This window comes from Mchenga conophoros, linkage group LG3, assembly GCF_057382185.1.
Source record: "Mchenga conophoros isolate Kocher_MC1m ecotype Shallow Benthic linkage group LG3, M_conophoros_male_GT1.1, whole genome shotgun sequence".
In the NCBI taxonomy this organism is placed as follows: domain Eukaryota; kingdom Metazoa; phylum Chordata; class Actinopteri; order Cichliformes; family Cichlidae; genus Mchenga; species Mchenga conophoros.
In genome coordinates, this window is record NC_140528.1 from 17030425 (window position 1) to 17318782 (window position 288358).

At 41.7% G+C, this 288358-nt stretch overlaps 10 protein-coding genes across 30 annotated transcripts; 6 read left to right on the forward strand and 4 right to left on the reverse strand.

Moving 5' to 3' along the window:
* Positions 1-7784: 7784 nt before the first annotated feature.
* nat16 (N-acetyltransferase 16) lies at positions 7785-49216 on the forward strand. Of its 2 annotated transcripts, XM_085254818.1 has the most exons (6): positions 7785-7983; positions 34757-34932; positions 39871-40096; positions 40480-40704; positions 40814-41157; positions 41679-49216. In XM_085254818.1, exons 3-6 carry the CDS (start codon positions 39881-39883, stop codon positions 41905-41907), a joined length of 1014 nt encoding a protein of 337 aa, XP_085110944.1. In that variant the 5' UTR covers positions 7785-7983; positions 34757-34932; positions 39871-39880; the 3' UTR covers positions 41908-49216. The 2 variants fall into 2 exon arrangements, with proteins under 2 accessions (XP_085110944.1, XP_085110937.1); XM_085254811.1 differs by lacking the exon at positions 34757-34932 and having other exon boundaries at positions 7788-7983.
* An 8907-nt stretch (positions 49217-58123) lies between these two features.
* On the forward strand, positions 58124-86956 carry acox3 (acyl-CoA oxidase 3, pristanoyl). 5 transcript variants are annotated; one of them, XM_085254871.1, is made up of 20 exons: positions 58124-58326; positions 58453-58589; positions 62581-62723; positions 64548-64645; positions 64754-64889; positions 65343-65417; positions 65529-65618; positions 67500-67643; positions 70115-70203; positions 73458-73554; positions 76014-76196; positions 78708-78827; positions 78907-79027; positions 81511-81633; positions 81743-81856; positions 82532-82647; positions 85085-85259; positions 85339-85406; positions 86054-86140; positions 86334-86956. In XM_085254871.1, exons 3-20 carry the CDS (start codon positions 62601-62603, stop codon positions 86451-86453), a joined length of 2079 nt encoding a protein of 692 aa, XP_085110997.1. In that variant the 5' UTR covers positions 58124-58326; positions 58453-58589; positions 62581-62600; the 3' UTR covers positions 86454-86956. The 5 variants fall into 5 exon arrangements, with proteins under 5 accessions (XP_085110997.1, XP_085110988.1, XP_085110971.1 ...); XM_085254862.1 differs by lacking the exon at positions 58453-58589; XM_085254845.1 differs by lacking the exons at positions 58124-58326; positions 58453-58589 and adding an exon at positions 59457-59565.
* Positions 86957-97619: 10663 nt separating this feature from the next.
* Positions 97620-122141, reverse strand: sh3tc1 (SH3 domain and tetratricopeptide repeats 1). The gene is made up of 19 exons (XM_085254830.1): positions 122013-122141; positions 120495-120569; positions 116236-116366; positions 113742-113847; positions 112574-112714; positions 111454-111652; positions 111267-111343; positions 110504-110699; positions 110270-110400; positions 109094-109132; positions 107680-109011; positions 106310-106450; positions 106014-106235; positions 105750-105930; positions 104057-104207; positions 103497-103619; positions 103150-103300; positions 101874-102070; positions 97620-101760 (listed from the first exon to the last, which is right to left on the reverse strand). The coding sequence occupies exons 1-19, from the start codon at positions 122125-122127 to the stop codon at positions 101509-101511; spliced, it is 3960 nt and encodes a 1319-aa protein (XP_085110956.1). The 5' UTR covers positions 122128-122141; the 3' UTR covers positions 97620-101508.
* An 11183-nt stretch (positions 122142-133324) lies between these two features.
* On the forward strand, positions 133325-143308 carry rab1ba (zRAB1B, member RAS oncogene family a). Its single transcript, XM_085255031.1, has 6 exons — positions 133325-133757; positions 138188-138260; positions 138373-138468; positions 139925-140020; positions 140236-140367; positions 141041-143308. Exons 1-6 carry the CDS (start codon positions 133744-133746, stop codon positions 141233-141235), a joined length of 606 nt encoding a protein of 201 aa, XP_085111157.1. The 5' UTR covers positions 133325-133743; the 3' UTR covers positions 141236-143308.
* Positions 143309-150242: 6934 nt separating this feature from the next.
* On the reverse strand, positions 150243-192239 carry peli3 (pellino E3 ubiquitin protein ligase family member 3). Of its 16 annotated transcripts, none has more exons than XM_085255003.1 (9): positions 188489-188697; positions 185715-185950; positions 177884-177960; positions 174839-175036; positions 166865-166994; positions 161295-161396; positions 159583-159798; positions 152820-153008; positions 150243-151006 (listed from the first exon to the last, which is right to left on the reverse strand). In XM_085255003.1, exons 4-9 carry the CDS (start codon positions 175009-175011, stop codon positions 150407-150409), a joined length of 1410 nt encoding a protein of 469 aa, XP_085111129.1. In that variant the 5' UTR covers positions 175012-175036; positions 177884-177960; positions 185715-185950; positions 188489-188697; the 3' UTR covers positions 150243-150406. The 16 variants fall into 16 exon arrangements, with proteins under 16 accessions (XP_085111129.1, XP_085111097.1, XP_085111111.1 ...); XM_085254971.1 differs by having other exon boundaries at positions 174839-175039; XM_085254985.1 differs by lacking the exons at positions 177884-177960; positions 185715-185950; positions 188489-188697 and adding exons at positions 188707-188805; positions 192120-192239.
* On the forward strand, positions 192059-209853 carry rce1a (Ras converting CAAX endopeptidase 1a). The gene is made up of 8 exons (XM_085255023.1): positions 192059-192576; positions 197198-197300; positions 197401-197484; positions 198805-198883; positions 198982-199149; positions 200528-200599; positions 200686-200748; positions 203360-209853. The coding sequence occupies exons 1-8, from the start codon at positions 192407-192409 to the stop codon at positions 203581-203583; spliced, it is 963 nt and encodes a 320-aa protein (XP_085111149.1). The 5' UTR covers positions 192059-192406; the 3' UTR covers positions 203584-209853.
* Positions 209854-215886: 6033 nt separating this feature from the next.
* Positions 215887-219472, forward strand: cd248a (CD248 molecule, endosialin a). The gene has a single exon (XM_085255041.1). The coding sequence runs from the start codon at positions 216085-216087 to the stop codon at positions 218248-218250; it is 2166 nt and encodes a 721-aa protein (XP_085111167.1). The 5' UTR covers positions 215887-216084; the 3' UTR covers positions 218251-219472.
* A 10027-nt stretch (positions 219473-229499) lies between these two features.
* znf16l (zinc finger protein 16 like) lies at positions 229500-244483 on the reverse strand. The gene is made up of 3 exons (XM_085255052.1): positions 243617-244483; positions 241269-241481; positions 229500-232811 (listed from the first exon to the last, which is right to left on the reverse strand). The coding sequence occupies exons 1-3, from the start codon at positions 244362-244364 to the stop codon at positions 232105-232107; spliced, it is 1668 nt and encodes a 555-aa protein (XP_085111178.1). The 5' UTR covers positions 244365-244483; the 3' UTR covers positions 229500-232104.
* Positions 244484-253476: 8993 nt separating this feature from the next.
* On the forward strand, positions 253477-262808 carry LOC146577494 (actin-associated protein FAM107A). Its single transcript, XM_085267665.1, has 3 exons — positions 253477-253682; positions 262085-262226; positions 262689-262808. The coding sequence occupies exons 1-3, from the start codon at positions 253624-253626 to the stop codon at positions 262806-262808; spliced, it is 321 nt and encodes a 106-aa protein (XP_085123791.1). The 5' UTR covers positions 253477-253623.
* A 3555-nt stretch (positions 262809-266363) lies between these two features.
* On the reverse strand, positions 266364-278054 carry snapc2 (small nuclear RNA activating complex, polypeptide 2). Its single transcript, XM_085255059.1, has 7 exons — positions 277811-278054; positions 276604-276777; positions 274752-274872; positions 269852-269940; positions 269314-269758; positions 268065-268153; positions 266364-267808 (listed from the first exon to the last, which is right to left on the reverse strand). The coding sequence occupies exons 1-7, from the start codon at positions 278018-278020 to the stop codon at positions 267491-267493; spliced, it is 1446 nt and encodes a 481-aa protein (XP_085111185.1). The 5' UTR covers positions 278021-278054; the 3' UTR covers positions 266364-267490.
* Positions 278055-288358: the final 10304 nt, after the last annotated feature.

The window sequence follows — 288358 nt, forward strand, 5'->3', positions numbered from 1 at the left end:
AGGCCATTTACCATAAGCTTGTCCTACAGCAGCAACGTTATAAACTAGGAGGAGTAAGAAAACAGAATTCAGTTAACTGCAGTCTGCAATACAAATACCAAGGAATAAAATATCCATTGAGATTATAAAATGTCTTTTACATGGATGTTCTGATGAGAAGCAGCACAGAATCAAACCAAACAAACTGGGTGTGGTTAGTTAAGCTCTGACTGGCTGCACTTTCATGAACTTAGATTTAAATAATAACTGGACTTTGATTTTCTAACACCTGCAATGCTCATTTTAAGATTTGGAAGTCAGTTAGAAGGCTACAAAATCCATCTGCTTCCAGTCTTCCTCACAAGTTGAAATATGGTAACACTTTTATTGTTGATATAAAGGATATGTCAACTCTACTTAATGTCTAAGGAGCTTGGTAAGAAAAGTTTCTGGACTACTTTAAGTTTCCTTAAAGAAGCTGTTTCAGCTCTAGGATCAACTGTTGGAGAGTCCCAGATTAAAGCCCTGTGGGAGTGTCCCCTCAAGAGGGTCATGGACCCCCTGTTGATCCTCTACCTAATCACATGAGCCTAGGTGTGAAAACAGGTGTGGGTCCCAATCAGCAAAGCATTTGGGTGAGCTCACTGTGAGACCTAGCCCCACCCCCACCCACCCACCCACTTGGTCATTTGTTGCTGAGAACAAATGACCAAGCATGTGAGTGGGCGCTAAGGCGTCTGGGAAGTGTCTCACAACATGGATTATAGACAGTTGGTGTCGTAGGCTCTGTTCAAAGATGGTCGCTCACAGTGGACATAGATGCTTCTTTCACTCCTCTGTCCTCTCTGTCCAAAATGTGAACATTGGCATCCTCAAAGAGTGACCTTTGACCTTTAGATGCAGATGAACAGCTGAGTCTTGTCCCGTGGAGGTGGCTCTGCCATGTTGTGCGTTTATGAAGTGGCTGTTTGGTCTGAGCATTCCTCTACACTGTGCAGCAAACACCACATTGTTAAGTTTGTGTTCAGGAGTTTTGTCTTTGTGATGAACCAGTTTGTGTGTGAGTGTGTTGCTGGGATGTTTCTCTGATAAACCTGCTACATGGTGATAACAGTGTTGTTCTGTTTGTCCTTCTGATTCTCTGTAACACTTGAAAATAAACATTTTTGCTTGGCTGTTTATTGACCTAACAAGGTGTTTGGATCAATGTTATATTATCAGTATTATACAAAAGCTTGGTTTTAGTACAGATCAGATTAGTTGGATTAAAAGCTACTTAACTAACCACACCCAGTTTGTTTGGTTTGATTCTGTGCTGCTTCTCATCAGAACATCCATGTAAAAGACATTTTATAATCTCAATGGATATTTTATTCCTGGTTAAATAAAGATTAAAATAATTGAAATAACAAAAATAAAAATCTACTCAAAGTGATCTAATGTCATGGTCTGAGTGAGCAGACGGGCATTTCCATCAGTGCCGGAGCACCCTTGGCTCCGCCCGTGGGCAGGACTTCCTCAGCTTCACGCATCTGGAGCTAACTGGGACCATCAGGCCAAAGGGGATTTAAGCTCTGCGCTGCCATCTCCTCTCTGCCAGTTCGTCAGCTACCTGATGGTGGTAACCGGCTCTCACGGTCATGCTGCTATTCTCAAGTAGATTGACTCACGCTGTTTCTTGTGCTTCAGGACCTTTTCTCCAGTGTCGACTGCTGCTCACCACTTGGATCTCGGCTCCTGTCCACCTCACTGGGAAATATTTCCAAACCTGACCTGCCTGTCCTCCTGCTCACTCACCACTTTGGATCCAACAAACCCCAGGTCAGCCGTTTCACCTTTTTCAAATTCCGAGGAAGTGCCTCACCTCCCCCTCATTACCACACCTCCACCTCCTGCAAGTAAGCTGGAAAAACTGTTATACTTACCCTCTCTGGTTATCCACTTTAACCCAGCTCTAACCCTGCTCTCCCCATGTGATTTAACCAGTCAAGGACAAACGTACAGAAAATGCTGCATCAAGCCTTGTAATCATAGCTTTCCTAGTTTTGTTAAGCCTGGATTGACAGCTTGGTGTGATGGTTAGTGCTGTTGCCTCACAGCAAGAAGGGTCTGGGTTCAAATCCACAACCTGGCTGGTTTGCAGTGTGTAATTGTGTGGATGCCCTCAAAGGCATCCACACTATTGAGTTCCTGTTTCTCTTTATTATTCTTCATCTGCAAGTTGCTTCCGTACGTTTTTCGGCGCTTAACTACTCCCTCAGTTTTTGTGCTATTTTCACCATTCAAATCTTAAGAAATTCTGCTCTTTCCTGCTATGACTTTGGTGCTCATAACTTCTATGCTTTTTGAGATATTGAATTTTTTATGCAATATTTTTTGCCCATTTCTTCCACATTATCATTCTGGTCACTGGTTTTCCTTGCCCAGTTGAGCTGTGTTTTAGCTCAGTGAGATGAGCAGCCGTTCTCAGACTGGGAGGCCTGGGTTGAAATCCCGCTTATGGCAACATTTCTTTCAGTTAACAGTTAAACTTTTTTAACTCTTTTCAGCAAAATTTTCAGTTTTTTCTGCTGTTTTCAGAAAAAAAAAAAAACTCTTTTCAGCAGAAATTCTGCTTATTCACCTCATTTCTGCAAAAATTTTCAGCCTTTTCACCTCTTATCAGCACACTTCTCAGCTGTTTTTAGAAAAACTCTTTTCTGCAGAATTTTCAGCCTGATTCACCTCATTTCTGTAGAATATTGAGCCATTTCACCTCTCATCAGCACACTTCTCAGCAGCTGTTGTGGATAGGCGTAGCTTTGGGTCACGTGTTGTCGGTAATAGTGATTGTTATATCACCTGTTCACGGCCCGAGGGGAATTTTTGTGAATGAGTGGGTGATGGGGGAAGTCGACTTTTGCTGACCGCTCAAGCTTAGGTTGTGTTTGATCACTGTTTTTCTACGGATTTTAAGGATTTGATAACAAATAAAGGAGTTTTAACCTGGAACTTTGACTTACGTTTTAAACAGCGGGCGCGTCAACATTATTCCCCTATTCAGCTGCTCGGCAACTCAAAGGCTTGACAGTCGCCAATAGCAGCTTCTGCTCATTTGAGCAGAATTGTCAGTCTCTCCACTTCTTTGTAAGAATGAGTTTGGCTCAGTGGAGGGCCAGGTTTGAATCTTGTACAGGGCAACATTTTTTTCACCTGTTTTCAGCAGAAATGTAAGTTTCTTCACCGCCATACAACTTTTTGCAAGTTTTCAACTTTTTCAGCTTTTTCAGCAGACAGCTTCAGCTTTAAAGCGTCTGAAGGAAACGGTTTCCAGGGCCTACTCCGTGGATCGGCTTCCTCCTATCAGCAGAGAATGTCCCTTAGTCTGTAACACAGTCAAATATATTCTCAAGTAATATTCAAGCATGCCATTCAGCGTGTTAGTACGAGCTCAGGAGCAGCTTGGGAGAACAAGAAAACAGAGACTGCTTCAGGTTGTCTTCCCAAATTGACTCAACTTTATTCACAAGTAAAATTCATGAGACAGCAGATTATCAGTTTAAACCAGTACAGACCAAGATAAGGGAGCGTCTTCCTGCCCTTGGGTGAAGAAGCATCCTTTGTGTAGTTTATCAGTTCAGCTACAATTGTGATTATCTCAGCGACATATTTTCAAGGCACAAAACGAAGAGTTCTTACATTAGTGAAATCTGAAACAAACCATTTGGCCTTCAACAGGCGTCTAAAAGATTAAGAAACTAATGTAGCTGAGGGAGTGATCTCTGTGGTATTTCAACCTTGTACCAGCCTGTGATTCTCACACATCAATTCTTGGGTCAAAGAGAAAAATAACTGAAACAAAGGGGCCTTATTGAATGACAGAGTTTTCCTGTATAATGTCACTATAAAACAATATCCAGTAAATGCTACCATGGTACTAAAATACCTAACAGCGTCCACACTGCATTTTCGCAGGAAATGCAATTTTTTTTCTAGTTAGAGTTAAGTTGGTCATTCTAAATTACCCATGAATATAAGTGCAAATGGTTGTTTGTCTCTATGAAATCATCAACCCCCATATTGGTTCATTAAGGAAGACCAGCAGTAATTGCCTTGATTAACAAAGTAGTTGTTCGAACAACAAGATTTCATTGTGTTTTCCTAAAGTTGTTAACTTGTGTAGAATGAATTAAAACAAATTTCACTCTGCATATTTAAATAAATCACTTCAAGTCAATGTATGTATACTACGTTGAGCCAACGTGATCTGATTACATCAAACCACCAAATGTGTTGGTTTTACATGGTCAGAAATCAGTTACTGTACTTGGTTAAAACACGTGGAAAAAGGTGCCATGATTAAATTGTGTTTATCCAACAACGGATGTAAATCGAAATGTGGTTTTCATTAAACTTTACCATCATTACAATCATTAGTTCTCAAATCAAATTAGTAGTTTGAACTCAGCTAATCTCATGTTAAGTGGTCATAACTGGCTATTTAAGATTCAGTAAGGAAGGAGCCGTTTATTTAACATTTTGCCAAGAAACAAGTTTGAAGTGGTTTGAGTTCAAACATGGGCTCATTTATGTGTCTGCTTCTTCTGGCTGTCTCCCCAAAAGCTGTCAGAAAGAAGCTTTATGCCAAGAGTAAAGGTAAGTGAAGGAAACGGTTTCCAGGGCCTAATCCATGGATCGACTTCCTTCGAGGCGTGGACGTCTATCAGCAGAGAATATACCTTCACCTATCAGCAGAGAATGTCCCTTAGTCTGTAACACAGTCAAATATATTCTCAAGTAATATTCAAGCATGCCATTCAGCGTGTTAGTACGAGCTCGGGAGCAGCTTGGGAGAACAAGAAAACAGAGACTGCTTCAGGTTGTCTTCCCAAAGTGACTCAACTTTATTCTCAAGTACAACAGTTTATATAGAGGGTAAAATTCATGAGACAGCAGATGTATCAGTTTAAACCAGTACAGACCAAGATAAGGCAGCGTCTTCCTGCCCTTGGGTGAAGAAGCATCCTTTGTGTAGTTTATTAGTTCAGCTACAATTGTGATTATCTCAGCGACATATTTTCAAGGCACAAAACAAAGAGTTCTTTCATTAGTGAAATCTGAAACAAACCATTTGGCCTTCAACAGGCGTCTAAAAGATTAAGAAACTAATGTAGCTGAGGGAGTGATCTCTGTGGTATTTCAACCTTGTACCAGCCTGTGATTCTCACACATCAATTCTTGGGTCAAAGAGAAAAATAACTAAAACAAAGGGGCCTTATTGAATGACAGAGTTTTCCTGTATAATGTCACTATAAAACAATATCCAGTAAATGCTACCATGGTACTAAAATACCTAACAGTAAGTGTGGTGTCTTTTTGGGAAAACGTATTACAACACACAAAGTGAGTTAAATAGTGGCTGTGCTTGTGATGCTAACACACTCTTATAACTGTTGGAAGACGTTAACTTAGAGATCAAAACTGTGTTTTTAAGGTCACACATGAGGGATTTGTTGCTTTTACAGCAGTAACTCGGTAAACTTTATAAAAGATGAGGTCGGTGGTCTTTAGCTGAGACTTCAGCCTCCTCTGATAGGACTGAGGCACAGAAGCTGCTGCTTTTTGTTTTCTTTTTCTCATTCAGAGTTTTAAAGAGAATACTGAGAAGTAAAAGCTGCACAACTGATCTACAGAAACACTTGAATCTCCAATCAGTCATATTATGGTACACAGCACAGATGCTGCTTCTAGGGTTAGGGCGAGGCAACGGGAATCACATTTTTATGAGTCGTTTGTATTTAGGTTGTTTCTGATAGTATCACTTCTATATATTGCATGTGTAAAAGAAAGCAACACCTTATCTTATAGTGAAGAACCATCATTAAACACTGGAATTCAAAGTTAAATCGAATAAATATTCTATAAATATTATTTTAAGAATTACTGTCATGTAGATGAAAAAAAGAGACAGCTCCATTCATTCATATCAGCACAGAGAGAGAGAGGTGCACTGTGCTGCATTAAAATTCAAACTGAGGGCAGATTTTTCAGCTCTGACACGGTTTGCTCTTCAGTTGAGTTGAGTTTTCTATTTTTAAAAGAAAACGTTATTTGCTGCACAAAGTGACTTCGTCCTTATTCATCCATCCACAGCTCTGACGTATAGAATATATTTATACTGCCAAAATAAAAGCTAGAAAAATACATCCAGTAATTACAAACAATATGATTCTTAACAAGTTTTTTAACATGTTTTTTCCTTTACGTTACCTTTTTTTTTCTTTTTTTTGTTATTTCCTCAGAAATAAACCTGAACCTGTATCTGTGAGTGTTGTGACTGTCCTGCTAATCGGACCTTTTGTGTGTAGATCTTTCCTAAATCCTGGTTACGGACTACGAGAGGAGCTGGAGTTGTACAGAAAGTATGGAGCACCTCTTACCGACCCCTGTTCCCCCATGGACCTTGGAGACCCGGACCCCTTTCCCCTGCACATTGCATATATCCACTTGGTGTTTGTTGTTCACTGTAAATAAACGCACTGTCTTTCGCCTAAGCAAAGTCCCTTTAACAAACCTTATGAACAGTGTTCTTCATTTTCTTTCAATTTCACAATTATGCACCACTTTGTGTTGCATTGTGTTTGTATCACATAAAATCCTGTTGAAATACATATAATTTATGGTCTGATAGTTATGCTAATGTTGCTGTCACTATTATTACAGAGATTCAAAGAGTGAAGAACTCACATATGGCACGCACAGTCCTCAGCTGGTACAGGACTGCACTCAAAGGACTTATGATGCTTGAAGACAGAATAATAATAATACACAGAATAAAAATAAATATCAAACATAAAGAAAGAAAATCTTGGCTGCTTGTAAGTTATTTCATTCATACTGTTTGTGCATTCTTCTTCATAGCATGCAGGTAAACGCACACAGGACTGATTATTCAGTGACTTTGTCCTCAAACTGTGGAACCCGGTTTTATTCTAATCCAGTATTAATGTTCTCAAGGATATAATTTCTGGTTTTGTTGTTTTTCAATAACACATTTCGATGATACACTGAATGTTCTGTTAGAAATAAAAAGATTCTTTTAGTTTTGATATAGTGTTTTTAACACAGTCATTACTCAAAATTACAAAAAAAAATACTAATTAGTAAATAATTTTTTTTATAATTAAGTGTTAAATAACCACAATGATTTTTTTATATATAATGAATGAAACTCCAGAAAATAAAAACTCAAAATAAATCAGCAAGTTATAAAAACTGAAACGGAAAATCGAACTGATTTGTTAACATGTGTGTGACTTTAATGATCCTTTGATGTCGCCTGTTTTCATGAATTGAATGAATGGCGGTGTTTTATTCCACGCTACAGGAGGCGAACATGACTGGATGTCCTGTCCGAGAAACTAAACAGTTCTTATGGCCGCCAACCGGATCCTTCCGGGTCACTGTCCTTAGTGAGGACCCTTCAGACCGGGAAAGGTCTGAAACACTAACAGACTCAAACATTTAAGGGGATCTGTAGTGATACACTGTTACAAAAGTCCTCTAATTGTCGCACACTGGGGAATGCGAACATTTCTGCAGCGTGAGAAGAGAAATCACAGCTCGCACCTGATTATCTGCAGCGCATCTTGACCTGAGTTCATTTTTGAGCCAGCAAAGGACAAACATGTCCGCTACACTGATGCAAAATGGCTCACTGCTGCTCCTGCTTGGAATTCTCTGCACGTCCCTGATGGTGTCAAACTCACGCAAACGGACACACAGAAATAGCGGAGGGGGAGGGGGATGCTGAGCCGCTCCAGTGAACCCAGTATGGATGCTGACGTAGGAAACTGGGATGGGCGGAGCTTGGGGTTCGTATTGAATCTCCGGGGACACCGGCTGGTCTGTGTCGTTCATTCATCGGTGGAATTATTCTGCTCCGAAATTAGCCGTTCCACCATCAGCCATCCTGACTCCTCCGAACACCGACTCTAAGGACGCTACTCCTGGCCATCCTCTGTGGTAAGACCCGAACAGCGTAGGGCTGGAGGCTCGGCAGCAGATGCTGGCTCAGCGCTGTCCTATATGTTGTCTAAAGGAAAATTACCAGCTTATACTACCATCCTATACGGGCTGCGGGGCGCGCGGTGCTCAGCAGGCCGGCTCGCTTCGTGATGACGTTTTGATGGATGCGAGTTATTTTAATGGGCAGTATTGCAGTATTCTATTTTTGGTAGTATTGTTGCAAAACAGACAACTGCATCGTGTTCTGCGTTATTATTCTTATTCTTATTGTTGTCCCTCCACGCATATGTCCTCCCGTTAATCGGTAATACCACTGTTATTACTCTGATTACGTTTTTCTCTTTTGGAATTTCGTAATAATTTGTCCGCATGATTTAAGGCCAGGGTTTACTTATTAATCCACAGCGTCACATAAGCAGAAAAATGTATTATGCTGTAACGCGCTGAACATTTCAAAATAAAAGCCCGTATAGTTAATTTTAGAAAATTCATCTGATTTTGAGAAATTGCCACATTTCAAACATAAAACGATCTTTAGGACTTCGTTAGTGTCAACCTGCTATCTCTACTCACATCTTTTAGACGACCTATTCAATTTTTTCACAGCGAGGAACAGAGAAGTTCTGACAGTAACACAATCTGCGTCCTTAAAAAGGACAGTGAGTGACTTCATGTAGACCTTTTTGGGCGTTTCTTGCTAATATTCTTGAACATTTTTTGTTTTATTACCTACCAGCTCATTAAGGTCTAGTCTAATTCTTCTGTGGTTTAATAGATGATTGATTCAAACTGAATCAATTCAACATTCATAAAAGGTGAAAGCCTTTCTACTCTTCATCACTCTGGAAAGGATGAAGAGTGGAAGGTGGTTGATCCAGATCGTGATGCCCAGGAGAGTGGGCATTGGACCTTTTGACCACATTGTTAAGCATAGTCTTAGAGAGGGTCAGGACGCCTGAGGAATGGAGAATATCTTTCCTGGTACCAATTTTCAAAAACAAGGATGTTGTACCGTGGGATAAAGCTTATGACTCATCGCATCGAGGAAAAAGTTGTTGAGGCTATGCTAAGAAGAGAGGTGATGAGCAGTAATTAGCAGTGCGGCTTTATGCCCAGACAGAGCCCCACAAATGTGATAATTGCTTTGAGTGTTGAAGTGTAGAGATGGTCCGAAGGAGTTGCACGGTGTCTTTGTAGCTGTGAGAAATCACTCCAAGACAGGCATGTGGGAACGAGAAGTGTCAGAGACATATGTCTGGCTGGTGCAGGACACGTATATGAGGACAAGGAGAAAGCGATGAGGTGTATGTAGAAGGGACAGTTGGGTTCAAGGCGGAGGTGGGATTACATCAAGGATCTGCTCTGAGCCCCTTCTGGTTCACAGTGGTGATACAGAAGAGGCCAGGCTGGACTCTTTGTGGACTAGGATGGTTTTTAGAGATGGTGGGACTAACATAAACCAGAGGCTGAACTGGAGCTGTCAGGGGTATGACCAATGGGAATGACCAGAATGGACAGGATTAGAAATGAGCATATCAGAGGGACAGCTCAGGTCAAGCATTTTGGAGAGGCAAGGCTGAGGTGGACATGTAAGGATGCTGAAGATGGAGGCAGAAGAAAGAGAAGTTTATGATTCATAGATGCAGTGAAAGAGAATATGCAGAGGGCTGGTGTGACAGAAGAGGGTGGTAGGAATAGGATGAGATGGAGATGCAGATGATCTGCTCTGGGAACTCCTAAAGAGAGAAGCCAGAAGGAGGGGAAGTTTGAATAATTATAACAGAAGGACCTTAGTAAACAGCAGGATGAGGGCTCAGTCTGCATTTTCAACCCAGCTCATCTACCGTCACACATCTCAGAGAGGGATCCACGCTTAGTTTTTGGGATTGGGTTTTTCTCTTACCCAAATTAAGGCTTCCACTGAAAAGGTGTGGCCTTTCGTTACTGAGTAATATATAGCAGCACAGTTACTTCATGACTCAGTTACGTAGTATTGATTTGTCACCAGGTTTTGGTCATCTTTCAAAAGGTTTGTTTTCTTGCTTTTTCTATTCTTTCAGGAGTAAAGGAAGAGTGTTGATGTGATAACAGTGAACCAAACTGCCGAAGTGTACATTTAACAAACATTCTTTTTTCCTCATTAAATATTTAAAAGCATTTTGCATACTGAGTCAAATAACCCTTAAAAAATAAATGAAATAAAACTGACCGAGTGTGCACAGCTCCACTGTTCCTCAAAATCAGCATTATGGCAGGTTGAAATTCATCATTAAATGTCATAGCATTTTTTTCTGTTCCTTTTTAATCTAGCACATTGTTAAGAATGATATGTTTACCATTCATTGAGTGTCTTGGTAGTCAAACAATTTTCTAATGCTTAACTATAAATGAGTTGAAATTCTTGAGTAAACATGAAAAACATTCAGAGACTAGTACAAACAGCCATCACTTCACCCAGCATTCTCAGCCTGTTATAGGCCAATCTCCAACCTTCCTTTTATCAAACAAATCTCCAAAGAATTGTTAAACAGCTAACAGATCGTCTGCAGAGGAAGAGTTTCATCAGGATTCAGCTTTAGTGAAGGTTACTAATGATCTCGGCCTCTGACAGTGGACTCAGCTCTGCGCTTGTCCTGCTAGACTTCAGTGCATCGTTCGATACTGTCGACCAAAGTATGTTAGTATATAAAGTAGTGCATGCCATAGGAAGTAAAGGTGCAGTGGTTTGAATCATATGCAATAGACTCCTTTTAATTTTTCCAAGTAAAGTCACACACCAAGTTAAATTCCACAGGATCCCGTGATGGGACCAGTTCTGATTACATTATGCGTAAGAACTCGATGACCTCTAATTTCCTGCTTCTACATTTAGATAAACTGAGGTCATTGTGTCTGACCAGATACTTATTGTGCCTGGAATTAACTTCACTGCCAATAACACTGAGGAATCCTGGAGTCGTGTTCGGATCACCCTAGTGGAGCTAGGTTGCTCTAAGACTTACTTGTGGCCCCTTACTTGTGAGTTTTCAGCTTTCATGACACTGTTCTGTGAAATAAGCTTGGAGTTAAGAGATAAACACGTTCTCGAGTTTCACAATTAGGCTTAAAACGTTCCTTTTCGAGTTGGGGCTGGATCAGATGATCGAGAATCCTCCCGTTGTTACGCTGCAATGGGCCTAGGCTGCTGGCTTCCCAGGTGTTTGTTGCCCATACATTTTTGACTCTCTGTGAGCTTATGAACCACTCTGCATTTAATCATTAGTGTTTAATCATCTTTGGCTCTCTTCTTCAGTTTGTCCACCAAAGATTTCTTCCAGTTAAAAAGGGAGTTTTTCCTTCCCACTGTTGCCAAGTCCTGTATTGTTGGTTTTCTCTGCATTATTGTAGGGTCGTCACATTACAATAGAAAGTGTCTTGAGGTATATAAGCTATATAAAGATAATTGAATTAAATTGAACTGAATACATTCCAGGGCTCCAAAATACAAGCTAGCTGAAAGGTTTATGTAATTATTCTGGACAGTAAAAATCACACGATGGTCATTAAAACGGGTTCAGACTTGATGATGATTCATCTCCCATATCATGACCGCATAAGATGGCTGAACAAGTATTGGTATCATCATCAGTATATTGATCCTGAATTTACATGGTATTAAATTAATACTAAAACGTCCATGATCACTAATGCTAATGCTCCCCACTTCAATCACAGATGATAATAATAAAACGGTAATAACTATTCAAAAACATAAAAAAAGGGTAAAATCCGAAACAGCTGCACATGAGATTAATGCTGCAGAAAATCGTTTACTAGCACGATTTGTGAAATAAATATTTCAGTTAAATTAATTATTTTAACGCTGCCTGCGCTATCAGTGTTATTCCTAATGAGGGAGGCTCTACTTTAACTTTAAAATGCATGCTTTTAAAAATTAACGGTGTGTGTTCTGTGCTCCAGAGGCTGCACAAGCGCCAAAGAGACTGAAGGTTAGAAACATCTATAAAAACACTTTTACATTGTCTGCATCACCAAATACAAACACACCCTGTGACGAATCAGCAGAGTGTGCATGTCATGCAGTGGTTTTAGTAAAATATGGCTCAACACTCGTACATATAAAACACCCATCAGCGATGACATGTTCCACTTAACACATGCAGAATAAAAGGATCAGTGACAACACGGCGCCTCCAGCTGATTTGAATAGAGAGAGAGCTTCTGATATGAGCTGATCTCTTTTGACAGTTTGGTATTTGGAGTTGAAAGAGAGGAGGCATTATTGTATTAATCATGCAAGTGAGAGAAAACACAACACGGACATCCTTCTCTGTCCACTTTTGTCAACAATCTTTTTAACACTGTTTCTCTGACAAAGGCAGTGGACGTCAACACGGGACGGTTATGTGGACAGAGATCCGCTCATAGTCTGCTACCCTGGGTTCAGATGGTTGAGCGTGAGCCTAACAGGTGATTAAGTCAGCGTGCACAGCTCGTTACAGTGATAGGCTTTATAGTTCATGCTTGTGCTGCTTCCTCACCAACTCATCACCAATGATTCCAATCTAGTGTCTGATTGTGTGCTTGTTGTATGTTTCATAACGAATCATGTGACTATGTACATGGCTCTTGCGTAATTGGGCTAAGTGGATTTGTGCTTGTTTTAAAGGACTTTGAGACCTCTATAATATTAGCCGACAGAGACCTCATGCATAACAGTGTTTACACATTATTGATGTTCGAAGTCTTTATGTCTATACTGAGCTGAGCAGCTCACAAAGATGCAACTAAAAAGTGCAGGTGGAGGCTGCACTATACAGTGCTGTGAAAAAGCATTTCCCCCCTTACTTGCATTTTTCAGATCATCAAATAATTTGTAATTTTAAACAAAGATAACCAGAGCAAATACAAAATGCAGTTTATTAATGGAAAAAGCTAAAAACTGAACTGTGAGAAGTCATAAAGTAAACCTATAAACTGGTTGCATTGCTCTTGGCTGTCAAGCAGTTGCTATAACTGGCAATTGATATTTCACGTGTCTGAATGAATTTTGTCCCACTATAGTTATCACAGTTATTTTAATCCAGCTGCAGTGGATTCTACATCCTGTGTAAGGTGATGTCAAAACATCTCAATCAGATGTTTCTGGGTTTCGGATTTGACTAGGACTCTCCCCAACCTTTGTCCCTTTGGTTTTTTTTCGTTTTCAGTGGTTTTGAGTAGACTTACTGTTGGGTTTTGGATCATTGTCCTGCTGCAGGTGTTTAAGCAGAAAGACAGCCCAGGAAAACAAATAAACAAACAAAAACCCATCACAGAACATCCAGCCTGTTCTCACTCCCGAGGTGTTACATCCCGATGATTTGTCACGTCCCGAGGCATTCCTGAGAAACGCGAAAGGTGACCTTCCACGTTCTTATGCTACACGCCGGGTTATGGATGAAATCCAGTTGACTGATGCTCCCGTGGTAAAACACGTTCCAGCCATGAATTCCAGCCCAAACTCTAACCTTAACCAGCACATTAATGATGTTAGACAGTGTTTTCCCAAGACATTTAAGTAAAATGAACGTACATATTTAGATTCATTCCAAACAGTTCTCATGTTTCCTCGTTTTTCCGATCTCGTGATTGAGGGACGTGTTGGGTACCCAGAAGCGTAAGATGTTGACGGTTTGTCACCCAGCGTATGTAAATGTTACACTTTGGGAGACAGAACGTGTTGGAACATCACACGACGCCTGACTGTTGTATTTTGGCTGCTGTGTACTATTGGCTCTCTTCATTAGTTCCCTTTGTGTTGCTTGGTGTCCTAGTCTTTTCTGCGTTTGTCCATTGTTTTTCCATGTTCCCCTGTGTAGCAATGTTGGCTCATCAATAGAGGGCGCTAGGACGCCACTCCCATAAAAATATCGTGAGAAACAACTATAAAAATAAGTTTTCAATGGATGAGTTTGCTCGTACGTCATGTTGCCTGCCCTATTGGCCAAACATGATTACATTCTGATGATTTTGTAACAGCCAAATGGGAGTCTGTGGACAGACTGCAGTTTTTTCCAGTCACAGGGGTCTGAGCCTGAGTGTCTGTTGGAGCTTTGAATTTGCCCCTCGGGCTGCAATTTTGTGCATCCCTGACCAGTTGGCATGGACTGCCTATCTTGTTTAAGAATTTGATTGGACAATTCAATGTTATTCACACATCATCACAGCAGGGGCACTCACTCGTTCGCTACTGCTTGCCTGAGGATGGCGACTTCAAGCGCTCCAGCAAGTGAAGTTGGTTAGCTGGATGTGGTGTGAGCAATGCCTTCTTTTGCATTATGTGTCTGCTGTTGATTTGTCCTGGTGCCAAATTGTTTTGGACCACTACAGGTGTACGGGGCTTAAAGCACTTAACAGAAAACTGCAAAAGACACAAAAGTAGCCACTTGGACAATTGCATAAGGCTACACCTCTTTGGCGGGTTTAGAACAGTCGAACAGCTGCATGAAAGCTGTTGAACTGGCAGAAGAAAGTACGATGAAGAGGTGACAAGAAATCAGCATATTTCTGTCTAGAGTCATAAGCTATGCAGAGCCTATGAGTTGTGTTAAGGTTCAAAATATTGGGGATGGAGACAAGAGAAAAACCACAATAACAACACTGGTCCGGTCGGGTTGAGTCAAACGATGATTTAATGATCACACACGTGGGAGATGGACACTGATGCAGACAGCCTCAAATCTCAAAGTGGTGGAGCATTGCTCAAACTCTTATAGCCTCTGGTTCTCCCATCTTATCATAAAAGCCTAAACATTCACATGCTTTCTCTCACACGGCGCCTAAGCTACGACCTTGGCTCCCTGTTTATCTGCTCGTGCTGAGATGGGGCAGAAAACTCCAGCATGTTCTGTTCTCTTCTAATCAGACAAATAAGGCGATGACTTTCTGCGAACAGTATTCCTTATAACTCAACAGTATAATGCATCATAAACAATATCATTCATTCACAATAAATCAGCAGTCTAATGCAATGCAAATCAGTTTAAATACTGCAATAATTATCACCTTCTTCTAATTCAGGAGAATAATGCCAACTTAAACTACATAATAATTCACAATCTTTATTTCGGGGTCTAACATGGCATAAAATAATATCATAATTTTACAGTTGGCTTAGATATTAGTGTAGATATTTGTGTTTGCAAAACTGTGTTGATTTTAGATTTGTGTGTTTTCTCCTGACCTTTTGGCTGTTTTACACCTTTTGTTTCACCCGTCGGCGGGAATTGATTCGAGTTTAGTGATTCTGATTCCTTGTCGATTCTCTTGTCACCACCGTCGCTAATCAGCAATAAAGACATTACATTCATGCAAATTAAATGCATGCTGTGGGTCAAATTTTTGTGCATGATTGTTGAGGTGTTTCCCCTCTATGTTGTGATCACTGTTGGAGTCATTACTCACAATTATTACACGTATTGCACAGAACACGCTCCTTAAATGTAATGCAGTACTTTACTGAATTACTTAGAGACGCTGTCTCATAATCACCATTTAACAATATAAACCTGAGGCTACAACTCCACACAACAACACAAATCCTTAATGAGGACTCTAAGATATTTCTCTTAGTAGAATACAAAGCTGACCGCACAAAGCAAAGATAAAAGCTGTCGCCGCGGTGATTCTGCTTTAGAAAGGTGAACAGGTAGAAATGGAGGCTGCAGCCTGACTGGGTAAGGACCTGGCTGCTGGGGTCAGCTTTCACTCAGCTTTCACTCTGGGTTCTTGGCTAGCTTAGCGTTAGCATGCTGTCTTGGCAGATGCTTGCAAAGAACCAAAGTTGTGTCAGGAACATAATGCAGCTGTTTCTGCCCTGGATGCAGTTTTCCACCTTACCATGTATCTCGTTTTTTTTATGGAATAAAAATAAATGCCCTGCGACAGCCTGGGGACCTGTCCAGGGTGCACCCTGCCTTCACCCTGAGACAGCTGGGATGGGCTCCAGCACCCCCTGCGACCCTGTAAAGGATAAGCGGAAGTGAATGGATGGATGGATAAAAATAAATGTCCATATCCATGCTCTAGACTGCGTCGCTATATCCTCCTCTGACACGATAAGCGGGATTGATAGGCAGGCAGACTCATAATTCCAAGGAATTGGACTATCAGGAACCAGCTTTCTACAAGAACCAGTTCTTGATTCTCATCCCTAAGTTAGGTATGTTTCCTGTTCAGTTGTTTCTTCCTGTTTTATTGTTGTAATGTTGTTTTCTGCGTCTTGTGTTGTTACTTCCCCCCACTTCATTATGTCTATAGTTTCCAGCTGTGCTCCCACCTGCTTCCTCTTCCCGCATTATCTTATGTGTACTTATACCTATCTTTTCCCCGTTTTCTCATCTTGTTTCTGTGGTTCTTTTTTCCCTTTTCTCCTCAGCCTCCTCTGTGTATACCTGTGCATACTATTTCTTAGCTCCGTGTTCCCTACTGTACCTGTCAGGGCCATCGCACACGCAGTCACGCGCAGCGTTGTCCTTGGAAATTAATGACTGCACATGTGCTGCAGTGCAGCTTGGTCAAACAGAGAGGAAAGATGAGAGGGGGTGAAAGAGGAGAGAAGTAAAAAAAGAGAGGGGGGTAGGATTGCAAGAAGGAAGAGGAGTGGAGGTTCTTTTTTAAAGAAGCTAAACAGATGGTTCAGGGAAAGCTGAGGTTTGACAGAGTATGAACTTCAGATAAGCATTAAGACTTACACAGAAAGAAAAGAGGTTTTCATTGCTTGCAGATAGCCCTCAGTCGAGATGTACTACTGTGAAACAGTGCTTATTAAAACCGTGTGTAACTGAGCAAACTGCTTAACTCACGCCTTTACTCTTATCTGAAAATGGACAGAGCAGACCAGAAATACAAAACACAAAGCTGTCATTCCTGCAGTTTTCTCACCTTCTAGTGTTTCATCGTATTTATAACACCCACTGAAAGCTGCGGCAGTAATGACACAGATAATCCAAGCCCATCCCCCACACCAATCGCTGCCTCCCCTTGACCCTCATTCATTTTATAGACAGGCAGTTCTTCATTATTAGTCAAAAGGATTCGTTTTGTTCACGAGGTTTTCTGATTGCTTTGAAGGTTTTGCTAATGTGAGGTTATGGAGAGGTTATGATCACCCTCAAGACAAAGAATAGTGACAGAGGGATTTGCTTAGTGCTGTGTGTACATCAGACATATAATCCACTAAGGAAAGAGTAACACATTTGTTAGCAATATGGGTGGTGGTTTCCTCCATGCCAAAATATCCATGCATACTTCAGAAAACAGAAAACAATTCAAATGTAGCTAATTACTGTGACTCTGTGTAATAGCTTATCATAGGTACTTAATGGTGATGCCGGTCTTGTGCCAAAAAACGTTCTCAGTTTATAAAATTGTTCTTGAGTGGATTCTGTCGCTGGCTGATTCTGCAGGCATGTAATAAACTGAAGGGGTTAGTTAGGGGTGAGGTGAGAAGAAGAACGCACAGGAATATAGGACAAAAGATACACCGTGGAAGAGAGCCAGAGTTGAACAGTGAAGGTTTTAAGCCTAATCTTAAAAGCAGAGAGTCTGTCTCCCAAATCGAAACTGGAAACTGGTTCTACAGAAGAGAGCTGGTCTTCCTCTTCTTCTACTTTTAAATGTCCTGGGAACCACAAGTGAGCCTGCAGTCTGAGAGCCACGTGCTCTATTGGGGTGCAGGTAGCAGAGAAGAGAGGTCAATATGGGGAAATATCCTCTCCTTCTGTTACATTTGAGTCATTTGAGTCATGAGTCATAAAATGTTTCTTCCACTGAAAATGTCCAGACGAACATTTCTTCTTACCTGGATGACTAAACATTCATCCAGATGTATATAATGTAAATAGAATGAGTCTCAGCACTGGAACGCCATAATTAACCTCAGGGTGTGACGGCAACACTCAGCTGTTCATCTGCATCTAGAGGTCAAAGGTCACTCTTTCAAGGATGCCAATGTTCACATTTTGGACAGAGAAGACAGATGGTTTGAAAGAGGAGTGGAAGAAGCCATTTAGTGAGCGACCATCTTTGAACAGAGGGCGGGGCTTACGACACCAACTGTCTGCCATCTATAATCCAGATGCCTTAACGCCCGCTCTCATCCTGGGCCATTTGACCTCAGTAAATCACATGATAGGGTGAGTTCAAGTTTCACAGTGGGCTCACCCGAAACCTTGGCTGATCGAGACGTCTTCAAGGAAACTTAAAGAAGTCCAGACGCTTTTCTTTCAGAGCTTGATTGTTGTCATTGGTACTGAGGTGCAGAGACAGAACACTTCTGGGTGCCAACGAGGGCAGCAGGGGGCACCTTCTGGCGATTTGGCATTAGGCTGGTGTTGTTGAAGGTGACCCACAGAAAGATGACATAGACAGACTTTATTTAATCCCACACTGGGGAAATTTTACCCTTTACAGCAGCACAAGGGACAGGAGGAAATGGGGAATTAGAGATATGTTAGAAAAACAATAAACATAATAATAGTAGTATCCTGTGTTTGTATTATACAGCTTGATTGCTGTGGGATGAAGGATCTACGGTAGCGCTCAGTCCTACAATGGGGCTGTAACGATTTACTGCTGTAGGAGCGTCTCAGGGCCTCCACGGTCTCATGCAGAGGTTGAATGTTGTTGTCCATGACGGACATTAGCTTGGCTAACATCCCCCTCTCACCCACCTTCTCTATGGAGTCTAGGGGACTGTCCAGGACATAGCTGCTCCTCTTCATCAGTCTATTAAGCTGTTTCCTGTCCCTCTTCGTGCTACCACCTCCCTAACAGACAACCACATAAAAGATAGTAGAAGTAATCAAAGTGGCATTAAAGGTCCTTAGTGGTGTTCTTCACACCCCGAATGTCCTCAGCCTGCCCAGCAGATAGAGCCACGTTTGGCCCAGAGCATGAACATTGTGTAGCCAGTCCAGTTTATTGTTATGGTGAACAGCTGGGAATTTGTACATGTCGACTACCTCGATGTCCAAACCATGGATGGTCATCAGTGCGATGGGGGCTGGTTTTCAGTTAACCACCATCTCCTTTGTCTTATTGGTGTTTATGTGCAGGTGGCTGAGTTCATACCAGATGACGAGGTCGGTGATGACCTTCCTATACTCCAGGTTGTGCTGTATACCAGTTGGCAGACAGCATGGACTGTCAAATGTCCATGCAGTCATTTGACAGTCAACCCCTGCTGATTCCAGCTTCTCCCTCAGCAGTGCTGGTTGGATTGTATTGAAGGCACTGAAGAACTCCAAAATCATGGCCCTCACAGTGCTTCTAATAATCCAACGGTAAAAGTGGTCTGTGCAGGAGGAAGATGACTGCATCATCTACATGAAACAAACTGCAGGTGGTCCAGCAGCATGCGCACCAGAGGTTGGATGTGATCTTGAACAATCTTCTCCTGGGTCTTCTTCAGGTGGGAAGTTACGACCACAGGTCTGAAGTGGTTAGTCACCCTGGGGCATACAGTCTATGGCACTGGGACCACACAGGAAGTCTTCCACAGGACTGGGACTTTCTCCAGAATAAGGCTCAGCACCGTCAGGCCTGTTGCCTTTCTGGTTCTGAACTTCTTAAGTTTCTTCCTCACCTTGTCAGCACTCAAGGAGGGGGTGGGGTGCTATTGGCGAGGGAGTAAAGTGGTGAGTGATTAGGCGTAGAAGTGACATATGGAGTGGAGTGTTCAGGGAGGGGGTGGGGTGGTGTGATTGGTCACAGGGAGAGGGGGAAAGTGTGTAGCAGCCTTGGGTGGTGTTAAGAGGGGGCAGAGCGGAGTCTCTGAGTCAAATGTATGAATGAATATCTCACAACTGACGGATTGTTAGGGCCCGGTCTGTGTTTGTTTAGTTGTTTGTCCTACCACACTCCAGTGAAAAAGGAAAGTTTAAAGTCCTGCAGGTATCTGTCCCACCATCAGAATCAGGGTCGTGTTTATTGGCCAAGTATATGTGCAGACACATACAAGGAATTTGGTTCCGGTAGATGGAGGCTCTCAAGCACAGCAATCACACACACACACACACACACACACACACACACACACACACACACACACACACACACACACGTCTATATATACATTACACATGCATAGACATACATACACAAAGCTGTGTAAACCAACTATAAATAACTAATCTAAACTTCTACATAGAGCTGGGCGATAGACCTCGCCGCTCTTGTCCTCTTAAAAAAAAAAAAAGAACAGCCAATCCAAATTAAGTACTGCAGAGCTGAACCAGCGGCACGTCACGTGACTTGTTACGTACAGCACAAGTGCCAAGCCGCACCTGTATGTGTTTGGGAAGCAGCCAGTCACCGTGCCGCCCGGGTAATGGAGGAAATGAGTGTGCCGACTAGAGAAAAATCAACCGAGCGTGACCGAAGAGAAAACAGATGATGGTTCCAATGCCGGAGAGATTGTCGAACAGAAGAGCCATAGAAGCTCCGTAGTGTGAAGGTATTTCGGCTATTTCAAGTCTGACAAAAAGCAGAGTAGCGTGCACTGTAAATTGTGCCGAAAGCAAGTCTGGAAATACAATAAAGCGGTGCATGCTCAATCTCTGACTGGATGCGCTGATTCGTCATTCAGCTTTTGTCAGACTACAGTAACTGTTAAAACTGTTTGAAAAGCTCAGCTATACAACAAGGAGAGATTGAGAATTTCCTTTTAGTTCTCAGTTTATTTGATATTGACAAAAGTTAGTCAGTTTTGTCTGTTCTTCTGTAAAACAAACTAAGATTTATTTTTAGAATTAATATTTTGTTTCTAAGTGGAATTGACAATTTAGTCTGTTTCGTTTATTCTATTTTGAAACTTAAACGCTTTAGCGGCTGCCTTTTGTGTAGTTTGCAATATTTACCTTTATTTATCTGAAAAAGTCTCATGTTCCTTAAGTACATCTACCCTGTTGAACTTATTATGGGAAATAAATATTTAAATAAAAACAAGCTGCTGATTATTTCACATTTTACTTGTGAGCAACGGCACATTTAAATCTTACAAATATAGTTATTTGGCTTATATCGTGATAGATATAGTTATCGCCTGAAATGAAAAAAACATATCGTGATATGAAAAAATCTCATATCGCCCAGCTCTACTGTCATCTCTACAGTCTTAAGAGTGTTCAGCTCCAGATTGTGCTGACTGCACCAGAGTACCAGCCGCTCAACTTCCTGCCGGTATGCAGACTCATCACCATCCTGAATGAGGCCAATGACAGTGGTGTCATCTGCAAACTTTAGGAGTTTAACAGCCGAGTTCTTGGAGGTGCAGTCGTTAGTGTAGAGGGAGAACAGTAGTGGTGAGAGGACACATCCTTGAGGGGCACCAATACTGAGGGACCGGGTTTCAGAGGTGATCTCCCCCAGCCTCACTTGCTGCTTTCTCTCTGTCATGGAAACAAAGCTCTGCCTTCAATAAAGCAGTCTTACCCACTCTTGAAGTGGCTTGCCATGCAGTTAGCTGGACGTATGGAATCACTACTCTTCAGTGGAGGCCTGCTTCAGACTGCTTCATCCGTTGAGTCATTGTTTTACCAGATGGAAAAAAACCTGACCTATAAACAGGTCACAGGATCCATCTAGTCACATATACAGTTGTGATACAGTCTCACGTACTCAGAACATTCAGAGTGAACAATCAGTATCCGTGTAACCTTTATCTTAATTCAACTAGCTCTGCTGTACAACAAAATAAATCACTGCAGCATCATATCCTTCTATGTGAGCTGTAATTCTATCAACTTGAAGGCCTGACGATGTTCACAACTCCTAGATTTAACACTTAGCTGCATTTGGCAACTCACTGTAGCTCACTGGACTTGCACATTATGAAGATCTCAAAGAAAATAATGACTAACATGACTAAATTATTTTTCTGTTTTTCTAGCTGGGCTACAACCTCCACCATTGAACTCATGCATGCCATGTTGCATGGCAATGGTTGAGTAATTACTATCTGATGGGACTAAACATGCCAATCAAATGAATGATAACCTTCATCCAAAATATATGTAAAAACTGTGGTTAAACCCTGAAACAGAGACTATAACATTGCGGACCCCCATAACGCGCCAGCTGCAGGCCCAAGGCTGGAGCCGAACAATCACTCTCTGATAACGACTGTGTTACGGCTATTCTTCCCATCCCATGCAAGGACACCTGGGTTGGCTGGAGGACTGTTTACTTAGCCTGATAGGGCGAAGGACACTGTCTCAGCTGAACTATGGACACGCACACACACACACTTACACTGATAGGCACTCACTCATCCCCCTCCCCTTCCAACGCCTTCGATGCTTGTTTCCTGCGAGGGAACGCAGCGGCTGTGTGCCGCGCTGGAATGGTAGCGCTGTGCAGGGCGGCTGCTGTGTTCGCTTCGGATTACTCCTCACCCCCCACCCACCCCTGTGGCTTGTCATGTCTTCACAATGTTGTGCTGTGGACATTTATGTGCTTTTTGTGCAAAGGAGTTTTTTTGTTTCCTGTTCTCATGCTGTCCTACCATGGAAGCACAGCATGAGTAGGGGTCTCTTTTTTCCTCTTGCACTTTCCCCACTGTAGTGTACATTTCAATGTTTTTTTTCTCTGATTCTACCAATCTCCGACCTGTATCCCCATGTAATGTTTGTGCTATATGTGTAAGGTCGGGGGGGGGGGCAACCATTTCACTGCAGGGCAACCTGCATGTGACAAATAAAGCTTTGATTGATTGATTGATATACCACAGCTATTAGTGAGTGCCCAGGTTTCTCATACTGAACGCGTTTCGGCTGTTCTCAATCCCTAGTTGAACTCAAACTCCAGGCCTCAAGGGCCGGCTGCAGGTTTTAGATCTCATCCTGGGTCAACACACCTGAATCACACGATTAGTTCGATATCAGGCCTCTGGAGAACTTCAAGAAATCTTGAGGAGGTCATTTAACCATTTAAATCAGCTGTGTTGGATCAAGGACACATCTGAAACTTTAAAATACAACTCTTTCAGTCTGCAGCTCTGCTGGTGGATTTTGGTCTGCAATGACGATTTCTGTGTCACGACGATGGCTGTCAGATACTGGAAGAGTTACTAAATCTGGACTGTCAACAGGGAAGTTACATGACTGGTCAGTCTGTGAGATTTGGTCTGGATATTATTGATCAGAGTCTGAGACACGTTGCTGGCTTAAGTCCTTGTGTCTGCCTCACAGGCTTGTCACTACTCTCTGTGGATAGATAGCCTCAGGGGAGTAGTCCTGATGCAGTCTCAGGAGTGGAGTGGAGGTAACAACCAAAGATAAGTTTGCAAACCCAGTTATTTCAGTCTTGGTGGAATTGTATGTGCTGGGTTTTTGATTGTACGTTGCTATGGCAATTGCATACTTAGTAAAGTGATCAGCAATTAAAAGGATGTCTTTAGTTCCACTTTCGTCTGGTTTGAGAGAGATGAAATCCATACAGAGAGTTCAAGTGGCCTTGTAGTACTGATGTTGCCTAACAGTGTGGCTTTGTCAGGGAACGCCTTTCTGCGCACACATCTACCACAGGTCTTTATTTCCCTCTCTGCATCATAGGCCATTCTGGCAACTAAAATGCCTGCTGGCAAGCTAATGTCCAGCGGATCCCAAAAAGCCCTTTGGGTGGGTGATATTGGTCTTGGCTGTCTCTTGATCTAAACCTTTTGGTAGATTGAGGATAACCATGAATCAGATCATTGAGGGACTTCACAATGCTGGAATAGTCTTTTAGAGACCTTCAATAATATCCAGCAAATCCAAGAAAAGATCACAATTCTCTGAGATCTCGAAGGACTTTCCAAGAACAAAGGGCAGAGATTTTCTCTGGATGTGTCAGCTCCATTTTGGGACACTACGTGCCCCTGGTACCGCACTGAGGTCTGGAGAAACACACACTTTTCAGGTGATAACTTTAATCGGAACTCTCTGAAATGAGTGAGGATCTCCAACAATCTTGCTTCATGATCTTCCAGGGTTTTAGAGAACACAATCAATTTGAGAAAAAAACTAGCACCCCTTTCAAATGCATATCCTTCATGCACTTCTCCATTAGTCTTCAGAATGTGTTTGGCGCATTTTATGAATGTGCGTGAATGTAGTTAGAAAGCACTACATACAGAGAAAGTGCTTGTGGGAATGGGTGTGATTGGGAAAATGAGTCATGTTGTATACAACGCTTTGAGTAGAAAAGCGCTGTATAAGAATCAGACAATTTACAATAAGTAGCCAGGGAGAGGGAGGTCTGGGCTCCTCTGCTTAGCCTGCTACCCGTGTGACCCAGTGCTGGATAAGAGGAAGAAAATGGGTGGAAGGGTGGATCATTTAGCCCAGAAAAAAGTTTGTTGCCCTATAAAAAAAGCCTCCGTAAAACCCATCACAGCACAGAAACAGCTTTAGTGAAGGTTCCAAATGATGTTGACCTCTGACAGTGGACTCATCTCTGTGCTTGTCCTGCTAGACCTCAGTGCAGCGCTCAGTACTATTGACTACGGATGTTCCCGGCAACTAACTTCTTAGCCGACTTATTGAGAAAAACAATTAGACTAACTGACTAATCTGAAGCTAAGAAACACTCAGATATTCTGTTACATTTAAGAACAATTAAATGGAAAATGTCTAAAATTAATAACAAAGGCATTTTATCCCATTCATCACATTCTTCAAAAATGAATCTTTCCAATTAATCGCGTGGCACCTCGCATCGTGCTAAATATAATTTGAAAGCATGTTACTGCAAAAGATGTTCACGTGTTAGTAAAATATGACAATATGCTCAAAAATTGTAAATAAACAGTGTAGTACACTCTGCTGTGCATTATGAAGGATGCCGCTGTTTGAAAATCCATAACCACTTCAATAAAAGTTACAATTTAAAATAGCAAAACAAAAAGTCATGCAGCCAAGTCAGGTCACGGGTGCAGCAGCAGAGAAGCTCAGACCTGCCTCTCACCACCTACTCCTGAGATGTAATCTCTCCAACATGTCCCGGGGTTACTGTGCTTTCTGATACCAGCATTACATTTTGGGGGAATTTGAACCACAGTAGCACATCTGTTGAAATGGGCGACGCAGGCCAGCCTTTGTTCCCCACGTGAATAATTAAGCCGTATGCACCCACGACACTTTTAATAGTTCATCACTGCCCTTCTTTGGACTACTTTGGATTGCAAACCAGGAACATCCCACAGGAGCTGCAGTTTTGGAGAGTTTTGCATTCACAATGGGACATGTAAGGGGAGGGGGTGTGGCTATATGCTGCTGACACAGTGTTCACCATAGCATGTCTTATGTTTTATTATGCAGGTTTAATTGTGTGAAGATTATTCGGTGTTCTTGCCATGATGATCCTCTAATTTTTGGCACGTGGCGATCACATTAACCGGTCTCTGACACAGTTTATTACAAGAAAGCTAATCAGAGATTCCTTCTTATCAGGAGGCTTTGGAACCACAACGTGCTGGAAAGAGTTTAAGTGAGCTAGGTCAGAAGCATCCTTATGTTCAGTATTTCAGTCTGGTAACCCAACTGTGGCAAGTAAGAACTAAACAGGATTATCAGAGCTGCTGGAAAAATTACTGGCGGACAACAAACTTCGCTTGATAAGCTGCATCATAAGGCTGTTCTCAGGGAAGCTCGGTCTATTGTTGCTGACTGTGAACACCCTCTTTATTCTGACTTTGAATTAGCACCCACAGGATGACCTTATAGGGGTCAGTTGTGCAAAGAGCAATCGGTATACTGAATAATGAGATGCTGCGATGTGTTTTTATTGTTGTTGTATGTGTTGTATGTGTGCTTGTGTGGAAGTGTGAATGCAGGTTGATGTGAAGTTATTTGCTTGATTTGTTTATGGCTTCATGAACTGAAGACAATTTTCCACTGATGTGGATAATAAAGTTAATCTATTCAACTCTATTTTTTCTGTTTGATGAGAGATAAAAACAAAAAAAGTAAAACCCTACATATTCTGGTCTAATTAAATTACTTAACACTAGAACACCAATTGTCAATTTATCAGCACTTGAACAAATCATTTAATAAAAGTGAAGTTATGAAGCACAGAAACAAGAAGTAGAAAAATATTCTTTACTGTTGTGTTTTGTAACTCAGAAAAATAAGTGATGTTTCATCTAAACGAATCAGGTTGTAGAGCCCAAGAAAACCTTTTCTGAATTATCGATGCCGTCTTAAATATCCCATTATTCATAACCAGTGCTTTGTTGTACAGGTAGTGGGCTTAAACCATTAATCGCACATGCTAGATGGATTCAGTGAAAGCTTAGAGGAATGGTGTTTTCTCTGATGCTGGTTAAAGGCTTCTGCAGTCCTTGCCCAGGTAAGGGAACATTCAGTAAAGTGCATGTTTTACTTTTATATGTGGTAACTACTTGATCACAAAAGTCAAAATTTGTAGCATAATATGTGTTTCTATATTTCCAGAAAAAAACAGGGGCAACTGCTTTTCCATTCAAGCATGGATCCAGATGACAGAGACAGCACGGCTGCATTGTTAATGAGCCCCTAAAACCTTGCACATAATAAAAGCTGCTGTTCTATTTTCTGTTACCAAAATCAATTAAAAAAAAACCCTTTTAAACACAAAATGTTTTGGAGTCTTTTATACTTTTCTCACATTTATTTAAGCAATTCAAAAAGCATACATAACATTCATTCACCATTTCATTCATGGCCAGGAGCCCTCAGAGTCATTTACTCTGATTTTAAAAGAATAAATATGAGTCAACTATTGTAATTTGCCCTCTTTCTGCTAACAGGCTCCAAGCTATCCCATATGGAAAAGAAATAGTAAAAACTTATGTGATTTACTCATGAAAGCGGGCACTTTCTCATTACTTTCATATATTGTTTTAGGAAGTATCCAAAACATACAAGTTTCATTATATAATTTTTCAAGGGATCTTATATCTGTTTTCACTCTTGTATGCTTTTCATACAAGTTTCACACAAGACAGATACAAACTTTATAAGATTTATATATATCTTTTCCATATGGGATGGCCCTGTGATAGTGTAAGGAACTACTGCCACTGGAACTCCAAGATGTAGTCCACCAGCATTTTAAACAATGTGTTGCAGACCAAATCGAATCTGTTAGAAAAATTACATTTATTTGAACATTTTTGAGGTTTCTTTTCAATTCTGTTTTATTTATAAAAAAATAAATAAAATCACAATAAAAGTCGCCTCAAGGTATATTATATATTGTAAGGTAGACCCTACAATAATATGGACAAATATTAGGAATCATATGACCCATATGAGCAAACACTTGGCAACAGTGGGAAGGAAAAACTCTCTTTCAACAGGAAGAAACCTCCGGCAGAGCCAGGCTCAGGGAGGGGCGGGGCCATCTGCCTGAACCAGTTGGGTGAGGAAGAAAGAGCAAAAGATGTGTCTATTTGTTCTTACCACTGACCATCAGTGATATATTTCCACATAAACATTAAAACGTTACCCAGCTGGAGGTGAAGCCCTAACTTTTGTCACATCAGCAAACAAATTAAGTTTGCTAAACGAAGTGTATTAGAGCCTAATCACTTTTAATAATGACCACTAGCCACAACATTAAAACCACCTGCTTAAAATTGCACAGACCTGCTTGTGTTGTCAAAGCAGTCAGAGCATGGGTGCAACAGATGTTGGGGGTGTTTGTTGTGTCTGGAACGTCTTCTGCTGTAGCCTGCAGATCCTTGATTAGATCAGGATCTGGGGAGTCTTTGTTGCATTTTCTTCCAGCGGAGGTGCATCATGAATAAGCTGAATGAGACAGCTGCCATCAGGGGGCACTGTTGCTATGTGGAGGTGTGTTTGATCTGCAATAGTCTTAAGGTGCATTGTACATGTCAAAGTCACATCCACAACACTGCCAGAAACCAAGGTTTTTTAGCAGAACATAACAACATTACGGTGAGATGTTCAATTATTTTTTACTTTACCTCTCAGTGGTTTTAATATTGTGGCTAGTTTGTGTAACCCCAAACCACTGCATGGAAAGAGTGCTTCAGCGATGCGTGTGACATGGAACACACACAGACATATCTGAGCAGACTGAAGGACGAAGAATGCTCAAAGTTTTTGCATGTGTTCATATCAAACTGTTTTCCTGATCCTTTTGCATGAGGTTGCTGAATATTTAAATACGCTTTGCAAATTTGGGGCTTGTTTACTCCCCAGTCAAGCCTACAGAGCCTGCATGATTCTAAACTCTCCAAAGTTTTTTGGAACAAATAGCTTAAATTCATCAGATGCAATCTTTTTCAAAAGAATAATTTATTGGGTAAGTGTAAGAACTGCAATTTGGTTTTGATATTATGTTCATATAGGTAGTTATTTGAGGAAATTTCCAAATTAAAAAGACATTTTTTTAGGATTGGAGTAAACTTTTTTCTTGTTACAGTTGTTCAACCTCTGTGTGGTTAACATGAACAAAGTCACAGGCAGTGTGAGTACTTGTTTAATCAAGAGAACTATATTAAAAAAAAGACACTAAGCACATTCTGGTTAATTACAATTTGTCCATATATTGGTATGTCACCAGAATCAGAATCAGAATCAGAATGGGGTTTATTGCCAAATGTTGAGCAGGTTTACAACATTAGGAAACTGATATGTTTCAGTGTACTTAATTTCTGCATTATATACAGTTGTGAATTTTACATACAATTATGATGGGCATGAATTTCATAGTAGTTGTGCTTTTAATGATTTCTTTGAACTTTTATATTTCCTTGCTGGAATGATTATAGCATACACCTTTAAAAGCTAAATTAAAAATTATTTTAAAAAAATAATTGGGGCAAAAGTTAGAATTTATTTAGTACATATATATATATTACTCAACACTCTGAAGAAATGGTGCTAAAGGTTTTACGATGTCTTTCTGTCAATCCATTCTCTTTCGCTTATCCTTGTCAGGGTGGCGGGGGGGGGGGGGGGGGGGGGGGGGGCTCGAGCCTATCCCAGCTACTATAGAGCGAGAGACAAAACCCTGTCCAGGTGCACCTTGGACAGGGTTTTTTAGAATTGCCAGTTAACCCAACTCCACTAACTGCATGTCTTTGGACTGTGGGAGGAAGCTGAACCCACACAAACATGGGGAGAACATGCAAACAACATGGAGAACACGCAAACTCCACACAGAAAGGCCCTGTCCAGGGCAACAGTGCTGTGAAGCAACAGTGCTAACCACCGTGCCACCGTGCTGCAACTTTATTTGGACTAGACAAGGCCAGTTAACTTCTCATTAGTGATCATGATTAACCACTACTGGTAGATTAACTACTGCTTCTCTTTGCCAACATAAAGAAGGATTTTTTGACAGTACTTACTGGTTGACCAATGCTCAGATCAAAGGGAAACTCCAAATAATTCAGTAAAGATGCAAGAAGCACGATTGTAGATGTACACAAGCTTTGAAGACCTCTTGGAGCCATTTCTAAACAACTGGATATTCCAAGACCATAATTCCAAAATTAAAATAAAAAACTGTAGTAGTTATTCAGGTGTGTCACCACTTTGCTGGGTCTGGATGAAGACCCAGACTGCCACCATAAGATGTGAAGAAATGTTTGGATGGTTCGGAACAATCCAGGAAAAAAACAGGGCTCAACACTGCTATTAACTGGAAGCTGCTGGACAACCAGTGTCATTGTGTAGGGAAGCAGTTTTTAGATTCCCAGAGACTGAGAGGGTACCAACCAAGGAAGAAGATCCTGCTCCAAAAGACATCGACACATTCTTGATTGATTAAAATTTGAAGCTGCCAGTTTTTACCAGCTGTGTCAACCAGTCTCCTCTGGCAATGCCTTGGAACCACCTGCACCACCACACCTTGCCACAAACCCCATCGCCAGTGTGGGCATGATGAGCGAGCATCCGAGGAGTTAATAGCAAAGGAAGTCAACTACCCACTGGATTGTCTGTGACTGTACTGTGTTTCCCATTATGACAGTTTCTGGGTGAAACCCCCCTCACCTGCTGGGAGAAAATGTCCCATAGCCCAGGTGCTCGAGGGATTGATCTGCAGCACGAAAGGGAGGGAGCATCAGCATTAATCAACAGCTAGCTGGTGGGAACTCGGACACAGCTGGGAGTTCCAACAGGACAATGAATGGATAAAACAGACTAACATTGGGCTTATGGAATACCTGGAAAGCCCTGAGCTCAGCGTTGGTGAAAATTTGTGGACCATTCTTAAAAACCAAACCAGTGCTAGGAAACCAACCAACAAACTTCATGAGCTAGTCCACTGAAATAAACTGAAACTTCCAATTCTCCCATGAAGAGTCATCAAATATCCATCCAGAATTAAGCCAGAAGCTTCTTGATGACTACCAAAAACATCTGGTTGAACTAAGGGACATTTAACCAAATATTAGGTGTTTATATGAAACTGTATGTAAACTAACTCATTAAAGATGCACGCTGTACCATTCCATCCAAACAAAAAGAACAGTTCAAATAAATAATTAACAGATCTAATGCTACGATATTCATGCCAATGATAACTGCATGAAAACTTCTGACCGTATCTCTGGTCAGCACCTTGAGTGCTCTGTCTCTGCACACACACAGTGGTCCTCAGTGTCACTACAAAAAGAGGAGCATTAATTAATTGAATCCCCTCTACCTGGTCCTCAGCCTCCTTGGCACTGCAGCCCAGTGCACCACTGCAGCAGACCCAGAGAACACCCCCCCCTCACTGCCCGACTCATGTCAGAGCTGCATCGAGCCAAACCCGGGGGTGTCTGGCTTTACAACTAGATACCACCGGGCATTGAGACCCTCTAGCTCCATGAGGCACTGGAAAGTGGCCGGGGCTCTGAACAAGCCGAACAAAGTGTGACAAATTGGAACAAACCGTATGGAGTGGAGAAGACAGTGTTTTCCTTCGACTCTGGTTGGTTAAATCAAGTGTTGTGAAAAATCAAGCATTACCTAATCGGTCCAGGAGCTCATCGACCCAGGGCATGGGGTAGGCATCAAACCGTGACACTTTTTTCACCCTGTGGTAGTGACACAGAACTGTATAGACCCCTCTTTCTTCATACCAGAACTATGGGGCTACACTAAGTGCTGTGTGACTCTTCTCTCACTCCCATTTTCAGCATTTCAGCCAATTCTTTCTGAATTGGCTGAAATGTTGCTTATGTTCAGGCAACCTGAAGGGCTGTGAACTCCCGGTGACGCCAAGCTGCGTTTCAAAATGGTGCTCTATGAGCATCGTAAAGGCGGAGATCACATCTGCAAAACTCTGTTGCAATACAGCAACATCCGAACATCTGAATCACGATCTTATTCAAGTCTTATTCAGCCGCTTCATCAGCCCATCAGTCTGATGATGGTAGACGCTGATTTAACACCCAATCATTCGTCCAGCTCTTTTAGTGTGCAAGACATGAACGACGTGAGCTGGTCTGTCAGTATCTCTTTTGGGATACCTGAAACAGCGCCTGCACCACTCTCTTTGCAGAAAAGGTGCACAGCGGCACTGCTTCTGGGTATTGGATTGCATAATCCACCAGAACTAGTACAAAGCGACAGCCATATACACTCTGGTGAAATGGCCCAATGAGGTCCATTCCAATGCGCTCAAATGGGACCTCCATTTTATTTTATATGCTGGAATATGAAGAATGGGATTATAGGATTACTTTCTTGGAAAAGTAATGAGTAACTAATTACTATTTTCAAGTAACTTGACCAACACTGGTCACATGACTGCTCCAGTGGGAAATCTCCCGTGGGGGTGAATCATTGACCCACAGCCCCAAAAGGTTCCCAAATTCAGGGATGCGATATAACTGCATTCTGCCCTTAAATTTAATCAGCAGCGGCACCATGAGATATTTGTGGACGTCCCCATGCACACATCTAACCTCCACCCACTCAGCCTCTAACAATACTCCCGGGCGAACCAGGGTTTGGTTGACCAGAGTCTGCGTGCAGCCTGTGTCTACCAAAGCCTGGTCTATACCCACTTGACACCTTAGCAGAATGCGATAGTCCGTCTGGGACCGGGGGAGGGTGCCCGAGCCCCGGCGATGGGGAACACCTATCCCACTTCCATCAGCGGACCGTCAGGCCTCAGGTGTCCTGGCAGCCCACACTTCTAGCACTCCTCCCCCGGCATCTGTGATGCGCTCTGTTGCTCAGGAACAGTGCCGGCTGTTTCTGGACCCTGGGAAGGCAGATAGGACAGAAGTGGGTTAGTTGTCCGCCGTGGCCAGGTGATCCTCTGTGCAACAGCAGCAACAGAGCCAGAGATCACACACCCCCATTTGCCATATGTAGATACAAACGGAAGACATCAAATATATGAAGCAAGATATATGGGATTATGTAGTAAAGACAAAAGTGATAAATATGTTTTATATTTTAGGTTCCACCCTTTGCTTTGTTGGCAGCGCTGCAAACCCTCGGCCTTCTCTCAGTGAGCTTCATGATGGGGTCACCTGACGTGTTTCCCCTCACAGGTGAGCCTGTCAGGGCTCATTTGTGGAATTTCTTGCCTTCTTAATGAGGTTGGGACCATCAGGTGTGTTGTGCAGCAGTCAGGTTGGTGCACAGCTGACAGCCATATTTGACGACTGTTAGAATTCATATTATGGCAAGAACCAATCAGCTGAGAGAAACAACAGCCCATCATTACTTTAAGAACTGAAGGTCAGTCAGGCTGTAAAACTGCTAAAACTTTGAATGTGTCCCCAAGTGCTGTCACAAAAACCATCAAGACCACGATGAAACTGTCTGACATGAGGACGCCCCAGGAAAGGAAGAGCAGGAGTCCCCTCTGCTGCTGAGAATACATTCATCCGAGTCACCAGCCTCAGAAATCACAAGTTAACAGCAGCTCAGATCAGAGCCCAGATAGATGCACACAGAGCTCCAGTAGCAGACACATCTCTACATGTTCAGAGGAGACTGTGTGGATCAGGCCTTTATGGTCAAACAGCTGCTGAGAAACACAAGGAGTGGACATTAGACCAGAGGACATCTGTGCTTTGGTCTGATGGGTCCAAATCTGAGATCTTTGGTTCCACCTGCCGAGTCTTTGTGTGAGAGAGAAAAGGTGAACGATGGTCTCTACATGCATGGTTCCCAATGTGAAGCATGGAGGACGAGATGTGATGGTGTGTGTGTGTGTGTGTGTGGGGGGGGGGGGGGGGGGTTTGCTGCTGACACAGTTGGAGATTTATTCAAAATTGAAGGCGCACTGAACCATCATGGCTTCCACAGCATCCTGCAGCCACATGCATCCCATCCAGTTTGTATTTAGTTGGACCATCATTTATTTTCCAACAGCACAATGACCCCAAACACACCTCCAGGCTGTGTCAGGGCTGTTTGACCAAAAAGGAGAGAGATGGAGTGCTGACCAGATGGCCTGGCCTCCACAGTCACCTGACCTAAACCCAGTGGAGATGGTTTGGGATGAGATGGAGCTCAGAGTGAAGGCAAAGGACCAACAAGTGCTCAGCATCTCTGGGAACTCCTTCAAGACTGTTGGAAACCGTTTCAGGAGACGACCTCATGAAGCTCATGGAGAGAACGCCAAGAGTGAGCAAAGCAGGACGCAAAGCAAAGGGTGGATATTACCAAGATATAATCTAAGATATAAAACACGAGTTATTTCACAGTTTTTTGTTTACTACATAATTCCACATGTGTTCATTCATAGTTTTGATGCCTTCAGTGAGAATTCTAAAAAAACACACACACACATACAAACACATATGTGTGTGTGCAAGGTATGCTCTTAAATATAGCAGAGGGGATTTTCTGTCTACTTCTACCTCACCAGCTTATCACCTACTTAGTGGGTTCATCAGACTTCTCTTCATTACCAGGAATTCTACTAAATATCCAGACACTTTCAAACAGCTCACTGTAAGAAAAAGCAAAAGTTTTCATGCCATCAATACACAATCATAATTAATAGTTAGTGGAAATGCTGAGGCTTTTACAAAGACTCTTTCATCTCCAAAAAAAAAAAAAAAAAAATCTAACAGTTTCCATAACCCCATGTATGGATCCATCTTTATTGCACTGCAATTCATTTATCCTAAAAAACTGTACAGCTGCCCCCAGAAGGCTCTTAGATGCATTTTGGAATTCAGTTTTGGCCACTTTAGTATTTAAAAAGCTTTTCGATCATTTCATCTTTATTTACTTTATTAAACTTCATTTAATATAATTTGTGAAGGTGAAGTTTCAGGTCATCACTTCTCATAGTTTTACGATAGAAATCACTATTGATCTTTGAGACTGCTCAGTCACTGGCTGTGCTGTTGGAATGTTTTTCTTTATATAGTCACCCCACAACCACAAAAATGAGAGCACTAGTCATTTGTCTGTTGAGGGACAGGAACATCAGTGTCAATATAGAACTGCCTTTGTTAATAACTTTTATTAAAATACATTAATCTCTGTAATCTTTACAAATTACAACTAGACCAGATTACGAGGCTCTCCACAGTTACACAACAACATCAGTTTAGCTGTGGCTATGATAGAAATGTGCAGTTACTTTATACATTTACTTGAATTGTTATTAATCCTACACAGAACCAGCCAGCGTAGGTGACATAGTTTGAGTGCAGGACACAGTTGTCTTAATGTCATCACAACAAGCACAGAATGATTATTGACAGATTTACAAACTAATGATTTTCTGGTGCCTTTGTGTCAATGGTGTGTTTCATGTATAGGCGGGGCTGCGTGGGAGAAACGGATCCTGCTATCATGCAACAGAGTGATATGCTAATGTCTTTGCATCAACATGGAGGCTACTGGCATGAAGCACTGGAGCCACAGATGCACCCAGGAGACATGAATCATTTTGGTGTCCATGTTGTCATCACTTGACCAACCAACTGAATCCATGGTGTGTTCCTTTGAGTTTTGTACTATTTGGGGTTTTTTTCAGTGTGATGGCCCAAACAATTCTGTGTTTAACTGGTGCAAAACACAAAAAAGAAAGCTGGAAACATTCCAAATATATTTTCTTGCTTCTTAGCAGAGAAAAAAGATGGTATGTTCATTATGAATGTATGTGACATGTGACTTCACCAGAGTGTACTGACCATGTGAGCTAACGTTTTTCATAGGTTGTTAAAGAATGTCAGTGTACTTTCTCAGTTGAGTGCAATGAGGAGGCTGCATGTTTACAACATATAACAACAACAACGTGTGCTGAGCACATGGCTCGTTCTCTGCTTGTAAAGAGCTGAATATGTTCACACATAGAAAATGTATAAAAATGTGTGCTGTCAGCGTTAATCTCGTTAAAATGACTTTAACACCATAACCGCAGTTTGAAACTGTTCTTCGTTTGTGAAATGCACAACGAGCTAACCGCGCTAACGCGTTGATGCCATGGTAACTCGCTAATGGAGATTTGTGGTTATGGCGTTAACGGCATTTTAATAAGCTTAGCGCTGACAGCACTAATAAAACTGAATGATAGCTATTGCTGTCCTTGCCTTTATGGAGGGCGATGTGCTTCGGTGGCATTTCAGCTTCCAGCATTTTCCAGTTTTTGCCACCTGTGCATGTGACAGCCTATACATGCTTTAAAATCGTGTATTGAGTGAATAACACATAGAGACTCCCAACAGTGGGTAAACCTCAGTACAGCTGCAGCTGTACACACTTCACTGTTAAGCATTACTGATGCATAAAAGCAAAAAGTTTGTTCACACTGTGGTTCACACCAAAGATGACCAGTGTAAGAAATTTAATACCAGGAACAGTCTTTTCAACTTATTGTCACCTTGGTTAAAATGCTGTGTATGTTTATTATAACCACTACTACTGCTCTGTGAGTGAAAGGCACACTGCCTACATTTCCAACAGCAGCCTTTTTTTTCTGAACTGAAATTACTGAATAATGCGTGTTCTTCATGACTCACCAATAAAGTCACATCATGGTCTGGTCCTTGTTTTTGTGAATCTTTTGGTTACATTTTTTCCCGCTGTGTTTTCATGCCACCAGTTCTAAAGCTCCTTTGGGCAGCTCGGACAAAAACTAGACGTAGGTCCGCACTGATAGTTGCACGTTAGATGGTCAGTCAGTGTTGCCCAATTCCATTTTGTCTGGAGAACACTGCCAGCCATTGAGAGAGAACCATTAGGAACACGAGAGAAGTGTTTGAGAGACAGAAAGGCAAAAATAAAATAGCATTCCTCTCACTGGTAGGACCAGGATACTCAGCCAAGCATGGCACCTCATCTCACAGCTTCAAAGGCATGGTGGAAAAATACCAGCGTCCCCAATGTGTACATTTCAATCTGTTGTGACCAGACAGTGTTTTCACTGCAAATGCCCTTGCAGCTCACATGGCCGATTAATAGATTGTAGGAACAAGTTTAGCATTTCTGTGTTAGCCTGCACTTCCCCAATGAACTGTCCACACTCCAGTGCTTCAGCACATCACAAACCCAGACAAACAGACTTATAATAACCCAGCTCAGCCACAATAACGAAAACAATAAATATATCATGCTTTACTAGTCTCAGTCTCTCTAGTCTGCCTTCCATTAAAGACATAATTATTTTGCATCAACCTTAATTAAAAATATCACCAACGACATGAATGTGTTTGGATTCATGGAAGAAACCAGAGAACACAAAGTTCTGAGGGGTTCAAATCTAGAACATTAATCCACAAACAAACATCCAGTTGTTACACAGAAATACGACCTAATGACGGTGCAACGTTTTACTACAGGCACTGTTTATTGTTAGCGTACAAATTAAGCATTCCTCTACTTTCCAGGATTCTCTCAGAGTTACGTCTTTATACATTTCATCCATATATTTTACTTTTCTTTAAATTTTCATCAAAGGTTATCTGATTCTCTTGGGCCATTTTTGTACATTTTTGACATTTTATAATTACAAGTGTTCAGTGTGAGCAATTCTAGTAGTACAGAATTATGTACTGCAGGTGTGTGGAGGCTGAAGACAAATGTATTGCTTAACATAGCAGCTTTGTGTTTGACAGATGCTGAAATATGTGGACAGGTTGTTGCTTCTCCTTAGTGCCCCTATGGCATTCTTATGTATTCACATTGAAAAATAAATATTTGTTTTTGTAATGGTAGATATTGAATCAAATGTCATTTCTTTTTCTTTGTGTGTGATTTTGTCACTTTGAGCTTGAGGTTAATCTTACTGTGGAAAAGTTGTAGTCTACAATGGGTTGTTATGCAAAGTTTGCAACTGTTCTTCATTTGTAAACTGTACATTTCAGAATTTGTGATACTGCAAGACAAGTACAACAGAGTTTTAGGGCCACATTAAGAAAAAACATGTTATTGATCATTTTGAGAATAAAGTCGAAATTTATTCAATTTATTCAATATTTTGAAAAAAAAGTTGAAATACAATTTTGAGAAAAAAGTTGAAACATGCAGATTACAGTTGTTGTTTCAACACAGACCAGCACAGTCGTTATGCAAAATGACTTGTTTACATGAGTCAGTGAAGCAAATCAGCCACTCGACCAGGTTTGTGTGGTTTCTCTGACCACATGTAGCTTCTCCACCATCTTTATACTTTTCAGCACCCTGTGTTTATGTGCTAAAAGAGAAACGACGTCCTTCCTTGTTACTAAAACCGATTCTGAAGAACAATTTCACAAACTCAGAGGGTACAGCAGCTGTCGAAACAACTGTATAATCTCCACATTTTGACTTTATTCTCAGAATGATCAATAATATTTTTTTCTTAATGTGACCCCAATACTCTGTCATACAAAAGTCTAATGTTTAAAAATAGACATAAATTAAAACATACCAAAGTAAAGCGATCTATCTCCTTTCATCTCAGACAGCGCTGGCAGTAATATTAACCTGTCAGTTAACATTACTGCCATGTTGTGGCCACAGTTGGTTGTTGCCACTGAAAACTGTGCTTCTTTCAATCTCATAGAAAACTGCAGCTCTCTGTGTTTTGACGGTTTTGTCCATCTCCTGTTAACAATGACTGGAGCTGTGCAAGCTGAGAGGCCAGCAGCTTTTTTCCTGGTGGCTTGCACATGATGGCATGCCTGGCAAGCTGCCGCTGAATCTGCTTTCACTGCTCTGAGATCAGTTAGGATCTATGCTTCAGATGGGAACACAGAGAGCATTAGCCAGTAAATGATCTTCACTAATTTAGATTCATAACAGACGAGTTTGCTTGGCCAACATGTGTGATGCAGATAAGATGAAGCTTGAAAAGGTTGTAGTAATGTGGTCCACACAGGACAGCCACTACAGACTTATGATGTTTAGAATATGATGCGACATTAAACAGTATTAAAAACGAGCCATCTTCTCTGCTTGCCCTTCTGTGATTCAGCCACAACTGTGGTTGAATTGGACTTGAGTTTTCAGAACCACAGGATTTCACCACTTCTGTGTCTGTAGTTGGGGTCATAACTCTGTGGCAACGATCTTTTCATTTTCTTCACTGTAGTTGCTCGTGGTTTGATGTGCAGTCTATGCCTCTGGCTGTACTCTGCTGCGAGTATGTTATTGTACTGTGAATCATCTTTTCCAGCTGAAAGTAAACTCTAAAACCCCGTTAACACTTCTTTCATGGCAACTGCTGGCAGATTGTTGACCAAGTTGCTCCAATCATGTTCTTTCAGAGGTTGCACAATCTGTGTCTTCTGAACATACGGCAAAATCCCTCTTTTTCCCTTTGTGGTTCAGTGTTTGAGGCCTTGTGGTTTGCTGTTGCCACAGTCTTGTATTTGCCACCCACTGCTACACAAATTGACATGCAATGGTATGTCTACCGAGGTGGTTGATGTCAGGTTGATGTAAGGTAAACGTCCCAATTCATGATCACCTCTCAAAGTGATGTGCAGCTATTGTTCTTCACATTCCTTGATGTTTCATTGGTAGTAAAAGAGAGATATTTCAGTCTTTGAAGTGGGGCTGTAATTTGAAGAGAAAGGCTTTATTGTCTTTAAGCTGAATTTTTTCTACTATGCATAGTAGGACATGTTCATCTTGGATTTTGTGCTGCAATGGCCAAAACCTTTCTTCCCCAAATCTGCACTTTTTGGGTTTCTTTATAATAATTTGATGCTATGCAGGCTCTTCCTTGAACTTTTCTTCGACTGGAGTTCTTTCTCCCGATCAACACCAAAATCTTGCTCAGCTTATTTCTGGGGTTCTCTCTCTAATATAAAGCACCTATAGTGGCTGTTTTTGTGAACTATTGCAATATAAGTAAAATTGGATTGAATTGAAAAATGTGTTACTTAACATCAGAGACGTGATCCGTAAAGCATTTGAGCACTGATTGTATTTGAATGGAACCAACGATAGACCCGGTCCAAACCGGGGGCTTTCCCACAGTGTTGTGAGAAAGAAAACATGTGCTGTTAAATAATTTGGTTAATGAACAAGGACTCTTCTGGACTCTGTCCGAGATAGAACCTCTTATTTTACATGCACGGCCTCTCCACTAATGCGAAAATCTGCAATCCAATTTGCAGAAGCAATCAGCTCCTAATTCTTCTTCTCATGTATGTTTGATTTCCTATTGGTTAGTGCCTTTGAATAATGAATGTGTGTCTCTTGGTGTGGTTAATACTAAAGTGTTTAATGTTTTGTCCCCTTTGCTAAGGATGGAATCGGTGAACTTGGTTCACCAGCCATACACCTTGAGGTCTGTTATATTCTGCTTTCAGAAAATGGTAAAATGATTTACTTATCTGTGGCTAATTTTTTTTGATTACGCGAGAATGACATCCCGCTCTGAAGCACAAAATATGATTTAATATAGTCCACAATAATATCTCTTCCATTTTTATCTTATCAGTTGTTCCAAGATGAAGATTGATACCAGCCTGAATATGCCCCAGCTCCCAGAGGCCCTGTCCCAGGCAGGCCTTCAGTTTACTGTGGCAACTGAGGAGGACTTTGATGAAATCATGGCTATGAGCCAGGACATCTATGGAGGCCTTGACTATCTACCTACTAGATACACTAGCTGGCTGCAGGATACCAACCGTACAGTTATACTGGCACGCAAACATGGAAAAGTGGTAAGTTCACTCAGTAGTAAAAGTTCAGTTCACTGGATAAATGGCTGTAAAGCATCACCCTGATAAATGACCCAGCCAGCCTGAAACCTCAGCAGGTTGCATTCTACATATACATCTACTATACATATAAAACATAAAAAAAAACATATATCTGAATGCTGTTTGTTGATTGGAGCACATAATTAAGTAAATTATCTCTCCTATTAATGGACCGCCAAACTTGCTACTATGAGCTTGAGTAAAACACCCGGCAACTAGATATGACTTCCTCACAAACTAGCAGAGTTGGCCCCTTAGATAAATAAGTAATTAAAGGTATCCATGTCAGCGTGATGGCTTGTAATTTCTTGTCTGTTATCTTCCTTTGTTTGATTGCTTGGTAGATTGCTCTGGAGTCTGTCTGTGTCATCGATGAGGGGGAGACCATGCTGGTGGAAGGTCTCCGTGTTGCCCCCCAGGAAAGGGGCAAGGGCGTGGCAGGTGTTCTGCTACGCTTTTGTGCTGAGCTGGTTAAATCTAGGTATCCAGAGGTCAAAGTATGCCGCTTGACCCGTGATGATAAGCTTGGACCAAAGGACTTTGAAAAGTACCGCATCATAACTAAGCAGGTAGAGTAAATAAATGCTTTGATCTGTCCTGATGTTAAATGGCTTCTTAGTCATCATGAGCCTTTTTGGGCTGTTTGCATGCTTTCAATGCTGCCTTTTCTCTCTCCAGGGAATCCTGCTGATGCGCTTCAGAGCTGAAGACCTCAAGCTGCATCTCTCTGAATTTGGTCTAGAAGGAGACAATGAATCCACTTTGTCCACCTTTTGCTCCAGTCCTCCTCCAGTGCATCTGGACCATACAGCAATCCAGCAGCTGTACTTAAACAGTGACCTGATGCACGGGGTCCTCCCTAACGCAACCATCATTCAAGACTGGCAGCCATTCAAGCTTTTGCCCAGTAACATGGCAATCCTACTAAAGAAGGAGATTGACTGGATGGTGGATGATGTGTCCAATCCTACTGTGGCCAGCCTCTGTACCTTCCCATTCAGGGTCCCCATTGGAGATGACTGGTAAATGTTCCTTCTTCATTTATTGATAGGACTAAATGGATGTTGCTGAAGCAAGTGTACTGACAGTAACACGAACCATTGTCTATAATAGCAACTTTTAATAGTATCACTAGGGAGCACAACAATTTCACTTTTTTCTACACGGTACAGATAGTTTCTATAGAGACCGTTCTTATTCCCAACGCGTAACATACTGACGATTTGTCACGTCCTGAGGCGTCCCATAGCACCTATGATATGCACCGTGTATTGCAGCCCTAACCTTAACCACAGTCTCAATTGTATTAGATAGTGTTTCCAAAGCGATTAATGATGAGAAAGCAAAATAAATTTACATGTTTCATTCCAAATGGTTCTCATGTGTCCGACTGCGTAACATACCGACGATTTGGCACATGGCGTCGAACGTTACGTTTTGGGATGAGAACGTGTTGTTTCTATAATGTGGTCATTGCATTTACAATCATACTGCTAAGAATGGGAAACTGTTTTCACACAGTCATGATGTTTTCTTTAACCAGGTATTACCTGAACATCGACATGTTTGGTAAAGACCTCGCCCTGGCTCGACAGCAGTTCTTGTACCACCTGCAGCGCCATACTGCCACCTTGAAGGGTCATGTGATGTGCCAGATGTTCCTAGACCCACCGCTTTGGAAGGCCATGGCTGAATTCTGCCACGACACCCTGAGTGTGGAGCTGGTGAAAGAGTATACTGAGCAATGCGTGGTGGAGTGTGATCTCATCTAGTTGCAGAAGGTGGATGCAAATAAGGAGAAGTTGTCGAGGCATGACAGGAAGGAAGACAAGGGTTTAAACAACAAGAAAGTAACACAAATACAAATAAACACAACACTCTGTACTGAGGAGCAAAATCAAGTAAACAAAATGTAGTTTTAGATACAAAACAAAACCTTGAAGAACTAACAATACACAGACACATGATGGGAACTTAAAATCATCTACATCATGTAATCAACTACAATAGGTCTATGATTAATGCCGAATTTATAAAGTTTATAGTAATTAACTGGTACACTGGACGCGTTGATTTTGCTACTGAGGTGTATTTAACATGTCGTTTCCTCAAAAAAACAAGAGAAGGAACAAAATAACACAAATACCTCTTTCCATGGATCTAAAATGGACTTGTGGAAAAGCACTAAAACACCCTGTTGTTTTTTTAAATGATTTTCAAAGAATGATCAAATCTGATAGAGTCCAACAGAGTCACATAGGATGCGAATACACGTGAGGATTATTGTCCTGACGAGAGGTCGTGAATTCAATCAGAAGTTAGAAAAGTTCTTTAATTTCACTGAATAAAAAGCAAACTGTTTTTGTCATTGCTATAAGTCTTGCGCGGACCCTATTGCAGTTGAGCTACAAAGATGTAAAAAAATTAAAAAGTGATGAACGTGAGGATACTTTTCCCACACACTGTCGTAAAGTAAAATTGTGCAAACAAAGTGCAACAGCTCATTTTCAATTCTGTTCTCTGTGTAAATATGGAAATTCTAAATATGTGTAATGCTGAATTGGGTTGTCAAATCTGCACATTTCTAAAGGCACTTTATTAAAACTACCCTTGAAGGTTGTGTCTACATTATATCGAGAATCAATCGTTTGGGATCAAAAACAGCGCCCTCCAGAATGTTCGGGGCAAAGACAGCACATTTTTGCAGCTTTGCCTCTAAACAGCACCACTGTGGAAATCACAAATCAATATGTTACTGAAGTGCAAGCTTTCAGGTTTAATTTAAGGGGTTTTACAAAAATTATGCATGAGCTGTATAGTATAAAATGGCGTAGTCCCCCTACCTTTCAGATGTTCAAAAATAAATGGAACAATTGACTGACAGATGCTTTTGTGGCAGGTGAGGCCTGCTTCACTGTTATTTAGTGAAAAAGAAAGCAGACATAATATTTGAAGGTTAATCATAATTCAAAGTGTTTCACTGTAAATTTACTGTAATTTTAAAACAAAATCTTGCAGGTGAAGAACGTCGACATTACCAAAGGTTGATTCTGTTCATCTGGACGTTTTCAGTGGGAGAAAAGTTTCGTCACTCATCCAGGTGACTCCTTCAGTCTCAGCTGACTGCAGGTTTCCCCAACCTTATAAATAGCAGGAAATTGGCTGGAAAGGTCCAGCCAATCCAGGAGAGAAGGACAACGGCTGACTAAGAGAAAACCTGTAGTGATCCCATATGTGTCAGGAGTATCGGAGCAGTTGATTTTTTCTAAACACCAGGTCTCTGTGGCTTTTAAACCCCAAAACACGCTGCGCCAAAAGCTGGTCCACCCCAAGGATCGGGTCCCCCGACACAAACAGAGTAACATAGTGTACGCTGTTAAGTGCCAGGAGGATTGTCAGGATTTATTCATCGGGGAAACCAAACAACCTCTGGCTACAACACAGCAGAGCCACCTCGTCAGGCCAGGACTCTGCAGTCTATTTACTCCTACAGGCCAGTGACACTCTTTCAATGATGAGGATGTAAAAACCTGGACAGGGAGGAACGCTGGTTTGAGGGCGGAGTCACGGAGGCCATTTACGTGAAAAGAGAAAGACCATCTCTGAATCGAGGAGGGGGCCTAAGGGTACATCTGTCACCATCTTACAATGCTGTGATTGCAGCCATTCCCCAACTCTCTGTGAATGGTGCTCATGGTTATTGATCAGTGGGTTTTGATCAGTGGTTGTTGATCAATGGTCATGAGAATCTGCATGATTAAGATTAAGGAACTGACCTCACAGCCCATCGTTCCTTCAGTGGGCTGGTTTCAGTCATTATGCAAATATCCTGTTTATAAGATTGAAAGCTGCAGTCAGCTGAGACTGAAGGAGTCACCTGGTGATGACGAAACGTTTCTCCCACAAAACGCAAAAATCCACAGTGCTCATCCTTTAAACACACTCTTCACCAACCTTACAAGGCGAGTTGTGTTCATACAACCTGTAACGTTACTTTGAGTTAGGAGATAAAGATATGAGGTCCATCTCAGTCCATACGTCCATGTGCAAGCACACTTCTCCCACACTACAGAGAGCAGTGGCGCACACTTGTGACATCATTAACATTAACTTAAGTTGTCTTAAAGAGACACCACACAATTGTGACTATTACACACAGCATCTGCCTAACATGGTGGAGCCAGCATCGTGCCAGTGAAACTGGGTCACTGACAACGTGACTGCTGATAGAAGCAGCAGAATTCATTGTGAAGTGTGCAGCGCTTTATTCTCTGCTCAGACCTAACCAAACGATGCTCAGACAGAAAATGATCAGACAGCACTAACAGTGCAAACAGATTAGGACCCAAATCATACTGAAAAAGCAACCCAACAGTTTCTCAAGGTAAAAGAAACGGGACGTTCTTCCATGCCCAAGTCTCACATGTCTCAACCCAGCAAGCACCAAATCACAACAGCCACCTCAAGGAGCTTTAGGTGTTAAGGTAAAGACCCTGAAACATAGAGAGCAAGCCCCAACAGTCAGCCAAGCAACCAGCAGGGGGTAGGAGAGAGAGCCAGAGCTCAGGACACACTGTGGAAGAGGGCCACAGTTTCATAATAACTGAGGATTAAATCCAAAGTGGTATGTCAGCACATAGAGGGAAATCTATTTTTGTCTTGAGTAAAGATCGAGCTGAGCAACTCAAAGGAAACAACATTTGCTGATGTCCATTGTTTCTAGACTTCAAGCAGACATTGGTTGAAAAATGCAGTCCTTCGTTTTTTAAAGTGTCTTAAAATTGATGTTAAGACATAAATTTATGTTATCCCAGAAATTTTGAACCTCTGAAAATGGGGCTTTGCAAAACAAGTCATTGAATTTTTCTGTTAAACCCTTTAAATTAGAGCTGACTGTCAGCTCATCAATCACAGTTTTTTTTAATTTACAATCCACTGTGGAGTTGTCCAAAGGCAAAACTTTGTCCCAAACATTATGAAGGGCGCTTTAGTAATTTACTAATTTTGGGTAACATCATCTTTAACCAGCATTACCTTGGGAATGTCAACAGCAGGAATGGACAGGTCAAATATGGACAGGTTTATGCTTTTTCTTTTAAACACATGTTACTGAGTTCATATGTAACTGCTGCAATACCATTATTAACTTCTTAAAAGGTAAGACAAATTTAGGCTTGAGTACTTTCTTACAACAATGCCAAACAAAAATGCTAATGTTTCAAAAATACTTCGCTGATGACTGTGCAGCTTACTGGCTTTGTATAAAACAGAGACGAACGTTATGAAAGTAAAAGTTTGCGTTAACAAATGATTTAGTATATTGTTACATTTTTAATGTCAAGTAGCCTTCAAGGATCTTTTTCAAAGATAATATTAGTTTGTGTACAGCTAGACCTCGCCCAATAAAATCACAACACTTTAAACACAAACTCGACTGCTTTTTAATGCAAAATGTTTCGATCCACAATGAGAAACAGCTTTAGTGTTACTTTTATAGGCTATTTAAGTGTGCTCTGCTGGATGTGTTTGCATGATTGTCCTGAAAAGTGTTCTAAGGAAAAATCTTTGGCTTTTGAAATCAGCGCCATCATCATATAAAGTTTTTTTGGTCTATTTTGTCTAAAATGTTACTTTACCACCAAATTCCAGCACAAATGTGTTCAATTTGGTAGAGTCTCACCTGTCTGTACTGCATTAGTGCTTTATCTACAGCATATTTCATTTTTACGAGGAAGCTTTATGGCCTAACTGTTCTTTATAATTCTTCACCGAACAGAATTGAAATTACATCTGCATCTCCACGTATTATATCTCTATTTCTCTATTTAAATGACCAAATACAGAGAGAGAGTGAGACCAGGTAAATAGTGTGTATCTTTTTAGAAATACACTTTCATTTGTAAAAACTAGTTTCCTTGCCTTGGCAAGCTTTAATCTTGACTCTGACTACCTTCTTCTTCTGGTATGCAAATATACGTGAAAGGATGACTGTGTCTGTTTTATAAGAAAGATAAATCTTTAGTTTTACACAGAATTCATCCTGCTTTTTGAGTCGTCACATCCTCAGCACATTTCTAACAAGACAGGCAGTCAGCTTTTCACTCGATAGGTTGTAACCAAAGAAAGTATATCCTCAGCTAAGCCAGTGTGCCAGAAGAGAGTAACGTTGACAGTATCCCTCTGTCTCACACTGCTGTAAGCAATGCTTTCAGCCTGGCCAACCCTATAAACGTCTGCCTCTTCTGCTGCTTCTCAGTCTTACTCATAAACAAGACTCTTTGTTGTTTACTGGTGAACAAAATACTTTGTTACAATGTGACTGCTGACTGCCGGTTAATCCCGTATTCCATGTTTCCTCCACTTTTAAATCAAAATAACTGAAATTTGTTTCCCAGCTGTGACTCAACCAACCACTAGTTTTCATAATGTACCATAACTTTCTACTGCTGTTGTGTAATGAGAAGTCAGTTTGTTAGGTTGATTTTTGTAATCACAAGAAGTCATTGCAGGGAACAACTGAAAAAAACAACAATAAGTTCATTTTATAGTCTTAAATACACACTGAGACATTCAAATCTTTGAAGCATATATTAAATAAGTTGCTACGTATTTTAATCACAATCAAATAAACATTTTGATAAGCTTAAATGTATCTTTTAATAGCAACTAGGGCTAGCTTAGGCAAAGAAATGGATCAAGCTTAGTTACTTTTTGTCATAAAAAAATATATATGAACAAGGTGTTTGGCTCTGAAAAAAATCGTGTATTTATTGGAAAGCGACTGCAGAGAATGTGACCACATTCATTAGCAAACTGTGCAGCTCTGCAACATGTTCCTCTCTACGTTGGTTAACAAGTTTATTAGGCCTCCTGTCAGAATAAGAACAAAACACAAATATTTATAAATCTGTCGAAACCTGTTTACAAATAAATTCATATTGTTATTTATAATAATAAACTAAATTAACATTTTTACACCCAAAATTAATCCAGCACATTGGACTTTCCTAAAAAGTCTAAAATGAATGAATCATAATATTCAACCAGTAAAACTTCTGTTCAGAAATGCAAGAAAAAAAATGTAATTTGGCAACTAAATAAAAAAGTGCATAACAATTATTACCATCATTATTATTATTTTGTTTTTTGTGTTAACCAGTAAATTTGAAAACCCATGGGTAACAACATTAATTATATTTTAACACTTAACATATAATTCTGATTACACAGCTTGTGCATACTGGTGGACTGACCAGCACAGAAACACAGAAAACAAATAATTACCAAGACTTTGGTATAAACGTGACATTTGGTGGTCTAACAAATTTGTTATACACTCAAACTCACAATTTGTTTAAATGCAAACGTTTGGGGTGTGCGTAGTGTTAGGCAAAGTTTGCAGATCTCCACCTAAAACTTATTTCCTTATTAACAAACTAAATCGACATAATCACAACAATTTGGTTGCTGTTGAGAAAACAGCCATGATTCTTCGGTATGCTAGCTTCTGTAAAAGACAGTGGTTGCACAGTCAATACACACGATTTTGTATTTAGTTATTTGCAGGATCCTGTGCTTGGAGGTTAGAAAACTACAGAAACATACACACAACCTAAGGGATTTTCATTGTCCATGTTCCAGTGGTTCATTGCTACTTTTGGACAATTAGATATTTAAAAAGCCGTTTGTCAGTTTAAGAATTACGACACTTTACAGCTGACACTGGCACAAATCACCAGCAAGCACAAATCAAATGACATATTTAATTGTTCGGACAATAGGAACAAAATATTTTAATATCAATTCAGTCAGCTTAAGATTGGCTTCAGCACCTGTGCTGCTTTCAAGCCTGAGGATATGAATTGGGGACAGTATATTAAACGACTAAGTCATAGATCAGACAGGCTTCCATCGTTTTCATGCCTTTTCTTTGCTTAGACTCATTTACGCAGTAAATACCACACAAAAAGAATATGTTCAGGCGATTTCGTGCTCATGACTGAGCCGTGTGTGCAACAGGAAAGCTGGAAAAAGTGCCAAATTTCATGCTGAACTGGTTATCTGAATGAATTTATGAAAGAGCGGCAATTTTTGTTGTTGTTGTTGTTGTTTTCAATGCAAGACTTGTTTGAAAATTCATTTAAACTTTGCCTGGTTTGTTAAATAACCTATAATAACCTATTTAATTTGAGGTCAGTTATATCACTTTGTCTTAAAGATGTGAGGATTGTTTACTTAGTATACAAGTAAATAAACAAAGACAAAGGCATTATAGGGCAAAGTATTATATTAATGTATGTTTTATGAATTGCTGTATATGCCATTAAGTTAGTGGGTAAGCAACATGCACTTTAATTGTCTTTGGCAATAATAGCTAAGCTCCCATCATATGTAAAGCAGTCTCAACCTCACGTTCTTGTCACACATCTCAATGTGCAAAAACAATGATGCAGCGTCATAATGTAAAACGTCAAAACTCTGTCAGTCTGTTCCTTCGAACGTGAACCACGTCACAGGAGACATGTAGAGCAGTTACACATGAAAATGAAATCATATATTTTATTCTCTAAACAGACTAACAGATTAACAGAACAAACATTGTTTAACGTGTGCTGAAACTATGATGCAGGTTTGGGTTTATTATAAAACCAGGAGATAACAAAATATACTCGTACATTTAGTGTTGTAGCTACTTTATGTGTGTGTGATTCCATTTTGTGAAACCCAATAAGTTTTCATTTCAGAGGAAAATATTATTCTTTTTACTCCCGTACATTAACAGCTGTGTTGTCATTAGAAACCTTGAAAACTAATAATGTTACATGCAAAATAGAAATAAGATACATTTTTAAGAAGTTAGATTAGCAATTGTGATGCAAAAATGTGTAGTATTCAAAAAACCTTTTCTTTTCATGTGTTCAGTGATGCAAATCTTGACTATATGTACTTTTCAGCCTTCCCTGTGCTTCATTTATATTGCTTGCTTAAACATGTCTTGAATGATAAGGCCTGGGACCTCTAGAATGACATGAACAAACCTTTCTCATTTGTTGTATTTTAAGTAAAGGCAAGTAACGAGTCTGTGTTTTCTTCGACATTATTTTTCTCTTTCTGTTTAAGATGTTTTTAAATACTCTGAGGATTAGCGAATAGCTGATATCTGTTAAGACATAGTTCCACATTTGAAGGAGTCGTGTTATTTCCTGTCTTTAGAGAGTGAGGTGACAGGAGTTTAAATTAAAACACAATTTAGCTGGCTTTATTTTAAGGCTACAAACATCAAGCACATCTATAAACGGAAAAGCTTTCTGAAGGTCATTTGCTGCTTTTTGTTTGTGTTTTCTAATTTTCAGTCTTATAAGCAGCTTGTTACAAAAACACATATTTTCCCTTCTTTAGTCAAATCTACAAAAAATACCAAAGATAAAAAGGTTTGATGGATGTAACATTGTATTTTTATACCTGCAAAGGGATTTCTACAGCGCTGGACAAAAACTTCTTAGAACCTAACTGGTGATGTGTTTATTAAAGTATGCTGGCATGTATACCAACACACAGAGGGTGGATCTGAGTAGATACACTAACCCAGAGCTATCTACAACAATGCTATTTATACAGGACACAAAAAGCAAGAGTGGAGCAACTTAGAAGAGTGGAAGGGACGCTAATTATATGCAAAGAACAAAAGGTAAGTGAAAAAGTGACCGGGCAATGACCATGAGGTATGCTGAGTGAGGTGGGATAGAAGTCCTCTCATTACATCTGAGAGAGAGACAACAGGACTTAATATCCAGGTAATAGAGCGCTATAACATCTATCTGCATGTGATCATGACAACAGTTAATCCTGCTCAAATCTAATCAAAGTATTATTAAGAAATAAAGAATAAATATGATGAGTAAGAAAATTGGCACTGTTATGGCAACGATGTGTCCCTGTCTCTGTGTGTGTTTGGGAGCATGGTAGATATGGTGTGTGTGTGTGTGTGTGTGTGTGTGTGTGTGTGTGTGTGTGTGTGTGTGTGTGTGTGTGTGTGTGTGTGTGTGTTAGAGAGAGATTGTAAAAGACAGTAAGATGTAAGAATCCCTGACTTTTAACATGATTTTTAAAAATAAGTTGAGGATACTGTGACTGACAGAGTAAGGTGAGGAAAAGCATTCCTGTGTAACTGAGCTAAAAAGAAATCATGTTAAAATGATTAAAGATGATTTTAATGAAGTAACCTCTGCTGTAGTTAAAGTGGTGAAAAGTCAGAGAGAGAGGATAATGTGTCTGGACACTGGGTGATTGTCATCTCAGGAGATGTGACTTTCAGAGAGAAAGAGGGGAGGAGGAAGACGAGGGTGCATGTGGGCGAGTATAAAAGAATATGCCTAGGAACATTTGGGGTTTCCTTACATGAGGAAGAGGACATAAGCGCTGCCCTGGGACTCCACAGCTGGAAATTACAGCAAGAATTGCTAGAGGAGCAGCCATCGCCCGAACACTGTGGACTCACACAGTAGTTTTATATCTGTCTCTGCTCATTGTTGCCATGTTGGCGTATAACCTCAAAGGAGTTTTCCACTGGATTACAGCTTCCAAGGATTTGCCTCCTTTCCTATTTCAGTGTATCTACAAGGAACAGAGATAACTGTGTCGTGGACAAAGCCCTTCTCTCCCCAACCTCCCTCCTCTCAGCATCAGATCAGACCTGGAGGGGCGTGACTGGGACCTGATCTGAACTGGAGCAGTGCTCTGTGTGCAGGGCGTGGTCTGCAGGGGAGGCAGACTCACCTGCACGGCATACAATACAATACAACTTTATTTATATAGCACATTTAAACAAAGTGCTTTACACTAGAAACAGCATCTGCACTCACACCTCGCCGGCCTAAAGTCTGTGCTGACTGACTGTTGTGGTTGTTGTTGGTATGTGTCCGGCAGTGAGCTGCAGAGATGTAGCTGTGTTGTGTGTAACAGCAACCGTGGTTTATAAAAGTATGCTGAAAAGCATGAGCGAGTGGTCGTGTCTGCCGTGCGTCTTTCACACTCTGTTATTGGACTTCTGTGGAAACTACAGTTTTTCCATAATGAACACCATGTTTGAACATAAGGGTGGCATCATATCATCAGATCTGCTGTCATATGTCGTGGACAATTGGGTGAAGAGAGGGGCGGAGCTGTCAACTGATCACCACCTGGTGGTGAGTTGGATCGGGTGGCAGGGAAGACGCTGGACAGACGTGGCACGTCCAAAGCTATAGCAGGCCTCTGCTGGGGACGCCTGGCAGAGGCCTGAAGAGCTTTGGTGGTATTTTTATGGAGGCTGGGGACACTGAACGGACCATATTCAGCACCTCCATTGCTGAGACTGCTACAGTCAGCTCCTGTCACAGTGGTAACCCCTGAACCAGACGGTGGACACCAGAGAAGGGGGCCATCAAGCTGAGGAGAGCGTTGAATCAGGCTTGGTTAGCCTACAGGACTTTGGCGGTAGCTGATGGGTACTGGCAGCTTAGCAGAATGCGGCTCAGGCAGTGGCTGAAGCAAAAACTCGGGTGTGGGAGGAGTTTGGTGAGGCCAAGGGAAAAGTTTAGATGCCTTAAAGCCATCCTGACAAAACGTCAGGCAACTCAGGGATAGAAAGTGGTGCTCTGCATGCTGAAGTGGCAGTTCAGCCCTTTGATTCATGTTACAGCAGCTCATGAGTGAATGAACATGGTGCAAGTATTTTAAAAGTACACTTTTCCTAACACTTAAATTTACTTGAGTAGGGTTAGAGGCTGCCACGTCAGCATGCTGTCAAGTTCTATACTCTAGTTAATGACTTACGGCAATAATTTTATTCAGGTGTGTTGCAACAGGGACACATGGAAAGGTTGCAGGACAGCAGCCCTCGAGGACTGGAGTTAGTGACCCCTGCTACAAAGGGACCCTTTGTAGGGTCTCAGCCTTTGTCAGTGTTAAAAGGATCATACCTATACTGCAGCAAGCCACTAGGGGGCAACTGTGATATTTTATCCATATTTGTGAGGCTGTCAAGTGAGGAAACTGATGCCACTGGAAGACTGACATCCAGGCCGCTGGTGACGCGAAGGCTGCTCTAAGTGCCTTTTGGATGGCTTGTCCCCAAAAGTATGACAAATATGTATGAAGCTTATGTGTAAATTCAATTAGAAAGATCTATGGCCTACATCTGTCTGCTCTCAGGTGCTGCTGGATGAATCTAAGGTTTATCACATTGACTTTCTCACAGTGTCAAGCTGTTTGTGTGTCCAGGCTAATCACCTTCTCCAGGCCAATCAGCATCCATGCTGTGTTCTCGAGATCTTACTGTGCATCTGTCTTTTGCACACACATTTTGTCCAATCCACCTCATCTCCACCTCTCATCACTCAAGCTCCATTCAAGCCACCTTCATCTCCACCACCAGCATGTAGGCTCGGGGGGATCCTGCTCTAATCCTTTTCACAGCTGGAGCTCCGTTCTGCTGAGACGGGCCATCGGAGTCTGTTATCTTTATGGTTATATATCTATATTCTGTTCATCAACAAATGATGGTGATTCTGTTGCTGCTGCTGTTGTAAATTTGGTAGAATAAAAATGAAATTAATTTGGTGAGTCAACAGCAAAGGATGAGGGGCAGTTTTACCAAGGTTCATCCTCCAGCACAAACTCCGAGTTATTTGACAAATGATGAATTTGTCCTTGTGAACTTTAGGTTACATGAGCAGTAAACCCACAGAATAATCAGAGACCTTTTTTTTTCTCGGTGATAAACTATAGAAATATATTCGTTTGAGCAATACAGTCTTTCAGAGAATGTTCTATAGTTCTTTCAAAGCATACTTGCTGTAGTCCTTTGCTGAGACTTGTTCAACTAAACTTAATCTTTCATGGTGCCTCAGTTCTCCAGAGCTGATGTTGCCAGCTTTTGTCTTCTCTCCGCATCAGTTTCTATCTTTCCTGTCTTTCTGTGATCGTTTGAGGTTGTCTGTGCTCCTGAGTGACACTCATTCCAGGTAGACATTATTTGGCACCTTAGCTTTTTGCCTTAAAGGAACTTTCTTTGTTGCTTCCTGTGTTCAGACCGTCCCTGGGTTTCCTCCTTTTACCTCTGGGGTCCCATTTCCCCTGCGATTTTGTAGATGTCCTGTTGAAGCACTGGGAGTAATGCACTGAACTTTGATTGTCTCAAGGTCTGCTCTTGAGTCCACTCCATCATTTATAACTGCCATAATTATTACATCATTATTGCATGTGTGTTTTGTTTAAATACAATTTTAAGTAAGCCTATTTTTATGAATAATAATTTATTTGTGTTAACACTACATGAGAAAACGCAAATATGTTTACATTTTGTGTTGCCTGGGGGCCTGTTTTAGTGTCGCACTGCATTCCTGCCAGGAGTCAATATTAAATGTGGGAGGAGTTTACAGTCCACAAAAAAATGAATTATGCTTAACCCTTGTATGGTGTTCGGGTCTGTGAGACCCGTGTTCAGTTTTTTTCAAAAGAAAAATTAAACAATTAATTATTTTTTCACGTGTAAATGTGTTGTGTCTTTCCACTCACTCCACTTGATTATAACTGATTTATTTATAACATTTTATATAAAAGAAAAACGAGAAGCACATTAATTCATAAATGTGATCTAACAAAGGTAAAGGGAAAAAATTAACCATGTTTGCTGTTCATATGGCTTGTAATTGGGATGAAGTAAACATCTGTTGAGTAATTTAACATAAAATTGTTTGATAGTGTTAATTTGGAAAGCCAAAACTCTTGCGGGTCCACCAGACCCATGAACACTGGCTGAGTAACAAAAATACGAACACCACACAAGGGTTAAGGGGACATGGACCGCAGATCTAAGTCAAGAAGAGCTTTGCTCTGCAAACTGACTCATTCCCTCTTTGTTGTGTGCAGCAAGGTATGTTTGTTTATTTGTTTATTCTGCGTGGCACACGTTTATAGTTCAATTTGTGCCGTCTGTATGATGTGATGCATGCTTGTTTGTACAATATGATGCATTTTGCACAGTTTGATGGTGAATCTGATGACAGTGATGTTAAAGTGCCAGGTAGCAATTAAATTAATCAGTAACTTGAAAATCCTAGTGTCATGTATTTCTTGGAGGGAGTGATAATTGAACTTGGACCTGCTGAAGTTTCTGTAACCTGCCCGCACTCGATTGTCAAGATGACAATCACAGATAAGACACTCTTTAGCATTAAAGACACACAAGTCTAACAGTGTGTTATGAAGAAATCTATAAGACAGACACTGACATTCGTCCTCTGAAGAATAAGACTCTGAATTCCCTAATAACAATGTATGAAGATGCTCTCCTGGAGTACTCAATGCAACACGCCGCATTCACCCATACTATTATCTATACTTTCAGTGCTTTTCAAATCAAATCAAATCAAATCACTTTTATTGTCACATCACATGTGCAGGCACACTGGCACAGCACATGCGAGTGAAATTCTTGTGTGCGAGCCCCACAAGCAACAGAGATGTGCAAACACAACAACACAAACGAGCAAAATACAAGAATGGCCAACCTGAAACTAATAAATATATGTACAATATATAATAGTGTATGCATTTCTGGATGTGTATACTAAATATTTTCCTACGTGTGTGTGTGTGTGTGTGTGTGTGTGTGTGTGTGTGTGTGTGTGTGTGTGTGTGTATACACATTTTTACAAATTAAATAGTAAAAAAAATAAAATAAAATAATAATAATAATAAAATATATAAAATATACAGAGTTGAATATGTGCAAAACAGTGGCATTTATATACAGTATGGAGTGCATAATGTTGAAGTTCCAGTAGTGAAGCTGAGGTGTCTATGACGTGTTCAGCAGTCTGATGGCCTGATGGAAAAAGCTGTCTCTCAGTCTGCTGGTACGGGACCGGATGCTGCAGAACCTCCTTCCTGATGGAAGTAGTCTGAACAGTTTATGGCTGGGGTGACTGGAGTCCTTGATGATCCTCCCCGCTTTCCTCAGGCACCGCTTCCTGTAGATGTCTTGGAGGGAGGGAAGCTCACCTCCAATTATCCGTTCAGAGCACCGCACTACTCGCTGGAGAGCTTTGCAGTTGTAGGCGGTGCTGTTGCCATACCAGGTGGTGATGCATCCAGTGAGGATGCTCTCAATGGCACAGTGATAGAAGGTCCTGAGGATGCGGGGGCTCATGCCGAATCTTTTCAGTCTCCTGAGAAAGAAGAGGCGCTGCTGCGCCTTCTTCACTGTTTTGTTTGTGTGTACTGACCACGTAAGATCCTCAGCCAGATGTACTCCAAGGAACCGGAAGCTGCTCACTCTCTCCACAGCAGCGCCGTTGATGGTGATGGGGGTGTGTACTTCTCTGCACCTCCGGAAGTCCACTATCAACTCCTTTGTCTTTGCGACGTTGAGGGTGAGATGGTTGTCTTGACACCAGTGGGTCAGGGCGCTGACCTCCTCCCTGTAAGCCGTCTCATCACCGTTGGTGATAAGACCCACCACTGTAGTGTCGTCCGCAAACTTCACAATGATGTTGGAGCTGTTAGTGGCTGTGCAGTCGTAGGTGTAGAGTGAGTATAGGAGAGGGCTCAGTACACACCCCTGTGGAGCACCAGTGTTCAGTGTGATGGGGGATGAGGTGATGCTGCCCAGTCTGACCACCTGGCGTCTGTCAGACAGGAAGCTAAGGATCCAGCTGCAGAGGGAGCTGCTCAGTCCTAGATCCTGCAGTTTCCTGTCCAGCTTCGAGGGAACGATGGTATTGAATGCTGAGCTGTAATCTACAAACAGCATTCTCACATACGTGTCTCTCTTCTCCAGGTGTGACAGGGCAGTGTGTAGTGTCAGGGCTATGGCATCATCAGTGGACCTGTTGTGGCGGTATGCAAACTGTAGAGGGTCCAGTGAGTCGGGTAGTGCAGAGCAGATGAAGTCCCTGACCAGCTTCTCGAAGCATTTGCTTACGATGGGGGTCAGGGCTACAGGTCGCCAGTCGTTCAATGAGGAGATGGTGGAGGATTTGGGTACAGGGACGATGGTGGCCATTTTGAAGCAGGCTGGGACTACAGACAGAGAGAGGGAAAGGTTGAAGATGTGCGTGAACACTCCAGCCAGCTGAGCCACGCATGACTTGAGGACGCGGCCGGGAATCCCGTCCGGACCAGTAGCTTTGCGTGCGTTCACCTTCCTGAAGCACTTCCGCACATCCTCCTCAGACACAGTGTGCGCTCTGACGTCATCCGCGGTGCGGATGGTGTTCGCTGTGTCGAATCTAGCGTAGAATACGTTTAGATCCTCACACAGAGAGGCCGTGGTCTGCGGTGTGCTGGTTTTCCCTCTAAAGTCTGCGATCGTGTTTAGTCCCTGCCACATACTCCGAGGGTTGTCAAACTGTTGTTCCACCCTGTCCCTGTACTCACGTTTGGCTGCTTTGATCGTCTTCCGGAGTTGGTAATGTGCGTGTTTGTAGTCCGATGTGTTCGCGGAGGCAAAGGCGGTGTTCCGTGCCGCCAGTGCCGCGCGAACATCTCCGTTTTTTTTTAACTGACATTCATATTCTGACAACCTACAATTACTACATAATTCCATTTGTTCATTCATAGTTTTGATGCCTTCAGTGAGAATCTACAGTGTAAACATTCATGAAAATACAGAAAAACCATTAAATGAGAAGCTGTGTCCAAACGTCTGACCGGTGTTCCAGATCAACTGGCGTTTAGATCAACTGGCGTTGGTCGAACAGATGTGTGGCAGTCTTGCGTTTCAGGAGCTCCTACCGACAAACCAGCAAAAAAACGCCAAATGTGTCATCTGTGACACTTGTGAGGTTGTCTCAAACACACTCCGTCAGTCTTGATGCTGTTGAACAACAAAATGTTTAAAAATGTGGCGAGTTTACCTGGTGATATCCTCATGCGCGACGCGATCGCGAAAACAGCAAACAAGTAACACCACGCCGTTGTTGTTCACAGGACACAAAGAGTAAACGATCGGGAGACTCTTGTCGTCGTTATCGTTCCACTCGCACGGTTTATTTCACCGAATTCAGCGTTTTTGCTTCACAACTACAGCGAGCAGTTTGCTCTGTGCACCAACATGGAGTCGAGTCAACCAGCGCCACCTCTGGCCAAGTGCCACAGCCTACAGCCAGATCAACTGGTGACACACATCTGCAGCACGTTTGAATTCGTGTCATGCACATTTGTACCTTTCAATTGTGTGTTTGTGCGTCATGCAAATAAACCTTTGAAATGAATGAAATGATATCATGTATTTATTATCAGCCTACATTTGTACAAAATGCCAAATGACATACACATAAGAATCACCATCCTGATATCAATACTTTTGCCCATACGAAAAATGTCGTGAACACACTAATATTTCACCAGTGTTGTAACATCACATGTCGTTAGCATAGTCTGTCTGGGGACTGGTCCAGCTGCTATGTGGTAGTCAGTAGATGGGCTCCACATTGGGGATTATATGCAAGTTTTGGGGACTGTTTATTGCTGATCACTGTGTGACTGCTGTACATTCAGCGTAGCTGCCATCCCCTTACGGATCGTTATGGGATTGACCACACTTATGCAGACTGTATATCACATCCAACTCTGAAATGTGCGTTTGCAGAGGGGAGACACAGGCAGACTATGCTGGCGACATGTGAGTTACAACACTGGTGAAATATTGGTGTGTCATATATTTGTTCACGACATTTTTCTTATGGGCATAAGTGTTGATATCAGGATGGTGATTCTTATGACTATGTGTATGTCATTTGGCATTTTGTACAAATGTAGGCTGATAATAAATACATGATATCATTTCATTCATTTCAAAGGTTTATTTGCATGACGCACAAACACACAATTGAAAGGTACAAATGTGCATGACACGAATTCAAACGTGCTGCAGATGTGTGTCACCAGTTGATCTGGCAGTAGGCTGTGGCACTTGGCCAGAGGTGGCGCTGGTTGACTCGACTCCATGTTGGTGCACAGAGCAAACTGCTCGCTTTAGTTGTGGAGCAAAAACGCTGAATTCGGTGAAATAAACCGTGCGAGTGGAACGATAACGACGACAAGAGTCTCCCGATCGTTTACTCTTTGTGTCCTGTGAACAACATCGGCGTGGTGTTACTTGTTTGCTGTTTTCGCGATCGCGTCGCGCATGAGGATATCACCAGGTAAACTCGCCACATTTTTAAACATTTTGTTGTTCAACAGCATCAAGACTGACGGAGTGTGTTTGAGACAACCTCACAAGTGTCACAGATGACACATTTGGCGTTTTTTTGCTGGTTTGTCGGTAGGAGCTCCTGAAACGCAAGACTGCCACACATCTGTTCGACCAACGCCAGTTGATCTAAACGCCAGTTGATCTGGAACACCGGCAGTGTGTGTCAAACACTACGTAACAATATGGCAAAAACCACAAGGATTTTGCAAGGCACGTCCTGAACAATAAAACATTGCACACACCTTACTGCACACTGTAAATTATTGTGTTGGAATCTGGGACAACACTTAAAAGAGTTCTCTACAAAAAAGATACACAATGCAAAAAAGAGCAATAAGAATTATGCATAATGTTTGGTTTCGTGAACGCACAAATAATCATTTTTTAAACTCACAAGTTATTAAATCCATGGAATTGATTTGAATTTAAAACCGCACAGGTGACGTTCAAAGCAAGTAATAATATCCTTCAAAGTAACTTTCGAATGTATTTCAGAATAGTCTTCAGACAGAACGACTTTTCAAAATAAGATTACCCATCAGACCAAAAGGTTACTCAGGAATGTGCAATAGTAATTTTCTTCTTTTTGTTTTAAAGCACTGACCTATTGTACCTCTCTCCTTATTCATGACGTTAACCTGTGGTGTCATTGGAATGTTGTGGTTATGCTGCAAAGCATATATGTGTTGGTAAGGAGGGTGGGGGTGGAGACGGGGAGGAAAGGGACTCGTAGGGTTTGGGTTTGGGGTAATGTTCTCGATATGTTGTATGTTTGTGGTGTGCTGTATAAGACAGTTTCCCTTTGTTCTAAAACAAATAAATATTGCATTACAAGTTTACTCAAACCTATCAAACAGCATCATAAAATAGATTAGACTAATAATCAACTCATAAAGTGATATTTTAACGTTGGAGTTTTGCATATGTTACATCAGTGTAACATCAGCGTTAGTAATAAGCGATGTGATCACGTGATTCCGCATGGATTTCCTAAAATGTAACAAATGATGTTACTTTTCACTGCGCTAGAGGATACTTTTATTCTGAAGGATGCAGAGAGGAAGTGTTGTCGTCGCTGTTAGGAAGCGTCATTTTTCCTGCTTACCTTCTTACGCGTAGCTCACAGCTCAGTTGGGAAACTGACAGAGAAGCCAGCAACACGCCGGCGTGACAACCGCAGCGTTCGGTAAGATATGAGACGTGACGTGACGTGACGTATGCACCTAAAGGCTTATTCAAGTGAAGACTTTACTTTTATAATGTTGGGGAGACCTGCAGTCAGCTGAGACCGAAGGAGTTACCTGGATGCGTGACGAAACGTTTCTCTCGATGAAAACGTCCAGATGACCAGAATCAACCTTGAGGATTTCCTTTCGTCACTTCTCTAGTTTTGCACACCTGCCAGTCCACAGCAGGTGACGCTGAGCACAACGCCGTGGAACTCCTTCACGTGCATTAGCGGGTCCAGACGCCGTTAGCTTTGAACTTTGGTCCGCGTTTGGCAGCTGATAAGTTACAAAAAGGTATAAAGGTCACGCTGGTCTTTGATCGTCGGTGATGTTCTTGAGCCGTAAAAAAGTCCGTCTGTGCGTCCGATATCAACACGAAAGAGCTTATTTGAAGTGCAGTAGTCATTGTTGATGTGCTAGCTGTAAAACCTTTGCTAAAGACTTTGGTCAAATCTACAATCAGCAGAGGTGGGACCAAGTCATTGTTTTGCAAGTCTCAAGTAAGTCTCAAGTCTTTATCCTCAAGTCTCAAGTCAAGTCTCAAGTAATGTCAGGCAAGTCAGAGTCGAGTCTCAAGTCACTGGTGTAAAAGTCCGAGTCAAGTCACAAGTCTGAAACTTTGAATTTCAAGTCCTTTCGAGTCTTTAAAAAAAAAAAACAACGAAAAAATAATGTTGCAGTTATGCTAAATGTAAATATTAGACCATGTAATTTTAAAATCTGTGTTTTTCTCAACACATGACAAAATAGTGAACTTAGAAAATATACACAAATTGTGAAATTGCACCTCTTTAAAATGCAGCTCAATTAAACCTAGCTCCAAGAATAATTTTCACCGACAGTTCTGAGATAAGCTGCATGTTATTCTTGGATGCGGTTGTAGGACCGGCTTTAAAATCGCATGACAAAAATATCATACACATTAAAAAAAACTGTATCACCAACGTAGCCTGGACAACATTTGCTAGTTAGATGAAGTCAGCTATCTCATTGTAGCATATTTATATGCATATTTATAATCATACGCTTCTTGGAGTGAGTGCATACACTCATGAAGTTTAGTAACTTCCGGTCACTGCAACAAGCCCAGGTACAGTTTACCGACAGATGGGTGCAGGACCTTGAAATGCACCGTGTAGAACGAAAGACCATCGTACGTATCATAAGTTTACCAGTCTCACAAATCGTCGTCATAAATACACATTCGTTAACCGTTTATTAATAGGACCTTTGAGCTCAACGGTAATTAATTAGTAGTGGAAATAATTTCTGGTAGCATCACAGAAATGTAGCAGTGACAATAATACTGTATGCTGTAATCGTACTGGGCAATTAGTGATACAAAAAACCTGTTTTATCCTGTGAATAAAAGTATGTGTTTTTGTCAATGTACCATAATAACAGAAGCGAAACGCAATATTGTGTCAGGACAATTTACTATTTATGCACAATAAATAAAGGAGCATAGCGCCACAATTTCTGTTCAGCGCCAGACTTGCTTGTAACCTATATCACTAATTATGTTAAGAAAAATGACGCATTAACTACAACAGCAGACTGACCTTTGTGTAAATGCTTGGAGCAGACTAACCTGTGAGCTGGAGTGTTCTAGGACGTTATATTTGGTCTTTGAATGGCTGCAATCCAGTCGCCTCTTTGTCACTTCGGAAACATGGCTCGAACAATTTCTCTTCAACGACATAATCCGATAACAACCGATCTCTTTACCCGTCGGCTTCCCGTGGCTGTCATGCGACCGGCTATTGCAGTTAATAATACAACAGCTTCTTGACATTTTTGTGTTTCTTTTTATCGCTGTGTGACTGATTTTAATTGAAAGCCTGCGTGCGCTAGTACCGCTTGCCACGAGTTCCCAGAATCCTTTGCGGTTCTACCCGTGAATGACGTCACATTTTCAATCTCTATATAATATGCATGTTAAATTTTATATTTGGGGTAAAATATCAAGTCTTTTCAAGTAAACCGGTTCAAGTCCAATTCAAGTCCCAAGTCATTGGTGTAAAAGTCCAAGTCAAGTCACAAGTCTTAGAACATTTTTTCAAGTCAAGTCTAAAGTCATAAAATTAATGACTCGAGTCTGACTCGAGTCCAAGTCATGTGACTCGAGTCCACACCTCTGACAATCAGACTGTGTGCAAATACACACTCAGTGAATGCCACAGTAGGCCTCCCGTGGGTGACTGACCTGTACCTGCATAGCGTCACTAAACCAACGAAGAAAAAACTTGTCATTAAAATTATACTTTACATCAAGCGCGTGTGCAGTTTAAGATAAGATAAGATAGAACTTTATTAATCCCTCGGGTGGGTCCCTCTGGGAAATTCGATTTCCAAAAAGCACAGCACCGACAGAAGTTACAGTTACAGAATATTTTATTTATATATATATACACACACACACACACACACACACACACACACACACACATATAAATACAGAGACAAATATAAATAAAATATACGAAGGGAATAAATAGGAATAAAAAATAAAAATACAAGTGAATTGCACATTTCAAGTATTGAGGTCTATTGCACTGTTGACTATTTACAAAAAAGTATTGCACAAGGTATTGTGCAATACTGTGCAATATTGGTATTTAGTTATCAGGTATTAATGCACAATTTTGAACCCAGCATTACATTTATGTTATTGAATCTTCAAGGCCACTAAAATGTGTACATTAATGCATTTAATCTGACTTGTACACTTTCTTAAAAGAAATATCTGATACTGCGCTTCAGTCAGCTTTCATCACAGCACAGGACCTGTCTTAGTAAGGCCTCTGACTCTGGACTCATCTCTGTGCTTGTGCTTGACCTCACTGCAGCATTCAGTACTGTTGAGCATAATATTTCAGTGCACACATTAAAGTGTGCTTTCACAGGGTCCAGTGCTAGGACTAGTTCTGTTCATTTACTGTCCCATTTTCTTCTGTCTTGTATCTCTTCAGAGTGCACAGTGCCTTAAAACATGATGAACCGTGACGTGGCTGACCTCCCCAGCGGCCCACTCGATGTCTACAGGAACAAAGCCTCCTTCAGCTGGAAGGACATGGTCCGCTTTATAGATGGAGAAGATGTATATCTATTCAAGGTAACAGCACAGGCTGTACTCATGGCATTGTGTATTAAACAGCGTTTGCGTGAGATCAGGAAAATCATATGGTAAGCCTAAACTGTTGTAACTTGCCACTGAGAAGCCAAGAGATTTTCACTTGGAGCATAGACAGGAGGATGTATTTACATCCTCACCTTTAACTATTGCGTTTTCACTTCTCTTAGAATAAATCATCACACTTCTCCATGATTCTGCTTCTGAGCGCGCGCACACACACACACACACACACACAGAGGTCCGGTGCAGCATCATATCTTGTGGACAGAGATATGATGTTGTTCCTGAGACATGCTGGGGCTACTCTCCTAGCTTGAGGGCCATTGCACCGACTGGTTCGATTACCACTGGGACCACCATTACCTTCACCCTCCACATCTTCTCGAGCTCTTCTCTGAGCCCTTGGTACTCCTCCAGCTTTTCGTGTTTCTTCTTCCTGCTGTTGCTTTTGATTCTTACTGCTGAGATATCTTTGAAGCATTGAAAGGTTACTCACGGTTTATCATTATTCAGAGTGTGGCCTTCTGTGAAGGAAGATTTGAAGTTGAACATCACACACACACACACCCACACACACACACACACACACACACTCACTATTATGCAATATAAAAAGTGACATACACTTCTAATTTCAACAGCAAGGCACACTTACAGAAAACAGTAAAGTGTGAAATTACTGCCTACGTTAGTAAACAGTGGTGCCAACTGGTGGATGAATATAAAAATGAAATATTTAAAGTGAGTAGTCCATCCATCTATCCAATTTCCTCTGCTTATCCTGGGCTGAGTCCGCATCGCTCCAGCTGCAGCACCACTGCGTCTGTTGATCCCCTGCTCCCATCACTCGTGAACAAGACCCTGAGATACTTAAACTCTTCTACTTGGGGCAGCAACTCGTCCCTGACCCGGAGTGGGCATCTGGGAAAAGCCACACAAGATCTGAGACCACCCAAGTGGAACATTTTGCTTCTTCCATTCAAATTATGAACCGGTCCCCCTATAGTTGGAGCACACCCTTCGGTCTCCCTCCCTGCCAATGGGAACTGTCTCCTCAGGTACCGCCCCCGTATCTCCACACAATATTGGAGAGGTGTGTTAACCAAGACAGCTCTCCAACATCCAGAACCTTCAAGAACCTCAGTGAACCTCATCCACCCGAGGAGCTCTGCCACTAAGCATTTGTTTAACTGCCTCAGTGACCTCACCCGTCCTGGAGGATGAGTCGCCCCCTCGTCCCCAGACTCTGCTTCCTCTATGGAGCATGTGTCCGTGGGATTAAGGAGGTTCTTTGAAGTATTCCTTAGTGTTCCTAAAGTAAGTAGTCCAAAATAAAATCTTAACATAAAGGATAAGTTGATGTTAAGATGAATGTGGGATTCTTGTACGTTCTTGTTACCATTTCCAGGCTGAAGAACAACCTTTGAATTTGCTACATCTGTGCCGCTCGTAATGCCTTCCTCTTTGGCTAACACTTTAGCTTCTTGCAGCTCTTCTTCAAACGCTGGCAGTTTTAAGAGCTCGCAGGGCTCAACTTTCATCTGCAGAATTATGCGACAAATACTTTTAATTTATGAAAGCTCAAGCAGCTATCAGCTTAGATTTAACTTTGTGATATTGACATTTTTCATCCTAAACAACTGTATTATACAATGAATGTCATGCAAACAAGATCACATGGAGACATTTCACCTCTTTTAATGTTCATATTCTTTTCCATTAAGCCATGGCTATCAACTATGAAGCATTTTGTCAGGTGGATTTCACTTTGTCTTACTCTGTCTGGTCCTTTCCACATTACAGCAACATGTGTTCAGGACACTGGAGAACGACCCTCTGTTTGCCCGTCAGCCTGGTGAAGATGTCCCCATAGAGAAAAAGAGAGAGCTGAACTTTCTGAGGTATCTACTTGGTAAACTACAGCTGAAGTTATGTAGCACCTGTCGTGTCCTCTGTTCTGTAAGTCGGTACTTTCTAAAGACAATAAAACTCCATATGAAAATTCACAGAATGAAGCAGCTGCTTCGGTACAACTTTGTCACCAAGGAAGAGGCGATGGCCAATCCCTGGAAAGCGATGTACCTCGACGACTGTCTGGGCATGTATGACTGGGCCTTGGTTGCTAAGCTCTTCCTCAGCCTGGGGGTAATTGTGTTTGAGTAAAATGTCCTCACACAATCTTAGTTATTTCATATAACATACACTCTGTGTATGTTATATGAAATAACTAAGATTGTGTTTCTGAGCAATGTTAAGAAGGTTTATGACTTGCAAAGCCACAGCTGTTTTCACTCTAAAACAAGCGACAAGCAACACTGTAATTTTAAACCATAGAACGTGTGATTGGTTTGTTTGTTTGGATTTCCACAAACATTGGGAAGTTTCTAGTTTTTGGATTGAGCCACTATTATTATTCTCCAGGATGCATTTAGCAAAACATCACTAAAAGGGTATTCTGCATAAAGATCGGTTGTGTTGTAAACAGTTTTTAAAATTGGGGGAAAAGCTTTCATTTGTTTAATATCTTCACATAGCTGTTATTATTTGTTTTTCTTTTATCGTGTCATTCAGTTAGATTCAAAACCTTTTATGTTTCAGATGTTTGGAGCAACTGTTGCCAACTCAGGGTCAAGCAGACATAAGAAATTTGTTGAAAACACTGAAGACCTGAGGGTAAGACAGCGAATCCTGAGTAAGAGGAGGAAGGAGTCGACTGCTTACTATCTGCTGTTGTGTTCATAAAACTTTGTATAGATTTAGATCGAGTTACATATGTGCTTATAGATCTTTGGATGCTTTGCATTGACTGAGTTGAGCCATGGCAGTAACACCAGAGCCATGAGGACCACGGCCAAGTATGACCCCTCTACTCAGGTCAGTACACTCTGAAAACACACACACACACACACACACACACCACCTTGCAGGCAGTCTTTATCTGGATGGGTTTTGGATGTCATTCCTGGGAACTGCTGGAGCCAACTTCCCATTTTTGGGATTACTGCACCAAATGCTCAGAGTACCACAGGAACCACTTCCTGGGGATTTTTTGATATCAGCCACTTTTTCTGTCTGCTGGTTGTACATGCCATGCAGGGGCATCTTCTTCCATGATGGTTCCACTTCTTGCTCTTCATCTTTCTTGGGTTTCTGCTGCCTGAGGAATTCACTAAACGCATAATCGGATGTGGCCATCTTCCTAATGTACTCATGGATCTTTGTAGTTTCATCTTGAAAAGTGTTTTTTACACACAGTAGTCCATGACAACCTTACTTCGCCTTAGCGTGTAGTCTCAGGGTGCTTTGGAGTGAAACCCTTCATGCATGCTAAGGTCGGGCTTGTCCTCCTTTGACTAGCTGATTATTCCCTGTTTTTGTTACCATCCAACTACACTTCTCATGTTCGAATGACATTCCAGTGTCATTGCTGTAGATCCTAGTGGTATAGATCAGTTAATCAATGTCTCGTGAACTCTTGGAGTACAGTCATCCATGTAGAGGAGGTATCCACAGCCAGATTTGATGACTTCACCGAGGGGGTTCAGGCTTATGAAGAACAGTGGGGAGAGAGCATCTCCTTGGTAGATCGTGCACTTGATGCCACTTGCGCTATTAGCTTGAAGTTTGCCTCTAGTGTTGTTCTTCACATCCCCACTGTAGGTTCTGAGGGTCCCCTTGATCCTGTACAGTTCTAAGAATTCCAGGATCCATGTGTGGAGCATTGAGTCATTGAGGCTTTCTTGTAGTCAATACAGGCGGTGCACAGGTCGGTCAGTCTGGTCTTACAGTCTCGGGCTACTGCTCTGTCTACCAGTAGCTGCTGTTTCGCCTTTCGTTAGCCCTTCTGAGCATGTCTTTTCCATAGCAGCTGGTTCATTTGTGCTGCCAGGTGCTCATGGCGTGCAGTTTGCTGCTTCAGCCAGTGGGTTTGGATCATCAGGGCCTGGTGTTATCCAGCTGTTCATGCTGAAGACTCTTTCTTGGATGTTTGCCACTGTGATGGTTACTGGATCCTGTTCAGGAGGTTGCTGTGGTCTACTCTTATGGTCACTAAGCGTTGTTGTTAAGTATCATCCTTCTCCCATATGGTCTTCCAGTATTGCTCGGTCTCCAGGATTGGTAGGTATTTTCTCATACTGCTTCTTCTACTGCTGATCTGATCGAGCAGTCTTGGTTTGGTGGTCGCCTGGAAAATGGCATTTGTCTGACTGCACTGTGGTTATGGTGTGGGGCTCTGCCCTGTAGATCCAGTCCAGTTCAATTTTATTTATATAGTGGCAAATCACAACGACAGTCGCCTGAAGGCATTTAATGCTGTAAGATAAAGACCTTACAATAATACAGAAACCCCCAAAATCAGACACCCCTGATGAGCAAGCACTCTGGCAACAGTGCGAAGGAAAAACTCCCTTTTACAGCTACACCCTCCAGAAATGCTTCATCTTGGCTCTTATCTAGAAGTTGTTAAGCTTTCTCTTCCACTTCCAACCAACCACATTACATTTTAAGACTTTTATATAAGTTTGTTAAAGTTGTGAGCTTAATTTTAACTGTCGACTTTTGGCCGTTTCATGCGATCATGTCATAAGATAATGAAATCAAATAAAATTTTAATTTAAAATTATAAGGGCACCCCTTAGGTCATACGGTGTAAGTCTCTAATAGCTGACTTTTCATTTGACTAATTGAGGGTCACATGGAGGAATTTTAATTTTAATTTCTCCTCACTTGAACTGATTTCTGTTTCTCTTCTAGGAGTTTGTGATCAACTCTCCGGACTTTGAGGCTGCAAAGTTCTGGGTGGGGAACCTGGGAAAGACTGCTACCCATGCTGTGGTGTATGCTCAGCTCTACACACCTGATCAGGTGTGCCACGGACTGCACTCTTTTGTTGTCCCGGTGAGTTCTGGTGAATTTGAATATCTTTAAAGAAATGGCTGCTTGCATCACAAGGTACAAGGCAACTATCAGAAAGTCCAAGAGCTTTTGTGTTGTCAGGTAGCTATTCAAATAAGACCATCAACTCCAACAGTGTTTAGAGCCATAGGAGACCTCACAGCTAAGTTTCTATTAACTGATAGGGATGTGAAGCTCACTACTGCTGTTTTGACACTGTGTCGAGCTTCTGAGGTGCTGATGTTTCAGTGTGGTTCAAATCATCCAGGTCACGTGACTCAGAGCGAACTAGATTTATGTGCGCTTCAGCAGAGGATGATTTAGCTGATGGACGTGCATGAAATGGACTGTAACATTTGATCAGAATTAGACCCTGTAAACAAATGTTTGTTTTTCTGAAGAAGGAAACAAATTACATTTTTTCATTTAAATATAATTTTAAATTAATTAAAAATAAAAGTTAACACATGCCAGCTACTTGCTTTACTTGACAGTGTGTAGCGGAAACCTGATGACATGAGCTCCTAGAAAGTTCTGAGGGCTGTGAGCAAGCTAACAAAAAACCTGTGTTTATACTTAATATTATCATTTATGTTTTATTTTAGTGAGTTATTGTGAGCAACACAAATGTTAACAGAGGGAGGATTTTGCTGAAGCACTCTGTTCATTACTGGTGATGGGAATTGATAAGAATGTAGTGATTCTGATTCCATTATCAATATCAGTTATCAGTTTGATACCTTATCTGTTCTCTTATCGATTCTCACTGGGTTCTTGTTCACTTTGTTTTGAGAGTCACCGCCGTTGCTAAGCAGCAGGAAAGAAATGACAGTCATGCAGATTAATTCCATGCTGTGGGTCAGATGTGTGTCCACGGTTGTTGAGGTGTTTACCTTCTTTGTTGTGATTAGAGTTGTTAATTAAAAACGCCATTATTACACGTTTCACAGAACACTTTACTTAAAAGTAATGCAGTATGATACTTAATTACTCCTGGGAAAAGGTTATTTATTATACTACTTGTTACATAAGTTGCTCTATAAAAAAGCTAACAATAAAAAATAACAACGAGGCTACAACTCCACACGCCAGCACAAATCTTCCATCTCTAAGGTCTTTGTCTTAGTAGAATTCAAAGCTGACTGCAAAAAGAAAAGATGGCTGCTGGGCTCGGCATTCATTCAGCTTTCACTCTGTGTTCTTAGCTAGCTTTGCGTTAGCATGCTCTATTAGCAGATGCTTGCCAAAGTAGTGTGAGGAGTTTCCCACTTTACCGTTTATCTCATCCTTTTGTGCAATAAATGTAAACGTCCATGTCCACGCTCTAGACTGTGTCGCTGTTTTCCTCCTCTGACCCGCGGACTGAAATCAGCTGATTGTAGTGCGAGTGCTAGAACTGGATCGATAGGCAGACTAACAAGTCCAAGGAATTGGACTACTGGGAACTGGTTTTCTCAATTCCCATCCCTGTTCATTATGGTTGCAGCAGGCTCAATATTTTCTTGCCTTGTTTGTGCGGGGATTTCCCCAAAGTGTGTGGTGGTCTCCATTATTGACAGTCTGGTGGATTAAGTAGCTTTGTTAGGAATTGTGCTGGACTTGTCTGTGTTACGGTTTCACAGGGTTGCAATAGCCAAATTGGCCAGCAGGTGTCACTGTGGAGATGGGATTCAGATTGTTTTGAAACCTCCGTACACGCCTCGCTCTGCCCATCACTAGTACCTGATCATTGTTCAAGCTCAGATGGCGTCCCTCAAGTAGCTTTTTTTTCAGCTGCACCACAGCAGATATCTGCCTCCGTCTCACCCCGTCCCAAGCATCCTCTCGTTACAGCAGCCCTCTACATGTCTTCTCTTACTGGAGGACATGTAAATCTTTTCCGTGGTTCCTCTTTTCCTGTTGCTTGCATGTCTGTCTAATTTTGTCTCCAGAATGCTTGACCTGTGCTGTCTCTCTAATTTATGTCATTCCTAATTTGGTCCATTCTCTTCACTCTCAATAAAGAAGCCTTAGTATCTTCCACTCTGCCACCTCCAGCTTGTCATCCTGTCAGCAGGTCTCACTTCCACCAGATAAACCTTTCCTTTTCACTCTTAATGCTATTCTTCTGTCACAAATCCTCATGTCAACCTACCCTGCCTGGACTCTGCTATCGCTCACTTGTGCGCTGTGCATAACCTGCAACGTGGGCTGCACGGCCCTTACAGAAAGGAAGATGCATACAAAAGACTATTTAATTTAAATAAAAGCAAAATGGTGTGTTATTTTCATTATTTCTTAAAAATGATAACTGTCTGAAAAGACTTGAGAACACCACGATTTCTAAAAGCGTTAGAAATCATGTATGATCAGCAGAGTTGGTCAAATAAAGTCATACTGCAGGTATCTTATACTGTGTGTTATTTTCAGCTGTTTGTGTAGATTTGTGTATTATTTGACACACAGCCAGTTAAGCTGTAATCACTCTGCTCCAGCTGAGAGATCCCAAGACCCTGCTGGCTTTGCCTGGTGTGCTGGTCGGAGACATGGGGAAGAAGCTGGGTCAGAATGGACTGGATAATGGGTAGGTGACTGCAAATGCTGCATTTGTAAAATAAGATGGAAAACACAAGCAAATAAAGACATGATGCCCTTGATGTTGTGGAAATATGTTCTCACTGGCTATTGCAGTCAACAGGTAGAGTTGTTGGTGTGCTGGAATGGTACACAGTGTTTCAGAGTACTGAAAGAACATTACAGTTATCTTCATGAATCTTTTTAACCACACATTTGACATTTAGACTGTATGACGGTGTCTCAGGTAGTTCCGGAAATAAAGGAAATCGACTCTTTACAAAGTGGAGAATTTGTAAATAGCGTAAAAAATGCTCCAGAGGAACATTAAACTGCTTCAGGAGCTGCGTGAATGAGGCAACAATCCCATCTACAAAAAGGTCTTTGATATTTCTAAGGCCATTACTTTCCCATATTTTAAAGGCAGAGTCCATCATGGAGGGAACATATGATTTGAGCTGATCGGTGCTTTAATTGACATTAAGTGTAACCCAAACCTTTTCCTACATTGCACCCAGATTCTGAGCGTCATACAGCAAAGGGTTACGTTTATAGTCGTACAGTTCTAATGGGAGCGCTGCACTCAACAAAGCTCATAGGCACGTTTGACTCAATGACTCAATTTGGAGCCAAGATGGAGTCTCTGTAGCGAAACTACTCATCCAGTGCAGCATATTTCGAATATTTGCTGCCCAATAATAAGACTGAAAGTTTGGCCTAGTCCTCTGCATGAAATCTTTACGAATTCGTGGGCTTTTGCCATTCCAAATAAATGCAGAGATATGCTTAGTCAGTGTTATAAAATACTTATTGGGTAAGTAGCAAGCAAATAAAGGAACTTGGGTCGTATGTTCATTTTGGTAGAACTGAAGCAGCCAGTTAATGACAGTGGTAAACTGGTCCATCTCTGAAGATCTGTCTCAGTATTCTCAAGCAGCGGGACAAAGTTTCTTTCATAAAGACCTTTGTATGAGTGGGTAACCTTAACTCCCGATAGGTCACATACTCTGATTTAACTTTAAATTGAAAATTTGAAAATGAAACCTTCCTGGCTACAGAGTGGACACAGAAGTTCACGTTTATGCAGGTTCAACTTGTAACCTGAAAGTTTGCCAAAACATTCAAAAATAGTGAGAGCACAGGGAAGAGAGCATAAAGGCTCTGACATACACAGCAGGAGGTCGGCAGCATATAAGGATATTTTGTGCTCCTGGTCAGCTCTCATGATGCCCTTAATGCAACTGTCAGCTCGCAGCTTAATCACCAATGGATCAATTGATAACGCAAAAAGAAGAAGGGACATTTCATTGTTTTTCTTTACGCTACCTGTTCTGACCTGTCTCACCGATGTGATGTTTGTGTAATGTATGTATGGCTGGAAGAGGTCTAATTTCACTGCAGGCAACTGCAAGTGAAAAATAAATCATCAACATCATCCGCATCCTCCTCGATTTCTCAGTTTTATCTGAATGTAGAAGCAGAGGTCATCCAGGTCTTTTTTGGTTTTAGATGTCCTTGATCCAACACAGCTGATTTAAATGGCTGAATGACCTCCTCAACTGAACCCTTGGTTTAGTGAAAGTAATTGTTGAAGTTAATTCGATGATCAATTGGACAAAAAGAGTCTAAATATCAGTGGTATTGAAAGTAGCTGTGCATAACTAAACATTTGGAGCACTGAGCAGGAAAGTGCAGAAGGGACAGGTGGAGGTGCTGCTAGTGAGTAGGCTACGAGCTAAGCTGGTGAATCCCTACAGACAACGTGAATGAATACTGTGAAAAAGCAGGTGATCGAACAAGATAAAACACATGAAGATTAGACTTATAAAATAAGATGTTATGAGTTATTAATTAAACTGGCTACATAGTGGTATTTTTGTGAACCTTATCTATGTGTTGTAAAAGGAACAGTAAGTGATACTGCAGAGAGCCAATATCAAGTGAGAACGCCTCCCAGGAAGGGACAGATCAGAGATCTCTGAGGGCAAAAGTCCAATCATGTTTCTGTGTTTGCCCAGACCTTGTAATAACCAACAAAGCCTATCCACAGATATAACTAAGCATCAGCACATAGGGGATAATAAACCATCGATGTGCTTCTGACCAAAGTAATTTAATGCTTCCAGTAAAGAGTAAGACTTTAAAATTACAAAATGCTGTGTCCTTCTGCAACGCACTAATTACTTTAAGTCATCAGGAACTGACAGACATTGGCCTCAGTCTGAACCCAGACTTTACTTCGGATTGGATCCACAGTATCCCACCCGGGATTAGAAGACCATCAGACGCTCCATGTTGTCCTTTAAAAAAGTATTGAGAATAATCTCATATCGGTAATGATAACGACAGAAGATTCAGTAACATTACAAAAACATCACAAAGTAAGAGAAGAGGGAACAACTGACCACATGTCCATTTTGGATTTTATCTCTGAAGAGATGCATTGTGGGACTGCTGGTCAGTTTAAAGGGACACAGTACTTTTTATTGAGCAGGTGATGAGAAACATTTAGCGTGGACACAGTAATTTTCAATAAATTCAAATATTTTCTTTGGTTAAATACCATATATAATAATATTAGGCATAAATATAGAGATTTTACATAGCATGGCAGAATTATATCTGTTTTATATGATAAGGATTTTTATGACATTAACGAAAAACATAAAAAAATTGATCCAGACACATACTGGTGATGAGAATTTTGAAAAAACCCATTTATTCCTCGAGGTCTCTTTGGTTTTGGAGAATATGACCTAGACTTACTAACCACAGCTTTGTGGGAATCACCCAATTCAGTGCCCTGCGCTATATTGTAAATAATAGAATATAATCCGGTGCCACCTGAGGGCCTAAAGATGATGGTCATCCAATATTGGATTGTTAATATAGTGTTAACAAAAGAAAACTGCTCCAGAATCTTTTGTTAACACTTTGTACTGTAGATGATGATATTCACAATTTTATTTTAGCAGTGTTCAGAAATGGTTCCACCTCTGCCCATCTTTACTTTCTGAGAAAATGTACCACCTCATTTTACAGTCTTTTGTTGCCTCCATCCCAACTTTTGTTCTTTTAAATGTGTTGGTGCCATAAGACTAAAAATTAGAAAAAAAAAAGATGATGATGATGATGACAACAACAAATATCTGCCTGACCTGCCTGCACACCAGAAACAAAGAAACATTAGGATCCACTGAATGGCTCGCTCTTTGATGTGTAACAATTCTTTTCTGTAACATTTACGTCTTTCTCTCACAACAGGTTTGTGATGTTCCACAATGTGAGAATCCCACGCGAGAACCTGCTGAATAAAACCGGAGATCTGACTCCTGATGGTCGCTACGTGACACCATTTAAGGTCCGTGCAGATTTCCAGTGGCAGCCAAAGAAGGCACTTCAAACTCAACAGCCTGATTTCCTGTGCCTTAGCTTTTTTTAGATATAACCTTTAACCATATTCTAGAGAACAATGGGTTTATTTCAGAGATGCTCTTTCTTTAAAGAACTAATTATTTATAAGTTATTGAAATTATTAGCGGTTAAAAACACTTATCAACAGCAAATGTAGAGATACAGTCACTTAGCTGGCTGCAAGCGGCATTTCTGACAACCGGCGGTTGAAAGCTGCTGGGAGTCCGTCTCCCCCCCCCCCCCCCCCCCACATGTAATGTTGTTCCTTCAGTGTGTTGGTTTCAGACATTATGCAAATGTCCTGTTTATAAGATTGAATCCTGCAGTCAGCTGAGACTGAAGGAGTCACCTGGATGAGTGACGAAACGTTTCTCCCACAAAACGCTACGTCCAGATGAACAGAATCAACTTTTGGAGAATGTTGGGGGCTCTTTATGTTCCTCCCTCGCCTAACCCCACAGCCCCCCACCTGATTCATCTCGCTCCCCGCTTTGTGCCTATTGTGTGAAAGGCAAGCCTGTGACCACTAGAAGTATGAGGAGGTGGATGAAGGAGGGCTTAGCAGAACTACAGGGCTGTTTTGAGGTGATAGGCTGGGCGACACTCTGTGAAAATCATGGTGAGGACATCAATGAGCTTACTGAGTGTATCAACACAACCTTTTGCACCTAGTCCATTGTCCCAGCTTGGACGGTCCATTGTTACCCAAATAACAAGAGGAGGTGAGAATGGTTCAGGTGTTCTTAAGGGCAAGATAAGAGAGGCTAAGAACAATTACAGAAGAAAGGTGGAGTGGAAAGTCCAGCAGCATGAGAGAGGTGTGGAGTGGCATGTCTGCTGGACCAGACAAGGTAAGTCCCGATGTCCACAAGCCCTGTGCCCCCCCAGCTTTGTGGAGTCTTTCATAAACTGAATCTGAGTCTGAATCTGAGGGTCCCAGTGCTGTGGAAAACATCATGCTTCAATCCTGTACTGAAGACCCCCAGGATTACAGACCTACTAACTTCTTACGTCATGAAGCCCCTGGAACCATCTCCAACCTATTGTCAGGCCACTTATCAGAGGCTCTGGCGGGTGCAGCAAATTTTGAAAGCAGAACTGAGACGGAGAGCCGTAAGCTGCTCCAACTGTGTGTGCCGCCATCGTGGTATATAGTAGAGATGGACCGATCCGATATTACGTACTCAGTGCAGACTGAGTCTAAATCCCTGAAATGTCTCTGTCAACGCATTTCAAGCAGTTTGTCCAAAGTTTGTTCGTTCTGCGCTCCAGATGGGCCGAACGTGTTAACATGTTTAATCGTGATGACTGCGTTTAAGCCGCGTTAACGCTGACAGCGAGGTTTTTTTGTTTTTGGAAACTAGTTCGTCCATGTTTGGACTTCGTCCGTGTTGTAAATGTGCAAATCCGTCTGCGCATAATTACATTGCCCCGCCCATCAAAAAGAATATATCGCCCATGGGCGATTGTTGGATTGACTGTTGGTTGGAAAATTTTTACATATCGCCCGACCCTGGTCTGAATAAACTGTGCAGTCCAGCCACAAATCGAACACTTGTGTCCGACTCGTCTCTGCTGTGCACCCTCATCCAACACCACGCAGTGCAGGGTGCAGGGTATAAGAAGGCTCCTGCAGTGGTTGGGTTACGTTAGCATGGCTAATGCCAGGTGCACAGTATCATCACCAAATACATGCAGATACATGTGGACGGGGCTTTCATCAGTGCTGGTGATTTTAACAAAGCATGGTTAAAGATGGACACACAGTACGTAGAATGTGCCAACAGAGGAAAAACACATTAGACCAAGTGCCCAGTGCAGTGAACCCAGTGAAGGCTGCCGCCTCTGATGGTATGTGTACTCAAGGCATGTGCTGACCAGCTTATGGGCGCCTTCACAAAGATCTTTAACAGATCCCTAACAAAGCCAACATCCTACCCTGCCTGATTTCTGCAATCAGGCTGTAATAATTCTGCCATCAGCAGACTGTGACACGGTGCTTAAAGGTCGATTCAGTTCAAAACCTCAGGCCGTCTCCTACAGCAGTGTTTCACTGACCTTAATAATCACCTGAAATGTTTAGAACAGAGCAGCACATATTACTGGCATAAATATTCACGCACGTGTGTATATTTCTGTCAGTACTCTGTGCCTGCCCAGCATTTGAATGGCATGTAGTTGCTGGAACTGTGGGATCGAGAAATGAATGAATTCACATTTAAGTTTTGATTTTGTGTAAGAACATTAGCAGTGCAGTTAAATAATCATTTTATGTTTTCATATTCAGAAACGCAATTCAGCAATCCTGTGAAGGACCACACGGACATTTTATTAATGACTAATAATAATAATATCTTTGCTGTGTTTTTAATCAGTCCTCATCAGTGTCTCTTTTGTCTCTTCCAGGACCCTAAAAAGCGTTTTGGGGCATCTCTTGGTGCCTTATCAGGGGGCAGAGTGTATATCACCAGGATGGCTCTTATCAACCTGAAGTTAGCTTTGACAGTGGCTATCCGCTTCTCAGCTGCCAGGAGACAGTTTGGACCCACAGACACAGAGGAAATCCCTGTTTTAGAGTACCAGTTACAGGTAATAATATCAGGTACAGGTAACGTTTAGTGGGTAAAATAAGTTTCACCCAGTTTTCTAACTAAATATATTTGTAAAGGTGTTTTTGACATTTTCACTAGGTGTTGGGAACAACATATTCAATTTACTCAAAAAAATCAAACCATAAATGTCTATGAATTAAGCTACATGTGAAACAGGGGAAAGGTGTTGAACACATGAAGGAAGTGAGGTGCCAAATGCATGGAAAGTTAGGACACTGAAGCCTGACAGCTGCCACCTGTCAGTAATTAGAAGACAGCACTGCTACGATATCAACATTAATACCAGCTGATTCATTCATAAGCAGGTGTCACACAGGAAACCTCTCGATGTTTAACCCCAGGGAGCTTTCTCAACACCTTTGCAACCTTATTGTTGGGAAACGTACTGATGTCAACGAGAATTTCCAAACTGCTGAAGGCTCGAGTGAGCACATAAACCGTCCACGACCAGGTGCAAGATTTCAGACAGAGGGGTGAAATGAAATATGAGTTGTCCAAGAGTCAGTGACTACTTGTGGAGAGCTGCAGAAAGACCTGGAATCAGCAGATAGACAGCATGTTAGTAAGCGAGCTGCCTGCTCATGTTTGCCCCTCTGATGCTGGACAGGAGGCCCCGTGTGTTACTGAGGCAGGTTATTGGCCAGCAGATGGATGGGTCCGGTCCCTTCTCAGGATCAGGACTGACCTGGACTGTTAGGGTTTCCAAGTGTGCCTCGTATATTAGCAGCTGATTCATTGGTGCTGCCTGCACTAAGCTAGCCGCACAAAATGTGAAAGATAACACCAGAGTGTACTAATACTATGTAATCTATAATCCCCAGTTTAGTTTAATAATAATAATAATAATATAATAATGATAATGATATGATGATGATGATAATACATTTTATTTGAAAGCACCTTTCAGAACACTCAAGGTCACAGTAGAATAAAAAGCAACATAAAAGCATAAGACATAAACTAATAAAAGAGCAGAGTGGAGAGGTTATGTAGGATAAGTTATTTTGAACAAGTGGGTTTTGAGTTGGGACTTACAGAGAGAGAAGGAAGAGATGTTTCTTAAATCAGGAGGTCGTGGAGCAGAGCAGCTGAAAGCCCTGCTCCTCATGGTGGCAAGACGGGGGGAGGGGACGGAGAGTGAAAGGGAAGAAGTAGATCTGAGACAACGAGATGGGGCGGTGATCTTAACCAGATCAGAGATATGGAGGAGAGAGATGATGAATAGCCTTAAATGTGTGCAAGAGTATTTTGAAATTGATGCCATATTTGACCGGGAGCCAGTGAAGCTGCTGCAGGACAGGAGTGATGTGGTGGATAGATGGGGTCCTGGTGATGATACAGGCAGCAGAGTTCTGGACGCGTTGGAGCTTGTGGATGGATTTTTGAGTAAGACCAAAAAGAAGTGAATTACAATAATCAGTCCAGGAAGTAACAAGGCTGTGGACAAGAATGGCAGCGATGTGGGCGGAGAAAAGGACGGAGACGATTAATGTTGCGCAATTGAAAGTAATCAGACCGAGTAACATTATTAATGTGTGAATTGAAAGATAGAGCACTGTCGAGGATGACACACAAACGTTTCACAGAGGAAGAAACGAAGATCAGCGAGTTATTGATAGTAACAGAGAAACTGTTGGTTCATGTTGATTTAGTGCCGACCAAGAGGAGCTCGGATTGAAATGTTAAAGTTGCACATGCACACAACTGCTCCAACGTAGCAGTGGTGTGAAAACCTTTAACAGGACCTTAGGTTGATTTTTGCATCCCTGGTTTTATCAGAATGAGGAAGCTGTGCACATTTATGCATGTGAGCACTGTGATTGAAGGACTGCTGACAGTTACTGTTAGAGCCCATCAGACCAGCTTGCCTTTCTGAAGCGACTAAAACGTGGTCGGTTTTACAAAATAATCATTGCTTAGGAGCCATCCATAGATTAACATTAACCACTGTCAGAGCTGTTTCATTCATTCTTATTTTCAGTGTTAGGTCTGAGCTGTGGTGAGTTTCTGTTTAGATTTAAAGTTACTGTTTGTAGCAGTTACATCACTATTGTGTGCGCTTAGGCTTTTATTATTGGAATTAAAGTATAATTGAATCATTAAAATATCTTATGCATTATGGAAATGGATGCCAAGTAACAATAAAACAAACGACTGAAGTTGGATGAATTATAAAATCTGGACTGGAAGCTTTGAATCTTTCCTCGGGGACACACCGTCACACTGCTGTTAATGAAGATGTAAAAGCAGTTCAACTACTGAATATCCAGAAATGATAAATCCTCACATAAGGATTCAGATACAGTAACGATTTATGTAATGATCTGTACGCTGACGTAGTGCAGAGTAAATAAGGTTTGTTTTCTTAGTTTCCTGAGTCCATCAGTGTATTGTGGGAATCATGTTTTTTAATATTGAACAGCAACAGTAAGTAAGTGAGTGTGGCTGTTGTTATTAAATTCCATCTACTTATTGTGTGTTTTCCCAGCAATGGCGTCTGATTCCGTACTTGGCGGCAGCCTATGCTCTTGAAAACTTCACCAAATCCATCTTAATGAACTTTGTTGAGTTTCAGATTGGACAGATGTTGAAAGACAACAGTGACACAGTGAGTAAGCATGCAGCATGTGTGTATTTGAAGTGCTCGGTTTTTGTGAAGTAAAGTTGAATATATCTGTGTTTCTCAGGCAGGGATGGGCAGAGAGATCCATGCAATTGGTTGCTCCAGCAAACCACTGGGATCATGGACTGCTCAAAGAGGCATCCAGGAGTGCCGGGAGGCCTGTGGTGGACACGGATACTTGGCCAGTCAGTCTCTCTCTGTCTCAATATCACTCCTGCACATGCTCACTTAGGGCTGGCTGTCTCTCAGGAGGACGGGCAGGTCATCTACTAATCAGAACATTGGTTTGATCCAAGTCTGCATGTCAGCTATTGTCCAATATATTAATGTTGATCTTAAAATAATCTGCAAAGCCCTCTCAAAAAAGATTAGAGAAGATAACGCACAGTGCATCCTGACCAAACCAGTGCCATAAAAGGGAGGCACTCATCCAAAAATACAGAATCTTTTCACTTTAGGCAGCATGTTTCTGGTCCCAGTCATATAAAGGACACACACTGGTCCTTGTTCTCTCCTTGGATTTAACTATAATTGCTGTTTGTGTGGAGGGTTTGCATCTGAGTGACCACAGCTGCATATTTTTTATTTTGTCATTTTATTCCAAGACGAATTATAAACCAGGATGCTGCTGAAAGGTTCTCTGCCATGTTTGATGCTGATTTAAACTTGGTGATGTGGACTCAAAGGTTTCATCCTTCAGCAGTCAGTCTAACTCTATTTTAGACAAAGTGGCACCTCTGGAAAAATCTACTATCCTATGTTTAAATGTTTGTCTTTGGATGAATGAAAATATTAATAATTTGATTATTGGACAGCATATCAGTTTCTTAGACTCTTCTGTTGAATCGAACCTCAGGAACCTCAGTGTCATATTCAACAGTTCAACAGAGCATCACTCCAAACGGCTGGTTCAGAGCCGTTTTTATCATCTAAAGCAGGAGTGTCCAACTCCAGGCCTCGAGGGCCGGTGTCCTGCAGGTTTAAGTTGTCCTTGATCCAACACAGCTGATTTAAACGGTAAATGGCCTCCTCACCATGTCTTGAAGTTCTCCAGAGGCCTGGTAATGAACTAATCATCTGATTCAGGTGTGTTGACCCAGGGTGAGATCTAAAACCTGCAGGACACCGGCCCTCGAGGCCTGGAGTTTGAGACCCCTGATCTAAGGATCTTGAGATGATTCTTCATGCCTTTATTTCGTCCTGTTTGGATTATTGTAAAAGTCTCTTTGCTTGTTTCTTTAGACTGTGCAGAATGCTGCAGCAACACTTTTAACTGGCACAAACAGAAGGTCACATATCGCTCCAGTTTTAGCTTCTCTTCATTGGTTGCCAGTAAAGTTAAAGTTTGGTTCAGGGAGCCTCTCTCTCTGTACACGTCACTGACCCTGGATCAGCAAACGGCCCCAGACCATCACACTTCCTCCTCCATGTTTGACAGTTGATGCCACACACTGTGGAGCTTTCACCTGCTCGACGGCGTACAAAGATCCTGCGTGACGAACCGAAGATTTCAAATGTTGATCCATCAGTCCATAACACCTTCTTCCAGTCTTCAGTAGTCCAATGGTAGCATTTCATGGCCCAGACGAGCCTCAGTCTTAGTCTGACGTCTGGCTTTCTTTCTGCAGCTCGTCCTGTCAAACCTGCAGCTCGAAGTCTTCTCTTCACAGCTGAAGCTGAGACTTGCTCGCTACGACCGCTATTACGCTTGAAGCTGTTGATCTGTGAGCCGCCATCACACAAGCTGTTAACTCTCAGAAACTTGTCCTCTGATTCAGCTGTGTCTGCCAGACCTCTTCCTGTCACAGTTCCTGAGTGCCTTTGATGGTGAAGGAATCGATTCACTGACTTTCTTTTAAATGTTTCTGTAGGAAAGACCTATATTTTTAAGTGTCATGATGGTCTGTCTCTCTTCCACTGTTAACTGGCTTTTTCTCACCATTTTTGTAGCAACATTGTTCTCTCTGGTGAACCTCCTTGGCTGGTCAAGGCTGTGAGTCGTTGCTTGGCAGTTTCCAAGGCCTCGGGAATGGACAGCTTGCTGTACTTGTTAGGCACTTTCTTTGTTGCACCTTTCTGCAGCTCCGATAGTTTGCTAACTTCCCTCTGTGCTACCTTGAGCTTAGCCTCTAGTCTCCTTCTCTATGGAGGGTACTGCTCTGTTTGACTGTTGAGCTTGTAGCCAAGCATCTCACTGATCACTGCTGCTGTGGTGTAGATCGGTAATGGTTGCAGTAGGTATCGAGAGAGAGCTAAATCACATCAATCTTTGGTGGGACCATCCTTTGCCTTCTTCTATGTCCACACACAGTTCTTAAAGGAGCTCTGCTGGTAGGTCGTTCCAAACATCTCAGAGAACTAAGCACAGGTCTGCTGTGGATGTCGGCGTCCTCACATCCTTCTGTCTGTAAGCCCAGACACACTCGATGTTGAGATCAGGGCTCTGTGGGGGCCGGACCATCCAGTACTTCTTGTTCTTCTTCACGCTGAAGATAGCTCTCCATGACCGGCTGTGTGTTTGGGCTTGTTGTCCTGCTGCAGAATACATTTGGGGCCAATAAACCATCATTTCTTCTGAAAGCTTTCTTTGTTTGCAGCATTTTTCACACCTGCCTAACACTTGTGCACAGTACTGTGTGTATACGTCAGTGTTTCCTTTTTTATTCAGTGAATCGGTTGGGTGACCTGCGTGATGACAATGACCCAAACTGCACATATGAAGGAGACAACAACGTACTGCTGCAACAGACCAGCAGCTATTTGCTCTCCTGGCTCCATGCAAAACAGCGTGGTCAGTCCTCTGTTCACCAGCAGATTATAAATACCTGCAGTAAAGGTCAATAGATGGGCTGGGTCAGTCACTGAAGCTTCTCTCTTTGGTGTTTGGTTATGGGGGTCAGATGGTGTGCGGATTGAGTCTCCCTTTCACACCGTGGATTTTCTGGAGGAGTCTCAGGAGATCCTCAAAAGCAGGTTCACTGCACTCACAGTGGACGACTGTGTGGATTCTGCAGGTACGTTACTTTCTGCTACAGCTTCAAATCAACTTTTACATGAGATGGTGGAATTTCTTCCTTTCAGATCCTCTTATATACTAAACCTTTTAAAACAGAGCGAGATTTGCAAATGAGGTAAATGTGTAATTTTCAATATGTTCCACAAACAAGAGTGTAGTGAACTTTAGTCACTTAGCCCTGATATTCAGCTTTACATTAAATGAACAAATGCAGTCTGACTGTGATTTGTTGTTTAAGTTTTGTTTAAAGTTAAACAGTTTAATTGAGCAAATATGACGAACTTTACCACAAACACCAGTTAAGTTAATTTCCCTGCTGACCCAGTAAGAAACAGGCTCCCTCCTCAGGATCTGGGGTCAGTTCTCAGCCCTCTGCTGTGGGTCTGAGAGGACCCCACACTGCACGCTGGTCCTAACCCAACACCATCGATGTGATTACAAAGGAGGGGAGGTGGGGAACATTTAAGGAAAAGGAACATAAATAAAAAGGGGAACTGATAGAGCCGCATGTGTCTGCTTCTCTGCACTGTAAGCTGCCTGATTGTGATTTATAATAGTTGGCCATAAACATGTAAATGTATCTGCCTTTCTGCTGTGACTGGTTCAGCTTGACTACAGACTATATTACTGAAACCTTTCCAGTGTAGCTAACATCCTCCCCCTTGTCTGTCAGTGCCTTTGGCAGCCTATAAGTGGCTTGTGTGTTTCCTGCTGGAGGAGAGTCAGAAGAAGCTGGAACAAGAGCGAGCGTCGGGCAACGATGACTTTGAAGCCCGTAACAACTGCCAAGTAAGACCAATGACTGTGTGCAGACACACACATACATCCAAACATCTGATTCTGGTGGCATTCAGCATCACATGCAGCTTCACTGGCCGAAGTTTGGACAGAAACTTGATGCTTTTTATCCAAATCAGACTGAGCTAAAGGTCGTTTGATTTGGATTCATCGATCTGAGATGAACTTACTCCAGACTGGCATGAACCCAGTATTTGAGATGACCTGTTACTGACACAGCCTGTGCTGCTGTCAGTGATGGACCTTGGAACTTGATTGCCTTTTTTTCTTAGTCAGCAGGAAGCTTTTATGGTCTGGGGAAAAGAGTATGAACACTATGAAATGTTCTGCCTCTAACTCTAAGATTTGTCTGTCCGCTCCAACCTTATATCGTCTACTCAGGATGTAAATCATAGTAAACAGATCAGGTCAGAAATATTCATAGCAGGCTGTGCAGCACCATGATGCAGACATTAGCCTGTATCTGCAGTACTGTATATACTGCACCAAAAGTTACAGAAACCAAACGGCTTCCCTGATTCCTCGATCCATGGATCAGTCAGTAGTGAAGCAGTCGGTGTACTTGATAATATCTGAAATGTGACATTTGGGGAATACAGTGTCAACATCTCTTTCCACAATGAATGTCTTTGTTTCTCTGGACAGTCCACATGCACAGAACACAATATATACACTGTCAACAGAAACCTGATGAAATGCCACCCACTTTGTGCAGAAGAACATACTTCTGTCTGCAGTCAGCACAGTTTCCTCCACTAGCTGTTGCTTCTGTCATGTGACCTGGGGTAGAAGGAGACTGAGTCCTAATAAAGACAACAGAGCTTTTCTCTGTCCTAATATCCATCCGTCTCCTCCAATTATCCTCATCAGGGTGGTGGGGGGGTGGAGCCTATCCAAGCTGCCACAGGGAGAGAGGCGGGGTACACCCCAGACAGGTTGCCAGTCCATCGCAGGGCTAGCATATTTCCTAATGATAAAGCGTTTTTGTTCTTAGTCAAATATAAATCAAAATATAAGTTTGATCAGTATATAAATAAGAAATGTAGTTTGAAATATCTGTTCTAATGCTTGAGTTCTGTGTGTGTCACATATTAAATACATAAATAAATACAAATAAATATGTCTACGTTTACCAGTACAATGAATCAGAAATTACAATACCAGTGATTCTAATAACAGAGCTGAGTACCCTGTGTCTGACTTTCAGAGAAGTTTATTTTAGCCAACAAGAACGTGCCTGAAATAAACAAATAAATACTAAATAACTAACCTAACAGAGTTTTAAAAGTAAAAGAAAGTCTTACTCTGTATTTGAGTTGATGTTCATGTTACAGAAATGTTCATGTGAAATTACACAGATCTAATTAGAATAAACTGAGTGAAACATGAAGCCAAATGTGACTGAATGTTTCAGTGTGATGTGAACTTGGGAAAAGCAAAGAAACTGTAATGAAGTGATTTTAAAGTTTAAACTCAGAGTCAGAGAGAAGTAGAATAAAAGTGGGTGGACACTGATGGTTACATGGTTGGATGGTCAACATGCAAAGATGTGACGCTCAGTAGGAGAGAGGGGGGAGAAAGGGAGAGCAGGTACCAAAGTGGGGTGTAAAATAGATTTGAGCTTCTTCCCTTTTATCTTCTGTCAGATGAGCAGTTCAGAAGATCTCAGACGGTCACAGCTGAACATGGCAGCAGTGGAGGTGGAGCTGCAGTCCGACCTGTGAAGTGATTTTCTAATTTGTGGCTTTTTGTCTGCTCATTTGTTCTGTGCTAAAAGCTTAAATCAGAAGGATTTCGATTTGCATCATACGTCCAGGAGCTCGGCCTGGAATAACAGGATCGTTCTGTGCTCATCCTTTCTCCAACCTCTTGTTACCAAACATAACAGAGTCAGCATGAGCTCAGAGCAGATTGGTCAGTATAGTATAATAAGTTTAGTTCAGGTGATTTGATTGTTATTTTGTTAGTGCTAAGTTGCTTCAAATAGTGAACATTCACTTTTTCATCTTTGGTGAAACGTAGAAGTCTGAATATTATTCTTTAGTGGGACAAATGCAGGTAAAAAATAATCCTTCCTTGCTGTCCAGGCTACTAAAATCATCCCAGAAATAACAAGTGGGCAGCAACCGCTAACAGATGGGACTGGTAGCATCTGATTTAGGCTGGTCAGGTTTCTTCATACCAGGGTGAGCAGGCATGTAAGGCCCCTTACCCACACTGGCTCCAGTTAAACTCTGCTTTATCTACTGGTGAGACTCGGAGGATCAGAGGTTTAGACTTTTTAAAAAGCCAGAATCAGCTTCCTGTAGAGGAGTTTTGTGGGCCTGCGGATTGATACGTCCAGAACACGTGCACGTGGTTAGATTACAAATCAGCTGTGTCTGTGTTTTTATGTCTTCAGTGTACTTAAATGTATGTATGTGTACAGGTTTACTACTGCAGGTCACTGGCCTTGGCCTACATTGAGCACACCTGCCTGCAGAGATTTCATGAGCTGACCACTAATCAGGACACATCAGCTGGTCTCAGACCAGTATTAAGGAAACTTTGTGCCTTGTATGGGCTGTGGAGCCTCAGCAGCCACATGGCGACACTGTACCAGGGTATGTAGTGGGCTCGATGCTGTATACACGGAGAAATCTTCATCGTAGTGATGTGGTAACACAGTGTTGTTGTTTCTAGGTAATTACTGGAGTGGACGTAAGCCTGCTGAGCTGGTCCAGATGGCAATCCTCACTCTCTGCTCCCAGGTACACGAGAAAGAGGCCGGATCTGTTTATGGCAGATATACAGGAATTTGCTCAAGTATACAGAAATGCATATACATTCCTATGTATAGGGCACAGCTCCACTTATTATCAAAGCAATTACAAATGCGGTTGCTGTAATAAGCACACGTGTGCATTTCGTACTGTCGTGTTTTTGTTCTTTATTCAGCTGTTTGTATTTATGAGTTAAGAGATGAGGAATAAAAACACATGAGTGGCTCCTTTGACAGAGTAAAGCAGATAATCTTACACATTCATCTTAAACTTGACATTTGACTATTTTGGTACCATGAAAGTCAAAACTCTGGTATGCTTCAGGGCGTGTCCACATTTTGATTAACGTGTCCACCGGAGAAGGCCGTATCCTGGGTCTCAGTCAGATTTGTGATTCACAACATTTGATTTCTAAACACAAAGACAGCAAAAAATCTCAAAGCTTCAGAATCTGTCGGTGACCTCAAAGCGACTCCATCCATCGTTTGGACCATGTAGTTATGCACTGACTCGTATGGTCTAACAGTGCCTTACTTGTGCTTTCCTGTACTTTGGGAATGTCTTCATGGAACAGAAGGACATTGAAGAAATGATGGCTTGGCCTGACTGTAAAATCTGCTCTGTCTCTCTCACAGCTAAAGGATGATGCAGTAGCCTTAGTGGATGTCCTGGCACCCACCGATTTCATCCTCAACTCACCTATTGGCTGCGCTGATGGACAGGTAAACACATACAAACACAGAAAATCCAGCTGTATCGTAAAAACGTTGCTGTCCGTCAAATTTCAAGGACATTGAAACATTTCCCTTTTATTTACATTTGGCTACATCGCAACACAAGTAATCTCAGATAATAAGCGTGAGAATCCGTGTTAAATACGTGAAGAAACACTTTTCCTTTGTCCTCTTCCTGCAGATTTACAACCACCTGTGGTCCACAGTAATGCAGGGCAGCAAAGTGCTGGAACGTCCATCCTGGTGGAAGGAGTTCTGCTCAGACAAACCTGTGCTTGGATCTCTGAGGCCTAAACTCTAAAACCCAGTCGTGCTCTGCAAAGGATCTCTGCGTGTCTGTGCAGTGCCTGAATTTGCTTGGGCTCAAATTCCAACAATGTTAGGAAATGTTGAACAAGTCCATTAAAAACTTTACAAACTCAAGATTTCAACAAGCTTTCATGAATCCTCTGCTCCATACACCGACATTTTCATTATCATTTAGTTGCACACGAGTGCTTAAACGTTAAGAAAACTGTGTGCTACTCAACAATAATTCAAATTAGTTGCAGCCCTAAGACCTCGAGCATTTCTGGTAACATCATTGTTGGTTGATAGCTGGTGTATTTTTATAGTTTAACCGTCTCTGCGTCCAGTTTTTCTAACTTCACACCAGAAATGTCGATATGCTGTTTTTTTCATCACATTTGTAGATCTACACATAGACTTGTGTATCACTATAACTAGATATAGAAAGATGCATTACACAGTATATACATGTGTGTATATCATCAAATAAAATGTGGCGTATCTTCTGTACGAAAACATCCCTTTTCACCCTTTGCTCATATAAATTTTACCCAATAAGAAGCTTTTATTTTTTTTTAAATACAGTTTTTAAATGACAATTTAATTAAGAAAAAAACAAACAAACCCTGAAGCCTGATTGGTTTTGTCACTTCATGCAGCAAGAACATGAGTTTTGCTCTCTAACAAAGAGAAGAATGTTGGGCCATCAGTTCATGCTCTGAGGCTCAGACGCACTCTGGCTATTCAACAGGACTATGATCCGTCCACCTCAGCACAGTTTCCTCCACTATCCACCTCTAAACGACCGAAAAAAACGATTTTGGCCAAAGTCTGGACTTAAATCTGAGGCTTTGAGCTGGAAAACACTCCAGGGTGGCTGATTTCTTCATTTTATTTTGTCTCATTGCAAAGAAGACTAGACCCAAGTATACAAGGCAGGGCAGGGATAGCTCAGTAGGTAGAGTGGTTGCCCCATGATCGGAAGGTCGGGGGTTCGATTCCCCTTAACAGCTACCCTGAGGTACCCCTGAGCAAGGTACCGTCCCTACACACTGCTCCCCGGGCGCCCAATGGCTGCCCACTGCTTCACTGAGTGAATGGGTTAAATGCAGAGAGCAATTTCCCCACGGGGCACAATAAAGTACACACAAAAGTTCCTCCACAGTAAGGTGAAAGACTCACAGCCATTGACTGGCATTCTTACTGCACAAACAGTTACCTGGTTTAGGGGGCAATTATTATTATTTTTTTTCACAGGCTTAGTTCAGCTTTTTCCCCTTAATAAATACAATTAATTAACAGCTGCATTTTCTTGGATCTTTACTGTCTAATATTAAAATGTATTTGATCTGGAACATCTTAAGTGTGACAAATATGCAAAATATAGTATAAATATATATACATTTATATAAATATATAAAGAAGAGCAAATACTTTCATAGCACTGTGTTAAAAAAGAAAAATGCTGTTTCTGTGCTGTGCTGAGCTCTGAAACCTGACTCTTCAAATAAACCATTCCTCTGCAGATGATCTGTTAGCTGTTTGACAACTACTCTTTCAAGGATTTTTGATATGAAAGGAAGGTTGGAGATTGGCCTATAATTAGCTAAGACTGCTGGGTCTAGAGATGGCTTTTTGAGTAAAGGTTTAACTACAGCCAGCTTGAAGGCCTGTGGTACATAGCCGATTATTAGAGATAGGTTGATCATATTTAAGATCGAAGAATTAATTAATGGCAGGACTTCTTTGAGCAGTTTTGTAGGAATGGGGTCTAAAAGACACGTTGATGGTTTGGAGGAAGTAATTATTGAAGTTAACTCAGAAAGATCAACTGGAGAAAAAGAGTAACTTAACATCAATGGTGCTGAAAGGAGCCAGCTGAGGTGGTTCGGGCATCTGACAAGGATGCCCCCTGGGCGCCTCCTGGGTGAGGTGTTTCAGGCATGTCCCACCGGGAGGAGGCCCCGGGGCAGACCCAGGACACGCTGGAGAGATTATATCTCTCGGCTGGCCTGGGAACGCCTTGGTGTTCCCCCGGATAAGCTGGAGGAGGTGGCTGGGGAGAGGGAGGTCTGGGCCTCTTTGCTTAGGCTGCTGCCCACGCGACCCGGCCCCGGATAAAGCGGATGAAGATGGATGGATACTAAAAGTAGCTGTAGATTGAGTAATTTTTTTTCTCTAATGGTTCAAATTTGATTTGTTTGTTGCTGAGTAGCTGTGGCAGTTAATCTTTGGGCGTTAAATGTCGTTGCTTTGTCCTTGGCTGCTGGTAAGTAAGGGATTCTTAGGTTCTTGATCCTTCCATCACAAATAGATGCTCTGAGACACGAACCCCTTTCACTAGTAGCTTCTACTAGCCACCAGCTATAACAACTGCTTTAATAGTAGTTAAAGCTAAAATTAAGCATTAGAAACTGTTACAGCCGTTTTTATCTCCAGTTCTTTTCTTTCCTTTTTTACTTTAGCTTCTTTTTCCTGTAAAATTTGCTTTTATTTTAAGGCTCCTGATCTGGCTAACAGTGTCGCTTTCTCCGACTCTGCCTTTAAACCACCAGATGATACACAATGAGACTACACTGTAGCCATTTTAAAACCATGCTTTGATCATAGCAGCATATGTGAGAGTCACCTTTTCATTTCTTTATTCCGCTTCATTAATGCTATTCTCAGTAATGATCGGCCATCTCGTCCAAGTGCAGTCTGCAAAGTCCTGAAAAGAAGCATCCTTGAAACTTTCAAGCAAGGTTGTTTGATCTTTGTTCATTTTTTCTTTAGAAACCTGTTGAAGCATCTCTTTAACACTGTTCACAGAAGTCTCCAACCTGCCGAACTCAACCATCGGTTTGTTTTATCTTGAATGTCATAACCCCAGAACGAGTTGACATAGGATTTTAAAATTCATACCAAAGGTGCAGTTTCTAAAATTCTTGGATAAGTTACATGGCACTAGTCCAAGATGGCGGCCAACCAAACCGGTTTGACAACCGGTTTGACCGGTTTCGTGCGTGTGCTCATGCGCGTTCAGGTGTGGTGGGGGTATGGTTGTTCGTGTGGAAATACCACAGGGGATCAGAGGGGTTATATGAGTTTATAGGTTTTTAACGGGGATTTAATTTAATCAAACCATAGGGTTTTTAATTAAACTATTTTTATCACTTAGGTGTATCGCAACATTCAGTTATGTGTTCTTAAAAGCAATTCTTTGTTTCTTGTTTCATTCTTGGCGGAGTGGAAGCTGTTTTGGTTCACAGTGCGCCTTAACAAAGAGGGGGTGCTCTAGTCAAAAGTGTTGGTAATAGTGTTTTAATCACACTAATTTTCTAAATCTGACAATGTCTCAGCTTGCAGTGAGGCATGCATTTTATTTTATAAATGGCACAAATGGGAATTTCTTCTGAATGGGTAATGTCAGCATGTTCACAAGCGTTTCATTTAATCAAACCCCTAGTTTTAATTTAACTAGTTTTTCTTTCCAGGGTTGATGCGATCATTTTATTTAAAAATCGGGATTTCGGAATGTTGAACTAAGAGTGAGACAAAGCCAGCCAGCTAGTTTTTAACACAGTAAATGTCACAAATAGCATTCAGTCCTTTAGAAAATAAATGCTATAAGCAGCCAGTATCGCTCTTTTCAAACTAATCGTCTTTTAAATACACTCATTTTGTGATTCCGGTGTCACACCTTGCACCGATGCAAGCATTTTATTTCTTTAAAAACGGATCAAACGGGCCATTTCTTCTGCAAGGGGTTTCATGGTTTCAGAGTAGTTTTTAACACAACAGATAGTCGCAAATAACATTCAGCCCTTTAGAAAATAAACGCTACAGTGATACTTCTAAAACCAGTCGCCCAGACCCGCTCCAACTTTTCAACAGCTGGCTAATTGTTTGAATTTGTTCAGGATTGCAAAAGCACACCGCTGGGTATCACTAGTTGAGTGTACCATGCGAACAAGGGCCCAGCCTATTGTTTAAAGTGGCCGGTATTGGCTCTTTTTGTAATTCCTCGACAAGGTAAATGGGGCAGGTGTAGCTACCAATCGGGTGGCGACCCCGCCTATTGTCTGAAGTATCGGCTCCTTTGTAATTCCTTGAGAAGACAAAAGCCCTGAAGGGTCTCATTTAAATTGATTGGAGACATACCTTTCTTTTTGGAAACACCCACCCTATATAAAAAACAGGCTCAGACCCCGAAACCCTGAGCCATTTACGCCTCAAGATTCGCTGCAGAGCACACCATTTTCTTTGCGATCATCAACACTAACATCGTTCTTTATAACATGGACATGTAAACGGTAAGTAAAACAAAACCTATTATTGTATTTTTAAAAAGTGTTATGTTAACATATTATAGGATATTCAAACTATTTTTTTTCCTAAAACAAAAGCTTAATTTTTTGGAGTTCGGGAGAACGGCCCAGGACCCTTTTCTTTAGAAACGGGCGCTTTTACAGCTGGAACTAGTCCTCTAACAGGCACAAGGTGTGTACAGCATTACTGGATTTTAAAACGTATGTATGTTTTAAACTAGCGATTGTTTTAAATTATGTAATAACGTTTTTGTTTGTTCCAGGGTTAACAAACTGAGCAGGAAAACATTCAGACACCGCGACCACAGAGCCCAACCTTACATCAGGTGTGTATACAACGGGATGTATAGTTGTGTATTATTTTTTAAAAAGAAAAAAAAATTTAAAAGGGGTTTAAACAATTACAAATGTTCTAAACTGACCGTTTTACACACGCCAGAGAACCGTGTGTGTGGAGGAGCAGGACCATCCCGAATAACGCACACTACAAGGTAAGCATAGGCATATATAAATTAGATAAAAAGAGATAGAGAGGGAGACACGCTTATTCAGTTTGAAATGGGTACATGTATAAAATGTTTTAACACATGTCTATCTATCTTCACAGACTGCAGAACAGCACCCCTCCTCATAATGATCAGGACACCGTACGATTCCAGACGTTTTTGGAATGTTTAAGCAGTATCGACCTCCCAGAACAACAAAAACCTGGAGCTTTGTGCAACAGTGGAGAGTCAGAACCGATCTTCATCAGCGAACCTACACCCCCGAGTGAGTGGCTACCTCGTGATTTCTCTGATGTTTTTGAGTACAGTATATCAGATTTTGATCTAGTTCATATACCCACCACCCCAGAATGTGTCAGAAAGAGCGTTGATTCACACATAGATTTCGAAGAAGGCGGCATAACAGACTCTCAAATATCAGCGGCGTATGATGCTTACATGAAGCTTCCAGACGCTCAGCCTGCTGAACAGACTCATATAGCTTCAATAGCTGATAAATTATGTTTGATTGAAGCTAGACTCAATCAATACCACCAAGAAGCACAGGTACAAAGGCAACAGTTTACCAAATTCATAAACAAAGTGTGTAGTACATTAGACAACATCTGCAGCAAAATTTCAAGTCCCTGACTTTTAAAATCCAGACCATGGACCCTCCAAATAAATTATTTAAACATAATAACGGAACCTCCACTCCTGTTAGATGTTTTGACTTAGAGACTTTTATGCAGTGGGCTGAAGAAACAGATAACAAATTAGACGATATTATAGCTAGACTTAATAGGGTGCCTGCATCAGCCTCATCTGATACACATCCTCGTCAGACTGTTCCTACGTCTGCTATTGCTGATGGGGCTATTGTTGCTAATAATAGTGATAGTACAGCAGGTGTTGCTCGGGCCGTTGCTGTTACTGATGCTAACCATATAGCTTGTGCTGCTGGTGATTTTGCGTCTGATGCACAATCTAGCCGGGTCACCTCTGCTGCAGCTACTGCAGTTGTTATTGAGCCCGTTACCGCTTCTACTATTATTTCAACCACACATGCGTGTCCGGGCTCCGCTGGTGATGCTGCAACACCACACACACCCTCAATCATTGTAAATTTCTCACAAACAGATACTACTGTAATTGAGCCCGTTGTGCAGTCTGGGTCCGGCAGTCGCTCTCAGTCACACATTAGAGAGATATCTAATTTTAATGCTCGCGAATTGCGTGAACGCCTTGATTTTAGAGGTCTCGATCATCCAGAACAAGTGCCTGCGCGAGTGCGCGAGTGCTTAGCCAATGTGATAGACAGAGCTGTGGCGGGATCCCAACAGGGCAGTGTTCTAAACGTGGTCCTGCGTGGCCCCTCGCTGGCTTCAGATGTTCAGGCTGTTTTAAACGCTGATGATCGGTATGATCCGGAGCTGTTTCTCGATCAAATTGCACAAGTTATGCAGAGTAATGATGAATCTATCGGTGATGATGAATTAGAGTTTATTGTCACGGTAGCTCAGAACAGTAGTGGTGGGTCTCGCTTAAGACTGGTGCACATACCTTATGATGAGATTCTCTGATGATCCCCTGTGATCATATGAAACATTGCATGCACTGTGGCACCACATATAGAGAATCCCAGAAATTGCCACACAAATGTGCGCAGCCTGGATGCGAGCACTGCCGCGAACCTAAATTAGCAGGAGACTCCGACCATCAGTGTTTCATACAGCCTGTTGAAAAACAGAAGCCTAACGATAAATACATTTTATATGATTTTGAGACGCGGTACCACAACGGTAAACACGAGGCTAACTTTGTGTGTGCGTCTGATCTGAAGGGCAATAAGTTCAGATTTAATACATTAAAGTGTGTGGAGGCGTTTGTGCAGCATTACAGACGCCCAAGGTTTCGTGGGTACACTTTCATAGCACATAATGCATCTGGCTTTGATAACTACATACTCCTCGAGTACTTTGTCAGACAGAGCATAACACCTAGTGTCATAATGAGCGGCAGCCGTGTGATTTTAATGCATGACAGGGACTATGACCAGCGGTGGATTGATTCGTTCAGCTTTTTGCCCATGGGCCTTGCCAAAATACCCTCTGCTTTAGGTTTTCAAGACCTGCAGAAGAGCCATTTCCCACACAGGTTTAATACGAGGGATAATGAGCGTTATGTGGGCCCGTACCCAGATCCCTCCTTCTACGGCTATGAGCACATGTCTGAAAGCGATAAGGTGCGATTCATGGAATGGTACCAGGTTGCCTCGCAGAATCCCTTTGATTTTCAGGCTGAACTCAGGCGTTACTGTGTTAACGATGTTGATGTCCTGCGTAAAGCATGCAGCATTTATCGTGACACGCTACTGGGTTGTACTCAAGTTGATCCATTCACGTATACCACCCTGGCTGCATTTAGTATGGGTGTGTATAAAACGCTGTTTCTGCCTAGAGACGCGCTCGCTCTCACGGGGCATACGTTGAGCAGAACAAGACGTTTTCTAACGTCACTGTCTGAAGACCGTGGTTTTTTAAAACACACACCAAAAAAGAACACGCCCGGTGGACCGCTGCGACATAGTACACTAAAAAAAAATAAAGAATAAAAAAAAAAAAAAATTAAAGGGGGGTCCTGTAGAGTGGTTGGATTTTTGAATTCAGGTTTTTTTCTTATTGCAGAAATTGTTCTTCTGCTAAAAATATTTGCTGTTTGGTGTTTTTCTACTGTTATGGGCTTTTTTTCACTTATTGCTGCTAAATTGTTTTGTTTTCTTTTCTTTTATTACTGTTAACTATTTTATGTCTTTTTTTACTGGTTAATGTTTGATGTTTTTTATTTATGTTTAAACAAAGTATGTTATGAATCTATATATGTATATATATATATATATATATACGAGATTTGATAATAAATACCATTGACTCGATTAAATCATGCTCTCATGTTGTTTTTATTATTACTCTCATTAGTACATATCAGTATCCACATTGCACACACACATAATCACTGCATACAGCAACAGGTTGTATGTTGTTGACAAATCGACACACCATAGCATCATTACAAATTAAATTAGACCCATACATGTTAAGCAGGCGGGCATAAGATACACCATTTTGCATATGATATAAAAAAAATACACAATGTTGACCGCATGTGATGGAGAAGTCCTTCTGCACTTGTTTTCCTGAATATAAAACAGTGGAACAGTTTTTTAGAAGAAACATCTTTATTGCTGGGGGAAAACTGTCTAACGAGTGAACAAAACTATCAAAAAAATAACCGCGTCTGTCTCTCGAAATATAAACAGCAAGCCAATGTTCCCCTGGCATCGTAGAAGGGTGGGTGTTTACAATACCCATAGCTGGGAGTCTTTGAAGCCGTTCAGTGGTTAGCTGATCATAGGCTAACACGCCTAGGAAATGTGTGTTTTTATTGATAATGCCGCCGACCACGGCTGATAGTTCTATAGTGTTCATGACCGTTTTTGTCTCAATAGTAGTCCAAGAGCACCTGTCTCATGTTAGATATTTCAATGACTGAATCAAATACAGAATAACACAAGAGGTTCACTGTACGGGGTAGTGGATTTCTGAAACGGGTTTCCAATCTCACGTTCCCAGTTTTAATTAACGACACATTCCCTGAATGTCCTTTGTCAGCTTCCAGATTGAAACAGAATAAAGTGTAGCCGTTACCTAAGTCTGCACGTGTTATGGCCAAGGATCTGTCCTTTAAATGTCTTCCTGTGGTTTGTATCAGCTGGTAAAATTCTCTGATATAGTGTCTGTGAAGGTTCTCAGTCATCCAGGTCATCGTAGTCAAAGGAGCTTGCAAAGAAAAGCGTCTGGACTTCTTTAAGTTACTTGAAGACGTTTCACCTCTCATCCGAGAAGCTTCTTCAGTTCTAAGGTCAAATGGTGGAGAGTCCCAGATATAAACCTAGTGGGAGTGACCCCCCACAGAAGGACAAAAGGACCCCCTGATGATCCTCTAATCGCCTGAGACAAGGTGTGAAACTGGGTGTGGGCCCCAATCAGCCAGAGTTTCGGGTGAGTTCATTGTGAAACCTGGCCCCACCTTATCATGCGAATTCCTGTGGTCAGATGGCCCAGGATGTGAGTGGGCGTTAAGGCGTCTGGGAAGGGATCTCAAAACTGGATTATAGATGGCAGAGAGTTTGTTAGGTATTTTAGCACTACGGTTAGCATTTACTGGATATTGTTTTATAGTGACATTATGCAGGAAAACTCTGTTATTCAATAAGGCCCATTTGTTTTAGTTATTTTTCTCTTTGACCCAAGAATTGATGTGTGAGAATCACAGGCTGGTACAAGGTTGAAATACCACAGAGATCACTCCCTCAGCTACATTAGTTTCTTAATCTTTTAGACGCCTGTTGAAGGCCAAATGGTTTGTTTCAGATTTCACTAATAAAAGAACTCTTCGTTTTGTGCCTTGAAAATATGTCGCTGAGATAATCACAATTGTAGCTGAACTGTGATAAACTACACAAAGGATGCTTCTTCACCCAAGGGCAGGAAGACGCTGCCTTATCTTGGTCTGTACTGGTTTAAACTGATAATCTGCTGTCTCATGAATTTTACCCTCTATATAAACTGTTGTACTTGTGAATAAAGTTGAGTCAATTTGGGAAGACAACCTGAAGCAGTCTCTGTTTTCTTGTTCTCCCAAGCTGCTCCCGAGCTCGTACTAACACGCTGAATGGCATGCTTGAATATTACTTGAGAATATATTTGACTGTGTTACAGACTAAGGGACATTCTCTGCTGATAGGTGAAGGTACATTCTCTGCTGATAGACGTCCACGCCTCGAAGGAAGTCGATCCACGGATTAGGCCTTGGAAGCCGTTTCCTTCAGAGTTGGTGTCGTAAACCCCCGCCTCTGTTCAAAGATGGTCGCTCACAGTGGACATAGATGGCTTCTTTCACTCCTCTTTCAAACCATCTGTCCTCTCTGTCCAAAATGTGAACATTAGCATCCTCGAAAGAGTGTCCTCTATCCTTAAGATGCAGGTGGACTGCTGAGTCTTGTCCTGTGGAGGTGGCTCTTCTGTGTTGTGCCATGCGCTTGTGAAGTGGCTGTTTGGTCTCTCCAATGTAGAGGTCTGGGCATTCCTCGCTGCACTGTACAGCATACACCACATTGTTAAGTCTGTGTTTTGGCGTTTTATCTTTCGGGTGAACCAGTTTTTGTCTGAGCGTGTTGTTGGGTCTGAAATGCACCGGGATGTCATGCTTGGAGAAAACTCTCCTGAGTTTCTCTGATACACCGGCTACATAGGGGATGACAAAGTTGTTGCGTCTGTCCTTCTTATCCTCCCTCGCTGGTGTCTGGTCTTCTTTTCTGTGCCTCTTTGCTGACTTTAAGAACGCCCATTTAGGATAGCCGCACGTTTTGAGTGCTTCCTTTACATGCGTGTGTTCCTTCTTTTTTCCTTCAGGCTTAGAGGGAACATGTTCTGCCCGGTGGTGTAGGGTCCTAATTACTCCAAGTTTGTGTTCCAGAGGGTGATGGGAGTCAAAGAGGAGGTACTGGTCCGTGTGTGTGGGCTTCCGGTAAACTTCGATGTTGAGTTTGCTGTTCTCTTCAATGTGCACAGCGCAGGAAAGGCAAACAGTTGTCCTTTGTGTCTTCCTGGTGAACTTGATGTTTTTATCCACAGCGTTAATGTGCGTAGTGAAGGATTCCACTTCTTGTGTCTTGATTTTGACCCAGGTGTCGTCTACATATCTGTACCAGTGGCTGGGTACTCTTCCTTTGAAAGAGCCAAGAGCCTTCCTTTCCACTTCCTGCATGTAAAGGTCCATGTAAAAACCCTTGTTGTATTTAAATGTGTGGTGGTGAGGCAGAGGTCTAACAGAGTGCTAACAGTCTGATCGGGGGTGATCGCTTCTCTCTTCTTGTAGGCGTTTTACCAAACCAAATCAAAGCAACTAGTACTGAGTCTCCCTGTCAATGTTGCTCCAACAGTGTCATGAGAAATGTTCATCAGCACCATCATTAAAACTGACCAGTACTGTCTTGTGACATCACAGCTATCGGACTCAAAAACAGGTCATTGGCAGCTAAAGTCATATAACATACTGCCAAGAGATGAAAATACTGAAAAATGGTGAAAGCAAAGTTTTCAGCCATGAGATTATTGTTTATGCAATTTTAGGAAAAGATCATAATTTAAAAAAAAGTCTATGCTACTGGGGATGGTAATACTGTTATTAAAAATATGATTAAAAACATAAAAACCGCTTGTCCACATTTTTTTAAGTTTATTTTAATCAAAATATGAATAGTGTAAAATTTGAGCACTTGAGAATCTCTCAAGTCTTGAATGTTTGAATTCAGTGATGCCACGTTAAAAAATACAGATATTCAGTAAGATACAGTTTTTTTTCATAGGTGTTTTTTAACTAGACAGAATGACCAGTTGGCACAGATGCAAAGGAAATGTGCAGCTGAACACGTTACATATTTTGGGCTGGTTAATGAACAGCCTCCAATTATCTGCATCATACTCAAAATTCATTGCAAACCACAAGATCTTCAACATCAGTGCAATAAACAAAGTTATGATCGGTTTAATAGAATAGAACAAGATCCTCCTCACAATACATATTAATAAAAAAACTGTGTTCACTGAGGCAGGAAGTGCTCGTCACAGAGCCTACACCTAAATAACTCAAATGCTTCTTTTGTCAGATCCAAGTCTCACAGTCTCATATAAGTCATTTAACTCTGACGAGTGAACTCGAAATTTCAAGTTAGCCCTGGCAGTCAGGAAGTGCTGTGAAGTTACGTAATGTCCTTGTCACTCTTGAAGCAGAAGCGGAAGAAATTACGTAATTCAAGACTGGCAATGCTCACTAGAAATTTTAACTTATTTTACTAACTCAAAATTTTAACTTAACATCAATTTTTTTTCTTAAATTTCTACTTGTTAACTTGAAATGTTGAGTTATTCTTGGAGTTACTCTTTTGTTTCCAGTAGCAGAAACCAGCTTCCACAGAATGTTTCAGACTGGTGTCATTGGAAGGTCAGGGTAACTGATTCATGACGTACAAACTGTGTTTGTAACTCCACCCACAGCATTTTTCCAAACCCAAGCTCTTTCCCGTCTTCTTAGAGCCAATAATGTAAACTACACAACGTGTGTCACTGACATCATTAGAAGCATTAATGGTTTTTATATCAATGACTTTGTCCTTGTGTCAACTCAGAAGACAGAAGGTTGTTTTTCTGACATCCAAAAAGATTTATTATTGTTAACAAACAAACAAACAAATAAAAAATAAATCCAGGAATGATCTCCTGAAACACTAAAATGTTTAAAGAATAAAAACTGAAAAGATTTAGAATTTAAAATTGTATGATTTACAAAAAAACCCCAACTATTTCCAGCACTATACAAAAGTCTTGGGTCAATCGTCACTTTTTAATATTTTGCTAGGAAAACGGGAAATAGGTTTAATCAATAGCTGCACCTAATTTACATGGAAAAACAGTACATGAGGCAAAACCAGGGTTTGTACAATTCTGCTGGCCATCTCTATTCTTCAACACAACAAATGGCACTCTCTTAAGTGCCATTTGTTGTACTTCCTTTAAATAGTCTTCAGGTCTACAGCTTTCCAAGCATCTTAAAGGAGGTAGATGATCTGCAGACTCTTTCAACAATCTCTCCTTTGTTCCTGTCGGTGTCCATATAATCCCACACTACCTCAACGATGTTGAGATTCCAGACTCTCGGAAGGCTAATCCATGACTTCAGTCTATTCAACGATGATTTTACTGCGTTGGTTAGGAATGATTTCCAAACTACAGAATGAAGCTGTTGCCAACAAGATGTTTTCTAGATGGTACAGCATGACAGATAATATCTGACAGTACATTTATGCTTTCTCTTATGCTCCAATCCCAGTTTATAGTCAGTACCATTTGGTCTCCAGCTAGTCAGCTGCCACTAAGAGCTTACATAAAGAAAAATACAGCAGACAAAATGAACAGCGCAACACAAAATTCTGTCTGGCAGCCCCAAACCACAACAGAGGCTCCTCCAGGTTTTCAGGACTGTACTGGCAGTTGCTCTGCTCCTGTAGAAACAGGAGGCAAACTGACATGCTTCATATGACACAAGCTACCGTTTTTGATACTATACAAGATACTGTTGCTTTTTGTGTGTGTGTGACCTTTTGCAGGTGAAAGTCACAACTTTCAGATGTACCGTTTCAGCTTCGTGACTTCTTTTGTCCACTGATCCAGTTTTTTTTCAGGACCCAACAATATTTGATCACCAACTCTTTGGGAATCATCCGGTAATTGTTAAAAATACGAGAACGTCTTTAGAACTGTTCGTACTTGTCACTCATATAACTCATTTACTGCATTCAAACTATTTTCAGAAAACTTGACCTCTGACCTTGAGGCGGCTGATCCCATAACACACTCATGCAGTGTACACATAACAAACTGAGAGTAGGAGTGTTTGTAATTGACTGACTCTGTGGTGCACAGATTACACTGGGGTCAAACTGGCTTGTAGGGGATCAAAAACGCACAAATTAATTTTTAAATCAACTTCAAGTAACTGTAATGTTTCCGAGTTTTTTGAGATTCTGTCTCTCTCCATCAAACTGAAATTATTATAAAGAACTATTAGACTACAGAAGTAAAGGACTATTCATTTCATAAAAATTCAACAGGGGATTGAATAATTATTTCTCCCATCAAAGTCACATCAAAGTAGTAAGCAAGTGCACTTTAGAAAGTTACATGAATAAGATATTTTATAAGGCTTTATATTCTGTACTTTCAGTGATGTCACAGAGGCTTAAAGGCACATGGGAAAAGGAGTTAGGTATAGCAATTGATGATGAAGAGTGGAAAGATGTCTGGAGTTATGCCAAATCAATCTCAGTTTGTAATCGTACCAAAGCAATAGTTAAAAATCATACACAGAATGCATATATCCATATTTCGCAGACATCAGTATAATCCTACCCTTTCACCCATGTGCCTCAAATGCAAGACAGAAATTGGTACCCTAACTCACAGCTTCTGGTCATGTTTGAAATTGCAAGAATATTGGTCTAATGTGTTATCTCAAATGGAGAAGATTTTCGGTTGTGAATTGGAGATGGACCCTCTGTCTCTTATACTGGGCCTCCCCAGCCGGCGATTAATATCCAAGAATAATAGGAGATTGTACTGTGTTCTCACCTATGCGGCAAAGAAGAATATAATACTCCAATGGATTTAGGTTGGCAATGAGTAGTGTTGGATCTAGTGCCATTGGAATATCTTTACATGTGTATTGCACTCAAAAACAGATCATTTCTTTAAGGTGTGGGAACCATACTTGAATTATGTGGAATCTGATGTTTCTAATATTATGTTACAAGGATTCTCTTGAGTGTTCAAACTGCAACGTAATACTGGGACCACAGGTATTGTACTGTATTGTATTTTCTCTTTATTTATTTATTTTTTAGATGGAACTGAGCTGTCGTTCTGTGCTTAGTTATCAGTCTGTTTTTTTTGTTTTGTTTATTTGTTTTGTTTATTTATTTATTTATTTTTGGTTCTGAATTGTACACTTTATTATGTTATGTAATTATGTACTGTTTGTGAAAACAGAAAAACTAATAAAAAAAAAAAAAAGAAAGTTACATGAATAAGATCCAGCCTGGGATGTTCACTAGTGACCAGCTGTCGATTTTAAACGAGTGAACAGTGTTTCCCTGTTTCCACGTGTCAGGACGTACCTGTTCACAGTTGTCTATTTAAATGAAATATGAAGTAAACACAAAGATAAAGTTAGAGACCCACAGGCATTCAGATTTCAGGGAAGCAAACAGCATCAAACACGGTGCGTCTCAGAAAGAAACATCGAATTAAAGAGCTTAATTAGGTTTGAGACAAAGATCCCTCTATGTGACCTAAAACAAACGACATTAAATAAATATTTCATTATGTATTTCATTTCAATGATAAAAAAAAATTTCAGTATATGCCTGGTTTATGCCGCTGGCACGCTCGTCTTACAGCAACGGTGGCTCAGAGTTATGACGTTTTATTATTTAAACTGCTGAAAAAAATCTGTTTTTTCTCTGGAATTATTGACTTTATCATCATGTTGGAAAACAAAACTGTGAAACTTTGAAAAGCAGCTTCAGTGTGCAACGTTGCTTCATGTCTACTCTGTACCAACAAATAGCATCTCCTGTCTTCATGCAGTGTCCCTCCTACTGTCCTATATTCTTGTATTGTGCGCTGCTGTACTGCTGGCCTGGTGAAATATTTATCCTCTTTGCGTTCAGCTCTGCAGCAAATCCTCGTGCCTTTTGATAAAAGAAGAGCGAGCGCTCCCGGTCTATTATGAAGTTGTGGTAGATGGTGGCGAGTTGGGTGCACAGCTGCAACTGAGACTTTTTGTTGCCCAGATCCATGGCTGCAGCGAGAGCTAAGTGGTAGTATCCAGCAGCATCAAAAGGGTCCTGTCGAGGCAGGATTTCAGTTTAGGCATATCGCAGATCACTATGTTCATCAGATTCACATTTTATTGTTTAAAATACAGAAAACAACCCACATCTATGACCCAGTCCATTACCTTCAGATCAGTGAATATAATGTCTCCCAGTGTTTGGTACAGCCTCACATAATACAGTGGCTCCTCATCGAACTGCAGAGGTGTTGGGCAGAGGGTCAGGGTCTTCAGGTAATAGTGCTCAGCCAGTTCACACTGTTTCAGACAGTGGTACAGTGAGCCCAGACGGTGGCACGCCACTCGCTCATTCAGACGCTCACCTACATGTACACAGTTCATTTGGTTTTAGCACAGGACCTAATGTCAGCATGTAAGCCAGTGATACGTTTTCATAGGAGCAAACTTTGGAGTCTAATCATACGTGCTGTTCACAGCTGTCATGATTTATTATAATTTGTCATTACACACCCCAAAATTACTAAAACCAAAAGAAGACATTATAATTTTATCGTCATTATATTAATAGAGATTAATAAGAAAAAAATACTGCAAACACCAAGTAAATTACATTAAAAATGAAAATGTTTGTTTGACTGTTAGGATGTTCTCTGTATTATTTTAACGTCTTTATCTCACAATTCAAAGTACCTTGAGGCGCCTCAGGTCATACAGGAGATAATGAAAATACTAGACAAACTAATGTTTAGAACAAGTTAATGTTGAAAAGGAAAATGCAATCGTTGAAGGCAGCTTATCTAAAATAACAGCTGATACTGTTGTGGGCAGTGCAAAGCAGCTTAACTGGATTCAGGCTCTGGGATTTGTGGATGCACAAAGCACCACAAAAAAGCTACAAAACAAAGTTAGCAAATAACCTACTAACACTCTTGCTTTGAGTGGCAATAGACAGGAACAGAAAACACTAGTAAGCAATAATTGTGTGCTGAGGAAACCCTTGGTTGAGTGTCTATTCGAAGTTACCTGTAGGACAAATGGAAGCCCCTTACATATGTACAGTTTGTAAAACTGTTAATGTTACCGCTCCGACATGCCATTAATGCTTCCATAGTTCAGCATGTAGTCACCTGACAACACACCTATTATCCAAAGGGTTTTTAAAAATGGTTAATTTATGTTCTGTGTTATGTAGGTTAGCAATCAGTGACAGTACAGGTACACACTGGGTACTACCAACAACTCCTAAACCTGAATATTTTAAGTCAGCATCAGCACCTGACGAGCCTGAAAAAAGGGGACTGGGTGAAGCTGCATCTTTAAAGTGCTTTTAATTATAGTAGCAATAGTTTTGAAAAGTACAGAGAATACACTTTGGTCCAGTGCTGACACTTCATGAAAGACAAAAGATGGAAACGACTTTGGTGTGTGCTGTTTTGCTTACCCAGACTCTTACTGATGTCAGCTGCAATGTGAGCAAACTCCACTGCTTCCCCGTACAGCTTGAGACAGAACATCACTTCAGTGAGCTTATTGCACAACCTCAGTCTACTGTGAACACTGTTGCTCTTCACTGCGATTGGCAGAGCACGGTCCTACATGCAATGAACATAAAAATACAGCCATTTAATTATGATAATTACAGTGTTGAGCTTTTATTAGTTTGCACCAATTTTGGAGAAATTACAGTAATATCATCATAGCACAATAATGCTGAAAAAGTTTTAACAAACATGGATAAATAATCTAATCCTACATAAGAATGACTGAAATCACATTATTCTAAAGTACCCTGTAGAAGAGGACAGCCTTGTCCCTGTCCCGGCAGCTGTCGAAGAAAATGTCTCCTGCAGTTTCAAGAAGCTTCAAGATAAAGCTTGTGTCTCCTGTGCTCAAAGCTACATCCTGAGCTGCCTGAAAACACCAGAAATACAGGATTTCAGTGTATGATAAACAAATTTCATTTTGGCCAAAGCCAAAATCGCTAAAATTGTGAAGACTGCTCTTTCATCCACACATTTTCTTTGCTGATTATCTGACTTAAGAGTTGTGGTAAGTGGAGTAATTCTTTTATAATACTTTTCTACTCTGCGCAGACCCAGGACACACTGGTGAGATTACATCTCTTTATTGGCCTGGGATGCCTCAGTGTGTCCCTGATAAACTGGAGGAAGTGACTGGGGAGTTGGCTGTTGTCCCCATAACCTGACCCAGAATAAGTGGAAGAAGACGAATGGATGGATTGAATTTGAGAGATATTCATGATGGCTGACATAGTTTTCAATGTAAACTTGCAATTCTGAGAATAATAAAAGTTTAAGACAATACAAATGAAAACACTGGTATCAGACCTGAACATAAATGTCCACCAGTTCAATCTGGCCCAGCAGCTGGTAGATCTTCCCGGCTTGTAGCCAGCCATATGCTTCCTTCTCCTTGCAGCCCAGGTCAATGAAAATACCCAGACTGGTCTTGGTGTAGTCAAGAGCAGCTCGGTACGCCCTGAAACAATTCAAAGATAACTTTAAAGGTCTACAGTGGTCCCAGTGTTAATTTGATTCCATTCAATTTCATTTACCCTTCACAACAGCAGTTGCCTCAAAGCACCTTACACTATAAGGTAAACCCTACAATATTAGAAAAAAATCATCACAATCATACAGCCACCTATGAGCAAACACTTCGTGACAGTGGGAAAAAACTATTTTTATATACTCTTCCTATCTGACAATCACATGCATTCATATTCTGATGGATCCATCAGAGAGCAACTTGAGCAACTTGGCATGCAGACTGGAGCATTCGGCAAACAAACCAGCAACCTTCTGATTAGTAGGTGACCTGCTCTAGCACCTGAGTTATAGCTACCACAGGTTAAGTATACGCTAAATGGCAGGGGAACATGATGAAAACAGCCCCACCAAGGCTGGAGATGGAGCAACACTGGAAGATCACATGAAAGGAGGAAACAAGACATAACAATGCTAAATGGCTAGTGTAGCTAATAGCAGACCACAGCAACCTCCCTGAACAGGATCCAGTAACCATCACAGTGGCAGACATCCAAAACAGAGTCTCAAGCATGAAGAGTTGGACAGCATCAGAGCCTGACATGACACAAGCCTACTGGCTAAAGAAGCTAACTGTACTCCATGAGTGCTTGGTAGCACAAATGAACCAGTTGCTAACGAATGAGACACACCCAAAATGGCTAACTGAAGGCTGGACAGTCCTGCTCCCGGTAGATAGTTGCAGATTGTAAGATCAGACTGACCAACCTGTGCACTACCTGGATTGACTACAAGAAAGTCTGGTCATGGGATGCCTCACACATGGATCCTTGAATGTGTAGAACTATACAAGATCAACCAAGAGCCTTCATCAGGAATTCAATGGGGATGTGGCGAACAACACTAGATGCTAACTTCAAGCCAACTCATACAGTCATACAAACTGGCGATGGCTAACCAACCAAATATAGTAGTGGTGGAGAAGCAGAATAAGACAACCATGGTCCCCGTGGTCAACGGAGAACTCGGGGCAGTGACCCCCTAAGCTAGGTGAGTGGCTCCAGCAGATTCCAGGAATGACATCAGAGATCTCTGTCCAGAAGAGCGCAGTCTTAGGAATGGCTAAGATACTGCACAGTACCCTCAAGCTCCCAGACCTCTGGCAGAGGACCCGAGCTTGAAGGATAAAAGAGGAGCAAGCGGTGTGAAATTATAATGTGTATAGATCCCTTTGAGTTCTGTAGAATGGAAAAGCTAAACAAAAATATCCGAAACCAGCACTGGGCAAAACACATTTAGCACTGTGAAAGTAACATGACAGGAGTGTTTAAAATTCTTCTCCTCAAATGGAAGGTCTGGAATAATCAGGCCTCGTCTTATCATAAAGACCTCAATAGAGCACTTCGCTCTCAAACTGCCGGAGCCTTCAGCTTTCAGTCCCGATCTGATCTAAACCACAGAACACTGCACTTTGCTGCATAAAAGGTAAGTGAATGTCATATTCCAGTCATACTGCAAGTCTACATGCACGTACTGTTCTGTGCCAATAGAAAGGTAGATCTGGCTGATTGCTTCCAGTGCTTCTCCCTCCTGTTCTCTGTATCCGGTGCGTCTCAGCAGCTGGACTTGGTGCTGACTGTAGATTATCCACTGAACCTGGTTTGGAATCTTACACTCATACAGACGACACAGACATCGTGTTACACTGAGCTCGTCTGGCGAAGTGACAGAGAGAAAGAAGGACAGTTTTAACACAGAATATAAGATACTGCTGTGGTTATGTGACATTCATACTTACACTCTAACAAGTTAGCATTGATTGCCAGAAGCAGAGCCCACTCATAGCATCCTTTCCCATAGTCCAGCTGCTGTTGCTTCACATAATACTTTCCCAGCTCCATCAATACGGGGATAAAGTTTTCCACATTGCTTTCTTCACTGAGCTCAGAGAAAAGCTGAACTGCCTCACACAGATGCCTCTCTGCTAGTGTTTTCGCTCCAGCCTTCAGACACAACAACCCTTTATGAAGATGAGAAAGAGTCATAACATAGTTGGAACGAAACATTTATGCGCAGTAGGATATTCTAGCTCACCTAGATTGGCCTGAGCTACGGCCCCGTTTGGCATATCTTCAAACTCTTGGCAGATGTCAATAGCAGCCTGGTAGCTCTCTGCTGCCCTCCGAACATCACCCATACATCGAAGTGCCACGCCCCGCATGTTGAGAACCACACCTTTGTATTGCATTAAAGAAATTTACTTTAACATTTAAGAAATGCCTGTTTGCTAAATCTTTATCCTACAGTACACTCCACATAGTTTTATTAATCAGTTGAAGGTCTGAGTCTTTCTAAAGGTGACCGCTTTCTTTAGTTAAAAGTTTCAGCTGTATGTAATATATATAACAAAATGAGTTAGTCAAGATACCAGATACCAAAATAGTTATATGTGCAAAGCTGTGGTTAAACTCTGATGTAACTCTGAATGAAGACGTGGAAGAGAGGCAGAGGTTAATAATAACTAATCATTAAATGCTGAGTGATGCATGAGTGTGAAGCAGAAACACTCCTAAGCCAATTACTAAGGAAGGATTCAGAGTCACCTGATCCAGTTCTAACTAAACAGAAGTACAAAGGGTGTCATTTTAGATGAACTTTTCAGGGAATTTTAGGACATTCTGATAATAATGAATTACAGTAGAGCAGTCTGGAAGTAATGAAAGCATGAACTAATTTATCAGCATCACTCTGAGACAGGATGTTTCTAACTTTAGAGATGTTGCACAAATGGAAGAAAGTTATACATATTTAATACATGAATTAACGGACAAATCCTGGTCGAAAATGACTCCAAAATTCTTACTGTTACTGGAGGCCAACGTGACAACATCCCAAGTAAGCATCTGGTTAGACATGTTTCAGATATTTTTAGTACAAAAACCTCAGTTTGATCTGAATTTTGAAGCAGGAAATTAGAGCTCGTCCAGGTCTTTATGTCTTTAGACATTCCTGAAGTTTAACTACTTGTTGTGTGTTATCTGGCTTTGAGGTAGACCTTGGTTTATAACTACATTTAAGAGTGTGAAACAGCAGATTACAACTTTGAAATATGAGCTGCAGTTTTTAAAACAAAGTATAGTTTGAAGACAAAATGAAAAAGCTAAACAGCTCAGCACACACAGCTTTGCTTATTCCAGTCTCTTAAGGTCAAATGACACATTTTAGAAATGAAAACTCAGGAAGAGACGGTCCATACAGATCTGGGATCAAGAATATAAAAAGCAAATAAAATATGATATCACTTCCTGTTTATCAGCTTTACAGTGAACTTGCTGTAAAGGACATATTTGTAGAAGCAAATCTTAAACTTTTGTGAGGCTCAGCCTGAAGGGCATCTGTGCAAATTTGGGTGAAAACTAAAAAACACTTTAAATTTTTAATGCGATTTATAGAAACCCCCTCACCTTCCTGAGGAGTTGTGCAGTGCTCTGGAATCGAAGCCAGGATTGATTCCAGTATGTCCAAAGCAACTGCAGGCTGACTGTTGTCAATGTAAAGCCACGCCAGCCAGATGAGAAAACCTTTTCTTTCTGAAACAGAGACGCAAACTTGCCTCGAAGGACTGTTGTTGATGAGAGCCTGCATATGGCAAATCGCATGTCCCGTCATCTTGTGTTTGCAATAGAGTTGGCAAAGACAAACAGTGAGCTGGTGGCTCAAAATTTGGTAATGGTTTCTCTCTCTACTTTGGAGCTTTGGAAAAGTGAGAGCTTTGTGCAAATATGGAGCCATCTGAGGTGGAACGGGGGTTTCTTGTTCAGCGACAGTGTCCAAAAGTAATACCATACTGCCAAGACAGTCAGAGAGCGTGGCAGAGGGCAGCAGAGAAGCTCTCCTGACTGAACTGGCACTGAGGTGGGGACGGTGAAGTTCACTGTAAAGCTTTCCCAGTGCCAGATATCCATGACTGGGAGAGATCCTCCATGGTCTTTGAGCTTCATCACAAAGAATGAGTAGCCTTTCCAGATAAGGAACAACTTGAGCTCCCATAGCAGAAGTCCAGTGGTGCTTTGCCAACAGCAGACAAGCCCGGGCTTCTGCCATTTTGTTGTGAGAGAGGATAGCTTTCTTGAGCATGTATTTAAGAGAAGAGTTGTCCTCTAAGCTTTTCAGACAATCTGGGATTCCTATTAGTAAGGCAACAAGTCGTTCTGTCACAGCAAAGAAACTTTCTGTATTTTTCTGCAAAAGATATGTTGCAGCAAGGTTGGAGAAGATGCTGGCCAACAGCCTGAGGTCTGTGAAGCCTTCTCTTGGGACACTGAGAGTTTCCTCAAAATAAACCTGGGCTTGATTGAACTTTGACCTACCCACACAGAGCTTCCCCAACAGGAAGCATAAACGAGTTTGTGACCAGAAAAGGTGTTTCTTCCTGGCTGTCTCCCTGGCAACACCCAGAAAGGAAATCAGTTCATCCTCATCACAGTGACCAGTGAAAGTGGAGGAGGCCAGTTTTTCAGAACTCAGTCCGTACAGAATGCCAAACTCCACTTTGTAGTCTCGGCCGTCCAAAAAAGATAAGAGTGGAATCAATGTGTTCTTGTTCCCTTCAACTGGTTGCACCACGAAAGAGGGAAGTTTGGGGCTTTTTGCCTCCGCAGCCAGGCCCGATTCCTCTAGAGTCTCCCTCTTGGTTACGGTGTAATGAGGGGTCGACTGTTTGTCTTGATCAAGAAACCTGTGAATGTTTGTCTTGAACTCTTTCTGTTCAGACTCAACTTTTCTTGAAAAGCTGGCTGCAAAAGAATAATGAGAGAGACAATAATGATGGCATGCACAGGAGGCCAGTTAGTAAAGAAATGCTAATGTCATACTTACGTGATGTTTTTTTCTCAGAATCCTGATAAGTGACCATATCTAAGATTGAACAACAGCCATTATGAGAAAGTGAATGTGTAAACAACAAAATCCTCAGTAACTGGTAAATAAATGCTCAGAAACAAAACTTGGTGCAAATTATATACACAAATGTACTTTATACTTGTCTTTGAACCTTTATTTATACAAAACGGTAGCGACAGAGAACTGCATGCATCCAAAACAAGCGAGAAGTTGGACTGTGGCCACAAAAGTCTTGAAATTCATAGACACAAAGAAATGCCATAAAATTATTATATGCACGGTGATCTAACTGGAATCTTTGCGCGCAATAGCCTATAAAGGCAAAAAGAGTGTAACTTTGTCACAGTAAAGCAAAGGACACCAGACACAGGTTTCTTTCATCTGTGACAACATGGCAACAGTTTTTGTATATTTAATCAAACACAACCATAACCACAGCAGTGGCAGTTTACAGTGATCTGAATTATTTTAGTCATGCTAGCAGCAAGATTTCACAGATGGCACAGATGTTAGCAGGCTGGTTGGTACGTAATGTTTTTAGACTTTTCCTCAAATGCCACCAACACGTCAAAAATTTACATTTAATAAGTAAGTAATCATTTGGAGGATTGCAATTTTTCATGTCCCTAATTCATATAACACCTCATTATGCTTGTAGATTTTGCCTCCATGAACTCATCAATGGAAGTTAAGCAATGCTGACAGCAGCACTTACAGGTCTTCGTGTTGGACTTGGATGGCGGTTCTTTGTCAGGTTTTTATTCTTGCCACAAACTTTGGCACACTAAACAACCTGTTGTTGGGCTGAGTTCATCTATTTGTGTCAAAATGTCTCAGACACAACCAATTGTAATATCTTATAACTTTCCTATCTTGCAATTTGGTGACCTAGATCTGCTCCATCGTTTAATACTTTTTTCTTCTCTTCCCATGTTACAGCTGCTCCTGGCTGGTCTTTTTTCCATAATCTTGCTGACATACAGACAAAATACTACTTGCACAGTCTTTATTATTAGTCATCCAACAATCACTAGCTAGCTTGCTAAACCAAAATATGGTATTTACAGCAAAGATTTTATTTAACTGGAATGTAAGCATTGGTACTATGAGCATCGGTAGGTATCAGTAAGCCGTTTTCCTTTTCCTTCTCACCTAGTTTGTAATTATGCCCAATATCATTATGAGATTTTTTCTTCAATATGGCAATGGATTGTTCGATGACTTTTTCCTCTTGCGGACTCGAGAAAATCCAATCCTCTTCATCTAAAAAAATCTCTGCAGAGCTGGAGTGGTGACAGAGAAGAAAACAGGTACACACTGTCATCATCTCAACCTAAAATGGTGTAATACAATATAACTGTATACTGTATCGGCTGTTACACTCACTCGTAAGCGTCAGTGGACGGTTTTACCAAGCTTGTCCTGACCAGACCTATTTCTCCTGTTGCTTCCTTCTTCCCCGTGAACCAATCAAAACAAGGCACCAAAAATCCCACAATCGTGATGGGATCACCAGGTGACACACTCAGCTCGTCCGGGCCCTCAGCATCATACTCCTTTTTAGCTAGACAGGTTCCTCTGGCTAAACAGAGGAGACACTGCATGAAGATAGTCTCAAACTGTGAGAGAGGTTTCTGTAGCAATAAGTATCTCTGAAAACTGGAAAATCAACTTTACTAATGCATATTTGCCCAAATGTAATCAATGGTATACGTGGCGTATGTGTGGCCAACTGTCACATCACCAAACCCAATACATACAAAGTGTTAAGCATGCCACCTGACTGCTTTGTGTAAAGCTGGGTAAAGGGGGGGGAATTATTGTCTGGGGGTGCTCAGCATACCGAGACATTTTGGACAATTTCATGCTCCCAACTTTGTGGGAACAGTTTGCAGATGGCCGTTCCTGTTTCAAAATGACTGCACCAGTGCACAAAGCATGCTCCATAAATGGTGTGGAAGAACTTGACGGCCTGCACAGAGTCCTGACCTCCATCCAACAGAACACCTTTGGGATGAATTGGAGGCGATACTGTGAGCCAGGCTCTAGTTGTAGCCCTAGTCCTAGCACAGTGACCTCAAGGCTAGACTGGAAATGATTATATGAGATAAATGAAAGTAACTGAAGTTAACATAATGCAAACACTTACCAAAGTGCAGAGGGAAGTCACAGGTAGATTTCCCATCACCTATTAAAATGCTTTCTGCACAAGATTTGAGAAACCACCTGTGGACAGATGGGATTATCTGACCTCATTTACGGTGCTTCATGTTCACATCAAAGTTACTATGAGACTGCTTAAGGTCCACACGGGCCTTTATGTGGCTGTAACTCACTGATGGAAAGGGATGACTGGCTCCAGAGCAGGTCTAGGTGCAGTGCCCCGCGCTCCATCAGCCAGACAGAGAACAGTCCACCCTGAGCCTAGGAAGGGAGGCTCGAACTGGGCTATGTCTCCCTGCTCCAAGTACAGGTCTCCTCCAGAGGTTGAACTGTCAAACATCTGGCTAGCACTGCAACTGGCAAACAATGAACCTAACAACAAAGAGAGTGACCAGGCTAAGTTTACTTATATAATGACAGTAAAACAGCAACTCCGTACACATGTATTAAAAAAAATTAAAAAACTGGGGGCAGCCCAGACCTCCTGGTGGCTGGGATACTCAGAGCCCTCCAGCTAGTCTGGAGGAACGCCTTCCCCAGCCAAGCTGGAGGTCATAAGGACATTAATGACATTAAAAATACAAAAAACTCTTAGTGACATTATTGCACAAACTGACTGGCTCCTGCTGTTGTCTACATTCTGAGGGCTAGAAATGTCCAACAGAGAGGGAAAGAGAGAGAGAAAACATTTTGTCGTGGAAAACTGCAACAGCCTGAGCTGGAGCTTTGAGATCAGCTGACTAATATTCACTCACCTGCATTTATTGCTGAACATTAACTGTAAATAAACACACTGAGCTTGATCTTCCAAACTGGCCTCCTGAGCCCACCTGATCTCCTCAGCTATGACAGTACGATCTGGCCATAAATTAAATAAGCGGACCCATGACTAAATTGCCCCCCCCCCCCCAAAAGAAGCAATATCATGGGTTCCTATACTGTTTGGTATAAGAATGATACAGGTGTGGCTGGTCCTTTAAATAAACGGACCTCAGTCAGGCTGCTTGTGAAATTATTTCTCAGAACAAGTTTATATCAGTCCTTTAAATTCACTACACAACATGGCATTTGAGTGGGAGGATTTGTGTTTTCTCAATGCCTGCATATAAAATGATGTTGCGTTTGGTGTGAATTGGAATTATCAGCATATAAACATATGTAACTCATTTAAATAGTTAACTTATCCTTTCACTCATCTAAGATTTTACCAGGTAAATGCACACCTTTGTTACTAATTTACAGTTTCCTGATATCATGTCTAATCACCTTCTAAAATGATATTTTAGTGCCAACCTTCTTGTAGGAGGATGCCTCTGTAGAAAAGGTTAAGTGTATCCTCCTGAATGGTCACCTCAATAGCAAAGTCATCCTTCAAAGAACTGAGCCAGAACGTCTGCTCTAGCAGTAGGTTCTCCATGCAATGGCGCAGGAAACCTGGAGGAGAGGAGGATGTTCACAGAAGGCAGTGTGAGGTATTTGGATAAGATGTACCACAAAACATGACATTTTACACTGTGTCATTATTTATTAACAAGAACTAAGACAAAATGCCAGAGCAGTGTGGAACAACCAAATACACTCCACTAATCCAACACCTTTAGCAACAATAACTTGAAGTTTATGTATTAATTTAAAAGGAGGACTTTTATCCTCATCTCTACAACATCTACATCATCTTTTGTCTGTTTATTGAGGTTAACAGGCGTTTGTTTATGTCCAGCTCTCTTAACTTCTTGTCACAGTATTTTAGTTGGATTGAGGTTTGGATTTGACTGGGCCAGTACAACACCTCGTTTTTTTCCTTCTTCAGTCATTCTGTTGTAGATTTGCTGGTGTTCTTGGGCTCACTGTCCAAGCTATAGCCTCCAAACAGAGTCCCTCACACTCGACTCCACACAGAACATAGTCTGTCTCCAGTTATACAACTTCAATTGTCATTAGCAGTGTTGGTCAAGTTACTTGAAAAAAGTAATCAGTAACTAATTACTGATTACTTCCCCCAAAAAGTAATCCCGTTATTTTACTGATTACATATTTTCAAAAGTAATTAATTACTTAGTTACTTTTATGAACAAGATTTAAAACCTGAAGAGGTGATAAAGCGATAGATCTCTCAGCTCAATTCTACTTTTTCTTTCCAAGCTCCTTAGATGACATCACATATACTTCCACCTGGTTCTAATATAATGCTTTGCTACTCTTCTGAGCGCTTCACACAACTTTGTGCATTCACCCAATCACACCAGCACATTTTTTTTTTCTGTTTTCTAACATTCACACTCTGATGGATGCATCGGAGAGCAATTTGGTATTAGTATCTTGCCCAAGGCATGCAGACTAGGAGAAGCCAGGAATCGAACCGCCAACCTTCCGATCAGTAGATGACCTGCTCTACCTTCTGAGCTACAGGTGCAGCTACAGGTACAGCTCAGGCGGAGCCACGCTACAGTGTACTCCATACCTATTCTGTAATATGTGGTGAACTTCCATATGTCTTCAAATGTTGTGAACATCACATAAATGGCTTTTCTTTCACTGTTGATGGAGATGAGATGGGCGGACAGCTCCTGAAGAAAACAGAAAACAGTGTTGATACTGAAGTTTCTTAACTGTCCATCTGATCCAATTATCATTTGATGCTCACATTTAACAAACTGACACATAATGAATGTCATTTAAACATCAAACTGAAGGTTTTGACAGCCACTTTTCATGTCTCAGTAAAACGCATTTTACAGTTTTACAGCAGTTACAGGAAGTACAGCAGAAAAATGAGCTGTGGCAGCACAACAAGAAGAGAAGAGTTAATATTTAACTGAAACGTGGTCCAATAATGTTTCACAGCTCCAGCCATAAAAACTCTAAAGACCACCACTTTCCAGATGTTTTTGAAGTATGAGACAGAGAGTGAGCAACACCACATGAAGATAAGCAAACTTCAGAATAAGTATTTAAAAATAAACAAAACCAGCAGAAAACATATATGATGATGATCTGCCCAAAATGTGTCTCGAATAATTCAAACAGTGGCAGGTTGCTCACTGACCACAATCACATGGCTGCCAGTGCACACAAATGACATCAAAACACAACACAGTGAAAAGAACACAAATGTCTGTTTTCTGTGGAGGTCCATAACACTCACTCACTCTTCTCTCAACCAACCTTTGTTTTCACCGGGGCGCTGCGACACAGAGCCTAGGATCACTGTAGTGACCCTAATATCACGGCAGAGCTGTCAGGAAGTGTTTGAACTTTTTCAATTAAAATGGATGAGGAGTTACAGATGTTTAAAAGATGTTGTGAAACATCTGTCTGACACCAGTGACAGGGTACGCTTTAGAGGGTTCAACTCCTGATCAGTTTGTCTGAAACCTCCTCACATGGCCACTCTCAGCTTTTCCTCCTCAATCGCCACTTAAATGAAAAATCATTTTTTACATTTGTATCACAAACACATGCTTTATAGAATACGAGGCTGCACAATGAGCAGAATATAAAGTATTTAAAATGAGTTCAATATTAATCTATTTAACAGCAATGGGGACAATTTTCTGCTGAATAATTACGTTTACCTTTGATAAACAGTTATTTATTTGTAAAAAATGTTTGGAATCATGTCTGATTTTCGTTCCACTTCTCACGTGTTCACCACTTTGTGTTGGTCTTTCACCTGGAATTCCAATAAAATTGATTCATGTTTGTGGCTGTAATGTGACAAAATGTGGCCGGATACTTCTGAAAGCCACTGTATTAAAGAAATATGAAGATGGACAAATATGTTAGCACAAGTCTGTGGGCTTACATTGTAATAAACAGATGAGTAAAATTACAGAAAAAGTTATGTTAGCTCATTGAATGACGGTGGTGGGGGGGTGGGGGGGGGGGGGGGTTATGAATAGGAAAAGCCATAAATCTACAGAAAATATAGTTTCAATACCAAAAATGTTTGCCCCCTTTCATATTTAACAAAAACGTCTCTCTCTTTGCAGGCCGATTGTGGCCCCTGAAGTAAAAACAGCTGTTATACTATACTATACATACTGCAGTGCTGCTGGCATTTCAGATGGAGTTAATAAAGTACTGTACGAACATATGTTTAAATGTGAAAGCTTTAATCTAAAGCACTTTAGGTGGTCAGTAAGAATATTCCCTCTGAAACATGAACGGTGTGGGTGTCAAGCATGCACAGGCATCACTGGCAGACCGTCTCCGGCCATTTCCATGGAATTCCCACAGAATCCTGGAGCTGAGCTCGCAAAGTGTCGGCGGCCTCAAAAGCCAATCCCTGCTGAATTCTACACTGGGAACTGTTGCAGCCACACATCACTTGATTAGGATAAAATGTTTCACCACAGAATATCAGTAGTGAGGTTTTGGGGCTCACTGAAACCTCAGGGGTAGAGTTTCAACCTAAACTAAAGGAGCGACCCCCTCAGGTAAAATTCAACATTTCATAACCTCTTTGACCAAAAGGTTTATCAGTTGGCAGCTCCTTAGAGACAAAGTACTGCCACCCCTGCTGCTACGTCTAGCCGTACATTCCACACTCCACGAGGAAGGAAACAGAAATCAACTTAGGAACAGTGCCTACCATGAGGCTCATGGAGATCCATGAGCACTTCAGGTACTCGTTCACTGCTCCCTCCTCCCCCCAAAAAGTACAAAGAAGACATTTTTTCTCCACACTGTAAGCTGTGTAATGGCCAACAATGTTCTCCATGTTCAGCACCTTATAGCTTCTGTGATGGGCAGGCCAGAAGACGGTTGCCTTCCTGGGATACTTCACTCACTTTTAAGTTTTCAATACACAAAAAACAAACTAAGGAGAAGATATTTATTGCATTGTTATCAATTCATGGAGGAACTTTGTGTTGGAGCACATATATAATGGACTAAAATACTCAATAGAAGGCTTTTGTGTGTGTCTGTGTGTTATGAGTCAGGAGTTATACCTTAAATAGGGTATTGACCTCGGAGCTGTCAGCCTCCAGCATGCACAGTTTCCCTCGCAGCATTTCCTGTGACTTTTCATCTGCAGGAAGATGGTCTGGACCCCTGACCACATCCAGCAGTACAGGAAGAGCTAAACACACAACACACACTTAATATAGACGTGACAGACAAGACTATGAGTGAATCAACTCTAATGTGCTGATTTCATAGCTTTCCTGTCCTGACTGGACAACACAGATTATAATGAAAATGAAATCAGCTAAAAAAATGTATCTGTTGACCAATTATTTCATATTTTATTAAATGAGTTTATGCCTCCTTGAATTTACATATATGGCTGTGTGGTGTCTATTAAAGATATAACCATACAACATGTTTTCAACCATGCATAAAAACAAGAGTAAACGGCACAGAATGAATAATTAGGAAAATACAGTGTTATAAATGAAAGTCATTAATAATCTCCATATTCAAGATGGTGCAGCTGATAGCAGCCTGAATACTGCTCAGTGCTACTTTTCCTGCTTGTGTTTATCTGTTCAGTTTTCAGCTCTTCCTTCCTGTTCACACACACATCAACAAAGTAATCAGGTTGTTTTGTTTGTTTTTAAATAAAACTTTACCCTGTCTTTCATCCATCTGGAGAATTCTGCAAAACTATTAGTTGGAGCAGCTCTCAACAGGATTAGGAGATGCTGATGAGAAACTTAAACTCCTTCCGATCGTACATTGGCCGGTCCATGCTTCTTTCATTTCACCCAGCGAATGTTCAGCCCTGTGCCTCAATGATATCTGGCTGGGTGAACATGTCCCCAACAGCTCACTATATCTACCAGGCTTTCAACTGCAATACAGAGCTTTCTCGAAAAGCGAAGGGAGGCGCAATCATTTCCATATAAACTGTTTCCATATAGGCTTCAACCTACAAATAGGATTCCGGCCAAATTCCAAAACTGAACCCAAGGAGATCTCATAAAATGAGTGCTCTTGGTTACCTTTGATCTGGTATGGCCAAAACCTCTATTAAGCCTCTATAACAATAGAAGATCAATAGAAGATCAACTCACATGGGTTAAAATACAAACTGCCAGTGAGTTCACTGTAAATAAAATCATCCAATGATGAGCTAATGATGAAACTGAGTGTCTCTCTCACAGTTTAATAAGTGACTGAAGAGGAACTTGTGGGTTCAAGGTATAAACCACTTTAAAATGTTTCATAATTTTCTACTGAGGTCACTTCAGTTTTACAGGTTAGATTATTTCCTGTAATACTCCAGGATCAAAGTACCACTAAAAGCAATATGATTTGTTAGGGTGATTTGTCTTCCTCCTAAAATGTTTTATCATGCATTAAAAAAAACACTGACTCCTAACTCATCTAAAATAGACTTCATGAGACCATAGCGTGTTCTGACATGATAACCCTTGCAATCCCAGCATCTGACAATGGTTCAAAGAACTTCTATAAACATCACTATTTTTGGTGTGCAACTTTCTCCAGACTGACAGCAAAACAACTAGTAGCTCAGTGTTCAAACATTCAGAAGAAGGAATTGCTCTCACAGCTAGAGATTGACAAGGTACATAATAGGATCATGGGGAAACTTGAAACCTGGACCCTCCGTAGCCGCTTACCAAGATCAGAACACCATGGCAGCAGTGATCAGTGAGATGACTATAAGATGAACAGCCACAAGGAGCAGTACCCACCATGGAGAAAGAGACTAGAGGCCAAGACCAAGGTAGCACAACTAATGGAGTTGCAGAAAGGTGCCTAAGAAGCACAGAAAGCTGTCTATGCCTGAGGCCTTGAAGACACCCAGGCAAAGACTACCAGCCTTGGACAGCTGCTTGAAGAGGTATACACAGAGAAGTAGAAGGCAGGAAAATAAACCATCTATTCTGCACAGAACCATCCAAGGTGTACTCTCAGTAGGGAACAATATGAGAACAGCACCACCAAGGCTGGAGACGGAGCAGCACTGGAAAAGCATATGGGAGAAGGATGCAAACCATAATAACAATGCTCAGTGGCTAGTGGATCTAAGAGCAGACCACAGCAACCTCCTTGAACAGGATCCAGTAACCATCATAGTGGCAGATATCCAGCTGGTAGTCAATGAGAGACACCCAGAATGGCTAACCAAAGGTCCAAGATTCCTGATCCCCAGGGAACTCCAGAAATAACCGGTCCCATCCAACTACCGGCCAATAACCTGCCTCAGTATCACGTGGAAGTTCCTGTCAGGCAGGTTAAGAAAAACAGGCACATGGCTCAATACGTAAGCAGGGAAGAGAAACGAATTGGCAGGAATACCAGAGAACCGAAACACCAGGTACTGATAGACAGAGCAAGACTGTAAGACTAGGCTGACCAACCTGTGCACTGCCTGGATTGATTACAAGAAGGCTCATGACTCAATGGCCCACACCTGGATACTGGAATGCCTAGAATTGTCCAAGAATAACAGGACCTTAAAAGCCTTCATCAGGAAGTCGATGGGGATGGACATTAGAGACCAACTTCAAGCCCATCGCACAGGATCTATCAAGGAGATGCCCTGTCCCCACTACTGTTCTGGATTGGCCTGAACCCCCTCAGTGAGATCATTGAAAAGAGTGGCTATGGTTACCGACTATGGAATGGAACAATCCTGTACATGGACATCAAGCTGTATGCCAAGAGTGAACGAGACATCGATCACACGAGTACCTCAGGAAGATGGCCATGGACAGCTGCATGCTCAGTGAATGCCTCAAGCAGCAGAAACCCAATAAAGAGGAGCAAAAGGAGGTACCATCGTGAAAGGACAGGCCCCTGCACGGTATGTAGCACCGGCAGATAAAGGAAGTGGCTGACATCCGAAATCCTACCAGTGGCTGGACAAAGCTGGACTGAAAGACAGCACAGAGGCACTAATCATGGCAGCACAAGAACAAGCTCTGAGTACAAGATCCATAGAGGCTGGGGTCTATCACACCAGGCAAGACCCCAGGTGCAGGCTGTGTAAAGATGCTCTGAGATAATACATCACATAACAGCAGGGTGCAAGACGCACAGAAACAGAAACATGTGTGCCGAATAAGGCCTGGTAGTCTCAAGGTCAAATCGGGACAGTAAGGTGGTCGAGAATGGCCGAGGTAAGATCCTGTGGGACTTCCAGATACAGACGGCCAAAATGGTGGCTAAACAACTGGACATAGTAGTGGTAGACAAACAGAAGAAGACAGCTGTAGTGATAGACGCAGTGATACCAAATGACAAAAAAATCAGGAAGAAGGAACACAAGAAGCTGGAGAAGTACCAAGGGCTCAGAGAAGAGCTCGAGAAGATGTGGAGGGTGAAGGTAAACATGGACCCAGTGGTAATCGGAGCACTAGGTGTAGTGACCCCCAAGCTAGGCGAGTGGCTCAAGAAAATCCCAGGAACAACATCGGAGATCTCTGTCCAGAAGAGTGCAGTCCTAGGAAGAGCTAAGAAACTGCGCTGGACCCTCAAACTCCCAGGGCTCTGTAAGAGGACGCGAGCTTGAAGGATAAAATGTCCCCTGCAGGGGTGAGCAGGGAATTTTGTATATAGTCAGCCACTGTTTACCTATTAGCAATGTGACTGTGCATCAAGGTTTTACCAGGACCTTTACCAAGGCTGTCTAGCCTCTAGTACCTGTTATTGGCTATTTTGTAATGACCATATGAGCTACACCTGACCCAGACAGGCATTCTCAGCTCCAAATCTCAGAGTTTGCTGAATGAAACAATAGATAGGTGAGCCTTACTCCCAAGTGGAATTCTTACAGGAGGGGAAAACGTCATTGACAATGCAGTGATGATGTGATATTAAAAAAAAAAGCCATTAACGTGCGAGTTATTCTAGTAGTTCTTAAGAAGATAGAATACCTACTAACCAGTATAAGAATAGTAAACTACTCTGATTCAGCTCTACTTTGATCACATCATAGATAAGCAACTTCATCACTGATACAGCATTTTCACGTTCACTAACACTCACGTTTACTTGTAGTGTTAACCAATCATCTGTCAAGAAAGTACTTACTGTAACTTGACTTGCATCATAACACTGAAAATTGTGGGGAAAAAACGTGTGATAGTTGTGATAGTCTCTAGTAACGCTCTTGAAATGTGGAATTTCCAAGTATTTCAATGAATGTTCATAATTCAATCACCAATTTTATATATTATATATATAATTAGTTAAAGATGGTTTGACAGCATTAAATTGGAATTGATAAACTCACCTACTGGGAAGTTTTCCTCATACGCTGACAGAGTTCCCTTCAGACTCACAGCATCTCCAGACAAACCATGCACTGCTAAAAACATAAAGTGTTATGTGTTTTTACATTTTACCATTATACAATCATTTGTTAATAACCTGTGAAAGATAAAGCATAATTATAGATGTGCAAATGATATCTAAAATACAGAAGACCTTTACAGTTGGATTTATCTGATTATTTGTTCAGTCACGCAAAATTAATTTGTTAAACTTCATATTTAACTAACAATATTCAATGAACAATTGAAGTTGTTTGCTCAAAGTAATTAAATGTTTAGCTATCGAATAATATTGTGAAATAGCAAACAACTGTTTATTTAATAAAATGCTTGAAGTTTGCATAATAAGTCTCAAAATAACTGAATACAACTAAATACAATACTCAATTACTAAATTACTCTACAAATATCCAGTGACTCTTTGCAATAATACATCTGAGAGGGGATTCATATTTTTATTAGTTGCTATGGTTAGGACTTTTGCACACAACATGTTTAAAATGTGGTGTTTTGTTCTACATGTAGCTACCTAAAAGTTCATTCCTGCACATGAAACATTAGTTGAATAATCAACTAGCCAACAGCACCACTCTTTTAGCACAATTTAAACCATTTTTGGTGGAAAAAGTAATCAGCGAAAATAACCACTGAATGCAGTTGGACACAAAATGTCTGTGTAGGTTCTCAGTCATCCAGGTTCTGGTTGTCTAAGGAGGAAGGGAAAGCGACTGGACTTCTTTAAGCTTCCTGAAGAAATGGTGAAGATGCATTTAAATGGAACAACACTGTCATTCCTTATGTAGCAGGTAGAAACTCATCAAACCTCTGCTTGTAATGACCCACAGCCTTTTTCACACCTTGGCTCGTGTGACGAGGCACATGACCGGTAGTGAGTCAACACCCTCAGGGACAACTCCCACTAGGGCTTAAATACCTGGGCTCTGCCATTTATTGTTAGAACTGAAGATGCTTCTGGGATGAGAGGTTGAAGCTTCATGTGACTGGACGTCTTTAGGAAACTTAAACAAGTCCAGTCGCTTTGCTTTCCAAGCTCGTTGGATTGGACACAAAATCCTTAAAAATAAAAGTACCTAAACCAACAGTAAAATCCTGCTTTTATATGTTAATGTGTGACTTATTGCAATTTCATGATCTCATGTACAATCAGCTACAGCAGGAAATTTTCTTATTAGAACGCTACTTTTACTTCTAAATGTAATTTTTTTTAGTGACAAAGAGTATCTGAACTTAACTTTAACAAAGAACTTTTAACAGAACACGATGTTAGACACATATTTTTACGTAAGTCACACAGTCAGCTGCTTTACAACAGATAATTTGCTTATATAAACAGAAAACAGCAAAACAAAATTTGTCTTTAAGTTTCAGGCTTTCACACAATTACTGTGAAAAAACAATATAAAACGCATCTGCTAATTTGTAGTGAACAGCAGCATGAGAAGGATCTGTCTCATTACCCATTCCGCTCGGCCGGTGTAGTATCTCCGTCATATGCCGGTACTGCTGGACGTCAGTGGAAAGCTGTCTCCGGTACTTGTGGCTCCAAGAATCCCGCTCCGACCGGGCTGACATTTCCAAGGCAGCTGCGCAACGTCCTCTGCGACCAGTCAGCAGCACAGCATCACATGCCTGTGCACGATGCACCTGGTAAACTCCCAGTGAGGGACACGGAGGTCTGCCTCGCTTTTCCTTTTCAAAGTAAAAGTCTTCAAAAGTTTGACTTAGTGAGCCTGTAGGTCAATACGAACGAGTCCGAATTAACATACTATTACTACTACTAATAAATATAAATCAATATAAATAAATACTACTAATAAATAAATCCTTCTGATTTTACTGTAGAATTAGGTGCAAATGTTTTTTGTGTATGTGTTTGTGGTGCGTTTTATGGGTAATACAATATGTTGACCTTGATGTAAGCAAAGAGGGAGATCTTTGTTTCATTGTTTGCTTACTTCCCTTTTCTCATATTGTTGTTATTTACATTTATAAATATATCACAAAATCTTTTTTCACTTAATGTCATATATAACCTAATTAACGGTATATTACATTATTACATTTTTCAATCAACATTTAACAAAGTATACTGATTATACCGAAGCAACTTTTATTATGACGTTAAATGTGGATTATTTCCTGTGTTGGTTCGGTGAGCTCTACACTGACGTACATAGTGAAAAGCTGTCGCTTTATTTCAGTTTTTCTTTTATTATAAATGCTGCCACTTGTTTATCTGCACACCAATAACCAGAACAATTCAGTTACGTGTCTGTGCTTGAACATGGAAAGGTTGCACAGTTTTTCCTTAAAATTAAATTGCGTAGACTTCACGTTAATAATCACCCAGTGAGCAGCTGAGTCACATGACAGTATTAAATCACTCTTTGCTTTGTCCCCTACCTCTACCCCAAAGCATTTTTTGGAGATGAACACATTTATTCCAAACATTTTCCATCAACTTTTTCTCTCTGTTTGCTTGCACGTGGGTTTGACTTGAGTTTTTTTCCTCGTCAACATCCCAGGAAAAGACTCAGCACTTCCTGTCCTTCAGTCAGTTCCTCTGTCAGCTCAGAATTGCAGCCAACTAGCAGCAGTGTTGTAGAAACACAAGAACTGTCACAGTCATGAAATCAGACACATAAAGTGATACACATTCTGCAAGTCTTGCAAATGTACTGCCATAAAATACTTCAGTTCTTTTTATTGTACTCACTAGTAGTCAGATAAAGCACTATGTCAGCAACATGCGACCCTTAAATTCTCTTTTATGGTAAACTGACTAGTTGTTACTCTGCTCAAGCACTCAAAGCACCTTATGCAGCTAGTTTCATTCATGCACCAGCAAACTGTCAAAGTGCTGTCTAACATTCATGCTACAATGAATGCAACACATCTGCAGCAACCTGGGTTGAGTATCTTGCCTGGAACTGACCCACCAACCTTCCACTTAGCAGATAAGCTGCTCTGCCTCCTGAGCCACAGCTACCTCACAGACAGTTGGACAGATTTTTGACTGGTATTTCTTTATTAAATGCCAATTAAAACAAGAATGAGTTAAAAATGACAGCAACATGATACGTGAATAAAATTAAAGGTGACCACAGAACACGCTTAGTTACAGTTGTGGTCAAAAGTTTACATACACTTGTAAAGAATATAATATAATGGCTCTATCGAGTGTCCCGTTATTTCTAAAACTCTGATTTTTCTCTGATAGAGTGATTGGAACAGATACTTTGTCACAAAAAACATTCATGAAGTTTGGTTCTTTTATGACTTTATTATGGGTTAACAGAAAAAAGTGATCACATCTGCTGGGTCAAAATTATACATACAGCAGTGCTAATATTTGGTTACATGTCCCTTAGCCATTTTCACTTCAATTAGGCGCTTTTGGTAGCCATCCACAAGCTTCTGGTTGAATCTTTGACGACTCCTCTTGACAGAATTGGTGCAGTTCGGTTAAATGTGATGGCTTTCTGACATGGACTTGTTTCTTCAGAATTGTCCACATGTTTTCAATGGGGTTTAAGTCAGGACTTTGGGAAGGGCATTCTAAAACCCTTATTCTAGCCTGATTTAGCCATTCCTTTACCACTTCTGATGTGTGTTTGGGGTCATTGTCCTGTTGGAACACCCAGACCCAACCTTCATGCTAAAGGTTTTAGGTTATGTTGAAGAGTTTGAAGGTAATCCTCCTTCTTCATTATCCCATTTACTCTCTGTAAAGCACCAGTTCCATTGGCAGCAAAACAGCCCCACAGCATAATACTCCCACCACCATGCTTGATTGTAGGCATGGTGTTCTTGGGGTTAAAGGCCTCACCGTTTCTCCATCAAATATATTGCTGGGCGTTGTGGCCAAAAAGCTCGATTTTTGTTTAGTTTCGTTTGAGGTGAGATCTAAAACCCTCGAGGCCTGGAATTGCCCACCCCTGCTCCAGAAGGTCTTATCTTTGTCCATGTGATCAGCAGCAAACTTCAGTCGAGCCTTAAGGTGCCGCTTTTGGAGTGAGGGCTTCCTTCTTGCACGGCAGCCTCTCAGTCCATGGAGACGCAAAACACATTTAACTGTGGAAAATGACACCTGTGTTCCAGCAGCTTCTAATACTTGGCAGATCTGCCTTTTGGTGATTCTTGGTTGACTCTTTACCCCCCTGACCAATTTTCTCTCAGCAGCAGGTGATAGCTTGCATTTTCCTCCTGATCTTGGCAGTGACGAAACAGTGCCATGCACTTTATACTTACAAACAATTGTTTGCACTGTTGTTCTTGGGACATGCAGCTGCTTTGAAATGGCCCCAAGTGACTTTCCTGACTTGTTCAAGTCGATAGTTCACTTTTTCAGATCCATGCTGAGCTGCCTTGACTTTCCCATTGTAGCGTTTGTGGGCGTTTGTATCCAGTGAGCCCTATTTAACTGGCCTAGGAGAAGTCACCAGCTGTAGTCACTCATAATCACTCACAAGAAGTTAAGAGGCCACGCTATGAAGCTCAGTTCACTGACAACTTTCTAAGTCACCAAAATTTCTAATTCATGTTGCTGTATGTATAATTTTGACCCAGCAGATGGGATCACTTTTTTCTGTTAACCCATAGTAAAGTCGTAAAAGAACCAAACTTCATGAATGTTTTTGTGACAAAGTATCTGTTCCAATCACTATCAGAGAAAAATCAGAGTTTTAGAAATAACGGGACCCTCGGTAGAGCCATTATATTATATTCTTTACGTATGTAAACTTTTGACCACAACTCTAAATATGAACTTTTCAGTAAATTGAAACCACAGCTAAAGTGACTCCATAATGACAAATGAACAAAAATAACTTACAAAATAGTTTTTTTAAAGAATGACAACAAAAAGACAGCCTGGATATGCGCTGGATTGTCTCAGTGGCGTCTTTGCACAGCCTGCACCCGGGGTCTTGCCTGGTGTGATAGACCTCAGCCTCTATGGTTTCCTTATCCTCACTCTCTCACCTGGTAGAAAGTTCTGCATTTTAAACTGACATTTCTTCACTGAGTGACGTGCAAAGTCATCCAGTGGAGACACCGTAGAAGGCAAAGGGAGGATGTCCAGTTTAGTACACGTCTTCCTGCCAGACAGGAGTTCATACGGAGGACGCGATAAAACCGTTCAATTGGTCAGTTTGCAGCTGGGTAGTAGACAGATGTTCTGCTGATGTTCTGGCTACCAGGTGTTATATTTGACATTCCTGGTCTGTATACTGCACATGCTGCAAGGTAGGTCTGGGGACCTGTACGTGCTTGACCATGAATCTCACAGCAGAAAACTCATTCTCAATACTCATCTACATTCACTCCTCACTTCAATCTGACAACTCATCAAAGCAGTTTGTACTTTTGTCACACACAGCTCCAGATTGCTCACTTTCCTGAATACTATCCAGCACTGCATTAATGTTTACAATCAAATTACTTCCACATTTTTTGAAGTATGTACGTAAGAGTGAATACAGTAACTCGCTGTCAGAGGTTTACTTGCAACCAATATAAATACATATTTTCAGTCTTGTGTCACAGCTGCTCATCCAAATTTCTCTTTCAAGTACATCCCAGGGACTACTGGAAACAGATCTGATGACTGAGCAGGCCATTGGAGTACAGTGTTGTCTATTATTGGTGAGTCAGCCAATAACTTCTTACAAGGAAAACATTCTGCAATTATTTGGAAGAACAGATCAAGTTGTTTTTTGAGATGAATGACAAAGACGATGTATCACCTCTATTATTGTGGGAGACGTTTAAAGCATATGTGAGAGGCTGTGTAAACGTAATAACATGGAACGCATGGTTCAAATACAAAAATTGGACTCTGTGAATGCCAGACAACCGTCTGTACAGCTACATAGTAAAATATCAGCTCTGAAGTATAAACTCAATAACTTGCTCTCAGATAAAATTTCCAGGGCCTTCATGTATGTTAAGCAGACCTATTTTGAATTTGGTGATAAGCCACATAAATTACTGGCCAATCATCTAAGGAAGAGAAAAAGTGATAGGGCCATTCATGCAGTCAGGTCAGACTCAGGGTTGTTGACCAATTCTTATAAGGATATTAATACTGCTTTTAGACAGTTGTATGAACATATACATCTCCGTGTAATGCAACCCCTGTGATTATGTGGATTTACTAAGCAAATGCAACTTGCCTACATTAGCACAAAAGGACAGGACATCTCCAGATGCAGACTTAACATGTCCAGAATTGATTAATACCATACGCTCCCTGAAAAACGGGCAGAGCCCAGGACCTGATGGTCTATGTAATGAGTTTTATAAAAAGCAGTTTACTAACCCCATATTTGCTGAAAATGTTTAATATGGCCTTGGAAGATGGTGCACTCCCACAGACCCTGAATGAAGCAACTGTGGCTCTCATTCCAAAGACAGGAAAAGACCCAGAATTGGTGAGTTCTTACTGACCAATCTCTTTATTGAACACAGATCAGAAAATACTGGCCAAATCTTTAGCCAGGAGACTTAGTTCCAACATAGGTGAACTGGTTCACCCAGATCAAAGAGGGTTTATCCCAATAAGGCATGCATCTTATAACCCGATACCTGCGTGGCCGCGATCTAATCCTGTTTACATAAAGTAAACCTGCTCCCGAGCAGGTTTACGCTTACGGCTCTGTTGCTATGACAGCAAGTCCCGGATGAGCTTCGGGGAACCGAACGATCCAAGATCACGCGAAATCGTCAACAATCTCATCCAGCTAACTTACTTAGCGAGGTACGAAGAACAGGCCCCAGCTCTCAGTGTTTGTTACTACTCGTTTTGTTTAGATAGTCCCTCGTCTCGTGTTTGTTGTGTTTAGTTTTGCTTCCCCTTGTCTTGTTGTCTGATTCCATTCAGCTGTGTTCCCCGGTGTTTGGGGAGGAATTTTCCTGGTGTGCGTTTATTCTACGAGACTCTGTTGGGACTTTGTTGCCTCATCCTGTGTTGTTTTGTCCTCACTTACAGTTTGTGTTCCCTTAAGATTAGTTGAAGTTTGCTTTCCTAGTTTTATGTGCTGTCTTTTAGTTTGAACTCTTTTTTGAACGTAGATGATAGTAAGGGTGTGCAGCTACTGCATTGCATTTGGGTAATCTCAGTATCTCACTGAACATGCCTCTGTACTGGCCAGCATGTCATGGAGTGGGTGGGAGGAATCATCTAGCATTGTTCTCGTCTTGGACAACATCCACCTCTCGTAACTGTAACTCTCTCTACTCCAACACGCTTCCCTTTACCGTCTGCAGTTAGTTCAAAATGCTGCTGCACGGGTTCTAAAAGGTACTAGAAAGTATGATCACATCACCCCAGTTCTAGCTAATTTACACTGGCTCCCTGTCAAATACCTTATACTCTAAAATTCTCTTCCTTACTTTTAACATTTTAAACAATTTAGCACCCAGTTATCTGACTGAACTCCTCAGCTTGTATAACCCCAGGACAGCACTAAGTTCATCTTGCCAGATGCTCTTAGAACAACCTAGATCGCGGCTGAAGTCCAGAGGTGATCGGGCTTTTGTAATTGCAGCACCGACACGCTGGAACAACCTCCTGTAGTTCTGAGTCTATTCATTCCTTTAAATCGCGTCTTAAAACTCAACTTTTTACTTTGGCTTTTGAATCAAATTAGTTTAAATCATCATCAGGCCTGTTTTATGTTTGTCACCTTTGATTTTTTTTGGTGTGTTTGTTGTTTATTTGTTAACTTTTTTCCCTTGCATTGCCTTTCAATGACTCGATGATTTTTGCTGATTGTTAAGCACTTTGATCAACCCTGTTGTTTTAAATGTGCTATATAAATAAATAAACCTTAAACCTCTCGTACACCACCTACACCAGAGTGCAGCTCCACCCCAAAATGTTACTGGCCTTGCAGATGAGTTTATTGAGTCTGTTGGCATCCCAACCCTCAACTACAGCATGCAACACCATTGAGGATGGCACTGGCTGAAAATCCCGAGCATTGTCTGACAGATGTTAAAAGATTACAGCTGCCTCAGGAAATAGCGACAGCTCTGACCCTTCCTGTAGTGTGAAGTAGTATTTTTCTTTTAACCCGGTCCAGTTTATTGTCATTGTGTACTCTGAGGTATTTATTATCCTTCACTGTGTCCACTTTGACCCCCTGAATTAAAACAGGTGTCACTGGTTTCCTGGTCCTCTTAAGATCCACATTTATTTCCTTGGTGTCTGTCACACTGAGCTGCAGATGATTCTGTGTGCACCACATTATGGCTACGTTCACACTGCAGGCGAAAGCGCATCAAATACGATTTTTTGGACCCTATGCGACCCATATCCGATCATGGTATGACAGTGTGAACGGCACAAATTCGATATTTTCAAATCCGATCTGGGTCACTTTCGTATGTGGTACTGATTCCGATACATATCCGATGTTTTAGAAAGCGACTGCTGTTTGAACGGTCATGTCGCATTAAATCCGTCTTTTACGTCACCGACACAAGACAGACGCCAATTATCAGTTCTGGAGAAGACATCGCGAACGCTTCCTGGCCAATAAGTGTAGATGTTAGTGAAACTGTTGGGAAGACAACGTTGGGGAAACGTGAACATTTTACTTTCACGTATATTTTATGTACTGTATAATCTGATTAGTTTAATTCTAAAGTCCGAAGTCTTTATATTAAGGCCCGTCAGTCAAACAATATGGTTTGCTCTGGGTGTACAGAGCGTGTTGTGTGTGACGTCTTCTTTTGCGCATGCGGGCCGCTTTGAGCGTTCACACTAGAGCGCGTTTGCTGTCGCATTTTATTTGTAGTGTGAACAAGCAGATAAAAAAATCGGATTTGATCAAAAAATCGGAATTGAGCATTAACACCTGCAGTGTGAACGTAGCCTATATGACTCCATCTCTTTACCCTGACCGATGCAACTAACCATCACAGAGTAAGCAGAGAACTTCTGAAAATGGCAGGACTCTGTGCAGTGGCTGAAGTCTGTGCAGTCAATAGCTGCTTGTGGTGCCCCTCTGTTGCTGATAGTTTTTAAACCAAAGTTTTTCTTTATCTAAATAACGCACTAGCATATCAAGTTCTTTTACCACTTCACTCTAGTTATACCGTCTATAATGCATTTACTATCAGTTTAACTCTTTGCTCCTCTCTCATACTTCCTTACTGTAATTTTAAAACTATCCATTAATCCTTTAGATATATTTTTACAGGTACATCCACATGTATTTGGACTCTCACACAAGTTGTTGTTTTTTTTAACTGTTTACTGAAACAAATTCCAATTATAGTTAAATAACAGACATAATCTGTAGACTCTCAGGTTTCATTTGAGGGTATCAGTACATTACAATACATACATTCAAATTAGATGAAGGTGTTTCGATTCGATGAAATGTTGTGGTTTGTGATCACACGCTGGCTGTTTTGATGTGTGGCTCCTCCCATTGGTGTATGTGTGTTCTTTGAATCTCCTCCCTCCAGGCTGGGTGTGGGGGTGTGTCTGTGTATTTGCTGGTGAAACAGGTTAGAGAGCTTATTGGCTAATTCAAACAAGCTCTTGAAGTCTGGATTGGATGATTGAATGGACAGCAGCCTCTTAACCTCCAGCTGACAGCGCCCTCCCTTGTCTGCTCTACACCCAACAAAGAGCTAGTTGTTTGTAGTTCTGAGCATCTGTGTGAGAAAGTCTTTTCGTACAGTGTGAGCTGTTTGTAATTACGATATCTTTGTGTTGGGCTAAAAGCATTTTTGTGAAGTCTTATTCATGTGTACACATTGAGCACTGCAGCAGTGAGTGAGAAGCCCTTTTTCTCTTTTTTGTAGGAGCTTAGGTTAGACAATTGTCTTGTTTGCTTTTACTTTCTGAAGACGGGAGAAACCTTTTTGTTTGTTATTTTGACATTGTTCATATTTGAAGAATATAAACTGCTGATTAGCCCCTTTAGTTAGTGTGTTGCTGGCCTGTCATGGGAGTCGTGGGAGTGGGGAGTCGCACCTGCATGTTGGGTCCCGGTTACCCGTAGGCCGGGTCATAACAAAGGGTCGAGGAGTTTCAGCCCCTTAAAATGCGTCTACCAGATCAACTGCCCATTTGCACATGTGCGAAGGTAACTCTACTTGGACAAACTGCCCGAAATGCGTTGACAGAAACATTTCAGTGATTTTGAGTCATTCTGCACTCCAGATGCGTTAATTGCATTAAACATTTTTAATCGTGTTAACGGATTAATTTGTGTTAACCCGTTATTTTTGACCGCACTACTTTAAACACATCAGTCATGTAATCTTTATCTATTTTGGGATTAGGAACTTCTGCAACATCATTAAATATCCACTAATGGTATCCAACTCTTGCTTCTTAAAACCACCCTCTCTAGGATGTTTATTGTCGGTTGACTCAGCCAAGTCAGTCAGAAATGACTCCACACAATCAAAGAATTTTATTTTGGAATATTTTTTTGTTTTTAGTAATTCCTTCCTTCCTTTCCTTTCTTTCCACAGCAAATCATATTCTGTTTTATTTTTCATTGACATACTCTTAATTTAATGGCCCCATAATAAAGTATTATATACAAGCTAAATCTCAATCACTGATCCCGAGTTTCCTCTTCTTCATTTACGGTACCAACAAATTACTTTGGACATCATGAGTAGGACAGTATGTTGTTGCATGTCAGTGCTGCTTTATTGATCGAGACTCACCAGCCCTTTTATTTGATAAACACTTCTACAAAATAGAAGTATGGGGCTGTACTGCTTCCTGTCTATTGTAATGAGGAACGTTAGGTTGCTAGCAAACAAAACAAAGGAGCTAACAGCGATACTGCAGAGTCAGAGGGAATATGGAGACTGCACAGAGACCTGCTATCTTCACTCTCGTTGGTTTGATGCATCAGTGAAGGTGATGAGATGGAGTGCTGGGCTGGGCTGGACTCCTTTGTCATGCGGTGTGAACACAAACATCTAGAGATCAGTGTGACAAAGATCAAGGAAATGATTGTGGACTTTAGGAGAACCAGGAAACCAGTGACCCCAGTTTCAATGCAGGGGGTCGATGTGAAAATAGTGAAGGACTATAAATATCTCAGAGCACACAGTGAGAAGAAAATGAAGCTTATACATGATTTCAATAAGGGAGCTCTGAGGTCTCACATCTGTCTGATGTCACTCATGCTGTGTGATTAGTGTGGTATCATACATAATTTTTATAACTTATACAATTCATATACATACATGTCATAGAACCCTCCAACGCATAGTGAGAGCTGCAGAGAGGATCATTGGTGTCTCTCTCCCCTCCCTCCAGGACATTTACAGCACCCATCTCACTAAAAAAGCCCTTTGCATAGCGGCTGATCCCACGCACCCAATGCAAAGCTTCTTCAAGCTGCTGCCGTCGGGGAGGAGGCTGCGGAGTCTCCAGGCCAGGACCAGCAGGCTGAAGGACAGCTTCATCCATCAGGCTGTCAGGAAGCTTAACTCCCTCCCGATTCTGCCCCCTCTCCCCTCTCTCCTCCACGGTCTCACTGAACTCTGTCACACACACACACACACACACACACACACTCTGACTCACTCACTGGCCTGCACCAGTTACCAGTCACTTTGTGGAGCATTGGACTGCCATTACCTCATAAGACTTTGTTGTTACACTATCTCTTACCGTACATTACCAAATCTCCATTTGCACTATTTGCCTATTTGCACTACTCTGCCTGGTTTACACCCAATGTCATTTACCCATTATATTGTATATTGTATAGCTTTCTTGTTATATGTAAAATTGTATTGTATTTATTAAAATTTTTACTTTTTAATTATTTTACCTGCATTTTTTAATCACTCTTATATTTAAATGTTCATTTGCTATTTTATCTAGGGATTGAGAGTAACGTAGTTTCTATTCTCTGTATGTCCTGTACATGTGGCAGAATTGACAATAAAGTTGACTTTGAATTCCTCATTTAGCCCCACATAATAACTGGTGTTGTAATTTAAACTGGTCATATGTTTTCAGTCTCATTTTCCCTCCGGCTGTGGCATCAGCTGAGCTGCAACACCATGAGACACGTGTCTGTTTAGAGCCGATCCTTATCTGAAAAGGAAGCTAAAGAAAAACATGCATTTTTATTTGCTGAGATGGTTTGTAGTGGACTCACCAGTTTATTTCTGAATTGCTAAAACAACTCTCATTCTTCGAACTCATTTATTGAATCAACACATTACAAATAAACTCAATCAACACTGGCAATGTTTGCATATTCCCCCTAACACCTGGGATTGATTATTTAAAGATAGTTTTCACAATAACCATCGATTACCTGTGCCTATGACGAGTTTCCTGAATATAATAGTATTTAAGGAGATCGGTGGAAGAACTATGAGGTAAACGGTCGCTAATCTAATCGATGTGCGTCATTAAATATATTTATTTCTAAACCAAAAAGCCTGCTCACACACAGGTTCGCCAATAAACTGTATGATGCCTTTAAATTTAAATCACGTTTTATAATTTGAGATCAGAAAAGTCACACTGAGAGTAAACGCAAGCTCCAGCAGCTCTGCGCTAACAAAGCAAGGCACACTGGCTGCGATGACGTTATGTTGACCACACAGATGTCCACGTTAACCTGACCAGCACAGGTTAGCGTGGGCGTGATTCCTAAACAAGCAGCAGGTGTTAAACAGCTGGTTGTCATCCGCGTGACACACAGGGAGACGAGCCGTCAGCGAAGCCGTCCAATCGGCGGATGCAGCACGTGGAACACGGAGAATATGTAAAAAATCTAATCCGGTGTAAAAGTCATTTAACGTGAAACACCGGGAGCTACTGGCAAGCTCCACGAGCCACCATTTCTGTATTTAAAAAAAAGGTTTACGCTTCGTAATTACACGTCACCTTTCGTCACTACCGCACCTGCGCAGTCGTCGTATACATTTAGCAAAGAACGGTCACAGAAAGGCAGAAAGAGAGAAAATACACTAACCTAACCGGAGGAAACGATTTTATGTCCGTAAGGATTAAAGCTATAAGAGCCGATAGAAGCCGACTACAGCGGAGGAGTCAGAGCAGTGACGGGGACGGTAAACAACCGTCGATGTGCCTCTGATATCCGGACATACAAGTCATCTTTTTTTCCTGAGTAGGAAGAGACGAGTCGCCGACAGAGAAACATCCAGACTGCAAGCATGAATCCCGAATAGTGAGTTTCACATTAAACACAATCAGCTGCACGGCTGTTGTTATTGTCTTCTTCCAGGAAGTATCATTGTGTTTGGCTAGTTTTCTGCTACATCACACCAGGCTGGTTGTGCTAATGGAGAACAGCGGCTCGGCTTCTGTAAACAGGGTGCGAACAGCTTCTTTAACGTGTCAGCTTTCCCAGTGCGGTTTCTCCACACATCAACAAATACTTTGCTTGCTCGTGTCTCCCGTTTCCCCCGTGACCGCGGACCTTTAACCACGACCCCCTAACAAAACAGTGCAGTGTACACTAATGTAGTAACAAAGAAAGAAACGCGGTTATTGTTCGTTTCAGATACCAGAGCCAAAACGTGTAACGTTACCAGCTGGTGATTGGGCTGTACTGGCGTGTTATGGCTGACCTGTAGCCTGGGCGAACAGGCTCCGCCCACTGTTTCCCCTTTCTCCATGGAGACGGCCACAGTATGGAACACTCGACAAAAATACGTTTTTAGTCCCACTTGCATTTAAACTTTACTATTTCCATAGCAATGCTTTTTAGATGTATGCAAAGGCAGCTCATTTGTGTTGTTTGTGTAGGCTGTTGCTAACCAAAAACATAGTGTCCACACTTTAGTTCGAAATTCTTGAATGTCACACCATGGAACTTGTTACATTAATTACCCTGAATGTGTTCATATCTATCTGTCTATCTATCTACACACACACACACACACACACACACACACACACACACACACACACACACACACACACACGTGATATAAATATTTATATGTTTAAGGAATGTACAAGGGATTATGACTGATTAATCGTACACTCATAATCTGCCTGTGCACTCCAGTGAGTCCTGTTAAACCGCTGTGTGTTCTTGGACCTGCACCTCAGTTTCAGGGTGCTGTCAGTCTTCTTATAACCAGGGCAACTTTATGTAGAGCAGCAATTCTTTTTATCAGACAGTTCTTCTTTCCATGAGGTGCTATGTTGAACTTCCAGAATGAGAGAGTGGGGGAGCAATAACACCAGCTTCTCACCTGAGACCTCGTAACATGACGCTGAGTAGGAATAAATAGCTAACTGGGCACAATTTGGACATTTGCACTTGAAGGTGTTCTCACTTTTGTTGCCAGGTTTAGATATTAATTGCTGTGTGTTGAGTTATTTTCAGCAGAGGTAAATTTACACTGTTATACAAGCTGTACACTGACTGCTTCACATTGCATCAAAGTGTCATAGCTTCAGCGTTGTCCCATGAAAAGATATAATAAAATATTTACAACAATGTGAGGTTTGTACTCTTTTGTAAATATACATCCATTAGTGTGTAATTACATTTGATACATTTTCATAGACTTAGAATTAATCCATTAAGTTTGTGGCAGTACACCAAAGGTAGAGGACAGAGAACTCGTAGGCATCACAGGCTGTGGAGGCAAATTTAATTTCATGTTCGCACCTTCAGAGTCTCGATATTAAGGGTCATAGCTAAGTTTTGTCATCTGAGAAGGGGTCCCCTTCACCTGGGATGTGAAAACACGATGCAAAGTAACAACCGGCATCTGAAAAAAGTGTCCTCTCTTTCTTCTTTCTTTAAGTCTCATCTTCTCTAACACACAAAACACTGAAGGCCTACACTCAGAGTCAGAGTTGTTTTGTCTGCTGCAGCTATATGCAAATAAATTGGGAGGAGTAAAGGCCCCAGTATACTCACCGTTAGGCACAGGAAGTGGCTGCAGTATTCTTCTGAATGATGGGTGTTGCCACTCAGACAATATTGGTATAAAAGTGTTAACATATAAGGGGAAGAAGTGCAAATCGAAAGCAAAGACTCTGCAGCGTTTATTTATTTGCAAAGTTTTTTCCACAAACGTCCCTCCCTCTTCTTCTTTCACTTCTCTACTGCGTAAAACTCTGGATACTGTAGGTCTTCTGAAAAAGAAAGTCTCACGTCAGAAGTGCTTGACTAACTGGTAGAACTCTCAAACATGTCTCACAAATTTAGAGGATCATTATTTAGCCTGGAGAAATAGTTTGTTGCTTTATAAGAAAGCCCTCCACAAAGCCAGAACATCTTACTATTCATCACTGATTGAAGAAAATAAGAACAACCCCAGGTTTCTCTTCAGCTCTGTAGCCAGGCTGACAAACAGTCAGAGCTCTGTTGAGCCAACCATCCCTTTAACGTTAACTAGTAATGATTCTGTGATTCATCTTTCTGAGTTAACTTCAGTAATTACCTCCTCGAAGCATCAACGTGTCTTCTATATCCCGATTCTACAGGAGTGCTCACAGAAGTCCTGCCATTAAGTGACGTTTCAGTCTTAAGTATGATCAAACTATCTCAATTAATCAGCACAGGCCTTAAAGCTGGCTGTAGTTAAACCGTATATATCACATTATGCTTGAATAACCTCCAAAAACAAATGTTTCAACCATAGAGTGCCTAAAATAGCGCTGGCATACTCGTTTTAAACCAACCATTTAATAGTTTTTCTACTTTGAATACTAAAAATCAGAATGAACTGAAATGTTTTATTTTAACCATTTTTTTTTATCCATCAGTTGCACACAGAGGTTTTTCATAGATGGCAATGCTGTCACAGTACGTCTCTCTGAGGTCAATCATAGACCTCTAACAAACAAAGAGTCATAGCAAGAAAAAAGTAAGTCAAACAAGAATTCATGAGACTGAAACATAGGGCTGCTCAATTAATCGAATTTTAATCACGATTACGATCTGGGCTTTCAACGATCATTAAAAATGACTGAGCCGATTATTAGCCCCTCCCTCGTGCTTTACTCTCGCGCTGCTCCGTGTGGCAAATCGAGCGCACCTCTCTGCATTTCGAACACGTGTCACAACAATTAAGAGCAGCGGTCCCCAACCTTTTTTGCGCCACGGACCGGTTTATGCCCGACAATATTTTCACGGACCGGCCTTTAAGGTGTCGCGGATAAATACAACAAAATACAACTAGTACCGGTACCGAAAAAAAGAAGATTTATTCATAACACATGTGAAAAGACCCAGGAAAACCGAGTAAACGATAAAAACGATAACAAAATAATGCTGAAAACCGATAAAAACCCTGAAAACTATACATTTCACACCTGAGCCTCAACTCTCTCATACCAAACGACTCACGGACCGGTACCGGTCCGAGGCCCGGGGGTTGGGGACCGCTGATTAAGAGGAAGTTCGGAAAGCTAAGCAGAAGTTATTTGGAGAGGAGAGTGACTGCCGTTGGTTGAAAAGAGAGGTAAAACAACTTCAGTGGTGTGGAAATATTATGGGTTCGCGGAGTCAGAACTCATTTTTCATTTATTTTTTATATTGCAAACATTTGCACTGTTATCAGTATTTGCACACTATTTTATATTCTTTTTTTGACAATCTTTAAAGTCATTATTCAATACATTGTTATTGTTAAATAAATATCGTCAAATAATCGAGATCTCAATTTCAGTGAAAATAATCGTGATTATCATTTTTGCCATAATCGAGCAGCCCTATAAAACATTGAAATTAAAAAGATGCTTTTTTGTGAACATAAAATATTTACAATTTAAAAAAACGTGATGCCCTCAAATGACAGAAACAAAAGTCTAGATAGTGACTATGAAAATGACTGACCACGAACAGCCACAGCTGTCACAGCTTAACGTTTTCTTTGGCGTGTGGGGAGACGTTTAAAACATTCGTGCTTTTGCAGCTCGACTTTTCCGACTTTACCTTTTGCAGCAATAGTTTAACAGCATGTTTTGCAAATTACTGCATTTTGTTCACCGTCACCTGAAGCTCCTCCTGGCGCTGTTATTCCATGTCTGGTAGGATACAAACACACATGCTCACTGCAGTGTGCCGGGTAGAATATTCTCCAGTTGGGAGGGGGCGATAAATGATGCATTCACAGTGTGCGGAAGAAAAAAAGTGAATGTTGCCGTGGTAATTTATACTGGTTTGTTTCAGTAAAGCCATTTTAACCATTGTATGTGGAAACACTTGCCATACCTTTATCGAGTCTATGCGATATATCGCCCACCCCGGATTTGAAGAACGCGGCACTTTTCAGGGGTCGAGTCGTATCAGCTTAACCTTAGCTAACGTTTATCTGCACGCTCCTTTTGACAGTTGTGTTTGAACAGTAATTGTAAAAGGAAAAAAAGTTGCATTGTCCATTGTTATAAAGTCACATAGGTCTGATTGTTGTAAGATGAGGTAATATTGTGTATATTATAGTATATTTATGTTTTTGTTGTGACTTGGTACACATTTGTTTGAGCATCCCTACTTCAAATTAAAAGAACAATGGTTCCATTTAATTAAAGGGGGATTTGCACTTAGTCGGGTCGTATTATAAAATGTTTCCCACTGTTTTTGTTTTTTATTGCAATGGAAATTTTTCAGCCTTGTTCTTTGTATTTCAGTGACTATCTGTTCAAGCTCCTGCTCATTGGAGACTCTGGTGTAGGAAAGTCTTGTCTTCTACTGCGTTTTGCTGTAAGTAGTACTTCCTCACTGTAAGATGTTTTTCACTTCTGTTGGACTGAATGACTGTTTTTAACTGGTTTTGCTGCTGGCCTGAATCATGCTGTCCCTCCTCTTTCTGTAGGATGACACCTACACAGAGAGCTACATCAGCACCATTGGAGTGGACTTTAAGATTCGCACCATCGAGCTGGATGGCAAGACCATCAAATTGCAGATTGTGAGGGCACATGTACACACAGAGCACCACATTTATGGTCTTCTTTTGGGGCTGGTTGAGGGAAATTTGGCCAGAGTGTGACAAAACTTACAATTCTGTAATCTGTGAGATGTCAGCTTTTAGAAAGTGGATTGTTTGCTTGGTTACATTTGGTGGACTGAACATGGGGGTCAATAGTTTATATTTATATTTACACAGCAGACCTGACGCCATGACTGGTGAACCTGGAGTGAGTGAACTTTAGTTTTTGACAAGTCACACCGATGTCTCTCCCTCCCAGCTATCCCAGCTCAAGTTCCTCCAGATTTAATAATCCTCTGATAAGGAGCTCGATCTTCAGTTAACCCTACTGATTTTTAGTTGGCTCTGTGCAGGCCAGTCAGTAAAGTTGTTGTTAGTTTTCTGAAGGTAGTTTTTCACTATTAGAGAAATATGTTTTAGATCGTTGTCATTTTGGGAGACACAGCGATGATGCAAATCCGTTTTTGCTCTGACTGCTTCATGATGCAATCACTCCAGCTCTTGATACTTGGAAATGCTGTGATAACTTTGCATATCCATCTCCTGCTTTGTGAGAATCAACAACTCTTTTTCCTCAAGTCCAAACTGATGTTTGTTTTGATCGTTTGTGAAGTGACAGGTCAAATCCTTGCTGAACTTTTTATACTACATGTACATTGGACGATTTCATTGTAACCACTGGGCAACTCCTGAGAAACAGCCCTACATCATAAACCTCCTGCAACAAGCTTTACACTTTGAAACTCAGACAAGTACTGTTCTGGCAACCGCCAAACTCAGATATGTCCATCAGATCGCCAGGAGAAGTTACCCAACAGAACGTGTCTACATAGCCTACCACGTCACGTCTGAGTTGCTGTCCTTCACAATTGCTTCCACTTTGTTATTGGAATATTTAGTATGAAGGTAATTTGGTGACTGTACTTGTTGCACAGGTGGCAGCCTATAGCAATATCACGCTGGCTTTAACCCCTGACAGGGACTCATTTGTAGAAGCAGTTTGCATGCCTAGGTGCTTGATGTTATACACCTGTGGCTATGGAAGTGATCGGAATACCTGGGTTCAGGGATTTGGATCGGCGAGTGAATACTTTTGGCAGTATAGTGTATTCTTGACTCTGCCCTGAGGCGTGTCTACTCAAGGTAGATGTGTTTCCTCAAAGCTTTCTAATTTACCAAGTCATTAAAAGGCTAGAGTCATCTGGAAAACAGAAATATTCAGTCTACTGGCAACTTTATAGAAATGTTACCTTTGTCAGAAATCAGACTACAGAAACTTAAAACAACGACGGTGCAGGTTAACTTATACACAGCTTCATGAATGTTTCATTTTTCACAAACACAATTGGTTTTCTATCATAATATGCTTGTTATCATTGTAATATATTAATATATCCTCCCTTTTGCTCCTCTTTCTCTCTCTTCATCCCTCCAGTGGGACACTGCAGGCCAGGAGAGGTTTCGTACTATCACCTCCAGTTACTATCGTGGAGCCCATGGCATCATAGTTGTTTATGATGTGACCGACCAAGTGAGTGAGCATTTTTATGGAGTTATGGTCTATTTAATCTGAAGTAAATAAATAAATATTTGCCAGTACTTGCTACTTTTATCTGAAGAAGTGTTAACTATGTTCTCCTCAAGGTTTGGAGGAAGATTTGAACACTGTCATGCCCTGATTTTTGAAGATACTTTGTATTCATGTATAGAGACGGCTTTTTGTTCATATTCATTCTCATTGCACAGGAGTCCTATAACAATGTCAAGCAGTGGCTTCAGGAAATTGACCGATATGCCAGTGAAAATGTCAATAAACTTCTGGTGGGCAACAAGTGTGACTTGACGACTAAGAAAGTAGTGGACTACACAACTGCTAAGGTGTGGCTGCTTATGAATAACTGTGTCTCTCTCTCTCGCTCTCGCTCTCTCTCTCTCTCTCTCTCTCTCTCCCTCGAGGTCATTTTGATGGGACCTGATTGTTCATATCAAACATGAAGGCATATCTGGATGGATATAAAACTAGTTCATGTTATTGTTGGACTGTTGTAAATCACTGTTAGCCTGTTCTCTTAAAACCTGCCTCAAAAGCCTTCAGTTGATCAGAGTGCTGCACTGAGTAGTGTCGGGGGATCGTCTAAGGAGCTTAGAAAACTTCTTCAGTTCTTAAACCAAATGTTGGAGAGTCCCAGGTATTTAATCCCTAGTGGAAGTTGCATTTTTGAGATCGTGCTGCCTCAACTGCCACTCACATCTTGCATCCGGTGATCTCACTTGAAAGGGTGACCCTGATCAAGAGTGGGTCAACTACCGTCTTACGGGACAACTCCCACCAGGGATTAAACACCTGGGACTCTCCAACATTTGGTTTTAGAACTGGAGAAGCTTCTCAGATGAGAGGTGAAACATCTTCAAGAAACTTAAAGAAACTTTCTTTCTAAACTCCTTAGACTACCTGGATGACTGAGAACCCACACAGACACCTAATGGGCTGAAATATTCTGACTGCAGATTTCTGACTGTTTGCACATGAATTTTCTTCTTATCTTTTCAGGAGTTTGCGGACTCTTTGGTGATCCCCTTTCTGGAGACCAGTGCCAAGAATGCCACAAACGTAGAGCAGGCTTTCATGACCATGGCAGCCGAGATCAAGAAACGCATGGGCCCTGGGGCCACAGCCGGCGGGGACAAGCCCAACTTAAAAATCGATAGCACCCCCGTCAGGCAGTCTGGAGGGGGCTGCTGTTAAAGGACCTACAACCATCTCAGTGATTTCTCTACTCTGTTCCCTCCCATCACCCGTAGAACTCACACCCCACCATATAGCCCACTCCCACTCCCGACTTTCCCCCTGTGACCTGCTCGGACAGAGGTCTAAACTGCAAAGTCAGATTGAATCTGTATGAGGGTTAATTCAGACCTGTTTGATTAGACAGAGAGGAAAGCAACCAGGAAACACACTGAGACCATTTTATCTTTCGCCGTGGAGGCAGAAGGAAATGAGATACGGCAGGAGATTGGCATTAATTTAAAATGACATGGAGATAAAAGATTAGGTTCAAATTCAAGTGAGGTTATTGCTACGAAACACACACACAGTAGTGATGGCACGAGTTACAAAAATTAAAGCCGTTTGGCCAAATGCATTTGTCCTTGGGCTCCGTCTGTTTTTACTGATCTCAGCCCAAACTTCACTCGCTCTGCACACACTCACTACGCTACACACTGTGGATGACCTGAACTCTGTAGGATGCTAGCAGTCTAACTGTGACGCATCGTTGTTATTCCTGAGGAGGGTCTAGGATGGATGGATGGTCTAGGGAAAGCCCAATCAGTCAGCCCCTCTCCTTCATCTGTTTCCTTCCTCTTCTGAGCCACTTTTTTATAGTGTGTTTAGACAAAAGCAAGGTGAATGTTTTTATTATGTAACTCTTGTTTGAGGAGTCAGCGTTCTTTCGCCTCAGTCAGCCAGTGTACTGAACATGCAGACGTGTGCTGTGAGCCAGCAGGAAGCAGACCCCACTGACTGTGTCGACCAGAGTCTGCTTTCTCTGTTGGTCTGTGTGTTGGAACGGTTACATTTCCCCCCCAAAGTTTTTAACTCGAGCACCCGGGTCTGACTTTGCTTCATCATGTATCATTTATTGTGTAATATATAGTCACATGTTCTGTGTGGACACGCCTCGCTCACTCTTTCTCAAACAGACTGGGACTCTCTGCTACGGCCTCCTTAGTGCTGCACTCTGTTTCATCCATGTAGAGAGGTGGAAAGTGTTGATGTGAAAGATGGCAGAAGGAGAACTTGCTCTCAGTCTCTTTATAGTGTAAGAGTAAAGTAACTAAGCCTTTGTAGCAGAGGCTAGCACGATGAACCACAGGGTCACCTGAGCCTGACTCTTACTGTTGTTTTGTTGTTGTTTTTGATTTGAGTCAAAAAATTCAGATATCAATAAAACCACCAATATTTGTATTTATCTACATACAGAATGTAAGTATTGAATAGAATCAGAGCTGCTCTGCTGGATAAACTGTGATCGCACCATTTCTAGATTATCTCGAGCATCTTTTTGCTACATTCTGTATCGGATGATAAACTGAACTCGGGCCATGAAGGTGTTTCCCTGACACTGCACATAGATGATGAAGGATGACTGAGCTGGAGTGAAGAGATTCACTCAGTCATGTTTCATCAAAGCCTGCAGAACTTTTTGTCCCAGGAAATGTTTTTCAGGATCTTAAAGGTTCCTTTAGATTGGAGTTCGTCTGTGTTTCCACTGCAGTCTGGAGCCAGTCAGTCTACTGGAATGCAATAAAGATGAGCAACCATGTTCTGCTGTCGTGATCACTGCTCTCTGCGTCTGACTGGTCAGTGCTGAGCTACAGAGGCCACTGTGAACGGGGCATTAAAGAGCCTTCACAGGACTCTTTTGTGTGGGAGGTTGGACACGTACTTTAGGATAACCGCAGTGAAACTGTTTTCAGAGTAATATTTTTTGGTAAACATCACCCCTCACCTCATTTGACTGCCAACAAATTGATCAACAAATTGATTGCAAACAGTAAAAACTTCTGTCCAATAACAAAGGAGCTACAGAGGAGTGAAATACTGAAGAGTAATGAACACAAGATTGAAATGTTAAGCATTACCAGCATCTCTCTAGAGTTTCTTTGTAAGTGGATTTTAAGGGGTAAAATAATTTTATTGGAAACTAATCCCTGCAGTGGAAACTCTAAAGGAACCTGGTTCTGCTGATAGAAACAGGGCTTTCTTCTGACAACACTGGCAATATCCTGCAATTATCTTACAATAAATTTTCTGTTGGTATTTTGTTTTATATTTCGTTTTGTATTTTCTAATTGAGGCCTCTTGTCCGGTTTCATAACAGCAGATTTCCTTCTTGTTTGCAGATGAAGCCGGTGCAGAGATGTGCTGGTTGAGGCAGTTTTAGGAAACTGATGTTCTTTGTCTGTTATGGACCTCACGTTGTTTCAGTCCACGAATGTCTGGTTTTTCATCAAATTCTTTAGTGCTCTTCTTTGTGTCTTGTTTGCATTTGAATGGGAATTTGAATGCCTAAGAAAGCTGTACTTATATACTGCAGCCAGTTTCATCTTGTGCCTTGTGTTTGTGGGTGTCTGGATGTCCAGTGCTTTTGGTTTTATGGCCAGATATGCACTTCCAGTACGGCCTTTAGCCAACGATGTCAGAGAAAATTGGTAAACCTCAAGATCAGTTCAGTCCTGACCTGCTGTCAAAAAAATGAAGCCCCCCAAATTCTGGCTTCCTTCTCTCAACCTGGCAGCATTTGCAGCTCATGTGAGCACAACTGCTACATGCATGAGGACAAACATCGAAAATATGACAAAATGCAGATACCCCCCAAAACTTGTTGAGTCGTGTGTGTGTGTGTGTGTGTGCGCGCTTTCAGAAAGTTCTAGCTCTGCATAGATTTGAATAAAGCAGGTGTGATGGTTGCTTCATGTGTGGAACTAACATAGAAGCCTCAGTTTGCAGAAGGTGATTTAGTCTTAATTGAATAGATGCTGAACAAGCAGTCATGTCATAATCAACATGATGATGATGATGCACTGATTAATTTTTTAATTAAATGTTTTCTTTCATCAAGTCTTAATATTCTTCTGATTTATAGACACTGAATCCTGCTCTGCTGTGTAGTCCATGGAAATATAAGGAGGCCGTCTTTGTCTCTGAATGTGATACATGTCAAACATTTCTGTTTATTTCACTTCCCATTTTGTTTCCTGTGTTATTTGGACTCATTTATTGCTGCTTAGTGGCTTAATAAAGACACTTGATGTTTATTTATAAAAAGCAGGTGCTCAGCTGTCACCTGCTGTCTTTTTCACTTTGGTGCTCTCTCCCTGCTAAGCGCGCACACGCACACACACACACACACACACACACACACACACACACACACACACACACACACACACACACACACAAAAAGACTGACCTGAAAGATGGCAAACCTGGATGACAAGAAGATGTGAATGCAACATTGTGGACAATCCCTACTTGTGCCCATCACCACAACCAAGCAGCTAGCCCAACATGGCAGCTGTGATCAGGCAGATGCTTGGTTTTAAGATAAACTTGAAGAGATGGAAAAGATGGAAGCCAGGAGGATGAACCAGCTCCACCGAACCATCCGTGGTGTTCTCTCTGGCAGGAGTCTGGAATGTGGTGAACAACACTAGAGGCCAGTTTGAAGCCAGTTGCACAAAAGTCACCATGAAGTGTGGGATTTACCTAGGAGATGCTCTGGCTCCATTGCTGTTCTGCCTGAACCCCCTCAGTAAGATCACTGGCTATGGATAGTAACCATAGAATAGAGTAATCGTTAGCCACCACCTCTAGATGCTTAACACCGATCTGTAAGCCAAGAGTGAATGGGATTGATTGATTCAAGGGTCAGCGACATTGGAATGTCATCTGGATTGGAGAAGTCGAGTTGGATAGTAGTGAAGAGAGGATAGGTAGTCACCAGGTAAGAGCCTAGGTGCAGGCTGTGCAGAGATGCCCCTGAGACAATCCAGAACAAAACAGGCGGAGGCAAGATGCAGGCACCCAGGGCATACGTGGTATGCCATAACCAAGTGTCTGGCATAGAGTACAGGAACATCTGCGTTGAGTGTAGCCTGGATGTCCCGAGGTAAAAAACGTGACAGGATTGTCAAGAATGACCGAGTTAAGATCCGGTGGGACTTCCAGATACGGGCAAACTGGTGATGGCTAACCAAGCAGACAGTAGTACCCATAGTGATGCAACTATACCAAATGACAGCAACATCAGGAAGAAGGAACATGAGAAGCTTGAGAAGTACCAAGGGTTGAAAGAAGAACTTGAAAAGATGTGGAGGATGAAGGTAACAGGAGTATTGCACTGTTGCACTTGGTGGACCCAAGCTAGGCGAGTGGCTTCAGCATATCTCAGGAACAACACCTACAGTCTGTGGCCTGGGTGTTACATGTCCTGTAAATGTTGGCTTGCTGTGCTTCTTAGTATAAAAGGTCTATCATTAAGACATGAGAGGAGTCAGACATAATGAAGCTGCAGCCCTGGTGGCGGTGTGAGAGCAACAATTAAAAAAACAGAAATTAAATAGTAAGTAATCTTGCAAATGTTGTGTAAGCTCAGTAAGCCACAGGGCTTAGATGCACTGTTTTACCTTCACCTTGACATTGAAACCCATGATTAAACCTGAGGTTATCTGCTAAGCTTGTAATTGTGCGATTAGTAGGGTACATGCATCTGACTGTGCACACAAAAACATTCATTATGCTTGAGAGGTGATACAAGAAGTAGTTCCTACCATCAATCAGTTCGACAATCCAAATAATATGATTACTTTCCACTGTGTTCCTGTTAATAAATGAATTCACACTGAATTTGTTTCTCTCTCTCGTAAAGCATTTGTTTCAGCTCTTCTTCGTTTTGACGATCTGTAGTTAGTTCTCAGTTTTTGTGCTTTTTAGTTTTGTTTAGCACATTTTCCATTTTGATACTTTGCTTTTTACTGTTAAGCTGGCTGATATTCTGATAACATCAGGTCATTCAGCAAGTTCAGCTTTGAATATTTCAGATATTTTTAAGCATTTCAGGCATTCACAGCATTCACATTGCATTTTACGACAATGTGCTTTATTAGGCCTATTTATGGGCCTTATTACTACTGCACATGTTCATGTTTGTCATATTTCTGAATTCATTATTGATTGATTTAAAGTATATTGAAAAGACAATCACTATGTCCTTCTTAGTGGTTTACTCTTTGTGCACGACTCTTGTTTAACAAATGTAGTATTGCCTGTGAGAAATTAACCTTTTTGTTATTTCCTGTTATTTCTGTATCTGTCAGACAAATCTAATGGCCCAGCAGTTAATGCCCCATAAAGAGCTGTAATTACAAGGAGAACAGTACTATAGTACCACGGTTACCTCAATTTGTATTTGTGTGTGTGTTGGAAACCATGATGGCTCGAGTGTAATTAAAAAAGGAAGTGGGGGCCATTGTGCAGAACAGCCAGCAAACCCACGAGTGGCCTTACATACACCCCATGTGAAGCACGAAACCCCGTCAAAACCACGAGTGTGTGAGTGACGTGCTGCATGAAGGCATGGGTAGGAGGGAGGGCTGGGACAGGTACGACTGGGAGGTAGAGTACAGTGAACGACTGGTTCAGTAGGCTCCCTTTATACCCCACAACCCGTGATAGCAGGGAGAAGGCCGGCCCGGGGCCAGCGTGTCAACGCCCCGGAGCACCACAGAGTCTGTGGCAGCACCCATCGCACCACCACAAAGAGTGGAGTGTGCAGACGAGTCTCACAACATGAGACATCCACTCAGTTACACAAGACACACTGTGAAGGAACGAGACATAGACAAGTTGTAACATTTATAGTTTCATTACACCCTGTGGACTACACCTCAGCTAGCTCCGTGACATAACAAGTTATACATGTGTAATTACCTCCTTTGGCATGAAGACAGGGGGTGTGGTCAAGTTGGGCGCCACTGGAAACAAAAAGCTAAGCTAACAGAAGAGTTAGTAACGGTTTGACTCATGTGCATGTGATTCTTTAAACATAAAGTTTTCATTCAATAAGATGATAACAGGACTTGCTGGTGATGTTCAACAACAATTTGGCAACATCAAAAAGCAGCCATGTTGCTACAATGTGTCAAACCAGAGCTGTGAATGACTGAGGTTAAAAGAAATATGACGAGTTGAGACCTAAAAAATAGGCTGGTGATGAACAGAAATGGCATCCATCCACTGTAGCAGAGATCACAGCGAGCTGAGTCCCCGTGTCTGAACATGATGAAGTAGAATAGCTGGTGTTTTGTTTTTTACAACTGCAAACAATTAGAAGCAAGCAAACCATTTATTTATACAGCAATTTCAGAACGACTCCCAGCTAAACACAAAGTGCTGTACACTTCACACAGAAATGATACATTGAATAAGTAAAAATAAATTAATTAATTAATTAAAATAAAGATAAAAATATAAAAAAATAAGATGATAATTAAAATGACATTTAAAACAATAAAATGAGCACTTTAGATTAAAACGACAAAATCAGGGTCATGCTGTGTCATATGCCAAAGAGTAAAAATGGGTTTTAAGACGTGTTTCACAAGTGGACAGTGAAGGGGCCTCTCTGATGTGCTGGGGCAGCTTGTTCCACAGATTAGGAGCAGCAGTAGAGAAGGCCCCGCCCCCTCTTGGACCTGGGTGCCTCCAGGAGCAGCTGGTCAGCTGGCCTGAGAAACCTGGGGTCTGAGTAAGGATGCAGAAGCTCAGAGAGGTAAGGTGGGGCAAGACTGTTTAAACATTTAATAACAAACATAAGAATTTTAAAATGAACTCTACGATGTACAGGCAGCCGATGGAGTGACGCGAGGATGGGAGTTATGAGCTCTCTTTTACGAGTTCTGGTTAAAAGTCGTGCAGCAGCATTTTGGAGCAGCTGCAGACGAGAGAGAAGACACCGACTAACTCCAAAATACAGACGTCACAGTAATCCAAACGAGATGAAGTAAAAGCATGGATTACTGTTCAAAATGTGACCTGGATAAATTAGGTCTTAGCTTTGCCAAACGCCTTAAATGATAAAAACTGGACTTGACAGTAGCCCTAATTTGAGTGTCCAACTTCACTGTCCATCCTAAAACCCAGGTTTGTAACAACAGGTTTAAGATACTCTGCCAGGGGTCATGATTCACAACAGGAAGTCATTTACTATTCAGCAACTGAAGGTTTTTAAGATAAAACCACAGGATTGCAATCTGTGGCTTTAAAAGAAAATCAAACAAAAACAGACTTTCTCAGTTTGTTGCCCCTAATAAGGCGTTTAAACACTGCTGATATTGTTGCGTTCTCACTGACTTTGTGACCAATAAGCCACTTTAATCGAGTCCTTTGGTAAAATGTATCATGCCAGGTATTGAAATGGAACTTTTTTATTTTGCTATTATGTATTTGTTTCCTTACTTTTAATTTATCATTATTTATCTCAACTTCACCTTTAACCTTGTTTTTTTTATTTATTGTTTTATATTATTATCACTATTTTATCTTCTTTTTACTTTCTTACTACATTATTTTGTTGTTTGTTCTTCTTACTTAATTATTTGATGAAAAAATTGTTGATATTTGTTTGTACTTTGTTATTACTCTGGTTTCTATATTAATTGATTGTTGGAGCTTAATCTTAAGATTTTTATTTTCATTTATGTGTTTATTATTCCTTTGTCGCCTTGCTGTGATGTAATTGGCCTTCAAGTTTCTCTAATATGGTTAATCATAGTTAATTTATAATTTCTTACTTTTTGACACAAGGCCAAGGATTTGGGGCCCTGTGGGGGAAAACATCCAACTTTGGGCCCCACCACTTTAATATTGTAAACCATGCTGACTCTAAAAATATGATACTGTGCAGAAATTGATCAAAATTTTGCTTCGATGTTTTGATTTTGTGCAAAACTGATGAGATATCTGCAAATCTTTTTTTTTTTTTTTTTTACATTTTAATGTTTTTAATAATAACATTATTAGATATATGATGTAGAGATATAGAGAAATTAAAAAGAAATTAAAAGTTACACTAAGTTAACACTCAGATATATAGGTACACTTGAGAACTGCTTTAATGGAAAATGTCAAAAACTATTAACAAAGGCATTTTAAACCATTAATCACAGAATGAATAAATGTGTGGCACCTCGCATCGTGCATTATCAGCATCACACGTTATGCTCCAGACAGCGGGGAAGACAACACTTAAATAACCTGATGTTAAATATGAAAACGTGTTGCTATAGAGGATGTTCACGGATTACTAAAATACGACAAATTAACATTTGAAAAACTCATAAATTGCAATTGAAAAGTGTGGCGCAGTTTGCGCACCATGAATGATGCAAGCTGTTTGAAAATTAATAACTACTTCAACAAAACTTAAAATCTAAAATAACAAAACAATAAATCATCCTTTTTCTTCCTCTCAGGTTGTGGGTCAGCAGCAGGGAAGCCACCGGCTCCAGGTTATCTGTGGAAACATCGAGGTGTTCAAGGGCAGCCGATAGATGTTATCTCTCCAGTGCGTCCCAGGTCTATCCTGGGGCCTCCTCTGGGTAGGACATGCCTGGTCGGAAGACCTTACCCAGGAGGTGACAGCCTAGTGTCCTTTGAACTTAGGGGAGTTGCGGCTCTACTCTGCCCCCTCCGAATGGCTGAGCTCCTGACACTCTAAGGGAGAAGCCCGTCCACCTTCATTTCAGCAACTTTTTCAGTAGCGTTTACAAAACGATCAGGCTTAGATTAACAGATGTATGTTGTTTTCAACAATGCTGCGCTAACTGCTGGCAGACGGCTGCATAACGTTTAGGACAAAATAATTGAAATAATTAAGTATTGGCAAATATGACTTAAATGATCCATTGGATATCTTTTTAAAATGTAATTTTCCAAGGGGCCGCCTGCAATTAGACACGTTTCTAGTGTCCAGTTGTCTCTTTTAGGTTAATCATTTCTGTCTTTTTTTTAATCTTAAAAAAAAGACTAATAGATTGTTCTGCTGTTTTCTAGAGATCCTGTCAATCATGGACCCTTTCCTCCCTCTGGCGCCCCCTGGCTGTACTGTTTACCAGCTGCATCCTACATGGATGCGAGCAGCAGTCTGGCTATTAGAAGGCTGACACAGGAAAAAAAAGATAAAGACACGTTGTTTTCAACACAATTTATTTTACATACTCTCCATACACTTCATATTCCGTGTGAAGCCTTGGTATGTACTATTGCAAGTTGCTTTCAGCTTATCATGTCAGCACACACAGTCTTTAGTCAGCAGGTCCTTAGTCAATCTGCCCGCACTGAATTCCCTCAGCTTCAATCAACGGGCCCCTGGAAGATGAGTTTGATGTGGCCCTGCTCTCCTGTCAACCAGGTACCACAGAAAGGGCAGGCAGCATGAAAGGCATGAGTGCCGTGGGGCAATGGGATTTGGCTCCACCCTGCTACTGTCTTTTCTGAGCAAACATGACCACAGGGGCAGAAAGCATGAGTGGGTGGCCCAGCGTCCAGGTACAATCCCCCCTCACAGCCCAACCACAACGGCACGTAGGGGCCTACTCTTCGACACATAGGGCACTCCCTCTCACCTGTGCCGGCAGGTGCTGTGCCTCCGGGGCCGGGGGGCCCTTTTTCTTTCCGGTAGCCCCAGTTGTGGTAGCCGTGTACGTGACCGCAGTTGACATAAACCCAGGGTTGCTTCTTGTCAACAATCTCGCGCTGGGCCAGGCTGGGGAAGGCCAGCGTGTTGAAGCCCACAGGACACTGAGGCCTCGCAGCGTTCAGCTCCTGTCGAAGGCACTCCAGCTGTTTGAGAGTAGGAGTATGCCGCAATCCGGGGGGGGTCCTCCACAGCAAGGTTGCTCCACACAGATCAATCAGTGAACCATCCTGGAGTGTGTTTGACTCATTTTCAACCTTCAGAGCAGAACAGAAAAAGGAAAATGTGAGTGTAGATATGAAGCAAGGAAAGCATCATTATCAGAAACTGAACCAGGCAAAATCATTTTTCGTATTCCTGGAATTTTGGGAATTTTCTTAAACTAGAAAAACTTTTACACTTCTATGCCACCACACAATGGGTTCAAGGGTTCAAGGTTCAAGGGATGTAGCAATCTATGGAGTGTACAGCATTGGAGCAGCGGTCCCCAATCCCCGGGTTGGGGACCAGTACCGGTCTGTGAGTTGTTTGTACCGGTCTGTGAGAGTTGAGGCTCGGGTGTAAAATTTAGGGTTTTCAGGATTTTATCATCTTTTCCTGTGTTGTAGTTGTGTGTCTTATTTTGAAAGAAATATTTACACGTTACCATAGCGACCAAAAAGCATTATGATGTTGCTCTCAGTGTTGTTGCCGCATTTCAGGAGGACGCAGCTAATAAAGTTACACAGTGAATTCAGATTTATTATTATATTTACAAAGTACCACAGTTTTTGTCTCGGTCGTATCATGTTGTTGCATTTATCCACGACACCTTAAAGGCCGCTCCGTAAAAAAATTGTCTGACGTTAAACCGTGGCGTAGAAAAGGTTGGAGACCGCTGATGTGTAGAACCAGACAGCAGCTTTGTTTGTTTATGTCTCGACGAAGCAACAAGTCAGCAGATGTCTGAACACAGGCAGAAAAAAATATTCAGTCACATTTAAATTTATTTACTCAAAAGACAAAGAAAACTGTGTGTTTATGCATTTATTGTTTTTATATTTGCATCTTTCTTTCAATGCGCTAAGAATAAATACTTCCTAGTTTGACTATTTCCATTATTTCTAATGCTGGTCTAAGGTCACCGTCCTTAAGCTGCAGTTCGTCTTTGACTGCTTTACTTAACTTGTACACCTTCTGTGATCATTTCGATTATTAGATTAGCTTTTATATTAGATTATTTAGATTTAGATTATTCAGCAGGCCCCAGAAATGGACTGAAAAATAAGATTTCATTCATCATTACAGGATGGTGTGCAGCCAACAGCTTGAATGTTTCAAACAAAGGAAGTAGTGGTGAATTATGACACTGTGTTCGTCCAGCTTTGGTCTATTTCCTCAGAACGTTTTTCTTTGTAAATCAGCTGAAACTGTTACTGGAGTTAAAATCATCCACATGCTGGGAAAAACTGGATGTTTATCCTGGGCCAAGAAATGTTTGTATAAAGTCAACCAAGACCTAAATTTAAGTTTAGTTTAGTTTAAGTCGAGTTCGTTATTCGACTCGATATTTCTGTGATGACAGAGAAACCAACCAAATCATTGCCTCCTAATTAAATGTCAGAGAGACTGTGCTGTACGACTGTATACTGAGTATACTGACATTTTTCTTTTCTTTTGCTTGGTCCTTGTGGCCACGGGCCTTTACATGGGCTTTACATTATTGCACGGTTTAAAGAATAGCGTGCAGTTTAACTGCAGCTCAGAATCCCATTTAAAGAATTGCACTCAAACACACATCAGGAGCTAATACTGCTGAGAGGACGTCTTTCCTCCTTTTTGAAATATTAATAAAAAAAACATAACAGGATCTTTAAATACAGACTCTTTAAATACAGACTCTTTAAATACAGACTCTTTAAATACAGACTCTTTAAATACAGTTATTCGTAGCTTTTGATATTGTTTAGCTTTGCAGTCTGTGATGAATCAATCATCAAAAGAAAGCCCTGCAATTTTAAGCCAGGCTCAGTAGTTTGGACACTTGTATCCACATGAAGTCTGCATGAAACACATCAGCTGCTTTCTTACCAGTTTTCCTCTCTGCTGGGCTGAGCGTGTCTCCCTCAGTGCAAACACATTGCCACAGACTGAGATTTCTCTCCAGACCCCAGGAGCCGGCTCAGACACAAACTCGCCCGCTGGGTGCATGACCAGCACACCATTGGTAGTCAGACCATCCATCAGGCCGTCTGATGTTCTCCATTTGGCAGCCCGCTCCTTAGATTCCCCACATGGACACACACAGAGCAGGCAGATATTCAGGTTAACGTGAAGACTGTGAGGTGCTGGAGGCCGTTGTTAGAGATGGTTAGTAAGGAAACAGCTATGGCTGCGTTTGCCTTCTGCTAGCTCAGTGTAGACCAGTGCACTGACTAAAGCACAGAGATGCTGGCTTTGATGATGACTTTGAAAAGCACACTAAGAGTTCCTAACTTAAAACTATTTTACATACAATAAAAATAACCTTTATTAAGCATAAAGGGCTGCGTTCCTCATTCTGACTGTAATTCAGCTTAGAAAGGCTTTTGTGGACTTGAAAACAAAATATTTCTGTTTATTTTTCACTAAAAACATCACAGTAAGATGCATGAAACAGGTCGTAGATCATGTTTAACCTAATGTAAATTTATCCCAATACAAACTATGATCAGGTCTCTGTTTCATATTTCGTGGAGTTTCATAATTTTCTATTTACACAGGTTAGTGTCATTGGGCCTCATTTATATTTACAGTGCATAATCTGGCTAAAAACAGACAGAAATGAAGAGTGTACCAAAGTAAATCAAGCTCTTTCTCCTTTCACCCCACACAGCGCTTACATAAAGCTCCTCACCTATTGGTATCCAGCCTTTACGTCACTGCCACAGTCGGCTGTTGTCAAAGCTGCGCTTGTTTCACAGCTCATCAGAAACTAGGGGTGCGTTCCAAAAGTACCTCCTGTGTCCTATTCCTAACCTCTTTTAGTGGATAGGAGAATCAATATGGACTTAGGAAAAGAGAACAGCCAGATGTTACGCCAGATGTCCGCTGTGTTGAAAGTAAAATATAGAATAGAATAAAATAGAATAGGCCTTTATTGGGTGCTCCACACCAGTTGCTTTGGCCTCTGTCACATTCTGTACACACAGGACAGCCTGAGTGAAGGTCTCCAGTTCCTGCTCTCCAAAGATGGACCAGTCTGTGAGATCAACACAGTCCTAGAGCTGGAGGAGAGCATGGCCATGTTTTAATGGCCCAGGTGTTTGGAGGGGTTTGTTTCCTTAGGGGGTGCAGGCAGGGATACAGTAGGTGGACTACAAAATGTGCACACTTGCCACAGCGTGTTCTAACAACAGTGTTTTATGGAGGTAAATAAAACACAGAACAGCCTGTGAAAAATATTACTTTAATATAAATGTTGGCATTTTAAAGAAAAAGTAACATTTAGGGCCTGATTTATGCCTGACTTAGACTTCTGCAGGAAATCTACTTATGATGTAACCTTCCTTCAGTTGTTGCTGCGTCGACCAAACCTGTAGTTACAGTTCTGGTGAAGTGCACTTCGGGTTAAGTGGACGGTCAGGACGCAGGGTTGTGATGTTGTAAGTTACCATGTAGATTCTACACTATGTCCATCCGTTTAAATATATTAGTTATCCCTGATCTCATCTTATCATATCTCAAATGTTATCTTTAATTAAAAGTGACTTTTATTATTGTAGATGTCAGATTATGTTACGTTGTCCTTTTTCCTCCTGTGTCTGCTCTTTCTGCTCTTCCAAAGACAGACGACCAGGAAGCCTGCAGGACCCGAGGGCGTGTCCCCCTCCTGCCTGAAAGTCTGTGCTGATCAACCATTTTCAGCTGCATCTTTAACTGGTCTCTGGATTTGTATCCATCATCCCAAAGAAATCCACCATGATACGATTAAATGACTACAGGCCTGGCGCCCTGACGTTTGTGGTTATGAAGTCTTTTGAAAGAGTGGTGTTGAGCCACCTGAGGGACATCACAGACCCCCTGTTTGTCCAGTTTGCCTACTGGGCAAACAGACTGGCCAAGGATGCAGGACTATGTCCTGCAACACCTCGACCAACCTGGGATATAAGCCATTATGTCTTGGCCTTCAGGTTAACCTTTAATCCTCCACTGAAAGCTCCCCAGTTTACTGTGCCCGTCTCCACCTATCAGTGGATCACCAGCTTCCTGTTGGACAGGCAGCAGCAGGTGAGGCTGAGGAGCATTTCAGCCTGTCCCAGGGGTGTGCTCTCTCCCTGCTGCTCTTCTCCCTCTACACTAATGACTGCGCCTCCGGAGAGCCATCTATCATTCTCCTGAAGTTAGTGGCTGACGCCAGCATCATTGTTCTGATCCAGAATGGTGACGAGTCTGTGTACCGATGGGAGGTGGACTGGTGCAGTCAGAAGTAGGGATGGGTATCGTTTAGGTTTTATCCGATACCGGTGCCAAATCGGTACTTTTGAAACGGTGCCGGTGCTCAAACTGGTGCTTAAAGAATGGAGAACACAAAATTGGTCCAAAAACCTCTCATGTTCAGCTGTTTTTTGTAAAAAGATAACAATGTTAGCCTTTTCTGCAGCTATGGGGCATATATGGTATCACTCTTGGCTGGAAGCAGTGCTTAAACAATGGAAAAAACACAAACTTTGTCCTAAACCTCTCATGTTTAGCTGTTTTCCTCTTTTTCTTTGGTCATTTTAGCCTTTTTGGCCAGTGTGAAGGGAGTATCTGCCATCAAACAAGAAGACAGCCGCATGTAGCTATGATGATGTTTGCTAGTTCACCTTACATGCATTAATGTAATAACGTGGTTAGCCTACTCAATGTAAATTACACACGCACAACATTAAGCTACTCACGCAGAGAAGAACGGCTGCTGCTGCATCATCATCCGTCATCCTTTCTGCTACACTGACAGGGCTAGGGGCCAGGACTCTTCGTGTTTTTGGGGGATGTTGCATAACAGCCAACCCACCCGCAGTAGAGGTGCACAGTGCGAGGTCTCGCAGCAAGCTATCAAATACGGCGCATTTCTGGGCTTTAAAAAAAACGCTATGCGTCGCCAGGTGTTTCATCAGATTTGAGGTGTTACCTCCTTTAACAGTATCACAGTATCAGCTTAAAGCACTTGTTGCTGCTGAGTTTGTATATTTTGCTGTGAAGTACAGCCAGACTTTTGACCGCTTCGCCTTGGGCATTTTTAATCTGTAGCTCTGCTCTAACAGAACGTACGTACCTGGCCCCGCCTACTATCCTCGGAAACGTAAAATGATTGGCTAGAAGTGTATCACAGCTCAGGAAAAAAAAGCACCGAAATAAAGCACCGAAATGTGCGCTGCTTTTCGGTCTGGTTACTACCGTTTATGTCAGAACTGGTGCCATCATGGCACCGGACACCGGTACCCATCCCTAGTCAGAAGTACTTGGAGCTGAGCCTGTTCAAGACTGTGGAGATGACCATGGACTTTCTGAGAAACCTTCCCACCATCATCGTCTTATCATCCTCAAAAATACTCTCACTTCAGATTCCTGGGATCTGCCTTTACACACAATCTGGTCCTCACATATAGAATCTGTCGGGATGAAGGCCCAGCAGAGGTTATAAGCACTGCAACTCGGAGTTCAACCTGCCACAGGAGCTGCTGTTCCTCTGCTACACTGTCATCATATATGAGACCATTAACAGGTGCCTGTGCCACTTTTGTTTTAACTATGTTGTTTATTTCTTGTTTATTTGTATTCTTTATCACCTGCTGTAACACAACATCCCCGTGGGATGAATAAACTCTCTCTCTCTATCTAGCTGGTCGAGTCAATACAAACTAAATTAAATGACTGTAGATTTCTTTCCTTCATAATATTTTCAAGTCCACAATCAACAGCCGCTTCATGAATGTAAATATGCACAACAACAAGGCGCAAACTAGGTGTTACACTCAAAACAGGAAGGCCAAATTAGACTGTGGTGGGGCGTGGCCTGTGGTGCCGTGCAGGGAGGGCGGACGCACCTGCACGGCATCCTTAATCACGCCCAGTTAAAAACACGGGGACTCAGGTTGGGGTGTTGTGATGTAAATAAAATAGCTCAAAACACTGATCCCTGGACCCGCTGTGCCTTATTCACTCCACATAGACGTTGCCAGAAAACATTTAAAGCCTCCTTAGGCTTGGAAAAAAAATTCTTTGGACAGATGAAACAAACTTGTACCACAATGATGGAGAAGGAAAGGAAGTAGATTCAGATTCATACATCTTCATCTGCCAAACACAGTGGAGACAGTGTTATGACATGGATCGTCTCCAAAGGTTGATCCTGTTCATCTGGACGTAGCGTTTTGTGGGAGAAACGTTTCGTCATCACCAGGTGACTCCTTCAGTCTCAGCTGACTGCAGCTTTCAATCTTATAAACAGGACATTTGCATAATGACTGAAACCAGCCCACTGAAGGAACAATGGGCTGGGAGGTCAGTTCCTTAATCTTAATTATGCAGATTCTCATGACCACTGATCAACAACCACTGATCTTTTGGAGATTTACTTACCTGGATGATTGAGCGTGCATCATCATAACATGGATTGTATGGCTGACAGTGAAACTAGATTCAGTGTTTATGTTACTGCTGATTAAAGAAGCAGGATGAATTCTGAAGTGTGCAGGGCTATAATCTCTGGTCAGGCTTTGCTAAATGCTAAAAAGGTGCTTTAAGTGACTTTGAATGTGGCACGTTGGTCGGTGCCAGAAGTGTTTGGTCTAATTATTTCTGAAACTGCTGACCTGCACATCCATCTCCGCTTACAGAGAAATGAGAAAAACTCCAGTTAGCAGCAATACTGGCTGAAAATATCTTGTTGATGCCAGAGGTCAGACGGGACTAACCACACAGCTTTGATCTGACGGAAAGGCAACAGTAACAAACAACAAAGCTGCTAAATATGAATGAAAAGACAACATCTGCTCCGTGCAATATTATACATCTGTGTTGTGTAAAGCGCTTTGAGTGCTCAGAGTAGAAAAGCAGTCCAGAAATTTAGTTCTGATAGCCAAGTTGTCAGGGCTGTCAATCTTATCATTCCTCGGTACTCTTAGCACAGAGGTGTCACATTTTAAATTGTCCCCCCCTGCTTCTGCTACGGTTCTTAAGATTATCAACATTTAGAAAGGAAGGAATATTTCAAATACCGTACGGGAACTAACAGCCGGAGGCTAATTTGAAAAAATATCCCCAGATAGCTCATATCTGGGTTTATATATTGTAGAAGTCAGATTTCCCACCAACTGTCTCAGACTTGCAGTTAATTTAGAATTAATTAAGTTAACATGCATATCTTTGAGGGTGAGAACACACCCAGAGATATAAAAAGTGGTTTAGTTGGTGAACTTATCCACAGGTTTGCAGACTACGTGTTTAGGGAGTCAAAGGCACCAGTGTCTGATGAGTCCGGAGTAGAAAACTGTTGTATGTAACCATAACATGTATAGATTATTTCATTTGGTGAGTACAGTATTATAAAAAATGAAGAAAAGCCTGCAAGCTAGTTCAGGCAAACTACTTGCTATACTGTCTCTTCCTGTCACATCCGAAAACAAATGGTGTTCAAATGCAGGATTTCACTTAGCGCAGAGAGACTGTAACTGTTTCAGAAACCTCCTTTAAACCTAGTATTAGTTACTAGTTACTGATGAAGGGAAAAGCAGGAGGACACTATGTTGCTTTTCAATACTTTAGCCTGGCTGACAAAGAGTCGCAGCACGTTTGAGCATCGTTTTGCTTTAGCAGTAGTGATGACTTCAGTAACTTTGTAACCACGGCCGTCTCGAGTCACACATCTGTTAACAAGTCAAACTGCTTCAGAAACTGCTGATACTTTACAGACCACTTCTCTCCCGTTGATCTCTCTGGGCTACTTTATGCAGACTGCCGCTAAATGCACAAGACCCCATCCCTGTAAAACTCTTTAAAAAAGTTCTGCCTCTAAATAAAGCGGAGATGAGTTTGTTGTTATTAATAAGTTAGGTACCACAGGTTTATAAGGTAGATATAATTAAGCTGTTTGAAAAAGTTGATCTAAATGGGCTCTGTGATCGTTTGCATAATTTCAGTCAGGATTCACAGCGCAGAAACAACACAGTGATCTTGGTATCAGACAGTGGACTGATATCTGTGCTTGGCCCAACAGACCTTATTGCAGCTCTCAATACTTTACATGGGACAGAGCCTTTAACTCTCTGTCCCATGAGACCAGCCACAGGAGAGGAGAAAGACGTCCTCTCCACTTTTAATTGCAGGATTTAAACTTCCCACTATTATAGTCAGACCATTCATGCTGCAAAATATGCTGCTGCTGCCCTGCATCACTGTCTGCTGATGTTGTCTGCAGGGAGTGATGAACTCAGCTGTAAGACACTAAACACAGCACTGAATATTAATTTGGATCAGAAATGTTATAATATGTGATCTGTTTACTGACTAAAGATTAAACACATGACCAAAGTCTCTTTCATAACTCATGAGTAACAACTATTAACTCCCACACACACGCACGCACGCACGCACGCACGCACGCACGCACGCACACGCACACACACACGCACACACACACACACACACACACACACCCCTTCACGTTTTCATGCAGCTCCATCACATGAACAGACATGCATTCTTGCAGCTCTGATGTCACACGTGGGTGGAACAACCACATCCCTTCTGTCAAACTACCGTGGTTGCTATGGTTACCAGTGGCGCGTACCAAGCGATGCCTGTCACCCACGTGGGAGGGAACACTCACCCCCAGGAAGATGTTCTTGGAAGAGTCAAAGCCAGCGGCGTAGATGCGAGCGGTGTAGGGAGCGCTGCGCTCACACATGATGCGGCAGGCGTATCGTGAGATGGTGCTCTGAACTGATTGGCCTCCGCCCTCCCCCACCGCACCCCCAACTTGACCACTGCTGCCGGCTGTGTCCGTCACCACAAAATCAATCATGCTTTCTGTGGACCGGCCAATCTGAGAGAACCGAGAGAGAGAGGGCCCACTGAGACCATACAAAGACATGCTGAGCACAAACACTCCAGTGCAGTCTTATTGTGCATGTTTTAGAAATATGTGCAATTATTTGCATACAAGCATCAGTCGGGTGAAGAATCCTCTAGAAGATAATCATATGTTCCAGCTGATTTTTTCTTTCTTCAGTTTCTGTCAGCTGTGTGATTTTAGTAAAACTTTATAGACCTCACTGTGTAAAGGAAGAACAGGCCAACAACCTGGCCCTACAATAATAGCAAGACTGAATTGATTTACTTAGTTGCCAGGCAGATGTGGAAAGTGTAACACCAGCACAAAGATGATTATTCTGAAAAATGGTGAGACCTGGATTAACCAATAAGAATGGGTCCATACGTTTTGAATGGCAGAAGCCAGTTTTCAGTAACATTTGACCAAATACATAAAGTAGTACAACACTTGTGATTAGTGATTTCACTTTGACCGCTCTGAGTAGAAAAGCACCACACGAGAACCAATCAAGTCCATGTACAACGGACACGCCTCTGTGTTTACTATGTGGTGCTGCATTTTGATTTTCAACAAAGTGAGAGTCAACGAACAAAATGCTTTCGAGCCTGGCTTGTGCATGTTTTAATTATAAAAAGAACAATGTGTGACAGGAACAGTATTTTAATAGTTACTGGAACCAGGCTGTACCACACAAAAGGTCAAACATGCAGACTTTTTTGTGTGTTATTCAGAAGGAGCAGGGACTCCACTCATGGATCTGACCCTTAAATAGAGAACAGTGGAGCCCTGGCTTTGTTTGGGTCTTCTTCATACGAGAAGGTGGCTGGAAAACAACTGCAAGCTGCTGAGGGCACACAGGTCTGACTGCAGACTGGAAAACAACTGTTGCTGGTTTTACAGCTTTATGTTGATCTACAACAACTGCTTTAAAGTCTGAAGCAGAAAAACAAAAAATATTAGTTTAATTTTGTAAATATGTGATATTTAGGTCAATCAGTGACAAAGAACATCGGAGAATGTTGTCATCTTTAAACCTTTTCATCCTGAGAGACATAAATAAGCTTGAATAAAGGCTTGTAGCCATTATTAAACCTCGATTATCCTTTGATTTGTCATACTGTTACTCGGTATGAAAGGTCCAAGTTTAAATGAATATCATCAAATTTCAGCTTATGTTTTTACAGTTACTATTTTCCTTTTCATATTCTTCCTCGAGCTAAGACTATCTGAGGGTAGGTGTTCAACAGCTAACAGATTTCACCCCGACCAGTGTCCAGTGGTACGGCTCTGTCTTCTGTTTGTGGTACGTTGTTACAATATTTTACACGATTTTTTACTGTCCAGTGTCTTTTCCCACAACAGGAAACAAAACTAAAATGTTGAATTGGCAACCACACACGTGTGTGTGTGTGTGTGTGTGTGTGTGTGTGTGTGTGTGTGTGTGTGTGTGTGTGTGTGTGTGTGTGTGTGTGTGTATAGACACTGACCTGAAACATATCTGTGTTGGTGTCATGGGTGTATTCCACAATTACAGAGTGGCTCCGTGACAGTGTGTAGGAGATGCTGTGCTGGCTTTTGTTGCTGAGTGCCTGCCAAAGGAAAACAGATTATACATCAACCACATCACATCACTGACCTCCAGAAAATCTACTTGGAGAGCATTTTCTATTTTTAAAGACAACAACAGCACTTGGATTTATATAGGTGTTTTTTGTAAATACTAATCATAATATTAACAACAACACAGACAGCATCTATCCTCAATGTCTTACTGTCAATGTGACAGCACGGTGTGTTTTTTTTTACATTATTAAGGCAGCCATTAACCATGTTCTAAAGGCAGATTTAAATATTAACCATTACATATAAATTTTGCTTTTGCAACTTATTTGGTTTTGATCACAGAGTTGAGCATTCAAAGCTTCCCTCTTAGTTTTACTTGCACAGATGAGAAATACGACTCCGTTAGCTCAGGTTAGTAAGGTTATTAAAGACTGTTAAATAAATAGCCCGTAGCCATGGCAGCTGAAGTTTTAAGGCTTTGGCAGAGTGATGAGGTTAAAACTAGAAACAGTTTTTTTCTTTCTCTTCGCTAATGAGGAGTCCAAGTCTAATGAGGTCTTTTTGGCCTAAAGTAGTAGTTTGCTGTTTGTACAAGACCGAACATGAAAAACTTTAATTGTATATAAATAATTGTATATTTTTAATGAAAGAGCCAATGACCTGTAAGCTATTAATCGCGTGAAAGAGTCAGTGGAATTAATCCACTATGAAAGTAAAGAAGTGAAAAAAAATATGAAACTATCAAGAGAGTCAATAACATTGAGCTAAAAAAATGGAAAGCAAGATACTTGAATTATCATGTATCAAAGATGCCAGGACCTATGCCTATAGGGCTCCCAAACCTGGAGCATCTGTGCTTTAATGAAGACCTGTGCCCAGATGACCATCAAAGAAGAATTGCACTGGTTGAGAAAACTTGAAAAGCAGGGAAATGGCCCCAAACCTCACCTCACTGAAGCAGGAGGGAAAAGAAAAGAGCTTCAACTTCTCGGATAATATGTAATTTCAAGGTGGTGCATACGTTACGTAACTCCCATTTGGGGGTCTCCAGGTTACTGTATTGATCTCATTAGTGTTGCTCAATAATTGTTACATTAAATCTTGCCAACGTTTGCTATTATTGCTCGCTAGTTCTTAATGCATTAAGCTACCATTTACAGAAGCAATCCAAACGTAAAAATAATCACTTTTAAATCTCAAGACACATAACCAAAAAACCCCGCATATTTCAAAATGCAAAACAATTTGAAAACCAGCTTTTGCCCAATTTAAGAAACTCATTCTCTACTAAGTGAGACTAGTTTTTTGTAAAAAAGGGAGGGAGATGTAATCTTGCTGTATCTATGTCCTTTTCTATATCTATTTCTATATTCTTAGGATTGTGCAATCGAAGCATGATCATCATCACCTCAAGACCTGTGCAATATCAGCTTCAACAGAGACCCAGACATTTAGGTGGGTCGAGAAGGAGGTTTTTGAAAATGAAATGAAATTTTCCAACACAAATAACTGGACAGATGTTGGTTTCTTTGTGCTCAGAGTTTGAGTCCAGTTTCCTTAGAAAGAGCTCACCAGGAAGACACAGACGGCGCTTCCTTTGCACAACATGTAAGGTCATCATACATAGTTTCAGAGCGCCACTGTATAACAATACTAAACAATAACTCAAAATAATTACAAGGGGTTTAGTAGCCCTGTATTTCACATGGGTTACAGTCATGTGACCTCCCAACCTGAATGCTGGTAATAAACAATGCAGAATTTATTGGAAATTGCAGTACCTGGCAGAAAGTGTCTGAATCCTGACAAGGAATGAACACTAGAATAACTTTATTTAAAATTATATTACATAAATGTCTTAACAGTACCCCTCCACGAATCGCTATCTTATCGTGGTGGAGGGGCTTGTGTGTCCCAGGGATCCCAGGGGCTATGTTGTCTGGCTTTTGCCCCCTGGTAGGGTCTCCCATGGCAAATTGGTCCTGGTTGAGGGACCAGACAAAAATCGATTCAGAAGACCTCTATGAGTGCACGATCTAGGGAACACTGCCTGGGATAGGTTGACTGGAGCCCCGCCCTAGAGCCAGGCCTGGGGAGGATGCCCGAGGGTGAGCATCTGGTGGCCGCACCTAAAGGGACATAGGCCCATCGTCCTGCAAGCCCACCACCCGCAGGAGGCGCCACAGTGATGGGTGGAATCTGTGGTCCTGTCCTCTGTTGTGCGCCTTCTTCCTGTTTTGTATATACTCCTCTTGTTTGTTATTAATTCTTGCTGTCCTACTATTAATATCTTTATACCATGTACAGCTGGTGTGGAGCCCACCAAACTCTTATGACAAGGAAAACTTCGTCGCTGTTCCGGGTCGCCGGTAAGGTTCCAAGAAGAGATGGGCAGTCAGGCGTTACAAGCAATGCGTTACTGTAATCTGATTACTTTTTTCAAATAACGAGTAAAGCAAGGTATTACTATTGCAAAAAAGGTAATTAGATTACTGTTACTTTCCCGTTAGCACACGGTGTTACTGCGTTACTAAACCTTGATTTTGTTTGCGAGAGTGTCTCATGACAGTGACGTAAGCGAGTGTGACGTTCGTGGCAACAGCTGTGTGCAGCTCAAAAATGGATAATGTAACGAGTGCAGGAGAGAGTATGAGCGTGCAGCGTTTAAAGCGTGGAAGTACTGATGTTACAAAAACATTAGTGTCTGCTGTTCACTGCGTGGGAAGAAAACTTCTTTTTACAGCAAAAAAATACAGAAACTTTCGAGCAAGCACCAAGTGTGCTGCCACGGGAATGTGAAATTCACAGAGAAACTCCCGGATCCCTCCACCGACATGACCGCCGCGGCACACCTGCACCAGGGCAAACCTCCGCCTGCCCCACTCCTGCTAAACAGGTGAAAATAGAGCAACAGGACCGCTGAGTCTTTCATTTTATTTATTTTCTGCTGTGTTTTACTTGCATCTATTTGAAAGAGTGAGTGTAAACACAACAACATATTTTATTTATGCAGGAAATGGGTTTAAATGGTAAACAAATTTATTCCAGTCAGAGAATGTTGCATATAATTTAATTTTTGCTTGATGCATAAAGTTAAAAGATTAAAACTAATAAAACAAGTTTTAAATGTTTTCATTTGATTACATTTTATATGATGGATTATGCAGAAAAAGTAGAATTGCTTTATTACCTATTCATATTTTTAAAAAGTAACTAAGTAACTAATTGCTTTTGAAAATAAATAATCAGCAAAGTAACGGGATTACTTTTTAGGGGAAATAATCAGTAATTAGTTACTGATTACTTTTTCAAGTAACTTGACCAACACTAGTTCCAAGGCAGGTATACTCCATGCTATGGTGGCTTTGGGCTGTAGGCAGACCCTGGTCCACTAAACCCTGGTTCCCCCAGGCGCACTGCTGGGCACAGAGCGGGTGGAGGTTAGGTGTGTGTGTGGGGACATTCATAAACATCCCTTGGTTCTGGTGAAAATTAGGGTATAAGCGAAAAACGCATAGACTGACAGCTGTGGCCCAGAGAGTGGATGTTGCTGTGTTGCAACAGTGATTTACAGATGTGTTCTCTACTTTGCCCGGCTGTATGAATCTGGTGTGCAGCCTGGTGTGACGGTGTGTTCACGGCCCCACAGGTTACCTGAGCACAAGACACAAACTGTGTAAAAGGAATTGGCTGAAATGCTGAAGCTGGGAGTAATAGAAGCCCCATAGTTCTTGGAATAAAGAGAGATGGGTCTATATGGTTCTGTGCTGACTACCACAAGGTGAACGAAGTCTCACAGTTTGATGCCAATCCCATGTCCCGGGTCAATGAGCTCCTGGACTGGTTTGGCACTGCTGTTTGTTTTATGATGCTGGATTTAACCAAGGGCTACTGGAGGTATGGGTCGTGCCAATTCCTCACTCTTCAGTTCAGCTTGCTCTGAGCCACTTTCCAGCACCTCATGGTGCTACGTCCACACACTGGAGCTGCTGCTGCCTACCTAGATGTCCGTGACGCATGCAGGGCTCACGGCCAACCCAAAGAAGTGCGCTGTTGGACGGAGGGAGTTACAGTGTTTGGGGTACCACTTTGGAGGCTGGCTGATGCAAAGATGGAAAAACAGCCATTTCAGCCTGCCTGCGTCCCAAGACAAAAAAGGAGGGGAGGCGGTTCTTCGGGCTTTTCAAATAAAAAAGCATGCCTAATATGGTGTTTGGGCATAATGGTCCCATTAATAAACACCTCAAATGCAGGACACTGGTCAAAAACTGAGGGGGAAGGTAAATATCAGTGGGCTCCACCTTTAAAACCGTTCATGTTGTCATGGTTCTGACCCAGTGTTTTGAGTTTTCTTGTTTTATTATTTCAGGTTGATTTATTAGTTTTGACTTGATTCTGTTTGACTTCCTCGTCCGTTTAGGTTCCCGTTGTGTCTTTGTCCTCTGTGTCCCTCTCTGTGTGTTTGTTTATGTGCCTGTGTGTGTCCTTGTGTCTCGTGTCCCCTTTCTGACCCCTTGTTCTTCTCGTGTTCATTCCATGCCTCCACTGTCTGGAAACTTTGTCCATGTTTCCATCATTTCTTTCCCTCAACCTCTCTCGCTCCCTTGTGCTCCCTCGCCCTCTCTCGCCCCCTCTCCTGTGCTCCCTCGCCCTCTCTCGCCCCCTCTCCCTCTGTTGTGCTCCCTCACTCTCTCTCGCCCCCTCTCCTGTGCTCCCTCGCCCTCTCTCGCCCCCTCTCCTGTGCTCCCTCGCCCTCTCTCGCCCCCTCTTGTGCTCCCTTGCCCTCTCTCGTCCCCTCTCTCTCTCGCCCTCTCTCGTCCCCTCTCCCTCTCTTGTGCTCCCTCGCCCTCTCTTGCCCTCTCTTGTCCCCTCTCTCTCTCGCCCTCTCTCGTCCCCTCTCCCTCTCTTGTGCTCCCTCGCCCACTCTTGCCCTCTCTCGTCCCCTCTCTCTCTCGCCCTCTCTCGTCCCCTCTCCCTCTCTTGTGCTCCCTCGCCCTCTCTTGCCCTCTCTCTCCTCTCTCTCTCTCGTGCTCCCTCGCCCTCTCTCGCCCCCTCTTGTGCTCCCTCGCCCTCTCTCGTCCTCTCTCGTCCTCTCTCGTCCCCTCTGCCTCTCTTGTGCTCCCTCTCTTGTGCTCCCTCGCCCACTCTTGCCCTCTCTCGTCCCCTCTCCCTCTCTCGCCCTCTCTCGCCCCCTCTCCCTCTCTTTTGCCTCCTCTGTCTCGTCGTGTCTGATTAGCTCCAGCTGTGTTTCCCTCCCATTTCTCGTTCCCTCATGATCCCTTGTGTATTTAACCAGCAGAAGGTGAAACTGATCAATAAGCCCTTCTGCTCTGATTAGATCAATATCCCAGAAGTTTAACTGAGTGGATGTTTGAAAATATCAGGTTAATGTTTTGAGCAGTATATACATATTTTTATTGTAACTTATTTTTTGCTCAGATCAGTGACAATTCAATGATGAATTACTTAATAGTATAACAAACTGATTTCTTACCTTTGACACCAAAGGAGTTGAGACATTGTGGATAACATCAGGTTTGACCCCGTTGGCTTTGGGTCTCTTGTAAAGAGCCAGACGACTTCTTCTGCGACCTTTGTCCCCATTGGCCAGTGACCCGTTGTGCCTGTGAAAAATAAAATCAATTGTACCTCACTATAATGGCTATAAAGACTTAAGTTTAAATAATTCCTTAGCAGAAAAACAAACATCGTAGCAAGTTTTTCTTTTTTTTTAAATTCTATATAAGTCAAAGGTGCTCCCAATGGAAAACTGCATCAGTGCTGGGCTGGTCAGTGGACTTTTGAAATCAACAATGGCAACCTGGGATGAGGAAGAAATCTGTTTCAGAAAGAAACTATTTCATGCACCATGTATTCAAGTGTACTACGTAGGTGCACGGCTTAAAGTGGGATTTGGCAGGTGGTAAAACAACGACTCATGTCAGTCACATATCTGTTGGTAGCTCTTGGAGATGTGTTCTTTGTCGACAGGCTATCTGACCTTTGATGTTGCTGGCTCTGAAGTTCACTACTCTTTGTGAATTGTACCAACTATATTCTACAATATATAAACAGCTGTTACAGGAGCCATTGTGGCTGCTTTGCAAATTGTAGCCAGTAAGAAACTTGTACAAAAGCAGTACTTGGCAAGTGTTTAAAAAACATGAGCAACTTAAATTCAAATTGATGAGTCTTTCAAGAGGCAAGTCAGTATACTCAGCAGTCAGATTAAAGAAAAAAAGGTCAACAAAAATCTTTTAAAATACTGCAAATGACTAGTTTTAGCCTACACTAACCATCCCGTGTAACCGCTGAATAACATTTAATTATAATTCTGTTTGTTAAGCAACAGCTCATGTGCAGATCTACCATCTGAATGAAAAATAACATGAATTAGAATCCCAGAAAACTGATGCTTGTCATCTGAGCGTTGCATTTTCAGTGGAAGAAACGTTTCATCACTTTTCACTCAAATGAACTCTTCAGTCTCAGCAGACTGCAGGTTTCCATAGACTTATAAACAGTGCATTTGCATAATGACCAAAGCTAGCACTGCTGACTGACAGTGAGGTGTGTGGTCAGACTCATGATTGGTGATATGCAAACTGATATTGAACAATGGTCATGAATACCATTCAAGGGGAGTTGAGGAAGGGCTGCACACTGCACCGTAAGATGGTGAAAGATGCAGCCCTGGCCCCTCTTTGGTTCAGAGACGGTCTTTCCCTTTTCACATAAATGACCTCATTGACTCTGTGCTCAAGCCAGCATTCCTCCTTCTCCAGGATGTGCACATCACCCTCATCTTTGAAAGAGGGATTAGTTTGAAATGATGGCTGCACAGAGAGTTGTCGGAGGCAGCCTCTTAACCGTCACAGAAATATACACCTCCAGATGCAGGAAGAGGGCCACCTGTATCATGCAGGACCCCACTCACCCAGCACACCCACTCTTTGTCCCCTCAGGCAGGAGGCTGAGCATCAAATGCAAAACCACCAGACTGAGAAACAGCTTCATTCCAGAAGCTCTGAGACTTCTCAGTGCATAATGTTAAAGAAACTGCTACTGTAGTACCTTAATCAGCTGATACTTTGCTGCTAAAATATTTATACCTACACTCAAAACTCTGGAACAGCTTGCCGATTGATCCAATCCTTTAAATCACGTTTAAAAACCCACCTGTTCAAGCTTGCCTTCCAAACAACTTAGTTTTTAACGTTTCCCCGGTTCATGCTTGTTGTCACGTCACCATTTTATAACTGTATTTCTCTTGCTGATAATTGTATTTCCTGCTCCTTTACTGCTGTAACCCCGCAAATGCGGCTCGTCTGTGAAGCACTTTGATGTACCTGAGACTTTTAAATGTGCTATAGAAATAAAACTGAAACACTTCTATATCTATACTCCATACTGTTACTCAGGTTGTTGCACTTCACTTATTTGTATTATTCTATTTGGTACTGTTTTATTACTTGTCATTCTGTTGTTTTTATGGAAAACTGGGACCATGGGTAATTTTGTTCCACCTCATGGAAACATGCAATGAGAAAGACAATAAAGCTTCCTTGAATCCTTGAACCCCTTATTACTGGCCTATAGGTGTAAATAATCCTAGCCTCACATGGTAGCTGTTCTGTATTGTGCATCCATTCAATCAGAGGTTGTTTGGTTTTCTTGATGTGTAATTTACAGCAATCCTCCTGGAACTTAACAGAGTGCACTGCATCAACCTGTTTGTCCCAGGGCAGCTGACCTTGGGAGTGGACCTATTTTTAATGCAAAGTGTTTTGGGGTTTGAAAGCCACAGAGAGGTGGCATTCTGAAAAAATGGGCCTGCTCACATATAAGGGACCACTGAAGGTTCTCGTTTATGCAGCGGTGATCCTTCTCTCCTGGATTACCTGGAGCGTCCTCACATTCACTCAATGCTTTTTTGATATCATGTACTTTTGCTGCTCTTGCTGCTGCATCTGTGGGTGAGGATGGTTTTCATTGTGTTTCATAACACAGAATGAACACAATTTGTGTCAAACTTGTATTTCACTGGATAAGAGTCAAACCTTATTTACTCATCTGTATGTGTTGGTTATGTTACATGATAACTTTTAAATGCCCATTACTGAATTTCACAGTCTAAGAAATCTAGCCTTTAATTTTCAGATCCTCCCTGGTGAACGTCATGTGTTTGTCCACCAAGTTAATGTGATCAGTGACTTGTGGTATGTCCTGAGAGTTTATTTCCACCCTGGTATTATCCAAAAAAACTGAGCCAATGGCTGGGTGGCGTTTGGGTTTTCAGTACAGACTTGGTGTAGCTTTCCCCTGCAGTCCATAGGATTGTCATTTTCTAGCTGTGTCAGACAATCTATCACCATCTTGCTGTAACCACGAGCTGGATCCCCTTTCAGGGTCACATAAATATTTTTGTCACTACGCAGTAACAACATTTTCCAATGATAGTCTGTCTGGTTTAGCAAAACTCTGCTACTGTCAATATCAACGTCCATTTTTATTTCTGTAGCACATTTAAAAGCAACAAAGTTGACCAAAGTGCTTCACAAGTTAGTTCATGAACAAGAGAAAACAAAAGAAAAAATAAATACAGGAAAATAAGACATGCGAATAGAAAGAAGCAAGAAGCAAATACAATATATTTAACATAAAAACACACAAAAAGAGGACCTGGTGTCACTCAAAATGAACTCGAATTAAAAGCCAATGTAAAAAAAATTTCAGAGTCTTCAGAGTTTCAAGATAGCATTTGAAAGACTGTATAGACTCTGAACTATGAGTATCGAGTCTAGGCGCTGCAACTGAGAAGGCTCGATCTCCTCTATGCTTTAATCGAGACCTCGGCTGTACTAAAAACATTTGGGTAGATGATCTCAGTGCTGTTTAGTTGCTATTGCTTCAATAGCTGGGTGTTTATTTAAAACATAAAACTGAAAGTAGGTAAAAGCATCTTAAAATAAGCACGATAATGGACAGGGAGCCAGTGTAAATTTGATAAAACTGGAGTGATGTGATCGTACCTTCTAACACCTGTTAGAAGACATACAGCAGCATTTTGGACTAAGAGAACCACAGTAGTCCAATCAAGAGGTGTTGAAGGCATGAATACGTTTTTTGCAGGTCTTTAGGAGGAAAATAAGGCTTTGCAACTTCACGGAACTGATAAAAACTGGTCTTCACAACTCTGAAAACTTGCTTCTCTAATTTAAAAGAGCTATTTCCAGGATTTCTTACAGTCTGGGAATGATGACAGGTAAAAGGGCCGAGGGTATGAGTTAACTGATCCAAAAACAATAACTTCAGTCTTATTTTTGTTTAGGGTAAGAAAATTCTGTGTCAGCCAGTCTTTAATGTCTGATGATGATGTTGTGTGTACTGAGTGACAAGAGTGCTTTGCTTGTTTTGATGTTGATATTGGATGCTGGCTTAGCAAAATTCTGCTAATGTCAATATCATGTCAATTTTATTTCTGTAGCACATTATGTGTCAAATCGATCTATTCTATCGTTGCTCCATTGTGATGACCATCTCACACAACACCAGAGAGTGGATGGTTCTGCACTGAGATGTGTTCTCCCAATGCCTGGTTGCACAACGCTTTTAGAGCATCATTTTCAAACGTGTGACAGTGTGTTCATGTCCCTATAGACTGTCTGTGCTTAACAAGCAAATTATTCGGAAAGAAGTGGCTGCTATGCTGGAGATGGGGGTGACAGAGGAGTCACAGAAAGCTTGGTGTAGCCCCATCGTTCTTGTAGTGAAGATGCCTGCCCCATGCCCCATGCTACTGGTAGATTACCTTGACCTTTTTTTCCCCTTGGACTGTGTAGACTTCTCCACTCTATATACAGTAATTTGCACTAATTTGTCACTCCTCCTGGTCAGACCACCACTTTGCTGCGCCTCATGGACCATGCTGCATCCACACGCTGCACATGCTGCCGTGAATGATGTTATCATCCACAATGACACCTGGGTGGAGCAGATGCAGCGAGCGTACACAGTCCTACAGTCGCTGAGGAGCTAGCTGCTGGGGCCAGAGAGGAGAGAGAGGTAGCAGGAACATCCGGAGTGAGGAGCGCTGACAAATCACGAGGAGCTGGAAAAACTCCCCGCAAAAGCACAACACGAGTAAAAGTATGCTTTAAAGACTCATCCATTGCTGAGCATTGGGTCAGTCCTATTTTTGTTTTTTCATTAGTGTCTGCTTACATATGACACTTTGCAAGAATGCTGGACTTTTTTCATCATTATCAGACATTTTTTACCATATCTGTTTAAAATGACAGATTCTGGTTCATTTTGAGCTAAAGCAAGACCTGCGAACACCAGGCTCAGTCAAATTCATGCTCAGTCATTGCCAAAGATTTCAGTGTGCTGAAAGCATGTTGGCACACTGCTTAACAACAAATATTTCTGGAACAACTTCACCTACTCTCAGGGTGGATGGAGAAGATAAGGATGTGATGACGCAGAGACTCCAGGAACACTTAAGAGTAACGAGACACAACTTTAGCCCAGTGGTTCCCAAAATGGGGGGTGTGCCTCCCAGGGGGGGCGCAGGGCCATTGCAAGGGGGGCACGGTATAAATTAAAAAAAAGAACGCTTGGACACTGCTAGCATAACGGACGGGTTTTTGATGCGGCTCCCACACAAACGCAAAGCAGAGGATGAAGCATCGCCAAATATGCTTCCAAACCAACTTCCTTCCAAGCCAAAGACTAAAATATGATGAAGCATTCCTGCCTTTGGCTTCACCTGCACAACAGTTTTAATCACGGACAAACAGTATCCCACATTCTTCATTTTTAGTTCACAAACACTTCTTATAACGACTAACTACTCCTGAAAGAGGTTTTAGCTCTTTATACAGTAAAGTTACAGGAGGATGAAAATAATTATCAGACAAAATGTCCTTCATTTGTTAAAATAACCCCATGATACCACGTGAGCACACTATAAGCACACTATATACACAGTGTATGAGTTACAGAAACATTGTGGGTGTGTGTACAAGGGGATTATATATGATATAATAAGTAAATAAGGGTTTAAGGGCTGTGGTCATTAAGGATGAGGATGGTAATTGCACATCTGCCAGAATATTGTACAGAAAAAGGAAAGACCAAAATATCGCACAGAGTCAATAGCAGCGACAGAATGACTGTATGGCAGAGGTCTGCTCATGCTCTTAATTTGCATTAATGGTTCTGACAAGTTGTTCTTTAGTCTGTTGGTTTTGCTCCTGATGCCAGAGGGCAGGATGTTGAAGAGGTGGTGGTTATAATCGCCGTGGCTCTAGAGAGACATCTAGAGCTGACAATGGAGTCCAGGGGTGAGAGTGGACAGACGATCACCTTCGCTGCAGTTCTGATGACCCTCTGGTGTCTCTTCTTATCGGCTGTTGTGCAACCAGCGTACCACAGGGATGGCAGCACTCTCGATTGTGGCTTGATAGAAGAACACTAGTAGGTTTGCAGCCTGTTCCAACTCATCTCAGGACGCCCTCTCCACATACTCACCTTTTATGGACAGGGGAGGGGGATCAGCTTTTGTCTTGCACAAGTCCATGACCACTTCCTTGGTTTTCCTGGTATTGAGGGTGAGGTTATTGTAGTCACACCATTCTGTCAGACGCTGGACCTCATCTCTGTAGGCGGTGTCATCATCGTTGGTGTTGCTGTCGTCTGCAAATTTGATGATGATGTTGCAGGGATAGGGGGGTGCAGTCAGTGGTGTAGATGGTGTACAGGAGTGGACTCAGCACACATCCCTGTGGTGAGCCAGTGCTGAGTGGCAGGGCGGATGGTCTCTGGTTGCAAGCCTGACTGATTGTGTTCGGTCAGTAAGGATATGTGCACTAAAGGACATATCCTGGCCGAAAATGACTCCGACGCTCCTCACAGTGAAGGCCGAGGCAGTGCAGTCCAGAGTAAGAATCTGGTTAGAGCCTTCTATTTCTACGATTATTAGTGTCATGGCCAATAACCTCGGTTTGATCTGAATGTAGAATCAGAAAATTAGATGGCATCCAGGTCTTTATGTTTTTAAGTCATTCCTGCGTTATATAAGGGATAATATTCCCAAAAAAGTAATTACATTACCGTTACTTTCCCGTAAGCAGGCTGCGTCACTGTGTTACTAAACTGTGATTTTGTTTGTGAGAGTGTCTCATGACAGTGACGTACGAGCGTGCGACTCCGTGGCAGCAACAGACATGTGCAGATCAACAATGGATAACATGGAGTGCAGGACAGAGTACGACCACTCAGTGTTTAAAGCTTGGAAGTACTCGCATTACTTTGAGTTTCTGTAAAAAGTGACAAAAACATTAGTGCTGCGTCAGGTTGTTTGATAATTCCAAAGAGCCTGACCCGCCCCCACAAAATGTAGCCCACACAGCTGATAGGAGTGATACACGCATGCACATCTACCAAGGTAAAACTGGTAATACACTAATACACTTTAATTTAGCTTGAAATAACTTTCCAATCTAAAGTACAAAGACAAGACTCAAAATGATTTGAAAAGCAGCAGTGTTCAAATAACAACTTTGAAATAGCTTCATGAAGCCTGCAGAGCACTTAAAAAAGAAGAACTTAATACAGAGAAATTATGGGTCAAGTTAATGTCACATGGTTATTGGTTACATGTCTGCAAAACCTCGAGTGGTTGAAAACTAGTCGTCAAATCAGTTTGAAGACAAGTTGGCAAGTTTATGCTCTTTAGTAAGTAAGTAAGCTTCCTGGTGTGCAAGTGCAACTGGTCATAACTGGACTTTCAATCTCAAAATCAAACCCACACTGAAAGAGGCTCAGAAGCAGACAGGAAGATATCCTTGACCTCGACGCCAAATGAAAATCTGGGGCTTGACTGTTATTAGCCTATTCCCTGAATCATCATTTCTCCATACATGCATGTGACCTACACTGACCTACTGTTTCTAATCAAGAAAATATATAGTGCATCAAGACCTTTACAGCACATCTAGAGCGTACAGAAATTAATAAGATGGGAATTATTATCTTATTTACTAATATTTTCATCTGTCTATCAAATGCATCTCATGGCTAAAACATGGTTTCCATTTAATGTGGAACTTTTGACACTCAAAGGTCAAATGTCAGAGCTGGGAGTGACATCATTCCCAGCTTAAACATTTGTTCAGTAGTAAAGCTGGAAAAGCAAAGAAAGAGAATTTGTTTTGCTCCTTGGCAGAGGGTTGAGCCATTCATGCGTTGCTAGCAACACAGTGCACTGTACGCAGTGTACAGACAGATCATGTTCAATGCTCTGCTTTTGTTGGACTTTCTAAACTGGAAGTCCAACTTTAGGGACTTGGAGCTAAGGAAGCCTAAGAATTCCAAACATGAATGAACACACCTGTATAATCAGGCAGATTCATGAAGTTAACATCAGACGTACATCAGAGCACACAGTACTTTAATATCATACCCCAAGACGACGAGCTCTCCATACTTTACAGGCTCCTTGTCCTCAGGAAAGACTCCATCGTGGGGTTGTGAGCTTGAGCCCAAAGGAGGCGAGGGCTGGCTCTTGTTGCAGGATGGGCGCAGCTCCAGAGATGGGGGGGGACACAACGCCTCTGAGCTACCCTCCAAAACCATGCCCACCGGCCACAGCTGGGGCTCGCTGCTGGGGAGAACAGGTCAGAAGAAAATCATAAAAGCCTGTGCGTTTGAATGAGAAACGTACATTTAAAGTAGTAGTGTAGCACATCTTTAATATCTGATCATATCACAATGGTGTGACAGATGATAAAATGCAAACAATCTCATGCATGAATTATAGGTCAACATTAGCACACAGGCTGCAATATAAAAGTATTCATAGCTTCCTCGAACTCTACCACCTGCACCGTTAAGCAGTGTTTTCTCACACAGAGAAGATTCCCAGTTCCAGTCTTCTGGTTGGCTGTGGCCCCGTCTGTGTGGAGGTTGCATGTTTTCCTTTGTGTACATGAGTTTTCAGCTATTTGAGTTCGTTATTTGTTTGTTGTTGGGTTAATTGGTGACTTGAACTATTAAATTTAACAGTTTTGGCAACAGGCTAATATAGAGAGCAGACAACCATTTGCACTCACAGTCACCCCTGTGTGCACTTTAGACTCACCAGTTAACCTAACCCCACTAACTGCATGTCTGTGGACTGTGGGAGGAAGTCAGAGAGAGCCCACACAGACACAAGCTCCACACAGAAAGGGCCCGGCCCTGGTGGATTCGAACCTGGGACCTTCTTGCTGCGAAGCAACAATGTGGTGGTGTTAACACTGTTGCCTCACAGTATGAACGTCCTTTTTTAACAGAGCGAGAGATTTTTCATCATAGTATTTCTGAACATAATACTTTTCTTTGGAAATTGTTTTTACAAATAACAAAATTATTTCAGCAAAAAAACATAAATTTCAATCATCAATATTATGACCCTGAGAAAAAATGACTCTTTGATTTAGTCATAGAGCCAACCATGATGTGCTGTTCAAACTTTCAAGTTAAAGCTGAGGGTTAGCTTTTAATTCACATACAGTATAAAAACATCAGGTCTGAGCCGTCACTTGAGGGAGAATGATGCCAAAAACAGAAGAAATCAGGTTAAACATGAGAAAAGTAATTTCTGATGCTGAGAAACCAAAGGTCATATCCAACATAGCCTGTTTTTCCAATTTTCAAGTCCTGGGATGAGAAATTCAGAGCCACTCAGTACAAAACAACTCAGGTCGACATAGCAAAGACTGAAAGACAGTCAGAATCAGCTTCACTGTCCCAGTATGCAGACCGAGTATTTGGGTATTTCTTTGATTTCAGTGTATGTGGCAGATTAGACACACACAATGCAGACAATAGCAACAGACAGACAAAAACAAAAAGGACTCTTTGATTCAGCAGCAGGTGTGACGAGTCTTTTATGTAGAAACTTAAGTGTTCAGAGGGTTTCCGCCTGTGGGGTGCAGTGCTGTGTAGTGCCTACCACAGGGGAGGACCTGGAACAGATTGTGTTCAGGGTGCGAGAGCTTTGCAGTGATGTTTCTTTCTCATTCATTACATTTGTTTTTATTTTTAAAAGTCCCAAATTACAACACCAAGGTTTCTGCAGGCCTCACTGTCTATTACGATCTGTTCTTCCTGAGCTGATGGAGGAATTATATCCTCTGCTGAGCCTTTTTAATAAAAATAGTTAGAAATGTGTCTAATGATCCCAGAACAACTGCCAAGACACTTGTGAATGACTTAACCAAGTCCTGAGTGTGGTCTGAAAGAAGACTATTACCATGTTCATGCACAGAAATTGATTGTGAGGATTACAAAGAAAATGTCTGTTACAGGAAATATTCTGTGAAAAGCCAAAATGTCCATAAATATTAATCTCTCATAGTAATTTAGTAAAAGCCGGACACGGCCCAGATTCTTCAGTGTTTTCTTTGAAAGTTGCTGCCTTCAAGCCCCAAAACAAAGTAGACGATACTTGCAGTTCCTCCAGAGTATTCTGAAACTCAGGACAGTATCCAGGAGTACAAAGTCAGTGTGCAGCGGTCTAACATAACAGCAGCAGCTACGACAGAGTGAAATGACTCCACAAGACTGAAGGACAGTCCTGATGTCCTCTGGTGTCTCACTGTGGTCTCCTCTGTGGACGCTTTGATGTAAAGCAGCTAAACTGTCTCAGCTGCACACATGGGTGCTGCCAAGGTTTTGGGACCCCACAGAAAAATATCCCTGTGAGTCGCACGACATTAATAATTCAAATCATGACGCCCTAAAATATATTTATAACACTGAGCAGACATGGACGATGTTCTGCTGAGAAAAAGATGGGTTTTGAGATTGATGAGATATGTGCAAGCCATCATTCTAATGTTTTATTATAACGTTATTATTTATTTTATTTTACATTTTCATCTATAAAATGGTCCAAAAGTATTTTTTACTGCTTTAACATTTTTATTTATAATATTAATTATTGTCAGATATAACTTAAATAATCCTTTGGATTATAACACAGTATAAACAAATGAACCATGCTTCTGTCCTGAAGTTGAATTGGTTTTGATTTGTTTACTGAAGCTCTGACGTGCAGCCACACAGCAAGTAAAGGTACACAGCAACAGCCAAAGTGGAAGAGATGAGTAAGTGTCCTGCATTTCATCCACTGAAGACAGAGATTCAGCAATGCAGCCGTAGACCGAAGCTTGAAGTTAAGGCGTTAAGCTTTGCAGCTTACTGATAAGTTCTATGAGAGGTTCAGAGGAAGTCTGTTGTATATCAAAGTCTACGTTTGGTCAGTGCATGTCTCAATCTGTTTAAAAGAATGAAAAATATTTGTTGCACAAGCTTCATACATTTATAATTTTCTTTATCTTGTTTTCATCCACATTCACAGAGGAGAGGGAAAGAAAAAACTAAATACATTTGTCATGTGATCATTGTACAGAGCATTTCTTAAACAAAACAAATGTGATTCAAACACATTTGAAATACTCACCAATCCTAACGAGCTTTTACAATGACAGAGCTAAATGGAAACCAACTACTGCATTTCATAGGCAGAATATCACGTATCTGTAAAATAACAAAACTATCCATTAGTCTCAAAGCCATTTTCACAACAGTGAGGTAAAGCATTCAGCACAGTTCAATCCTAAATATAGAAATAAGCACATGTTAGCATTCACGGTATCTAAGGCAGCTCATCACAGTGTAAATGAACTGAAGAAGGCTTTTGGGTTACAGTCACAACATACTCAGACGTTAGATGTAGATCAGTCACAGATAAGTAACATCACAGACACACTAAACATCTATTATTATTATATTATACACACAAATGGGAATTATATTTAGAATATTATTTATTTATTTATGATTCAATGTTAAGTACAATTCTCTCTACAAGTTATTCTTACATTTTTAGAACTCTTTAGTGAAACAGAACAGCATCTGAACTAACGGGGACACCGTGACGCCCAACAGCTTTCCAATCGATGTGCACGCTATTCCAACAAATGAAAGGAAAGCTTTTCACTAACTCCCCTTCATGGCTAGGCTGGCATAACATTAGCTAAAAGCACAAAGCTTTCATTTCATATAAAAACTGTTCTACTGAAACTCAGGTTTCTGCTTAGTTACTGACTGCAGCAGCTACCATGTAGATCAGCATGTACAGGGGCAGCTGCTACGTGGTGGTAATGTTGCTGCTCCACACTTTAACGGAGCAGCAACATTAACAGCAAGGAGCTACAAATATAATCCTAAAAATAGTACATGAGCATGAATTTCCTCATTTTGTGGCAGCAGACATGTTTCAACAAGCAAGAAACTCCGCCCACATTAGCCTGTTTAATGCAGGCACCTTTCCTTACTACATGACCGATGCAAGTATGTAACTGTCTGTCGTCATACACAGAAAAAAGTCAAGCAAAAGTTGCAAAAAATCATTTCTCAGATTTTATTCACTTATATTTGTTTACCATTGATTTAAAGAAAAGATTTGACATTAGATAACAGGGTCCTGATGCTTGTCTCAATAACATACAGCAAAAACTAAAACCCCAAAATTTTAAAAAACAAAACCCACCTCACCCAGTAAAAATCCAGCTGGGTCGAGCGTCTACAAAGGATCGAAACTCTCTGTGTTACAGTTTTAAATTTGTATTTACTCTTAAAGCGTCCACACCCACTGGAATTCAGTTCAGTTTTATTAATATAGTGTCAAATATCAAGAACGCACTTTATATTGTAAGATAAAGATTCTGAGATAATATAGAAACAACCCCAACAATCAAACGACCCCCTTCGAGCAAGCGCTTGGTGACAGTGCAAAGGAAAAACTTCCATTTATCAGGAAAGCTCTGGTAGAACCAGGCTCAGGGGGGGCAGCCATGTGGCTGAAGGTGAGCGGAGGAAGGCAGGTCAAAAGAGCCAGACAGGAATAATATCTCAGGATTAAATGCAGAGTAGTGTGTAAAAAGGTGAATGAAGAAGAACCATGAGAAGCCCCTGGCAGCCAAGACCCATTGCAGTGGAACTAGAGGAGGATTACGGGAACATCTGATAAGCCCTAACGATAAACGAAACGAAAGTTTGAAGCCTTAATCTTCAAACTTTCCTTTGACTTTTCCTTTGTTAAAATCCGAGAAGTAAAATACAAGATGTCAAAAAGTGAGCCTGTGAGCTTGAAGGCTACTTCTGGCATTAGAACGCAGCTCCGGACAATAAGGACCTCGACGTCCACAAAGACGAGACACATATCTGCCAGTCTTTGGCTCCTTAGTACTTAATGCTAACCTTTCACATATGGTAAATGGCCTGTATTTATATAGCGCTTTACTAGTCCCTAAGGACCCCAAAGCGCTTTACACATCCAGTCATCCACACATTCACACACACATTCACACACTGGTGATGGCAGCTACATGTAGCCACAGCCACCCTGGGGCACACTGACAGAGGCGAGGCTGCCGGACACTGGCGCCACATTAATGCTAACCTTTCACATATAATGGATATAATGCACCGCCTTGGCTGATCAGATTATTCCACAGTTCATTTCCTGTTTTTACCAAGATGCAGTTTGGAATGCTGCAAAGTCAATTTTCCTTCAAAACAGAAACTTGGTGGTTTTCCAGAGACCTCTCCCTGCTATTGAAGAGAGGAGGATGATGCTTTGGCTCCTGGTGGCAAAGGTTCAACAACAAGGTAAGACAGCACACGTCATCAGAGGCCAGCCTTTTCTACCAAGAACCTGAGGGTGGCAACATCCCACCGGTCAGGTTTTTGCTAAATGTAAGACTATAAGTTCTATAACAGTTCCAGCCATTGTCCCGTGAAGTCTTAATTACTATGAAGGCTGTATGAGAAAATGCCAGAGGGGATTTTTGGTAGCAACTAAGAACTGGCCAGTACCTGAGAGCCTTTGGTCGTAGCTCAACCAGAAAACATAAATTAGAAGAAGAGAGGATGACCTCCACCATAATGAGCTTGTCACAGAAGAAGCCCTCAGATATGTGAGAGCAGGACAGGGTAAATTTATTTCTGGAATAGCTTAAAGTACCAATTTCACCAGCCACACCCACCTTGGCAGCTTCTCTCTATATTAATGCACTTGCTAACTACGTGGAAAACGAAGCCCCAAAGATCTGTTACTGTTAAAGGCTGGACTAACCTGTAAGAGCTATTTATAAGATGTAAACTAATGCTCAGGTTTTTACGTGTTTCACAAAGAGTTAGTCTTTTTGACTGCAGGATAATTTATTAAGCCAAATGATAAGCACAGACTCAAATCACTTGAATTATACTCATCTAAGGAGTTAGAATCCACAAGAAAACAGCTGAACTGCTTGGAAGTTGTAATTGGAGCGTTGAAATTTAAGTCCACAGTCTGGGCAGCAGTTGATCCCTGTGGTTCATCCAATCATCTGCACTGCAGGAGACAAAGAGGCTGATATCTTCTGCACTATTTTTTTTACCCAATCCACCAATAAAAAAAATTAGCCAATCAGAATGCTCTATCATTCACATACATTTAAATTCACCAACTGGAAATCCCTGTCAAATGTGTCTAAATTTGCTGTTCCTCCTATCAAAATACGTTTTGAACGCGAGGGTGTCGAGGACTTGTTCTACACAACAGTGTGTTATTTTATGTTCCTGCTGTCAATAATGTGGTGCCAGGAGGGTTTAAAAGTGGGGTTGAGACAATCTCCTGACTGAAAACTCTGTGGGTCAGTTAGCAGGTAAACACTTGGATCTGCACAGGTCACAAAGTTTCCTTCTCTTATCTTTGACAACGATGGCTACGTTCTTAACATAAAATGATGACCTTAGAGCAAAAAATGTGGACTTCTTATTGATTCTCTTTATATTTATTAATGATTCATAATTCATTTTAAAATATTAACACATAATTAGTCCTTTTATTTTAAAGTAAATTATCAAACAATACATTACTAGCATGATATCTAAATAAATAAAAGAATCACAAAATGAAATTGTAAATGAATTTAATAATGGATTATTATTGTTATTATTATTATTTTTGCACAATTCATTACTGAAGCACAAAATGCTTTAATTTGATGCATGTGACTCTTCTGGTCCTCCATACAAATCCATGGAAAATGAAAAATAATGTAGGAAATGAATGAAAGCTACTATAAGAAGAAGGTGATCAGAAAGAGAGAAACAATGTAGAAAATAGAAGAAGCTGGGGTTTAAATGACAGGGACAGGTGGAGCACGGAGAAAGAAAAGACACAAGAAACCTTAAATTACTTTCTGTGGATGGAGAAGAGAGGAGGGTGCTTTTGTGTGTTTGATTATATGTGTCAGCAAGTGCATGCGCACAAGTGTCAGGGTGATGAATTGCCTGTTCTAAGCCACACATTTTCTAATAAACCCACAGTCACATCCTGTGTGTGCAGACACAGGGATGCAGCTCTGAGCAGAGTGGATACACTTGCTAAGCTACTGTAGCCAGAAGTACTTAGTTACAATAGTTTGACTGTAAAGCAGCAGAAGGCTTATTGACATAGTTATGAAGGTATGTAAGTAAATACTGATTTTTATAATATATAATTTGTCTCATTGTTGAAAAATATTCAAAAATTGTGAATAATTAACAGATTATGAATTCCTCCTTCTTCCATGGGAGACGGGGGGAGAGTAACTATTAAAGTGAATAACTAATAGGACCTAAAATTTTTGTTTTTTATTTGTAGCATTTCCAGATTTAGTTTTAGTGCTTATACTATGACATGTGATTTGTCCTTAAGGGCCACACTACAGTTTTCAGGAGTAGAGAACGACATTATGAAATATGGAAAAGCATATTTTGTAAGACATTACTTCTAAAAACCTTTTCGCTTATTAGGCAAGTATTCAATTAATTCAACTGTGAAGACCTGACCCAATATTTACTTTTGCTTTTTTCTTCTTGATTATCACTTAATACAGATCAGGTTGCTTCTACAAACATCGAGATGACAATTTTGGCTTTAGGTAAATTTAGAGGTCATTTTTTACTTCAATTAAATGTCATAAATGGTTAAGAAAAAAGAGGCAGGGCAAGTTTGTCTGTGGAAGAAAGGGAAGAAGGACCAAGAGACAGAAAAGCCAAATTTGTCTCTTCTATAAACAAATGAACAGAGAGCTAAATATATTCCCCTGACAAATGAACTCTGCATTGAAATATGGCTTCAGGACAAAACTGCCTCACTAGTTGTGTTCTTCAATCTATTTAAATAAAGATGTTCTACTTCTGTCCTTGGACGAATTCTTAGTCACTCTGGTTGACATTAATAAACGTATTATTTTCCCCATAAATCCAGTTTAGTTGTCAAAATAAGGGCAGATATATTTGTAAACATGTAACTTTATTAAACATCAGCTCCGACGTGGACATTTTTGTTTTTTGAAAGCAGGGCAGAGAGCCACAGAGCATGTGTACTGTGCATCATGTAACACTTTATTATGTACAAATCCTACAAGCCAGTGTTATGAACGATTACCCTCCCCCGGTAACAAAGTCAGCCTCTGATCTCTGCACGTGTCTTTCTGCCCGCACTGGGTATCTTTAAGTTGTTAAACTATTATAAAATGTACTTGTCAAGGTCAGGATGTTATGCTATTACAGGTTTGTCCAAATTCTCCACATCAGACGTGAGTGCTGCTATTATGGGATGATCTCATCTCAGTTTTTTCATTGTAGTCGCTTTAATATTTACATTTTCTAAAAGCCAGAGTATTCTAAGAGGGTGTTAATATGCAAGTATTACCAAAGAAAAGACATGATCTATCTCTATCTCTTAAAATAATCTTTACCTTTGAAGATGTGTTCTTCAAAGGTAAGGATTGCTCTGTAATGTAATATTCTACGGTCCTTAGTGGACTGGGAGGCAGTCAGAGGTGGGGGACCTGGTGCTCTGATCCCTGGAATGCCGCCTCACTGGTGAGGAAGGAGCCTGACCTGGTGCTGGAGGTTGGCAGATACCAACCAGATATAATTGGGCTCATGCCAAGAGGCTCTGGAACCAGTTTCTGGAGAGTGGACTCCACCCTGGAGTTTCCCAATGGGAGGCAGTGGTGCAAATGTATCTCCCTGGTTCGCTGCCTGTGCGTTGGAGTTTTCCTCAGGCCCCAGGTCCTGACTATCGTTTGTACCTAAGTGCCAGAATCCCTGGATGAGGTGCTGGAGAGTGCTCCACACAGAGACTCTATTGGGGACTTCAATGCTCTCACACTGATGTTGTTAAACAACCGCACATTGGCATGACCCCTGGGGCGGGTGAGATTCCCCCTCAGTTCCTGAAGATTCTGGATGATGTAGGGCTGTCAGGACTGACATGTCTTTGGGTGGGTTTGGGGGTTTGGGTGCCTCTGGATTTGAAAACTAGGTTGTTGACTCCCCTGTTTAAGTAGGTAAATGGTAAATGGCCTGTATTTATATAGCGCTTTACTAGTCCCTAAGGACCCCACAGCGCTTTACACATCCAGTCATCCACCCATTCACACACATTCACACACTGGTGATGGCAGCTACAATGTAGCCACAGCCACCCTGGGGCGCACTGACAGAGGCGAGGCTGCCAGACACTGGCGCCACCGGGCCCTCTGACCACCACCAGTAGGCAACGGGTGAAGTGTCTTGCCCAAGGACAAGGACATAACGACTGAGACTGTCCAAGCCAGGACTCGAACCGGCAACCTTCCTATTACAAGGCGAACTCCCCCATAAGTAAGGGGACCAGAGGGGGTGCTCCAACTACCGGAGGATCATACTCCTCAGCCTCCCAGGGAAAGTCTATCACAGGGTACTCGAGAGAAGAGTCCATCCGTTAGTCAGCCCTTGGATTCAGGAGAAATAAAGCCACTTTTGCCCTGGTCGTGGAACACTAAACCAGCTCTTTATGTTCTTGAAGATATTTAAGGGGTTGTGAGCATTTGGCCAACCAATGTACTAATGTAATTTCGGGACTTGGAGACAACATTCAACCAAGTCCCTCGGGGTATCCTGTGGAGGGAGTTTCAGGAGTTGGGGCTGTTTGGCCAGTTGTTATGGGCCATTCAAGCTCTACAACTGTAGCAAGTAAGTCAAACACCTTTCTGGTGGCTGGCCTTTGCCACAGATTCTCTTCATGGATCGGATATCTAGGGGTAGCCAAGTCGGGGAGGGTCTCCTCTTTGGTGAGGATGTGGTTCTGTTGGCTGTGAAACGTGAGAATGAAAATTAGCACTTTGACCACGGGTGTTGAACTCCAGTCCTTGAGGACTCCTGAAACTTTTAAATGTGTCCCTGCTGCAACACACCTGAATAAAATTAGTAGGTCATTAGTAAGAACTGACTGCATGCTGATGTGTCAACCCCTAACCTCAAGTAAATGTAAATAAATCTAAGTTTGTGAAAAAATCTAATTCTAAAAGTACTTTTATTGTTGTTCATTCAGTCATGAGCTGCTGTAACATGAATCAAATGGCTGAATTGCCACCTCAGCATGGAGTCAAGTTCTACAGAGTCTTGCTAATGACCTACTAATACAGGTGTGTTACAGCAGGGACACGTGGAAAAGTTTAAAGACACCGGCCCTCGAGGACTGGAGTTCGACACCTATGTCCTAGACTGTGGTTCTCAGCTGGAAAAGGGTCGAGTGACGGATACAACCAGCATATGTGAATTTTCTTCAAAGAGTGGCTGGCCTCGCCCGGGTGAGGAGCTCAGTCATTAAAGAGGGAGTCAGAGTAGAGGTACTGCTCCTACTCATCAAAAGGAGCCAGCTGAGGTGGTTCGGGAATCTGACTAAGATGCCTGCTGAAGTATTCCGGGGATCTCGTACTGGTGAGGAGGTTCTAGGACAGGACTTGCTAGAGAGATTACATTTCTTGGTTGGCTTAGGTACATCTCTGTGTCCCCAACAGGTGGCTGGGGTGAGGGAAGCCTGGGCTTCTCTGCTCTGACTGCTGTCCTAACTACCTGAACCTGGATAAGCAGCACAAAATGGATGGCTGACTGGATGGACGGAAATATTCATCCATCCATTCAGTTCTGATTGACTGATTGATTGTTTGTTTTGGGTTTTTTTTTTCAAGTCAGGTATTGGATCAATGCATGTATTGCTATTTTGTAAAGCATCTTGCAAAGCAAACTAAAGTATAAAATTTTGGGTAATTTAAAAGTTACATAAAAATACCAAGCAGTTAAATAGAGCTTAATGCAGGCTCAACTGGTTAGTCTGGTGCAGAGCAGACTGATGCTTGTGTCACTGTAAGGTTACATCAAGGATGGCAGACATCAATAAGTTTAAGATGATTAGATTTACTCACTTAATTGCCAGCTCTGTTCTAGGATGCCCTCTGGACCCAGTGGAGGTGGTGAGTGACAGGAGAACGGTGGCTAAGCTGTCATCCCTGATGGACAACGTCTCCCACCCCATGCAGCAGACTGTGACAGCACTGAGCAGCTCCTTCAGTGGGAGACTGCGGCACCCACGGTGTGGGACGGAGAGATTTCGCAGGTCTTTCCTCCCCACTGCTGTCAGACTCCACAACAAAGACTTTAACTGAACAAACACACACATCCACACATGTGCAATAACACTAAGTGCAATAATCTTTTCTGGCATCGTTGTATTTTTACTCAGTTGTATATAGCATTCGTATTCTATTTTTATCTTATTGTATATTTTTATTCTATTTTATTCTACTGTATATAGTATTTTATTTTATTCTATTCTGTACAGCTGTGTACTGTATTTATTCTTATTGTATTCTAATTTTTGCGTCATAACTTTTGCACTGTCCACTTCCTGCTGTGACAAAACAAATTTCCCACGTGTGGGACTAATAAAGGTTATCTTATCTTATCTTATCTTTCATGCTGCTTTTATATGACAGCTCATTTTGCATTTACTTATATCTGGTGGAATCAATTTAGATACAAAAATACACAAAGAGCAAAAAATCCCAGAGCAGCAGCAGAAACAAATCAGCTGATCACAGCCTAAACACAAAGAAGACTCAACGGGAACGCACAATACAAATTATTGTGTGACTTATGGAAAGTGACAAAATCCCTTCATACCACTGTATCCATTGCACCGCTTACACATGACCTTAAAGGTCCTCCACATTCCATATCTGTAACCCCTGCCTGTTACCCAGGTAGTAAAGGTAGTAGTTAAAAAAAAGCATACTCAGATAATAATCAATGCTAAAGCGAATATTAAATCACACTTTCAAATATCAGCAGTCTCATAAATGCCTCCTCAAGCCGACACAACTTTAGACACCTCTGCTGCAGGCAGGCAAGCACACAGGTCCTGTCCTCTCACTAACAGCTGAAGTAGTCAACGTAGGTAATACTGAACAACACTTTAGGAGGAATTTTTGAGAGGTCAAGCTCCTGTTTCAACAGTTATAATTTAATCTTGCTGGGACACACAGTAGTGTTTGCCGTTGTGGTTGGGTATGGTTTGTGGCTCACCTGCAGAGGAGGGGTGGAGCAGTGGGATTAGGATTTCGTGTCAGGGAAGGCTGGTGGTCACAGCCGGCAAGCACAACCTAACCATGCCTTCTCTACTCGAGTACTGGGACCTGAAGCAGCTGAAAAGCTGTGCAAGTAGTGGAAAACCTCATGAAGAAACACACTTTTCTTGCAACGACGTGTGCGACTGGTCCTTTATGATTATAGCAGATTAACTATTAGTAATTTTCAACAGTCACGTTAGCTGTTTTTAATCATTAACATAGAAACTAGCAGGCAGTCGTTAGATTAAAAACCCCGAAAAGCAATAATTGCTGTTGGGCTGAATGGGTCACCGATGGGATATGGAGCTGTGGCTGACTGGATTACAGACGCCTGGAGAACCAGGTGGGTTGCTGGCTGTGCAGAGCAGCAGGAAAACTGTAGCTGAACTGAGATTATTTTTTGTAGCACGCTGTGAGGTCAGTTTTAAAATGCAGGCCGTCGCTGGATCAAAGAAAGCTCTGTTTTTGATGCCTTCATTTTAGCATAGCTGAAATCACACTGATCCAAAGTTAATTTTTAACATTTCCATATTTCTCTTCCTATACAATAATTTAATTATTTAAATGTGTTAGGTAGTGTACTGTTGTACCCTTCATTAGTTGGTTCTGAAATATATTGTCTTCAGCATACGAAAAGAGCTAAATCATCTGCAAAGCGAATACAACCTCTAAACTTAAATACTTTGTTAAATCTACCTTATGGTTAACAAAACTGGTTGATAATTATCGTTTACATTTTCATAGAATTGCTTCTTCTCGTTCAGAGTTGTTGCAGAATGGGGTCCAAAATTTCATGTGATATTGAAAAATGGTTTTGAGTATTTTATCCTAGGACAACTGTAAAGGTGAGACTATTGTTTTGTGTTATTTTTAGCACTACAGCACAGAACTGCATACATTCATTAGTGATGTTGGCGACAGTAATATGCTTTGGAATAGTTTGGCTTCGCGTCTGTAGCCACTAGCAGCCGAATCACAGCACAAAGCCTCAGCAGCACTGAGAATACACAGACGTGTGTTTTGTGTACGGTCACATCCCATCAAGTTACAAATGACTAATTATTGTTGCATCGTGAATATCGTCGAAGGACTGTTACTTTTAACGCTCTGAGCCTTTTTGAATGACCATCCCACCAAATCCTCCTCCGCCTCATTCACTCTGGAAACGTCTAGAAGCTGGAAGTGTCACATGGAAGTGTTAATGCACCACAAAGGCTTGATTTGTGATACAAGATGATTCAAATATGGCTTCTTTCTCCTCTTCTTATTCCTTATGTGTGCGCGGATTGCAGCCAATTGCGTTTTTTCCGGGCCATGTTTGTGTGTGCACGGAGGACGTGTAGTAATCTGAGCAGATGTGATCACACAAACAGGCTACACAGAGAAAAATAAGACATTTACGTAGGTGACTCCCCCGCACGAACAACATAAGCTACATACTGCGAGCACACACCCTCCATGCAGAAGCACGTATATCTGTGTACGACATGTACACAGTAGCCGATATAACAACCAAACGAAACCCGTTCTTCATCACTCACATTAGTCTGACATCACATAAATCTCTTTACCTCATAAAGACTCACGTCAGCCTTGAATAGGCGATAAAGTCAACAATCCACGAATTAAAAGGCGACTTGGATTCCCATCACCTCTCCAGAGGAGGAATAAAGCACAAGACAGGCCGGCTGGCGTCTCCTGACATTTGATGTTTTGTAGAGGAAGCTGCTGTAAGAGGAAAGCTGTAAGAAAGACAGGTGATGGAAAATGGGGATAAACAGGCCCGTACCCGCGGATGTTTGCCAGCAGAGGTCCAGGACGGCTCGGATCTGTGTGGAATTCCTCCTGTTGAAGGGAATATTTGCGGGGGCTTCAGTCGCCGCACGGCCTGGGAAGCGTAAAGAGGAGTGATGGAGAAGAACAGGAAGCGCAGAGCATCACAAGCAATATCATCTCTCTTCTGTTCATCTTACGCCAGAATCGATTCTCCCACAAATAACAGCAGACAGTGCGATGTCACCTCTGTCTCCCCCTCTCTCTCCTCAGCTCAGTTCAAAAGTGCCATACGGCCAGTTTCTTAAAACAACAACACATACATCATAATAGAATAAAATAATAAAAGACAAGTAATTTAAAAAATACAATAAAATAACACAAAGATTAATACACAGTTCAATTTATTATATGCTTCAATAGTCATTTCAGATCATTCACTGTGTCTCCTGGGAGTATTTTCCGTTTTGCAATGTCACTGAAATGTAGATTTACAGGACAAAAATGGTAACAGCAGGTGTTCTTTACTGAATGATTTCCATTTTAGGAGGCCAATAAAGTATGAAATGTATTTAGATGTTCACTGGTGATTGTTTGTCAAGGAAATCTAGTATTGTTTTGCTTTATTTGCATGATTTATTCAATAAAAAAACCTTTCAAGCCAATTTGAAACAAAAGGTTGTGTTACAGAATTCTACAATAAGGTATGTGTGGCAAAATATGATGCGTTAAATAAATGTATCAGGAAAACCATGAGCTGTTAAAAATTGAGACAAAGCGATGCAACCATTTATGACCATGCAACCATGTAAAACAACAGAAAAGCAAAGAGGCTTTGCAATGTTATACTTTATTCATCTGCATATAGTCAAGTTGTGGGGAAAAAAAAGGTTTCATATTCAAAAATGAATGAATTATTTATATTGTGTCTCTGACCTAAAGTCAGAGAAATTGGACTAAAACCTGCACTGAAAGGTTGGATGGACTTAAACCAAGTTCTGAAACATAGAAAACAAAGAACAGGCACAATAATCCTCGTCCCAAACAGGGTAAAGACACAAGGGTACTGGGGAAACTAAGATCAATTACATTACTAAAGATTATAGACCGATTACAAACTCAGGCTGTATCACAACAAGACAAAAAAAGAAGCTTGTGTTAAATGCTGGGTGCAAAAAAATCCATGGTTTTAAGAAGAAGAGTGCCCTTTATTTGCCATGAGGGCATGATGCTGGTCTGTGCACTGGTATCCAGCTTGAATATTGTCTTTACATTTTCGCATCCAAGTTCTCTGTCTGCATGTGCGCCAGCCTCATCTTCAGTTACAGTAACAGTAACCACAAACAGTTTGATGGAGCGCACTTCTCTACGACCTGATTCATGTGAAACTTCGTTCTATAGGCTTTTGCAAACTAATATTTTTTGTATTTCAGACACTGTCAAGCATTCTGCTTGTGTACTGTGGTGTCTCACGTGCCTTAACTGGTGCTTCTAACCTTTCTCGTAACCCATCAGCGTGCCCTACTGTGCCCTTTCTTCCATGTTTATGTTGTATTGAGTGGACCTCGTGGCTGTTGCTAGCCATAGCCTTTAGCTGCATCTGAGCTCACTCATGGGAGGGGCCTATGTCTGTTTAGGTCTGCTCCTTAGCTGGGCAGCTTTTCCCTTACTATTGATGAGCAAGTTCCAAATACAATACAGTCCCTGACCATTTGGTCATTATTTCTATAGTTACAGTCTTTCACCTGTAGCTTCAGCGCTGTAACAAAGTGCTGAATTGACTCATTGGGGAATTACAAAGTTACCAGTTACCAGTTTTCAGTACCACTGAAAAGAAGAGTTCCTTTATTTTATTCCAATATTCTAAATGGCACCATATTGTATAAGTTGCTGCTGCAGTGACACTTGAATTCATCACTTTTTGTTGGCTAATTTTGTAATAGAGGCTGACAGAGGTGCAGGAGCAAATCAGCCTGGCCTGCACTGAACACCCGCCTTGGACGGGTGCAGAAGCTAATTCAAGAGGTGGATACACATTGAAACATTGCACATACCAAATGCTCCAATGTGTTTATGACCTCGGATAACCTGTAGGAGCACCTTTGGCAGGCCTACACACTGACATTAGCCCACTCTCATCAGAACAGTGTGAAATTATTGCACATGTCTAAAAGCGCTGCCCATCTAATGATGCTGGAGGATGAAGAAAAGGGAATTATCCTAATTCCAGAGACCACAGCAATGGCTGAAAGTCTGAAGAGATGTCCTGCAGGGAGGACGTGAAATGTCACTGTGGATAGTGGAGGTCCAAATGTACCCGAGTGAACCAAACACTGGAAAACTGGAGAATCCCCAAGAGTGTTGGGGTGATTGTGAAGACTAGCCTATCCATTCACTTAAACACTGGAACCCAAAGCAAAATCAAATATACATTATATAGATATAAAAACAACTGGGCTGTAAAATCCTTAAAATATCTTAATAAAAACCACGTCTGCTTTCAAGGAGAAAATAAAACAGGCAGGTCAGCTCTGACTCCGTCTGTGCTCTCAATTTTTCCTGCTTTCAACAGAAGATGTTATTTGTAGCATTGAGTGACATCATCCTCACTATGATCTGTTACTCACACACTGCACCGCCATAAAAAGTATATTTATATTTATATAGAAACAAAAGCTAGAAAAACTATTTCCTGACAGATGTGTTTTTTCCTATCCCCCCTTTTCTTCCCAGTTATGCAGGTACACTATGACCAAAAGTCCAGACTCCCAGTGATAAAGTTCAGGAACGTTTCTGTGTATTACAGCAAACACAGCAGTCTTTTCTCTGTATGTTTGACTTTATAAATTGATTTATTATGAGCAACGCAAATGTTAACAAATGGAGACACTAATTGTTACAGTCACAGCCTGCTGTCTTTAACAGGCTCAATATGTTTCTTGCCTTGATTGTGTGAGGATTTCTCCAAAATCCTCAGTGTTGATCACCGTTATTGACAGTCTGGTGTAATAAGTAGCTTTGTTTGGAATTGCTTCACAGGAAAGCATTATGAAGATGTAGTCATAGCCAAATTGGGCCAGCAGATGTCACTGTGGAGGAACTAAGAGGAGAACAGTGTGGCACATGCGCAAATGATCCAAAGTATTTATTAATCAAATCCCCCCCCCCCCCCCCCCCCCAAAAAAAATGGGCCCGATATCACAGAACTGTTACATGATATTAAACCGAAACTGTCAATTCACCTCTGTAGAGTGGGCAGTCAGAATGAAGCTCAATGAAGTTAATATCAAGTTGTAGATTGAAGCTGCTCTTCATATTTCTGGCCAGCAGATGTCACCACAGAGAGCAGTGTTGAAAAGCTTCGAGTAACCTGTTTCGATACAAGCTTCAGAAAGCTTCATTTGGTCATCGCGAACTTTTGGAACTCACCTGCATCGTAGATTAATCGCATCGTAGATCCCACACGGCCACGACCCAGAAGAAGACGAAGAGGACGCTAACGGTAGCACCAGCAAATATCGGAAAGGAGATACGATGACGTAATCAGAAAGCGCCGTAGACGTTAGCAAACCAGTTAGCTCCGTTAGCCCGCAATTTGAAAGGAGCTTACTGACAGCTTCGTAGGTCGTGTGGGCCAATGTTTTATCTTGGTAAATGACCCAGCAGCACCTCTGGTTCCTAGCAGCTGTTTGGTTTAGTCCTGGCTCGCCTTCATTATGACAGAGGAAGATGATTTACCAGCCAACTTTTTGACAGAGAAGATGCAGCACAGCAGTGGAGAGCTGGTCCCTCCCGACGGCCTGTGTTGGTTGTCAGTGCTGTTCTGTCTGATGCTGGCTTGTTTTTATGTTGGCAGCTTATATGTGTGGAGGAGTCACCTGCCGAGGTGAGCTACATACGCTTTATAGTGGGGCTTATTTGAAAGGAGAGTCAGTGAACTGCTTTCATTCCTGTATTATTTACCCATACTCAAGTTTGCATCAAGTTTGAATTAATATTTAATTAGAAATAACTGATCAGTCTGCATGTTTGTGGAGCATGTTAAAGAGTCACTGAAGAAAGGCTGGTGGCATCTGCAAGTGAGCTTTTTCACGCGGTTCCGTTCGTTTTATTGAGGAAATGTATCTTCTATGATAATCTTCAGTACTCATGTCACAGTGTGGCTACCAGTGCAGTAATGAAGCAATGACAGCTTCCTTGTTTCTGACTGGATTAACCTGTGAGGAGCTTCCAGGGCTGTTGCTACTTCACCTCCACCTGGGCACACTGCAGACCAGGTTTTACATGTGTCCTTGAACACAGCTGATTTAAGTGGCTAAACGACTCTTCAACCTCTCTTGAAGTTCTCCAGGCCTGGTAATGAATGAATCATTTGATTCAGGTGTGTTGACCCAGGGTGAGACCTAAAACCTGCAGGAGATGGGCCCTAGAGGCCTGGAGTTCTCCACCCCGCTGTAGACTAGGACAGCTTCTTTTCTCAGGGTGTTTTTTAAACTTGAAGTAAAACTTGGTTCAGTTTTTCACTCACAGACGCACAAAGAATTTCCTGTCATCTGACAAGGGCATATATGGATGCAACAGTTGTCAGATTCTGGGCCAGAGCAAGTATTTAATAACAAAGTGGCCAATTGCAAAAGCAATATTTTCTTTGTTTTGCTTGACTCTGATTGTTTTTCTTTCGTTCCTGTGCTTGTATCAGGGGATCTTGAAATTTGAATGGCTACAAAATAGGGCTGCTAAATTTATGGAATCCTGTTTGGCAACGACTTGATGGCAGTCGAGGCAAAAATCTAACAATGCAGAAGTTTGCACAAAAAATAATGGATTCCTTTCTGTGAGGAAAAATGAGTCCTTGGTTCATTCTGCAGCTAAGTGATACTTGTACTACAAAATGTTCATGCTCCACTATATCACAAGCGCCTGGCTCAGGCTTTACTTTGAAGTTGTGTTGATTATGTTGCCACTCAAAATGGACCAGGGCAGAGACTAGATGATGTCTTAAGTGTCACTGTGTGTAAAGATGCATGTATCCTGTCACCTATCATTGTGAATAGCAAACGCCACAGGACTATACTGCGATGTTCATATTAGCTGGCCCCAGTCATATAGGGAAAGAAAATGCAGATTCTCTAACCACTTGTGAGTGGTTTCTGGTAGTAGTTGTGAAGCTGATTACTAAAGCGCCAGTCAAATGGGCCTAAGACCCGTCAGTGACTCTCTGCTTGTTCCTAGGGAAAAGTGTTTATTCCAGGACTGAATGGTGAGTGGTTCATAGCAGTCGTGAGAATGTACAAAGATAGATGAGCTGTATAGTGCTACGCCATAAGTCTCCTTGCTACTAGAGCAGGGCGGCATGGCCAAAAATATATATCACAATATATATTTGAAAATTTGCGATAACCTTATAACTGACGATATAATTTCTGCGAGACAAAGTAAAACTCCACAACTTTACTCGCGCAAAAACCCCCATCATCCATTTATTTTCACTTAAACAAGCAGCTGTTTTTTATGTGCATTAAAGCTGTATAAACATTTAACAGTGCAAATGCAAATTCCTGGCTGAAAGCTTAACCAAAAGGCATTTCCAGTAGAAATGTGCTGACATATCCTGAGCATAACCATGTATAATATCCACTGAAGTTAAAAAGAGCTGCTTTGCAACATTAAACTGCAGTGTGCCAAATAAAAAAATCAAATATGTATTTTTCGGACCATAAGATGCACGGGATTAAAGAAGTCCAGACGCCTTTGTTTCCCAGCTCCTTAGACAATAGAAACTCTCCTGTTTCTTCCCCTCTTATCTACTGTGTTTGCACAGGTGTAGAGAGCAGCTGCTTACACCTGCCCACAGAGTCATAACAAGTGGATGGCACAAAGCTAATGCACCAAAACGCTGGCCTCCACCCTCCTGTTTGGTTTAACAACTGTTCTGGGAGGAAAATGTTGCACTGACAGTAACGTCAGACATTTAGCACTGCTGTCTTTGATGGTACTAATGTAGCAGAGACTGTGGCAGCTCATCGTCATCACCACTCCATTCATAGTGATGGGAACTGATAAGTGTTTAGTGATTCACAGATATCACTTATTGATTGTGTTAATAATTCTCACTGGTTCCCTCGAGACATTTACAGGCGTTAGTCTGCACGCTGTGGTCAGAGGTTTGTGCATGCTGGAGGTATTTCCCCTCTTTGTTGTGTTTGGGTCATTACTCAAAATAGCGATCTATCACACAGAACACTGCTCTTAGAGATAATGCAGTACATTACTTAAGTACTCCAGGTAATAGTAACTTTTACACTCTTTGCTGTGTTACTTTCTCTGTAAAATGATCTGAAATGAATTGTCTGATAATTACCACTTAACTGTAAACTGACCCAGGCACCACCACAAATCTCTATTAGAGAAAGATCATGTGTGTGTCCTCCTTTAGAATGCAAGTATGACCAGAAAGCAAAGATGAAAACCACCAACCAAAAAAGGAGACTTTAAAGCACGAGTGGGGAACTCCAGGCCTCGAGGGCCGGTGTCCTGCAGGTTTTAGACGTGTCCTTGATCCTTGAAGTTCTCCAGGCCTGGTAATGAACAAATCCTCTGATTCAGGTGTGTTGACCCAGGGTGAGACCTAAAACCTGCAGGACACCGGCCCTCGAGGCCTGGAGTTCCCCACTGCTGCTTTAAAACGATCACCACAGTGATTTACAAACATGAGCCCGACTGCTCATCACTGCTTTTGCTACCAGTTGAAGGTCAACGTCTGGCTGCTGGGCTCGGATCAGCATTCACTCAGCTTTTTAACTCCTCTGTCTTCTTGGATAGCTTAGGCACAGCGAGCCGTCTGTGAAGATGCCAACGCTGTGTTAGCAGCATAACGAGGTGCTTCTGTCCCACACATCGTGCTCTTGTCTTTTTGTGCCATAAAAATATGTAGACTGTACCACTAATCAACTGAAATCAGCTGATTGTAGTGTAAGTGCCAGTGGAACCGATGAGCTGAACTGACAAGAAGACTAACAAAGACTTGAACTACTAGGGACCGCTTCTCAATTTCCATCCCTGCTCAGACTAGAACAGCACACCTGCCCCCACAGACTGAAGGAACATCTGTACTGCAGATGTTAAGAGATCTTAGTTTCCTTAGCAACAAGCGACAACTCTGCCCTTTTTTGTATATTTTTTCTGTATTTAGGGAGTAGTGTGGTTTGTTACCTATGTGTAACCCTAGATATTTCTATGTCCAGCCCAAAGACTTTCACAGGCTGGAGAGGAGGCCTGAATCTTTGAAATTCTACTATCATTTCCTTCATCTTACAGGTGTTCAACAGGAGGTCGTTTTTGTGACTTTTACAGGATCCTTATATTCAGAATTCTGTCCATTGTTAAAACCACAATGGCAGTATCATCTGAGTGTTTCTGGATGTGGCAGGACTCCGAATGGTATTTGAAGTCTGCTGTACGCGATGTGAAAGGGGACAAAGCCAGGACAGTCCCCTGTGTTGCCCCCGTGCTGTTCCAGAAACACAGTTTTCCAACCTGACTGTGGTCTTTCTGTCAGGTAGTCTGTAATCTCTGTGAGCTTGTCAAAGATCACATGAGTGCCAGATTTCTCCAGATGAGCTCGGGCACGGTGAAGCATGTAGAGGACGGGGGTCTCGTATGTTGTTGACCTGAAGTCACAGTCGGTGTAGAATCAGCTGTTCCAAGGTTTTCATGATGTGCGATGTGGGGTCCACTGCTCTGTAGGCGTTCAGTTCAGCTGGACACTTCATTTTTGGTACAGGATGTTTTCCACAATGTCAACACCTGCTTCATTTGTACTCAGATTAATGACACAGGTGTGAGAGGGGAAGGAGAAGGAGGGAGGGGGGGCTGTGGTGGAGAAACCTGAAATCTGATTAGGACCAAATATTTAAAACATTCTTGCACCAACTGAATGGATGTAAATTGCAGTGACCGTGTGATGCATGCTTCCACAGCTCACATCACCTCCCAGATCACAACGACCACTAAATTAGCCACTGAAAACTGTGGCGCTTGCAGACGGTCTTTTGAGTGCTCAGAGGAGAAAACGCTGTATAAGAACCAGCCCACTTACCAGTTACCATTTAAATGGGCAACTTTAAAGCATGAAAAAACTGTTTCACAGCCCGCTGTTTAAATAGTTTTATTACAATGTAAATCCTGCCAGGCAACTGCTGTTGTGAGTTATAGATGTATCAGTAAGACTGAATGGGGCTGAGATGAACCTGAAAACTTTTGGGTTGTTTCAGTCTTCAGCACGACTCCATGCAGCGCGGCTTTTATCATTCACATTGATACCAGAGTGTGTCTGCGACGCATCACTTTACATTTGCAGATTTGTTATTGGTTGGAGGATTTTAATGTGCTTCTCTATGTGTGCATTATTAAACCAAAGCTCCTCCATCTTATCAGCACACAGAAGCTGTTCATATCTCCTGCTTGTGTGCTTGGGATAACGTTCTGTGCGTGTCCCCTGTCCTCAGGGACCATCCTGCTGTCATAAAGAGACGCTTCACCAGCGTCCTGATTGTGTCAGGGCTGTCGCCCCTGTTTGTGTGGGCATGGAGAGAATCTGCAGGCGTCGTGGTGAGTTGAGATCTTGGATAACTGTGCTGTGTTCCAGTCCCTCAGGATGGACATTTTGTGCTGCGTTGTATCACAGTTTCTGTTTTCATTTGTGTGTCAGAATGGCCCGTCTTTGCTGGTTCTCATGGGAATCCGGTTTGAAGGCCTCATTCCTGCCATTATACTTCCTCTGCTCCTCACCATGGTAAGAAACAGCCAATGTGCTTACCTAACATTACTACTGGGTTAGTACATGTTCATCGTTAAACTGCTTGATTGGAATATTTTGGGAAAGAAAACATTTATTTTTCTTTAGTTTGAATGATGAAAACATCAGTTGTGGGAAACATGCACGCTTTTGTGTCCTTGTAATGTCACTCAGAATAAAATATGAGAATGTATAGAAACAATTTCAAATAATAATTTAAATTGTTACTTTATTAATGTTCACACACTAATTTTCAACCTAAAATATTCACAAATGTGATATTTATACAAATATACTGAGAACTGTGAATCTGTAGTTAAATATTTTAGTGTTGCTTTCATTCGTACTTACATTCACCTACAACCACAACAGAAAAGTAGCCAGGGAGATGAAGAAAGGAGGCGGAAATACCCAGAGTCTATGAGTTCAACAAACAGGCTGGTGGCAAAAACAAAAAGGCTTATAGTGACTCATATGTGAGGCTTGACACTGAGGAAGGAGAAAAGGACTTCTACCATGTGGCTAGACAGAGTCATAGAGAGTCTTGAACGAATGTACTGAAGAGGTGGAACCTCTTGAGGAGCTGGAGGAAAGAAAAAGGAGAGTGAAGAGGATGGATGGAGGACAGCGAGGGCAACGCTGGCAGCTGGTCTAGATGACATGTCTGTGGGGGTGTGTGGATGTTTAGAGATTTCAGTGAACCTTTTAACACAAGTATTTAGTCTTGGAAAGTGGGAGGATACCTAGAGATAGAGAAGTGGTGGTTTTCAAGAACAAGGGCGATGTGCAGAGCTGTTGTAACTATGGAGGGATAAAGTTGATGAACCATATCATGAAGCTATGGGAAAAAATATTGATGTTCGGTTATGAAGAGAGGTGATGATCAATGATCAGGGCGAGGGCTTCGTGTTGAGAGATAACACGACAGATGTTTGTTTTCAGAGTGTTGTTGAAGTATAAAGAAGGTCAGGAGTCGTACTGTCTTTGTGGATGTATAGAAAGCTTATGATGAGAAGGAACTGTGGCCCCACATGAGGAAATCACGAGTTCCAGTGAAGTATGAGGACAGCGAGACAGTGGTGACGTGTGCAGTAGGAATGCTAAAACAATGGTTTGAGTCAGGTGAGAAACTCGAGATGCAAGAAAGACACAGATGCTCGGATTTGTTTGACTTTCAGATTCAGCTTCCTTTACTGTCATTCAGTCAGTGCTCACTGCTGAATGACATTATGTGGACAGAGGAGAAAACATACATTTTATATGCAGCTCTGGTAATGGCAGCAACATCTCAAATATTTGTCTGGCCATGTGCTGCAGGTCCTGTTTCTGGGCCCACTCATGCAGTTGGCCATGGATTGTCCGTGGAGCTTCACCGATGGGATCCGGGTGGCCTTTGGTGAGCCAACAAGCTGTGCTGTGTTTTATTCTTGATTCATGATTTTAGATCTGTTTCTAAATTTGGTTTACACCTGTTGCTCTCGCTTCTTCCTCTAGACCCGTGGTTCTGGATGTTGTGTGCCAACGATATGCGGTGGCTGAGGAATCAAGTGGTGGCGCCGCTAACTGAGGAGCTGGTGTTCAGAGCATGCATGTTGCCCATGTTGGTGCCCTGTGCTGGTCCTTCTACCGCTATCATAACCTGCCCCCTCTTTTTCGGAGTGGGTGAGTGCAAGTTTTTTCCAGCTTAGCCACAAGTTGTTTATTTATTTTTCTGTTTTTATTCAGCCGTTTTAAAAACTTCACAATGTGCTGAAATAAATACTCAAAAGTCCCATCGAGAGGGCCGATGTGCGTTTATCATCTTCCATATTGAGTTGACTGGTTCAGCTGCCCGTCACTACCAGATCAACTGCCGCCTGCATGTTCGAAGGTAACTGCTTGGACAAACTGCCCGAAATGTGTTTACAGAAACATTTCAGGGATTTTGAGTCATTCTGCACTCCAGATGCGTTAATTGTGTTAAATTGTTTTTTTACTGGTTTTACTGTAATTATGAATTACAATAAAACCAGCTAAGAAGAAATAAATACACGAGCTTCTAATTTACAAAATATTGCACCAATGGAAGAAAGCAGTTCTGCATATTTGTTTAATATTGAAAGATGTGTCCTTCTCAAAAATGACTCCAGGATTCCTCGCTGTTACTGCAGGCCGAGTCAGTGCCACCCAGAGTGTTTAGCTCTTAGCTGGAGGAGCAGCAGCTCTGAACGGGCTCAAGAGACACTAACGAGGGAAGCGAAACAAAGTGTCCGTAAACTCGGCGGGGATGCACGCTTCGATTCACCTGGCAAATATACTGCCAACAACACGGATGAACTGCCAGATTTGCAACTTTGTGCTTCTCTAAAAGCTAGATAGGTGACTACATCCCCGGCTGCTTGTGGATCGTTATACGGAGCTTTCTGAAAGAGGAGGCGAAATCTATTTGTATATAAACAAAGGTTGGTGTTTAGATGGCGCAGTGTTGGGAAAGAAACATGCAGTCCCTCACCTAGAGACCATTATCACTGAGTTTAAATCATTTCATACTCCACAGGAGTTCACCTTGTTAGGCCTGTGTTAGCAAAGCATCATATACCGAACACTGAGGACAACACCTGGACTCCCTGCTCGTTGTTCTTCAGACATGAGAATTCAGCCAGCACATGAACTGTCCACCAGGGACAAAAGCACCTCTGTCCCCCATCTGCTGTAGTCTGATCACTGCCTGGTTCATCCTCTCCAGACTTACAGGCAAAATCTGAGCTCTGTCGCTACCCTGTTTACAGGACACTAGCCTTTATACCCACCATTACAGCGCAGGAAGCCCTGCAGTTTTCTTCTGAACGATGGTGTCGCCACTCAGACAATATCGCTGCAAAAGAGCACAAGTCAAACAAAGAAGCCACGACTTTGAGTGCTTTTTGGAAAGTTTTTTCCCCCTAACTTTTGTGTTGATTGGAAGTAGCAGTGTGTATAATAAGTAATACAGAGTGTGTTCCAATAATGTCTGTGTTGAAGTTGCAGCATGTCTGAGTGCCTGCTCTGTCCTCTCTTCCAGCTCACTTCCACCATGTGATTGAGTTGCTGAGGTTCAGACAGGGCACTCTGTTGGGTATTTTCGTCTCTGCAGGTGAGAACATCTTTTTCACTGCGTTTATTGTGACTTCATCACAGGATAGCAGGAAGATGCACTTTTGTTCTTCTGTTTTGCACCAGTGTTTCAGTTTTCCTACACGGCAGTGTTTGGAGCCTACACAGCCTTCATCTTCATCAGAACAGGTAAGAGGCTTTCCTTCACTATTCTTGTTCTTGGAGCGTCCCGTCGGCCCGGCGCTGGGTGGTATGATTAAGTTTGGGTTTTCTGAGCCGGGCAGTCCAAGCCTGGGCTTAAGAGCGTTTACAGAAATGTTGTCTGTCATCAGTCCTGAAGCAGCAATTAACCTGAGATAAACTAAATGAAAGAAACTTACCAGTACGTCATTTTAAAATAAAATGCACAGATCAGCCATCGTATGAGCCAACAGATGTGCATTACTGGGAAAAATATATCTGCTGTATGTGAAAGAGGATTTAAGATCATTTGTGCATAGCTTTCAACGTTGAAGTGCACTGAATGTTTTTTACAGTTACAAAATAATTGAAGGTTTACTGAATATGGACAAGTTTGATTTGCCATATATGGTGACATGCAAAAGTTTGGGCACCCTTTTCCTTCATAAATGATTGGTTGTTTGGATCAGCAGTTTCATTTAAATATATCATATAGCAGACGAACACAGTGATATTTGAGAAGTGAGACGAAGTTTCTAGGATTTACAGGAAGTGTGCAATAGTTACTTAAACTAAATCAGGCAGGTGCATAAATCTGGGCACCCCAACAGAAAAAATACATCAATATTTAGGAGATCCACCTTTGCAGAAATACCGCCTCCACTTCTTATAGCTTCCAATGAGAGCCTGGATTCTGGTTGAAGGTATTTTGGACCTTTCGTCTTTACAAAACGTCTCCAGCTCAGTCAGGTTTGATGGTTTCCGAGCACGGACAGCTCTCTTTAACTCACACCACAGATTTTCAATAACATTCAGGTCTGGGCTGAGATGGCCGTTCCAGAGCGTCGGACTTGTTCCTCTGCATGAACGCCTTAGTGGGTTCTGAGCAGTGTTTCGGGTCGTTGTCTTGTTGAAAGATCCAGCACCGGTGCAACTTCAACTTTGTCACTGATTCTTGAACATTGTTCTGAAGAATCTGCTGATACTGAGTGGAATCCATGCGACCCTCAACTTTAACAAGATTCCCAGTCCCTGCACTGGGCACAGCCCCACAGCATGATGGAAGCACCATCACAGTTTACTGTGGGCAGCAGGTGTTTCTCTTTAAATGCTGTGTACTGTTTCTGCCATGCTTTGTTATGCCCAGATAACTCAATTTTAGTCTCATCAGTCCACAGCACTTTATTCCAAAATGAAGCTGGCTTGTCCAAATGTGCTTTAGCAAACCTCAAACCTCCGTTTGTGTCATGTGTGCAGAAAAGGCTTCTTCTGCTTTACTCTCCCATACAGCATCTCCTGTGCAAAGTGCGCTGAATAGTTGAACGATGCACAGTGACTCCATTTGGTGTGTGGGTTGACTCTGACTGTTCTCACCATCCATCGCCTGCTTATCTAAGGTTTTCCTTGACCTGTCACTTCCGGCCTTAACTAGAACTGTGCCTGTGGTCTTCCATTTCCTCACTATGTTCCTCCCAGGGGAGGTGATAGCTTTTTGTATCCTTCCCCTAAACCATGATGTTGAACATGGTTTGTTTTCAGGTCATTTGAGAGCTGAGGCTCCCAGGTTGCTGCTCTCGAGAGAAGATGCAAAGAGGAGAAAAACTTGCAACTGGCCACCCTAAATACGCTTCCTCATGGCTGGATTCATCTGTGTATGTAGGTCAAGGGTCAATGAGCTTACCAAACAAATTTTATGTTTCAATAATTAGTGCTGAAGGCATCCAAACCAATAAAACAACGCGGGTGCCCACATTTATGCACCTGCCTAACTTAGTTGAAGTAACTATTGCAAACTTTCTGTAAATCCTGTAAACTTCATTTCACTTCTCAAATATTGTGTTTAAATGAAACTGCTGATCCAAACAACCAGCGATTTATGAAGGAGAAACATGAAAATTATTAACTTATTAACTTATAATTAACTTTTGCGTACCACTGTAATTTAGTAAAACCTAAAAATAAAATGTTTTCCATATTAAACAGTCGTATATAAAGGCCTATGGTATATGTAGTTAACTGTTCGGGACACTGCAGCCTGCAGCTTGTTCCACAAGCCTACGTCATAGTTTATCCTTGTCTCCAGCAATATTATATGTGTGGGATTTAGAGACATTAAGTTAATAAGTGTGATGAAGTAATTTAATTTGCTGTAGCAGTTATGCGCTGGACGTTGGTGTCATTGGCCTTGGATGAGTGTTTAAAGTGTCACACAGTGCACAGGGTGGCCAGTGTGGCCTTGCAGTGTGGAGCAACTGCTCCGTCTACCAGTAGCTCATGTATTGAGTGTGCCTGTTCATCGTACTGTGGTACTGAGGTAGGTTACAGTCCGGCAGTTGGATGAGAGCGCTCTCTTCTGTATATAAACTATACTCTTCATCACTCAGCAGTTTGGTGTCCAAGCTTGCACGTTAGCTGATTATCTAAAATTCTTTCCTCTTGTCCAAAATGTTCTCTTCTGTCTTTAAAACACAGTTTTAATATTTTCAGTTACAGGATTTAAAGGATTATTTTTAAATCAAAGCATTTGTTTTTCGCCTGTCACAGCTGAATGGGAAGCTGACGGAAGCTGTAACGCTGTCAACCAGTGGGAGTAAATGGCTGTTTTTTCTGTCTGTTACAGGCCACCTGATTGGTCCGGTACTTTGCCACTCCTTCTGTAACTACATGGGTTTCCCTGCCATCAGCACAGCTCTGGAGCACCCTTACCGACTCACTGTCCTCTCCTCCTATTTGCTGGGGGTCCTCCTCTTCTTTCTCCTTCTGTTCCCCTTCACCGACCCCTCCTATTACAGCCTCCCAGTCTGCACCCTCACCTCCTTTCCCAGTTCCTCCTGCCTCTCCTGATCCTTGTCCCACCCTCACATTTCTACTGTTGTCAAGAAGTAATTGAGGGTGTTTTTGCTTTTTTGACTTTTTTTTTTTTTCCTCATTAGCGTTAAGAGTTAAGGTCTGTTGGGCCAACAGTGACGACTCTGTTGCCACAGAGAGGGGAGGAACTCTGTAGACCTGTTCCTCGGTCTGTAGACACTTTGTTTGTCTGTATTTATGTGGCACCAGTCCTGTAACTGGTTCTCATGGTGTGCAGAAGTTAGAGTCGCGTTGCTGAGACTAAGCTGAGAATAAACTGGGACAGTCGATTTCCAAAGACAGCTCATGTATCCTACACTGCCACACAGATACAGGATAGTGCAGCAGAACTGACATAACACAGATGAGCAAGTTGTCCTTAGAATGCTGGTACATCTCTGTGATAAGGTACCACAGTATACTCTGTGATGGACTCCATTCGGTCTGACTCGTTTCCTGTGAGTCTGCTTTGCTGCACCTCATGTTTTCATTATTACGATGGCTGCAATCACCTCACTGACATCACAGGACAGGTTGGAAACAAACGTACTTCCTGCTCCTTTCACCTGGCTCGTTGTTTGTGAGAAACATGACTAATTTATATTTTCAACAAATAGTCCGTTGTATATTGTGTATGTGCAGAGCGATTGCTAAGTTGCTCACGTCAGTTGCTAATTATTTTCACTTTTGTGCCAGTTTTCCACGGCAGGTTCCAGTTTGTAATCTAGTCTCTGTTTAAAATGAGATTTCTTAGACTTTCCTACATCGTATGTGTGCAGACTGAGTAGGACTCATTTAATTTAGCTTCAACTAAATAAAACCCCAACACGTTGGGCATAATTTAAGAGAGAAGCAAGCAACGTGAACACGCTTTACTACAAACAAGAGCTAGTCAGTGTTGCTGAAATTAGTCACCAGTACATGCCCAAAGGACAAAAGGTTTGTCGCTGTTTTAACCATCGTTCGCCATCAGCAGGCAGAAATACAAGCACTCAGGATTGTCGCTGTTGATGGCGCCCTCTTAAATAAACCAGATTATGTAAACCACTTATTTTTACATCATATTGAAGCCAAACAAATACATTTAGCAAAAACTGAATAAAACCCAAGTAAACAGGAAGCTTTGAGTAAATCTCAGTGACCTCAAGGTCCGAGGTCAGGTTCTCTAACACTCTTGTGAACACAAAAACTATATCATAACTAAGTCGTCTAGGATTTTCAAATTGATGCAGTTGGTGCGTCTACTAAAAATCCTGAAAGAGTTTGATTCTCAGTGACCTTGACCTCAGGGTCGGAGGTTTGATAGCAAATGTGCATCTATAAGTAGCTCTGGCAGCAGCTGGTAGTTTTAAAGAGGGTAGCATCTGTGACCAGTCAGTGACTAATAAGATGATAAGCCCCAACTGGGAAACTCCTGAATTGAACCCTGAACGGCACAATGTGCAATGTACAGAGGTACATTTCATTAAAGTGCAAAGTGGTTTAGATACTATGGTTTAACTATTACCTGACCTGTGCATGATTAAGAATAATCATGAGAGAATAGTTACAACAATCAAACTCAAGCTTTAGCTGTTTGCACCAGACTTCTGTGACACAACAGTGTGCCCTGACCCTTCTTCTTAGTGACAGACTGGTACAGTCGCCCAGTGTCTCTGCTTGCTTCATGTCCACTAGTAAGCCAGTCACAGGTTAAAGCTAATGTGAGACTGGAGAAAACAAACAACTAAACAAAAAACCCAGAAAACTTGAAGACACAAAGCTGCACTCTTACTGTGAAGACAAAGTAGATTGCTCTGACCTTCAGCAATAAGTCCTACGTATGGAAAAGCTTGTAGATTGATCTTCAGTCAGTGAAATATGTCATTTTTGTTCGTATCTAATTCCAAACATTTTTCATGTGGCGTGTTTTGTCTCGGCCTTACCTCCCTGAAGCTGTCAGTCGAGGGCAGCGAAGCACTTTGGGAAATGCAGAATGAACTGATTGTAAGGAACAAAGGACCTTTCAGTTCTGTTTATCATCCCGATGGCATCAGTCATCTGGTACTGAAAAATCATTTCCCTCGAACTTATCTCCTTGTCTGCTTCCTACTTTGACTCATAAGTGCTTGATTGCTCTGTTCAGTCCAGGCAGGTAAAAAGCGACGTGCACACCTGATATTCACTATTATAGCAGAAACTTGGAGCAGTGGTGAACCTTCCCAGAGTGGCCAGCCTACTAATATTAGACCAAGAGTGCATCAATGACTCACCCGGGAGGAAACAAAAGAACCCAGAACAACATCTAAAGAATTGCAGGCCTGACTTTCCTCAGTTAAGGTCAGTGTTTGTCATTGAAGAATACAAAAAGAGGAAAAAATGGCCTCTGTGGGAAAGTTCAGAGGTGGAAACGAGGGCTGACCTAAACAACCACAAATACTTCTGGGAAAATAGTTTGTGCACCTGTGAGACAAAAAGTCAAGCCTTTTGGAAGACTACCCTCTCAGTATATCAGGTGTAAAACTAACACTTAATTTCCTACAAATAACATCATGCCAACAGTCAAACATGGGTGGTGGTGGTGGTGTAACTGTCAGGGCTGCTTTGTTGCTTCAGAGTGAGCAACATGACCTGTAACGACGCTGTTGGTGGTCGAAAACCTTTCATTGTGTCTGAATTAAAACAATTTTGCAGAGAAGAATGGGCTGAAATTCCTCCACAACAACGTGAACAACTCTGGTTGTGTAGTTATTGCTCCCAGTACTACACAACCAGTTACAATATTTAGGAGGCACCACTAGACACACCGTCTGCCAGTTTCCATGTGGCTGTGTGGTGAAATATTTGACTACTTACCCCAGTTTATTTGTATAACTGCTGAATAGAAACAGTGCTGGCCTGGGCGTCAGTTTCACATTGATGTTATGATCCACCCTGTTCCAAAACACAGCGCCTGAACTTTTTATTAATGGGGTTTTTCTTACATTTTACTGAAAGGTCTAGAAGATTATATTATTATTTTATTTTCCAGTAATACAAAATAGTGTGCAGAGTCCAGTAGCCTCGTGAAGGAAGACTTAATTCAAATTAGATCCAGTCTGGTAATCAAGTCACACACTGTGCTGGGTGATTTACTCACGATTCTTTTAGTAATATCAATTTACAAGAGTCAATCCACAAACAATGCATGCCAGTCAATTCAGTTGCATTTACAGATAAGGGCAGGAACGATTGTCCCCAGCTTGTTAGTATTTGTTTTGGTCTTCACAACGAGCACTATATGGTTTGGGCTGTTGTGTTGGAAGACGAAACGATGACCCAGGTCCAGTTTTGCTGCTGACTGCTTGAGTTGTGCTTTATCATCTTCACATATCCTTCTTCATGATTCCTTCCTTGACAAGATTCCCAGTTCCAGACACACTGAAGCAGCCCCGCAGCATGATGTTTGACTGCAGGGATGGTGTCCCTTGGGGTGTGTGGTCTTTGTGACCAGAGCGCTCCAATTTCATCTAATCTGGTCAAAGAGCATATTTGCAGCATGCACCATTTTTCTCAGGGTTCTCCTTCGATTACTTCAGTCTGGCTTTTTCTTGGTCTGCAGTCCTTTACTGATTCCAAGCTTGGCTAAGTCTAGAGTCTTGGCAGTTGTTCCGCGGTCTTGAGAACATCTTTTACTAGTTTCCTTTCCAGAGTCTTTGAAATGGTTCACCTCCTCGTCTACCGTGTTTTATTTGTGCGCTGTGTGGTTCTCCTTGAGTTTCTCGATCATACTTCTTATGCCAGTTTTGAAACCCAGTGATAACTTTGTATAGCCATCTCCTGCTTTGTGAGCATCAACCATTCTTCTCCTCAAGTCTTTCTTTTCATTTTGGTGTGATGTTTGACGACTTGAGCCCTCGCTAAAGTCTGTGTATAAGTCAGAAGATGACTCTCAGTTTTATAAGAAGTTAAAGCACATCTTTGCAGAGCGGGGCTTTGTGCAGGGGCCCAATAAAGTCAGTTTGTCAGGGGGATAACTACATTGAACTTTGATTCTGCTTTTATGTGCAAATAGAAGTAATATGTGCTTTCTAAAGAATTTAAAAATGCTATTTTGAAAATCCAATGCTCTGTCAAAAAAGACAAACTGAAAATATTTTTGTCCTCATCTGTGTGTCTCTATAAAATGACATTCTTTATGTAAATGTGTTGCCAACAACAGTCACAGACAGATATCTGAACAGTTAAAGCTGCACTCCACACCTCTGCAGAGTGAACATTAAGGCTAACAAGCCAGATGTTGAGTATTGAAAGGAAGGGTGTCAATGCAGAACATCCCATCCTGTGTTTAATATATTTCTAAAAGTAGATTCAATTCAGTTCAGTTTTATTTATATGGCTCCAAATCACAACAACAGTTGCCTCAAGGTGCTTTAAAGTTTAAGTCGTCAAGTTTGCTTGCTACCATTTTGCTAACATCCTGTATGATAGAGGCATGCAGTTTCCCTTCTGCCACAAACACACCAGATGAGCCACTGCTTCTACAGCTAGTTTAACTTGATCGAACCCAGAGGATGAAAGTAACAGCCTGAGAGTTAGATACTTGATTATTTATTATTTTGGATGTATGGCTTTAATGCGTTCATTAGAAAAACATCTATAAAATCAAGTGTTTCATGTTTCTGTCGTTGACAGAAGAATGAGCTGCTACATGTGAACATGTCTGTCATTCCTAAACACGATGCGATACTTTGGTTAAGACCTTTGAATTATAGCTGAAAATCTATAACTTGACTGTTTGATTAAAATTCACTTGATTCACTGAAGTAAACAGAGGCAGCATTACAAAAACTCTTGTTTAATTCTGGGCCTACCTCTATGCAGAAATAGGATTATTAATAATAAATGATAAACTGTGAAGCTTTCAGAATCTTAAGAAAAACTCAGCACAAATTTGGTCTTGCTGGCTTGCACTACTTGAGCCCAGAGGATGTAAACATGTTCCAGTAATACCGGCATCATTAACAGACTGGTTCTTATATAGTGCTTTTCCACTCGACTGGAGCACAACATGCCTCATTCACACCAGCTCTAAAATTCAGTTCAATCATTTATTGGAGAACAAATTGGTTTTCAGTGTCATGTCTAAGCATACAGACTGAGATGGCCCGGGAACAAACCACCAACCTTCCAGTTGGTGCATGACCTGACCTGAGATACAGAGTCACACTTACACATGGGGGATCTATTTTACTGGGTTAAATCACTAGCATCTTAGTGCAAACTGATTAAGACCAGGTTATGTTCAGAGTTAGGGTTTAAAATCAGGAAAAGCATGCAGTTATTTTTAAATTTTGATTTAAGTGCTGTATAGATCGACTGCTGTAAGAATATATTTATATATGCAAACTGATAATCAGTACTCTCCTAATCCCGACTGAATGAATCCCAGATTTCCTGGCTTTACCCAAAATGAAAATGCAACCCATGAAATGAGGTGACACGTCCTGAAATAAAAGCTGAAACATGGTTTCTGCAACTGCTCAGTTATGTGGCCACTCACACATCAAATCAACAAATGCATACGCATGCTGGGGGCCGGTAGCATCAGTTATAGTTCTTTGTGAGCATGTGTAGTGTGAGTACAGATCCTGTCCTGGTTTGATTCACTGTCTTGCCTCTGACGTTACCTCACAGAGACTGGATATACACTTCATACCAGGTGGAAGCAGCAGTTTCCATCTAATTATTCTCTCTGAGACCAAATAGTCGTAGTATTTTCTCCTCGTCTTCATTTGACTGCAAGTGTTTCACTTTCCTCCCACTGACATTACCTTGAAGATGTGGGATTGATGATCAGACTGAAGCACTGGTTTGAGGCTTTTCTTTGTTTGTTTTTTACTGTTGTTGGAGAAAAATACTTCCTCAGCCAATAGTGAGTATTTGCTACTGAAGATGCACAACCTGTACATGTGAAAGAATAGGCAGAAGGCAGAGTCTATTTTTGCTTAAACGGCTCCTTATTTTCATACAGAAATGCAAAGGACGATTGTTTCACACGTGCATATGTGAAATCTGAGACATCTGCTGAATCCAAACTCCAGATATTTGTATCGAGCACTATATTTTGTAATCAGATGTATTTTGGTGACAGTGTACAGATATGTGCATGTATTTTATGCTCACTGTGTCCCACTTGTTTTACAGTTAGAGGCTACAGAACCATGTTTTAGTACAACAGTCTTTTACAGGAATTTTGCATTTACTGCAAAATATAAATTTGTAAATAAAGAATGTCGTTTTATAAAACTGCCAGCGTCTGTGCTTTTGTCTCTTAAACATTGACTGTTAAGTAATCTTGTCCTTTGTCTGTTTTTTAAAGTAAGACAGTCCCTTTGATCCAACGACAAAGTACTGTATCATACACAGCGGTCCCTCGTTTATCGCGGGAGTTTCGTTCTAAAAATAACATCCGATGGGTGAAATCCACGAAGTAGCCAACTTAATTCTTTACAACTATTATAGATGTTTTAAGGCTGTAAAACTTCTCACACTTTATAGACTTTTCTCATACAGGCACGAACATTTTCACACTTTTCTCTCTTGTTTAAACTCTCAAAGTTCAAACCTTCGTAGAAACATAAGTCCAGTATTATAGAATGAAACCAAAGATCAAACCCTGTTTTCAGGTCCACAAAATGGGAATAGAGAACTCAACATTAATGAATCAATGGTACGGAAGTAGAGGAAGTAAGAAGAATGAGTTTTGTTTCATTTAATGCGCCTTATAATCTGGAAAATACGGTAATTCTACCTTCCTTTAGCATGTCTAGAAATCCAACGACCTGCTCTACCTCCTGAGCTACTACAGCCACCCCGTCAAGGCAAAATCCGTTTCCTTGACGGGATATATTGAGATGTAGTGACAGCAGCAGCTGCTTCTATCCATGGTTTCATTTTTCCTGGTAGTACCCAAAGCTCATGATGAAGCTCAGGTAAGAAAATGGGTGCACAGTTGTGTCAGTGTCCAAATATATATGGACCTGACTTTTGTTTTTTTACTTGTTGACTGAGTCACATTCCAAGTAGAGTTATTTAAAGGACATGGACATAATGTGTCGAGCACAGATGCTTTAATTTGAGGGTATCCACATTCAAAGTGGATGAAGAGTTTAGGAGTTTCATCAATCTGTAGAACAGAATCAGTCTGGTCCTTTGAATATGTGTATTTAATTTCTTTACACTCCAATCTGTGAAATGAATCGTGTTATTGTTCTGTAGTATGTCAGGTTGTTCTGCACAGTGTACGTTTGCATGGGATTAATGAAGACTGTCATTTTTAGAAACTTCCACCAGAAAATTAAAAATGTTATTGTTTGGCTTTTTCAGTGTTTTATTTGATCCTGAGGAAATCGGTTTGGCTGAGATTAAAGTTATAGTTTTCACACAGCTGAATAAACGTCACTCAGAAAACGGATTAAACAGAAGTGTGAGACGGTCGAGAGTTTACTCCAGTGTCCTGTTATATTTTAGATAGCAAGGAGCAGACGGCCGAGTTTATTAAACTCCACCGAGACAGCGGTGACGCAAATCAGAAGGTTAGACCGTCCCATTTCACAGCCTCGCGGCCTTATCGGTCTTTGAAGGACCCGGCCCACGAAGGCTGGGTCCTCTGAAGGATTGGGCCTAGGAATTGGGACACAGCACTAGTCCTCCTTTATCCTTGGTTCTTTACTGGTTCTTTGTTTACTGTGCTTCACACAGCCTGATGAGGAGAAGTGGTACAGAGTGAAAATGATGAACTAACGGTGTAAGTTTTATTTCGGAGCTCCGCGTTTTCTGTGATTGAGAGTTAATTGAAGGAGGAACAAAAGGTGCTGATAGGCATCTGATAGTGTGGCGCTGCATATTCTTCCCTTAATGTCGCTGTTTTCAATCTGTTAATTAAAGTCCTTAAACATGAAGTAGACTGCATCTACAACAAGTCAATACAGCTGTAAATGTGGCTAATTATCCATCTATTACCAATCAATAACAAAATGATAGCTTTTATTTTATGCATGCTTTAGTCAACCACTTACCCAGAGCACCTTCAATCCCAGAAAATTCCTTCTCCTCATTTAAAAAAGTCTGTCATCCTTCCATGCCCTGGTAACTGGGCCATCCAGAGCTGTGTCATTTTGATCATATTTGGACCGGTCCTCTGCTCGCCTCGCCTCACGATCTCGCCACAGGCCAAATCGGCCTTCCTCAGCACACCAAAGATCCGGGTCACGCAGCACCAAAGTTCTGTCCCACTCTGGGCACTATGGTCAGTCTTTCCTCGAGTTTTCAACTGCAAACAAATTGTCAGACAGAGCGGGCTCATCAGGAGCTGGAGGCTGCTCTCCATTGTGCTGCATCCACCAACTCAGACCATCTGGAGTGAGCAGCTCCGCTGGATAGAGTGTACCCGCAACAGCCTCACCTCTTCAGCAACAGATCACCTCCCTTCGAGGCCTCCCTTGGTTTCCAACCACTTCTGTTCCCTGCCAAAGAAGGTGAGCACATTGTACCATCTGTCCAGCACCATCTTTGCATGGTGCTGGACAGATGGTGATGCTGTTTCCCAGGGACAGCTCAGGGAGACCACGGCTTATCATTGAACAGAATCGATTGTGGTACCCTCTTCAAACCCAGCTTACAGGATCTGGTGTCTGCAGCTGATATAAAACCCGTAACTAGCCAGTTGCAGTCTTACACGACTCTGCTGCTTCTCTCCTCCTGTTATCCCCCGAAGATCCCATCCCCTTTGCAGACTGTCTGCCCCTAAACAAGCAAAAACCAAACTAATGAGTTAAACATAAAATATCACAAAGAAAGAACAATCCAGTATCCACATCTGCACCAAAGAGTCCTCTCAGGATGAGGTCCAAAGTCCTGATGGTTAGTCAGGACAAAATGTCCTGAAGCTGGCCCAAGCCCTGGTGGAAGTCAGGAACCTTCAGGGGTTTGCTGATAAGAGGGTAAACAGACTCTTCACTCTCTGGCAACGCCGGCCAGAGAAAGACAAGCTGTGAGTGGTCTACCCTCCCAAACACTGGGAGAGGCAGGGGGGTTCATGCAGCGAAGGGAAAAAAATGCCCTTTCTTTTTTCAGTAGGTATCAGCTGAGTATTACAAACCCTCTTCTGTCTTCCAGCTTGGACTGAGGCGAGCTGAACCAGAGGACTTTGTTCAGTGGTCAGACCTGACGTGAACCTATTTTACTGGATTGAAATCTGTGTTGTTGTTTATATTTGGATGCAGCAGTCTAAAACCAGACTTGGTTTGGGTTTCAGGTTCTGTTGACAGCAGAAAACCTGGAAGGGGGCTGGGGGCGGGACCTGGAATTGTAGCCCTTCCAGCTTTTGCTGGACAGCCTCTCCAAGCAGCAAAAGGGCTGTCCTACCAGCAGGAGGGAAAGGACCGTTTTCTGTTGTGTTTCTTAAATTAAAGAACTGTGTGGCATCACGGACACAGTTATTTCCATAGCAACAACATCACATGGCAACGTGTTAAACAAACAGTACAAATGCACTTTAATTATAATTACAGCTGATTTCACAATAAAGCTCATTTTTGAAGCTTGTTTCAGCTCCTAAACAGTTATTTACAGATTTCATTTAAAAATAGGATCAGTTAGGGAACTCTTTACATTGCACCACACCTTTCAATTCTTTAGTCACATAACTCCAACTGACAAGTCAACCCTGAAAATCTTGTGTTGAAGCAGGAAGGAAAGATCCTGCAGAGTGAAGAAGCACCATTAGAGAAAGTTTCCTAGTGTGTGTAGACTAAAGTGCACAGCTACAAACAGTCCTGTTAGTCCACATCTCTGTTGTCTTACTTGAACACATTTTGATACACTGAGAGCACTGGGCTCTAAGAATGCAGTGGTCCCTCGCTATAACACGGCTCACCTTTTACGGTTTTGCTGTTTCGCGAATGTTTTTGTGTAATTTGTGTAACAGCACATTGTGTTCTGCGTCCAGACCGCTGTCAATCAATCTTGTGCCGTGTCTCCTGTACAGTACAGACATTTACATAAATCTTCTATCCTAGCAGTGTGACTCTGAAGTGCTGTACTGTATGTTTGTATGTTTTCTCCCCAACCAACACAACGAAATGTTTTGCACCACAAAGGCACCTGCGGTAGCATCCAGGAGGCAGAGGAAGATGCTAACCATCGCACAAAAAGTTGGACTTCTGGACATGCTAAAGGAAGGTAGATTTACCATATTTTCCGGATTATAAGGCGCATTAAGTGAAACAAAGCAATCGGATAAGTCAAACTTATGGCAGTCTTCATGTAGGTAACTAGTTAATGCAGCAGGATGAAGCAAGCTCTGATGCAGGATACAGGTCAACCAGCTTGTTCTGTCGACAGTTCCTTCGTCTTTGCAGACTACTCTTTATGTTTTGGTTTTATTTATTTATTTTTATTATATTTTTTTCCATTCTTGTCCCACAGTAGCACTGGAGTATTTATGCCAAATATCTTTAGATGAGATACTCAAGCTGATAGCTAAAAGATGTATTCTTTACTTGTAATTTACCCAAAATATATGTATATACCTTCTAATGGTAATACATAGTGATTTTTAATTATGGTCAATTGTTGATTAGTGGTTTTGGAGCTTGACTCACACAGTGGAGAAAAAGTTGTCTGTGTCTTGAGCACTAGGTCTCTGAATTTTGGATAATAAAACAGAACATAGATAGAAAACGTAACTTAGATCACATCACATCTGTTTACATTAAGTAAGCAGTTTCCAATATCCAAATGTATTATCTCCTTATTTGCTCTTTTGTGTAGTACAGAAAAAAAAGGTGCATTAATATTCCCTCCTCACATCTCTGTCTTTAGAAGTGCATCCAACACATTATAGACTCTGAAGCAGGCAACTTGATTTATGTCAGACTCTCAGGGCTCCAGTAGTGAACCCCCAGCCATTCTCTACTTCCTAACCCTCTCTCCCAGACACACACAACCAGAGCCTTCTCCATCTAAAAGGTCCTATTTAAAGCACTAGTCTCCATTTTACTGCCCTGGCATTATTAGCATGGAGGAGAGCGCTGTTGTTTTCATGTAGGTAAAGACAATTTGTGCTGAACTAAGTATCCTCTTTGTGTCCAAGGGTTGTGTGATGCATTGACAGACCTCTCTGCATTGAATCATATCTGTTATTAACCTCTGTCTCTCTTTCACAGCATGTCTTTATCCTGTCCTCCTTCTCTCACCCCAACCAATCACAGCAGATGGCCCCGCCCCTCCCTGAGCCTGGTTCTGTCGGAGGTTTCTTCCTGTTAAAAGGGAGTTTTTCCTTCCCACTGTCGCCAAAGTGCTTGCTCATAGGGGGTCATGTGATTGTTGGGTTTTTCTCTCTATGTATTATTGTAGGATCTACCTTACAGTATAAAGCACCTTGAGGTGAATGTTGTTGTGTAAGTAAAACAGAATTGAGCTGCATGATGTCAGCATTGCCACATTATAATTAAGAATAAATAACAGAATTATTTAATTATCAACAAACTCACATGCACATTAAAATACATGAATAAACGCATGGAATTTGATTTCACAGGTTGGATTCACTCAGAGCCAGTTCACACAACAGGCATCTCAGCACATTTACATTGTAAAGTCAGGACCTCACAGCTCCATAGAATGAAAACGATTAACTTCTTATGAGCAAGCCCTCAGTAAAAGTAGGTAAAACGCTCTCTTTGCACAGAAGGAAAGTTTCAGAAGAACTGAAAAGGAAAGATAAGACAATCATAACCACTAAACATGTTGAAAGGCAAGAGACATAATGGAAGCCATGAGTGGCATACATGTTAATGTGTTATCATAATCATACTGAAAGGTTTCAGAAGGTGGAATATATAGAAGAGAAGACAGAATATGTTTGATGTTTTTCTAGAAAGAATATTTATTCAAACTATCATTTAATCTTCATTTGAGATAAGTGTCACGATTTTATCTCTGTATATGAACGAGTTTGGATGCATCAGCACATACATATCTGTCTGCTTGTCCAAATGGCAGAGTACCAACTATGTCCACAGATGGAACTTATGAAAACCATATGACATACTCTGAAAAAGAAATCAGTTTGCTATTCCTCCCCCAACTCTGACATACACATTCACAGGGTTCCCTCTCACCCCTCCCCTTTCAATAACATATTAATCTCCCTTTAACTCCCTCCCTCTTTGCCCTTCTCCTCGTCCTGCTTGTTGCTATAACTCCCTCCTTCTTACTCCTATTTCCTCTTCTCTCCTCCCTCTCTGCTTCCTGAAGTCTTGAGCCTGCAAACACTCCAGTGCTGATCTGTTTCAGCAGTATAGAGTGAAGACCACAGAGGAAAAGAAGTTAAAATTCAGGGAGGACATTTCAGACCAAGACTAAAACATCACATTAAGAAAAATCTTTTAAAGGCAGATGATAAAAGTGTAAAGAAAATCAGGGTGAGAGGCAAGCAGAGAGAGGATCTATAAAGCCGGTTTAAAATAAAGAATGGGCTCCCTGGTGAGCAGTGCTTTCCTCTTAACCTCCCTGCTGGCTTTGCTTTTTGGATGTTCTTCAGTCTTGGCCCAGAACCTGAGACAAAGAGATGCACTCTGTAACACAGATGGCTGCTTTGTTGTCTATTTTCAACGCAAAACCTTTTTGGAATCATGGAGGGCCTGCAAAGAAAAAGGTGGCAACCTGGCCACCATCAAGCGGAAGGTGGACGCAACCGCTATTGCCACTCTCTTTTCCACTGTGGATCTGCGCCACTCACACACTACTGTCCAAGTATGGATTGGCCTTCAGCGCCAGCCTCGCCAGTGCACTACCACGCGCCCACTGCGAGGTTTCTCTTGGACTACCGGTGACCAGGACACAGAGTATACCGACTGGCAGAACCCGGACTCCCCTGACTCGTGTTCAGTGCCTCGCTGTGTGTTTATGGGCTACAGCACTGAAGACCAGGATCATAATTTTAAATGGATAGACAGTGCTTGTGTAGTCTCTGCAGATGGGTATCTGTGCCATTATGCCTACGCAGGCATGTGCCCTCCCCTGTGGAGTGAGGGAGAAGGCAATGTTACCTACACCACACCGTTTAACCTTCTAAGCGCACTGCTGACTCATGTACCCGTTGGATCTGTTGCTACCGTACGCTGTCCTTCAGGCGCCAAAGAAGAAAAGACGGCTTCATGTATGACAAGGGAAGATGGCTCAGTGGGATGGACCAAAGAAACTCCTCTTTGTTCTCATTCCTCTATATCACACGACCTATGTGACCAGGATAATGGTGGATGTGGGCATTTCTGCATGGCAGCTGGTGGTCATGTCTACTGTGAATGTGCTGATGGATACACACTTGCACCAGATGAACGCACTTGCCTCGATGTAGACGAGTGTCTCGGAGGTCCTTGCGAGCAGATCTGTGTGAACACCGTGGGGACATTTGAATGTCAGTGTCACGAGGGCTATGATATAAACGATGGGGGTGAGTGTGAGGATACTGACGAGTGTATAAATGACCCATGTGAACATGCTTGTGAGAACACCCCAGGCTCTCATATCTGCCACTGCCATCTGGGCTATTCCTTAGTGCCTGAGCATCCCAGGCAATGCCAGGATATCAATGAGTGCGAGATTCCTGGAACATGCGAGCAGATGTGTGTGAATTATGAAGGTGGTTTTGAGTGCTATTGCAGTGAAGGCTTTGAACTCATGTCTGATAACTATTCATGTGAGAAGAGAGAGGAAGCAGACGACCAATATGCTGTCACTCCTCCTTCTCTTTGGGTCACAGGCCAGGCTGGACCTCTGTGGGACTATGGCTGGAACCCAGAGCAGCGCCACACTGACTGGCCTACACAGGAGGAGGAGTCTCTGGACTGGCTGACAGAGTCCACCAGAGTTTTGAATTCTGATGTAATTTGGGCCACCAGTCCCCCACTGGTGCTGGACCCCCTGACACAGGGAACTGATAAAGATGAAGAAGAAGCTGTAGACAGAGCTGACTGGTCAAACGGTGATCAGAGATTTCAGACTGAGCTGAAGGTTTTGTCAGCAACTGCCTCCAATACTCCTCATGTCCTTAGCTCCAGCGCTACCCCAGACCCGTACAAGGAAGATGAGGGTGAAGCTACTACAGCTCTTCGCTTATACCCCACCTCAACAGTAGAAGGAGCTTGGAACTGGGGGGCGGATCTCGTTACTTCAAGCAAGATTCCACAGGGTTCTGTCACAGACATGCCTGAAGAGTCCAGTTACCACAAAGAGCCAGAAGGAGAAACACAGACGAATCTCCTCAGGGAAAACTTTCAGTTCACAGAGGCGGAGTTAAGCAAAGAGGAAATGACCTTTGTGGAATCTACCCCCAGTCAAAACCTGGCCTTTCCCACCAGGCTGGCTTCTTCCCAGCCGCCCCTAACAGAGGACGAGGAAGGTGACGACAGCTCGGATTCTGTCCAGACAAAGGGGAGCACTTGGCTCATGGTGGGACTCTTCATACCCATCTGCATCTTCATTGTCGTAATGGTGGCACTCGGTTTTGTCTACTGCAACCGCTATAGAGTTACGGCACACGATAAGAATGCCGCTGACTGCTACCACTGGATCTCGGGGTCTCATGAGAAACAGGGAGCTCCTGACCCCTCAGCAGGGGCGCAGAGCTGTGTTTAAAACTGTGAAGACGTTTACATAAACAAACCCTGTGTCAGAGGGAAAGAATGGTGACGAATGCATCTGGTCCCTCTGACTCTGGACTACGGGACAGTTAAATAACTCTTGAATCTAAACTCATAGTGACAGGAGGGAAAGTACAGAGAAAGTCTTTTTGTGAATATGTTTTCTATGTGGTACAGAATACACACACACACACACACACACACGCACACGCACACACACACACACACACGCACACACGCACACACACACACACACACACCGTCCTGATTATTGACATGTTTATTCGTTTCAGCATGTCCCAGATGAAGTAATTCCTGCTTATAAAGGTAACAGAGGTCTTTGTTTTGTAATGGAATTTGACTCAGTTTCACATCTCTGCTCATAACTGTTACCTGTGTTTTATAAGTGTGGTTGCCTCAGTCAGCAATGAATGAAGGGAAACTACATAAATGTCCAGAAGGAGACACAATTTGCCCTCACAGAAAAATGCTGAACACAAGTTCGCTGTGTTGGAGCAGAATTGTGGAGCTGCGATTGAACAAAACCCTCTTTCATGTTTGTTTCTTGTTGCCATTTTAAAGGTATAATGCTTGTAATAGTTCATTGAAATAATGTCACACTCCATAAACCCTGTGACTGTTACACAGAGAGTGGCTGTAGCAGCTGTTTTGTGACACTGGCCTTGTTTGTGAAATGGCCATCAGTCACCCTTTGTACTGCTAATTCCTGAATGCACTAAAGAAATCATTTCTGGCCACCTTGGATGAAATCCAGCTGTGTACAGACTGCTTTCAGTGCAGCTGCCGATGGAGCTTCGATTTTTAAATTCCCAAATGACAATGAGATTTCAAGGGATTTGTATCCTGCGTTCAAAACTGACTACTAACACGGGAGGAAAGAAGATTGTATAGAGTACTAAAAATACTAATAAAGATAATAATAGTAATCGACTCAAACTAATGAAATGTGGTATGATTTTTATAGCTAAATCTGTTCATTCATTCGTTTTTATTTATAAACAGTGCTAAATCACAACAACAGTCACCTCGACATTATCTGATGTTCACTTGTCAGACTCAGAGAAAGTACGTGTACACATACAAGGAATTGGGCTCTTACCTACTATATACAGAAGGATTAACTATGAATGCATATACATGAGAGAAAGATGTACAACAGAATAAAAATAATATGTACAGTATGCTGTGATACAGCAGCAGGTGTGGTGTGTTTAAATACAGTGTTCATCAGCGTGACAGCCTGTGGAGAGAAACTGTAGATGGCTGCTTATGTTGGTGTACAGTGCTCTGTACCAGAAGGGAGGAGAACAGGTTGTGTTAAGAATTTGTAAGTTAAAGTGTTGAGTTTGAAAGTTTATTGGAAATAACAGTTCAGTTAGAGGAGAGCTTTCTTTGAGCAGTGGCAATCACGTCACCTGAGACAGGAAGTGGCATCTGTTAAATGCATTTGAACACTCAAAGCTGCTGAGCAGATTAAATATGCAGCAAGGGTTTCCATTTATTTCAGTCATTGCTGTGATATTCTTGTCATTTACTACTGTATTCAAAATCCTAGAAGTATTTGCTGTCATTAGCTCAGAAAAGGGGAAAAAGGATGCTGTGATTGGAAAAATAACTATTATCAGCAGAGTCCTTCCTTGGAATGTGTTTTTACAGAAAATACAGCAGGATGATTCAGGACCTCACATTGTGACTGTACTGACTAATAGAGTCTACAGATTAGAACCAGCTGATGTATTTGCTTGGCTCTCAGAGGGGGTCTCTTCTCTCACTGTCTGTCCAATTATCAAAATCACCGACTTTTCTGCAGGTCTCAGTATACAGACACAATCTACTCACTTCTTACAACTCTGATGTATATGATAAATAAAAGCAGTCATAGTTTGTCCATTATTTAGCATAAATATAACACGGTGTACACATTTGCTGCAAGGATCTGGGAACATGTTGCTGTCTCTACAAAGAAGCAGAGAGACAATCAGAGAGCTATGCAACCCTCAGGTTAGCTCCTTCCCTTCTGTAAACACAAAGCTGAGGGTTCCAGCTGTTATTCACATTGTAGTACTGGGAGGCCAAATGCTCTGCAGCTTAAGAAAACACCAGCAAATAGACAAATGCTGTACAAGCACACAAAACGCACAGAAAACAAATGCTCACCCTTAATAATCAGCTGTGTGGATAAGCCATGTATATGTAACACATAGGGACACTAAAGCAGTCGTGCCAGAATGTCCTGCTAAAGATTCTTTAAAATACAAGGGGAGCAAGCGAGTCAGACACCCAGGGCACAGAGAGGAAGCAGGTCTGATCAGAAACAGTTTATTACGGCCTGGGAGCACAAATATTTAAAAAAAAAAAAAAAACCCTCTTAAAATGTACGTAATAAAATGTTGTCAATCTACTAAAAACCACCATTTTCTACATTCACTAAAACCCTGCTATAATTATGCCACATGTTCATTATGGGTCCATCAGCAGGCCAGGAATTCCAGCTTTAGAGCAGAGTCCACGCCAGCCTCGTCTTCGGCAGACAAGGAAGCGCCTCCCATCTTCTTGTCCTTCCACGGGCCCATCATATCCCAGCCCAGCTTGCGCTCTGCACCTGAATCCATCATGCGACCACCGCCACAGCTCCCCTTGCGTCGGTGTCCTGTAAAATAACAAATAGGGGCCAGAACAATGTTCCCAGAAACGGCCCTGGGTCATGGCCATGGCGACCCTCTCCCAATCCAGCTGCACCCAGGAAACAACAGTAGAGACCCTAAACCTCTGCCCTGCTGCCAATCACACGCGCTGTCTCCTACTGTTGCTGTTCCATGAGGTCAGGACTGGGTCGCTGTGTCACGCCGGCCATCTCGCATTCACCTTCCAGTCTGGGGCCTTTTTGTTTTCTTCAGTGCTCAGCTAGCCTGCTTTTAAAAGGTCTTTACACAGCTGATAGGCCACCTCTGGACACACCCCTGCCTCAGCAGGTGGTCCCTATCAGCTAATTTGTCCCATGTGCAGCCAGTCCACAGTGGATAAAAACCATGTCACATAAAACACTAAAAACCATGCAATAGAAACAGAATAAAACCATGCAAATAAAACGACACTCATAAATAAACACTAAAAATCAGAATAAAAACAATATACAAGATAAATACAAATTTCCACTGTGTGACATATATACAAGCATTGGCATATTTTGAGAGGCCTGATTTGATTTTCATGATGATAATGAAATATTAGTATTTATTGATTTAATGCAGTAACATCCCTGTTTTACAGGCAGGGGATTCAAAGATCCCATGGGAATGCCGATTGATTCGGGTTTCTCCTTGATGACGCAGAGCCACCGGATCACCTCCTGACACAAAGGAGCAGCTCTGAGTTTCACTGTGGTGTACACCATCCACTGCTTCTTTCATTGCAGCCGAGTACACTTGTGTGGAGGCATGTGACCCAACACCTGGACAATTGCTTAGAATTCAGGAGCACTTTGGAGCTGAACCTGACTGGATACTAACTTATGTGACCAAAGCGAGCTAACGGGCTACAAAACAGTGGATGAAGTAAAGAAATTTCAAACATCCCATAGACATTTTCCTGCATTATCAGTTGTGTTTCTATGTTGTTCTTGTTAAAAACCCAGTGAAGTATTCACTAATGTTTTGTGATTATCTTATTTATATTTTTTTTAATGAAGAAACTTCAGTATATTTAAGTTGAGCTATCCTATGACTCCAACTGCTTTCTTTCTTGAACTAAGACGTTAGAGCCATGCTGGGGGTAGGATGGCCCATCCACAGACCCCAAAAGACCTGAAGCCCGACACCTTAATGACAACTGTGGCCAAAGTCTCAGAGAACCAGAGGCAACGAGTAGCCAACCCAGTCAGAGCCAGAGGCTGAGAACAGGTCCACAGGGCACTAAGTAGGGTGTGGATACTGGCCAGTGCCCAGAGGGGCAACCCCCACCATCCATAACCATGTTCCAAAGGAGCCACGGTTCAGCCAGACCCAGGCCCAGCCACGCACACACCCAGACATCTGCACACACACCCAGGCTATTCACTAACTGCACAGGAGAATGTTTTTTGTTTCTTTTGTAAGTTGGTGTTGTTCCTACAAATTAGATTACAGTCGGTTTTATCAGGACGCGTCAGGCATGTGAACTCTTATTAGTCCCTGTAGTGTTTACTTAATTAGCAATGCTCATTGTTTCTACCACAAAATCCGAGTCTGTCAAAGTTTTAAGTGTATTATAAGACTGTGACACAAACCATGTAGCAGTATGACTCAGACCAAGTAGTGCTGATATATATCAATTTTAATAGAAGACCTGAAAAAAACCCTCTAATAACACTTTGTTTTAAAGAATTAACTCATACAGTGCACTTTACTACGTGACAGTCGTTGTCCCTGTGTAGAACACTCCTGTGCTTTATTTAAAAGCAGGTCCTAATGACATCATGGCTTGGTTTTGAGTATTAACTAACAAAATGATCAAATTCTTTATTTTTTAACATTAACATAAACCACTTTTGCTAAGAAGTCAAATGACACATTAGGCATGAAGCATACTACAGTTTTAAGTGGAAGAAACACTTTTTATTACATTGATAAAATAGATTTTAAGTTATAATCAAATATGTTGTGGTCACCAGTAGCATGCATCCTCCACATTCCCAGTCCTAATGGGTCAAATCCATGATGTGCACTTCCTTTAATGGGTCTCATGAGCTCTGAGATTCTTAGTTAGTGTATAATTAGGTTTTTATTACGTGGATTCGCAGCATATATTTGTAATAGAGTCACGTTTAAATTGAATAGTCTTATGTTTATGTGCTGATCATCTTGCAGCTGTTGCTCTAGATTGCTTCCAAAAAAGCTTTCAACCAACAAACATGAGTTAATAATGGCTACCTGGGTGGTTCAAGCTAGGGCTGGGCGATATGACCCAAAATTCATATCTCGATATTTTTTAGCTGGATGGCTATATAAGATATATATCTCGATTTTTTTTTTTTAAGCCATAAGTTAAGAACAAAAAGAGAGTTCTTAGTCACACTGTGTCCCAGATGTCACACGGGCACTTTTATTTACATACAGCGTAGATGTACATGAAGAAATTACTCAAAAATAAATTATCAGCATTTATTAAATAATCATGGTCCATAAATAAAAGAAAACAATGTTGTTTTTGTGCATAACAAAAAGCTCACAATTGTGCAGTCAAAATGTAAACTAATAGACGCTGAGCATAATAACAAAGAGACAGATTTCACAGCTGCACCACGTCTCTGAACAGGTGCCATTTGTGGTCCTTATACACACACAGTACGTATCACTCCGCGAGGCTCCTCCTCTGTAGCCGTAATTCTCCGACAATCCATCAAGCGGTGCAGCTCCGTAGCTTAGCAAAGTCATATTAAAACATTTTTTGACAGATTGCTGAGCGCTGTGTACCACATAAAATCGGTTCGCGGTCAGTAAGCACAACCAGAATTCATACATAAGGCGCACTGTCGATTTTTGAGAAAAGGAAAGGATTTTAGGCCGTGCAGCCCCTCTGGGCTGCATGTCGTTAGCGCGGTTAGCTCGCTAACACGTTGACGCCATCCAGCCCCACGCACGGTAACTCGCTAACGGAGATTTGCCGCTTTCATCTTGTCATTGCCTGCAGGTGAAGCTATGGGGCAGTTGTGTTCAGTGCAGGAGAGGCGAGGCCGAGTAACGTTGCGTAGAGACAAAAGTGGACGAAAGAGAGGCAAACCTGCGGCTCCACAAGTATAATTATAACGTAACATAGACTATATCGATATAAACGATATTGTCACATCTTATATCTCGTATGAAAATATATCGATATTTTTTAAAAACTCGATATATCGCCCAGCCCTAGTTCAAGCCTCATTTCCTTGTTAGTGCGAAACATCAAAACAGTCAGCACATGTAGCTCGGAAAGAAAGAAATATAGTGGGAAAAATCTCCACATCTGGAAATGCTATCACTTGCTTTTGCATGGAGTCCTCTTCCATGAAGACTTGATGTTATCTGCAGGTCAGTGCACTCTGAACTGGTTACTGTTTGTATAAATCCTACCATTAAGAATGTCTCTTTGCTCTGCAGAAAGCTTTGTTGGCAATGTAGTCAACATTTCAGAAACCAGGAGGTGTCTGAAAAAATGTGACATTGAAATACTTGAGCCAGATGATATAAATGATCACCATCCTCTAATATCTTCAGAAGTTGATTCTGTTCATCTGGACGTTTTCAGTGGGACAAACGTTTCGTCACTCATCCAGGTGACTTCTTCAGTCTCAGCTGACTGCAGGTTTCCCCAAAAACCCCAAAACACGCTGCGCCAAAAATGGGTCCGCCCCAAGGATCGGGTCCCCCGACACAACTAGAGTAACATAGTGTAGCTGCTAAGTGCAGGAGGATTGCCAGGATTTATATATCGGGGAAACCAAACAACCTCTGGCTACAACACAGAAGAGCCACCTCGTCAGGCCAGGACTCTGCAGTCTATTTACTCCTACAGGCCAGTGGACACTCTTTCAATGATGAGGATGTAACATCCAGGACAGGGAGGAATGCTGGTTTGAGCGCGGAGTCAAGGAGGCCATTTACGTGAAAAGGGAAAGACCATCTCTGAATCATGGAGGGGGCCTGAGGGCACATCTTTCACCATCTTACAATTCTGTGATTGCAGCCGTTCCCCAACTCTCTGTGAATACTGTTTATAAGATTGAAACCTGCAGTCAGCTGAGACTGAAGAAGTCACCTGAATCAGTGACGAAACTTTTCTCCCACTGAAAACGTCCGGATGACTGAGCATGCATCAAGATATCCTCTAATATCTTCAGGCAAAAACAAACATATCATTGAAGAAGTTGCTTCTTCAAAAGATGGACAGAATACTTTGAGGTTCTTGAAATCTACTGAGAAATGTTAATTGACATATGAGGAAATTAGACTGCGCGACTTTAGTCAATTTGGTCCTCTGTGTTCACTCTGCTTTTACTATCAGCCAAGAATGAACCGAACACAGGCTAACAACCCCCATGAACAAGATGAAGACTAAATATGTTTGATAAAATAACATTAAGAGAACAGAATTTGTAATTAGTTTGGTGGTACTGAGTAGTATTACGTGTTTGCTAACAGGATTGCCCAAGCCTGGTCATCAGGAACAAATTCATTTGATTGATGCGTGCCGATGACAGAGTCTTGTTTAACTTCTTACAATTAAAAAATGCATCTCAAACATCTGTGCTGCTATATCTCTTGGCACAGATTGTGTATGCTGTTAACTTCCAGTAACTATTACAAGCCTCTGTGACCCACCATTGCTGTTTATTGGAGTCAGCGGAGATGATTCACCTCTGACCTACTGACTGGCTAATATGTACTGACCTACACACTGGAACACTTGGAAACAACAAGACAACGTTGATGAACAGATAGCGTATTTATGAGATAAATTTGGTTTAGCTAGGGTCTCAACTTTATTTAATCTAGGAAAGGGGGGTTTAGCTCATTTCTGGGGGTGCTGAAGCCCCCCTAAAAATGAATCAAAGCACCCCCAAAGATTTCTTACTTTTTTTGACAATATTGCTGTTTGTGTGACACACTAGTAAAAATATAAAAACTATACTTGGTACTTGTACTTGGTTCAGTCATAATAATGTGACTAGAATAGTGCATTTTCACAAGTCACTTCAGACCTTTCTGATTTCTCTCATTTTTTTTTTAACATTTTGAAAAAGTATGTTTACTTTTCAGATGTACAAGCTAAGAGAAGAGAGAAAGAGTTCTTTATGGAGCTGATGAATGCTGAAAATAAGAGATGAGGGATGACAGATGGAGGATAGTAAATGAGAGAGTGGAGTGCATTACTAAAGAAGAAGTGAGAGCAGATATGAAGAGGATGAAGAGGATGAAGAATAGAAAAGACCAGATAACATACCTGTGGACAGACAGTGGACTTTTTGACTGGATTGTTTAACACAGTCTTGGAAAATGGAAGGATGTCTGAGGAATACTGAAGTGTGCTAGTGCCGAGCTATAGTAACTACACAGGCATAAAGCTGATGGACGTAGTTGAAGCGAGGGTGAGAAGAGAGGGAGTGATCAGCAGCAGCTTCATGCTCAGAAGACAAAGATTGCTTTGGACTGTTGATAAATATAGAAAAGGCCAGAAACAGTTCCACTGTGTTGTGTCTTTGTCCTGGTCAGCTTGGATTGTGACAGGGAAACAAACCAAAGATACTTGGATAGTCTCTGCAACTGTTTCAGCTTTGTTTTGGGACTGTACTGCATTAGACTGACATAGCAAAATGCACCAAGCATTGTTTCTGACAGAACAACATGTTTTTGTGACCAAGCTGATAACCAAACATTACAGAGCAGAGATCGACCACTTCCAGCCACTAAGATAGCACAGCGCTGCTGTCACACTGACAGCCACTAGTCGAAACAGACTGTGGCGCACCTCCAAACCAGTGTACTTTATGGGAGTTCTACAGGTTGTAAGGTGAGATAATATTTAGCCGAGGGAGGAAGAGACTTGTGGTGGGAGTTCTGGAGGTGCATCAGCCCAACTGTGGGAGAAATCCAGATGTTTGCCATGCAAAAACTCAGGCAGTCATTAATAACAAGTTTAAATTGGTCAGTCTAGGGCCTCCTTTGGAACCCCACCTCCTGTTCCCATAACTTCCTTTCACATTTTCTTTCTGGGAGGCAATGTTTAACCAAGCCATTCCCTAAGTCAAGAGTGCTACAACCCACTTAAAAATCACAGGCTCTCATGGGACTCACCCAAACTTAACTCTTCGCTCTAATCGTGATAAAAAGAAAGCATCCTAATACATACCAGCCCTCATGGCCTCACAAAAGGGCGAGGTTTGCCATCAGATCTTTTTTAAACTATGTGTTTGTTTGTTTTTAAATATTATTTTTATACCACTAGGTCAAGACAGCCATACCCCAAGGCATTCTCACGCTCCAACTCAACCTTCCAAAAATATAACAGGAAGTAGTGCGTTAGTCATGAAGACAGGGGTTAGTGAAAGGCAAGTAGAAGGTTGGTGAAACAGTGGGTCTAAAGGATTTTATTGCCATATTTGTCAGCATGTGTATCCCTCCATGCAGCATGCAGCAGTGCTTTCTCACCACTGCTGTACTTTTAGCAGTCTTCCAGATCCAGTTCCAGTTGTATAAATAACAGCAAAAGTAACTAGAAACCAGAATTGCACTGATGAATACCTGGTAGGCAAAACCTCCTTCTTGACCAATTGTTGCTTTGTATATTTCATGACCATGCACACCTCTGTACAAGGAGAATAAAAGTGTCTAAAGTTTTGTAGTAGTGTCTTAGGCCTTTTCCAGACCGCACAGCGATGTATGCCGACCTATATTCACTGTGTGTGTAGTGGTAATTCAATTCAATTCAAGTTTATTTATATAGCACCAAATCACCACAACAGTCGCCTCAAGGTGCTTTATATTGTACAGTAGATCGTACAATAATGGGGATAGGGTAGGTAGTAGTTTCTGTTACATAGGTAGTCCCTATGTTGCAGAAACATGTGTTTATTTATTGGAAAGAGGTCGTTTCTACATTGCTTAGCACTGTGTTTTACCTGTCTTTTAGCACTTACAGACAGGGGTTGTGTTGTGCTGATGGGCCAACATTACACCAAGAAAAAGGGTGAAATGTTTTTACACTGAAATGATGTAGCACCTCTGTTAAACCGTCATCTAACGTTGCTTTAAAAAGAAAACATTCCTACATTATCCTATAATAGATAATAGTGAAGAAAACAAATTAAGAAAAACATGGAAACACCGCTAAAATTCAATGTGTGGGCTAAAAATAATCCAGACAAATCTATAACCTATTTTAAAACCTTAAAACACTGAAGATGGTAGAACACCATAGACTTAATCAATGACAAGAATACTTTTGTATCTTGATATATTTTAAAACACATTCAATCACACATTCATGTTTCACAGCAGCTGTAGCTGAAGAAGACGCCCGTGCAGAATAATAAAAAGGAACGGGGCCAGCTGGACTGCAGAGGCCATTAATGTTTGCAGACAAGAGCAAAAGTGTGCCAAACTTTGAAATGTTAAATACAATAAATGTCTTGGCACAGTGGATGTGTTCTCTCGTCAGCGACGCTGGTCCACTATCTGACCGAGGTCTGAACATCTGTGCACATCTGTCTGTGGATGGAAGTCAGGGAAAAGAAGCTACTACATGAAATTATGATTTCAGTTGGGCTGACACAGAGCACAGCTAACTGCATGGATATCTTTCAGGCAGTTTTAATGGTGTATAAAATACTCTGTCTTAAAACACAAAATGCAGGAATAGAATCTGACATTGAGATCGTGAGGTGACTGGCACTGATGCCCTACAGCAAGAGGGCTTTGTGTTTAAACTAACTGGTTAGCTAGAGCATATTTGTGGAGTTTATAGGCTCTTCCACAGTCCAATGAGACACATGTTAAGTTGGAGCAGCTGTACCTCAGAAGGTAGAGCAGGTCTTTCTCTAATCAGACGGTTGGTGGTTTGATCCCTGCTGCTCCCAGTCAGAATGCCAAATATCCTAACTACTACTAACCCCAAGTTCCTTCCTGATATGTCCCATGCTCTGGGGGGCGGGGCTATGGCTTCCCACACCCTCTAGCACATAAGTGTCAAACTCATGTTTGACACTTATGTGCTTTTTTTCTTTCTTTCAGTGGCTAATGACTTTTCTGCAATTCACAATTTTGTATCATCAAACACACAAACTGTAGAATTAGGTTTTAAATATAAACACAAAGTAGCATCAGGACAGCAAACATATCACAAAAGCCAAGTTTTGTTGGTGTTACACAAACAGTCTACATGTGGGTGGTGCTGTCCAAAAGCTTCGTCAGGTCCGTCCATTTAGTTACACATGTAAGAGGGATCCTGGAGATTCAGCGGGTTTGAGAACAAATCAGTTAATATGAACCTACGAGAGTCAAACTGTTACATTTTAGTTATCAAAGATTCATGATTTAAACATACTTCAACCATGTTGGTCAAATAAGAAATGCTGATTGAAATATCCCAGCATGTCATCAAGTTTCTGAATGCATAAAAAAAGACCAGTGTTTTACTGGCCTGGTAACAAAGATCATTTTATTACTTAAATAATATGAGGAGTAACATAGTGTATAATAGAGGAGCCAATACTTGTAGTTAGATTTATTTTTATTCATATTTTCAGGAGATAAAAAGTCTACACAATGCTGAGGAGGAAAGCCATTAACTCAGGGAAGCTGACCATTAATCTGGGAAGGGTTAAAGGCCATTTCCAACAATTGCATCTCATTCTGCAGTGAGAACAATTATTCACAAGTGGATAATATTCAAAATCACTGACCCAGGGTTTGATGTCACAGCAAATTCACATGAAGGAACTGTAAACAAACACAAAAAAACAAAACAAAAAATTATTTGGTCTGCTTGTTCTGTTTTGCAGCCACATAGTCATTGAAGCAGTCATGAGCTTTTCTAATACTGCAGCAGGACAATGACCACAAAACAGAAAATATCAAACAGAATGGTTAAAAAAACAGAAAAGAAAGTGTTGCAATGGCCCAGTCGAAGTCCAGACCATGTCGTGAAAGCTGTGGTGGGCCTTAGCAGACCTGTACATAAACACTGAACTGAACCAACGCTGTAAACAAGAGTAGGCCAAAGTCCCTCCACAACAATGTGATGAGGAGACTGATAGAGTCACACAGAAAACATCTTCTTCAAGTGGTTCTCCAAGTTACTGAGTTCATGGAGTGTACTTAGCTTTTCATACGCCATTACTCCAGTTTGGCATCGTTTTTGGTAAATTATTAAAATGCGTTGTTGTTTCAGGATCTTTTGAAATAAGTGCAGAAAGTTCAGTGTTCCAGAAACAAACACACACAGGCTTTTCTTTTTTTTTTGCCTTTGCTTGTTCAACAAACCTAAAACCCAAGTTGGGAATAACAGGTATCACAATAGTGATTAACAGCTGTCTCTGTTAAGCCGAGCTCTGTGTGCGCTCATATAAACATGGGACTTTTGCACGTCATATGACTCTTCCGCATAAAGTGATCTCTTGGGTTTTTCCCCAATCGAATCACAAATGTTACCAGATGATGATGATAAATATAAAGAATATACAAAATGTAAGTTAAATGCAACATTTTTATTGACATGATGAGAGAATAATGCTGCAGAAAGTTATTAATGTGGTGTTTTATTGCACAGAGTGCTTCAATTAATATTAATTCGAGTTAGTAACTTTAGCTCTAACTGCGCCCTTAGTGCTGCTTTTTATATTGACATTGACAGCTGCACATCGGAGCTCTGAAGATTTCATTTGGACATATTTAAATACTAACTATATTAACTATACGCTAATAAAAGAGATGTGTAAATCGCCTTAATTTGTCAGCAGATCAAAATGAAATTATTTTAATGACTGAAGAGGTATTCTTGATGTGTGTACAATGTTCAATGAGCTGCAACTCCGGTAGAGTAGAATCACTTCTCAAATCTAAAATCAAACCCTCTGCAAAGGACCAGATGATTTCTTATGTCCTGATATAAATGGCCTGTATTTATATAGCGCTTTACTAGTCCCTAAGGACCCCAAAGCGCTTTACATATCCAGTCATCCACACACACATTCACACACTGGTGATGGTAAGCTACATTGTAGCCACAGCCACCCTGGGGCGCACTGACAGAGGCGAGGCTGCCGGACACTGGCGCCACCGGGCCCTCTGACCACCACCAGTAGGCAACGGGTGAAGTGTCTTGCCCAAGGACACAACGACCGAGACTGTCCAAGCCGGGGCTCGAACCGGCAACCTTCCGATTACAAGGCGAACTCCCAACTCTTGAGCCACGATCACCTGATAAGCAAAACCTGCGAACCAGCAGCTACTCCAGAAAGAAATTATACTCTAGCTTTAATTCTCAATGTCAGGTGAACTTGTCATTATGGCAAAAAATAAATAAATAAAAGAATTAGCCAAAGGCTTGCCTGATATGTGACCTTGTGGATGCAATACTAACAACAGACAAAATGAAACCCGGTTTAAAAATATAATATTTTGCCATAATTTAGAAATTTGGCTGTGAATATGATATTCTTATCATTAGAAAGGAAGAAATCTAGGACCTTACCTGTTACACATAGAAGCTGACAAGTTTCTGTGTCTGTTCAAGCAGTTTTAAATTTAAAAAATATGTTGTGCTTTACTTCAGGAAGTAGTTAAGTGACTTTAGAGACAGCAGGTTCTTGAGAATTTAGCTATGACACACCTGCCGTCATGTTTATAAGCACCATACTATACACTATACACCATAGGTCTTCCAAGCTCAATGTATACACATTGAAAAAAACTTTACCAATCTCACTGCAGGACAGGTAACTTGTACCAGTGGTTTGCTTAATAATCATTTTGCCGGTGGTTTCCGATTATTCTCAGAGAATTTCAGACTTCATCTGGTGATGAAGGCGTTGCAATACTGTTGAAAGCTAAAGAACAATTCAATGTATTTGCCTTGAGGTCAGTTTATTCAAGACACTGAGGCTCATTAAGCACATCTCCATCATGAATATAACAGAACATGAACATTGGGGCATCATCTCATAAAACCGAGTCTTCACATGTCCAGCGTCCTCACGGTGTCATCAGAGAGCACTGAAATTACGACTTATGAGTCAAACTCTGGATCACAATCTATCTTTGATCTACATTTTAGACTTCATAGTATTAGGAGTGTGGAGAGCAGAAGCAGAGGCCGATTACTGTCCCGGGGTGCAGCGGTGACTCTTGTAGGTGCCCAGATGTCGGAAGCTGCGCCCACACTGCTGACAGCGGTAGGGTGTGGCCCCGCTGTGAATCCTCTGGTGGGTGTACAAGTTTCCCAGTTCTTTAAAGCGCCGTCCGCACTGAGGACATGCGTATGGACTCTCACCAGTGTGCACCCGTTGGTGTCTCTTGAGTCCTGACAGCACAGAGAAACCTTTCCCACACTGAGGGCAAGGAAACGGGCTCTGGGCACCGCTGTGAATTAGCCTGTGGCTTTTTAAGCGGGCTGCATGGCGAAATCTCTCCCCGCACTCTGGACACACAAAGGGTTTTTCTCCAGTATGGATGCGCTGGTGCTGCCGCAGGTTGCCGAGGTAGTTGAAGCGGCGGCCACAGTCCCCACATTCATACCCCCCCTCAATTTTTATCTCCTTTTTTATAGGACCCCCTCCTTGACTGATGCTTGCAACAGACCCAAATTGTGTGCTTCCCTCATTTTGGCTCCCACCAGCCCTCCTGGAATCACCACTGCTATCTCCCATGGAGGGTGTAGTGGAGGACGTGGACTGGAGTGCCTGGAGAGCCAGGGCTCCAGCAGAGTCTGAGTGTATTAGTTTTATGTGCTCCTCCAGAAAGAAAGAGTCAGGGCAGAAGGTTCCACACATTGAGCAGATGTAGGTGTGACTGGATAACTGCTGGTCTGAAACAAAGACAGTTAAATTTACAATGATGAATAACACAGCAGTAGGGAATAAATTGCATTACAGTCTGAAAGTGCTGTAACTAAGTTTACGGATATAATTCCTCCACTGTTATCGTCTTCGATGACATGTTCCAACATAGAGGAGAGCAGCTACCTGAGCTCCCCCAGATCTAGTTGTTAATAGTGTTGCATCCTCACTGGATATGACTTTGGATACCGTAACTACTCTAAGAAGAAAGTCTCAAATCAGAAGTGCTCTAATGGGGTGATATGGTCCTATAAGGTGGGTGGCTGCAGCTCAGGTGGTAGAGCGGGTCACCTACAAACCAGAAGGTTGTTGGTTCAATCCAGTCTGCATGCCAAATATCCTTGTGCAAGATACTAAGTAAGGGTGAACGTTAGACACAAACTATGCTGTTAAAAACAATATAGAAAAAGTGCTTGTGTGAATGAACCAGTCCACTGACTGATGAGATGTATGTGAGGAGCAGGGTTCTGGATTTAACAGGGAGCCAATGAAGGGAAGCCAATAAAGGAGAAATCTGCTCTCTTTCTAGTCCCTGTCAGGACTCTTGCTGCAGCATTTTGGATTAACTGAAGGCTTTTCAGGGAGTTTTAGGACATCCTGATAATAACGAATTACAGTCGTCCAGCCTAATAAATGCATGTCACTCTGAGACAGAATATTTCTAATTTTAGAGATTTTGCACAAATGGATGAAAGCAGTCCTACATATATGCACTGAAGGACATATCATAGTCAAAAATGACTCCAAGATTTCTAATGCCATGTGATGATCCTGAGCTCTGTCTATCCATGGAGCCAGATAACACACACCAGTTACTTAAACTGCAGGAAAGTCTTAAAAACAAAGACCTAGATGTCCTCTAACTTCCTGCTCCTAAATTCAGATAAACTGAGGTCATTGCACTAAAAATGTTAGAGATATGATATCTAACCAGATCTTTAACCTGGGTGCCATTGCTTTGGCCTGCATTAATAGTGTGAGGAATTTAGGAGTCATTTTTTTAACAGGATATTCTCAATGCACTACTGTAATGAATTATTATCACGTTCCCCCAAAAACTCCCTAAAAAGCCTTCAGTTGATCTAAAATACTGCAGTGACAGCACTGACAGGGACTAGAAAGAGAGAGCAGCTTTCTGCTATATTGGCTTCCCTTCATTGGCTCCCTGTTAAATCTAGAATTACATTGAAAATCCTGCTCCTTACAAACAAGGTTTATAATAATTTGCCCTATTCTATATTCTTCTTCTTCTCTTGGCTCTTGATGGAGGCGGTCACACTTTCTCCTTCTCCCTCTCCCTTGTCTTTCCTGCTTGGCTTCTCATGTCTATTGTATAGTCTCGCTTATTCTCTAACCCTAAGAGAGTCTCCCAGACTGGTTCTCTAAAAACCTAAAGAAGAATTATGGATTTGATCAACTGGTCCCTTAATGAAACTGACACCTTCCTGGGCTTGGGAGAGCCTGATTGTCCTGCGGCGACGTTTGCTGACGGCTACTCGATGGTAAGTTGCGTCGTGTGTCTGGCGACACTCTCGATGGAGGACAGTGAACGACATCTACCAATTCAGAACCACGATAACAGAGTTCTGGCTGATTGGACCTGGCTTACTGAAGAACAAGAAGCGGCTACAGCTGTTCAAAATCCCACAAGGCTGGCCGACATGATAGACGATGGACAGGGCTGTGAGTACTCAGACTGTGTTTTTGAATGCTATATGGATAAGATCTTGGAGAAGCTCATGGCTCTGCTATATGGATAACATCTTGAAGAAGAACAACACGAATTGAGAGACCTGGTGACCAGTGACAGACATTAGACCAACTGTAAAATTGGAAGCAGTTTGTTCGCACTAACCAAAACAACTACCATCTTCATCTCATGGCGCCAGCTGGATGCTCAAGGCAAAAGCTGACGGGAATAACAATCCTCCTTTGGATAACAAGACTGTGTTGTGACTTTCTCCCTCCTCATTCAAGGCCACCCGCGTCGACCGAAGATTGTTGACTTTTGTCTAACTGGGTGAAGGGACACTTTCTCTCGGCTGAACACGGAACACACACACACTCATACGCACACATATGCATGTACACTGACACAGACCTACAATCACCCCCCTCCTCCAAATGACTTCGAAGCCTATGTCTTCTATGTAGTGAGATGTGTTGATTCATGTGCTGAGGTGTTTTTTTCTGTTCTCAAACTGATCTCCCTGTTTGAGTTATTTTTTCTCCTCGTCTTTTCTCATGTTATGCATTTTCCATTGTTCTCCAAAAGTTGATTCTGTTCATCTGGACGTAGCATTTTCAGTCTCAGCTGACTGCAGCTTTCAATCTTATAAACAGTACATTTGCATGATGACTGAAACCAGCCCACTGAAGGAACAATGAGCTAGGAGGTCAGTTCCTTAATCTTAATTATGCAAATTTTCATGACCATTGATCAATGAACTGAACTTCAGGTAAGAAGTTATGACCTGCAGTCTATCTGGGTCAGATATAAACCAAGTTTAGGTGGCGTTTATTTTCCTTGTGCTGACTTTTTACTGTCAGTTACAATAACTCGTACTGCATACTAGCTAGCATGACGGAGTTTCTATACAGCTGGGTGGTGCTATGATGTTACTAATAGTGAACTTTATTTTATTCATAAGGTTAGTTAGTAGGGTTGCCAACCATGCCGTATAAAACGGAATCGTCACGTATTCAGAGAAAATATCAAGCGTTTCGTATTGAGCTGAAAAGGAACACAGTTTGTCCTGTACTTTAGCTAGAATGAAAAAAAGACACAAAGCTGGAGTCATTCTGAATCTTTACGCTGTCAGCTGCCTTTTCTTCTCTCATTCAATCATGAAACTGATCAATGATCAGCTGATCGGTATTTCTGATGCAAGTCCCGTCTCTCCTTTGTTTATCGCTCACTTTGCGCCAGAAAGAGGAAACCAGCGGATGTCGCGCTAAACAACAGCAGCACGTTTAAGCTTGATCAGCTGTTGTTAGAATTTATTTAATATTACTTTCTAGTATCAGCTGATGTTTGCTGGAGCCACAGCTGTAAAGCTGCTGGTCATGGTATCGGTTTGGATATGTGGTGAGAGGGAAACATGAAGATGAAACCAGGAGATGTCCTTACTGAATCATCAGAGCTGAGCAGGTGATGCAGAAGCAGGTTTACCTTTTAGGTGACATGAATGAGTTGAAGGGAAGTTATGAACTGTTTCTGAGAGACAAATAACACCAGGATCCTTTTTTAGGTAGCTGACAGCTGGTAACTGTGCAGGGGCGGGTCTAGGAAAGTTTTGCCAGGGGGCCAGGTAGGGCATTAACAGGGAGAGGGGGGCACAAAGACATACTTTCTTATTTTCATTTAAAATATCTAGCTTTTATTAAATAATTATCTGAAGCTTAAACCAAAGTTTTTATCTGATGTAAAATGTATAGAAATCATACATATACCAACAAGACTGTACATCACTGTCACCACAGCGTTTGTTTTCATGCAGTGAATTAAAAAATAAATGGCCGGGCCAGCGGTGCACATTGCAAATTAGCTCGCATAGACACATTAGTTGTACTGCTTCTTAATGACGGTATCTTAGCTAACAACCCCAACTACCAGATTCAACTTGTAATTGGCTAAAAATCACTTAGCCTACTGGTGAGAGGGACGTTGCTAGCTGTCAGTTTTTTCAAGGGATGTTGAAATTTCCACATTCTGACACTTCAAATGTTTCAGGAGCTGTCCGCTCAGCGCAGCAACTGTTAATATAGAGTGTTATTAAATTTATTGCTAATGCAATTATATGGCACATTGACTTCTGAGGAAATTTTAGATGGCACTCGTCATCAAAAAGGTTGCCTACCCCTGCTCTAGGACAACAGGACACACATGCTGTTTGGTTTCTGTGGCTTGATGAACCTCCAACCAAAGGCTGCAAAACTGAGTTGTGCATTATGTGAATGAGTGTTCAAAGGAGCTTACAAAGAAAAGCGGCTGGACTTCTTTAAGTTGCTTGAAGACGTTTCACCTCTCACCCGTCTTCAAGCAACTTAAAGAAGTCCAGACGCTTTTCTTTGCAAGCTCCTTTGACTACAATGACCTGGATGACTGAGAACCTTCACAGACATGTGAATGAGTGGTATTTGGTGTGTTAGCCGGCCTATTCCTGTTAGCTGCAACCATAAGAAAACATCTCAGGCAGTATGAAGCGTTTCCGTTGCAGTTCATGTAATGTGGTGGCTGTAGCTCTTGAGGTAGAGCAGGTCACCTACTGATTGGAAGGTTGGTGGTTAGATCCCTGGCTCCTCCAGTCTGCATGCCAAGTATCCTTGGGTAAGATACTCACCCCAAGTTGCTCTCCGATGCATCCATCGGAGTGTGAATGTAGTTAGAAAAGCACTCAGTTTAGAGTCAGTGCTTGTGAGAATGGGTGTGAGTGGGTGAATGTGACATGTTGTATAGAGTGCTTTGAGTACTCCGGGAGAGTAGAAAAGCGCTATATAAGAATCAGTCCATTTACCATTTGTGGAGAAGGCCTTTTTGGTTACCACAACAGCAAAGGAGATTCTGTCAAACGCAGCCATGAATCTGTGCAAATGGGACAAAATCACCAGATCTGAGAGTTATGTGGACAGACAGTGCACACAAATGAGGTGGTCGTGGAAATGTCAGAATCAGTTTTATTGACCACGTATGTGCGCGCGTATACAAAGACAACAACAACACGTATGGTGCAGAGAGCAAAAATGTTGGAATGAAATTATGGGATAAATAAGGGATGGATAAGTAATTACATACAAAAGAACAAAACAGTGTATGCAGTACGCTTTGATTTCAGCGGGTATGGTCCTGTACTATGACTGGTACAGGACTATGTGAATGTAGTAAGTATTCATCAAAGTGATGGCCTATAGAAAGACGCTGTCTTCTTGTTTTGGCATACAGTGCTCTGTAGCGCCTACCAGCACCAATGACTTTTTCTGCAGACCTCATTGTCCGTTGTAGTCTGGTCTTGGCCTGTTTGGTGGCTGATCCAAGCCCTACAATAATGGATGAGCAGAGAACAGACTGGATTATAGACTGGATCAACAGTTCCTGAGGCGAGACTGTGGATCCCAGAAACCTGAAGGTTTCCACAGCAGACACAGTGCTTTTGAGTAAGGTGAGGGGGGATAATGGAGAGTCCACAACTAGGGCTGGGCCATATCATACCGTTCACGGTAATACCGGTATAATGTTGGGCAAAAATAAGAAAATGACGCATGTGCAGTGCCTTTGTTTTCATACGCACATGGCGGAAAAAGCATGGCGGCGATGGAAAATGAGAAGGGCGAAAGCGGATCGTTGAATGAAACGGATGAACCAGAATTGGTTTGTAAAAATGCTGCAACTTCAGTGGTGTGGAACTGGTTAAGCTTTCATCCGTCAGATACACAACAAAGCACTATTTTGTCAAATGTTTTAGTACGACTTTGCTAAGCTACGAAGCCGCACTGCTTGATGGACTGTCGGAGCATTACGGCTATCGTAGGCGGAGCCTCGCGGAATGATACGTACTGTGCTTCAACATAATGTTACCGTATTGTGTGTGCATAACCTCTTTTTAACTTTAGTGGATATTATACATGGTTATGCTGAGGATAAGTCGGCCAATTTCCACTGGAAATGCCTTTTGGTTAAACTGTCAAGAAGGAATTTGCATTTGCAATGTTAAATGTTTATATAACTTTAATGCACATAAAAAACAGCTGCTTGTTTAAGTGAAAATACACTGATGGTTTTTTTTTTGCACTAATAAAGTTGTGGAGTTGTAAAGTATTTTGTTTAGTGTCAATCATATCGTCAGTTATATCGTTATCGCAAATTTTCAAATGTATATGGTGATAAATATTTTTGGTCATAGTGCCCTGCTCTAGAACTGGGCGATATGACCCAAAATTCATATCTCGATATTTTAGTTTAAAGCCATAAGGTAAGAACAAAAACAGAGTTCTTTTTGCTGTGTCCCAGATGTCACACAGGCACTTTTATTAACATAGAGCGTAGATGTACATGAAGAAATTACTCAAAAATAAATTATGAGCATTTATTAAATAATAATGTTCCATAAATAAAAGAAAACTGTTTTTGTGCATAACAAAAAGCTCACAATTGTGCAGTCAAAATGTAAACTGACAGACGCTGAGCATAATAACAGACAGATTTCACAGCTGCTCTGTTCCCAAGTTCTACTGCGTGACTGACAGCCTTGAGTTTGAAATCCGCTTCATAACCACGTCTCTGAACAGGTGCCATTTATGGTCCTTATACACAGTACGGTAATATCACGTTGAAGCACAGTACGTAACACTCCGCGAGGCTCCTCGGTAGCCGTAATGCTCCAACAATTCATCAAGCGGTGCAGCTCCGTAGCTTAGCAAAGTCGTACTGAAACATTTGACAGATTGCTGAGCGCTGTGTACCACATAAAATCGGTTTGCGGTCATCAAGCACTACCAGAATTCATACATAAGGTGCGCTGTCACTTTATGAGAAAATGAAAGGATTTTAGGCCATGCTAGGCCATGGCGTTAGGCGGTTAGCTCACTAACATGTTGACGCTGTCCACCCCCATGCACGGGGCGATCCGCGGTAACTCGTTAACGGAGATTTGCCGTGTCCATCTTGTCATTGCCTGCAGGCGAAGCTATGGGGGAGGAGGGGGAGTTGTGTTCAGTGAAGGAGAGGCGAGGCCGAGTAACGTTGCGTAGAGACAAAAGTGGATGAAAGAGAGGCAAACTTGCGGCTCCACAAGAATAGTTATAACGTAACATGGACTATATCGATATAAACGATATTGTCACATCTTATATGTCGTATGAAAATATATCAATATTTTTAAAAAACTCGATATATCGCCCAGTCCTACCCTGCTCTATCCACAGCCTCTCTAGTTTTGAGCGTATTCAGTTCTGTTACTCTGACTGCACCACAGGGCCAGGTGTTGAACCCCACATCTGGTAAATGGAGTGGTTATTATATAGCGCCATTCTACTCTGAGTGCTCAGATAGAGTAGAAAAGCACTCAAAGCTCAAAGCGCTTTATACAACTAATTCTTTCACCCAATCAAACCCACATCCACACCACACAAGCACGTTTTCTAAGTCGTTAAGTGCTTACTATCTAACAGTCATACACAGTCATACTGCGATGAATGCATCGGAGAGCGTCCATTCTTGATGAGTCCTGAACTTTGAGGTGTTAACTACTTTACTTGAGGTAGAGGCCATGTTGAATTCACGACCTCTTTCTTATGTGTACAGTGATGCATCAGAGGTCCATTTGGGGGAGACTCACTTCTATTCTGCCAAAGACTACACTTTGCCCATCTCAGACGATCAACGCAAGCTGGGGGGACATTGGTCGAGGATGAGTATGGGTAGAGATTCTTAACCAGCTTATGGAGCCACTGGCAGTGACAACTTGACAGACGGCTCTGAAGTGAACTGCTCTGGATTTGCTCTGAAGTGTTGAAAGTGGGAGATGTTGTCTTGACTGGAGACAATAACTGACCCTCCCAAACCTGGAGGATCGGGAGAATAGCATTTTTTTCCAGGGAGCGATAAACACATTTGTTCATGTAATGTTCGCACTTGTGAAGAAGTTTGCTGAAGAGACCTGTTTGACTATCATATCCATTAGAGATGTAAGGTAGCTGGATACTGATGAACAACTGCTGATGGGGGGGGTGAGGATGTTGTGAATTGAAATTAAATGACACTTTATGATATTGGGTTCAGCTGATTCAGCTTATTCTTCTTGTCATTTATTACAGTGAATATATAAACTGCAGCTATGTTTAAACTGCTAGTGACAATTATTTTTGCTTTATTTTGAAAGGTATAGACAGGAAGTGTTTTTATTTTGAAATGCAGGGAATTATCCTAGTGCTGCTGCTAGCCTCTTGCTGATGTTATGAAGGTTATGTGCAGAATATGAAAGTTATGTATCCCTTGCTATTCGTCAACATCAGCAATTTCACCAAGTAAATATTTAGTTTGAAATTGTCGGTTTCAGTCGTTATTTGAAACGTCCACCACACAACATGCCTTGAGTTGATTATTGTTGTGAACTGGCACTTAAAGGTGGGTGATTTAGCCTTGAAATTAAATCACAGTGTTTCAAATAAATTCACGATAACATTTATGACATAAACACTAAACAAAATTTCATCGCCGAGCGCAGCAACCAGGCAGCTGCATTTATTAGTGTGCACAAAATGAAAGTTATTTTCTTATCAAAGTTTCTGTCACTGATGACAGACAACCTATCTATGTGTCACCACCAGTATTATAGTTCAGCTGTATACACTGACCTGGTATTGCAATATGCCACTTGTAATTGTATGCAATAAGTACGGGGTTTTAAAATAATTCGCTACATTCGCACCTGCCTCAGGCCTGTCTGTGCAGTCCTCCAAAGGATTCCCTTCCTCCCCTGGAGAGCTCTGAGGCTCCATAGAGAAGTCGCAAGGCTGGGCACGTGACAGCGGAGTCTGTGCTTGCTCAGGTATCGACCCCTCCCTCGTGGTCGAGTCATCTTCATTCCCATCATTCTCTGTCTCAGTGGTGCAGGCGTTCTCATGATCAGGCTCCTTTATAACTGTGGCACAATAGCAGAAAAATCAGGGTTAATATTAATGTTCTACAAGCCAGTGGTCACCATATAAATAGACTGATACAACAGATCAAATCAATATAAAGACTTATTACTTGCAAAACTGTCCAGATCTAAAATGTTGATATATTATTGGATACTTTTGAACAATTAAGTTTAAAATACAAAACTTGAATTTGCAGAAAAGTAAAAGTCAACAATGGAAATCAAATTTATCATGAAGTGTATGAATACATTATTGTATTACATTTTTATGCTGTTCATAAAAAGGTAATGATTATGCTTGATGGTGATGTCCTGGAGTCAGGTGGTCTGCCAGCACCACTAACCTAACCCCATAGAGGCCTGTATAGGGTTAGGGTAAATAGTAGGGGTGCAACGATACACAAAATTCACGGTTCGGTTCGATACTTTGGTGTCACGGTTCGATATTTTTTCGATACAAAAAAAATGTTCATGCCTTTTTAATTTGTCATTTATTAAAATTATAAATATATATTTTAACTCAAAAGTACAGTTTTTAAATTTAACCCTAACCCTTGTGCGTGTTTTTTTATTTTGACAGCGAATGCGCACCTGCGGACCACTTATGTGCAGCCCTGGTTATTTAGCTCATCATATTGCAGCCACAGAAATTCTTTTGTCCATGAAACCATAAAGCTGCACTTTCTTTTTGCCTTATAGTCTGATTTGTCATAACTTCTCCGTTTTGTGGTAAGGGTTAGGGCTAGACGGCCAACACGTTAACGAGCTAACTGCGCTAACACACTAGTTCACATCAATGTAATTAAGCATTGCATGGCACATCCAACATACTGTTTTACTTTAGTCCATGACGCGCTTACCTTCAGGGTCATACGTCACATGAAAACCAAAATAATTCCAAACGCCAGATCTGAATGTTGCAAGGAGAGCTTAACTTCTGTCTTGCTAGCTTGCCCTGCGCTCATACTTCTGACGATGCTGTCTGTGTTGAGCGCTCAGTGGATCTGCGCTGGACAGTGCAGCCTAGGCGGAGTAGTCGAACGCAGATTCACTGAGCGCTCAACACAGACAGCATCGTCAGAAGGAAAGTTGATAAAATAAATTACAAATGTTGTATTGTTCGATACATACGCGTACCGAACCGAAAGCACTGTATCGAACGGTTCAATATCGATACGAATATCGTTGCACCCCTAGTAAGTAAGTGGCCCCCAAATCACATGACTGATTTAAAATGACACAACCTCGCAGTGTCTCGTTTCAACTTTTGTCCAAAGTGTGAACCAATATGTACCAGTTTTTTTATTTTGCTGATAGGCAAAGCACAATAAGACTTATGATAAATGATTTACACGATGCTTTCCATGAATGCATCGTCACATTTAGTGCAATAAGAAAAGGTAAAAATGGGATTTTCTAAAGAAAGCCCTCACAAACAAAGTGCTTGTGAGAAAAAGAAAGGAAAAACAAACATGTCACTCCCCATTTCTGTAGGAAAAATGCACCACACCAACCAGGGGAAGAGTGAGCGTGATGGTAAAAGATTTGTGACACTCTGCTTATTTGGAGTGTGTAGTTAGTGTGTAGTTAGTGTGTAGTTAGTGTGTAGTTAGTGTGTAGTTAGTGTGTAGTTAGTGTGTAGTTAGTGTGTAGTGTAGTCATTATTTTCTTTTGTGCATCCAAACAGTGAGCCAACTGTTGAATGTCACAGACGCTGGTAAAAAAATCTACCAAAGACAGTTTGCAATATAAACACTGTCCCCACGTGGACAACAGGAGGATGCACCCTGAACGTGCTGGGCTTGTGATGTCATTAGTTATTTTGTTTTAGCAGCAAACTGCAAAAACACATAATTTGTTCCCATTTTAACACTACAAAAAAAAGTGCCAAAAATGGTCACTATGTGCACAGAAGAGTTCATGAGAGGTTCGCGTGTGAAACGCATGCTCAGTCATGCTTTAGGACGCATTTGGAGTTGGAGAGCCTTGGATGCCCTTCAACAAGCCTGGAGAACTACTTCAAGCACTTATACGTTTCTATATTGTGGTAAACACGTACTTGGCTCTGTAGTCATATTAGTCATCAAGTTATAAGTAAATAAGCATTATTTATGACTACGTCTATGTGTGTTTACCTTTCAGGTCTGAAGTGTATTCCATTGGTGCCATCCATTCATAGTCATACATTCGCTTGCTACCGGAAGGGAGCATGCTGAAGATGTCATCTGTGGTGGACTCGGAATCTACGTGCATAGACACGGTCCCGGCCATCCCGCTGTCCGACCACAAGTTGAGGGAATGCGGGTCTGGCCCTTGGCGCACCTCCCTGTCACCGGCCTGGTCGCTCTGGTCTCCGTCCATTTCAGCACATCCTCTCGAGTTCTTGTCTTTCATCAGATAGTGACAAATGGCGTCTATATTTTCCTTCTTCACACCAGACATGAGCGCTTTGGCTCTCCGTGGGTCGATATTGTTGTGCTTGGCTCCAGAGCTGAAGTCATGTTTCTTGAAGCCAGCCTCTGCAGGCGGCTCTACGCTCGCCACGCCAGGAAATGCGTCCCTACCATCCCGCTGAACTGTATCCAGTTGTGCTTTTAACATTTCGATTTCTTCGCTTTTCTCGCGAAGTTCCATTTTCAATACTCTTATCCGGATGCTGACCATTTTACGGATCTCGGACAACGCAGTCTCCAGCACTACGGTGATGTTTCTCCCGAGGTGCTCAGTGATGTCGCTAACCGAGCAGAGAAGCTCTTCGTCGGGTTCCAGCTCCACGAAATCACCGTCAGCTGCACTTACTGACCCGGGAGGCTCCATGAAGACGCCGTGGGCTTCAGGAGACAGGCTCGCTTCAGTGAAACTGTGGTTTCGTTTGCGACTCATAGATTATTTGGATGGAGCGCTCGGTTTTCTTCAGTTTGGGTAGCTGGAAGCTATTTAGCAAGCTAATGTTTGGATGGTGCTGAGAGACGGTCGGATTGTTAGGTTTGCCTCACTTAACGTGACTGTTACCGGAAATGTATTTTCAAAATAAAAGCATTTCGTGCCGAATAGCTGTCTGGATGTAGGCTCATTACCCATTTTGTTTCGAAATGAGTGAATGGAAGTATTGTTTTCGACACGTGGTACTTGACAGACACAGAACAGAGCTGCAGCAATATCAGAGTTTACATGAATTACTATAAGCCAAAAGCATGCACCAGAAAACGAATGCACTGCACTCAGTGAAAATAGGAATGGAACTGATCTTATATTTATTTCACACATAACTATACCATATAAAATCTATTTGAAAACAAAAGACATATCAGTGCATCTGTATATGCTGTCTCTATATAAACATCTGTATACTTATTTGTACATAATCTGTTCATAACTATTCCCACCTGTTATCCCCCCACTCTGTGTATAATCTGCTCCTGTTGCACTTACTGCTCTTGCACTTCTGATTAGATGCAAACTGTATTTTACTATCCCATATTTATACATGTGTATTTATACAATACAGTTGAATCCTAATATCATTAGATACATAAAAACAACGTCTTATAAAAACAAAACGCTAGTGACTCTATCAATGTTATTATTGATGGACTGAATTTACAAGTTTTGCTGTTTTCCTGTTGGATTATTATTGTTATCAGCATGAAAGACACATAAGTGCGTCGGTGGCCAAGGCATGCCTGTTCTCTCCTCAGTCTCTCTCCTCTCAAAGATCAGAACAAAATCAGTGTTAGCTTAGAGTAGGTTAATTAGATAAGTATAATTCAAGTCATTTGATTATTATGTGATTATTATTATTACTTGGTTTGTTGTTTGCTTTGCTCCTGCTAAATTGCTTTACTAAAACAATCTTCAGAAAGTCTAAATTGTGGACATTCCCTTTTTAAAAATCTGAGTATTAGCCTTTGAATAAACAGTATCACCTTGGAGCTTAGTTTTCCAAGCCACTAAATTGAATCCACCAAGTCCACCTATGTAGAAGGGAGCTTCTGCAACAGTGTGGCTGGTGAAATACTGGGCCTGCAAAGCTATTCATGACCACTGGGTTTTTATCAGAGTAGGCAGGGTAGACATCTGGAGGATAGAGGCAGTTAGAACTGGGGGAGTCCCCTCACCCAGCAGCTCCATCTAACTTCTTCAAAGACTACTGGGTACCGGTAATACTCACAGGAGCAAACATTAGGATTTCTTAAACAAAGAGCCGATTCAGATTTCCAGTATTGGGGTGCTGGCTCTACAGATTAACAACGCTTTTCAAAGCTTTTAATCAGCTCAGAAACACAGGCCTACATCATAATTTTAAAAAGTAAATTTTACTTTAAAATAAAAGCACATCTGAAATTAAGGGAGCACTGTGTGACATGGTTCACTGTATATATCTACAGGATGATTAAAAGTGAATTATGTATTAGCAAAAAAGCTGTTTACATGTTGTACATTTAGCCAACGATGTTTTTTCATTGATATGTTAATATTAAAGTATCTGTCTACCCTCTCTGTTTTAAAATGCAATAGATGCCCTTATCTGTTTAACGTGGAGAAGGGCATCTATACAAGTAGTTGTATGTTGAAATGCAGGGTTAAAGTGGACATGAAACTCCACATGTGTGAAGACTATTTGAAGCGTGGAGCCCTGCTCTCAAAAACTGGATTTAGGGAATAAGTGCTTAAAGTTAGAATTTTTAGAATATGTTTAGCACCATCTTGTGCCAGTACTAAGCATGACAATTACCCCAGCCTACGCAGCAGCAGAGCAGCCCACCAGACCCCCGACCGGGCCAGCCTGCAGCCCCAGAGAGGCGAAGGGGGGTGGGGGGCATGATGCCAATGACCGTTTGCCAGACAACAGCTGGTGTCAGCTCAACCCCTCCCAAGAACCCTCAATGTCTACGGAGTGCAGGAGTAGAGTGCAAATGGCCAGAAGCAGCAGGTAGTGGCTGAATCTGTGATGATGTCGTGAAGCAATACAGAGGGTATACTGGTGCCCACAGCGAGCAGGAGAGTGCGGTTCAACTGTGGTATAGGCACAAATAAGAAAAGCACAAACAATCAAACATATTTAAAAAAAACTGTGGTACAGGAAAGAGGAACTTCAAATAACACAGGAACATGATCAGAGAACACTGCATCACAAGTTGAGAAAAGAACATAAATGAAGATCAAGTGTGTCCGCCTTTATGTGTGGAATGAGACACAAGGTTAAAAGTGTCCGTGATGTTTACAAAGTCCTTTGCCACTGGCTCATTAATAGAACGTGAACATTAAAATCCCTAACAATGAGGACACCATCATATAAAGCATAATGTCAGTCAAGAAACCATAAAAGTCAGCCCATCCATCCATCCATCCATCCATCCATCCATCCATCCATCCATCCATCCATCCATCCATCCATCCATCCATCCATCCATCAATAAACACAGACAAACAGGCACACACAGACACAAACATGCATTGCCACCCTCATGCACACATATGCAAATACTCAGCACGCACCCAACATGGAGACAAACAGAAGTGAACACTGTACACACACCAACATTCTCATACTCTATGTAAAGTCCCCCCTCCCTGGACCCAGCAACCCCGCCGACCCTGGTAGGCACTCCCGTTCCCTGGAATCCACCAAGGGCAACAGCCTGCCCTTGGACCAGGGGTACTGCCAAGCCCCACAGACGCTGGGGCCAAGTGCCACACACCAACCCGGACCCATGCCCCCAAGGCCCAGCCAGAGCCCCAGCCTGGAGGTGGAGCACACACAGAACCCCAAGCCTGCCCCAGACCCACCTAGGTGCAGCTAGACTACTAGCCTGGTACCTATGTCTGCCAGCACAGGCCAGCCTCCATCCTCCTGCACACAGCCAACAGAAAAACACCACCCAAGAGCACATAAACCACAATAATGAAGGCAGGACAAGACCACAACCACGCGTCGACCTTTGCCTTCGGTCGCACAGACTTCCCCGTACAGGCACCAACTCCACTGGGTAGTCACCATTTCAGCCACCATTCGGGCCAGCTCCTCGCCTTGCCGGCCTGGTCGTGGGTCTGCCGTGCCCCCCATCCTGGGTTTCGACATCCCTTTAAACATGCACAAGGTGAGCCTCTCTAAATTAAATGAAATGGGCTTAGAAGAAAATCATCTATTTGATGGTAAGTCCCTCTCTCTAAAAAGGATTGATCCAATCCACTCCAAAGCCACAAAAATCCTTATTTTTGCACAGATTTGACCTTTTAAAGGCATGTGGTCTAAACTTTTGATCAGGACTGTACTGTAACACTGTTGCACAATTTTTGCACGCAGGAACATATTTTCAAGAGTCCCCCAATGATGTCTTGAATACTTTGTCATAAGTTGAAAAATGCAACAGCGCTGTTTTCACAAACGCAGTTCGACTTCTCAAACACTTTCTGACCAAGAGGCACTGAACAATGAGGGCCACATTTAAGGCTCTCAAGTAACACTAGTCTCAGTATCACTGCCTGTCAGCTCCACACTATGGCTGATGTCCTCAAACAACAAGCTCTCAGGAAGGAACAATGCAGCAAAGGTAGGGCTAAATCCGGCATCCTTTCCCTTTTACTTTGGCTGCTGTATATAAACTACGTAGAGCTGCATGGAGCGGCACTATGTCCAACTGTCACATCATACATGACAATTTTTCATTTTAACAGCTTCTTAGACACGCCTGATAGAATACCTGGATGCAGGTCTGCACATTTCACATTTCTGACTTTATATCATCTGTTATATTTTATCTGTATCATATTGAATATCTTTCTGTGTCAGAATGTGTAACTGTTATTCTGTTTTATAGAAAACTAACATAACAGAGCAACATCAGTGCAAATTACAAAATGTAAATTCTTGTCTGCATTTTTCTTCATGATCTGGCATCGTTAGGCAAGAAGCATTTCTTTACTTTCTACATTTTGTAGTTTTGTAAGTGCGATAGATGATCATTTTTACATTTAATCTCTGTCAAGTAACCATTTCTTATCTGCACTGGGGTGAAGCATTTACATATACACCTACTCAATGACAACATCAATTATGCATTTCTACTTTAGCTATCAGTTTCCACACTACTGTTTCTCTGTCTGCTATCGACTCACATTTCAAGTCTCGCTTTTCATGATACTGAATCAGTCATCCCCATTCCCTGTGCCCTATAAGTTGCTATTTGGTATGCAACAGCAGCTGTGACTTCAGTCTAGGTTCACGCGTACTACTCTTTATCGTGATTTGCATGCACCAAGAATCACCTAAACTGCCCTTCTGTCTCTCATCTCTGCTGTAACATCAACCCAACACATACGACTCATGTGCTTACCTTGTCAAATCGGAAAAAGAGACAAAATAAAATGTACCAAAATAAAGCGATCAGTTTGCTTTCATCTCAAACATAGCTGTCATAACCTCTGGTCTTTCACTGATGGGAGACCAGTGTACAAAGCAGGCTGCTGCCAGCTCTGCTTTCACCGCTCTGAGATCAATTATAGTGGGCGCTTTATACAGAAACAGCTAGCATTAGCAAGTAAATGAGCTTCAATGGTTTATGGTCATTAACAAATAAGTTTCATCTTGTTAACCATCCTTAATGTCTGAGTCTAATATGTTTTACCAAATGCTCCACATTCATATTTTAATCCCTTGTCTACATATAGTCAGTTAACCATGTCGCACACTTTTAATTAAACAGATTTTTTGTTATAAATAGTTTAACATCCTTTTTGACAAAGTCAAAGAGCACTTAATTCTGCTTGCCTTTTTGTAAAACTCACCAGAGATATAAAAAAAATGCAATAGGCGTGGTTGTTGAATCTGCATATAAGAACATCATATATCCGAGATGAGTAACTTAAATTTGTCATCTAAACATAATTTAGTCTTGTAATTGTCATATATATGCGTTTTCTCTGGAAGCTCCGCCCCCTGGACAGCAGCTCAGTTCACCATTGTTTGGAAACTTTATTGTGGTCTGGAGATCTACACTTTACAGGTAAATACAAATTTAAAGCTAAAATACCAATGAGAAAGAGCGTAGACCCTTTATATATAAGTAACATTTGGCGGTAACATTTTTTTTACTAGTATGTTGGCTGGCCAGGAGCAACGTAAGGCACCGGTTAGCTAATGTTAACCATTGTCAATTGGTGTGAGAATCAAATCAGAAATATTCAAATATAATGTGAGTTAAGATTATTTACATTTTTAAAGCTAAATTAACAGACCATTATAAACTTTTATCAGTGTCTGGTGTTACCAGCAACAATTACAAAATTATTATTATTAATGTAGCTGCTCCTTTGAAAGTGTGTCAGCAGTAACAATATCCACACACAGCCTTGGGCACGATAAACATGCAGAACTGCAGAAACTAGGGTGGCCCATTATTTATGTGTCACATGACCCTCTTCCTGTTGAAGAAACAAAAGTTGTATCCAAGATGGCCGACTTCTAAATGGCCACCATGGTCACCACCCATCTTGAGGAGTTTGCCCCCTCACATATACTAATGTGCCACAAACAGGACTTTAATATCACCAACCATTCCCATGTTATTACGGTGTATCCATATAAATGGCCCACCCTGTAGTTTCTGCGGTCAGGGGAATCTACACAGACCCCAGATGTAGTGTAACAGTTATCCAAATGTTGTGTATCCTGTTTGCAAGCACTGAAAATATACTAAATCAAATTAAATGAAAGCTTGCTCCATGCTAGCTGCATGTTCACCATAGACAAGACTGGGCATACTCCAGTTTGTGGGACAACCAACAGCACGCACAGCATTTAGAAAACTGCTCACTTCTTGCTGGACCTACATCTTCCACCGTTTATACACAATGACAGTGACTGACAATGACTGACTAGTTACAGTAAACTGTCAGTGCAATAGCTGCTGCTGTTATTCGGCGTATTGAACACTTACCTTGTAGCTCTGGATACTCTCCTGAGCTGAAGGATACTTTTGAGGTACTATGGCAGCTTGGTCTTGGGCCGCGTCCCACTTTACTATTTGCTATGAGACAGTTTAGTAATTTTCCTGTTGTAGCTTTTCTTGCTCGAGAGCAGCAGGTTTTCTCAGTGCTGTGTTGTATTACAGTTCAAAAAAAGAGTGTCACATGCTTACAGTGTTAAGTGTAAGTCCAGTTTTGTAATTCTGCAATACTGAGAAAATACAGATAACTGGTTAAAGACACATGTTTTTGTTCATTGCCTTGCTGTTTTTAAAGTGTTTAGAATTAATATCTCAGAGATATTTATTTAAACCAAATGATGTACAAAATGTATTTATCATCTGCAGATGTGAGCCTGTAGACCAACTGATATTTATCTGTAATTTGAGATTAGCAAGACAAATACATATATATAATAATTATTAAAATTAAGTCATTATATTGGTTTAACATAAGATAATTAAATACACTGAACATCAAAAGGTTAAACATAAACAAACATTTTGTGTTATATTTACATGCGATAACTGTAAATGACTGAAAAACATAATAAATATATAAAAATCATGTTCATTTAGCATGTAAAAGAGTTGTGCAGCTATAAATCAGAACATTAATGTTGACTAAACAAAATTTATTGTGTGCAACTGATGTACATATTAATTTTTCTTGTTAATCCAACAGTTTACTTTTTGAAGCGTATAGCTTTCATTTTCTGAGTGAATCAAATATGTTCTAGTTGTTCATCGTTGTTATGTACATGCACACCAAAATATTATGGATACTTGTAGCTGATAACTAGGTGTGAATACTGTCTTTTTGTTTGATGTGACCTTAACTTCTGTGATGAATTTAGGCTACATTTTGTAGATGTTACAAGTTAGGTAAAGGCAGACTGACTTTGTACTCAGTGTTTAGCCATATAGTCATTGTTTGTGTGACTTTTCACTTGCAGTTGATCAGCTGTGTTACCTTCAGTATTGTTTTGCACTGAATAATTTGAATTGATTATTTTATACAATATTTTTATTTGAGATTATCTGTTACTAATTTTAAGTAATTAATACTGTCTAAGTCTAAATATTACTCTTATACAATATTATCGGTCACATGCTTCTGTGTTTTGTAGTTCTTTGTGTGCCTAATGTCCAGTGTAACACATGTTCATTGTAATTACAAAGTAGCTCTAACAATACAAAGAGCTTTAATATATAAATGTCCCAACAAAGGACACAAGGTGCCCCTCAAACAAATTAACAACTATTTTCTCTTCTTAGAGGATGTGCAGATATTAATTTATTGAAAAGTTTCAAAAAGAAGAGAAGCTGTGCTTTACAGGGATCTTTGGTGTATTATGGTAGCACACAGTGTTCACAAGCTACTGCTGTCTGAAAAAAGAAAAGTCAACACAGCCTAGGTTTTACCATGTGCGCTTCATACTAACGTAACTCCTCGACCATTTGGACTAGAGAGACACTTCAAACGGTTACTGAAAGACGAGAAGACAAGCTTTACGAAACTTTATGGTGCATCATTAGAAAGCGCATGCAATAACAGTGCAATCACAAGTAAGAATTGATGACGCACGGAGCAGAGAGGCGGGTGTGGAGAAGTGGCAACGCACCAAAAAACAGATTTATAAAACTGAGTAGGCTCAAAAACGTTTTTGTACATATTTAGTGTAGTTCACATTTAAAGTTGATGTTGTGTTGCATTTTGTTCCTGTTTCCACTTAACTATAAATCTGAAAAAACAGAGTCCGTTTGTTGTTGTTTTTCGAATTTAAACTGTGTTTCCATCATAACAATACAATAATATAAAATGAGGCCAGATATTGAAAGCTGAGTTTATTCTGAAAAAAGGGGACAAACGCATTCGTTTATAATATGATTTCTGGTCTTTTTCCAGCCAAAATTACCATATAAGTCCAGGTGGCTTAAATGATGCTTGGTCGATAAAGGATTGTACAACTATTGCAGTGTATACTTGTGCTTTTAGACAGATGTACAGAGAGATGTACAGGCATGAATGATTTCTTGTTTCATCTAGCCAGCATAAGTGGGAGGGCGAGCTGGAGTGGGACAAAAAATTGGCCCGGGCACTTTGACTCAAGACCAGCCCACCAGGTATTATCAGAAAAGCCATAAACCAACGCTGTTGCAACAGTGATGTACACTGCCTTGTTGGTATATAAGTATGATTTCTATACATTTTACATCAGATGACCACTTTGGTTGTAAGATTCAGATAATTATTTACCAAAAGCTAGAGATTTTAAACCACCAACTCTCTCCAGCCATGTTGATGAATTACCTTTATTGGGTGAAAATGTTCATTTCCAGTGAAATGACACAGTCAGACTATGCTTACAGGATGTGATGTTATAACACTAATGTGTAATTTATTTGTTCAAGACGTATTTCTTTGTTATGGTAAAGAACATTAAAATCATGATGAACAACAGGAGTGGCGATTTCTCTAAACTTGTGTATATAATTTGGCATTTCTTATTGTAGGTCAAAAATAAATACATAATATAATTTTATTTAGTTTAAAGGTTTATTTGCAAGACACAAAAACAGGCAAAATTAAAAGTTACAAATGTGCTGTGCATGAAACGAATTCAAACGGGGCGACGGAGCCAGGTGCAGATGTGTGTCACAAGTTAATCTGGCTGTAGGCTATGGTACTCAGCCACAGGTGGTGGTAATTGACTCGACTCCATTTGAGTGCACACAAAGTAAACTGCACACTTTAGCTGTGAAGTGAAAACACTGAAATCGCAGTAATAACACGTACGAGGGGAATAATAACGAAGACTAGATTCTCCTGATCGTTACTCTTGCTGTCCTGTGAACAGCATCGGCGTGGTGTTAATTGTTTGCTGTTCTCACAATCGCCTCCTGCCTGGGAATATCACCAGGTAAACTTCCGACATTTTTAAACATTTTGTTGTTCAACAGCAACAAGACTGTCGGACTGTGTTTGAGGAAACCTCACAAATGTCACAGATGAAATATCTGTTTGCGTGTGCAGAGCGAGTTTAGATATTTGCATCTGTCATTCCTTTGAGCTACTCCTTTAACATTTTTTCTTTTGTTTTGTTTTTTTAATTATCATTTCTGTGTCAGATAATGGAGTCAAATCTGGCGCCTGTGTAGAGCACTCAAAACCCATGAAGGCTTCCAGGGCTCACGATGCACTCCACAAGGAACTGCTCCTGGCACATAAGAAGTAGGTACCATATGAAAACCAAATATTTTCTAACATTTGAATGAAGTCTAATGCGGTCTGTTCATCATTTTTTATCACACACAAATGTGACTTGTAGTCTAAATTACTGCGAGTGGTCAGTAAGACTAGAAAAGTGCTACACCACACTATAGGTGGGAGTACATTACATTGCAAGTCTTCACCTGTTCTTCAAGGGTCACCTGAGGGCGAGTCTGTTTTTACAGGCAACTTCTTTCAACATGTTGCACATATCTTTACAATCATCTGTTCGGGACATTTTTCCACTGATATCTACCATTACCCATGTGATAGTTCATGATTTCTTTGTTAAATAAACTAAATGAGCAAGCTAAGCTTTGTCTGTACAGTCTCTGTTCTTTGTTGTCAATTTTGAGCCAACTTTGTAACACATGTGGGCTCGTTCATAGCTTTGAATGCTTTTTGGAAGCACCAAGTAAAAGTTAATTCTCCAGAGAGAGGGGTTTTGTATGTTGTCAACACATGTAAGTTAGTTCTAGCTTTTTATTTTAGATTCTCGACTTAGTGAGTCCCACTATTGTTGATTTAAATGGGGGGACCGTTTTTCCAGCAGGTTTCAGAGATTGTGTTCTGGGTAACTGTACGTGTTTGTTGTCTTAGTTTGTCTTAGTGTTGTCTTAGTAAGGGTTTATTGCTGGTTAAAGGTGGTCACAAGAAAATGCCAGCTGTAGAACCCTGGTCTTCTGAGCAGGAAGCTAATGAAGTTCACATTTGCATTGATTTTTGTTAGCTTTTGTTATTTTTATCTGTTGTCACATAAACCCCAGTGATCCTGTTTTATTTGCAGCCATACAAGGTTATCTTGGTTTCGTCAAGCTAAAAAATGTTTTCCAGAACAGAGCAGGCTCTTTTAGATTGGTGTCCATAGATGGACAGTGATACATCTGTCTCAATAGTGTTCTTGACCTGGCAAGTTGTTGTGATGAAGTTTGTCTTAACCAAGAAAGAATTCATCCACCTTTTGTCTTGTGTAGTCTTTTGACAGTTTAAGGGGTTAGTAGGCCACTGCAATAATTCTAGTGTCAGATTTTTCATTTGAAAAATTTTCTGACACTCCGCGGGCACCTTCGTTCTATTTAGCATCTTAGAGCACTGGATTTTGGTTGAAACCCACAGCGGGTAAGGAGCTTTCTTGTCTTGACCAAGGACCAAGATGGCGGCGCGTGAACACGAGGCTCAGTGTCTCTCCAGAATCTGCTATTTAGCGTTTTTTTAATCTACTTTTAACCGGATTATTCATCCAGAATTGCTGTGCGTTGCTGACCTACAGCAGACAAGAGCTTCTGGACATCTGGACTCATAACTCCAACAGTTTTATCGCCGATCTCCGACTCATCCCAGAGATCTCCAGAACACCAGAGGCTGCCCACTCTCCCCGGCCGGGCGGAAGTGCACGCAGACGGCGCCGAGAACGTAAACAAAGGCGAGGTAGGCGCGGAGGGCTATGGGCTAAGGGCTAAGCTAAAGCTAACAACAGTATTTTCCTCGCCAATGTCCGTTCTCTGGCAAACAAAATGGATGAGATATGGCTCTCCATCACTAACAACAGACGGATTATGGACTCAAATGTCATGTTTTTCACCGAAACATGGTTGAACAACAGCTGCCCGGACAATGCTATCGAGTTAGCAGGACGCCACACACACCGAGCCGACAGGCTAGCAGATGACTCCGGCAAGACCAGAGGTGGAGGTTTGTGCATTTATATTAACAATGCTTGGTGCATGAACTCCACTACTATTGAGAGTCACTGCTCACCTAATGCGGAGTCTCCTGCCACACCAGAGGAGACAAGACTTTAGACCGTGTTTATTCCAACCTGGCTGGAGCCTACAAAGCAACACCCCTCCCCCACATTGGACAATCGGACCATGTCTCCCTGTTCCTCACACCTCGGTATTCACCACTCATCTAACGTGTGAAACCTGCTGTGAGGACAATTAAAGTGTGGCCAGAGGGGACAGACGCAGTGCTCCAGGACAGATTTAAAAACACAGACTGGAATACGTTCACTCACACAGACCTGGACCAGTACGCCTCATCTGTACTGGAGTACATCTCCAAAACCACAGACAGTGTCACCACCCAGAAACGGATCACCATGTACCCCAACCAGAAGCCTTGGATGAACTGGGATGTTCGTCTCCTCCTGAAGGCCCGCAACACCGCCTTTAGGTCAGGAGATGCACACGCCTACAGTACAGCCAGGGCTAATCTAAAGAAGGGCATCAAAAAAGCCAAACACCATTACAAAAAGAAGGTAGAAGAACACTTCTCCAACTCCAACCCCCGACGCATGTGGCAAGGACTCCAGACCATTACAGACTACAGGACCACCAAACCCTCCCCTGCATCCTCCGATGTCTCCTTCCTCAACAAGCTCAACAACTTTTATGCTCGTTTTGAGCGAGGGAACCCCACAATCACAACCAAAGCAGACGTGACGCCAGACCACAAACCTCTGACTCTCTCCCCCACCGATGTAGGAGCGGTGCTGAGCAGGATCAATGTCCAAAAGGCGGCAGGTCCTGATGGCATCCCCGGGTGTGTTCTCAGAGCGTGTTCTGGGGAGCTTGCAGGAGTGCTCACAGACATATTCAACCTGTCCTTGGCCCACGCTGTGGTACCGGCCTGCTTCAAATCCACCTCCATCGTCCCGATACCCAAAAACTCCAACCCATCTTGCCTCAATGATTACCGCCCAGTAGCACTCACCCCCATCATCACTAAGTGATGAAGCACACTTCAAATCCTGTCTCCCCCCCACCCTGAACCCCCACCAATTCGCATACCGCCAGAACAGGAGCACAGAGGATGCAGTCTCCATCGCACTGCACTCTGTCCTCTCACACCTGGACAACAACAACGCCTACGCCAGAATGCTGTTTATAGACTTCAGTTCAGCATTCAATACAATCCACCCCTCACAACTCATCAGGAAACTGACAGACCTGGGCATCAGTTCCCTCATCTGCAAATGGTCACTGGACTTCCTGACCAACCGCCCCCAACATGTCCGGCTGGATAACCACTGCTCATCTACAATCACAATGAACACCGGTGTACCACAAGGCTGTGTGATGAGCCCTTTCCTCTACTCCCTCTTCACCCACGACTGCAGACTTGCTGATGGTTCCAACACCATCATTAAGTTTGCAGATGACACCACAGTGATTGGCCTCATCAGTGACAACGATGAGGCCGCCTACAGGGAGGAGGTGGATCGTCTGGCTGAGTGGTGCGACAGAAACAACCTGCTGCTTAACACCGAGAAGACCAAGGAGCTCATTGTGGACTACAGGAGGAATGCTGACCCACATCCACCCATCCACATTAAGGGGACGGCTGTGGAGCGTGTGAGCAGCTTCAAGTTCCTGGGAGTCCACATCTCCGAGGATCTCATCTGGACGACCAACTGCTCCAAGCTGGTCAAGAAGGCTCACCAGTGCCTCTTCTTCTTGAGGACTCTGAGGAAGAACCACCTGTCCTCAGACATCCTGGTGAACTTCTATCGTTGCACCATCGAGAGCATCCTGACCAACTGTATAACAGTCTGGTACGGGAACTGCTCTGCCTCGGACCGGAAGGCGTTGCAGAGGGTCGTGAAAACTGCCCAGCGCATCGCCGGAGCACCACTTCCTGCCATAAAAGACATCTACAGGAAGCAGTGTCTGAAAAGGGCTGGGAAAATCATCAAAGACCCCAGTCACCCATCACATGGACTCTTCACCCTCCTGCCCTCTGGGAGGCGCCACAGGAGCCTCCGGACTAAGACCACCAGGTACCGGAACAGCTTCTTCCCCACAGCTGTCAGACTCCTGAACTCTGCCTCCTGACATCTGACCCACGTTAACACATGGACTGAACATACACACACCCACAATGGACAACTGTACCCTCAAACACACAATAATAACATGGACTGAACCACCATTCACAACCACTAGCACTTTATATAGCCTCTGTAGGAATTATATCTCACTTATCTTAACTGCACTACTGTATAGCTCTGTGTAAATAATCATTCTGTACATACGATAATTTTTAATCCTACAACTGTTTATAACCTGCATAGTTCCCATTTCTGTTTAGCTGTATATCCCAGATTTCTGTATATTTTTTTATTTCATATTCTGTATAGTTTTTCATAGTTATATCCTGTTCATAGCCTGTACAGCTTGTACTCACTACAGCCTGGACATACTGTACTTAAAGTTATAGCATATTCATAACATACCTTCATACTGTGTATTATAACATACCATAATAGACATATTTCTGTAATATACTTACATATCTACATTATTGCTAATATATATTATAATATATCTATATCATGGCTAAAGCACTTCTGGATGGATGCAAACTGCATTTCGTTGCCTTGTACCTGTGACATGTGCAATGACAATAGAGTTGAATTCTATTCTACTCTAATTCTATTGATGTCAGTGGCTTTTATTTCCTCCTTTCACCAGCTTATTGTCCTTATTGTCCTGTGTTGACTGCTGGGATCTTGTTCCAGAGGTGTGGACTTGAGTCATATGACTGAAAAGAAAAAAGTCTTGTGACTTGTCTTGGACTTTTACACCGATGGCTTGCAACTTGAACTGAACTTGAAACTGTTTACTTGAAAAGCCTTTAGATTTGGAGTAAAATAAAGATAATAAAGTTTATGTCATGGTCTGCGACCCAGTGAGTTGAATTGTTTATTATTTACTTGCCACATTATTGCTGTCGGTGTTTTGGTTTTCTTCCCTTTGCCCCTCATGTTTCTCTGTGCTCCCTCTGTTCTGTGTCTTGCTATCCCTGCCTGTGTGTTCCCTTGTTTCCAGTGTAGTCAGGTCACTGTGTAAAGCCCGTCTCTCTGAGTCTGTGTCTTTGCATGTGTGTTGAGTTTCCTATTTTATCCTGTTGAAGATGGTGGACATCTTGTAACCTTTTGAAGAAACAACATATTTGACACAAGGTAAGAACAAAGTCGCAATTAGTGCTGTCCATCCATACTGTTCCTCAATCACCACCTTAAAAAACTTAAGCCTCAAGTCAATTTCCTGAATGGCCTGGTAAGGAGTTTCCAAGCATCTTTGAACAAAAGATTTCTTGGAATCATTATCAGTGTGCGAATGGCTAGAGCAGCCTCCTCAGATCCAGTGTACCTCAAAGCAGCTGCTTTGGATCCAAAACAATGACGTGGTCCCACCTCTGTCTTGTTCTTCCCACTCAGCTGACATCTCAGGATTTGCCTTACTGTCTGTAGATATTTTGTGGTTGCTGCTTTCCTAGTGGCAGCTTCACGGTTCCCATTTGGCTGTGGGGACAAAGGTCTTAAGGAGACAGGACTCACCCCATCTGGTCCAGTAGACTTGCCTGAGTGGAGTCTTCTCATTTGTCTCTGAACCTGGTCTTGAGTGAAAAAGATAGGTGGGGTGATAGAGGGGCGTCAGGACTTTTACAGGAGGCAACGGTGCAATGTGGAGAGGGAGGGAGAGAGAGTGGTATGGCTGTGGATGTAGCTGACTGTAGCGATGTAGCGAGAAAGGAAAAAAACATATTTATCAACGTGTCAGAGCACTCCTGACGTTGTGGTACATCTTATCTCCTGTTGGGGTAAGGCTGTTGGGGGGTGAGCATTCACTGCAGTGTCGAATCTGTTGAAAAACACATTCAATTCATTAACTCTGTCCTGGATGACTCAGCCCCAGCCTCTGCTGCTGAATTGCTGCATCTGTTGTTTTCTTTAGCCAGTAGATGTGGATCATCGCAGGGGCTGATACTGTCAATCTCCCCCTGCTTGGGACACCTACTTGAATATCTGCCACTGCGATGGATACTCAATCCTGTTTATGGAGGTTACTATAGTCTGCTTTTAGCTCCACTAGCCACTAAGCACTGGTGCAATATGTTGTGTCATTCTGCCATATGCTCTTCTGATATTGCTCGGTCTCAGTTGGGCTGTATACACTGATAGTATACCTTGGATGTCTCAGTGGAGAGTAGCTGGCAGCGCTTCAGGACTACTTCGTGCGCACAGACGGGAGCATGTTTAAAGAAGCAGCCACACGAAACGGCCTCCTGGACCTGGACAAGTTCACTGAATTTGTGACCTGCTACATCAGTAAGTGCACAGAGGATGTAACGGTCTCCAAAAACACACCACGAGAACCAACGAGAAGCCCTGGTTCACTGCAGCAGTACGTGCATGTCTGAGAGAGAGAGATGCTGCTTTCCGGTCTGGAGATAAACCGGCTCTCAGAACAGCCAGAGCCCACCTCTCTCGCGCCATCCGACATGCAAAGCGTGTGCATGCACAAAAGATCCAGAGCCACGTCCACAACACAAAAGACTCACGCAGTTTATGGCAGGGCATTCAGGCCATCACACAGTACAAGCCTGGACCAAGCAGCTGCATCAGTAAGGCCTCCTGGATTGTGCTTGACCCCTCACACTCCTCACATGGACTCTTTTCTCTCCTTCCATTTGGCAGACGCTACCGCAGCATCGGGGCCTGATCCTCCAGACTACGGAATAGCTTTTTCCCACAAGCCATCAGACTCCTGAACTCACTACCAGGCCCCCATCTCCCCCCACAACACACCCCCACACAAACTGTTAACAGACTCTTTTGCACTTTACACACCACTCCCTCTGTAAGATGGTAAATGGTAAATGGCCTGTATTTGTATAGCGCTTTTACTAGTCCCTAAGGACCCCAAAGCGCTTCACACTACATCCACCCATTCACACACTGGTGATGGCAGCTACATTGTAGCCACAGCCACCCTGGGGCGCACTGACAGAGGCGGAGCTGCCGGACACTGGCACCACCGCCACATGCTGCTTTATAGACAAATGTTTTACTCCAGGTTTACAAGCTGGTGACTTTAAACCACTCCAAACTCTAAATTGTAACTTCTCTTGATCCCCTAAGACTTAAGTGTATATTTGTTTTTCGTACTCCTTTTTATATCTATTTATTAGCCCTTTTCCACTGATGTAACCGGAGCCCTGTCGTCTTGCTTCTCTGTATGCTGCACTGGATATAGCAGAGATGACAGGATGAAGGTTACTCTGACTTTGACTTTCCTGAATTCTGTCTCCATTGTATACCTCTTCATGATCCTAGCCAGGGATATGAGTCTTTACTTGGCAGTGCTCTACAGCTCCAATAGCTAGCTTTGGAATTTCTCCCCATGTTGCCTTGATCTTGGCATCGCATATCCGTCTCCATGGAGGGTCCTCCTCATTGTGGGTCCTTGTAACCAAGCATTCCAGTGGTTTTAGATAAGTTATTTGGTTGCAGTGATGGTTGCAGTAGAGATTGTCTGTGCTGCATATACATCTGTAGTTGGTACTGATAGGTTTGTAACTTGAACCCATCCGCTGGAACGTTGAAGACAATATAATTACACAGCAAAGCAAGACACAAGGCACCAAAGTTCTCTGGTTTACTCATGCATGAGGGAGACCTGCCTAGAGCCAAGTGTCGTCCCACCACTTGACCTCCACCAGACTCTCAGCCAGGCTCCCCATAGCACTCCTTTTATTGTGGTTACATGAATATGCATAGGGTCATTAACATATAGCATCTTACATAGGTATACATGTGAACAAAGAATACTGTGTGTGTGTGTGTGTGTGTGTGTGTGTGTGTATGTGTGTGTGTGTGTGTGTGTGTGTGTGTGTGTGTGTGTGTGTGTGTGTGTGTGGTACTGCTGATCAAAGGGTCATACATCCTTGGTCAGGAAGAGGGTAGCCTCACCCTAGATAACACGGTGAGGAAGTCCTGCAGCTCATCTAAACAAAAAGCACTTAGACTAGAACAGATGCAACTACGTTAATCCTACCATAAAATAATAAGAGAAGGTACGACCTCTCTCGTGCTCCCAGGATGTGGGTGTGCATTCTAGTGTGGAATACACACCAAGCCTTTGCAGCCTGTTAAAGATCACAGTCCTATCACTACACAATTGATTATACACCTCTAAGCATATATGGTTAAATATTTCTAAGCATAAATGACAATCAACAATACAAAACCTAACAGGTACTTCACATAGTCTTGGTAAATCAGTCAGTAGGGTCTGATTTTACCAGTAGGCCTTTACCTGACATCATGGCTCCCCCTTGCTGTAGCTTTCGAGTTTTACCTCATCAATCTTCAGTTGTGATAACAGTTGCTTCCTGATGCTGGAACACTGAGCTACTAGTTGCTTCTTTGTTAGTCTAGATTTTAGGTGTTGAAGATTCCTTAGGTCCCACCTCCTCTTGATGTAACACCTTCCGCTGGTAGGTGTGGTAGCATTTCAACAGCCCCGTATTCTCATCTTAACTGCAGTTTTTCTCTGCTTCCTTTATGGATAAAGGGGTTTGGCTCTGAGCAGCAGATCAGAACTTCAGCAGGTGCTTGAGAGGAGGAAAAGGGAACAGAGTTACCAGGATGAGGAACAACATAGTAGGACTCCTCTGGAGAAAGTCCTACTCAGACGTCAGCAGAAACAGCATGAGGTAGTAAACTTAAAGTGTTGCACCAGCTTTAGCTACTTTTAGTAAGTTCCTTCATTTAATCGGATCATCCATTATAAACAGTGTCTAGTAGGGTTCAAGACCATTTCCTCCAAGACTACTGTAGGGTATTTATCTTACAATATAAACCACCCTGAGGTTACTGCTGTTGTGATTTGGTACTATATAAAACATAATTGTACTAAGGAAGGACTGTAGATAAAATGAGTGGATTTCAGATATCATGAAGAACATTATTAACACAGAACGCAAACGGACTGAACTCAGTTAAAGCACTTCTTACTCAATGCGTTTAATATTTGCATACATTCACGCAGAATGTATTTCATAAACAATAAACATATTATGTCATAAAAAGGACCTTTTTATGACATGAAAAAAGTTACTTTTTCTCTGTCATTTATTTTCAATAATAAGTTCTATGTGCTTCTCTTTGTCTCTTAGAGAGAGAGAAAACAAGATGAGGAGGTACGAGAGGAATCCCAGCTGATGGAGTTTGTTCGAGTCCGACAGAACTTAAGAAAGATCCACACCGTGGTCCAGGAGAAGAATGCAAACTCTTGAACTGTTATTGAAAAATATGAAAAGATTTATTGTTTCATTTCACTTTATTCAATGTCTGATGTCCTTTACATGTAAAAACACTGGTTGTTGAAATACAGAAAGGAAAAAAAAAATTAATACAAAATTGTTACACATTTTTGTTATACTTTACATGTGCTATATTATATACTTTTTAAAAAGAAGATATTCATAAATGTAAATAGGAACTGTTCTTTAACTTGTGCTGTTTAGTTATATTGAAGTCTTGTTATAAATTACTGCTACGTTTATGTTTTAATAATACCAGATGTTTTTGCAAACAGTTGCACATAAAATCCTGAACACTGCAGGACAATTAGCATGTTTTGTTGTGAAGTGGAAAAAAATACAAATCAAAATGTAAAATTCACAAAATTTGGCCAATAACTCTTGTTAGTGATGGAACGGACTGTGCTGAGGCTTCGGGGTATGTGTCAAGAAATCCAGTATTAGGAATAAAATGATTAAATAAAGCTGTTTTTATACACATTGCTATGTGCTCATTAAAGAGGGAATTGGATTATCGTGATTGTGCAGAGGGTTTTGCAACATGCTTACACATTATACCGTTTAAAAGTCAGGATGATATTTCTGGGCCAAGGGATCAGGGTTCAGAATATCCTGAACTTAGATAATAGATAGAATCAGTAGGATAATATTAATCAAGGTTAGGCAGGGAGGAGTTTTCTGTTATATTCCAGGAGAAGAGCAGATACGAGACAAGGCCAGATGTGAACAGAGAGAGAAGATTCGCAGGGAGACGGCAGGACCGCCACTTTGCTTCCCAGAAGAAGACAGTCATAACAATACTTGTTTGTTCTTGTTTTATAAAACTGTACAGCCCGCTCTGATGGTCATCCTCTGTGTGAGACAGACGGCTGATTTCACTCTGAGGTCCAGCGCTGTAAACTTGTAATTTCAAGTGCTGAAGCAAATTAAATCTTTTAAACGACAGAAGTTCTCCTGTACTTCCTTAAGAAAAAACAAACATGTCACCAGAAAGTCTTTTATGAAGATTCTTCGTCATGAGGCTTGCTTCATTAGGGTGAGTGATGTCACCGATGACATCTGAAGCCTTGCTGGTTCAGAAAGTGGTTGGAGTGTTTGTGTAATTGATGATCATATATTAAGTAGATTGGATCCATGCAAAATTTTCATGTTAGTGTTCAAGCTTGTTTTCATGGAAAAAGAAGTGTCTCCCCCTATATGGCATCACTTTGTCCTGATTTCTCCTAATAAAATATTACACATAATGTGCAATGTGTTACTGCGACTACAATATTCACAAGTCGGATTTTTTTCATCATTCTAAGGTGAAGTATTTGTTGTGTGCCAAGCACCTGACCTATGGGTATCATCTAGAAAGAGGTGCATTAATCCAAGCTGGCTGTGGGATACTCGTCCACTCTGTGGGATACTCGTCCACTCTGTGGGATACTCGTCCACTCTGTGGGAGCCAGGGATTGAACCACCAACCTCCTGATCAGCAGCTGCCCTGCCCTACCTCCTGAGCTACAGCCACATCATTAAATATTTTTTTAAAGTGTCATTAATTAAAAAAAATGTAAAATCATTCAAAGGCATTTAAAGAAATTTGAAGCATTTAATAAATAATAAACACTTTAATGGAATAGTAATGACTGATATAGTTAATTATTTCAATTTTAATTTGTAATTAATTAATTACACATTTAATTATGTATTTATTTTGGCATTTGTGGGCCTCAAAGCCCAAGCACAAAATATAGTTTCTTCCCTCTGCTGCTGAGGATACATTCATCTGAGTCACCAGCCTCAGAAATCACAAGTTAACAGCAGCTCAGATCAGAGCCCAGATAGATGCACACAGAGCTCCAGTAGCAGACACATCTCTACATGTTCAGAGGAGACTGTGTGAATCAGGCCTTTATGGTCAAACAGCTGCTGAGAAACACAAGGAGTGGACATTAGACCAGAGGACATCTGTGCTTTGGTCTGTCCACATTTGAGAACTTTGGTTCCACCTGCCGTGTCTTTGTGCGATGCAGAAGTGAAGGCAAAAGGACCAACAAGTGCTCAGCATCTCTGGGAACTCCTTCAAGACTGTTGGAAACCGTTTCAGGAGACGACCTCATGAAGCTCATGGAGAGAACGCCAAGAGTGAGCAAAGCAGGACTCAAAGCAAAGGGCGGCTTTCATTACTACATAATTCCATATGTGTTCATTTATACTTTTGCAGTCTTGATTGCAGCAAGGAGGAATTATGGCAGGAGCCCTAGCTCCGCCTGGAAGAGAGAGCTGGGGATTCAGTAACAGCAGGTCCTCATCTTTGGCCTACACCTTTGCCATCATTATATCTGGCAAGGAGTAGGCTGGGGCGCCACACAGCTGGGCCTCCAACGCCAACTAAGACAAGCTTCTCTTAAACATAAAACAGAAATTTGGATGCCAGATGGATCAATATCTACCCACCCATCAGCCATAAATGAGTAGTTTGAGAAATTCTACCGCGACCTTTACATCACCTTTTTTTTTTTAGGTATTTACAAGTCTGAAGCTTTACTAGTAAGCACTTCAGACTTTCACAACCACCAGATCATTCAGTTACTGATGACATACTTGATTTGGACCCTTGTGCAAAAGGCAATATTTGAATAAATTATTTCAAGATTCACCGAGCTGGGAAAAAACTAGATTAACATGAATAAAGGATCTCAAAATGGAAATTCCCAAAGAATTCTGGCAGCTCTGTCTAGAGCGTTCTGTATTAGACAATGTTTGATACAATTTAAGAGAGTACTTAGTTACAGACAAGCAAAAATGTATCCAACTGTGAGTGTAGCATGTGCAAGATGCCAATCAGGTTCCAACCACATTAGGGAATATGTTTTGGGGGTGCCCTCGGCTACACAAATTCACAAGAATGTGTAGGTCTTTCATACACATGCAACAGAACAATTTCACCATCGGCCCACATCTCCACCTTTAGGATTCCTGCCCAAGCTGTTATGGTTTCGTCACCACAGCTAAAAGCGATTGCTTTCGCCTCAGTCACGGCTCAAAGGTTTATTCTTCTCCACTGGAAATTAGACAAACCTCCTTCTTTTAACAACTTGGTAAAAGAAATGCTTTAAATGTTACAGCTGAAAAAACTGAGCTACAGCAATTCAGTTCAATTTTATTTATACAGCACCAAATCACAACAGCAGTCACCCGAAGGCGCTTTATATTCTAAGGTAGGCCCAACAATAATCCTTACAGAGGAAAAACTCAGATTCATGGATTTAAAATGGACTCGTAAAGTTTTGGCGAACTTAAAATAAAACAAAAAATAAAGCTCGCTAGCAAACATGAAATAACTTTGCCAGTGTTGGTCTATGGGATGCCAATAATAGTCCATTTGATTAATTTACCATGCTGAGCATTGTTACGTTAACTTGGTGATGACTTTGCTTACAGAACTGTTATATCGTGAGTGGTGCTTCATATGCCAATGTGGCCACATTGTACATCATAGTCATGCACTTTATTTTCATGTTTTACAGTAACAGACACGCGTTTTCAAGAACACAGGTTTATTGAACTTTTTTAACTAACATTTCTCAAACAATTGTGAGGACAGAATATCCATTGTACTAATTTCATTTTTTATATCATGGATTTTTTACATTTGTGACACTACCATTCAAACCCAGGTCTACTTAATAAAATTACATGTTTCCAACTTCCTGTACTTTTTTGCATTTATCAAAATATGCTGATATTTTATTTACAATGCTTTCTGTAGACAGTGCTGAACAGAACTGTTGGCAGGTCAATGAGCTGCATATCTATTGCTCTTCCTCCTCCAGGTCCCAGCAGCTGCTGAATAGGCAGGCATAATTCAGTCAGGTCCGCTGTTCTCCAATCCCCAAATCCAGACTCCTGTACCCAAACTGCCAGACGTAGAAGTGTGATTCATCACTCCAGAGAACACGTGTCCTCTGGAGTCCAGTGCTTTACACCACTGCATCCAAAACCTTTCATGTAAGGCTCGGATGCAGCTGATCAGCCACGGAAACCCGTTCAATGAAGCCGTCTAAGTGCTGCTCTCAAGCTCATTTGAAGGCTTTCATTCCCAGTGGTTTTCACTTTGTTATACTACTGGCAGACTGGAATATTCAGCATTGCACAGGCATCCTGTAACGGTACCACGCAGGAATGTATTGAGCTCATGACAGCGACCCATTCTTTCACAAACGTAGAACCAGTCTGCAGGCCTGGAGCTTGATTTTATACAGCTGTGTTCGTGGAAGTGATCGGAACACCTGAATTAAAGGGTTTGGGTAGGCGAGGGAATACTTAATATAGTTTTATTACATTCAGCCATTCTCATAGATGAAAGATCTGAAAGTGCTGTTTGGAAGTGTTGTTTAGTTATATTAAAAAGTCAATCAGTTATCTGCAGGAAACATTTCAATTAAAAAAAAAGATGCTAAATGTCCCAAATGCATTTGTTTAACTGTACTAACATAATGAGCTGAAAGAACAGCTTTGCATGAATGATACAGCTCGAAAGTTTGAAATAAGAACCCACGTAATTCAAACAAATAAAGAAAATCAATTAGCAGGAGCTTTTGACACTTAACATACTGTGATGAGCTGAAAGCTCAGTAATGGGTTTAAAATCACTACAACAACAACGTCTAAATAATTATGGATTCCTGTCTACGCTTTAACAGTGTCAGCGGCACAATAAAAGGGTTAAGATGAGGGGGCGTCACATTTGAATAATCTAATTTGCTAGATGTGGTAGAGCTCTGTGTTGATTGGCTGTCGGCTTTGTGCATCAGTGACTTCTTTCCTTCACCGTCCGTGACGTTAGTGCTGTCGGTAGTTCCTGTAGGAGTCTGATGGTCTTGAGGAACCAGTGCCTTTAACTGAGTAAAAAGTTCATCATCCAGTTCTTGAAACCTTCTTCTTGTCGTGTTAGAGTCAGCGGGGGCAGAGAGACACTGGTACATCTGAAACACAGAGGGTCTCATCAAAACACTGGAGCAAAAAGTTCCTATTTTTAGGTTCTGCCAGAAACATAAAAAGCCAGACGGCTGACAAAACCTAACCAGCACAGATCACCAACTGTCCTCGGCCTCCAGTGAAAGCCAAGAATGAAATTTATTTCAATCAAAGTAATTTTATCCTCAAAAGAAAAAACAATTTCAGGGCTTTCAAAGCCTGATCACATGAAGACGACGGCTGTGTGTAAGCAGCAGGTCTCACCTGGATCATATGTTTGTGCAGTTTGTTGCAATCTAGCAGGGGAAGCTCCTCTGGGAGAGACATTAAAAGGTCCAACACTATGGCACTCTCTGGATGACAAAATGTATTATTAGCAAATGTAAATTCACCAAGTGAAAGCTATAAACAGACTTTCAGGATCGATCCAATATTTTGAGTAACCAGAGGAACAAGAACACAATGCACGTTTCAGTTTTTCCTTTTTAGCGAAGCTTTGGTCAAAGACAGCACCAAGTCTGTTTCATAATAGTGTAAAAGGAGTTCACAGAGTAGGTGTACCCTGGTTTTATATGTTGTTTCTTCAATTTTTAATTAAAAAAAAATATCTCTTTCAGTCTCTTTGTTGGTAACATCTCCATTTCAGCTTCACCGACAGGTGTTGCCGGCATAAAATGTAAAATAAGCTTCTATTTTTTTTAAAAATACAATAAAAAAAACTCTCAGTTTCAACATTTGAGAACTTGTTTTGTACTATTATGAACTGAATATATGCTTTAAAAGACCTGCATATCATTGTCTGCTTTTGTGTTTAGATTTTATGAAGTGTCCAAACAATTTGGGGTCAACTTGTGACGACCAAAATGGTTTCCCGGAGCTTGAGGGGTTTGCACATTCACAGGTTGCCTGATGGGAGGGGACGCTGCTGCAGACAGTTACAGTCAGACTGCAATCACTCCCAAAGACATTGATGAAGGTTGACAAATAATTGCTGTCGACTTATAGACAGATTGCCATCAGCTGGTTGTATTGTGCTTACTTTCTACAGAACAAGAAAGTTGCTGAGCGCAAATGAAGTCGTTAAATGTGAACTTCTATGTAGACAACAGACGTGAGTTTTTACTATTACAGTTAACTGCTGTATTATTTTACAGACTAATACCCGACTGTTAGCAAACTAAACTCTGTCTTATATTTAAGAAGCACATCTTGAGTACAGCTTTACCAACACGAATAACTTTTGATTTGTTTCTCATGAAGACATCCTGTTGTTCTGAAGACAGAAACGAACCTTTTTTCATTAACCTCACATGAATATTACATAAAATACTGACGGCACCGGTGCAACCCCTCAGCCTCCTGGCAGACACACCTACATTTGAAAATCCTAGATGACTTCATACTTAAGTTTTCACATTCACAGGATATTTGTGGAAAGGTTTACGTGTGAAATTCAGCATGTTCAATGTGTTTGTTGCAAAAGGATTCTGCCATAATATTCAGCGATGCTTACCCATGGGAGTGAGTTGACAATCCTGATTCGGTTTTTGAACTGTACTTAAGAAGCCATAGATCCTCTCAAAGTCCACTACACACTTGACACCAAACATGTCTTTTGTGGCATATTTGCTGGTCCGACCAAACTTGGCATGAAATGCTGTGGCGGAGACGGACTGTGGGAGAGTAGTGGGTGTGGAGCAGCTGGAAATGGCTGAAGAGGCAGCAGTGGATAATACAGAACGGGGGACTGAAGTAAGGGTAGTGGCAGAGCAAGAGGCGGGCACATTAAGGCTGGAAGACAAAGACTGAGAGGTGGAGGTGATGGCGACGGTGGTGGGCTGTGACTCGGTGGGCTGCTGGGTGGTCTTGTTTATTGACCTGCTAAGACTTGGAGATGTCGAAGACCTAGAAGGGGGTTGAAGCGGTCCTTTCTCTGGCGTTGCTGTCAGAGATGCAGTCTGTAGATATACACATGGCTTGTCAGAAGTTTCAAATGTGGGCGCAGGCTGTTGCTGCGGTAGACAGATTGTGCCGTTTGGCATGCTACATACTTGAGATGGTGCTGGCGGTGTTTTGGATGGCCTTGTGGTTGGTGCTGGAGTCTTGGGTGACTGGACTGCCTTTGTGTACCGATGCGCACCTAGAGAGGGACGTTTTACATTTTTAGTTGCAATATATTTTTTCACAATAATATGGCAGCAACTATCAACACATGTAATAAGGCGTTACCTTGGGGATCAGAAAGGACACACCTACAGTTTGGCTACTCTGGTCTGCATCTGTGGATGTGTTTGTAAACTTGCAGCTTTTTCCTGTGATTTGGTTTCTTTTAACACAGAAGAGTCAAACTGAACTCTGCAAACCTTAATTCATCCCTACAAACCATGTGAGACTGTTCACTCTGCTTACTGGTCAGCTGTGTCTGTGGCAGGAGTAACAGAAGTAAATACAGGGAGATGTTGCTGTGTGCCGGACTACTGGAGAACATGGACAGTTTACATAGAAATCACAGTTAGCTGCTAACCCATATATTGATGCCTATGATATATCTACCTGCACATTTTTAGTACCTTGATGGTGGAAATAACTCATTTTTGATGTAAACAGACTAAACACCACAGGTGTGAAAAGACCCAAAGACACAAAACAAACAGGCTGGTGACCACTTTCATAGTTGTGACAGAGTATCTGGTCTCACAATCAATATGCAAGTGGCACGACAGCTCTATGAGATTGTCTTAATATACAGTAAAAGCCATAGAAAGCAGGCAGGTGTTTGTTTGTTTTAAAAAAAACAAGAACATATTTTTCCCATTACCATGTTCAGGTGCCCAAAATATGGAGCAAAACGGATATTACATTTCACAATATGGGAAGCTGTTATTCCAGCTTTATTCTTAAATGGATTAAACTCATTTTCCAATACAACACTCCCTAATGACAAAGTTTGCTTGAGAATTTCAATACATTTGCTTTTATTCCAAATTTATTAGTTAAAAACCAAAAATACAACATGCACATAAGTATTCACAGCCTTTACCGTCACACTCGAAACTGACCTCAGGTGCGCTGCATTTCCTGTTCTTGTCTGCAACTTAATTAGAGTCAAGCCTTGGTAAATTTAATTGATTGGACAAGAAAGGCCAGCTCATAGTTTATGGTGCAGGAGCTGTCTGTAGACCTCCAAGACAAGACAAACACAAATCAAGGCTGCAGACAAACTTCATGAAGGCCCCAGTGAGCACAATGGCCTCCATCAAGTTTAGAAGCACCAGGACTCTTCCTGGAGCTGGTGCTGATCAAGGTGTGGGACCGGGTGGAAGGGCCTTAGTAAGGCAGGTGACCAAGAATCCAACAGACACTTGTGGGCGATCGTGGCTCAAGAGTTGGGAGTTCGCCTTGTAATCGGAAGGTTGCCGGTTTGAGCCCCGGCTTGGACAGTCTCGGTCGTTGTGTCCTTGGGCAAGACACTTCACCCATTGCCTACTGGTGATGGTCAGAGGGCCCGGTGGCGCCAGTGTCCGGCAGCCTCGCCTCTGTCAGTGCGCCCCAGGGTGGCTGTGGCTACAATGTAGCTTGCCATCACCAGTGTGTGAATGGGTGGATGACTGGATATGTAAAGCGCTTTGGGGTCCTTAGGGACTAGTAAAGCGCTATATAAATACAGGAGTTTGTTACTAGCAGCTATATAAATACAGGCCATTTACCATTTACTCTGGTGACGTTCCAGTGCTGTTCCACAGAGGGAGGAGAACGTTCCACAACGACAACCACTTCTGCATTATTCGACCACTCAGACCTGTATGGTCGACTGGACAGATTAAAGTGAATCCTCAGTAAAAGCGATGATGCTTGCCTGGAATTTGCCAAAATAGATCTGAAAGGCTCTTATACAGTGGGGCAAAAAAGTATTTAGTCAGCCACCGATTGTGCAAGTTCCCCCACTTAAAATGATGACAGAGGTCAGTAATTTGCACCAGAGGTACACTTCAACTGTGAGAGACAGAATGTGAAAAAAAAAATCCATGAATCCACATGGTAGGATTTGTAAAGAATTTATTCGTAAATCAGGGTGGAAAATAAGTATTTGGTCAATAACAAAAATACAACTCAATACTTTGTAACATAACCTTTGTTGGCAATAACAGAGGTCAAACGTTTACTATAGGTCTTTACCAGGTTTGCACACACAGTAGCTGGTATTTTGGCCCATTCCTCCATGCAGATCTTCTCGAGAGCAGTGATGTTTTGGGGCTGTCGCCAAGCAACACGGACTTTCAACTCCCGCCACAGATTTTCTATGGGGTTGAGGTCTGGAGACTGGCTAGGCCACTCCAGGACTTTCAAATGCTTCTTACGGAGCCACTCCTTTGTTGCCCGGGCGGTGTGTTTTGGATCATTGTCATGTTGGAAGACCCAGCCTCGTTTCATCTTCAAAGTTCTCACTGATGGAAGGAGGTTTTGGCTCAAAATCTCACGATACATGGCCCCATTCATTCTGTCCTTAACACGGATCAGTCGTCCTGTCCCCTTGGCAGAAAAACAGCCCCATAGCATGATGTTTCCACCCCCATGCTTCACAGTAGGTATGGTGTTCTTGGGATGCAACTCAGTATTCTTCTTCCTCCAAACACGACGAGTTGAGTTTATACCAAAAGTTCTACTTTGGTTTCATCTGACCACATGACATTCTCCCAATCCTCTGCTGTATCATCCATGTGCTCTCTGGCAAACTTCAGACGGGCCTGGACATGCACTGGCTTCAGCAGCGGAACACGTCTGGCACTGCGGGATTTGATTCCCTGCCGTTGTAGTGTGTTACTGATGGTGACCTTTGTTACTTTGGTCCCAGCTCTCTGCAGGTCATTCACCAGGTCCCCCCGTGTGGTTCTGGGATCTTTGCTCACCGTTCTCATGATCATTTTGACCCCACGGGATGAGATCTTGCGTGGAGCCCCAGATCGAGGGAGATTATCAGTGGTCTTGTATGTCTTCCATTTTCTGATGGTTGCTCCCACAGTTGATTTTTTTCACACCAAGCTGCTTGCCTATTGTAGATTCACTCTTCCCAGTCTGGTGCAGGTCTACAATACTTTTCCTGGTGTCCTTCGAAAGCTCTTTGGTCTTGGCCATGGCGGAGTTTGGAGTCTGACTGTTTGAGGCTGTGGACAGGTGTCTTTTATACAGATGATGAGTTCAAACAGGTGCCATTCATACAGGTAACGAGTGGGGGACAGAAAAGCGTCTTACAGAAGACGTTACAGGTCTGTGAGAGCCAGAGATTTTCCTTGTTTGAGGTGACCAAATACTTATTTTCCACCCTGATTTACGAATAAATTCTTTACAAATCCTACCATGTGGATTCATGGATTTTTTTTTCACATTCTGTCTCTCACAGTTGAAGTGTACCTCTGGTGCAAATTACTGACCTCTGTCATCATTTTAAGTGGGGGAACTTGCACAATCGGTGGCTGACTAAATACTTTTTTGCCCCACTGTACCATTCTTGCCTGATGAAACAAAGACTGAACCCTTTGGCCTCGTCTGGCTCTCTTCCACAGCATCTTGTGTCATGCCTAACACCCCTCATCCCCAACTAGTTGCAGCAGATGGCAGCCTGAGCCCTGCTTTGCTGCGGCTTTCTTCCTGTTAAAAAGTAGTGGCTCCCCATCCAACCTGATGGAGCTCGAGAAGTTCTGTAAGTAGAATGGGAGAAACTGCCAAAAATAGGTGTGCAAAGCTTATGGTAACTTATCATTTTGTCATTATGGGGTGTTAGGTGTAGAATTTCTGCTATGATAAATGAATTTAGTCCATTTTGGTCTTGACATTGTAACATGACAAATTGTGGTCCAAGTGAATACTTTACGGATGCACTGTGAACCTTCAGGGGGAATGTTTTTGTTGTTTGTCAATCATTTCACACTGACCTATGAAACACATAAAAATATAGAAATAAATCAGTGTAGCGTCAATACTGGCAGGGCCCAGTCAGACCCTTCAGCCTCCTTGCAGATGCACCTATGGTATAAATCTCTGACTCTCTTCCACAGCATGTCTTTATCTTGTCTTCCATCTCTCCCCCCAACCGATCGCAGCAGATGGCCCCTCCCTCCCTGAGCCTGGTTCTGCTGGAGATTTCTTCCTGTTAAAAGGGAGTTTTTCCTTCCCACTGTCGCCAAATTGCTTGCTCATAGGGGGTCATATGATTGTTGGGGTTCTTTCTGTATGTATTATTGTAGAATCTACTGTACAATATAAAGCACCTTGAGGTGACTGTTGTTGTGATTTGGTGCTGTGTAAATAAAACTGAGTTAAATTCAATTCCAAAATCCAAAATGCCTCATTCTCAACTTATTGCGTTTAAAAGATTTCCAGAAAACCTTACGGTCAAGTTCACTGGCATTCAAAGTTTTTTGAAATTTTTTAGCAGATACATCTAGATTATCATTTTCAAAATCCTAGGTGACTTCCTTCTCCAGTTACTACATCACTTCGTTCTCGAGTTACGGCATACACAAACTTGATTGTTGGCATTGCCCACCCTCATTCCATCCAGTGTGATAAAAATACAAGACCAGCCTTTTATGGCTGATTTACCATGAAACCATGAAAAAAATTCAAATTATAGGCGCTTTGTTACTAGCAGCCTGTTACTTAAAAAATGGTAACTGAGAAACTGAGAAAGATAACACAATTTGACAGTACAAAAAAAAATATATTTTTGCACCAACAATGCGATTCAGAAAGAGCCATTAAGCAAAAACCTGGCGTACATCAGCATACTGTGCAGTGTGCGCTTAGAAAACACTCTACCGCTTACCAAACGTTTATCAGAAATGGTCTCAATACAAGGGTGGCTACCATTAAAAATAAAAAGGAGCAGGCTCTCGTTTCTGGCAGCTGAATACATGATGCTGAGAGGTGGTTGGAGGAGCTACAGGTTTGTACCTTGCACTGGCACCAGTATTGGCCTCAAAGGGATGGTACGACCATCTGTGGGTGGTCTGTGCACCTGGGGAGGGTCACCATTTCTCAAAGTGCAAGGCTCTGTAGAAGACACGATCAGCATCTGAAAACACAGAGAGAAGCAGAATGTGGGAGAACAACATTGATTCAACTGTGTTTTTAACTACACAAATGTAACTATCAGCAGGAAATTTAAAAGCAAAGAACAGAAAACTTTAGTTTAATTTACATGCAGCAAGAATTATTCCTTGCAAATTAAGATGAGCTGTTGCACATTATTGATTTGTCTTTTTTGAAAAAGCTATATTCATTTTGATATCAGCCAAGCTCATGAAGGTGGTACTTTAATGCCATATATTTTCTGAGGTGGTACTCATCATAAAAGGTTTGAGAACCGCTGCTCTAGCTGATCTCGATGAACACCAAGGTGTTCCCAGACTAGCTGAGATGTACAGTCTCTCCAGCATGTCCTGGCTCTGCCCTGGAGCCTCCTTCTGGTGGGACATACCCGTTACGCCTCACCCAGGAGGCGCCCAGGAAGATGTTAGATGCCCGTACCACCTTTACTGGCTTCTTTCCATGTGGAGGAGTAGCATCTCTACTCTGAGCCCTCCTGGGATGGCCAGAACACTCAGCTCTCTTTTCACCACAATTTTAGGTGCAGCGTCTGCATCACTGCAGCCGCAGCATCGATCTGTCTGTGGATTTCCTGCACCCCCTCTCTCATCACTCAACAAGACTCCGATATACTTAAACACCCGCACTTGGGACAGTAACTCGTCGTTGACTCCACCCTTTTTCTGGCTAAGAACCATGGCCTCAGACTCAGAGGTGCTGCTTCACACTCGGCTGTGAACCGCTGCAGTGCGAGCTGGAGGCCACCACCTGATGAAGCCAACAGAACCACATCATCTGCAAAGAGCCGAGACGAAATTCTGAGACCACCCAATTTAAATTCTGTCCATAAAAATTCGACAATTCCAAAAGCACCTCTCACAGAATACTCCAAGGGACACGGTCGGATTCCTTCTGCAAGTTCACAAAAGACATGCAGACTGGTTGGGCACTGGCACCCACCCCGTGCAACCTCAAATAAGATTCGGAAAGTACTGGGAAAAATTCTCTGATAGAAATATGTGAAACGATAGACTTTGAAAAACTTTGTTTTGCCTGTTTGTCTATGAGTCTTCTTTTTTTGTCAGTGGGTCTTTGGGTATAAAGAACAGGCTCCACCACTTTCCCCCCTCTTTGTTGGAGACAGCACAAAGCAAAGATGACAATCAGCACAAGGAGAGTTTTACCGATTACCACAGCAATTCAACTTGAGAAACATGAACAGGTAGGAAAGAAGGCTGCAGCTTGACTTGTTAGCTGCTGAAGTTCAGTTCTGGCTGCTGGGCTGGGGTCTGAGTAACTTAGCCTTAGCCTTAGCATCCTGTCTGTACAGGTGTTTGCAGAGAGCTGAGGTTCTGTTAGCAGTATAATAAGAGATTTGTTTTTCTGTCCTGGATGTAGTTTGCACTTTATCATCATGCTCTTGTCCTTTTCTTCAATAAAAATAAGAGTTCGGTCCATATCCACGCTGTAGACTGCGCCACTATTTTTCTCCACAGGCACACAAATTGAAATCAGCTGACTGTACACAAGTGCAAGGAGAACCAATAAGTGGAACCAATAGGCAAGCAGAATAACAATCCCAATGAATTAAAATACTGGGTCTCGTTTCTCCCTACTGATAACAGATCTATCCTGAAGTATGACTGTTGTGTGAAGGATTTGTTGTTTACTTAAATTATCACAAAAATAAAGTTAAACTAAATTTAAAAATGCCTACCTGAGAGAAAGCAGTGGAAATAGTTTCCTCAAGGGTTCCCACTAAAGAAGAGGCCATGTATGTCCACTCCTCAATGGGTTTTCTAACGTTCCTCTCCTCCCTCCTTTGCCTTTTCAGCTTCAACCTGGCATTTAAGAGCACTTTGTTCTTCAGAAGTTCAACCACAGACTGGATCTGAAGGAGGGAAAGGACAGTGCGTGTCTTTATGCACAGTCAGCACACAGTATAAACAAAAATTAATAAACTCAGTTCAAAAAGTAAGGAATCTTGTGTTAGATTATTTTTTGTAACAATATTTGGCAATAAACCTCATGCTCTTTAGTCCCCTAAAACGCTGTCACGTTTCTAAGGAAAATGCACTTGCAGCGGTTACAACGATGGAAAACTTGCCAAATCTTCTCTATCAATGACAAACAACTTATTCTGACAAGATGCTGACAGTCAGGTCCCTGTGAGCATGGTCAAAGTATGCCACGCTGACTGACCCACACCATAGGGCAACGTTAAGCTGGTGTTGTTGGTCCTAAATCTCCAAATTGAAGACCAAGTTCGAAATAATGGGAGATGTCAGCACTCAGGAACCATAGGCGGTCTTCTACAGATTTGCAGGATTACATGGCACTCCAGACAATCTAGCATAGACGGCACACGGCCAGTCTCTGGCCTCATAGGGCTGCCATGACTGCCCTTTACTGTTTGCACTGGTATTGACAACATGTGCACTGGAACCTGAAGATGTGGAGGAATATCATCTTTGGTGATGATGAGTCCAGATTCTGTCTATGACACGGAGGACGCTACGCTGCTTGCTGCACCAATAAGGTGACAGCTTTCAGCTTTTGGTGAAGGAAGTGTGCGATGGTGTGGGATGTCATCGTTCTCACTGGAAATCCAAAGTTTGTCATTACTGGGGACTCATATTTCCAGTTTCTTCAGACTTTAATCATCCGATCCAATAAATGACACTAAATGTGAGCTGTTTGGCAGTGACAACGATCTGAAGGCACAAATACACGTTCCTTACGATTTAAGGGGAAATATACAGATTCAAGACGTATTAAAAATTAGGACTGTTAAAACAAACAAATAACCACTCAAACACATACTTCCTTACTTTCTGTTTATATAAATTAAAAAGGATATTTACGAAAGACTTGTTTTGACTTAAGTACCAACGAAAAGCGTCGTTTCTGTATGAGGGCCGTACCTCTGAAAGGGACCGAGTAGGCAGGTGTTTTCTCAGGAAGGCACAGTCGATGTCTGTTTTTCCTGCGGCGGTCCTGCTACTCAGTCCTTTAAGGGCAACAAGAAGTTTCTTCTTCTCGTCTCGATGCCAGCTGCATTTACCGGAACGTTCCGGCTCAGCGTCCAGTCTGTCAGCCCACTTTGTCCGAGTAACGCGAGGATGCGGCTTCATGTTCGCCTGAGATTCAACACAGGTTCCTGCTACTCAAAGCAGGAAAACCCAGTGCGCATGCCCTTTGCTCCAAAACTTCCGATAATACATTTTCAGAATAAAAGTTGAATATTTCTATTTGCTACAAATAATTTGTTGTTCAGTGTGCATTGAACTGAAATTACATTTATTTGGTGATACAATTAAAGAAAAAGCGTTTCTAATGGCCCAGGCTTATGATTTTTTTATTAGATGTGATAATAAAAAATAAAACAAACAAACTGTCTGTCACATCAATATTATACATTTAAAAAACAAAACTTTTTGCGCTCCACAGGTTTGGAATGTGAAATCAAAGCATTTAGATCCCTTGCTCTCTCTCTCTCTCTCTCTCTCTCTCTCTCACACACACACACACACACACACACACACACACACACACACACACACACACACACACACACACACACACACACTTTTTAAAAAACTTGTTTTTAGCGTATATTGTGGATGAGTAGGTTTCCATTTTATTTTGAAGGTCGTACTGTTTCCGGGTAACTTCAGCGCTGACCTCCAAGGTAACGCAGCATAAAAATATGGACAGAGCTTCGTGAAATTCTGATCGCCTGGCAAAAAGTTTAAAAAAAATCATTGCGGGAATTTAAGCTGTTATACGTCACCTGTTGACCTACATCTGTCAAAAATAAGCCAATCATATCTGTCACAAACAATTTCAAGTATTTAAAGGCCAAAACGAGCATTCCTGTCACTAAGTAGCTCCTGCAGTCAGTGTTTGGTAAAATATATATATCCTTTGTTTATCTGGGTAAAAAGTGTAATGTTTTTCAAAAAAGATCTTCCCCAAGAGGGAAGCAGAAATTGTGACAAATATAACGTCACAGTTTTATAAACTTATTTGAAACTTATTTGAAATGACCAGAAAGCACTGGATTGATGACAAAATGGGTACAAATATGCAGTCATAAAGATACTTCAGAAACAGGTCATTAATGTATTTGATATATAACCTCTTCATAAATCCTGTCACTACAGTCTGTTTACAGAATTAAAAATTAGATGTATAAAAAAAAACAACCATAAAAACGGAAATCAAATTTTGTCACAACACCTGAATTGAAGATCTTGAAGATGTTGTTCTGTGAAACAATGATTAATGTCTAACAAAGCTCCTTATTATACCAGACTGCCAGTTTTTATGAACAAGAGAAATACTCGCACAAACAAAGAAAGAAAAGTTAAAGACACTGTTAAAGACAGCAGGCTGTGACTCTACTAATGTGCTTCAGCAAAATTCTCCATTTGTTAACATTTGTGTTGCTCACAATAAATCAATCATGCGCTGTGGGTCAGCACGTCACCTGGGCCTGCCACGTCCGCCCCGCGGTTCAGCATGCCGCCCAGACCTGCTCTCCCCTTGCCGGGGTCAGCAGCGCGCCTGAGAGACATGCTCTGAACGAACTGGAGGTCAGCACCTTGCCTGGACCTGCCTAATGATTTTTCATGCATTGGAGCCAGCCAACACTGCCTACGGCTGCCATGCCACCATCGGCTCAATTGCCTGCGGCTCCAACGTCACCACCAGCTCTACCATCAGTAGCTTCTATCTCACTGTCAGGTCCAGCCAAGTCTCTGCCTGAGCCGGAGGTCAGCAAGTCCCCTGGACCTGCCATAGAGTGCCCACTCCGGGTCAGGGATGAGTTCCTACCCCAAGTGGTGGAGTCTAAGTACAGTGGGGCAAAAAAGTATTTAGTCAGCCACCGATTGTGCAAGTTCCCCCACTTAAAATGATGACAGAGGTCAGTAATTTGCACCAGAGGTACACTTCAACTGTGAGAGACAGAACGTGAAAAAAAAATCCATGAATTCACATGGTAGAATTTGTAAAGAATTTATTCGTAAATTAGGGTGGAAAATAAGTATTTGGTCACCTCAAACATGGAAAATCTCTGGCTCTCACAGACCTGTAACGTCTTCTGTAAGAAGCTTTTCTGTCCCTCACTCATTTTCATCAGAAAATGGAAGACATACAAGACCACTGATAATCTCCCACGATCTGGGGCTCCACGCAAGATCTCATCCCGTGGGGTCAAAATGATCATGAGAACGGTGAGCAAAGATCCCAGAACCACACGGGGGGACCTGGTGAATGACCTGCAGAGAGCTGGGACCAAAGTAACAAAGGTCACCATCAGTAACACACTACAACGGCAGGGAATCAAATCCCGCAGTGCCAGACGTGTTCCGCTGCTGAAGCCAGTGCATGTCCAGGCCCGTCTGAAGTTTGCCAGAGAGCACATGGATGATACAGCAGAGGATTGGGAGAATGTCATGTGGTCAGATGAAACCAAAGTAGAACTTTTTGGTATAAACTCAACTCGTCGTGTTTGGAGGAAGAAGAATACTGAGTTGCATCCCAAGAACACCATACCTACTGTGAAGCATGGGGGTGGAAACATCATGCTATGGGGCTGTTTTTCTGCCAAGGGGACAGGACGACTGATCCGTGTTAAGGACAGAATGAATGGGGCCATGTATCGTGAGATTTTGAGCCAAAACCTCCTTCCATCAGTGAGAACTTTGAAGATGAAACGAGGCTGGGTCTTCCAACATGACGATGATCCAAAACACACCGCCCGGGCAACAAAGGAGTGGCTCCGTAAGAAGCATTTGAAAGTCCTGGAGTGGCCTAGCCAGTCTCCAGACCTCAACCCCATAGAAAATCTGTGGCGGGAGTTGAAAGTCCGTGTTGCTCGGCGACAGCCCCAAAACATCACTGCTCTCGAGAAGATCTGCATGGAGGAATGGGCCAAAATACCAGCTACTGTGTGTGCAAACCTGGTAAAGACCTATAGTAAACGTTTGACCTCTGTTATTGCCAACAAAGGTTATGTTACAAAGTATTGAGTTGTATTTTTGTTATTGACCAAATACTTATTTTCCTCCCTGATTTATGAATAAATTCTTTACAAATCCTACCATGTGGATTCATGGATTTTTTTTTTCACATTCTGTCTCTCACAGTTGAAGTGTACCTCTGGTGCAAATTACTGACCTCTGTCATCATTTTAGGTGGGGGAACTTGCACAATCGGTGGCTGACTAAATACTTTTTTGCCCCACTGTATCTCTGGGTCTTGTTCACAAGTGACAGGAGAAGAGAGCAGGAGATTGACACGTGATCGGCAGTGATGCGGCCGCTTTACCGGTCTGTTGTGGTGAAGAGAGAGCTGAGTGTAAAAGTGAAGCTTCCAATTTACCTGTCGATCTACGTCCCTACCTTCAACTATCGTCACGAGCTGTGGGTAGTGACCAAAAGAGCGAGATCGTGGATGCAGCGGAAGAAATGGGATTTCTTTGAAGGGTGGCTGGTCTCTCCCTTTGAGATAGGGTGAGAAGTTCAGCCACCCGGGAGGGGCTCAGAGTAGAGTTGCTGCTCCTCCACATCGAAAGGAACCAGTTGAGGTGGCTCGGGCATTGACAACGATGCCTCCTGGACGCCGCCTGGGTGAGGTGTGCCAGGCATGTCCCACCAGGAGAAGGTCCCAGGGCAGACCCAGGACACGCTGGAGAGATTATATCTCTCGGCTGGCCTGGAAACGCCTTGGTATTCCCCCAAGCTGGAGGAGGTGGCTGGGGAGAGGGAGGTCTGGGCTTCTCTGCTTGGCCTGCTGCCCCCGCGACCCGGCCGCAGATAAGAAGAAGATGTACGGATGGATTGAAATTAATGTTAAAGTCATAGTGTTTAACTGTTATAAACATCATGGGGGGAAAAACCAAAGAAAACAATACAAGAGTGCTTTACTTTATTTTTTCCAGAGAAAAAAAGTACAAATAAGTTTTCACTGAATAACATATTTAAACCAACTTCACATCAAATCATCAGTTTTAAACGTTTTACAGTTTTACTGTTTATCACTGTTAAATATTCAAATATCGTTCATAGTCTAGATTACAACAGTTCAGCAGTACCAGATACCTGAATTATTATATTATGGATGTATCACTCAGACTTTACACTTCACCTGGGTCTTGCTCTGCATTGTGCAAATTCACATAGCATTGTGGACCCCTAACACAAATCCTTTGATGTGCCTTGCTTTTGCCTCTCTTCACCCTAATTTCTTTTGTAAGATCTCCCAGAAAGAGTTCTAATGAAGGAACCTACACACCTGGTCAAGGCGAATATAACAGAGTCAGTTCAGGAGTAGGTTGTAAGAACCTCTGACTGCTTTGTTCACACATATCTTAGCAGGGTGGAATCGCATTCCCTCTTTCTCATAATACTCATCAGTGTACTTTTGCAAAGGTTTTCTGGGTCACCCGACGCCTCTCGCTTGCATTTCAAAAACATTTTGACGTCAACCCTCTGGATTCTGATTACTTTTGATTTTATCCTTATATTTCACCTTTTCAAATTGTTCACCATGTCATGTTTGGTATCATTCTTTTCAGCACAACCTCACACGTCTGAATTTAAAGATATTGTTTTTATTCTCACATACTGTATTAACACAACTGACCTAAAATCGGACCAAAGACATAAAAATCAAGTATGAAAAAGTTTGATGTTTTTGCTGTGAAAAACACAAACAAGTTTAACGAATAATTTTCATAACTTGAAAAGAACATATGCTCAAATTTTGTGAAATATAGGTAAATATAATTATTTACCTAAAATGCAGCCAATGCCTGAGGAGTTTTTCTGCAGCCACTAAAACTCTCTCTCTCTCTCTCTCTCTCTCTCTCTCTCTCTCTCTCTGGATGAAACAACCCACCAGGTGGCAGCACAGTGCATTTGACAAAAAACGTGTAAAGCATCTGAACTTGAACGTTTTCTTTAATTCAATCTTGTGGTATAATTTCATTGCATCTGCCGAAGAAAGCATTACTGGGGCCGAGATGCTGTGGCTTTCTGTCTGGATGAAGGCCATGACTGTGAAATGAGTCAACTTTAATGACACCCAAAACATATTCTCACATGACCATAACATCAACACAGTGATGCAATCTCAATGCATGTACCTGTTCATAAAACACACAAAGCTCAGCGCAGGACCCCTAACTGACCGGAATAATCTTATAATCAGGATGACATGACAGACAGCAGCTGGAAAATTCAGAAGTGGCATTGATGGAAGCGTCGAAACCATCCACAAAATATAGACCCACTCGCCTGTGAGAGCATGTTTCACTACAATGTTGTCTCTGTGGGCTAAAACTGAAGCCGTTCAATAGAGACATTAGTAAAAATCGTATTCTAATTAATATATGCTCCTTCATATGTGAGAGCTTGTATGTCTTGGGAGAGAAACAATGTTTTATACATGCACATACATGATGATGTTAAAGTAGTGAACAATGCACTTGGTCTACAGTTTATGAATGAATGTATGGCAATAGACACATCTTTAGCACAATAACGGTGCATTTCCAACTGAAAATCAAAGATTTTTCTGGAAGACAGTTTGGTATCAAGCCATAAATTTGGTTCACACACTTTCACACGTTGTGTCGTAGCCATCGAATGACAGATCAGGATATGATCCCACATTCATTGGCTGTATTAAATTTGTGTGGAAAGTGACCCTTGTCCAGGTCTTTTCTTATATGTTGTATCACACATTTCACAATACCTGAAATTGTCACAAGGAATCAGACCATGTCTCTGCTCTGGGGTTATTTGCAGATACGATTACAATCTGCATTTTTCACCATGTGCGTTGCTGAATTTGGAACTGTGGTGTAGGGGAGTCTCATGGCCGTAGCAGTGGTTACAGACATAGGATGCACTGAAAGAACCTGTGGAAACCTGTGAGTCATGTGGTGATGTTCATTGTGTAATGACAGCAAGATTGTGGATGTGGATTACTGTGTGTAAAAACACACCAGCAACATGATGGAAGATTACAATCTTGACATTTAAGTATTTTCAAATTTGGTGACATCAGTGTGGGATACCTGCTGATTATCATCTAGTCCTACTGCACTCTATAGCTTTCTTTCTCAGACATGGCAGCACTGGCTGAATGTGCAAGACATAAACAGAAGTTAAACTTGTTTTCAATATTGTTTGAATTAGACAGTTACTTCCTTTTTTTGACAATATATATATATATATATATAAGGTACTCACTCCAGCCTTAAACATTACCCACCTCCATTAACTCTAGTTCTTTGGCTAATAGAATCATTATTACTCTGCATATCTGCTTCATCAAGAAATAAATCCAGGTTATAAATGTTATCTGCATTTAAAACAGCCTGAACATTGCTGGCTACTGAAGGTCCTCTAAAAACAGCATTTATCACACCACCAGGCTGGGAGCCGTCCACTGCTCTATCAGGGACATTAGCCAGACTCTCTTACTCTGATGGGCACCTGTTCTGGGTTATCAGCACCAATATCTCTACATACTACTCAGGCATTGAAAGTGGATGTGCCTAATCGTTGCTGACCTGTCGTCACCACTACTGCGCCATAGTCACAGCGTCGTTCACATTGTCAACACCAGAGGGAGCAAGAGAAACACGACTCCTGTCATCAGGAGACAGCAGTAGAAAAGCATCACCAGAATTAATATAACAATATAATATAACCACCATTGTTCACATTATCAACAGCAGTAGGTGGCATATAAACACTAGTGTTATAAACACAGCCAGAGAAACACTAACATTATCATAGTGAGAGCCAGAGAAGCAGCACAAGAACTGTTAAAAGCACCAGGAGGCACAGAAGCCACAGCAGCTGCAGGATTAACAAACACGTGGAGTAGTGAAACCAGATGGTTCACACACATGTAAGTGGGTGAAGAGCTTGTGCCAACCATCGCATCTCTATCATATGTCTATTATTATTACCATTAGCATTTGCAAATATACTAATTAGACATGGGTTTGTGAAACGGGGGGCGGGGGCTGCATGACATCTTGTGACAAAGACACACACACAACAATAAGATTGTTGATTTGTGTATCTGTGCATTCTCACAGTTTGGTGTTCCAGGTGCTGTATGTTGTTTGTTTCTAATTCCCTGTGTTTGCGATACATCATGTTGTTCTATTTGTGCTCTATCATCTTATTATGTTTCCTTCTATTTTCTCCTACTGATGGTCCTGCTACACATATAATGCATTAACTGACATCGCACTAATAGAAATCAATAAATAAGCAGATAAAAGAAACACATGAACAAGAGAAGCTTATACTGACGTTGTAGAGCTCATCGTGGAAAAGCAAAGTGTGTTTGGCACAGAGAGCATTCAGATCATAAACCTGTCTGCAAAAGCTGCCTGACAGGAGGTCAACACACACACACACACACACACACACACACACACACACACACACACACACACACACACACACACACACACGTGTCTCATCCACCAACACCATCATGCAGCCGCTGCTGCTGCATGATGGTGTTGGTGGATGAGTCATCCACTCCTCAGCACATGACATCATGAATCACTTAACCCCTCTGTAGGCAGGAGAGCTGCAGCCATTATGCTTTTCTCTCTCCTAGTAACAAGGCTAGGCACCTGACAGATTCGCTTTTTTGTATTCTTCTGTTTTTCTTTGTCATCCTATTTATTTCATGAGCTGAAATTCATTCTTTTTCAGGGTAGCCTACATTTTCACCCTTATACTTCAACCTTATATCCCTCCCATCTGTCTGTTTCAGTTACTGGTTCATCCATGCATCACATGGAGTAAACATGAATCAGTTTGTCACACACATGTGTCAGAAAAGGCATCCAGTGTGAAGTCTTTGCTAAATCAAACATGTGGATTCAAAACAGAGTCGTCTATACCAGATCAGTCAGGGTCCAGGTTAACAGTGATGGTCTCCAATGCCATTGCCCAACAGGTTGCTGGTGAAAAGTGCTGCTGTTGGCTGAATACAATATTGACATAGGAAAGGGATGAGGTGTGATAGGAGGCAGTGAGAAAAAAAGAAAAGGCAGGAGTGTGTAGGTGAGAACAGAGACTAAATGACTAGTAGAGGGGGAGTGCAGACTGATGTGATGGAGATGATGGCAAACAAACGATAAGTCAGGCTTCCAGCATTGTAGCCTCCATTTCTACACAACGTTTCTACAGTAGAATAACTGTGGTGATCGCTTTAATGTGTCTTTGGGCTGGTTTTCAACTTTGTTTGTGTTGAATGAATATGGTTCAGAGATGGTGACACTTACCAAAAAACAGAAGGTGGAGAAGGAGGTGAAAGAGCACAACATGTAATTATTTTTATTGGAAAAATTGAATAATGAGGATGGGCAAGATTAAAAATGAGTATATCAGAAGGACATCTCAGGTTGGGACAAGACAAGAGAGGTTTACATTGTTCAACACGTGCAGAGGAGAGACAAATCATGCTAAATCAGAATCAGAAAACGTTATTGTTCGTTGCAAAGTAATGGAAATTTGTTTTAAACTTGGTTTTCACTGTATAGAAAATAATACAACAACAAAAAACACAATATAAACACAGCATACTGAGATTACAGTTTTTCTCAAATGCTAAAACACATTTCACAAACGTTACCACCAGGTCCCCCAATGTCCAAACACAACACCCTTCTCTAAAGCTACATAAACACAACCACACCTTCCCACTGCAAAACTCAAACTCCCACACCAAGAGAGCAGCTCGAAGCTGTCAAAACTGTAAACACTATACACAGCATTACACACTACAGCAAAACAATTGAAAACACAATGCTCAATTTGTGAGAAGGTTCTTTGTTCCATAACTGCCAATGCATATTTTAGAAACTATACAGTAACGGATCGTCGTAGATCTCTGCAGAGGATTAGGCATTTAGATTTGTGAGTTTCATATGAGTAGTATAAATCTATAGAAAATCCTGCATGTACGTACACTACTGTAACACAACTCAATGCAAAAACAGAATCTATTGCACACAACAGTAATCTTGAAAACATGAACAGGGTGTGAAGTTTTTTTATTTACGTTATTCACACCACACACACACCACAATCACTGTGCGGCATCATGTCGCTGAGCTGTTGCTCGCATCTCGTCCATAATGATGGTGCGAGGTTGTCTTGCTCTCCCTCCTGGACCTTCTCCTCTCCCATGTTGGCCTTCTCCTCTTCCTCGTTGGTCGCTCCTCTTCCTCCTCTCATTTGAACTCCTCTTCCTCATTGGCCTGCTCCTCTTCTTCCAGGGCCAGCTCTTCTCAAAACAAATTTCCCACGTGTGGGACTAATAAAGGTTATCTTATCTTATCTTATCTTATCTCCCTCCTCTGCATCAAATTCCTCTTCCCCTGACTCTGCCTTCATCCATTGTGTTTGTTTGGAACCTTCAGCATACTGTGCACTCTGAACTTGCTTTTACATGTGGGTACAGCATTAGCAACAAGTGTCTTCAATTTTGAGTCATTGTGTGTAGTGAATGACGCCAGGTGTGTTCCCTGTGTTCAAAGATTGGTGACTGTGGCAAGCATTTTGCATCACATGGGCTTTCATTTGAGGATATGAGCAGAGTTGTTTTGCAACATGTGTTTTAGCAAGGAAAAATGTGTTTAGATTTATGAGTACAGAGGGTTGTGTTTTGTGAATTGTGTCTTCATGTGACATGTGTTTATGGTACTGGAATATGGTGGCTACATTTAGTAAATGTGTTTAGACTACTGGTCATTTGGGTTACAGGATTGGCTTTTGTGTTTTAACATTTGAGAAAAACTGTAATACATAAAAATTATCTCTTTTTTTAAAAACAATATTTTTAGTGCTTTTGCAACCACATACAAAGATTTGTTTTCACAGTAATATGCCGCAGTAGTAAGAACCCCCCCCCCCCCCCCCCCCCCACACACACACACACACACCCTCACCTCCCATCCCTGCTCTCACCCAAGCATACATCAAATAAAAACACATGAAATGTGCACACATTAGTATATTATGTGGCATTTATACATATTGAAGGAAACAAAAAGAAGGGAAAAAAACCAAAAACAAAATAGAAATAGCCCAAATGTACCCAATGCCCAAACCTGGAACCCTGCGTCCACATTTCCTGGTACAAATAAAGCATTTTTCCAAATAGGACTAAACCGAGAGAGATTATTCTTAATATTCCTCATTTCTTTTACTGTAAACCAAACTTCAATCATGTTTCAGACTATAGGATTATTTGTTTCTTTCTTTAATTGTTTTGGCTGTGCAGAGTATAAGTACAAGTTTAATGGCATTTTAAGAGAATTTGTTTCCATCCCCACCCAAGAAGGGATATTTTGGGATGAAAAATAAAACATTATTGTCCTTAGTTGAATAGCCAGATAATGCCAGTAAAAGTTGGGG

What these genes read in the sequence shown, in the direction of transcription:
- nat16 (XM_085254818.1), top strand. Translation starts at nt 39,881, where the DNA reads ATGAAGATTGATACCAGCCTGAATATGCCCCAGCTCCCAGAGGCCCTG. An exon ending in ACCGCATCATAACTAAGCAG is followed by an intron (nt 40,705 to 40,813) that starts GTAGAGTAAATA and finishes TTCTCTCTCCAG; the next exon opens with GGAATCCTGCTGATGCGCTT. An exon ending in GTCCCCATTGGAGATGACTG is followed by an intron (nt 41,158 to 41,678) that starts GTAAATGTTCCT and finishes TTCTTTAACCAG; the next exon opens with GTATTACCTGAACATCGACA.
- snapc2 (XM_085255059.1), bottom strand. Translation starts at nt 278,020, where the DNA reads ATGAAGCCGCATCCTCGCGTTACTCGGACAAAGTGGGCTGACAGACTG. An exon ending in CTACTCGGTCCCTTTCAGAG is followed by an intron (nt 276,778 to 277,810) that starts GTACGGCCCTCA and finishes TCCCTCCTTCAG; the next exon opens with ATCCAGTCTGTGGTTGAACT. An exon ending in AATACTGGTGCCAGTGCAAG is followed by an intron (nt 269,941 to 274,751) that starts GTACAAACCTGT and finishes GTCCCTCTCTAG; the next exon opens with GTGCGCATCGGTACACAAAG.
- rab1ba (XM_085255031.1), top strand. An exon ending in GTCTTCTACTGCGTTTTGCT is followed by an intron (nt 138,261 to 138,372) that starts GTAAGTAGTACT and finishes CTCTTTCTGTAG; the next exon opens with GATGACACCTACACAGAGAG. An exon ending in TTTATGATGTGACCGACCAA is followed by an intron (nt 140,021 to 140,235) that starts GTGAGTGAGCAT and finishes CTCATTGCACAG; the next exon opens with GAGTCCTATAACAATGTCAA.
- acox3 (XM_085254871.1), top strand. Translation starts at nt 62,601, where the DNA reads ATGATGAACCGTGACGTGGCTGACCTCCCCAGCGGCCCACTCGATGTC. An exon ending in GCTACGTGACACCATTTAAG is followed by an intron (nt 73,555 to 76,013) that starts GTCCGTGCAGAT and finishes TGTCTCTTCCAG; the next exon opens with GACCCTAAAAAGCGTTTTGG. An exon ending in GCTCCATGCAAAACAGCGTG is followed by an intron (nt 81,634 to 81,742) that starts GTCAGTCCTCTG and finishes TATGGGGGTCAG; the next exon opens with ATGGTGTGCGGATTGAGTCT.
- znf16l (XM_085255052.1), bottom strand. Translation starts at nt 244,364, where the DNA reads ATGAGTCGCAAACGAAACCACAGTTTCACTGAAGCGAGCCTGTCTCCT. An exon ending in ATACACTTCAGACCTGAAAG is followed by an intron (nt 241,482 to 243,616) that starts GTAAACACACAT and finishes ATTGTGCCACAG; the next exon opens with TTATAAAGGAGCCTGATCAT. An exon ending in CACAGACAGGCCTGAGGCAG is followed by an intron (nt 232,812 to 241,268) that starts GTGCGAATGTAG and finishes TCTTTGTTTCAG; the next exon opens with ACCAGCAGTTATCCAGTCAC.
- sh3tc1 (XM_085254830.1), bottom strand. Translation starts at nt 122,127, where the DNA reads ATGTCAGCCCGGTCGGAGCGGGATTCTTGGAGCCACAAGTACCGGAGA. An exon ending in CAATGCTAACTTGTTAGAGT is followed by an intron (nt 105,931 to 106,013) that starts GTAAGTATGAAT and finishes TCACTTCGCCAG; the next exon opens with ACGAGCTCAGTGTAACACGA. An exon ending in CTTTCTATTGGCACAGAACA is followed by an intron (nt 104,208 to 105,749) that starts GTACGTGCATGT and finishes GAATTGTTTCAG; the next exon opens with GGCGTACCGAGCTGCTCTTG.
- cd248a (XM_085255041.1), top strand. Translation starts at nt 216,085, where the DNA reads ATGGGCTCCCTGGTGAGCAGTGCTTTCCTCTTAACCTCCCTGCTGGCT.
- LOC146577494 (XM_085267665.1), top strand. Translation starts at nt 253,624, where the DNA reads ATGAAGGCTTCCAGGGCTCACGATGCACTCCACAAGGAACTGCTCCTG. An exon ending in CTGCTCCTGGCACATAAGAA is followed by an intron (nt 253,683 to 262,084) that starts GTAGGTACCATA and finishes TTATGGATAAAG; the next exon opens with GGGTTTGGCTCTGAGCAGCA. An exon ending in GTCAGCAGAAACAGCATGAG is followed by an intron (nt 262,227 to 262,688) that starts GTAGTAAACTTA and finishes TTTGTCTCTTAG; the next exon opens with AGAGAGAGAAAACAAGATGA.
- rce1a (XM_085255023.1), top strand. Translation starts at nt 192,407, where the DNA reads ATGACAGAGGAAGATGATTTACCAGCCAACTTTTTGACAGAGAAGATG. An exon ending in TTCCTCTGCTCCTCACCATG is followed by an intron (nt 197,485 to 198,804) that starts GTAAGAAACAGC and finishes CATGTGCTGCAG; the next exon opens with GTCCTGTTTCTGGGCCCACT. An exon ending in GGGTATTTTCGTCTCTGCAG is followed by an intron (nt 200,600 to 200,685) that starts GTGAGAACATCT and finishes GTTTTGCACCAG; the next exon opens with TGTTTCAGTTTTCCTACACG.
- peli3 (XM_085254890.1), bottom strand. Translation starts at nt 186,013, where the DNA reads ATGCCAGAAAAGATTATTGCACTTAGTGTTATTGCACATGTGTGGATG. An exon ending in GGAGAGCTCGTCGTCTTGGG is followed by an intron (nt 166,995 to 174,838) that starts GTATGATATTAA and finishes TATTTTTCACAG; the next exon opens with GCACAACGGGTCACTGGCCA. An exon ending in CCAACACAGATATGTTTCAG is followed by an intron (nt 159,799 to 161,294) that starts GTCAGTGTCTAT and finishes CGGTTCTCTCAG; the next exon opens with ATTGGCCGGTCCACAGAAAG.